At 41.7% G+C, this 288,358-nt stretch overlaps 5 protein-coding genes and 2 long non-coding RNA genes across 18 annotated transcripts in view; 4 read left to right on the top strand and 3 right to left on the bottom strand.

Moving 5' to 3' along the window:
* Nucleotides 1-59,851, bottom strand: part of LOC112261034 (caskin-2-like) — an 84,063-nt gene extending 24,212 nt beyond the window's left edge. For 2 of the 5 annotated variants that reach the window (XM_042325991.1, XM_042325988.1), the window contains exons 1-6: nucleotides 59,378-59,850; nucleotides 56,987-57,576; nucleotides 14,692-14,743; nucleotides 12,250-12,347; nucleotides 11,709-11,854; nucleotides 10,712-10,807 (exon numbers count right to left, since the gene is read on the bottom strand). In XM_042325991.1, the coding sequence (XP_042181925.1) occupies nucleotides 10,712-10,807; nucleotides 11,709-11,854; nucleotides 12,250-12,347; nucleotides 14,692-14,743; nucleotides 56,987-57,080 (486 nt within the window). In that variant the 5' untranslated portion in view covers nucleotides 57,081-57,576; nucleotides 59,378-59,850. Of the gene's footprint in view, nucleotides 1-10,711; nucleotides 10,808-11,708; nucleotides 11,855-12,249; nucleotides 12,348-14,691; nucleotides 14,744-18,248; nucleotides 19,062-56,986; nucleotides 57,577-59,377 lie in introns of those variants that run through there. The other 3 variants (XM_042325978.1, XM_042325992.1, XM_042325983.1) reach the window with 3 other exon arrangements.
* Nucleotides 59,852-79,909: 20,058 nt separating this feature from the next.
* rab40b (RAB40B, member RAS oncogene family) lies at nucleotides 79,910-125,064 on the bottom strand. Its single transcript, XM_042326001.1, has 6 exons — nucleotides 124,152-125,064; nucleotides 95,602-95,662; nucleotides 91,781-91,841; nucleotides 82,501-82,578; nucleotides 81,727-81,949; nucleotides 79,910-81,591 (listed from the first exon to the last, which is right to left on the bottom strand). Exons 1-6 carry the CDS (start codon nucleotides 124,291-124,293, stop codon nucleotides 81,284-81,286), a joined length of 873 nt encoding a protein of 290 aa, XP_042181935.1. The 5' UTR covers nucleotides 124,294-125,064; the 3' UTR covers nucleotides 79,910-81,283.
* Nucleotides 125,065-129,333: 4,269 nt separating this feature from the next.
* Nucleotides 129,334-134,113, top strand: LOC121846944. Of its 2 annotated transcripts, none has more exons than XR_006083944.1 (3): nucleotides 129,334-129,624; nucleotides 133,269-133,470; nucleotides 133,681-134,113. It is a non-coding gene; the product is annotated as an uncharacterized LOC121846944 (long non-coding RNA). The 2 variants fall into 2 exon arrangements; XR_006083943.1 differs by lacking the exon at nucleotides 129,334-129,624 and adding an exon at nucleotides 131,013-131,193.
* Nucleotides 134,114-134,256: 143 nt separating this feature from the next.
* LOC112257578 (cytochrome c oxidase assembly protein COX11, mitochondrial) lies at nucleotides 134,257-144,154 on the bottom strand. 6 transcript variants are annotated; one of them, XM_024431257.2, is made up of 6 exons: nucleotides 144,027-144,151; nucleotides 142,217-142,314; nucleotides 139,428-139,824; nucleotides 138,899-139,054; nucleotides 138,334-138,459; nucleotides 134,257-135,040 (listed from the first exon to the last, which is right to left on the bottom strand). In XM_024431257.2, the coding sequence occupies exons 3-6, from the start codon at nucleotides 139,758-139,760 to the stop codon at nucleotides 134,840-134,842; spliced, it is 816 nt and encodes a 271-aa protein (XP_024287025.1). In that variant the 5' UTR covers nucleotides 139,761-139,824; nucleotides 142,217-142,314; nucleotides 144,027-144,151; the 3' UTR covers nucleotides 134,257-134,839. The 6 variants fall into 6 exon arrangements, with proteins under 6 accessions (XP_024287025.1, XP_042181962.1, XP_024287034.1 ...); XM_042326028.1 differs by having other exon boundaries at nucleotides 142,126-142,314; XM_024431266.2 differs by having other exon boundaries at nucleotides 142,217-142,317.
* Nucleotides 144,155-150,459: 6,305 nt separating this feature from the next.
* On the top strand, nucleotides 150,460-153,582 carry LOC121847485. Its single transcript, XR_006084339.1, has 3 exons — nucleotides 150,460-150,587; nucleotides 153,011-153,057; nucleotides 153,274-153,582. It is a non-coding gene; the product is annotated as an uncharacterized LOC121847485 (long non-coding RNA).
* A 9,191-nt stretch (nucleotides 153,583-162,773) lies between these two features.
* On the top strand, nucleotides 162,774-220,370 carry stxbp4 (syntaxin binding protein 4). The gene is made up of 19 exons (XM_024431310.2): nucleotides 162,774-163,280; nucleotides 165,180-165,275; nucleotides 169,003-169,075; nucleotides 171,073-171,147; nucleotides 175,589-175,680; nucleotides 176,254-176,434; nucleotides 176,989-177,115; nucleotides 177,302-177,408; nucleotides 177,714-178,017; nucleotides 178,144-178,216; nucleotides 181,124-181,224; nucleotides 182,225-182,321; nucleotides 196,458-196,579; nucleotides 197,573-197,662; nucleotides 197,780-197,845; nucleotides 205,211-205,393; nucleotides 209,405-209,521; nucleotides 210,367-210,416; nucleotides 218,001-220,370. The coding sequence occupies exons 1-19, from the start codon at nucleotides 163,214-163,216 to the stop codon at nucleotides 218,146-218,148; spliced, it is 2,169 nt and encodes a 722-aa protein (XP_024287078.2). The 5' UTR covers nucleotides 162,774-163,213; the 3' UTR covers nucleotides 218,149-220,370.
* A 39,329-nt stretch (nucleotides 220,371-259,699) lies between these two features.
* LOC112257621 (hepatic leukemia factor) lies at nucleotides 259,700-277,228 on the top strand. 2 transcript variants are annotated; one of them, XM_024431330.2, is made up of 4 exons: nucleotides 259,700-260,117; nucleotides 262,530-262,901; nucleotides 270,216-270,427; nucleotides 274,949-277,228. In XM_024431330.2, exons 1-4 carry the CDS (start codon nucleotides 259,985-259,987, stop codon nucleotides 275,162-275,164), a joined length of 933 nt encoding a protein of 310 aa, XP_024287098.2. In that variant the 5' UTR covers nucleotides 259,700-259,984; the 3' UTR covers nucleotides 275,165-277,228. The 2 variants fall into 2 exon arrangements, with proteins under 2 accessions (XP_024287098.2, XP_024287107.2); XM_024431339.2 differs by having other exon boundaries at nucleotides 259,701-260,117; nucleotides 262,542-262,901.
* The last annotated feature ends 11,130 nt before the right edge of the window (nucleotides 277,229-288,358 follow it).

Below are 288,358 nucleotides of genomic sequence, written 5' to 3' on the forward strand. Positions count from 1 at the left end.
ATACAAATATTTACACATGTTAAGTTTGCTAAAAAGAAACACAGTTGACAGTGAGAGGACGTTTCTTTTTTTGCTGAGTTTATATACTTAAGTATCAAAAGTAAAAGTATAAATAATTTCACATTCTTATATTAAGAAAACCAAACTGCACAAATTCCTTGTTATTTAAATTTACGGATAGCGAGGGGCACATTCCAACACTCAGACTTCATTCCCAAACGAAGCGTGTCTTTAGTGAGTCCATCAGATCAGAGGCAGTAGGGGTGACCAGGGAGGTTCTCTTGATAAGTGTGTGAACTGGACCATTTTCCTGTCCTGCTAAGCATTCGAAATGTAACGAGTACTTTTGTTTATCAGGGATGTATGGAGTAAAATGTACATTGTTTTCTTAAGGAATGTTGTGAAGTAAAAGTAAAAGTTGTCAAAAATATCATTAGCAAAGTACAGATACCCCCACAAAATGACTTAAGTAGTACTTTAAAGTATTTTTACTTAAATACTTTACACCACTTGTGTATTCCATACATGTACATTTTATGGGGCCACCTAAGTGCACATAAAACCTGCCTAGCAACTGTCCATGCGCTGGGTGTCTAAAGATACCCCTATTACCGTAACAAAGACGCTTACTGAGAGGGGTAGAAGGAGAGGGAAAGGGGGAATAGAGAGAGAGACTACAGTAATAAAGACCTTAACTGACTCAGCGTTACAGCGTAAAGCCTGTTGTTATGCTATTCACAGGGCCAGAAGATTACTGACGTGTCTGTCTGTCTTGCGTGCGTGCCTGTGTGTGTAAATTCAACTTTGGCTAAACCTAAAAAACAGGGACAGCTATACATTTCATCACAACTGTGACAGAGAAACATACTGCACTGCAATATCTCTCTCACTCGTGTGAGTGTGTGTGTGTGTGTGTGTGTACGCCTGTGTGCATGCATCGGTGTGTGTGTGTTTGTGTGAGAGAGTGTGTATGTGCGTGCGTGTATGCGCGTTTGTGTGTGCCTGTCCGGGGAGCAGAACCGAAACCCATTTCCCTTTAGCTGAAACAGGCTTATTTTAGCTGCTAGTTCATTTTAGCTGGTAATTCATCTAAGCTATGTGAGATGTTTGACATTGGCCTTCCCCCTCTATCCATCACACACCCTCTATCCATCACACACCCTCTATCCATCACACACCCTCTGTGAGACATGGACAAATACACACACACACTATCACCACTTACACTGGCCTTTGATCATTGTAATGTCTATTGGATGTACGTGTTAAGTGTGGGTTAAATAGGGAGGTATTGTGGCATATACACTGCTCAAAAAAATAAAGGGAACACTTAAACAACACAATGTAACTCCAAGTCAATCACACTTCTGTGAAATCAAACTGTCCACTTAGGAAGCAACACTGATTGACAATACATTTCACATGCTGTTGTGCAAATGGAATAGACAACAGGTGGAAATTATAGGAAATTATCAAGACACCCCCAATAAAGGAGTGGTTCTGAAGGTGGTGACCACAGACCACTTCTCAGTTCCTATGCTTCCTGGATGATGTTTTGGTCACTTTTGAATGCTGGCGATGCTTTCACTCTAGTGGTAGCATGAGACGGAGTCTACAACCCACATAAGTGGCTCAGGTAGTGCAGCTCATCCAGGATGGAACATTAATGCGAGCTGTGGCAGGAAGGTTTGCTGTGTCTGTCAGCGTAGTGTCCAGAGCATGGAGGCGCTACCAGGAGACAGGCCAGTACATCAGGAGACGTGGAGGAGGCCGTAGGAGGGCAACAACCCAGCAGCAGGACCGCTACCTCCGCCTTTGTGCAAGGAGCAGGAGGAGCACTGCCAGAGCCCTGCAAAATGACCTCCAGCAGGCCACAAATGTGCATGTGTCTGCTCAAACGGTCAGAAACAGACTCCATGAGGGTGGTATGAGGGCCCGACGTCCACAGGTGGGGGTTGTGCTTACAGCCCAACACTGTGCAGGACGTTTGGCATTTGCCAGAGAACACCAGATTGGCAAATTCGCCACTGGCGCCCTGTGCTCTTCACAGATGAAAGCAGGTTCACACTGAGCACATGTGACAGACGTGACAGAGTCTGGAGATGCCATGGAGAACGTTCTGCTGCCTGCAACATCCTCCAGCATGAAAGGTTTGGCGGTGGGTCAGTCATGGTGTGGGGTGGCATTTATTTGGGGGGCCGCACAGCCCTCCATGTGCTCGCCAGAGGTAGGCCCTGGGTTCCTCCTAATGCAAGACAATGCTAGACCTCATGTGGCTGGAGTGTGTCAGCAGTTCCTGCAGGAGGAAGGCATTGATGCTATGGACTGGCCTGCCCGTTCCCCAGACCTGAATCCAATTGAGCACATCTGGGACATCATGTCTTGCTCCATCCACCAACGCCACAGACTGTCCAGGAGTTGGCGGGTGCTTTAGTCCAGGTCTGGGAGGAGATCCCTCAGGAGACCATCCGCCACCACATCAGGAGCATGCCCAGGCGTTGTAGGGAGGTCATACAGGCACGTGGAGGCCACACACACTACTGAGCCTCATTTTGACTTGTTTTAAGGACATTGCATCAAAGTTGGATCAGCCTGTAGTGTGGTTTTCCACTTTAATTTCAAGTGTGACTCCAAATCCAGACCTCCATGGGTTGATAAATTTGATTTCCATTGATAATTTTTGTGTGATTTTGTTGTCAGCATATTCAACTATGTAAAGAAAAAAGTATTTAATAAGAATATTTAATTCATTCAGATCTAGGATGTGTTATTTTAGTGTTCCCTTTATTCTTTTGAGCAGTGTATATCTACAGCTTATTACAGTTTTTCTCAATCGCGTATACACATTTTTTGGAACAACATTTTCCATTTTCAAAACAGAGTTCACAAGACACAGAAGTCTGTGGCCTTTTGCAAAACAAAATGCGTTTTCAAAATGTAGTTGCCTTCTCAAATATATACATTCATCAAAAATATATTATACCGTCACAATACATTCATCAAAAATATATTATACCGTCATAATAGATTCATCACAACTATATTATACCGTCATAATAGATTCATCACAACTATATTATACCGTCATAATAGATTCATCAAAACTATATTATACCGTCATAATAGATTCATCAAAACTATATTATACCGTCATAATAGATGCATCACAACTATATTATACCGTCATAATAGATGCATCACAACTATATTATACCGTCATAATAGATGCATCACAACTATATTATACCGTCATAATAGATTCATCAAAAATATATTATACCGTCATAATAGATTCATCACAACTATATTATACCGTCATAATAGATTCATCAAAACTATATTATACCGTCATAATAGATTCATCAAAAATATATTTTACCGTCATAATAGATTCATCACAACTATATTATACCGTCATAATAGATTCATCAAAACTATATTATACCGTCATAATAGATTCATCAAAAATATATTTTACCGTCATAATAGATTCATCACAACTATATTATACCGTCATAATAGATTCATCAAAACTATATTATACCGTCATAATAGATTCATCAAAACTATATTATACTGTCATAATAGATTCATCCAAACTATATTATACCGTCATAATAGATTCATCAAAACTATATTATACCGTCATAATAGATTCATCAAAACTATATTATACCGTCATAATAGATTCATCAAAACTATATTTTACCGTCATAATAGATGCATCACAACTATATTATACCGTCATAATAGATTCATCAAAACTATATTATACCGTCATAATAGATTCATCACAACTATATTATACCGTCATAATAGATTAATCAAAACTGTATTATACCGTCATAATAGATTCATCAAAACTATATTATACCGTCATAATAGATTCATCAAAACTATATTATACCGTCATAATAGATTCATCACAACTATATTATACCGTCATAATAGATTCATCAAAACTATATTATACCGTCATAATAGATTCATCAAAACTATATTATACCGTCATAATAGATTCATCAAAACTATATTATACCGTCATAATAGATTCATCACAACTATATTATACCGTCATAATAGATTCATCCAAACTATATTATACCGTCATAATAGATTCATCAAAACTATATTATACCGTCATAATAGATTCATCAAAACTATATTATACCGTCATAATAGATTCATCAAAACTATATTATACCGTCATAATAGATTCATCAAAACTGTATTATACCGTCATAATAGATTCATCAAAACTATATTATACCGTCATAATAGATTCATCAAAACTGTATTATACCGTCATAATAGATTCATCAAAACTATATTATACCGTCATAATAGATTCATCACAACTATATTATACCGTCATAATAGATTCATCAAAACTATATTATACCGTCATAATAGATTCATCAAAACTATATTATACCGTCATAATAGATTCATCACAACTATATTATACCGTCATAATAGATTCATCAAAACTATATTATACCGTCATAATAGATTCATCAAAACTATATTATACCGTCATAATAGATTCATCAAAACTATATTATACCGTCATAATAGATTCATCACAACTATATTATACCGTCATAATAGATTCATCAAAAATATATTTTACCGTCATAATAGATTCATCACAACTATATTATACCGTCATAATAGATTCATCAAAACTATATTATACCGTCATAATAGATTCATCAAAAATATATTTTACCGTCATAATAGATTCATCACAACTATATTATACCGTCATAATAGATTCATCAAAACTATATTATACCGTCATAATAGATTCATCACAACTATATTATACCGTCATAATAGAGTCATCAAAACTATATTATACCGTCATAATAGATTCATCCAAACTATATTATACCGTCATAATAGAGTCATCAAAACTATATTATACCGTCATAATAGATTCATCCAAGCTATATTATACCGTCATAATAGATTCATCAAAACTATATTATACCGTCATAATAGATGCATCACAACTATATTATACCGTCATAATAGATTCATCAAAACTATATTATACCGTCATAATAGATGCATCACAACTATATTATACCGTCATAATAGATTCATCAAAACTATATTATACCGTCATAATAGATTCATCAAAACTATATTATACCGTCATAATAGATTCATCAAAACTATATTATACCGTCATAATAGATTCATCAAAACTATATTATACCGTCATAATAGATTCATCACAACTATATTATACCGTCATAATAGATTCATCAAAACTATATTATACCGTCATAATAGATTCATCAAAACTATATTATACCGTCATAATAGATGCATCACAACTATATTATACCGTCATAATAGATTCATCAAAACTATATTATACCGTCATAATAGATTCATCAAAACTATATTATACTGTCATAATAGATTCATCCAAACTATATTATACCGTCATAATAGATTCATCAAAACTATATTATACCGTCATAATAGATTCATCAAAACTATATTTTACCGTCATAATAGATGCATCACAACTATATTATACCGTCATAATAGATTCATCAAAACTATATTATACCGTCATAATAGATTCATCACAACTATATTATACCGTCATAATAGATTCATCAAAACTGTATTATACCGTCATAATAGATTCATCAAAACTATATTATACCGTCATAATAGATTCATCAAAACTATATTATACCGTCATAATAGATTCATCACAACTATATTATACCGTCATAATAGATTCATCAAAACTATATTATACCGTCATAATAGATTCATCAAAACTATATTATACCGTCATAATAGATTCATCAAAACTATATTATACCGTCATAATAGATTCATCACAACTATATTATACCGTCATAATAGATTCATCAAAACTATATTATACCGTCATAATAGATTCATCAAAACTATATTATACCGTCATAATAGATTCATCAAAACTATATTATACCGTCATAATAGATTCATCAAAACTATATTATACCGTCATAATAGATTCATCAAAACTATATTATACCGTCATAATAGATTCATCAAAACTATATTATACCGTCATAATAGATTCATCACAACTATATTATACCGTCATAATAGATTCATCAAAACTATATTATACCGTCATAATAGATTCATCAAAACTATATTATACCGTCATAATAGATTCATCAAAACTATATTATACCGTCATAATAGATTCATCAAAACTATATTATACCGTCATAATAGATTCATCAAAACTATATTATACCGTCATAATAGATTCATCAAAACTATATTATACCGTCATAATAGATTCATCAAAACTGTATTATACCGTCATAATAGATTCATCAAAACTATATTATACCGTCATAATAGATTCATCACAACTATATTATACCGTCATAATAGATTCATCAAAACTATATTATACTGTCATAATAGATTCATCAAACTATATTATACCGTCATAATAGATCATCAAAACTATATTATACCGTCATAATAGATTCATCAAAACTATATTATACCGTCATAATAGATTCATCAAAACTATATTATACCGTCATAATAGATGCATCAAAACTATATTATACCGTCATAATAGATTCATCAAAACTATATTATACCGTCATAATAGATTCATCAAAACTATATTATACCGTCATAATAGATTCATCAAAACTATATTATACCGTCATAATAGATTCATCAAAACTATATTATATAATAGATCATCAAAACTATATAGATCATAATAGATCATCACAACTATATTATACCGTCATAATAGATTCATCAAAACTATATTATACCGTCATAATAGATGCATCAAACTATATTATACCGTCATAATAGATTCATCAAAACTATATTATACCGTCATAATAGATTCATCAAAACTATATTATACCGTCATAATAGATTCATCAAAACTATATTATACCGTCATAATAGATTCATCAAAACTATATTATACCGTCATAATAGATTCATCAAAACTATATTATACCGTCATAATAGATTCATCAAAACTATATTATACCGTCATAATAGATTCATCAAAAATATATTTTACCGTCATAATAGATGCATCAAAACTATATTATACCGTCATAATAGATTCATCAAAACTATATTATACCGTCATAATAGATTCATCCAAACTATATTATACCGTCATAATAGATTCATCAAAACTATATTATACCGTCATAATAGATTCATCAAAACTATATTATACCGTCATAATAGATTCATCAAAACTATATTTTACCGTCATAATAGATGCATCACAACTATATTATACCGTCATAATAGATTCATCAAAACTATATTATACCGTCATAATAGATTCATCAAAACTATATTATACCGTCATAATAGATTCATCAAAACTATATTATACCGTCATAATAGATGCATCACAACTATATTATACCGTCATAATAGATTCATCAAAACTATATTATACCGTCATAATAGATTCATCAAAACTATATTATACCGTCATAATAGATTCATCAAAACTATATTATACCGTCATAATAGATTCATCACAAACTATATTATACCGTCATAATAGATTCATCAAACTATATTATACCGTCATAATAGATTCATCCAAACTATATTATACCGTCATAATAGATTCATCAAAACTATATTATACCGTCATAATAGATTCATCAAAACTATATTATACCGTCAAATAGATTCATCAAAACTATATTATACCGTCATAATAGATTCATCAAAACTGTATTATACCGTCATAATAGATTCATCAAAACTATATTATACCGTCATAATAGATTCATCAAAACTATATTATACCGTCATAATAGATTCATCAAAACTGTATTATACCGTCATAATAGATTCATCAAAACTATATTATACCGTCATAATAGATTCATCACAACTATATTATACCGTCATAATAGAGTCATCAAAACTATATTATACCGTCATAATAGATTCATCAAAACTATATTATACCGTCATAATAGATTCATCAAAAGAATACAACTGCCTGCCAAAAGATTAATGCAACCTTTTTTATTTATTTTTTAAAATCTACTTTTACCCAGTAGATCATTACATTTTCTAAGCGGTCACCAAATCATGATGATCAAAATTGGAAGTACATCTATCCAAAGCTGCAGAATTATGGGAAATGACTCTCCTTTTTTGCATATCTCACTAAACAAATTTAATACACATCCAATCAAAAATTATTCCAATAAAAAAATAAGCACATTGTGAGCAGGGTTCATTTAGGATTCATTAATCACAATCCAATTCCATGTATTCAATACAAAGGCTGGTTTGCTCATAATTTTGTAGACATTCCATTGGCACAAGGAGACACTATCCACAACAGAAATAAGGAAAGGTGAATACAATGGAGGAACACAACTGACATGAATGTATAGGCCTCAATCCACACCAAAGCAAAGCTCTGTAATGGAATGTTGAAGATGATGACTTAGAAGTAAACCAAAGTTACATAAAAGAAACCAATTTTATTCTCTGCATCTCTGCATGTCCGGACTATTGTAAAAAATCGGAACAATTAGACGGTCCCCATTGCCTAGAGATCTTTCCTGGCTACCCCTACCCCGGTCAACAGCTCTGCACCCCCACATCAACTTGCCAAAGCCTCCCCCATTTCTACTTCACCCAAATCCAGACAGCTGATGTTCTGAAAGAGCTGCAATATCTGGATCCCTACAAATCAGCTGGGCTAGACAATCTGGACCCTCTCTTTCTAAAACTTTCCAACGCAATTGTTGCTACCCCTATTACTAGCCTGTTCAACCTCTCTTTCGTATCGTCTGAGATCCCTAAAGATTGGAAAGATGCCGCGGTCATCCCCTCTTCAAAGGGGGTGACACTCTAGACCCAAACTGTTACAGACCTATATCTATCGTACCCTGCCTATCTAAAGTCTTCAAAAGCCAAGTTAACAAACAGATCACTGACCATTTCGAATCCCACCGTACCTTCTCCGCTATGCAATCTTTTTCCCGAGCTGGTCATGGGTGCACCTCAGCCACGCTTATTTTAATTTGGCGCTCTGCATTTTCACTGGCTTTTGGCCAGGTGGGACGCTAGCATCCCACATATCCCAGAGAGGTTAAGCATCTCCAATCCAAAATTAAATCTAGAATCGGCTTCCTATTTTGCAACAAAGCATCCTTCACTCATGCTGCCAAACATACCCTCGTAAAACTGACTATTCTACCGATCCTTGACTTCGGCGATGTCATCTACAAAATAGCCTCCAACACTCTACTCAGCAAATTGGATGCAGTCTATCACAGTGCCATCCGTTTTGTCACCAAAGCCCCATATACTACCTACCACTGTGACCTGTACGCTCTCGTTGGCTGGTCCTCACTTAATTTTCATTGCCAAACCTACTGGCTACAGGTTATCTACAAGTCTCTGCTATGTAAAGCCCCACCTTATCTCAGCTCACTAGTCACCATAGCAGCGCCCACCCGAAGCACGTGCTCCAGCAGGTATATTTCACTGGTCACCCCCAAAGCCAACTTCTACTTTGGCCGCCTTTCCTTCCAGTTCTCTGCTGCCAATGACAGGAACGAATTGCAAAAATCACTGAAGCTGGAGACTTATATCTCCCTCACTAACTTTAAGCATCAGCTGTCAGAGCAGCTTACCGATCATTGCACTTGTACATAGCACATCTGTAAATAGCCCACCCAACTACCTCATCCCCATATTGTTATTCTTTGTTTGCTCCTTTGCACCCCAGTATCTCTACTTGCACATTCATTTCTGCACATCTATCACTCCAGTGTTTAATTGCAAAATTCAAATTATTTCGCCACTATGGCATATTCATTGCCTTACCTCCCTAATCTTACTACATTTGCACACTCTGTATATAGACTTTTCTATTGTGTTATTGACTGTATGTTTGTTTATCCCATGTGTAACTCTGGGTTATTTTTGTCGCACTGCTTTGCTCTATCTTGGCTAGGTCGCAGTTGTAAATGAGAACTTGTTCTCAACTAGCCTACCTGGTTAAATAAAGGTGAAATAAAAATAAAATTAAAATAAATTGTACTTGGTATGATACTGATGGGATGCTTTAGAATTTCATGCAGTAGTATTTACTGATTGCCGGAAACAGTGAATACTACTGCACACATTTCTCTTCTGATGAAAATAACGTGTTAATATTCTGTGAACATAACACTTAACAGTGCATTTTGTAGTCACTGGTGACATTTGTATTTAATGTTTTGCAAAATGTGGTCTAAGATATGCAAGTCAGATACAAGGGCAAGAAAAGGATCTGAAGTTCTGTAAATGTATTTGAACATTTGATCATTGCTGTTCTGCTATAGATACGTTTCAACAGATCCAAAAAGTGCTTGTACGCGATTGAGAAAAACTGTAACTAGCATATATGAAAATATGCCCTTTAGTGGAGGCGGGTGGGTGGAGATGTAGGAGGATGGGCTCATTGTAATAGCTGGAATCAAATTAATTGAACATTATCAAACACATGAAAACCATGAGTTAGGTGTATTTGATACCTTTCCATATTATCCATTCCAACCATTGCAATGAGCCTGTCCTCCTACATCTCTACCCACCAGCCTCCTCTGCCACACACATATGCTTACCATAAAATACACAAACACACTCACTGACTCACCTTGAGTCTGCCAAACTCGCAGGCCAGGTCCAGAGGGGTCTTGTTGGCTTTGTTCAACAGACATGGATTAGACTGGTGCTGGAGTAACATCTCAGACTGATGGAGAGAGTGGGGAGGAGAGAGAGCGAGAGAGAGCGAGAGAGAGAGCGAGAGCGAGAGAGAGAGAGCGAGAGAGAGAGGAGGTAAATAAACATAGCATTCTGACATTTCATCACCACAGCAAGCAGAGAGAGGCATCAGGATCTTAGCTCAGGGCTAAAGAAGTAGTCCTAACAGGGCTTCCATTACTAGGGTCAGTAAATTCCCTGGTTTTCCCGAAATCCCGGTTGGAGGATTCCCGGAATCAGGAGGGAATAAGCAGGAAATCCAGATTCCTCCAACCAAGACTTTTATAGAAAATTCCTGTAATTTTGCAACCCTATCCATTACAGAGAAATACCTCAGGCTTTGTTAATGTTCCTGCTTTGTCCACACACAATACAATACAATACAATACCATACCTCAGTAGTCTCCATGACCAGTTATGCTGCTGCGTGCATGTTTGTGCGTTTCGTGTGTGTGTGCATGTGTGTGGGTGCGTGTTGGTGTGTGAACACACCTCTCAGGTAGACTCCCTACTTGTGTATTAAAGACACCCAATACACATATTCCTCCTTCCTCCCATTAGTCTCAATATGTCACCCAGGGAACCCACTGCTGACCTGATCATGTCATGTAGTTACTATAGAGCCCTCTCCTTTCACTCACCCTGACACCTAACGTACACAATCTGTGTCACACTGTCACACCTGAAAACACTATATACACACTGATACTGAGTGAAGGTGTGTGTGGTGAGGCCTCTTACCAGTGTGCAATCCTTCCAAATATTGAACCATGTCTCTGAGTTGATAAGGGTCAATTGTGTGTGTGTGTGTGTGTGTGTGTGTGTGTGTGTGTGTGTGTGTGCGCGTGCATGTGTCTGTCTGCGTTTGTGTGTTCATTGTGTGTACTCACCACCTGGTAGTGTCCATACTGTGCAGACAGGTGTAGAGGTATCTGTCCGTCTTGTGACGGTGTGTTAACTGATGCTCCAGCTCTTAGTAGTAGCAACACAGAGTCAGCTTTACCCTGCCACGCTGCATAGTGGAGCGGACGCATACCTAGAGAGAGAGACAGAGACAGAGAGAGACAGAAGTAGGGAGGGAGAGAGAGAGAGAGGTAGGGAGGGAGGCAGAGAGGAGATGGAAGAAGAGAGAGAGATAAAAAGAATAAAAATAGAACAAGAGAAGGTTAGTTAGGAAAAGATAGAGTTGAAAAGAGACAGGCAGAGGGGAGTCCAACAAGAATCCCATGAAAGCTCATGAAGGAGCCAAACAATGTAAGGTGTAATCCAGGACTGGCTTTTGTTCTGTTTGCCAAAACAAGTGGCAGAGTGACTGCTTTGGAGTGTTTTCGAATCCCAGATTGCCCCTTTAATGACTTGTGCTGTTGTATTACCTGTTAATAACTGTTCATAAGTGTTTATACCCACTTATAAGAGCTTATAACTTCTCACCATTGGTGTCTTTGATGTCCACAGTTGCTTGACCCTCCAGTAGTAGAGACAGAAGTTCAGTGGTGCCCGTTAGAGCTGCATGGTGTAACGCTGAAAACCTAGGGAAGAGAGAGAGATAAAGAGAGGTGGGGGACAGAGAGAGAGAGAGAGATGGAGCATTAATATTGTTCCATTCACTCTGTTGTTACTACTACAGTAATAGTCTAGAAATATTCTGGAAGCGTGTGCAGCCTCCATACTCCAAACAGACTCTACATTTCCAGTACTGTCCAACAGTGCCTGGTGTAAGGAGTCCTTCCCCTCTTAGGTAGTTGTGGAGGTTTTCCAGGGTGAAATGAGTCTGCCATAGTCTGGACAGAGAGACTATAAATCTACCTGATGACTTTACAGGAGGTGAGCCTTCATCAGAACACAATAGCAGACGATGGCAGGATGGTGTGTGTGTGCGTGTGTGTTTGTTTGTGTGTGTGTGTCAGGGGGCAGTATATCCCACGAGGGACAAATTAAATGCATAAATTTGGGCCCTTCATTCCTGGAGAGCAGGGTGTTCTAGACAACAGTCGACTGTTGAATTACTGCCAGCCATGGAACACAGACACCTCCACTGTTCCAGCTCCAACCTTAAACCAAGGACCTGGGTCCAAACATAGCCATCTATACAGGGTACAAACTCTGACCAAGGTGCGTCCCAAATGGCAACCTATTCCCTATGTGGGCCCTGGTCAAATGTAGTGCTCTATTCAGGTAATAGGGTGCCATTTAAGATGCCACCCAAGAACCACAACATCCCTATCAATTTAGTATCAATAAGCTGGGAGGAAAATGTATTTGGTTTTTAGTATTTAAACTCAAGTATGGGAGAGTACTATGAAATGTGCTTGTGCATAGGTATGTGTGTGTGTCAGGGGACTGGGTTCAGTGCTGGTTCACTGAATACCTGGAGTATCAAGGACAGTAATACAGCACTCACTCAGAGCTGTCCTTCTAAAATACAAGTCATTAGAAGACGCTTTTATGCAAAGCGATTTACAGTCATACATTTTACGTACAGGTGGTCCCAGGAATCAAACCCCACTATTCTGGCATTGCAAGTGCCATGCTCTGCCAACTGAGCTACAGAAGACCACACACACAAGCTCTGATTATTTCATATCCACTTAAAAAACTATATTCTGTGAATCTGTGACGATGGTTGGGAATGGGATCCAGTCATGTAAGGTCTGAGTGTGTAAGGCTGCATCTCAAATGGCATCCTATTCCCCTAGGGGTCCTGGTGAAAAATAGGACCCTACATAGGGAACCATTTAGGATGAAGCCTGAGTGTGTGTATCAGTATCTGACTGCTGATTTCCAGACTTGAAGGTGCAATGTTTTGACCTGCCAGGTATTTAGTCAGATACACATCCATCCATCTATCCAACAATGTCTCATCTGTCTGTTTTCACCCCTTTATTTATTTCTTTACAACCTTGTGTATCTCTCACTCCAACTTTCACTTTTACTTGAGTCCTTTTCTGTTAAGGTATCTTTACTTTAACTCAAGTATGACAATTGGGTACTTTTTACACCACTGGAATACACAAAGGAAAGGTATCAATTTAGACTTTCACTGATATTAAGCTTATCTCTCTCTCTTTCTCCATCCTTCCATCTCTCTCATTGCCTCCTTTACACCTCTCTCTCTCTCTCTCTCTCTCTCTCTCTCTCTCTCTCTCTCTCTCTCTCTCTCTCTCTCTCTCCCTCTCTCTCTCCCCTCTGCTGACTGAATGTTGACTCATGGTGACTGGTCACTGTTAGCTCACCTCTCATTTCTTCCTTTCAGTCCCTCAGCACCACTATCATATATCACATCCCCCTCTCTCTTAAACAAATACACACCCACACACAGTCTGGTCTGTCTGTGTACAGGTGTGACTGGGTGGTGAGTAAATCTACATCGACACAATATACAGATTAAATAACCGACCACAGGCCACACCAGGTATGTACTTTCAATAGTCACATTAGCGATAATGACCATGTCAATCAAACTAAATGTTATTGAGTGAGTCTTGCTCTACAAACATTGATTGCATTCCTCTGAGCAAAGAAAGTGTTCAGAGAGGAAAAACCACAAGTCCATCTAACTGACTCACGCACCTCAGTAAACAAAGACTAATGCTTGCTAGGCTTGGGCGGTATACCGTATACTGGGGTATTTTGAAATATACGGCAGGTCATTTTATCCCCAGCTCAGGGTTCCAGCTATACATTTGGTTTGTTAACTTAATAGCTAAGTGGCTAACAAACAAAAAAATCAAGTGGCTAAAAAAGAAAGAAAATAGTGCCCCTTGTGTGCACTGTCGGTAATAATGAATACCCTTGTATGGTACAGGAACGGTATAAAGTTATGAAAATCTGGATACCACCCAACCCTAACGCATGCACACACTAATGTCTTACCCATCTGAGTCCTGATAGTTGATGTTCAGCCTCTTTGTGGAACTCAGCAACTCTGAAAAACAAAAGGAGGGAGGGAAGGAAGGAGGGAGGGAACAACAACATAAGGACATATTTGTCTTTTCAACAGAATGCCTTAGTGAGCTTCCATCATGGAAAGGTCTCTGCTCACGTTTCTCTTTTTTTGCTTTTTATTCATCCCTCGTTCCTGAAATAACAAGTCAGAATCATTGGAGGATGCTCCCCAAACTCTTTCTCTCTCTTCGATTTCATATGGTATTATGACAGAAATTTGCCAGCTGACAAATTAAATCTCAGTAATTCCCTATGAGAATGAAACACACCAATTCAACCTTCTTACTTGGCTTTTAGTCTGGCTCCAGATCTGTTGCTGAAGCAAACTCCTCTCTGGTGTTTTTATCCGCTACAATTGCAAACAAATATAAAGTAAAATCAAAAATGATTGGTGCCCTTGATAAAGATGAGCAAAAAAGACTGTATGAAATAAATAATACAAATACTGAGCTATATTGTATATTGTATGCACATAAAATGTGGATGATACAGTGACCTCCAAAAGTATAGGGACACATTACAGCACTTTTTGTACATAGTCCCCCCATTTTAGGGTACCAGAATTATTGGGACAAATTCACATACAGCATGTGTATTAAAGTAGTCAAAAGTTTAGTATTTGGTCCCATATTCCTAGCACGCAAGCTTGAATGCATTTGATTGCATTTGCATATACGTGCCCAATATAAATGAATGGTAAATCATGTAGTGTCATTTTGGAGTCACTTTTATTGTAAATAAGAATAGAGCATGTTTCTAAACACTCCTGAATGACTCGTAAATAATGATGAGTGAGAAAGTTAAAGATGCCATTTTAATGTAATGGTGGGAGGTTAGCATGTCTTGGCGGTATACTATTTGTGCGTCTGTAACTTTCTCATTCAAGAAGAATGCATATGCTGAGTGTACAAAACATTAAGAATACCTTCCTAATATTGAGTCACACACCCCTTTTGCACTCTGAATAGCCTCAATTCGTTGGGCCTTGGACTCTGCAAGGTGTTGAAAACGTTCCACAGGGATGTTGGCCCACGTTGACTCCAATGCTTCCAACAGTTGTGTCCAATTCGGTTGGATGTCATTTGGGTGGTGGACCATTCTTGATACACATGGGAAACTGTTGAGCGTGGGGGTGGGGCGGCTACGAAGCTAACATATCAAATTGTTTTAAGATGGTCAGACCATGGAACATTTAGCTATTTGATTTAGAATTTTACGACCCCTTTAGGTATCAAAAAATATATTTACTACTATAGCCCATAGAAATGCATTGAATAACACATTCATAAATTGCAAAAAATACAGTATAACATTTTATCATAAGGAATAAGATTTTGAAGTGTCTGTCCTATATTTAGGAGATAAAAGAAAGCTCAGGAAATATATAGATTTCTTCAGATGAGTCCTGTGACACTTGTGGGGGGTCGTAGAGCATAACAGAGAACAACATTGTGTTTGTGAGTCTCCCCTTCATAATAGTTTGTAGGCCAAACCGATGACCGATTTTCGGGATGATCTGACAAACACCGCTGTAGCTCCACATAGGCAGATGTGGATTGAGCCCATGCAAAAAACTGATTTCTCTAGTTTAAACTGAAGGATTTTTATGGAGATTCTTTTATTATGTTACTTAGATTGACTCACGGGTTCGTCAATAGACTCTTAAGGATTAACCTGTCTCCTCCCCTTCATCTACACCGATTAAAGTGGATTTTACAAGTAACATCAATAAGGGATCATAGCTTTCAACTGGTGAGTCTATGTCATGGAAAGTGCAGGTGTTTTTAATATTTTGTACACTTAGTGTATAGCAGTGGTCACCAACCTTTTCTGAGTCAAGATCACTTTCTGAGTCAAAATGCAAGCTGAGATCTAAACATGACTAAAAAAGTAAGTATGTGCAACATTAACCGATTAAAAACAGTTCTGTATCAATGAGGTTTGTGCAGTAGGCTATAGGCCCAACACATTGTAACTTGGCTATGCATGAATTGCACTGCCAATGTTGTTATTCTCAGACCATTTAGAAATTATATTATATACATGTTCATTAATTGTTTACGGTTCGTTGAACAAGCATGGGAAACAGTGTATAAACCCTTTACAATGAAGATCTGTGAAGTTATTAGAATTTTTACGAATTATCTTTGAAAGACAGGAAAGACATCTTTGAAAGACATCTTTGAAATACTTTTTTTGCTGAGTTTATTACTTGTGAGGCACAGCTGAGTGAGCATAATATTTTTGTATTACATTTTTCCTGGACTAATGGCCTGCATCTGATGGTCAGTCTGAGGGCAGGGAGGGAGCAGTGTTAATGCTGCCTCTAACCAGACTCACCGTCCCTCCTCTCTCCCTCCCTCCGCTGAGAAAAGGGGACACAGTCTTTCAGCTGATGGCGAACTCCAATGTCGCACAGCATTATTTCTGCCTCATGCACCAATTCAAGTTGTTACTTCTATGACCAGAGAATGTGAAATATTTCTCGATATAAAAAAATACAGCTGCTACTAATAATAACGCTAGCTTATCGGAACACTGTGCTCATTCATTGCAGCTGCAGGGCTGGTTGTAGCATGAGTGGAAGTAGGAAGAAAGTGCATTATATGGCTTATAAAAGTGTTAGTGTTGACAGTGCTGAATAACAAATGAAACATGAACTTATCCATAAAAACAGCAGCTCTTTGCTGTATTCGAGTCTCTAGTCATGGTTTTAAAATAATTGAAATCTCACAGTATCACCTTTGCTGTGCGTTTGAGGCTTCTTTTTACCGTCTATGGCTCGAGGAAACTGTGCAAACAGGGTGATCTGAGCTATCTTATTGGCCAGCGTTAGGCCTATAGGTGCTACGACTGCTGAATCAGGTGCACCTACCACCAACAGCACGAAGCGAATAAAATAGGAAAGCGAGGCTTTGTCGTTGTTTTTTTTTACAAAAACGTTTGGTGATCGACTAGAAATCGAGATCGACCGGTTGGTGACCATTGGTGCATAGCCTAGTGGTCTTTGACGTTATGGGGCTGTTTTGTTCTGGAAAGATTCTGTTTGGAAGAATGGTTTAATATCCCTCCCAATGTGTTCTCCAATCTCATAAAACATTTTAGAAAAAGGCTCAGTGCAGGAGGAGAGTGCCCTAGTATTGAAAACAGGGTTTCCAATCATTGACACCTATCTTGTTGAAGTTTTGTTATTGTTATTTTGTTGTTAAACAAAATCTCTTTAGCTGAGAAATTGTATAAAATAATATAATGTTAAACAAAATTGGAGCATATAATATATATATATATATATATATATATATATATATATATATATATATATATATATATATATATATATATATATATACAGTCTTTTCCCCTCATCTTCATCAAGGATGACAATAATCTGGGATGTGACTGTACATACGAATAGTCAGAGGAACTGATTGGCTAAAGCCCATACAGATCTTTGACTAGGCTGAGTGTCCGAATAGTTGACTTACCCCAAAAACACATTGCCACTTGCCCCATAGCCTTATCTACAGGTATTGGGTGCAAGTGTCTGGTGAACGACAGTACTTGCCCCATGCCTTCTCCTCTCTGTCTTCCTTTAGCCAATCATTTTAGTCACGTTATCCGTATTCCTCCATTCCAGTCCCACCTTCACTGTCCTACACCCAGCCCTATTTTCTACCCCCCAGCTCCAGTTCCAGGGTCGTTTGCAGGCTCTCCCACCTCGTCTAAAGCCTCTCTCTCTCTGGGCATTGACTTCTCTGCTAGACCTGCTCTCAGACCCCAGCTCCAGCCTCACTGAGCCCAAACCCAGCCTTATGTTCGGCAGGGACCATTCTGCCTGGCCCACTGGCCTCTCTCTCTCCCTCACTGGACCGTGCACAAGAATGTGCACACACACACATCACAGTGTGAATCTGTCCCCCAGTAGAGTGGGAGAAGTAGTGAACAGAAGTATAGATTGATTGTCTGAAAAACTCTACTGGCATTGGTTTCAATCATTGGAACAGAGAACTTCTATTCTATTCCATCTGAATACTAACCAAATTCCTCCTCCATATGACTCACTCTGTAAATGTGGATACGGTCTCACCAACTGCTATAGGACAACCCATAATATTAAACCCAACCAAAGGTTATCATATTTTCTTAACGGCAGTATGAATGAGGTGTGTCATATAAGCCAGCCTTTCATGTATGATGATTTCATGCTTCTACAGCGACAGGATAGTTCAAATGTAGGGCAGTGTTCCACTCACACTTTAACTGGACCAAATCTAAAGGCCAGACAAGACAATGCGTTAGCACACACACACACACACACACACACACACACACACACACACACACACACACACACACACACACACACACTAGGGATGGGGTCAATTTAGAAGTTGGCGTCAATTCTGAATTGAGTAGCGAAATACTCTTTATTTCCAATTACATTTTTGAAACATAATTGAATTTGAATTGGCCACATCTCACAGGAAGCAGAATTTGAATTTAATTTGAATTAAAAGGATGTTGAATTTATTTAAATTAAATTAAAAAGGTGTCACGTTCTGACCTTTATTTCCTTTGTTTTGTCTTTATTTAGTATGGTCAGGGCGTGAGTTGGGGTGGGCAGTCTATGTTTGTTTTTCTATGTTGGTTTTTGTGTTCAGCCTAGTATGGTTCTCAATCAGAGTCAGGTGTCGTTTGTTGTCTCTGATTGAGAATCATACTCAGGACCTTTATCTCCCTCACCAACTTTAAACATCTGCTATCTGAGCAGCTAACCGATTGCTGCAGCTGTACATAGTCCATCGGTATATAGCCCACCCAATTTACCTACCTCATCCCCATACTGTTTTATTTTATTTACTTTTCTGCTCTTTTGCACACCAGTATCTCTACCTGCACTTGTTCATCTGATCATTTATCACTCCAGTGTTAATCTGCTAAATTGTAATGATTCACTCCTATGGCCTATTTATTGCCTACCTCCTCATGTCTTTTGCACGCAATGTATATAGATTATTTTCTTTCTACGATGTTATTGATTTGTTTATTGTTTATTGTTTACTCCATGTGTAACTCTGTGTTGTTGTCTGTTCACACTGCTATGCTTTATCTTGGCCAGGTCGCAGTTGCAAATGAGAACTTGTTCTCAACTAGCCTACCTGGTTAAATAAAGGTAAAATAAAAATAAATAAATGAACACTTACCACGCTGCATCTTGGTCTGATCCTTACTCCTTTTCAGACGAAGAGGAAATCTGCCGTTACAGAAACACCCACCACAAAAGGACCAAGCGGCGTGGTAACTGGCAGCAGCAGCGAACACAAGACTCCTGGACTTAGGAGGAGATTATGGACGGTAAAGGACCCTGGGCACAGCCAGGGGAATATCGCCGTCCCAAGGCAGAGCTGGAGGCAGCGAAGGCAGAGAGGCGCTGGTATGAGGAGGCTGGAAGCCCGAGAGGCAGCCCCAAAAATGTCTTGGGGGTGTTCACATATGGAGTGTGGTGAAGCCAGGTAGGAGACCTGCGCCAACTTCCCGTGCTTACCGGAGAGAGAGAGGGACCAGGCAGGCACCGTGTTATGTGGTGGAGAGCAGTCTCCCCAGTGCATGCATAGCCCGGCGCGGTACATTCCAGCTCCTCGTATCGGCCGGGCTAGAGTGGGCATCGAGCCAGGTGCCATGAAGCCGGCTTTACGCATCTGGTCTCCAGTGCGTCTCCTCGGGCCGGCGTAAATGGCACCAGCCTTACGCATGGTGTCCCCGGTTCGCCAGCACAGCCCAGTGCGGGCTATTCCACCTCGCCGCACTGGCCTGGCTACCGGGAGCATTCAACCAGGTAAGGTTGGGCAGGCTCGGTGCTCAAGAGCTCCAGTGCGCTTGCACGGTCCGGTCTATCCAGTGCCACCTCCACGCACCAGCCCTCTGATGGCAGCCCCCCGCACCAGGCTGTTTCTCCATCTTCTGCCTACAGGTGCTCCCGCCTGTCCAGCGCTGCCAGAGTCTCCCGTCTGTCCTGAGCTGTTAGAGTCTCCCGTCTGTCCTGAGCTGCTAGAGTCTCCCGTCTGTCCTGAGCTGCTAGAGTCTCCCATCTGTCCTGAGCTGCTAGAGTCTCCCATCTGTCCTGAGCTGCCCGTCTCTCCTGAGCCGTCAGTCAGCCAGGAGCTGCCAGAGCCGTCAGTCAGCCAGGAGCTGCCAGAGCCGTCATTCAGCCAGGAGCTGCCAGAGCCGTCAGTCAGCCAGGAGCTGCCAGAGCCGTCAGTTAGCCAGGAGCTGTCAGAGCCGTCAGCCAGCCAGGAGCTGCCAGAGTCGTCAGCCGGCCAGGAGCTGCCAGAGCCGTCAGCCGGCCAGGAGCTGCCAGAGCCGTCAGCCGGCCAGGAGCTGCCAGAGCCGTCAGCCAGCCAGGAGCTGCCAGAGATGCCTGTCACGTCGGCGATGCCAGAATTGCCCTTCACTCCGGAGCTGCCGGAGTCTCCCGCCTGTCCGGCGCTGCCGGAGTCTCCCGTACATTCGGGACCCGTGGCGTGGGTCCCCAGTCCAAGGTCGGCGGCGAGGGTCACCGCTCTAAAGAGGCCACGGAGGCGGGCTAAGAGGCGCACTAAAACTATGGTGAAGTCCCACGCCAGAGCCGCCACCGCGGACAGACGCCCACCCAGGCCCTCCCCTATAGGTTCAGGTTTTGCGGCCGGAGTCCTCACCTTTGGGGGGGAGGGGGGTACTGTCACGTTCTGACCTTTATTTCCTTTGTTTTGTCTTTATTTAGTATGGTCAGGGCGTGAGTTGGGGTGGACAGTCTGTTTGTTTTTCTATGTTGGTTTTTGTGTTCAGCCTAGTATGGTTCTCAATCAGAGGCAGGTGTCATTAGTTGTCTCTGATTGAGAATCATACTTAGGTAGCCCGGGTTTCACAGTTGGAGGGTGTTTGTTTCTGTGTGAGTGTTTGTCGCCACACGGTACTGTTTCGGTTTTCGTTTTCATCACATCGTTTATTGTTTTGTATTTCAGTGTTCAGTTCGTTTTTAATAAATCGTCATGAACACTTACCACGCTGCATCTTGGTCCGATCCTTACTCCTCTTCAGACAAAGAAGAAATCTGCCGTTACAAAAGGCTTATTTATTTAAAACATGCAGTGGTGTAAAGTACTTAAATAAAAATACTTTAAAGTACTTAAGTCATTTTTGGTGGGTATCTGTACTTTACTAATTATATTTTTGACAACTTTTACTTTTACTTCACAACATTCCCAAAGAAAATAATGTACTTTTTACCCCTTACATTTTCCCTGACACCGAAAAGCACTTGTTACATTTTGAATGCTTTTAGCAGGACAGAAAATGGTCCAATTCACACACTTATTCAACAGAACCTCCCAACAGTCACCGCTACTGCCTCTGATCTGGCTGACTCATTAAACATACATGCATCGTTTGTAAATGATGTCTGACTGTTGGAGTGTGCCCCTGACTATCCGTAAATTTAAAAAACAGAAAATTGGTTTAGAGGTCGACCGATTATGATTTTTCAATACCGATACCGATTATTGGAGGACCAGAAAAAGACGTTGATATATATATTGGCGTTGATATATATATATATATATATATATATATATATATATATATATATATATATATATATATATATATGAGGTCGACCGATTATGATTTTTCAACGCCGATACCGATACCGATTATTGGAGGACCAAAAAAGCCGATACCGATATCGGCCATTTTTAAAAAATGTATTTGTAATAATGACAATTACAACAATACTGAATGAACACTTATTTTTTTATTTAAATAATAATAATAATATTTTTATTTATTTTTTAATTTTACCCCCTTTTCTCCCCAATTTCATGGTATCCAATTGTTAGTAGTTACTATCTTGTCTAATAGCTACAACTCCCGTACGGGCTCGCGAGAGACGAAGGTCGAAAGCCATGCGTCCTCCGAAACACAACCCAACCAAGCCGCACTGCTTCTTAACACAGCGCACATCCAACCCGGAAGCCAGCCGCACCAATGTGTCGGAGGAAACACTGTGCACCTGGCGAACTGGTTAGCGTGCACTGCGCCCGTCCCGCCACAGGAGTCGCTAGTGCGCGATGAGACAAGGATATCCCTACCGGCCAAACCCTCCCTAACCCGGACGACGCTAGGCCAATTGTACGTCGTCCTATGGACCTCCCGGTCGCGACAGTTCTTTTTCCGCGAATACGCACCGCATCGATTATATGAAAAGCAGGACACGCTAGACAAACTAGTAATATCATCAACCATGTGTTGTTAACTAGTGATTAAGATTGATTGATTGTTTTTTATAAGATAAGTTTAATGCTAGCTAGCAACTTACCTTGGCTTCTTACTGCATTCGCGTAACAGGTAGGCTCCTTGTGGAGTGCAATGTAATCAGGTGGTTAGAGCGTTGGACTAGTTAACTGTAAGGTTGCAAGATTAAATCCCAGAGCTGACAAGGTAAAAATATGTCGTTCTGCCCCAGAACAAGACAGTTAACACACTGTTCCTAGGCCGCCATTGAAAATAAGAATATATAATATATATATATATATATATATATATATATATATATATATATATACACACAGTTGAAGTCGGAAGTTTACATACACCTTAGCCAAATACATTTAAACTCAGTTTTTCACAATTCCTGGCATTTAATCCAAGTAAAAATGATTCCCTGTTTTAGGTCAGTTAATATCACCACTTTATTTTAAGAATGTGAAATGTCAGAATAATAGTAGAGAGAATGACTTATTTCAGTTTTTATTTCTTTCATCACATTCCCAGTGGGTCAGAAGTTTACATACACTCAAGTAGTATTTGGTAGCATTGCCTTTAAATTGTTTAACTTGGGTCAAATGTTTCGGGTAGCCTTCCACAAGCTTCCCACAATAAGTTGGCCGAATTTTGTCCCATTCCTCCTGACAGAGCTGGTGTCAGGCTTGTAGGCCTCCTTGCTCGCACAAGCTTTTTAAGTTCTGCCCACACATTTTCTATAGGATTGAGGTCAGGGAAGTATGCTTGGAGTCAATGTCCATTTGGAAGACCCATTTGCGACCAATCTTTAACTTCCTGACTGATGTCTTGAGATGTTGCTTCAACATATCCACATCAGTTTCCTTCCTCATGGTGCCATCTATTATGTGAAGTGCACCTCCACAAGATGATGCCGCCACCCCCGTGCTTGGTTGGGATGGTGTTTTTCAGCTTGCAAGCCTCCCCCTTTTCCCTCCAAACATAACAATGGTCATTATGGCCAAACAGTTCTATTTTGTTTCATCGGACCAGAGGACATTTCTCCAAAAAGTACGATCTTTGTCCCCATGTGCAGTTGCAAACCGTAGTCTGGCTTTTTTATGGCGGTTTTGGAGCAGTGGCTTCTTCCTTGCTGAGCGGCCTTTCAGGTTATGTCGATATAGGACTCGTTTTACTGTGGATATGGATACTTTTGTACCTGTTTCCTCCAGCATCTTCACAAGGTCCTTTGCTGTTGTTCTGGGATTGATTTGCACATTTCACACCAAAGTACGTTCGTCTCTAGGAGACAGAACACGTCTCCTTCCTGAGCGGTATGACGGCTACGTGGTCCCATGGCGTTTATACTTGCGTACTATTGTTTGTACAGATGAATGTGGTACCTTCAGGCATTTGGAAATTGCTCCCAAGGATGAACCAGACCAAAGGTCTACATTTGTTTTTTTATGTCTTGGCTGATTAATTTTGATTTTCCCATGATGTCAAGCAGAGGCACTGAGTTTGAAGGTAGGCCTTGAAATACGTCCACAGGTACACCTCCAATTGACTGAAATAATGTCAATTAGCCTATCAGAAGCTTCTAAAGTCATGACACATTTTCTGGAATTTTCCAAGCTGTTTAAAGGCACAGTCAACTTAGTGTATGTAAACTTCTGACACACTGGAATTGTGATACAGTGAAGTATAAGTGAAATAGTCTGTCTGTAAACAATTGTTGGAAAAATTACTTGGGTCATGCACAAAGCAGATGTCCTAATCGACTTTCCAAAACTATAGTTTGTTAATAAGAAATTTGTGGAGTGGTTGAAAAATGAGTTTTAATGACTCTAACCTAAGTGTATGTAAACTTCCGACTTCAACTGTATATATTTGTAATAATGACAATTACAACAATACTGAATGAACAATGAACACTTTTATTTTAACTTAATATAATGCATAAATAAATCTATTTAGTCTCAAATAAATAATGAAACATACTGAATTTGGTTTAAATAATGCAAAAACACAGTGTTAGAGAAAAAGTAAGTGCAATATGTGCCATGTAAAAAAGCTAAAGTTTAAGTTCCTTGCTCAGAACATGAGAACATATGAAAGTTGGTGGTTCAATATTCCCAGTTAAGAACTTTTAGGTTGTAGTTATTATAGGAATTATGACGCGTTGACTATTTCTCTCTATACCATTTGTATTTCATATACCTTTGACTATTGGATGTTCTAATAGGCACTTTAGTATTGCCAGCCTAATCTCAGGAGTTGATAGGCTTGAAGTCATAAACAGCGCTGTGATCAAGCATTGCTAAGAGCTGCTGGCAAACTCAGTAAAGTGCTGTTTCAATGAATGTTTATGAGCCTGCTGCCGCCTACCACCGCTCAGTCAGACTGCTCTATCAAATCATAGACTTAATTATAATATAATAAACACAGAAAGACGAGCCGTTGGTCATTAATATGGTCAAATCCGGAAACGATCATTTTGGAAACAAAACGTTTATTTTTTCAGTGAAATATGGAACCGTTCCGTATTTTATCGAACAGGCGGCAACCATAAGTTTAAATATTGCTGTTACATTGCACAACCTTCAACGTTATGTCATAATTATGTAAAATTCTGGCAAATAAGTTTGTAACGAGCCAGGCGGCCCAAACCTTTGGATATACCCTGACTCTGCGTGCAATGAAGGCAAGAGAAGTGACACAATTTCCCTAGATAATATTGCCTGCTAACATGAATCTCTTTAACTAAATATGCAGGTTTAAAAATATATACTTCTTTGTACTGATTTTAAGAAAGGCATTGATGTTTATGGTTAGGTACATTCGTGCAACGATTGTACTTTTTTCGCTAATGCGCTTTTGTTAAATCATCCCCCGTTTGGCGAAGTACGGTATGATTAGATGATAAATTTACAGGCACTGCATTGATTATATGCAACGCAGGACAAGCTAGTTAACCTACTAATATCATCAACCATGTGTAGTTAACTAGTGTTTATGTGAAGATTGATTGTTTTTTATAAGATAAGTCTAATGCTAGCCAGCAACTTACCTTGGCTCCTTGCTGCACTCGCATAACAGGTAGTCAGCCTGCCGCGCAGTCTCCTCGTGGAGTGCAATGTAACCGGCCATAATAGGCGTCCAAAAATGATAATTACCGATTGTTATGAAAACTTGAAATCTGGAAATATTCTAAAAACATGTTGTGGGTTGTGTATAATAATTCATAGTTCATAAACGAATAGTTCACTATTTTGCAAAATGATGTTAGATGGTGCCTCACCCTTAAAGTAGTCTATGGGCAGGAGAAACTGTAATCCATGGTAAAAAAAATAAAATAAAACAGCCATTACAAACTTCAGCTAACTTTAGTCACCGCTAGCTAATAATCTATGGAACTGATCGGGTATGTGAGCATGTTTTGTATTAAAATGGCCAAATCACCTTTAAGTAACATAAAACCAAAAAATGGAGTGGATTTCTGGTGATTTAGACATACTTTTTAAAAATCATGCTCACACGCCCCACTACAATAGATTGTAAGCTAGTGGCAGCTAAAGTTAGCTGGAGTTTGTAATGGCTGTTTAAAGAAAACTGAACCATCGAATACAGTTTCCTCCGGCACATAGACTACTTTTAGGGCGAGGAAGCATCTAACATCAAGTTATTTAATAGTGAACTACTCCTTTAATGTTTTAATATCAGATTTCTTTCTCCCCAGTATAGATCAAACACTACAGTATGAAAGGGAACAATCTAACATCTCATGACAATAAAAAAACGGAGTTAAAATCAAACTAATATTTGAAATGATATGGGTATTCTATTCATTAATAAGTGGCAGATCCTTTTGATAAAAGTTTCATGTTTCAGTTGAATTGATTTGGATCGCTTTGAATAAATTTGATTTACTTCGATTCAAATTCTGCTTCCTGTGGGGTGTAGTCAATTGAAATTAAATTCAAATGTATGGTTTGAATTGAATTAAATTCCGAAAGAACCTCAACCCTGACAGACACAGACGCACACACTGGGCAGCTTGCCAAGTGGGGCCTAAACTGCCCTAAGGACAGTGAGAGGACAAACAGAGCCTTTAGAGTTCCAGTTCAAACATGAGCTAACATTCCAGACATAGTACACCCACCACCACCTCCTACTCTCTCTATCTCTCCACCACCATCTCCTTCTCTCTCCCTCTATTCGTCTCTCTCTCTCTCTCTCTCTCACACACACACACATTCCCTCCCTTTATCAATGACTATCTTGTGTTCTGTCAACCCCTCTCTTTCTCATCATCCCTCCATCCACTCCCTCTCTTCATTCTCTGAAAACAATTGCTTCCCTCTCAATAAACGTTGGTGGGCTGTGGCTGACATCACAGTACAGTAAATTACTGCATGTGGACAGACTGTGTGTGTCTGTCCGTCTCTCCCCCTATAGTGCCCCACATACCACACACCCAATATCATAATCCTGCCAACAAAACCCCTCTTTTACCATGGCCTGCAGGTGTGTTTAACACTAGGGGGTTCAGACAGACACACACACACACACACACACAGAGAGATGCCCCCACATACTATCTATAGAAATCCGACATCAAAAAGGTCTGTTGAATACATAACTTACTGGCTACAACAGGGCAACAGAGATGGCACCCAAAACAGTAGAACATAATGAGACATTGAAATGTAACCCAGTCAAGCGTCATTGGCCTTCAATCACCTCACCTAAAAGGCTGAGTGCGTGTCAGGCTTGGGCGGTATAACGTATATATACCGTATACCTAGAGATTTGGAAATAGCCACAGGATTGTTTTTCAATACCGTTGAAAGTTATTTTTTTTGTAGCTACTTTTTAAATTCCTGCAGTCAACTTGTGCAATACGTTAGGAGATAAAGCAGATTGAGTTGTTCATTACACCTGTCATATTATTTTTCATTATGAAGCTTACCGATAGTCCCCAGTCACATGGTGTTTGATTACAAGCACACATAGACGAGAGACCTGGAGCCTTGTGACTCACTCACTGTTGTGCAGCACACACCAGGTGATCTAGTTACAGTATGTTAGTCATAACTCAATGTTTGCCAGCTAGATATCTTATAACTATTAAGTTAACTGTCAAAAATGTGCTAAATGCTCCGCAATTGTGCATTTAGTTTGCTAATTTAGTAGCTAGTTATCTAGCTAAGTGGTTAGCTTCTTGCAAAAATAAAGCTTCTCTTGGTAACAGAAGAGAATCCCCTTCTGGATCTAATAATTGTGTTGTGCAAACTGAGTAGCTTTTTGAGTTTCTTGTATAACTTTATGAGCTGAGATGTCTGTCCTGCAAATAGTTTATGCCAGAGACTGTATAAAATGTTTGCAATGTGCTCGTTAGCATTTAACTAGCATTTGCTATGGGATTACAGAGGCTCAGTGGGGTTCGAAAATAGCACCCACTTGTGTTCAGTGCCCAGCATTACAGAATATCCCGGCATAGCACAATGTCGGTTTTAAGGTATGATACTCTGGATACCGCCCAAGCCTAGTGTGTGTGTGTGTGTGTGTGTGTGTGTGTGTGTGTGTGTGTGTGTGTGTGTGTGTGTGTGTGTCTGTGTGTGTGTGTGTGTGTGTGTGTCTGTGTGTGTGTGTGTGTCTGTGTGTGTACGTATGTGTGTGTACGTATGTGTGTGTGTGTCTGTGTGTGTACGTATGTGTGTGTGTGTTTTGGTGTGTGTGTGCGTGCGTGCGTATGTGTGTATAACCCAGTCTTTATGTTGCCGCAGCAGAAAGATCACTGATTTCCAGTGTCTCTCTATGCAAATGCCTGGCTGTAAACACGGCATAGCACATTACTAACACCCACACACACAAAAGCACTGGGCACCACAAACAGTCAGACCACTGGGGCTCCTGCAAGGAGTACTGTAGCCTAGAGACTAGCCATAGAGATGCTATTCATGTCTACAACCACACATTGAAAGAAATCATAGAAAATCATTTGCATTTCACATAGGGCTACAGTGACTGGGTGTTTCTCAACTAGGGAGTTTTTCCTTTGCCAGGATACGTGGTCAGCAAAAACGATTGGCCCTAGTCATAACACATGTTGCAGAAAATGTTAACAAGCATATTATGTCCCTACACTATTCTAGTAGGCTAGCCTATAATACGTCATCATCTTCCTTGTGGTTTTTAATACACAACGACAGGTGTAAATGTGTTCAGAACTGGACAAAATATATGTCTGTACTTTGATCTTTAAACAGAACTCTTTGAAACATCATGGCACATTGACAGAGAGCAGAAAGAGAGTGGAAAACCCCATTGGAAAGAAACGGAAGTATCCCTCTCTTATCCATTCATCTCTCTATTCAGACCTACGGCATTCTCTGTCAGGTGGGTAGACAAAAAAAATAACCAAGGGTGCATCCCAATTGGCACCCTATTCCCTATATAGTGCACAACTTTTGACCAAAACTAGTGCACTATTGGGAATAGGGTGCCATTTGGGCGCAGCGTAAGGCTGAAAGATCAAAAAGGATCTCCCGCATTATGAACAAACTGGATAGCCTAGCTACAGAAATGTGTTTTAGCACTGAAGCACCTAACTGTTGCTCTGCAACTGAAGTAGGCAGGCAGCCCTCAGACAGTTGACCGTTGCCATTTTCTTTGCCTTAAGGGTATGTCTGAGCTGCCCTGTCAGGGTCAATAACAGGACACAACAGAAGGGCTGCCTGGATGTATGGCCTAGGTATGGCCTCTGTAGGTCCTCTCCAATTCCTTGTTTTGATGTAAAACGTTGTCTCCATTCACACTAAGCATATGAGACTCTATTATGGAGGTTTTTGCAAAAGAAACATATGCTCCAACACACACACACACACACACACACACACACACACACACACACACACACACACACACACACACACACACACACACACACACACACACACACACACACGTTTGAGAAAATAGACTGAATGGCTTTCTTTGGCCACATAGTAAACCACACAGACATCCATTCCGGTTTCTGCTGAGAGCAAAACCACAAAAGCAGAAACGACAGAGGCCTTTCTAAACAGAGAATACCAAACATTAAGGAACACCTTCCTAATATTGACATGACTAACAGATCAATCGAACTTCACTGATTAGCCTACTAAAAGATGAAACACTCTCCAACCAGACCTCAGGAATCTGTCCAGGTGCAGCTTCCTAAAGCTAGCTTGATGGGCGTTCTCCGGTCCGCAAAACTGTTTCTGGATCTGCTCCAGTTTGCGATGCAGAAAAAGGATGGGAACCCCTGTTCTATAAGAACCTTCTCCAAGAGCAGCTGTAGCTGAATATCAGCGTGATACAGACTCTTAGTCATACGCAGATCCAGATATGACTAAAGAGTCCATGTAAAAGATGATGTAGCACCTGTAAGGTCTCAGGGTCTAAGAAGTGTTCTGAGCCACTCTAACAACATGGTCCGTCCTTCAGGCTAACTTCATATCTCTTGCAGATTCAATTTCTTCAACTCAGCCATGAGTGATTGGATTATGAGGTAGCAAGAGGATACCTTCTCCTTTGAGTGAATTAATGAAGCACTTTCAGCCTAAGCGAAACTGGCAAAGCAGCTAGGCAAAGCAGCTAGGACAACGTTGTCCTTACTTATGAGAATATGCTATGCCCTTGCATGCACTGTAGCTAACCTAAAATGTTACACGTAGCTAGCCTATATACAGTAGCATACAGCCTATATACAGTAGCATACAGCCTATATAAGGACACAGCCAGACAGTGGCAGCCAAACGCCAGGGCAGGTGATAGCACTAAGTGGTGCTGGGCTGGCTGGCATGACTGTGGGCAGACTGAGTCTCAGGGCTGGCTGGAAGCCTGGAGAAGTCACAAAATCCCTGTGGCTCTCTGGCAATGTGATTATACTGTAGCCTAAGCCTTGTACAGAAGAGTTGCAGTACCAGTTCACTGCCTACAATTATACACTACACGGCCAAAATTATGTGGACACCTTGCTCGTCGAACATCTCATTCCAAAATCATGGGCATTAATATAGAGTTGGTCCCACCTTTGCTGCTATAACAGCCTATACTCTTCTGGGAAGGTTTTCCACTAGATTTTGGAACATTGCTGCGAGGACTTGCTTCCATTCAGCCACAAGAGCATTAGTGAGGTCGGGCACTGATTTTGGGCGATTATGCCCGACTCGCAGTCAGCTTTCCAATTCATCCCAAAGGTGTTTGATGGAGTTGATGTCAGGGCTCTGTGCAGGCCAGTCAAGTTCTTCCACACCGATCTTGACAAACCATTTCTATATGGACCTCGCTTTGTCCATCTGAAACAGGAAAGGGCCTTCCCCAAACTGTTGCCACAAAGTTGGAAGCACCGAATTGTCTAGAATGTCATTGTATGCTGTGGCGTTAAGATTTTCCTTCACTGGAACTACAAGGGGCCTAGCCCGAACCATGAAAAACATCCCCAGACCATTATTCCACCGAACGTTACAGTTGGCCCTATGCATTTGGGTATCTAGCGTTCCCCTGGTAAACTTTACACAACTCCAGCCAACGCTTGACATTGCACATGGTAATCTTAGGCTTGTGTGCGGCTGTTCGGCCATGGAAACCTTTTGTGGCAACATTTCATTCAAGCTCCCGATAAACAGTTATTGTGCTAACGTTGCTTCCAGAGGCAGTTTGGAACTCGGAAGTGAGTGTTGCAACCGAGGACAGATGATTTTTACACGCTACGTGTTTCAGCACTCGGCGTTCCCGTTCTGTGAGCTTGTGTGGCCTACTACTTCATTGAAAGTAACTGAGTGTGTGTGTGTGTGATGTGTTGAAAGTCACTGAGCTCTTCAGTAGGACATTCTACTCCCAATGTTTCCTATGGAGATTGCATGGCTGTGTGCTCGATTTTATACACCTGTCAGCAACGGGTGTGGCTGAAATAGCCAAATTCACTCATTTGAAGGGGTGTATATATAGTGTAGTTACCAAAGCACTAGCTATGTCTCAACCAAGGGATCGGAGTTAGCCTAACACAATATACAGGCAGACATTCTATTGGGACAATACATCGTTCTTTCCATAAGGATATTGAAGGACGGGAGCAGGGAGAGTGGGGGAGAGAGGAGATGCAGAGTGAGAGAGATGCAGAGAGAGAGAGAGAGAGAGAGAGAGAGAGAGAGAGAGAGAGAGAGAGAGAGAGAGAGAGAGAGAGAGAGAGAGAGAGAGAGAGAGAGAGAGAGAGAGAGAAGAGAGAGAGAGAGAGAGAGAAAGAAAGAAAGAAAGAAAGAAAGAAAGAAAGAAAGAAAGAAAGAAAGAAAGAAAGAAAGAAAGAAAGAAAGAAAGAAAGAAAGAGAGAAAGAAAGAAAGAAAGAAAGAGAGAGAGAAAGAGAGAGAGAGATGCAAAGAGAGAGAGACATAGACAGAGATAGAGAAGGGGAAGATAAACAAGGAGAATAAGAAGGAGACAGATAGTAAATTGCCATTCTGCCTCATTATCCTCCATTGATTAGCCAGAGTCATTATTAGGATAGAGTCCTCCGTCTGTCTGGGACTGGTTGTTCTGAGTCTGATCGATCGCCATGATTGGCAGCCTGAGTGTCACCATGGTCAAGGGGGACCAATGATAACATAGACCTCTAGTATCCCAAAAACCCTTTCAGTGCTACACAGGCGCTCCAAAACTGAGAACCAGACAAACCAGGATAAAATAGTTACGTCATGAATCAACTCTGTTAACTGGGAATCTGGAAACTAGATTATTCCAGAAGTAGGATATATCTGTGAGCCAAACAGAACTCCTACTGAATAGAACTGAATGAAACGATTACAACAGTTGGCTCACATATGCATTTCCTCTGTAGAAATGATATCATTGATTCTATTACTGGGCGTGTCTGAATACCCGTACTTGCATTCTAAATAGTAGGCATTTTGGGTATGAGAAAACATTTTTAAAATTTAGTTAAATTAAAAACAATTGAGTATGCTTTAAATGCCAGGATGTCATACTCATTTTGGCTTTTCATTTAGTAAATTTGCTGCACACTATTAAGGAAGATAATCATATTTCGAGAGCTACATGTGTCTGATAACAGCTGTACCAAAATGAACAAACGGACGGAATCAACGTAATTGCGTGACACATTCTGATTAGGATGAGCCTAACATGCTGTTATTTGTTTCTTACTACGTTCATTTTTACAAAACAGCACATTCTATTTACATTTGAGGAGTTGCTCTTATCCAAAGCCATTTTCAGTAGTGAGTGCATACATTTTCTTACTTACTGGTCCATGGGAATCAAACCCACAACCTGGGCATTGCAAGCACCATGCTCTACCAACTGAGCTACACAGGACGAGTACATTCTAAACAGTACAGTAAGCAGTTTAAGTAGTAGGCAAGCCAGACTTCAGACATGGCCACTGTGATTTCCTTGTCTCTTTTATCTAACAAGATTATCTCAATCTGTCTCATTCTAGTCCAGAACAGATCGATGTAACACACTATAACAGGAGCGCCATTTCGCCAAGTCTAGATCATCATTTAACTGCTCCTGTTTCAGCCCTACATGAGCTCAGGCAGCATCCCAAATGGCACCCTATTACCTAGTGCACTACTTCTGACCAGGATCCATAGGGATAGGGTGCCATTTGGGATGTAGATATTTCCCATAAAAACACTCAACTGTTGACTGTTCTGGCAGTGGCTCTTAAACGCCTTAGTAAGGCATGTCAGTGCCACTGAGAAAAGACATGCCCGATAAACTGGTGCAGATTCTGGAGCTAGTTCTTCGTCTACTTTGTCAGCATCCCAAATTGCACCCTATTCCCTTTAAAGTGCACTACTTTCGACCAGTGACTTGGCTCTGCTCAAAGGCAGTGCACTAGGGAAAGGGTGCCATTTGAGGCGGAGCCCTTGTGTCTTTTACTTGCACATGGTGTAGCTCGGTTGGAAGAGCATGGTGCTTGCAATGCTAGGGTTGTGAGTTTGATTCCCACGGGGACCAGTATGAAAATGCATGCACTCACTACTGAAAGTTGCCCTGGATAAGAGCATCTGATAAATGGATAAATATAAAAATGTGTGTGTATGGAAAAAGGGGCAGGCCAGTGAGTGTGCTTGTTATTGTTATGGTGTCAGTATAAACAGAGAGAGTCCTTGTAGGGGGAAGAGGATCTGTTGATGCAGCTGAACTTTACTGACAGAGACCTATTAACACCACAGAGACAGAGAGGAACAGTTTGCAACGTTCAGACTTGTAAGCGCAAACACACCAAAAAGCAACAGAGGCCTGCCACGGGAAGAACACTTGGAAGGCAGAAGAGACATTTCAAAATGCAGGAGCCTTTAATCAGATAGACGCAAGTCTAATATCTGCTCCCAGAGACAATGAGCTTCTATTGAGAACATGTTCTTTATCAATTGTTTATCAAACTCTTGATCATTCAGTAGCCTAAGACGGCACAATAACAAATGTACGCACACGGGCACACGGGCACACGATACATTGAAAACTTCGGCTTTGGTTTGCTGTACTACCCATTTGTCGAAATCATAACGTGGCTCGAGCGCCTTCACGAGGTGTTGAAACCGATACCGATTATTGGATGACCAAAAAAGCCGATACCGATTAATCGGGTGATTTTTTAATTTTTTATTTGTAATAATGACAATTACAACAATACTGAATGAACACTTATTTTAACTTAATATTATACATAAATAAAATCAATTTAGCCTCAAATAAATAATGAAACATGTTCAATTTGGTTTAAATAATGCAAAAACAAAGTGTTGGAGAAGAAAGTAAAAGTGCAATATTTGCCATGTAAGAAAGCTAACGTTTAAGTTCCTTGCTCAGAACATGAGAACATATGAAAGCTGGTGGTTCCTTTTAACATGAGTCTTCAATATTCCCAGGTAATAAGTTTTAGGCTGTAGTTATTATAGGAATTATAGGACTATTTCTCTCTCTACCATTTTGTATTTCATATACCTTTGACTATTGGATGTTCTTATAGGAACTTCAGTATTGCCAGTGTAATCGTATAGCTTCCGTCCCTCTCCTCGCTCCTCCCTGGGCTCGAACCAGCAACACAACGACAACAGCCACCCTCGAAGCAGCGTTACCCATGCAGAGCAAGGGGAACAACCACTCCAAGGCTCAGAGAGAGCGAGTGACGTTTGAAACGCTATTAGCGCGCGCTAACTAGCCAGCCATTTCACTTCGGTTACACCAGCCTCATCTCGGGAGTTGATAGACTTGAAGTCATAAACAGCGCAATGCTTGACGCACAACGAAGAGCTGCTGGCAAAACCCCCGAAAGTGCTGTTTGAATGAATGTTTACGCGCCTGCTTCTGCCTACCACCGCTCAGTCAAATACTTAGATACTTGTATGCTCAGTCAGATTATATGCAACGCAGGACACGCTAGATAATATCTAGTAATATCATCAACCATGTGTAGTTAACTTGTGATTATGATTGATTGATTGTTTTTTATAAGATAAGTTTAATGCTAGCTAGCAACTTACCTTGGTTTACTGCATTCGCGTAACAGGCAGTCAGTCTCCTTGTGAGTGCAACAAGAGGCAGGTCGTTATTGCGTTGAACTAGTTAACTGTAAGGTTGCAAGATTGAATTCCCTGAGCTGACAAGGTGAAAATCTGTCGTTCTGCCTCTGAACGAGGCAGTTAACCCACCGTTCCTAGGCCGTCATTGAAAATAAGAATGTGTTCCTAACTGACTTGCCTAGTTAAATAAAGATTAAATAAAGGTGTAAAAAAAATACAGATTTCCGATTGTTATGAAAACTTGAAATAGGCCCTAATTAATCGGCCATTCCGATTAATCGGTCGACCTCTAGTTGAAATCAAATCAAATCAAATCAAATCAAATTTTATTTGTCACATACACATGGTTAGCAGATGTTAATGCGAGTGTAGCGAAATGCTTGTGCTTCTAGTTCCGACAATGCAGTAATAACGAGCAAGTAATCTAACTAACAATTCCAAAAAAAACTACTGTCATACACAGTGTAAGGGGATAAAGAATATGTACATAAGGATATATGAATGAGTGATGGTACAGAGCAGCATAGGCAAGATACAGTAGATGATATCGAGTACAGTATATACATATGAGATAAGTATGTAAACCAAGTGGCATAGTTAAAGTGGCTAGTGATACATGTATTACATAAGGATGCAGTCGATGATGTAGAGTACAGTATCAACGTATGCATGAGATGAACAATGTAGGGTAAGTAACATTATATAAGGTAGCATTGTTTAAAGTGGCTAGTGATATATTTACAACATTTCCCATCAATTCCCATGATTAAAGTGGCTGGAGTAGAGTCAGTGTCATTGACAGTGTGTTGGCAGTAGCCACTCAATGTTAGTGGTGGCTGTTTAACAGTCTGATGGCCTTGAGATAGAAGCTGTTTTTCAGTCTCTCGGTCCCAGCTTTGATGCACCTGTACTGACCTCGCCTTCTGGATGGCAGCGGGGTGAACAGGCAGTGGCTCGGGTGGTTGATGTCCTTGATGATCTTTATGGCCTTCCTGTAGCATCGGGTGGTGTAGGTGTCCTGGAGGGCAGGTAGTTTGCCCCCGGTGATGCGTTGTGCAGACCTCACTACCCTCTGGAGAGCCTTACGGTTGAGGGCGGTGCAGTTGCCATACCAGGCGGTGATACAGCCCGCCAGGATGCTCTCGATTGTGCATCTGTAGAAGTTTGTGAGTGCTTTTGGTGACAAGCCGAATTTCTTCAGCCTCCTGAGGTTGAAGAGGCGCTGCTGCGCCTTCCTCACGATGCTGTCTGTGTGAGTGGACCAATTCAGTTTGTCTGTGATGTGTATGCCGAGGAACTTAAAACTTGCTACCCTCTCCACTACTGTTCCATCGATGTGGATGGGGGTGTTCCCCCTGCTGTTTCCTGAAGTCCACAATCATCTCCTTAGTTTTGTTGACGTTGAGTGTGAGGTTATTTTCCTGACACCACACTCCGAGGGCCCTCACCTCCTCCCTGTAGGCCGTCTCGTCGTTGTTGGTAATCAAGCCTACCACTGTTGTGTCGTCCGCAAACTTGATGATTGAGTTGGAGGCGTGCATGGCCACGCAGTCGTGGGTGAACAGGGAGTACAGGAGAGGGCTCAGAACGCACCCTTGTGGGGCCCCAGTGTTGAGGATCAGCGGGGAGGAGATGTTGTTGCCTACCCTCACCACCTGGGGGCGGCCCGTCAGGAAGTCCAGTACCCAGTTGCACAGGGCGGGGTCGAGACCCAGGGTCTCGAGCTTGATGACGAGCTTGGAGGGTACTATGGTGTTGAATGCCGAGCTGTAGTCGATGAACAGCATTCTCACATAGGTATTCCTCTTGTCCAGATGGGTTAGGGCAGTGTGCAGTGTGGTTGAGATTGCATCGTCTGTGGACCTATTTGGGCGGTAAGCAAATTGGAGTGGGTCAAGGGTGTCAGGTAGGGTGGAGGTGATATGGTCCTTGACTAGTCTCTCAAAGCACTTCATGATGACGGATGTGAGTGCTACGGGCGGTAGTCGTTTAGCTCAGTTACCTTAGCTTTCTTGGGAACAGGAACAATGGTGGCCCTCTTGAAGCATGTGGGAACAGCAGACTGGTATAGGGATTGATTGAATATGTCCGTAAACACACCGGCCAGCTGGTCTGCGCATGCTCTGAGGGCGCAGCTGGGGATGCCGTCTGGGCCTGCAGCCTTGCGAGGGTTAACACGTTTAAATGTCTTACTCACTTCGGCTGCAGTGAAGGAGAGACCGCATGTTTCCGTTGCAGGCCGTGTCAGTGGCACTGTATTGTCCTCAAAGCGGGCAAAAAGTTATTTAGTCTGCCTGGGAGCAAGACATCCTGGTCCGTGACTGGGCTGGGTTTCTTCCTGTAGTCCGTGATTGACTGTAGACCCTGCCACATACCTCTTGTGTCTGAGCCGTTGAATTGAGATTCTACTTTGTCTCTGTACTGGCGCTTAGCTTGTTTGATAGCCTTGCGGAGGGAATAGCTGCACTGTTTGTATTCAGTCATGTTACCAGACACCTTGCCCTGATTAAAAGCAGTGGTTCGTGCCTTCAGTTTCACACGAATGCTGCCATCAATCCACGGTTTCTGGTTAGGGAATGTTTTAATCGTTGCTATGGGAACGACATCTTCAACGCACGTTCTAATGAACTCGCACACCGTATCAGCGTATTCGTCAATGTTGTTGTCTGACGCAATACGAAACATCTCCCAGTCCACGTGATGGAAGCAGTCTTGGAGTGTGGAGTCAGCTTGGTCGGACCAGCGTTGGACAGACCTCAGCGTGGGAGCTTCTTGTTTTAGTTTCTGTCTGTAGGCAGGGATCAACAAAATGGAGTCGTGGTCAGCTTTTCCGAAAGGGGGCGGGGCAGGGCCTTATATGCGTCGCGGAAGTTAGAGTAACAATGATCCAGGGTCTTTCCACCCCTGGTTGCGCAATCGATATGCTGATAAAATTTAGGGAGTCTTGTTTTCAGATTAGCCTTGTTAAAATCCCCAGCTACAATGAATGCAGCCTCCGGATAAATCGTTTCCAGTTTGCAGAGAGTTAAATAAAGTTCGTTCAGAGCCATCGATGTGTCTGCTTGGGGGGATATATACGGCTGTGATTATAATCGAAGAGAATTCTCTTGGTAGATAATGCGATCTACATTTGATTGTGAGGAATTCTAAATCAGGTGAACAGAAGGATTTGAGTTCCTGTATGTTTCTTTCATCACACCATGTCACGTTAGTCATAAGGCATACGCCCCCGCCCCTCTTCTTACCAGAAAGATGTTTGTTTCTGTCGGCGCGATGCGTGGAGAAACCCGTTGGCTGCACCGCTTCGGATTGCGTCTCTCCAGTTAGCCATGTTTCCGTGAAGCAAAGAACGTTACAGTCTCTGATGTCCCTCTGGAATGCTACCCTTGCTCGGATTTCATCAACCTTGTTGTCAAGAGACTGGACATTGGCAAGAAGAATGCTAGGGAGTGGTGCACGATGTGCCCGTCTCCGGAGTCTGACCAGAAGACCGCTTCATTTCCCTCTTTTTCTGAGTCGTTTTTTTTTTTTGGTCGCTGCATGTGATCCACTCGGTTACACTGGTTGTAAGGCAGAACACAGGATCCGCATCGCGAAAAACATATTCTTGGTCGTACTGATGGTGAGTTGACGCTGATCTTATATTCAGTAGTTCTTCTCGGCTGTATGTAAAGAAACCTAAGATGACCTGGGGTACTAGTGTAAGAAATAACACGTAAAAAAACAAAAAACTGCATAGTTTCCTAGGAACGCGAAGCGAGGCGGCCATCTCTGTCGGCGCCGGAAGTCCAACTTGAAATGAAATGCCCTATTCTCAACCACAGAGAAAGTGAGAATGGGTGAATATCCGCAGCTATAAACCAAAGACAGTAAAAAACACAAACATAGGCCTCCCAGGTGGCGCAGTGGCTCTGTGCCACCAGAGACTCTGGGTTCGAGGCTCTGTCGCAGCCGGCCGCGACCGGGAGGTCCATGGGGCGACGCACAATTGGCCTATCGTCGTCCGGGTTAGGGAGGGTTTGGCCGGTAGGGATATCCTTGTCTCATCGCACACTAGCGACTCCTGTGGCTGGCCGGGCGCAGTGCACGCTAACCAGGTCGCCAGGTGCACAGTGTTTCCTCCAACACATTGGTGCGGCTGGCTTCCGGGTTGGATGCGCGCTGTGTTAAGAAGCAGTGCGGCTTGGTTGGGTTGTGTTTCGGAGGACGCATGGCTTTCGACCTTCGTCTCTCCCGAGCCCGTACGGGAGTTGTAGCGATGAGACAAGATAGTAACTACTAACAATTGGATACCACGAAATTGGGGAGAAAGGGGGGTAAATAAAAACATAGCCTACAAATCGCTATTGTAATTTGGCCCGGTCAAAATCAGCTGCCAAGGAGAAAAGGTGTTGTTGTTTATTTGCATTTCAGTCTTGCTCCGGTTATACCGGGGTGATGTCTGTGTAAATGTATCAACATATTTGAGGTGTTGGAAGCTGCATAGGCTATTCTCGTTGAGAGTGGCGACTTAATGTTAACGTTTTATCCACAACTCTCTGCCCATCGTCGTTGTAATCTACTGGGATGCCAAAATGTTTCCAATCTGGAGATTTTAAACAATAATGGAGGATCCTCCAATCGACTGCTCCACTCGCCATCGAACAGAACTATACTGAACAAAAATACAAACGCAACATACAACAATTTCAAAGATTTTACTGAGTTACAGTTCAAATAAGGAAATCAGTCAATGGAAATAAATTCATTAGGCCCTTTCAAAGGGAATGACGGATCTATAACTTAATTTGTTAATTTGTTAATTTGGTCGGTTGCCCAAAAAGTTACATATTGCAGCTTTAAGCGTAATATGTATTGGTCCAGAGGGAGTAGTGATGTTTTTACTGGCTGTGCTTAGGCCTGTAGAGATTAAACAGGTGATCGGCAATGATTTAAGGCTGCAATGAATAATACAATATATGATTTATAGGTGAAGTTAACTACTAGCCTATATTTATTATAGCGGGAGAGAAAGAGAGAGAGAGAGAGAGAGAGAGAGAGAGAGAGAGAGAGAGAGAGAAACTGAGAAGGGGAAGATAAACAAGGAGGAGACAGATAGTAAATTGTCAAACTTGCATGGCCTAATTGCCATTCTGCCTCATTATCCTCCATTGATTAGCTAGAGTCATTATTAGGAAAGAGTCCTCTGTCTGTCTGGGAGAGAACATTGTGTTTTTTCCAGTGATCATCATGTTAGAACATGCTAGGACAAATGCAGATTATCGTGTGGACAAGGATACAGGATACACTCTTGTACACAAGCTACATCTTATAATGATTTAATTATTCTTTCCTTTTCATTAGATTCATCCCAAATAGCACCCTATTCCCTATATAGTGTACTACTTGTAGTGTACCCTGGGCTCTGGTCAAAAGTCATGCACAACAGTGCATTCAGAGTATTCAGACTCCTTCAGTTTGTCCACATTTTTGACATTACAGTTCTAAAAAAAAATGTTTTTTATCCCCTCAAACTACACATAATACCCAATAATCACAAAGCACAATTTTTATAAATGTTTGCTAATTTATTAAACATTTTAAACAGAAATACAATTTTACAGTTGAAGTCGGAAATTAACATACACTATGTTGGAGTCATTAAAACTTGTTTTTCAACCACTCCACAAACTTCTTGTTAACAAACTATAGTTTACGGTAAGTCGGTTAGGACATCTACTTTGTGCATGACACAAGTAATTTTTCCAACAATTGTTTACAGACAGACTATTTCACTTATAATTCACTGTCACAATTCCAGCGGGTAAGAAGTTTACATACACTAAGTTGACTGTGCCTTTAAACAGTTTGGAAAATTCCAGAAGATTATGTCATGGCTTTAGAAGCTCCTGATAGGCTAATTGACATCATTTGAGTCAATTGGAGGTGTACCTGTGGATGTATTTCAAGGCCTACCTTCAAACTCAGTGCCTCTATGCATGACATCATGGGAAATCTAAAGAAATCAGCCAAGACCTCAGAAACAAAATTGTAGACCTCCACAAGTCTGGTTCATACTTGGGAGCAATGTCCAAATGCCTGAAGGTACCACGTTCAACTGTACAAACAATAGTATGCAAGTATAAACACCATGGGACCACGCAGCCGTCATACTGCTCAGGAAGGAGACGCATTATGTCTTTTAGCGATGAACATACTTTGGTGTGAAAAGTGCAAATCAATCCCAGAAAAACAGCAAAGGACCTTGTGAAGATGCTGGAGGAAACAGGTACAAATGTATCTATATCCACAGTAAAACGAGTCCTATATCCACTGCTCCAAAACCACCATAACAAAAGCCAGACTATGGATTGCAACTGCACATGGGGCCAAAGATCGTACTTTTTGGAGAAATGTCCTCTGGTCTGATGAAACAAAAATAGAACTGTTTGGCCATAATGACCATCGTTATGTTTGGAGGAAAAAGGGGGATGCTTGCAAGCCGAAGAACACCATCCCAACTGTGAAGCACAGGGGTGGCAGCATCATGTTGCGGTGGTGAAGTGCTGCAGGAGGGACTGTGCACTTCACAAAATAGATGGCATCATGAGGTAGGAAAATTATGTGGATATATTGAAGCAACATCTCAAGACATCAGTCACGAAGTTAAAGCTTGGTCACGAATGGGTCTTCCAAATGGATAATGACCCCAAGCATACTTCCAAAGTTGTGGCAAAATGGTTTAAGGACAACAAAGTCAAGGTATTGGAGTGGCCATCACAAAGCCTTGACCTCAATCCTATAGAACATTTGTGGGCAGAACTGAAAAAGCGTGTGTGAGCAAGGAGGCCTACAAACCTGATTCAGTTACACCAGCTCTGTCAGGAGGAATTGGACAAAATTCACCCAATTTATTGTGGGAAGCTGGTGGAAGGCTACCCGAAATGTTTGATCCAAGTTAAACAATTTAAAGGCAATGCTACCAAATACTAATTGAGTGTATGTAAACTTCTGACTCACTGGGAATGTGATGAAAGAAATAAAATCTGAAATAAATCATTCTCTACTATTATTCTGACATGATCCTAACTGACCTAAGACAGAGACTTTTTACTTGGATTAAATGTCAGGAATTGTGAATTGTTTCTACAACTTGATTGGAGTCCACCTGTGGTAAATTCAATTGATTGGACATGATTTGGAAAAGCACACATCTGTCTTTATAAGGTCCCACAGTTGACAGTGCATGTCAGAGCAAAAACAAAGCCATAAGGTCGAAGGACTTGTCCGTAGAGCTCTGAGACAGGATTATGTTGAGGCACAGATCTGGGGAAGGATACCAAAACAATTCTGCAGCATCGAAGGTCCCCAAGAATACATCCCCAAGGCCTCCATTATCTTGAGCTGGCCCCCCAGACAAACTGAGCAATCGAGCGAGAAGGGCCTTGGTCAAGGAGGTGACCAAGAACACGATGGTCACTCTGACAGAGCTCCAGAGTTCCGCAGCACTCCACCAATCAGGCCTTTATGGTAGAGTGGCCAGACAGATGCCACTCCTCAGTAAAAGGCGCATGACAGCCTGCTTGGAGTTTGCCAAAAGGCACGTAAAGGACTCTCAGATCATGAGAAACAAGATTCTCTGGTCTGATGAAACCAAGATTGAACTCTTTGGCCTGAATGCCAAGTGTCACATCTGGAGGAAACCAGGCACTGCTCATCACCTGGCCAATACCATCCCTACAGTGAAGCATGGTGGTGGCAGCGTCATGCTGTGGTTTTTCAGCGGTAGGGATTAGGAGACTAGACAAGATCAAGGGAAAGATGAACGGCACAAAGTGGAGAGAGAATCTTGAAGAAAACCTGCTCCAGATCGCTCAGGACCTTTGAAGGCAAACCTTCGCCCCAATCTAACAAGACAACGACCCTAAGCTCACAGCCAAGACAACGCAGGAGTGGCTTTGGGGTAAGTTTCTGAATGTCCTTAAGCGGCCCAGGCAGAGCACGGACTTGAACCCAATCGAACATCTCTGGAGAGACCTGTGCAGCAACGCTCCCCATCCAACCTGACAGAGCTTGAGAGGATCAGCAGAGGAGAATGGGAGAAACTCCCCAAATACAGGTGTGCCTAGCTTGTAGCGTCATACCCAAGAAGACTCAAGGCTGTAATCGCTGCCAAAGGTGCTTTAACAAAGTACTGAGTAAAGGGTCTGAATACTTATGCAAATGTGATATTTCCTGGGGGAGGGGGGTTATACATTTGCAAACATTTCTAAAAACCTGTTTTTGCTTTGTCATTATGCGGTATTGTTTGTAGATTGATGAGGGGGAAAAACTATTTTAAGCAATTTTAGAATAAGGCTGTAAAGTAAGAAAATGTGGAAAAGGTGAAGGAGTCTGAATACTTTCCCAATGCACGGTATATAGGAAATAGGGGGCCATTTGGGACACAGCCATTGTCCTCTCATTGTCCTCTGCATGTCTCTGTGTATGGTTGCAGGCAAGCAGCACATGCTTTGTTCCAGCACAATAACTCCATCAGTACCAGAAAAGATACAAAGAGAAATAGTGCGAGAACAAAGAGAACATAGAGAGAGAGAGTTCAAGGAGAGTTCACCTGTCTACCAAACTCTTGTTTGGACTTGTCCTGGTTATTATAGTTTGTCTGTCTGTTGTAATAGGGTTGTTTTTCCTAAGTGTATCTGTAAACAAGTCTGGTGAAACAGTGCTGTCTGGTTTTTATCTCACAGAAAGATCTCATGTCATAGTACTAGGGCCACTACCAACCAGACAAAACTGGGTTAAAACCAAGAGTTTGCTATAACATCTGCATGGGGACTTCAGATAATAACTAATCTGACTTTAGGTCATACATTGATGTCAATTCTGAACATTGATTGTCCCTGTATCCCAGAATTTAACGAAACTCTGTCTTCGAGACCCCAAGCGGTGCACGTATTGGTTTTTGCCTTAACACTACACAGCTGATTCAAATGAACAAAGCTTGATGATTATTTGAATCGGCTGTGTAGTGCTAGGGCAAAAACCAAAACGTGCTGTATCCTATCATAAGACGTATCTAGAATATTTATTTGAGGCAATTCCACGGTAGACTCAGATTTTTCCATTAAAATGTATGCCAAAGAAAAATCACTGATTTCAAAGTTCAACAAACCATACAACTCTATGCCACAAGCACTACTTTTAAGAATTGAGTGACAATTTTACAAAAACACATTTACTGGAAGAACTGTGCAGATGCAAAGTTTGGTAACAGAATGTTGGTGAAATCTCCCGCTGTTTTTTATGTGACCACGTTTTCCCAAAACTCTACTCCTAAGATTCAAATATGTCTGCCAAAAACAATGTCAGCTATGATATGAATTTTTTGTTTTCATTATTGAAATACAGTAAGTGAATGCATAATTATTGATAGGATTGTCATTCTCTTCATGGTGATGTATCCTAAATAAGTACAGAAAGTTATAAATATGCAATATCCTCTTTTGCATATTATATATATATTTTTTACCCCTTTTTCGTGATATCTAATTGGTAGGTACAGTCTTGTCCCATCGCTGCAACTCCCGTACGGACTCGGTAGAGGCGAAGGTCGAGAGCCATGCGTCCTCTGAAACACGACTAGCCAAGCCGCACTGCTTCTTGACATACTACTCGCTTAATTCGGAAGCCAGCCACACCAATGTGTCGGAGGAAACACCGTACAGCTGGCAACTGAAGTGCATGTGCCCGGCCACCACAAGGAGTTGCTAGAGTGCCATGGGACAGGGACATCCCAGCCAGCCAAACCCTCCCATAACCCGGACAATTCTGGGACAATTGTGCACAGACCTCATGGGTCTCCCGGTCGCGGCCGGCTGTATATCTCAATAACCAAAAAAACAATAATGAATGTCTGTTTGGGCCAAATTAAGGCCGGTCCAGACGTCTGTGGAAGTTGAAATCAAGGCAGCTTCCGGACCGGACCAAAAAACAACATCTTTGGACGTTGAAATTAAGGCCAGGGCGGACTGAACCAATTTCAACTACTTTTCAACATCCATGGACGTCCAGTGTCTGTCAGTGCTCAGTGGGTGAAGATGCTGGTTACAGTATATTGAAAGAGAGGGGGCTTATGGGTAGGTGTCAGTAAGAGCCGGGAGAGGTGACATTAATTGGAGAAAGAGAAGAGAGAAAAGAAGAGCAGACAAGAGAGCGAGTGAGAGGATGTCCAGACTTTGAGTTGTTTCATCTTACCGTCCAAAGGGAATACATGCAGCCGGGCTATACACTTGTATCCCCTGTGGACCGGTTTGTACATAAAACATTCTCCATTCAGTCATTTTCCTCCTTAACTCGATTTAATGGGTAGAAGGCAAATTGAAACATAATTTTCCACCACCATACTAAAGTAGCTAATGCTAGTCCGGGTTGTTGCATATCGTGTTCAGCTAATCGGGTTGCAGACCAGGGGTGAAAAAAATAGACTGCTGCAACCTGACTAGAATTAGCAACTCTAGCATGGTGGTGGAAAATGGTGTTTCATAAAGAAAGTATGTATATTTTCCACTTATATTTACGATTATGCTAATAATAACCTTCTGGGAGAGATGAAAACTTAAAAAGTGGTCTCCTTAAAGCACCTACTCCCAAGCCATAAGTCTGCTGAAGAGTTAATAAAATGGCTACCTGAGAAATATGCACTGACCCCCCTCCCTCCCTATTTTTATTTACAGTTGAAGTTGGAAATTTACATACACTATGATGGAGTCATTAAAACTTGTTTTTCAACCACTCCATACATTTCTTGTTAACAAACTACAGCTTTGGCAAGGCGGTTAGGACATCTACTTTGTGCATGACACAAGTAATTTTTCAAACAATTGTTTACAGACAGGTTATTTCACTTATAATTCACTGTATCACAATTCCAGTGGGTCAGAAGTTTACATACACTAAGTTGACTGTGCCTTTAAACAGCTTGGAGAATTCCAGAAAATTATGTCATGGCTTCTGATTGGCTAATTGACATAATTTGAGTCAATTGGAGGTGAACCTGTGGATGAATTTCAAGGCCTACCTTCAAACTCTGTGTCTCTATGCATGACATCATGGGAAATTCAAAAGAAATCAGCCAAAAATTGTAGACCTCCACAAGTCTGGTTCGTCCTTGGGAGCAATTTCCAAACGCCTGAAGGTACCACGTTCATCTGTACAAACAATAGTAAGCAAGTATAAACACCATGGGACCACGCAGCCGTCATACTGCTCAGGAAGGAGATGCATTCTGTCTCCTAGAGATGAACGTGCTTTGGTGCGAAAAGTGCAAATCAGTCCCAGAATAACAGCAAAGAACCTTGTGAAGATGCTGTAGGAAACAGGTACAAAAGTATCTATATCCAGAGTACAACGAGTCCTATACCGACATAACCTGAAAGGCCGGTCAGCAAGGAAGAAGCCACTGCTCCAAAACCGCCATAAAAAAAGCCAGGCTACGGTTTGCAACTGCACATGGGGCCAAAGATTGTACTTTTTGGAGAAATGTCCTCTGGTCTGATGAAATAAAAATAGAACTGTTTGGCCATAATGGCCATCGTTATGTTTGGAGGAAAAAGGGGGAGGCTTGCAAGCCGAAGATCACCATCCCAACCGTGAAGCACAGGGGTGGCAGCATCATGTTGTGGGGGTGAAGTGCTGCAGAAGTGACTGGTGGACTTCACAAAATAGATGGCATCATGAGGCAGGAAAATTATGTGGATATGTTGAAGCAACATCTCAAGATATCAGTCAGGAAGTCAAAGCTTGGTCGCAAATGGGTCTTCCAAATGGACAATGACCCCAAGCATACTTCCAAAGTTGTGGCAAAATGGCTTAAGGACAACAAAGTCAAGGTATTGGGAGTGGCCATCACAAAGCCCTGACCTCAATCTCGTAGAAGATTTGTGGGCAGAACTGAAAAAGTGTGTGCGAGCAAGGAGGCCTACAAACCTGACTCTGTTACACCAGCTCTGTCAGGAGGAATTTGCCAAAATTCACCCAACATATTGTGGGAAGTTTGTGGAAGGCTACCCGAAACGTTTGACCTAAGTTAAACAATGTAAAGGCAATGCTACCAAATACTAACTGAGTGTATGTAAACTTCTGACCCACTGGGAATGTGATGAAAGAAATAAAAGCTGAAATAAATAATTCTCTCTACAATTATTCTGACATTTCACATTCTTAAAATAAAGTGGTGATCCTAACTGACAGGGAATTTTTACAAGGATTAAATGTCAGGAATTGTGAAAAACTGAGTTTAAATGTATTTGGTTAAGGTGTATGTAAACTTCCGACTTCAACTGTATTTATTACTTTTCACTTTAACTTTAACTCTACCTACATGTACACTTTAACTCTACCTACATGTACATATTACCTAAAATGACTTAGACTAACCTGTACCACCGCACATTGACTCGGTACCGGTACCCCCTGTATATAGCCTTGTTACTAGTTATTTTATTGTGTTACTTTTTTTTTCAACTTTAGTTTATGTCGTAAATATGTTCTAAACTCTTATTTTTCTTAAAACGGCATTGTTGGTTCAGGGCTTGTAAGCAAGCATTTCTCGGTAAGGTACCTGTTGTATTCGGCGCATGTGACCATTAACATTTTATTGGATTTTGATGTGGTTTAAGCATTGTTGTGGACTTAGAACATCCAATTTCTTGGTTTTTCTGTTTAAAAAAATGTAAATGAGAACTTTTAAAATAAAAAGACGGGAAAAACAGAAACCTGGAGAAAACGGAACTTGGGAAAAAAACTGAATCTCAGCCCCCTCTCCTTTACTAAGGCAAAGTAGCCCAATTATACAGTATGTCTAAGCTGAGAAGAGCCCTGAGTAGATTCCCATCCATGCCTGACTTCACTGTACTAGGCACATGATGTGTGTACTGTACTAGGCCTACCACAGAGATAAAACCATCCATCGGCCCCTTTAGAAATGACTGAGGGAATAAGCAAAAGTATGTCGACCCCGCAATATGTTACTCAACACAACTATGCAGAACGCAATTTGTGTAGCTAATTTCACTCTCGCGTTAAGTACATGTGAAGGGAATACATTTGGCTTCAGTCAGACTCCCAGTAATTCTCATCCTTTATCAGAACAGGACAAGAGATTTTGCCTTTTAAACGTTTAGCCTTTTAAAACATCTAAAAGTGGGAACAGATGACAGCGCTTTAATAACCTCCGTCTCTATATCTAACATCAAGTCTGAGTAACAGAACAATCAGAGGGCATAGCAGATCAAAGCAGCAGCTCTTCTACAACAACAAAAGCAGCATCCTGCTGATTCTCATTAAAATGACTGATACAGCCCTATTCCTTAAGGAGCACACACACAACACACACACACACACACACACACACACACACACACACACACACACACACACACACACACACACACACACACACAACACACACAACACACACACACACACACACACACACACACACAGATGTACGCACACACACGTATCAGTCTTATCAAAGCTATTTTGTCAGACAATAACATAAACCTAGTCCATCCATACATGCATAAACAATACCAAAATCCCTGTATACCACGCTTACAGACAAGGTTTTGTCTTTGTCTTTCCCCAGCTGTATCGGGCAGACAAATCATGAAAACAGTTCTAGGGCAAGTACAGATAGGGGCTACAGAAATTGGTGACTTAGTTTTTGGCATACAATATGACTGAGTGCTAGTCAGATACTGGAGAGAGAAAAAAGAGAAGAAGAGAGAGAAAAGAGAGACTAACCTAATGAAGAGAGAGAGAGAGAGAGAGAGAGAGAGAGAGAGAGAGAGAGAGAAAAGAGAGACTAACCTAATGAAGAGAGAGAGAAAAGAGAGACTAACCTAATGAAGAGAGAGAGAGAAAAGAGAGACTAACCTAATGAAGAGAGAGAGAGAGTAAAGAGACTAACCTAATGAAGAGAGAGAGAAAAGAGACTAACCTAATGAAGAGAGAGAAAAGAGATACTAACCTAATGAAGAGAGAGAAAAGAGATACTAACCTAATGAAAAGAGAGAAAAGAGATACTAACCTAATGAAGAGAGAGACAAAAGAGAGACTAACCTAATGAAGAGAGAGAAAAGAGATACTAATCTAATGAAGAGAGAGAAAAGAGATACTAACCTAATGGAGAGAAAAGAGATACTAACCTAATGAAGAGAGAGAAAAGAGATACTAACCTAATGAAGAGAGAGAGAAAAGAGAAACTAACCTAATGAAGAGAGAGAAAAGAGATACTAACCTAATGAAGAGAGAAAAGAGATACTAACCTAATGAAAAGAGAGAAAAGAGATACTAACTTAATGAAGAGAGAGAGAGAAAAGAGAGACTAACCTAATGAAGAGAGAGAAAATAGATACTACCCTACTGAAGAGAGAGGAGAGACTAACCTAATGAAGAGAGAGAAAATAGATACTAACCTACTGAAGAGAGAGGAGAGACTAACCTAATGAAGAGAGAGAAAAGAGACACTAACCTAATGAAGAGAGAGAGAAAAGAGATACTAACCTAATGAAGAGAGAGAAAAGAGAGACTAACCTAATGAAGAGAGAGGAAAGAGAGACTAACCTAATGAAGAGAGAGAAAAAAGAGAGACTAACCTAATGAAGAGAGAGAGAAAAGAGATACTAACCTAATGAAGAGAGAGAGAAAAGAGAGACTAACCTAATGAAGAAAGAGAGAGAAAAGAGATACTAACCTAATGAAGAGAGAGAAAAGAGATACTAACCTAATGAAGAGAGAGAGAAAAGAGACTAACCTAATGAAGAAAGAGAGAGAAAAGAGATACTAACCTAATGAAGAGAGAGAGAAAAGAGATACTAACCTAATGAAGAGAGAGAGAAAAGAGAGACTAACCTAATGAAGAAAGAGAGAGAAAAGAGATACTAACCTAATGAAGAGAGAGAGAAAAGAGAGACTAACCTAATGAAGAAAGAGAGAGAAAAGAGATACTAACCTAATGAAGAGAGAGAGAAAATAGAGACTAACCTATTGAAGAGAGAGAAAAGAGATACTAACCTAATGAAGAGAGAGAAAATAGACTAGAAGGGTGCATACGCTGCCTGGAGGCAAGGTGCTCTGAGTTTCCTGGCATATACTTTCTGAATGATACATCTCTACTGTCTGATTAATGGTAAGAATCTTATTAGAGAGAGAGAGAGAGACTAAAGAAGGTTAAGAGAAGATAGGGAAGACTTAAAATCAAATGTTATTGGAATGGATGAATCCACTGCGTGCATGCTAGCTACTGTAGGTAATAAAATAACAGTTATGCTGGATTAAGTGACGTTATCACACACACATACACACACACTTAACCCCTTCAGTTAAATTCCTCTGCAATCCCAGACAAGCTCCTCCATCTGTCCCGGGAAGAAGGGGGTCAGGATTAAAGTGTGTGTGTGTGTGTGTGTGTGCATGCGTATTTGCTGTACTAGCATGTTTGGCTGACATGAAGACAATGAGTCGACAACCTCAATTATATCTTTAGCCCAGTTAGCTAACAAGCTGACTACTGTTAGCTAATAATAAGATAACTACTGTCAGCTAATAACAAGCTGACTACTGTTAGCTAATAAGAAGATAACTACTGTCAGCTAATAACAAGCTGACTACTGTTAGCTAATAAGAAGATAACTACTGTCAGCTAATAACAAGTTGACTACTGTTAGCTAATAATAAGATAACTACTGTCAGCTAATAACAAGTTGACTACTGTTAGCTAATAATAAGATAACTACTGTCAGCTAATAACAAGTTGACTACTGTTAGCTAATAATAAGATAACTACTGTTAGCTAATAGGGTACTCTAGTTGCCGACCCATAGCTTCATACTGTAGGATAAATGGAACAGTGGTATTAGTGGAACACACACACCACACACACCCCTCTGTCCAGTAATCTCACCCTGGGCCATCTGGGATATCCCTGATTTGAGCAGAGGAATGAGGGAGCGAAGGAGGGAGGAGGTAAAGATGAAGAGAGGGAGCTAGAGAACTAGCAGATGTTAAAAAGAACAGGATGGTTTGTAAAGGAGTGTGAGCTTTAACATGTGGGGTTATGTTGCATTAATATGTGCAGGTGAAGGACTGTGTTGTGAAGTTTAGTTTTTCAGATTTCAAATTCACCTCTGTTCTGCATGAAACTTCAGTCATTTGTATAGATGTAGTGACAGACTACTAGGGTTATATAGCACGAACACCAGCATGTATCTAGAAGACAATAGAAATGGTAATAATGAGGAGCTATACTAACAATAGTCTTCCTTTAAGGAGGAGTGTTAGGGCAACGGGCGAACAGCACCCATGAGGAGCAAGAACCTCCCACAGCCATATAATTCAAGCTGTCACTGGGGGCATGTAAGTTCAAATCAAATTAAATTGTATTTGTCACATGCACTGAATACAACTGGTGTAGACTTTACTGTGAAATGCTTGCTTACGAGCCTTTCCCAACGATGCAGAGTTAAAAAATATGTAATAGTAACACAAGAGGAATAAAATAAAATGCACAAGAATGGAGCTACACTATATACACAGGATGTGGACATCCCTTCAAATGAGTGGTTTCGGCTATTTCAGTCACACACGTACACACGTTGTTGAAAGGTACATATAATCGAGCACACAGCCATGCAATCTCCATAGACAAACATTGCCTTCAGAATGGCCTTACTGAAGAGCTCAGTGACTTTCAATGTGGCATCATCATAGGACCTTTCCAACAAGTCAGTTGGTAAAATTTCTGCCCTGCTAGAGCTGCCCCGGTCAACTGTAAGTGCTGTTATTGTGAAGTGAAAACATCTAGGACAGGGATCATCAACTAGATTAATCCGTGGGAAGATTCTTTTGTTGAGCGGATGTTCGGGGGGCCGGAACATAATTACAAATAATTTGTAGACTGCAAATTGACCGCAAGAAGCCCAAACAGATATAATGTTTGATGAAAACATTATCATTTCAAACCTTGATTACATTTGTATATGACCACTTGTCTCTCTATTATGCGTGGGAATACTTGGGAATAGATTTCTTAAATTCAAATTACTTGGAGCTGATTTCCTGGTGTTTTTACAGTCTTTTATGTCCAACATTTAAATGTATTAAAACATATTATTATAAAAAGATTTGCTCAGAAATCTTGGTGGGCCAAATAAAACCACCCGCGGGCCAATAGTTCGGGAACCCTGGTCTAGGAGAAAAAACAGCTCAGTTTATTATCTTATTATCTATGCATACTTTACCCCTACCTACATGTACAAATTACCTTGACTAACCTGTACCCCCGCACATTGACTCGGTACCAGTACCCCCTGTTTTTAGCCTCATTATTGTTATTTTATTGTGTTCATATTATTCTTTTTTTTTTAAACTTTATTTAGTAAATATTTTCGTAACTATTTTCTTAAAACTGCATTGTTGGTTAAGGGCTTGTAAGTAAGCGTTTCATGGTAAGGTCTACACCTATTCAGCGCATGTGACAAATACAATTTGATTTTATGTTAAGTACTTAGTGATGTGGACGCCAAGGAACTTGAAGCGCTCGTCCTGCTCCACAACAGCTCTGTCGATGTGGTTGGGGACGTGCTCTCCATTCTGTCTCCTATAGTCCACTATCAGCTTACTGAATAAAATAGTTCACCGTGAGTATGTCTACCGCCATGATGAATCGGCCACCTCCACAAAAATGTTGTGCCTGCATTTTTGGACCTTCTTTGGGTCAATAATAGTGGATCTTAGTGGACGGTCAGACTAGGGTAGCGTACCAAATGACACCCTATCCCCTACATCGTACACTATCCTATGGGCCCTGGTCAAAAGTTGTGCCCTCTATAGCTCTGATCAAAATCAAATCAAATATTATTTGTCACGTGCACCGAACACAATGGGTGTAGACTTTTCTGTGATATGCTTACTTATGAGCCCTTCCCAACAATGCAGAGTTAAAAAATATTTAAAATAACTAGTAACACAAGAGGAATAATATCCACAAGAATGGAGTTATATACAAGGCATACCAGTATCAGATCACTGTGGAGCTATTTACAGGGAGTAACAGTACCAGATCACTGTGGAGCAATATACAGGGAGCACCAGTACCAGATCACTGTGGAACAACATACAGGGAGTACCAGTACCAGATCATTGTGGAGCAATATACAGGAAGTACCAGTACCAGATCACTGTGGAGCAATATACGCTGATAGGGATATTTAAGACGAACCAAAAGCTGGTTTTAGCGTCAGCAGTTGGTTATGGCTTGAATTTTTACAGCTGAAACACAGCCTATCCAGCTGTGACGCACACTGCCCATATGCAAGTGGAACAAGAGCATTCTAATTAGCTTTTTATGCCTGTATACTTTGTATTTAGAAACATTTTATTACAACCAAACTTATTAGAATGATTCACCTTCCTGGTTTTATGGTGCCAACTCTATGGTGCCCATACAATGCAACTCCTGGAGATGTGAGAATACGATCTGATCTGATCATAAAATATATTTATTTGGGAGCAGTATACAGACTTTCTCCCTTTCTCTTTATATTGGATCTATACTGGATCCAGCTACTGTGAAAAGTTTGGATGTCCTGTACATAAAACCCTCCATAGTCTGCTCTGTCTTAATGTTACATACCCACAGGGAGAAACGATGGTGCCTGTAAGTGTATTTACACGTAGCCTATTTAAAACAAGTTGTGGTTGATTTTTGTTTCGAATTTGATTTGAATTATTCGTTCTCTTTTTAGGCCTTATCAATAGTGAATTTAATCTTGCTTATTGGCAATGTTTGGCATGTACATGGTCAGCCATAATGTAATTTACAGTAGGCCTAGCCCCTATATCAGTGTGAATGCTATTGAAGCCATGCAATTACTTAGAACAATGTGGACTGCAAAATGGGTTCAAGTTGATGTATTTAGCAAAGATAGGATAGCTCTACATTTTGTTATTTCATTTCGGTAAGGCACTTAACAAACTATAAACGGACTAACATTGGAATTGGAGTTGATTCCAAGGGAATACATAAAAGACTGGAAATACACAACTTGAAGCAACCACATATTTAGCCATGGAGCACATTCTGATTGGCCAGTGAGGGCACAAGCCTCAACACACCCACAACTTGTTTGTTCATGAAAACCCAGCCCTTTCACGCCGATAATTGTAGTTGTGAAAATAGCAAAAATATTTCTGACACACCCCTGAACCTGCGCTTAGATTTACCATTGCATTAGGTTTGTTAAAATAGAGCCCTTCAAATGTTAAGTCTTATCGTCCTGAGATACTAAACTACTCGTTTACAAATGGAAAATATTACAGACGGGCCATTGCAAAGCATCAGAATGTAGCCTATTTTTCCAGTCAGGGTAGAGTACTCACACAAGCATATTCCAAGAGTGAAACTGGCTAATTTCACTTTGATGAATGCATTACATCCGGAAAGTTGGTAAAGTGAAATAAACCACACTGCAAATTAATAGTGACGGGGGGAACAATTGAAACAGTTACATATTGGGATATTATTTTGGATGATATACCGTATCGTTTTGACAATATCTCAATATTATTTTTGCGTTAGTTTGCTGTGCCTACACCAAAAGTCCAGTATTTTTTCTTCATGGCTTGTTCACCATCTACTTTTTAAAAAGGTAGCCAATTTGTTTTCAGAAATATTATTAACATGACTGATCAACAGCAAAAAAATCTCATGACTCCCACTTGTCCCTGTGCAGCACATATGGTGAGCAATATATTTGGAAAAGTTTGTGGTCATACGCACATCCTTAAAAACATAGGTGCTGGACTAATAAAGAATACTAGTATAAAACAAGAAGGCCCACATACTGTTAAAGCTCCCAATCCACTGCTTTATTGACAATGTTTCGGTCTGAAACGGATCTTCGTCAGGTAAAAAATATATATATATTTGGAACATCGAATCACAATAAAATCCCAGTATTGAATCGTAACACATATAGAATCATGGCAATCGTAAGAATTGCAATACATATCGTATCGGCACCTAAGTATCGTGAAAATATAATATTGTGAGGTCCATGGCAATTCCCAGCCCTACAAATTAAAAAATGAATGCAACAACTACGCCACTAATTTCCTTTCCCGAGCATTGAAACATTTAGCCCATGAGTGTTTGACTGTTGAAAGGCATTAGCAGCATGTCATGATGTGTAGGGATAACGCTAACCCCATGTGCTACGGACAGGCCCTTGTTCCTCTGAGCCTGCCACCGAACAGAGCAGAGCAGCAGCCACGATGTAAGCACAGCACAGGCACATAACAGCAAGAAAGAGGTTTCAGAGAGAGAGAGAGAGAGAGAGAGAGAGAGAGAGAGAGAGAGAGAGAGAGAAAGAGAGAGAAAGAGAGAGAGAGAGAGAGAGAGAGAGAGAGAGAGAGAGAGAGAAAGAGAGAGAAAGAGAGAGAAAGAGAGAGAGAGAGAGAGAGAGAGAGAGAGAGAGAGAGAGAGAGAGAGAGAGAGAGAGAGAGAGAGAGAGAGAGAGAGAGAGAGAGAGAGAGAGAGAGAGAAAGAGAGAGAGAGAGAGAGAGAGAGAAAGAGAGAGAGAGAGAGAGAGAGAGAGAGAGAGAGAGAAAGAGAGAGAGAGAGAGAGAGAGAAAGAGAGAGAGAGAGAAAGAGAGAGAGAGAGAGAGAGAGAGAGAGAGAGAGAGAGAGAGAGAGAGAGAGAGAGAGAGAGAGAGAGAGAGAGAGAGAGAGAGAGAGAGAGAGAGAGAGAGAGAGAGAGAGAGAAAGAGAAAGAGAGGTTAGACTTTCTTCTGGCCAGGATAAGGAGAATACTGTGATTAGCAACAATGCTATGGTAGGCTAACCTCGCGAGCAGTTTGACTTGAATCTATAGAGATAAGCAACACCGAAGCTCCACTGTGAGGGTGCATCCCAAATGGCACCCTATTCCCTATACAGTACACTACTTTTGACCAGGCACACCCTGAGACATATTGTACAGTACCAGCATCTGTGTTTTGGAGATTAGGTCATATTGTTAGGGGTTTGACTACATTTAAATTCAAATTGTCCGACCCCTAGATGGATCATTGGTTGTGGTGGATGGTTGAACCTGATACTGCTATTTTAAATACAACGTTTTTCTTTTGATATAGATACAAAGAACAATATCACTCAGATAAGGGACAGGCTATCAATGCTTCTGCTGTACATTGCATCAAGCCAACAGATACACATGCTCTGAACACAAACACAGGCAGACACGGGCTGCATCAGGAATTGAAAGAGAAAGCAGATGTGTGTGAGTGTGTGTGTGTGTGTGTGTGTCTGTGTCTAGGTACTCACTGGTTTTGTTGCATTTAACTTTAGCCAGAAGTTTGTGTGCCAGGAGGATGTCTCCACTCTTCACTGCCACCAGGAAGTCCTGTTCCTTACCCATACCTGACCACCACACCAGTGACCAGTAACCACACACGGTCCTTACGAGGTCAGTTGTCTATACCGCGTCTAAGTGGTCCTTGTCATTCGAGGCCTCAACCTTAACCAGCCAGGTGCATGTTGATTCCTTCGGATACACAATGATGATGAACGTACAGAAGAGCGTCACAAAACGCCCAAACCAGCCAGTCTGTCTGCCTGCGTGTGTCAGTCAGATAGGAATCAACCAGAACAGCCAGCAGAGAACATTTTTATCTCCGGGCCTAGGTTAGGCTAGGCATCAAATGGGTGAGATGGTGAGATAGGTGGGGTAGTTGGTTGTTAGAGGCTGTGTTCCTCTGCCTTCTGTTGGTTGCTTGGTTTCCAGAGTGTGTGTTTGTGTATGGGGCCTGGTTGTCTGTCCCGATGTAAATCAAATGGAGTCTGCCTGGAATTGTCCTTAGGGCAAGGTGTGTGTTGGGTTCTCAGCTGTTTCCGCCAACCTGAAACAGTAAAACCTACCAGAACACACAGACATGTCATCATGAGCTGGGCATTCACTACTATTTAATAAAAGCATTAGCAAAGCACTGGGTGTTATTACAAGTTGTAACTACAACATAATTAAGGATGGGTGGCTCTCTAAAACCAATCTAATGTGTTTGTTTTTCTTTCACTCAGGAAGCCTATTCACCATGGAATGTTATCTTAGGATCATTCCATGTCGGAATACTACTCCTTAACTCCTTTCACTTTCCTTCAACTTCTAGGAAATGTCTTTTTCACTTGGAGCTGTCTGGAACTCTGCCAATTGTCGGGGAAAAAGCTGCAAACTTTTCCCGACAGAAGTAAACTGGGGTTCTGTCCCAAATGCCACCCTATACCCTACATAGTGTAAGCCTACTACTTTTGACCAAAGCCCTACGGGCCCTGGTCAAATGTAGTACACTATATAGGGAATAGGGTGACATTTGGGGCGCACAATGAAAGGCAGTAGTGACCGCATCTTCATACCATCCCCTGAATTCTACATCACAGGGGACACAGCCAGCGGCACTTACGGGACAAAACATATCCAGAATAAATGTTTTAGGAGAAAAATACATTAGTCTGGTTTTTGGATTGTACAGCTGCAAGTGAATGAGGCATATCTGAGATCACACACAGAGCTGCAGCCACCCAGATCCAATTAAAATAGGAGTTTTCTGGGCGAAAACAAAACAGCAATTAAGACACCCAATGGAGCTGGGAGGCAAAGTGTTAGGCTAAAACACGAAAATATTGTACCGCCTTTGTACCTCCAACTGAATGTGTTTTTTTTGTGTCACCTGTGCAAGACTTTGCAAAGAAATGTCCTTCTGAAGGACAATGTTTTCTATTCTACTCTATCCCATTCTATTCAATTATATTCAAATTCCTCCCATTCTTCTGAAAGGTTGTGCTGGGAGGGACTGTTATTGGTGTGTCTCTCTGTCTACAGCAGGGCTTCTGTTTACCATCAGGTTGTGGGACTAAGTTATCACATATGCTGTCATTGTAGAGACTACACAATAATAGGCAGTAGACACGGTCAAGTACAATAACAGATCACATCATATTAGCTATGATAATATGGAATGATAGGCGCTACATGTATGTGAAGGGAGGAGGCATCATGTAAGGCAGCAATCATGAATCCATTTTATTCCAATCAGAAGTTACCCCATACGATTTCTGTTCTGGATAACTAGTGGCTAGTAATGGCATGCATGTCAGTGTGTCACAGACTCAGTTACCTTGCCTGCCAGCTAGTACATGACCCTCCTCTTGATTGCCATCAAGCCCAGTACACAGAGTTCAGAGGGTGTCATAACAACATCATAACAAACTGAGCAGCTGTCCATTGAGGGAGGCACATGAGCATTTGTAAACAAACACAGAGCTGCTATAGCTAGAGGGCTTCCCTGTAGTTAGGAAAACAAACTGGTACAGTAACGTTATATAAAATAAATGGAACGGCTGGGGGGTCCCCGAGGAGAGGTTTGAAAACCCTGCCACACTTCGAAGGAATAGACTAGAACCCCAATAGAATAGAACCAAATGAACAGAATAGGACAGAACATGATATAAATTATTATTATTATTATTATAACGGTAGATCTAGCTAGATAGAAAACAACTAATTAATAGAACGTCGGACGTTGCTGCTAGCTAGATTTGGGCTCGTTTTTTCGAAAAGTAGTATCGAATTTGCAAATTGGTTAGTCCGATTTTGATTTGTGGTCTTCCAAGACCGCTCAATAATAAACAAACGAAGAGGTCAAAGACAGAACATCTTACCATTATTGTAAATGTGTTCACAGGTTGTCCGGTCCCTGTTGAAGGATTGGAGGAGTGTAGAGTAGTGCTCAGCTAGCGTTTGTCAGGTGCTTGGAGCCGAGGCTCAAGGAGAAGACCGCACAGAAGATGTGTGTATAAAGAAGTTATGCTGCTAGCGAAACAATATCCAGAAGACTTTCTGATAAGTGGTTGAAAGTCAAACTCTGACTTCATTCAGTTATTTTCCTATCCTTGGTTTACTGAAGGTCAAGAAAATAATGTCACCCTCGCCAGGCAGTTCGACTGAATCGTGCGCGCGCTAGGAGACCTGATCTGACACATTTTCAATTTAGACTAATCCCTCTGCGACCTCGAGCGAATCTGACACCTTTTCAATTTAGACTAATCCCTCTGCGACCTCGAGCGGATCTGACACCTTTTCAATTTGACTAATCCCTCTGCGACCTCGAGCGGAACGAGCGACTCCTCGACGTTTTGGCTCCGCCTCCGCACGCATCAAAACTCTGGGGAAGAACTTCGGAGGGAGACGACTCGTATGCTACTGTACCACAGATCTAGGATAGGATTACTTTACTCCCATACTATCCTTAATCACCAGGGGAGTGAAAGGTATCTGACTCCGTATCAGTAGTTAGGCTATATGGATAATTTATTGGAGACAGAATGAAGTTTGCCAGTAGACAAGACAAGGTCGGTTTACCATATTGCATCGATTCTTGCTATGAGCCACTTTACAATTCATACCAAATTTGTTAACCTTATGGTGTTTGCCTTTCATGCCTGAGACACGGGTTCGCTTCCCGCTCCGTCAGTTCGCTACAATGGTGTCAGAAGTGGAATGGTGGCCGTGGGGTCATCGAAGCGCACAGCCCGGTATGTGTGAGGGATGTGAGGTTAGTCAAAACACTGGGACATGCTTTCCGGTTCGGAGGGGGCAGGGTACTGATCCTAGCTATATGAGCCACCTTTCCCACCAAATGTGTTAACCCTATTGGTGCAATGTGTAGGATTTTTGCCTTTCACGCTGATGCGGGTTCGCTTCCCACTCCCTCCGTTTGCTACAATATACACTGATTAAACGCACAGCCTCAATTCGTCGGGGCATAGACTCTACAAGGTGTCAAAAGCGTTCCACATGGATGTTGGCCTATGTTGACTCCAATGCTTTCCACAGTTGTGTCAAGGTGAGTGGATGGCCTTTGGGTGGTGGACCATTCTTGATACACACGGGAAACTGTTGAGCGTGAAAAACTCAGCGTTTCAGTTCTCGACACAAACCGATGCACCTACAACCTACTACCTTACCCGGTTCAAAGGCACTTAAATATTTTGTCTTGCCCATTCACACTCTGAAAGGCACACATACACAATCCGTGTCTCAAGGCTTGAAAATCATTCTTCAACCTGTCTCTTCCCCTTCATCTACACTGATTGAAATGGATTTAACAAGTATCATCAATAAGGGATCATAGCTTTCACCTTGATTCACCTGGTCAGTTTATGTAATGGAAAGAGCAGGTGTTCTTAATGTGTTGTATACTCTGTGTATATACATCTTCAAAAGCAGCGTCTGTATTAAAATAGTCTGAAATGATTTGGAAAGGAGTTTATGTGTATGTAACCCAAATAACGTAATTCGACCGGGCCACAGTTTGAAGTTGTGTTTGGTTTTAGCGACACTTGGTGGTATGACGGGGTATCATGAGTAATGCACATGTTGCAGACAATACTGCAGTGTGTGCTTTCAAACAAAAGTTACAAAATAAAATACATGTTTTATAATCTTGTTTGAACAATGAATAATTTACTTGGTGGTTTATTTTCTCTTACAGAGAGAATAAACGGTCAGAAGCAGATTCATTAAACCATTTTACAATTGTAACATTTAAAATAACAATAGTTATTGTATCATTCAAAGAATGTTCTGTGTCCCGAACTCAAACATGAGTGGGAGGGAGTGTTACAATGGCTCTTATATTCTTGACTCATTGTTTTCTCTTTCAGTGCCATTCACAGTGTATTCAACACAGAAACAGGAGAAACTTTAAATGTCTAGAAATGTCCGGAGCTACGGTATGTTCAGCTTTTTTCCTTTAGCCCCTGGTTGAAAGTAGTGCACCAAAAGGGAATATGGTGCCATTTCGGACACACGGAAGAATGGTATTTCCTCTTCATTCTCCCCGTCATCATCAGTTCTCCACATGTTCCCTCCCCTTATGGAAAACCATTTCACATGTGACATTTCCACATGTTTTGCACAAAACTTCACATGTGATGACGTGGATTTTCACGTGTGACATCATGTCAAACCATGTGTTTTTGGAACACTTCACATATGATGGACTTTCACATGTGATCAAAAACCTTTCACATGTGGATTAGCATTTTCACATGAAATTTCACAGGTGATGAACTGCAAATAAAAAAGAGTTATGATCAAATCAGATTTGATTTGTCACATGTGCCAAATACAGCAGATGTAGACCTTCCCGTGAAAGCTTTCTTACAAGCCCTTAACCAACAATGCAGTTAGAGAAATAGAGTTGATAAAATATTTACTAAATAACCTAAAGTAAAAAAAATCAAATCAATGTAACACAATACATAACAAGGCTATATACACAGTGCTTTCAACTTACATTGTGAATGTTTATACAGTAATTATTATACAACATGTCTTTACTTTGGGTTTGAACTCACAACCTCTTGGTTCACCTCGTGCCAATATTCTTGCAATGCCACCATATCTGTCAGCTACTGATTTCACCTATATTCCTACACTTTAGACTTCAAAGTAAATCTCAGCTTTGTTAAAAAATACACTCAAGAAAAACTATTATATTTTTCATAGTGATTCAGGAGTATCATTAAAACAGAATAATTTGCCACACCAACATTAGACACCTGTACAGCAAACCCTGAAATTTCTGAAATAAGTCAATTAAATCAATGATGAGATGGCAGATGGCACGCTTCTGATAAGTGCAGAGATGTATTATAGATAATGAATGTTTAAAGGACTGCTAAAGGCTTTGTGGTGCTGCAGAAAGATCAGCATACGTCAAATCCAGCAGTTGTGAGAGTTCAAATCACATGTGGGGTAATATTTTAGCTGAACAGCGATAACATGGAATTGCACATTTAAAAACATGTAAAGTGCTTCAAAAGCAGACGCGTTCACCACATGTGAAATGTCACATGTAAAGTGTTCCAAAAACACTTTTTTCACATGTGAAATATCATGTAAAGTGTTCCAAAAACGTGTTTTCACATCTGAAATATCATGTGAAGTGTTCCAAAAACGTGTTTTCACATCTGAAATATCATGTGAAGTGTTCCAAAAACGTGTTTTCACATCTGAAATATCATGTGAAGTGTTCCAAAAACGTGTTTTCACATCTGAAATATCATGTAAAGTGTTCCAAAAACGTGTTTTCACATCTGAAATATCATGTAAAGTGTTCCAAAAACGTGTTTTCACATCTGAAATATCATGTAAAGTGTTCCAAAAACGTGTTTTCACATCTGAAATATCATGTGAAGTGTTCCAAAAACGTGTTTTCACATCTGAAATATCATGTAAAGTGTTCCAAAAACGTGTTTTCACATCTGAAATATCATGTGAAGTGTTCCAAAAACGTGTTTTCACATCTGAAATGTCTGGTGAAGTGTTCCAAAACACGTTTTCACATGATTTTAGATTCGATATGTCACATGTGAAGTGTTCCAAAAACAAGTTTTTACATGATTTCCCTTGTGAAATTTCATGTTTCACGTGTGAAATCATGCAATTTTCCACATGTGAAATCATGTGGTTCAACATGTGATAACATGAAACTACACTGATAGCCATTGCTATTCATTTTGGGGTAAATGTTATGGTCATTATAAGATACATTTTTACAGTAATAGGATAATGTATTAGAGTTTTTCTATATAAATTCATCAAAAAAAGAAACGTCCCTTTTTCAGGACCCTGTCGTTCAAAGATAATTCGTAAAAATCCAAATAACTTCACAGAGCTTCATTGTAAAGGGTTTAAACACAGTTTCCCATGCTTGTTCAATGAACCATAAACAATTAATGAACATGCACCTGTGGAACGGTCATTAAGACACTAACAGCTTACAGACGGTAGGCAATTAAGGTCACAGTTATGAAAACTTAGGACACTAAAGAGGTCTTTCTACTGACTCTGAAAAACACCAAAATAAAGATGCCTGGGGTCCCTGCTCATCTGCGTGAACGTGCCTTAGGCATGCTGCAAGGAGGCATGAGGACTGCAGATGTGGCCAGGGCAATAAATTGCAATTTGCGTTTATCGTCAAAGGAATGAGCGTTACACCGAGGCCTGTACTCTAGAGCGGGATCGATTTGGAGGTGGAGGGTCCGTCATGGTCTGAGGCGGTGTGTCGCAGCATCATCGGACTGAGCTTGTTGTCATTGCAGGCAATCTCAACGCTGTGCGTTAAAGGGAAGACATCCTCCTCCCTCATGTGGTACCCTTCCCGCAGGCTCATCCTGACATGACCCTCCAGCATGACAATGCCAGCAGCCATACTGCTTGTTCTTTGCCTGATTTCCTGCAAGACAGGAATGTCAGTGTTCTGTCATGGCCAGCAATCCCATTAAGCACGTCTAGGACCTGTTGGATCGGAGGGTGAGGGCTAGGTCTAGGGCTATTCCCCCCAGAAACTTGCAAGTGCCTTGGTGGAAGAGTGGGGTAATATCTCACAGCAAGAACTGGCAGATCTGGTGCAGTCCATGAGAAGGAGATGCACTGCAGTACAGCTGGTGATCACACCAGATACTGACTGTTACTTTTGATTTTGACTCCCCCTTTGTTCATTGACACATTATTCCGTTTCTGTTAGTCACATGTCTGTGGAACTTGTTCGGTTTATATTTTAGTTGTTGAATCTTGTTATCTTCATACAAATATTTACACATGTGAAGTTTGCTGAAAATACACGCAGTTGACAGTGAGAGGACGTTTCTTTTTTTGCTGAGTTTATTTACTGTCAATTGCAATGCACTTGGGTACTTTTTGGCCCTTCCTGCAAATTATCTTGGTATGCCTGACTTGCAATTGCATTTAAAGGTAGATGCGCTTATGGCACAACATGTTTTGTTTTTTTATCCTGTAATTTGATAGTAATTTTCCATCTACTGCGTTGCGGTGAAAATAGTGGAAACAACTGTTAAGGTATTTCTACAGCTGAACTGTATTTTGTCAGTAGATATACAACAACAAACTGTATTCAGGAAGTACACATCAATTCAAATTCTAATTAAATCATTTTTAAATTAGGAATTGGAACATAAATGGAAATAATCTCAACATCGGTTAGCACACTTGGGATGCAACCACATCTGGGATTTGAACTCACAACCTCTTACATGTAAAGCAAATCTGAATTTCCTGCTTCGCCATCAGGTTTTTGGCCATGACAGATTTATTGGCAAGAAAACATTTCTGCACTTTGTTAAATGTAGCCCGGAATCAAGTGAATAATTGTGTGATTATCTGACAACACCAACTAAAAAGTAGCAGTGCTCAGGGACACTTGACATTAATGCCTAGATTCAATCAGATCAAGCATAAACACGTGATAGCTGACACTTGCATAGCTGGTGTCTTGGCAGTGTCGGAGATTTACAGTGCATTTGAAAAGTATTCAGACCCTTTGACTTTTTCCACATTTTGTTACGTTAGTCATATTCTAAATTTGATGAAATACATTTGTTCCCTCTCAATCTACACACAATACCCCATAATGACAAAGCAAAAACAGGTTTTTAGAAATGTTTGCAAATGTATGTGTGTGTATGTATGTATGTATGTATGTATGTATGTATGTATGTATGTATGTATGTATGTATGTATGTATGTATGTATGTATGTATGTATGTATGTATGTATGTATGTATGTATGTATATATATATATACAGTGGGGTAAAAAAGTATTTAGTCAGCCACCAATTGTGCAAGTTCTCCCACTTAAAAAGATGAGAGAGGCCTGTAATTTTCATCATAGGTACACTTCCACTACGACAGACAAAATGAGGGAAAAATATCCCGAAAATCACATTGTAGGATTTTTTGTGAATTTATTTGCAAATTATGGTGGAAAATAAGTATTTGCTCAACTACAAACAAGCAAGATTTCTGGCTCTCACAGACCTGTAACTTCTTCTTTAAGAAGCTCCTCTGTCCTCCACTCGTTACCTGTATTAATGGCACCTGTTTGAACTTGTTATCAATATAAAATACACCTGTCCACAACCTCAAACAGTCACACTCCAAACTCCACTATAGCCAAGACCAAAGAGCTGTCAAAGGACACCAGAAACAAAATTGTAGACCTGCACCAGTCTGGGAAGACTGAATCTGCAATAGGTAAGCAGCTTGGTTTGAAGAAATCAACTGTGGGAGCAATTATTAGGAAATGGAAGACATACAAGACCACTGATAATCTCCCTCGATCTGGGGCTCCACGCAAGATCTCACCTCGTGGGGTCAAAATGATCACAAGAACGGTGAGCAAAAATCCCAGAACCACAGGGGGACCTAGTGAATGACCTGCATAGAGCTGGGACCAAAGAACAAAGCCTACCATCAGTAACACACTACGCCGCCAGGGACTCAAATCCTGCAGTGCCAGACGTGTCCCCCTGCTTAAGCCAGTACATGTCCAGGCCCGTCTGAAGTTTGTTAGAGAGCATTTGGATGATCCAGAAGAAGATTGGGAGAATGTCATATGGTCAGATGAAACCAAAATATAACTTTTTGGTAAAAACTCAACTCGTCGTGTTTGGAGGACAAAGAATGCTGAGTTGCATCCAAAGAACACCATACCTACTGTGAAGCATGGGGGTGGAAACATCATGCTTTGGGGCTGTTTTTCTGCAAAGGGACCAGGACGACTGATCCGTGTAAAGGAAAGAATTAATGGGGCCATGTATTGTGAGATTTTGAGTGAAAACCTCCTTCCATCAGCAAGGGCATTGAAGATGAAACGTGGTTGGGTCTTTCAGCATGACAATGATCCTAATCACACCGCCCGGGCAACGAAGGAGTGGCTTCGTAAGAAGCATTTCAAGGTCCTGGAGTGGCCTAGCCAGTCTCCAGATCTCAACCCCATAGAAAATCTTTGGAGGGAGTTGAAAGTCTGTGTTTCCCAGCAACAGCCCCAAAACATCACTGCTCTAGAGGAGATCTGTATGGAGGAATGGGCCAAAATACCAGCAACAGTGTTTGAAAACCGTGTGAAGACTTACAGAAAACGTTTGACCTCTGTCATTGCCAACAAAGGGTATATAACAAAGTATTGAGAAACTTTTGTTGTTGACCAAATACTTATTTTCCACCACAATTTGCAAATAAATTCATAAAAAATCCTACAATGTGATTTTCTGGATTTTTTTTTTCTTATTTTGTCTGTCATAGTTGAAGTGTACCTATGATGAAAATTACAGGCCTCTCTCATCTTTTTAAGTGGGAGAACTTGCACAATTGGTGGCTGACTAAATACTTTTTTGCCCCTCTGTATATATATATATATATATATATATATATATATATATATATATATATATATATAAAAATGGACATAAGCACCTTTGGCAGTGATTACAGCCTTGAGTCTTCTTGGGTATGACGCTACAAGCTTGGCACACCTGTATGTGGGGAGTTTCTCCCATTCTCCCACAATTATTACACATATGAATGTATGTAAAATGCTAATATGTATTAGATCCAGTACAATGGAATAATTTAGATCAGAATTTGAATGCAGCGTGTTCCGATTCCTCCTTCTCTTTCTGTCCAACAGGGTCAACCAAAAACACTTGTAACGCCCGTCGGAAGAAGTGGACCAAGGTGCAACGTGTTCATGATTCTTGAATTAATCCGAACACCAACCAAAACAACGTAATGTTCTGAAGGCTACACAGAGCTAACAAAAAAACAACATCCCACAACCTAAGGTGGCCAAACAGGCTGCCTAAGTATGATTCCCAATCAGAGACAATGATAGACAGCCGTCCCTGATTGAGAACCATACTCGGCAAAAACATAGAAACACAAAACATAGAAATAAAGAACATAGAATGCCCACCCAAATCACACTCTGACCAAACCAAAATAAAGACATAAAAAGGATCTCTAAGGTCAGGGCGTGACAACACTTGGCCTGATGGTTCATGCAGATACTTGGGAAGCAATATAGAAATGTATTGATCCCTTAAATGATTTTACTATTAAATGACCCATATTACAACCCTCATACCCCTTCACAAAAATATACCTAAATCAATTTTGGAAAAATGATTTTACTCACAATGACCTTCCAGTGGTTCTGGTTCACATTCAAGAAACTCATGATAGCATTGTAGTTACCTGAAGTTCACCTGAAATAAATAATTTGTATGATCGTGTTATTGCTGACAATACTGTGTTTACATGATGACACATCTTCACTATTTACTTTAAAGTGACAGAATAAAGGCCATAAATAGTGTACGTCATCAGAAACATTCAGTTAGCCGTGAGCCAGGCGCATCTCCCGGATAGAAAACTAAATTACTACAACTACAATACCTCTTTCGCCATCTGGATCCTTAGTCGACACTGCACCTCGCCGCACCACCACGGCAGGTCTGCCGACGAATACTCCATCCGCTGTGCCTTCAACCGGCCTCCGTCGGATGTCGGAGCAGACGCTTCTACTGGCCCCGGGCTACTAACTTTAAACGCCGCGTCGCCCGCGTGATAGCATGGTAGCTACTACTCCGCGGCTTCCCTGTTCCTTCTATTGCTGCCCCCTGGACCCCATGATCACTTGATTGATTACATAGCTGATGCCCGCTGGACTGTCCATTAATCACGGTACTCTATTCTGTTTGTTTATATATATATATATATATATATATATATATATATATATATATATATATATATATATATATATATATATTATAAAATCTGTCGGCCCCAGCCGCGAACTCAGGCTCTGTGTGTAGTTAACCGACCCTCTCTGCCCAGTCATCGCCATTTTACCTTTTAGCTGATTAGCTGTTGTTGTCTCGCCCGTTGTTGTCGAGGTTAGCTCTCCAAATCAACACCTGTGATTACTTTATGCCTCGCTGTATGTCTCTCTCATATGTCAATATGCCTTGTATACTGTTGTTTAGGTTAGTTATCATTGTTTTAGTTTACTGTGGAGCCCCTAGTTCCACTCATTATACCTCTGATACCTCCTTTGTCCCACCTCCTACACATGCGGTGACCTCACCCATTATAACCAGCTTATCCAGAGATACAACCTCTCTTATCATCACCCAGTGCCTGGGCTTACCTTCGCTGTACCCGCACCCCACCATACCCCTGTCTGCACATTATGCCCTGAATCTATTCTACCATGCCCAGAAATCTGCTCCTTTTATTCTTTGTCCATAACGCTCTAGGCGACCAGTTTTGATAGCCTTTAGCCATACAATCATCCTACTCCTCCTCTGTTCCTCGGGTGATGTGGAGGAAAACCCATGCCCTGCGTGTCCCCAGGCACCCTCATTTGTTGACTTCTGTGATCGAAAAAGCCTTGGTTTCATGCATGTCAACATCAGGATCTCAGTGATCACTGCCTCATTGCCTGTATCCTCTATGGGTCTGCGGTCAAACGACCACCCCTCATCACTGTCAAACGCTCCCTAAACCACTTCTGCCAGCAGGCCTTTCTTATCGACCTGGCTCGGGTATCCTGGAAGGATATCGACCTCATCCCGTCAGTCGAGGATGCCTGGTCATTCTTTAAAAGTAATTTAGATAACTTAGTAACTTAGATAAGCATGACCCGTTCAAAAAATGCAGAACTAAGAACAGATATAGCCCTTGGTTCACTCCAGACCTGGCTGCCCTTGACCAGCAAAAAAACATCCTGTGGCAGACTGCAATAGCATCGAATAGTCCCCATGATATGCAACTGTTCAGGGAAGTCAGGAACCATTACACGCAGTCAGTCAGGAAAGCAAAGGCTAGCTTTTTCAAGCAGAAATTCGCATCCTGTAGCTCTAACTCCAAAATGTTTTGGGACACTGTAAAGTCCATGGAGAACAAGAGCACCTCCTCCCAGCTGCCCACTGCACTGAGGCTAGGTAACACGGTCACCACTGATAAATCCATGATAATTGAACATTTCAATAAGCATTTCTCAATTGCTGGCCATGCCTGCCTCCTGGCTACTCCAACCTCGGCCAACAGCTCCGCCTCTGCCCCCCACCGCTACTTGCACAAGCCTCCCAAGCTTCTCCTTCACCCAAATCAAGACAGTAGATGTTCTGAAAGAGCTGCAAAACCTGGACCCGTACAAACCAGCTGGGCTAGACATTCTGGACCCTCTCTTTCTAAAACAATCCACCGCCAACCCCTATTACCAGCCTGTTCAACCTCTCTTTCGTATCGTCCAGGATCCCTAAAGATTGGAAAGCTGCTGCGGTCATCCCTCTCTTCAAAGGGGGTGACACCCTAGACCCAAACTGTTATAGACCTACGTCCATCCTGCCGTACCTTCTCCGCTGTGGAATCCTGCTTCCGAGCCGGTCACAGGTGCACCTCAGCCACGCTCAAGGTTCTAAACAATATCATAACCGCCATCGATAAAAGACAGTACTATGCAGCCGCCTTCATCGACCTGGCCAAGGCTATCGACTCTGTCAATCACCGTATTCTTATCGGCAGACTCAATAGCCTTGGTTTTTCTAATGGCTGCCTCACCTGGTTCGCCAACTACTTTGCAGTCAGAGTTCAGTGTGTCAAATCGGAGGGCATGTTGTCCAGACCTCTGGCAGTCTCTACGCAGACGACACCATTTTATATACCTCTGGCCCTTCCTTGGACACTGTGCTAACTAACCTCCAAACGAGCTTCAGTGCCATACAACACTCCTTCCGTGGCCTCCAACTGCTCTTAAACGCTATTAAAATCAAATGCATGCTTTTCAACCATTCGCTGCCCGCACCCGCCCGCCCGACTAGCATCACCACCCTGGACGGTTCCGATCTAGAATATGTGGACAACTATAAATACCTAGGTGTCTGGTTAGACTGTAAACTCTCCTTCCAGACTCATATTAAACATCTCCAATCAAAAATCAAATCTAGAATCGGCTTTCTATTTTGCAACAAAGCCTCCTTCACTCACGTCGCCAAACGTACCCTAGTAAAACTGACTATCCTACCGATCCTTGACTTCGGCGATGTCATCTACAAAATAGCTTCCAACACTCTACTCAGCAAACTGGATGCAGTCTATCACAGTGCCATCTGTTTTGTTACCAAATTACCTTATACCACCCACCACTGCGACCTGTATGCTCTAGTCGGCTGGCCCTCGCTACATATTCGTCGCCAGACCCACTGGCTCCAAGTCATCTATAAGTCTATGCTAGGTAAAGCTCCGCCTTATCTCAGTTCATTGGTCACGATAACAACACCCACCCGTAGCACACGTTCCAGCAGGTATATCTCACGGATCATCCCCAAAGCCAACACCTCATTTGGCCGCCTTTCCTTACAGATCTCTGCTGCCAGTGACTGGAACGAATTGCAAACATTGCTGAAGTTGGAGACTTTTATTTCCCTCACCAACTTTAAACATCAACTATCTGAACAGCTAACCGATCGCTGCAGCTGTACATTGTCCATCTGTAAATAGCCCACCCAATCTATCTACCTCATCCCCATACTGTTTTTATTTTATTTACTTTTCTACTTTTCTGCTTTTGCACACCAGTATCTCTACTTGCACATCATCATCTGCTGATTTATCACTCCAGTGTTAATCTGCTAAATTGTAATTATTCACTCCTGTGGCCTATTTATTGCCTACCTCCTCAAGCCTTTTGCACACACTGTATATAGACTTTATTTTTTCTACTGTGTCATTGATTTGTGTATTGTGTTATTAGCTTGTTTATTGTTAACTCCATGTGTAACTCTGTGTTGTTGTCTGTGTCACACTGCTTTGCTTTATATTGGCCAGGTTGCAGTTGCAAATGAGAACTTGTTCTCAACTTGACTACCTGGTTAAATAAAGGTGAAATAAAAAATAAAAATAAATAAAAGTTCAACTACAATTCCAGTTAACTACATAATGATATTACATGTCCTTAGACTTGGTTAGGTGCACATCTAATGTACTTCTATGGTCATCCTTCATACTGTATGAATTTCTGAGCAAGGAGCTATTGAAATTTGAAATATTTAAAAATGCATATAAAATCTTGTGAGATTAAAATGGACAAACTGAAGGGTGTGCAATGTGTAGGCCCACTGAGTGGACATGCTGAACCTTGTTTGAAGTCAGTAGGTCACATGACCAAGGAGCTATTGAAATTTGAAAAATGAATGTAAAAACGTGTGAGATGAAAATGGACAAACTAAAGGGTGTGCAACATAGAAGGGTAGTTAGTGGACATTCTGCACCTTGTTTGAAGTCAGTAGGTCACATGACCAAGGGGCTATTGAAATTTAAAACTATGAAAAATGTATGTTACACCGCTTGATTTTACAGTACACAAATAAGAGTGTGCAATATATAAGGCTAGTCTGTGGACATTCTAAAGTTTGTTTGAGTCCAGTAGGTCACATGACCAAGGAGCTATTGAAGTTTTACATTTTGAAAAATTAATGTAAAAACATGTGAGATTAAAATGGACAAACTGAAGGGTGTACAATATAGAAGGGTAGTCAGTGGACATTCTGAACCGTGTTTGAAGTCAGTAGGTCACATGACAAAAGAGCTATTGAAATTCAAAAATGTAAATAAATCATTTAAAATAGTGTGAGATGTATATCGACAAAAAATAAGTGTGTGCAATGTCAAAATCAAATCAAATCAAATTTTATTTGTCACATACACATGGTTAGCAGATGTTAATGCGAGTGTAGCGAAATGCTTGTGCTTCTAGTTCCGACAATGCAGTAATAAAAAGCAAGTAATCTAACTAACAATTCCAAAAAAAAACTACTGTCTTATACACAGTGTAAGGGGATAAAGAATATGTACATAAGGATATATGAATGAGTGATGGTACAGAGCAGCATAGGCAAGATACAGTAGATGATATCGAGTACAGTATATACATATGAGATAAGTATGTAAACCAAGTGGCATAGTTAAAGTGGCTAGTGATACATGTATTACATAAGGATGCAGTCGATGATATAGAGTACAGTATCAACGTATGCATATGAGATGAACAATGTAGGGTAAGTAACATTATACAAGGTAGCATTGTTTAAAGTGGCTAGTGATATATTTACATCATTTCCCATCAATTCCCATGATTAAAGTGGCTGGAGTAGAGTCAGTGTCATTGACAGTGTGTTGGCAGTAGCCACTCAATGTTAGTGGTGGCTGTTTAACAGTCTGATGGCCTTGAGATAGAAGCTGTTTTTCAGTCTCTCGGTCCCAGCTTTGATGCACCTGTACTGACCTCGCCTTCTGGATGACAGCGGGGTGAACAGGCAGTGGCTCGGGTGGTTGATGTCCTTGATGATCTTTATGGCCTTCCTGTAGCATCGGGTGGTGTAGGTGTCCTGGAGGGCAGGTAGTTTGCCCCCGGTGATGCGTTGTGCAGACCTCACTACCCTCTGGAGAGCCTTACGGTTGAGGGCGGTGCAGTTGCCATACCAGGCGGTGATACAGCCCGCCAGGATGCTCTCGATTGTGCATCTGTAGAAGTTTGTGAGTGCTTTTGGTGACAAGCCGAATTTCTTCAGCCTCCTGAGGTTGAAGAGGCGCTGCTGCGCCTTCCTCACGATGCTGTCTGTGTGAGTGGACCAATTCAGTTTGTCTGTGATGTGTATGCCGAGGAACTTAAAACTTGCTACCCTCTCCACTACTGTTCCATCGATGTGGATAGGGGGTGTTCCCTCTGCTGTTTCCTGAAGTCCACAATCATCTCCTTAGTTTTGTTGACGTTGAGTGTGAGGTTGTTTTCCTGACACCACACTCCGAGGGCCCTCACCTCCTCCCTGTAGGCAGTCTCGTCGTTGTTGGTAATCAAGCCTACCACTGTTGTATCGTCCGCAAACTTGATGATTGAGTTGGAGGCGTGCATGGCCACGCAGTCGTGGGTGAACAGGGAGTACAGGAGAGGGCTCAGAACGCACCCTTGTGGGGCCCCAGTGTTGAGGATCAGCAGGGAGGAGATGTTGTTGCCTACCCTCACCACCTGGGGGCGGCCCGTCAGGAAGTCCAGTACCCAGTTGCACAGGGTGGGGTCGAGACCCAGGGTCTCGAGCTTGATGACGAGCTTGGAGGGTACTATGGTGTTGAATGCCGAGCTGTAGTCGATGAACAGCATTCTCACATAGGTATTCCTCTTGTCCAGATGGGTTAGGGCAGTGTGCAGTGTGGTTGAGATTGCATCGTCTGTGGACCTATTTGGGCGGTAAGCAAATTGGAGTGGGTCAAGGGTGTCAGGTAGGGTGGAGGTGATATGGTCCTTGACTGTGAATGTGTGTCTATGCCTTCGGGTTAGCTAGAACCAGTTTTGACAGTTTTAGGAGTAATGGTTAAATAGCTATTGAAATGTGAATAATGTGATTTGTCACTACGTTAACGGTCCCTAACTGCTCTTGGTGGCCGTAAGGAAAAATACAGGCGAATATCAAATTAAATCAAATTAATTTATATAGCCCTCCTTACATCAGCTGATACAGTATATCAAAGTGTTGTACAGAAACCCAGCCTAGCTACCTCTTGGTTGAAAGTGTATTGATGTTTCTGCAGTGCCACCAAGTTAATACTACTTGTTATTACCCGGGGTACACAAAGGTCAAAGGTACACTTCACAGCTACATATATGAACTCACATGATACAGTTCGGTACCTTATAGGTATAATGGGACATTTTTCTACCCAATATTTTGAATATAAAGGTACTGCTTTGATAGGTGGGGGCAAGGTAATAGTGGGTTGTTATGGGAATATAGGGGGTGTGGTCAAATATGTGTATTTGTGCCAGTCATCAGTGGAAGTGTTGTAGCAATTTAAGCGTTTAATGGTTATGCCGATGTAAGTAGAGCATCTCCATTGACACTGTCTGCTCTGCAAATTTTGTAAGTGAATGTGTCAGTAATGAGCTGTGAAGCAGTTGTGCTGCATCTCCCACTGCTGACCTCCTGACATCACCTACTAAGGAAATTACTTAGATAACAGCATTTTCGGCAGTTAAATGTAACAACAAAACACTATTTATAAAAAGCAATCTATTAATGTGTTTTTGAATGTTATAAATTGTTTACAAGCATGATAGCTGTACTTTTACTTTATGGTTGACTCAGCTTATTGGCCATTAGCCAAGTGGTGTCTTCTACGATTTCAAAGCATGCGAATGCACCCAGCTGGTACAGACCAGTACCATGTGAGTTCCTATGTGTACATCCAAAGGTACCTTATGTGTGCATTTCACCTTTTTTTTCACCAGGGAACAACACTGTACTGTAACCATACTCTTATTTGTGAGAGTGTGTGGAAGAGGAGCAGGCACAAGTCTCTGCCCACCTGGTCTGGAGGAGGGAAGAGCAACACATTTACCTTACTTTGCTACCTGCCAACTACACAGTTTTAACTTTTTAATTACCATTTTATATTTTTATTTTTTCCCTTGCTCAACTTTTTTCATTAAACTTTTTCACCCCGGACGCTTTATCTGGACGTGGTTCGTCAGGACTTCCACCAGCCAAAGCTAAGTAACGTTAGTAACATTGACATTATGCCTAATTGCAGTCGCTGTACTCATAATATACAGGAGAACGATCGCCTTATGGTGAGGATAGCTTCCAAGGTAAAGATATTTTCAGGTTGGATATTCGACTGATATTCTGAGGTGCTGACTTGTTGCACCCTCGACAACTAATGTGATTATTATTATTTGACCATGCTGGTCATTTATGAACATTTGAACATCTTGGCCATGTTCTGTTATAATCTACACCCGGCACAGCCAGAAGAGGACTGGCCACCCCTCATAGCCTGGTTCCTCTCTAGGTTTCTTCCTAGGTTTTGGCCTTTCTAGGGAGTTTTTCCTAGCCACCGTGCTTCTACACCTGCATTGCTTGCTGTTTCTGGTTTTAGGCTGGGTTTCTGTACAGCACTTTGAGATATCAGCTGATGTAATAAGGGCTGTATAAATACATTTGATTTACTGTATTTTCACCTCAAGAAAAAAACCTCTAGGGGACCTTGACACAATGTTCTAGGAATGTCCGAGAATGTCTAAGAATGACTGTTTAAATTGAATTAATGTCAATTGTTCTTTTCAAAGTAAAATATTCTAAATGGCATTTATTTCACATTAATTTCACATGTGCCCACATGTCACATTTCATATGTTGTCATCACATGTCACATGTTGCTTCACATGTTGTCAAATGTTATCACATTAACTTCACATTAAATCACGTGATCACTGTTACGCTCGTCGTTGAATGAATGAGACCAAAGCGCAGCGTAGAAAGTGTTCATGATAATTTTATACGGAAACACAGACAAAACAACAAAATATAAACAAACGTAAAGTTCTGCAGGGCTATACAGCAACTGTGCAAAAAAAAGATCCCACAAACTAGGGTGGAAAACAGGCTGTCTAAGTATGATTCCTAATCAGAGACAACGATAGACAGCTGCCTCTGATTGGGAACCATACCCGGCCAACAAAGAAATAGAAAACTAGAATGCCCACCCAAATCACACCCTGACCTAACCAAATAGAGAAATAAAAAGGCTCTCTAAGGTCAGGGCGTGACAATCACATGAGATCACATCTTCAGATGTGAAATTCATGTCATTTTTCCAGGTACAGTTTGATTAATTTGTTGTCATGGAAATTCGTCCATATTTTCATCTCCTGTATATAATCGTGATTGGTGAAGAATACCATTGCTGAGTGGTGTTTGTTGTAGTTGTAGAGGTTTGGGTACTTCTTGTAGTCCAAGGTGCTGTTGAGCGAAAAGACAGGAATATCTTTTAGTATTATAGGATCCAATCTTAGCTCGAGAGAACAACAAAATATGATAATGTATTCTCAGGTAATAATATATTCTCATATACAGAGAATAGTATGATCAGTGATGTGAAGTACTTAAGTAAGAAATACTTTTAAATACCACTTAAGTATTTTTGGGGGGTATCTGGACTTTACTATTTATATTTTTCACAACTTTTACTTTTACTCTACTACATTCCTAAATAAAATATGTACTTTTTACTCCTGTGCATTTTCCATGACACCAAAAAGTACTTGTTACATTTCTAATGCTCAGGCAAGACAGAATTATTCATAAACCTGTCAATATAACACTTTGGCATCTCTACTGGATCTGTCAGACTCACAAAAACACAATTTGTAAATTATGTCTGAGTGTAGGAGTCTGCCCCTGTCTGTCTGTCCCCCCCAAAATTATGTGCTGTCTAGTTTGCTTAATAAAAGGAATTTGATGTATAGCATTTACTTTTACTTTGCACTTTTACTCAAGTATGACCATTTTCCACTTTTTCCACCACTGTACATTTAAAACCAGATACGTTTGGACTTTTACTCAAGTAGTATTTTACTGGGTGACTTTTACTTGAGTCATTTTCTATTAAGGTATCTTAACTTCTACTCAAGTATGACAATTGAGTACTTTGTCCACCACTAATATGATACAGATAACTGCCAAAATAAAGGAAACACCAACATAAAGTGTGTTAATGCAGCTTGGCATAGATTCTACAAGTGTCTGGAACTCTACTGGAGGGATGTGACACCATTCTTCCATGAGAAATTCCATAATTTGTTGTTTTGTTGATAGTGGTTGAAATCACTATCTCAGGCGCCGCTCCAGAATCTTCCATAAGTGTTCAATTGGGTTGAGATCTGGTGACTGCGACGGCCATGGCATATGGTTTACATCGTTTCCATGCTCATCAAACCATTCAGTGACCACTCGCGTCTCCTGTGGATGGGAGCATCGTCATTCTATTGGGGCATAGCTATGGTAGACAAAATAATGACCTGCCCAGCATTTTTATACATGACCCTAAGCATGATGGTATGTTAATTGCTTAATTAACTCAGGAAACACACCTGTGTAGAAGCATCTACTTTCAATATTCTTTGTATCCCTCATTTACTCAAGTATTTCCTTTATTTTGGCAGTATGTTGTAGAACTGCTATATGGCAGTTACTTATTTATTTACTCCTGAACTTATTTAGGCTTGCCATAACAAGGGGGTTGAATACTTATTAACTCAAGACATTTCATCTTTTCATTAATTCATTTGTAATAGTTTCTAAAAACATAATTATGGAGTATTGTGTGTAAGGCCAGTGACACAAAATCAAAATTTAATAAATGTTCAATTCAGGCTGTAACACAACAAAATATGGAAAATGTCAAGGGATGTGAATACTTTCTGAAGGAACTGTATACACACCCTGTCCACCTCCTGCTGCCATGGGTACAGGGTCAGGCAGGAGCTGGTGACTCGCTGGCGTAGGGATCAAATCCACTGCTGCCTTTAAAACGACACATAAATACAGAGGTATACATTATAAACACAGTATAACACACGGTACTGGATATATTCACAGAAACACATATAGTGTTGGAGCTAATTTGGGTTGATGTTATATTATGGTAATATTCGGGCATTACACTCCAGACCACTAGGGGCTGACAAATGGTGGTAAACACACATCATGTGATCTATAAACACGCAGGTGTTTGAACGTATGGTGTGGATGTGGATGGTGGGAGAGCTCATGGTTCTTACCACAATCAAACTATTGCAAACAAATGCAAGAAAACGAAAGAAACGGCAAACAAGATACAGAAGATTGCTCGTCAACATTACGGATAAACATGCATTTATTCAAGGTAACCACTATTGCCAAGTTTGAGGCGCTTAAAGAACAAGTCTAATTGCTGCCATCCACTCGCCCAGTGACATTGGCTACTTAGAAATTGTATATTTTTCCGAAGCAAATTGTCATAACATTTATTATGTGTACACACACTCAATCAAAGAGAGAGAGCGAGAGAGATTACCTATGTAGTTGTAACCCATGAAACTAAAGGGGTTGTTGAAATGGGCCAATCGGTTCCATTCACTAACACTACTGAGCTGGTCTCTGTCCAAGTAGACAGTATGTCGGTAATAAAGGTCTTCTGAAACTCTGGATCTATGGAGTCTTTGCTATGATGAGGACTTACCGAATGCTGATCCTCTTGTTGACACTCATTGAAGAACAACACATAACCAAAGAGACCAGAGTACAGACAAGACCAAAATAATCAGGAAAGCGGGTCAATTTCTCAGCATTTCTGATAGATTTTAAAAGCAATGTATTTACAGTACCTGTTCTTGCTCTATGGCTGAGCCTGTCACACCTCATTTGCAAACAGCCATGAGACCATAAAGGTCTTCATTAGATACAGTATGTAAAAAATACTCATACCTCCTCCTTTGTAAAGCGCTCTCTAGTAAAGCTAGTGGGTGACATGGAATGCACCCATTGTTTTCAAGTTTTCATCAGGGACATGTGGGTAAAATCATGATCAAGTGAGATGAGGTGAGTTTCCCTCCTTACAGCGCATTGAGCATGTGGAAAAATGTAATATAAATGCTATCAATTATTTGTATTTTTATTATTACTATCTGAGCAGAAAAGACAGTTCCTGTTTGTGAAGTTTATTGTAAATCCGTGTGGTGATATTTACTGTACAACACCCTTGTTCGTTCAGTAACGTCCTCAGTCTACTAAGTCTTTGGTGTTGGTGTCACTATCTGAAATAGTATAATCTCTGTCACTGTACACTTGGAAATGAATACAAACCCAAATAACAGAAAAAATACATTGTATCAAACAACATTGTCATAACTGTACATATCATACAAATTCACTACACAAATGGTTTCTCCATAGAATTGCAGACTTGAAGTTCCAGATGACTTCGGCAGAAATAGTATTTTGCTGTAAAAAGTATGTGTAAAACAAGTAGCTAGATCTTAAAAAGGCTTTGTCCAGTATGTTTTTAAAGGCAGAAGTGTGTAGTATACCATTTATAAGACCAGTCCAGTAACATTTCTTTCATTGTGAAATTAGACTACAGGATTAAAACTAATTTGAATGCTTTGTGTCATTGATTGCAGTGGGTGAGAAAACAGTGCAAAGAGGACCACAGATCATCCACAAATATTGTACACAATAGTACTATTTAGTACTATATTTTTTACACAGTACATATGTTCATCATTTTTCTGGAAACATATTATGCACAATCAGAGATGAGCAAAAGATACATCAAATGTTTATTGTTCTAAATACAAGATACTCTAAAGACCAATGTATCAAACTAAAATACAAAATATATTTGCAAGTATACGCCTTCACTACAACAACATTCTCAGTAACTGTAACAAAAAAAACTTTTACCATTGATGTGATATGTGGTTGTTTATCTACCTTAGTTGAATGCACTGAATGCTAAATGACCAAAATGTAAATGTAAAAATAAACTATTGCAAAGTACACCGAGTATTATTATTATTGTTTTTATTGGCCTCGTTTCAGGGACGGAGCTCATTAGAATAATACCCAATAATACAAATTTTAACATTTCGTCATTTAGGAGACACTCTCATCACACCATACTGCCATCAGACTTCTGATACCAATGCAGGGTGAAAGGTGGCCACGAAATTGTGAACCACTATAAAAAAAATGGTATAGAAAAGTATTTTGTATTTTGAAAATACAAATTACAGGTCTCGAAAGTATCTTGTTACAAAATACATTATATTGTAGTTCAGGCCGGTGAAATACAAATTACCAAATTAATTTAAAAAGTAATTGAAATATAGTCATATGGCTCACATATGATCTGGCATCAAAACTTCCTTCTGGTTCCATGGTCAGTGACCCATAGCACTAATCCAAAATCTCTGAGCGTGACATGTTCCTTCCCCATCTTTGTCCCACCATGGAGCTCCTGTGAGTGCCTGTGGGAGACTGTTGTGCGTCTGGAGGCCTAGAACATCCAGTCCCTGTGAAAACTTCCTGATTAGGGAAGGGGGTGTCACCTCTCGTTGAATACTCCCTCGAAGCTCATGTGGCTGGCTCTTGGTAACCCTAGACGAGCTGCACCCATAGAAATAGATAGAAGACTCTAGTGCCCAAAAGCTTGTTTTAGCATGGGCAGCGCCATTGAGGACTTTCAGTATTTGGAAGTATTCAACTGGGTGAGACTTCCTATAGGGCAGGTGGCTTAGCGGTTAGTGCATTGGGCCAGTAACTGAAAGGTTGCTAGTTCTAATCCATAAACCGACAACGTGAAAAATCTGTCAATGTGCCCTTGAGCAAAGCACTTAACCCTAATTGCTCCAGGGTTCTTGTTGATAACGGCAGACCCTGGCCATGACCCTACTATCTGTGGGTGTCTCGGGGAGCATTGGGATATGCAAAAAAATAACATTTCCAATTCACATGTGTATTAATACACACTTGTAAGCAACTACCAAATTATTATTATAATGGGACATAAATAATGACGCAATGTCTATCTAAGTCTATGGCTGCACCAGAGACGGAAGAGGAAGGAAGACATCTCACTCGCTCATATACAGTCAATGAACTAAGTAGACCAGACCCAGCTGCTAATACATTGGTGTCTATGGGAGAGCCACCCCTTTAAGCAGACCGGAACAGTGACCATTTTTTTCAATGGTAAACATGGTAAATGGTTAATTTATCCACCATCTTTGGCTGCACTAGTGATCAACACCAACTTCCTGTTCATGTGATGACAACCTTCTTCCCCAAGGACTTCCTCTTCCTGTTTCAACTGGTTGTTAGGAGATCTTGCAGCTCTTGCCAGTGCAGCTCTGTTCGGCCGCCGGGCTGAGCGGCGGAGGACGGAAGAGTTTTTTATTTTTCAGCAGCTGGCATCCGGTCCTCTTGGTGGCGATGTGGGTGGTGTTGGCAGCAGTGGTGGTGACGGAGTAGGACCGTCCGTGCATCATGCGGGCATTGAGGCCGTTGGCCATGGAGAAAGACTTGAGGTGGGACTTGAGAGCCAGGGGGAGAGGAAGCTTGTCAACAAGGTGGACAGGGGTGCAGGACACGATGGAACGACAGCACAGGTCCTGAAGACTCAAAACTAAGAGAGTGTGAGAGAGACAGGATATTTAATATTTCACAAATATAAATATTACACCACGAGAGGGCACCATTGTGTAAAACAGTGAAAGAGAGTAAGAACTAGCTGCTCTAGGCTCAGTTTACGCTGCCTCACCTTTGATAGGCCTCCAGAGTCTCTCCATGCCATGCCTCATTAAGACTATCCTGGCCAGCTCTGTGAAGGACTCTGTGATATTAAAGTTGCACAGTGGGCTGACCTCAAAGAAGGTGACCCCTAACCTCTCGGCGTACACCTGGGCCTGCTCTGTGGTCACCTGGCGTTTGTAGGCCAGGTGTAACCGGTTCCCCACCAGGATCTTAGGCACTCCCGGTGCATGCTGGGTAGACAGGAAGGGGAACAGAAAGTAGTGAGGTACAGATTCTGTTAGTACATAATAAGGGTGTGTATATGCGTATGTGTTACATTGTGTTCTTCCCTGTAATAAGTCAAATAATGGAGTGATAATAGAAGGTCCCAAGGTGGCAAAAAGGATGTCAAGAATCAATCGTTGAGCATATTTTATTTTTAATTCAAGGTGAATAATATTATTCACATAACATGGGCTATCTTGAAAGTCTAACTCTGTGTGGCTAGTTAATGAGTGTGTGAGTTGTTTTGGAGCAAAGGCCAGAGATGTGGGTTGGAGAAGGTTTAGTCATTATCACAAGCAGAAATTGAGCAACGTGTCTTACATCATAGAGCAATAGCAGCGATTCAGTGATGTAGACTGCAATTTACCATGTGGCGCCATCCCAAATGGCACCCTATTCCCTTTATAGTGCACTACTTTTGACCAGAGCCCTTTGGGGAATATGGAATAGGGTGCAATTTGGGACACATTTGAGGTTCACTGTTTCTGAGAGAGAGTGATTGATCGATGTCTCTTACCTCATCTATCTCCTTAATCCATCTGTCAATACCATCAAACGACCATCGGTTGGTGATGTCATAGACCAAGATCACACCCTGAGAGATCAAATCAAAAATGTTATTCATCACATGCTTCATAAACAACAGGTGTAGACTAACAGTGAGATACTTACTTATTGGCCCTCCCGAAAAATGCAGAGAGAAAGAAAATAGAGAAATAATAGAAAAGTAAAACACGTAATAATAAAAATAACAATAGATACACAATGAGTAACGATAACTTGGCTATATTCAAGGGGTACCAGTACTGAGTCGATGTGCAGTGGTATGAGGTAATTGAGGAAGATATAACTAGGAATAAAGTGACAGATAGTGAACAGTAGCAGCAGTGTATGTGAAGAGTCAAAGTTAGTGCAAAAAGGGTCACTGCAGATAGTCTGGGTAGCTATTTGGTTAATTATTTGACTAACTATTTATCAGTCTTATGGCTTGCTGGCTGTTCAGGGTCCTGTTGGTTCCAGACTTGATACCTCGGTACCACTTGCTGTGCGGTAGCAGAGAGAACAGTCAATGAATTGGGTGGCTGGAGCGCACTACCCTCTGTATTGCCTTGCGGTCAGATGTCAGGCAGTTGCCATACCAAGCGGTGATGCAGCCAGTCAAGATACTCTCAATGATGCACCTGTAGAACCTTTTGAGGATCTGAGGGCACATGCCAATTTCAGGCTCCTGAGGGGAAGAGGTGTTGTTGTGCCCTTTTCACAACAGTGTTGGTATTCAAGGGGTACCAGTACTGAGTCGATGTGCAGTGGTATGACATGCTAATACTTTTCAGTCTACGTTCATATTCAGAGCTGGGTTTTATTTAATTGTTACCACCCACCAGCATGGCATTGTTAATAATCAGAAACACCTGCAAAGTAATTTATGTCTGTAATAAAGCCCTTTTGTGGGGAAAAACTCAATCTGATTTTCTGGGCCAGGCTCCCCAGTAGGTGGGCCTTGCTCCCAAGTGGGTGGGCTATGCCACCCTTGGCTGTGCCAGGTGACCACAAAACCCAGCTCTGAAAATGAACGTAGACTGAAAAGTATTAGCATGTCATATCATATGGGAAACACACGGCAAAAATGTCCCAATTTTGGATTTCCCACAAATATATAATACTTTGCCTAAAAGTATGACTTATTGACTTGAATTGTGCAACATCATTGGTAAGCTCTGGGCATCATCTTTCAGTTGAAAAAAGTGGGCCTTTAAACATAAACACACACTCTCTAAGTGGAGATGCACAGTAAAATATGTGATATTGTGTACAGTAGGCTACTGTACAGGAGACCAGAGACAATGAAGCAGACTGTTCAGTTAATTGGGTACAGTGTAAACTATAGAAAGTCTCATGGGAATAGCACATTCCTGTATAAATACAATTAGCTGGAGTAGTCTGTCCAACTGCCAACTACTATTAAGTTTTACTGTCACTGGTGGCGCCAGTTGCTAACACTGAGGATTCAAGCTAACTCTCCATCAGTTTGCATTCCATAGAACTGTTACATGTTGACCAGACCGTGCATGCGACCGCATACGTCATTGCCCGCAAGTTGATTTTGTCCACCCAGACCAGACACCCAAGTTGATTTTGTCCACCCAGACCAGACACCCAAGTTGATTTTGTCAACCCAGACCAGACACCCAAGTTGATTTAGATTTTTAATTTGGGGACAGGTTGAAAAGCATTAAACATTTATGGCAATTTAGCTAGCTAGCTTGTTGTTGCTAGCTAATTTGTCCTGGGATATATACATTGGGTTGTTATTTTACCTGAAATGCATAAGGTCATCTACTCCGACAATTAATCCACAGATAAAACAGTCAACATAGTTTGTTTCCAGTAATCTCTCCTCTTTCAGGCTTTTTCTTCTTCTTTGGACTTTATATGGCGGTTGGCAACCAACTTTAAAGTGCATTACCACAACGAACTGGACAAGAGTGTGGACCTCAGTTCATCTTTCAATCAACCATGTAGGTATATGCTCATAAAAACCAATGAGGAGATGTTTTATCCTGACCTGACTCCACACATTGCTATTCTAACTTCCGCGACGCATATAAGGCCCTGCCCCGCTCTCCTTTCGGAAAAGCTGACCACGACTCCATTTTGTTGATCCCTGCCTACAGACAGAAACTAAAACAAGAAGCTCCCACGCTGAGGTCTGTTCAACGCTGGTCCAACCAAGCTGATTCCACACTCCCAGACTGCTTCCATCACGTGGACTGGGATATGTTTCGTATTGCATCAAACAACAACATTGACGAATACGCTGATTCGGTGAGCGAATTCATTAGAACGTGCGTTGAAGATGTCGTTCCCATAGCAACGATTAAAACATTCCCAAACCAGAAACCGTGGACTGATGGCAGCATTTGCGTGAAACTGAAAGCGTGAACCACTGCTTTTAATCAGGGCAAGGTGACCGGAAACATGACTGATTACAAACAGTGTAGCTATTCCCTCCGCAAGGCAATCAAACAAGCTAAGCGTCAGTATAGAGACAAAGTAGAATCTCAATTCAACGGCTCAGACACAAGAGGTATGTGGCAGGGTCTACAGTCAATCACGGATTACAAAAAGAAAACCAGCCCCGTCACGGACCAGGATGTCTTGCTCCCAGGCAGACTAAATTACTTTTTTGCCCGCTTTGAGGACAATACAGTGCCACGGACACGGCCCGCAACCAAAACATGCGGACTCTCCTTCACTGCAGCCGACGTGAGGAAAACATTTAAACATGTCAACCCTCGCAAGGCTGCAGGCCCAGACGGCATCCCCAGCCGCGCCCTCAGAGCATGCGCAGACCAGCTGGCTGGTGTGTTTACGGACATATTCAATCAATCCCTATCCCAGTCTGTTGTTCCCACATGCTTCAAGAGGGCCACCATTGTTCCTGTTCCCAAGAAAGCTAAGGTAACTGAGCTAAATGACTACCGCCCCGTAGCACTCACTTCCGTCATCATGAAGTGCTTTGAGAGACTAGTCAAGGACCATATCACCTCCACCCTACCTGACACCCTAGACCCACTCCAATTTGCTTACCGCCCAAATAGGTCCACAGACGATGCAATCTCAACCGCACTGAACACTGCCCTAACCCACCTGGACAAGAGGAATACCTATGTGAGAATGCTGTTTATCGACTACAGCTCGGCATTCAACACCATAGTGCCCTCCAAGCTCGTCATTGAGCTCGAGACCCTGGGTCTCGACCCCGCCCTGTGCAACTGGGTACTGGACTTCCTGACGGGCCGCCCCCAGATGGTGAGGGTAGGCAACAACATCTCCACCCCGCTGATCCTCAACACTGGGGCCCCACAAGGGTGCGTTCTGAGCCCTCTCCTGTACTCCCTGTTCACCCACGACTGCGTGGCCATGCACGCCTCCAACTCAATCATCAAGTTTGCGGACGACACAACCTCAGGAGGCTGAAGAAATTCGGCTTGTCACCAAAAGCACTCACAAACTTCTACAGATGCACAATCGAGAGCATCCTGTCGGGCTGTATCACCGCCTGGTACGGCAACTGCTCCGCCCACAACCGTAAGGCTCTCCAGAGGGTTTTGAGATCTGCACAACGCATCACCGGGGTCAAACTACCTGCCCTCCAGGACACCTACACCACCCGATGTCACAGGAAGGCCATAAAGATCATCAAGGACAACAACCACCCGAGCCACTGCCTGTTCACCCCGCTATCATCCAGAAGGCGAGGTCAGTACAGGTGCATCAAAGCTGGGACCGAGAGACTGAAAAACAGCTTCTATCTCAAGGCCATCAGACTGTTAAACAGCCACCACTAACATTGAGCGGCTGCAGCCAACACACTGACTCAACTCCAGCCACTTTAATAATGGGAATTGATGAGAAATGATGTAAAATATATCACTAGCCACTTTAAACAATGCTACCTAATATAATGTTTACATACCCTACATTATTCATCTCATATGTATACGTATATACTGTACTCTATATCATCTACTGCATCATCTATACATGTACAGTGCCTTGCGAAAGTATTCGGCCCCCTTGAACTTTGCGACCTTTTGCCACATTTCAGGCTTCAAACATAAAGATAGAAAACTGTATTTATTTGTGAAGAATCAACAACAAGTGGGACACAATCATGAAGTGGAACGACATTTATTGGATATTTCAAACTTTTTTAACAAATCAAAAACTGAAAAATTGGGCGTGCAAAATTATTCAGCCCCCTTAAGTTAATACTTTGTAGCGCCACCTTTTGCTGTGAATACAGCTGTTAGTCGCTTGGGGTATGTCTCTATCAGCTTTGCACATCGAGAGACTGAAATTTTTTCCCATTCCTCCTTGCAAAACAGCTCGAGCTCAGTGAGGTTGGATGGAGAGCATTTGTGAACAGCAGTTTTCAGTTCTTTCCACAGATTCTCGATTGGATTCAGGTCTGGACTTTGACTTGGCCATTCTAACACTTGGATATGTTTATTTTTGAACCATTCCATTGTAGATTTTGCTTTATGTTTTGGATCATTGTCTTGTTGGAAGACAAATCTCCGTCCCAGTCTCAGGTCTTTTGCAGACTCCATCAGGTTTTCTTCCAGAATGGTCCTGTATTTGGCTCCATCCATCTTCCCATCAATTTTAACCATCTTCCCTGTCCCTGCTGAAGAAAAGCAGGCCCAAACCATGATGCTGCCACCACCATGTTTGACAGTGGGGATGGTGTGTTCAGGGTGATGTGCTGTGTTGCTTTTACGCCAAACATAACGTTTTGCATTGTTGCCAAAAAGTTCAATTTTGGTTTCATCTGATCAGAGCACCTTCTTCCACATGTTTGGTGTGTCTCCCAGGTGGCTTGTGGCAAACTTTAAACAACACTTTTTATGGATATCTTTAAGAAATGGCTTTCTTCTTGCCACTCTTCCATAAAGGCCAGATTTGTGCAATATACGACTGATTGTTGTCCTATGGACAGAGTCTCCCACCTCAGCTGTAGATCTCTGCAGTTCATCCAGAGTGATCATGGGCCTCTTGGCTGCATCTCTGATCAGTCTTCTCCTTGTATGAGCTGAAAGTTTAGAGGGACGGCCAGGTCTTGGTAGATTTGCAGTGGTCTGATACTCCTTCCATTTCAATATTATCGCTTGCACAGTGCTCCTTGGGATGTTTAAAGCTTGGGAAATCTTTTTGTATCCAAATCCGGCTTTAAACTTCTTCACAACAGTATCTCGGACCTGCCTGGTGTGTTCCTTGTTCTTCATGATGCTCTCTGCGCTTTTAACGGACCTCTGAGACTATCACAGTGCCGGTGCATTTATCATTTATACGGAGACTTGATTACACACAGGTGGATTGTATTTATCATCATTAGTCATTTAGGTCAACATTGGATCATTCAGAGATCCTCACTGAACTTCTGGAGAGAGTTTGCTGCACTGAAAGTAAAGGGGCTGAATAATTTTGCACGCCCAATTTTTCAGTTTTTGATTTGTTAAAAAAGTTTGAAATATCCAATAAATGTCGTTCCACTTCATGATTGTGCCCCACTTGTTGTTGATTCTTCACAAAAAAATACAGTTTTCTATCTTTATGTTTGAAGCCTGAAATGTGGCAAAAGGTCGCAAAGTTCAAGGGGGCCGAATACTTTCGCAAGGCACTGTATCACTAGCCACTTTAACTATGCCACTTTGTTTACATACTCATCTCATATGTATATACTGTACTCAATACCATCTACTGTATCTTGCCTATGCCGCTCTGTACCATCACTCATTCATATATCTTTATGTACATATTCTTTATCCCCTTACACTTGTGTCTATAAGGTAGTAGTTTTGGAATTGTTTGCTAGATTACTTGTTGGTTATTACTGCATTGTCGGAACTAGAAGCACAAGCATTTCGCTACACTCGCATTAACATCTGCTAACCATGTGTATGTGACAAATAAATTGGATTTGATTTGATTTGACATACATACACACACTGCACACACACACACACAGTTGAACTGGACAGTGTTCAAGAAGCACAGCCTTGCTGCCTCGCTATGGTGGTGGTGTCATTGTCACAATGGTCACACCCAGTCTGCGCTCAGTAATGTGCCGATGAGTAACAATCATAAAAATAAGAACTTTATTCACCAAGTCATTTTTATTCATTGCCTGGTAGGAGAGAATTCTCAGTAGCTGATCAGCCGTGGTTTGGGATTCGGTAAAGCAAGTAGGGTTCAGTAGCACCCTATCAGGGATAAATCAAATCAAATCATAGTTTATTTGTCACGTGCGCCGAATACATCAAGTGTAGACCTTACAGTGAAATGCTTACTTACAGGCTCTAACCAATAGTACAAAAAAGGTATGTGTGTGTGTGTGTGTGTAAAGAAATAAAACAACAGTAAAAAGACATTTGAAAATAACAGTAGCAAGGCTACATACAGACGCCGGTTAGACAGGCTTATTTAGTATGCACATGTAGGTATGGTTAAAGTGACTATGCATATAAGCAGCAACGTAAAAAGCTGGGTTGGCAGGTGGTGGGACAGAATGCAGATAGCCCAGTTAGCCAATGTGCAGGAGCATTGGTTGGTCGGCCCCGCAGCCATCTGGCCCCGCAGCCTTCTGTATGTTGACCCGTTTAAAGGTCTTACTCACGTCGGCTACAGAGAGCGTGATCACAGAGTCGTCCGGAACAGCTGATGCTCTCATGCATGCCTCAGGGTTTCTTGCCTTGAAGCGAGCATAGAAGCGATTTAGCTCATCTGCTAGTGTCATGTCACTGGGCAGCTCGCGGCTGTGCTTCCCTTTGTAGTCTGTATTAGTTTGCAAGCCCTGCCACATCCGATGAGTGTCGGAGCCGGTGTAGTATGATTCAATCTTAGCCCTGTATTGACGCTTTGCCTGTTTGATGGTTCGTCGCGGGGCATAGCGGGATTTCTTGTAAGCTTCCGGGTTAGTCCCGCACCTTGAAAGCAGCAGCTCTACCCTTTAGCTCAGTGCGAATGTTGCCTGTAATCCATGGCTTCTGGTTGGGGTATGTACGTACAGTCACTGTGTGGACGACGTCCTCGATGCGCTTATTGATAAAGCCAGTGACTGATGTGGTGTATTCCTCAATGTCATCGGAAGAATCCCGGAACATGTTCCAGTCTGTGATAGCAAAACAGTCCTGTAGTTTAGCATCTGCTTCATTTGTACGCGTCTCTGTGTGTGGAGTACAGGTGATCTAGAATTTGTTCCCCTCTGGTTGCACATTTAACATGTTGATATAGATTTGGTAGAACTGATTTAAGTTTCCCTGCATTAAAGTCTCTGGCCACTAGGAGCACCGCCTCTGGGTGAGTGGTTTCCTGTTTGCTTATTTCCTTATACAGCTGACTAATTGCGGTCTTAGTGTCAGCATCTGTCTGTGGTGGTAAATACAAGTATAGCTGAGAACTCTCTAGGCAAGTAGTGTGGCCTGCAATTTATCACAATATACACTACTTCAGATGAGCAAAATCTAGAGACTTCCTTAGATTTCGTACACCATCTGTTGTTTACAAATATGCACAGACCGCCCCCCCCTCGTCTTACCAGAGTGTGCTGTTCTATCCTGCCGGTGCAGCGTAAATCCCGCTAGCTGAATATCCATGTCGTCATTCAGCCACGATTCTGTGAAACATAGGATATTACAGTTTTTGATGTCCCGCTGGTAGGATATTCGTGTTCGTACCTCGTCTAATTTATTGTCCAATGATTGCACGTTGGCGAGTAATATTGACGTTAACGGCAGCTTTCCTACTCGCCTTCTGTGGGTCCTGATGAGGCATCCGGCTCTTTGTCCTCTGTACCTCTGTACCTGTGTCGCTTCCTCTTGCGAATAACTGGGATGTCGGCCCTGCAGGGTGTTTGGAGAATATCATGTGAGTCTTGCTTGTTGTTGAAAAAATCTTTGTCTAATCCGAGGTGAGTGATCGCTGTCCTGATATCCAGAAGCTCTTTTCTGCCATAAGATACGGTTGCAGGAACATTATGTACAAAATCATTTACAAATATAGCAGAAAAAAAACACATAATAGCACAATTGGTTGGGTACCCGTAAAACTGCTGCCATTTCTTCCGGCGCCATTGTGGTTGAACTACATAGATTTCCTACATACTGGATCCACTAACATTGATGTACCATTAAAGTTTTGCTTTTGAAAAGTGCACAAGCCCATCCACTGTCCCTGTTTAGATAGGTGCACCCCCATCCACCCATACTGTACTGTTTCCACAGGAAAGGGTGCTGGGGTCAGTAGTGATGGTGCTGATATACAGATGCATGTGAAAACATGTACAAATAACTTGCATGCACCCATTCTATAATATTAGCACAGCCAGTAAGACTTGTGCATGTGGAGGTCGACAGCATAGTATTTACAGGTTGTATGTGCTGATTCTAAAACATTCTCAAATGGGCTACTGTGTTCTTTATGTTGAAATGCTCAAGGCTATTCCTTTCCTCAGAGATGAAATCTGTTTTTTGAGTGAGGTTTCCACAGAACCATGTAAGGTTTTATACATTAGGGTTTACTATACATTAGGGTTTACTATACATTAGGGTTTACTATGCATTAGGGTTTACTATACATTAGGGTTTACTATACATTAGGGTTTACTATATATTAGGGTTTACTATGCATTAGGGTTTACTATGCATTAGGGTTTACTATGCATTAGGGTTTACTATACATTAGGGTTTACTATGCATTAGGGTTTACTATGCATTAGGGTTTACTATGCATTAGGGTTTACTATGCATTAGGGTTTACTATGCATTAGGGTTTACTATACATTAGGGTTTACTATGCATTAGGGTTTACTATGCATTAGGGTTTACTATACATTAGGGTTTACTATACATTAGGGTTTACTATGCATTAGGGTTTACTATGCATTAGGGTTTACTATGCATTAGGGTTTACTATACATTAGGGTTTACTATGCATTAGGGTTTACTATGCATTAGGGTTTACTATGCATTAGGGTTTACTATGCATTAGGGTTTACTATGCATTAGGGTTTACTATGCATTAGGGTTTACTATGCATTAGGGTTTACTATGCATTAGAGTTTACTATGCATTAGAGTTTACTATGCAGTGTGCAGCAGCAGCCAAGAGAAACATTCCCCTGCTGTAAACATGTTATTTGTTTTGGAATTGTGAAACAATAATGTGTAACCCATTATCAAACAGTGTACTGAAGAAAGAATCTAACTCAATCACACACACAAACACACATACCTGCGCTCCTCTGGAGTAAGAGCGGAAGATGGTGCAGAAGCGCCCCTGGCCAGAGGTGTCCCTGAAACAACACACAGAGGTCAGGGGTTAAGAATGTCAACCATATGTCAATCAAAACACACAGTATTCCAACAACATTCCACCCCTATTATAATGACTTTATAAAGGCAAGGCATCTATTGCTATCATTTGTCAGACAATCACCAATTATCTATGTTTAGCAACACTGATAACTTCTCAAATGTATAGTATATTTGGCTGTGAAATTCAGACAATTCATACATCCCTTACAAAGAGGGGATTAACTACATATATTCAAAACCTACTGTGGTGTAATAAACACCAAAACACTAAGATTAAGCCTGCATTTAAGAGAATGCAATTGGCTAAGGTAGTGAGAGTACAGAGCTAAAACAATAACATGTTTCCGGATTGCATTCTCCAGATCTGGATGGCACAGCAGTGTTTGGGTTCACACACACACACACACACACACACACACACACACACACACACACACACACACACACACACACACACACACACACACACACACACATACACACACACGCCCGCCCACACACTCTGGCCCTGTTTTTAATTCGATGAGAGTCATGCACATATAAAACATTGAACACTTGTTTCTTGATATAATTTCATATACTGACACCACATATCATATTTCACACACTAGCCTACTATGAAGGGAGAAGCTTTAGTTTTATAGAGTATAGAAATGTCAATATATTAATAACAGGAGAATAACCCCACGTCGTTTAGATACTCATATTCTCCTTTCTTCTCACAAGCTGCAGATTTGCAATCATCTTATTGTGTGTATCCGTAGGCCTACTCCACCTGCAGATTGGATATCCTTGCCAAGTTCACAATTTTCACAACTGGCCAATTCTGCACGCTAATGCTTGTTCTCTCTTTGTTAATATGTTAGCCACTCTATAATTGACCAATGTTCCACCATGCCACGCTAGCATTTTACCATTGTTCCCCTTCCCCCAATGCCACACTTGCTAGCTGTGATTAGCGTGTAGCCATGGTGAGGAGGATAGAGAGCATTACTAACAGCCCTCCTGTTAAAGTAATAACGTGTCTCATCCTTTTAGACATCAAACAAAGTTTCCAGATGAATCATTTAATATTGACTTGACTAAAAGCAAAACCCTCGAAAAATAAAAGTAGCACTCTCATGGTAAGGGTTAGGAGTAAAGAAGAGGAGGGCAAAGGTCACACGGTGGGAACCGCGGAGTGTGTGTGTGATGTGGATTAGTGTGCATCTGTGCATATGTGTGTACAGTGCCTTCAGAAACAATTCCCACCTCCTGACTTATTCCACGTTTTGTTGTGTTACAGCCTGAATGGATTACAAAAATATACATTTCACCCATCTACACACAATTCCCCATAATAACAAAGTAAAAACGTGTTTATAGATATTTCGGCAAATCTATTGAAAATTATATACAGAAATATCTCATTTACATTAGGATTCACACCCCTTGGTCAATACATGTTAGAATCACCTTTGGCAGAGATTGCAGCTGGGATTCTTTCTGGGTAAAAGTCTCTAAGAGCTTTGCGCACCTCTATTGTGCAACATTTGACCATTATAATTTTTTCATTCTTCAAGCTCTGTCAAGTTGATTGTTGATCATTGCTAGACAACCATTTTCAAGTCTTGCCATAGATTTTCAAGCAGATTTAAGTCAAAACTGTAACTCAGGGTCTCCCGGGTGGCGCAGTGGTTAAGGGCGCTGTACTGCAGCGGCAGCTGTGCCACCAGAGACTCTGGCTTCGCGCCCAGGCTCTGTCGTAACCGGTCGCGACCGGGAGGTCCGTGGGGCGATGCACAATTGGCCTAGCGTCGTCCGGGTTAGGGAGGGGTTGGCCGGTAGGGATATCCTTGTCTCATCGCGCACCAGCGACTCCTGTGGCGGGCCGGGCACAGTGCACGCTAACCAAGGTTGCCAGGTGCACTGTGTTTCCTCCGACACATTGGTGCGGCTGGCTTCCGGGTTGGATGCACGCTGTGTTAAGAAGCAGTGCGGCTTGGTTGGGTTGTGTATCGGAGGACGCATGACTTTCAACCTTCGTCTCTCCCGAGCCCATACGGGAGTTGTAGCGACAAGATAGTAGCTACTAAACAATTGGATACCATGAAATAGGGGACAAAAACAGGGTAAAAATTCAACAACAAAAAATGTCACTCAGAACACTCACTACTTGGTAAGCAACTCCAGTGTAGATTTGGCCTTGTTTTTAAGTTATTGCCCTGCTGAGAGGTGAATTAATCTCCCAGTGTGGTGGAAAGCAGACTGAACCATAGGATTTTGTCTGTGCTTAGCTTGATTCCATTTATTTTTTATCCTGAAAACCTCCCCAGTCCTTATCAATTATAAGCATACCCATGACATGATGCAGCCACCACTATGCTTGAAAATATGGATGTGTTGTATTGGATTTTCCCCAAACATAACACTTTGTATTCAAGGACAAAAAGTTAGTTGCTTTGTCACATTTTTTTGCAGTATTACTTTAGTGCCTTGTTTCAAACAAGATGCATGTTTTTTAATATTTTTATTCTGTACAGGCTTTTTTTCACTCTGTCACTTAGGTTAGTATTGTGGAGTAACTACAATGTTGTTGATCCATCCTCAGTTTTCTCTTAGCACAGCCATTAAATTATGTAACTGTTTTATAGTCATCATTGGCCTCATGGTGAAATCCCTGAGCGGTTTCCTTCCTCTCCAGCAACTGAGTTAGGAAGGACACCTGGTATCTTTGTAGTGACTGGGTGCATTGATGCACACTTCACCAAGCTCAAAGCGATATTCAATGTCTGCTTTTTCTTTTTACCCATCTACCAATAGGTGCCCTTCTTTGTGAGGTATTGGAAAAACTCCCAGGTCTTTATGGCTAAATCTGTGTTTGAAATGCACTGCTCAACTGTGGTACCTTTCAGATAATTGTATGGGTGGGGTACAGAGATGAGGTAGTCATTCAAAAATCATGTTAAACACTATTATTGCACACAGAGTGATGAGTCCATGCAACTTATTATATGACTTTAAGCAAATTTTTACTCCTGGACTTATTTAAGTTTGACATAACAAAGGGGTTTTGACTTAAGGCATTTTAGCTTTTTATGTTTAATCAATTTCAAAACATAATTCCACTTTGGCATTATGGTGTATTGTGTTTAGGCCAGTGACAAAAAAAAGCTCAGAATTTAACCAATTTTAAATTCCGGCTGTAACAAAATGTAACAAAAAAATTTAAAAAATAAAAGGGTGCGAATACTTTCTGAAGGCACTGTATGTTTTGTGTGTGTGTGTGTGTGTGTGTGTGTGTGTCTGTCTGTCTTTCCCTCATCCCTATTCTGCTGCTTTGACAAATCTGGCTACAATTCCTCTTAGTGTAATCAGACTCACATGTTTCTTATTGAGCCTATGTACAGAGCTCTCTCCACCATTGCTCTTCTTCTTACAACAACTCTCAGGAATGTCTCTCTCTCTCGCTGACAATACTCTATTCTTCTCCTAATCTGATCAACATGATACAGTCAAATTGCACTCTATCACCTACAGTATATAGAGCGATTTAGGACCTGGTCAAAAGTAGTGCACTACATAGGAAACAGGGTGCCATTTGGGACAGGAACTAGGAGGCCATAGAGTCCCATTTACAGTTTCAATATGTTCCAATAACCCTGATGTGGAATTGGGATGAGTTTAGCATGGTAACGGCCGGGTGGGTGTGTTTGTGCATGCGTGCGAGTGTGTGTTGTGTACAGTGACTTCACTCACCAGAGCTGCAGCTTGACTCTTCTTCCGTCTAGGAGTATCGTTGTCGTCTTGTAGTCGATTCCTGCCAACATCACGAAACAAGAGAAACAGATGCTAATAACATCTCTGTTAGCCTACTCTGGATGTATCTAGGCCCTGACAGTATGTCTGAGCTGTCATGATTATTCTACATGACAGACAGAGAGGGGGAGAGAGTGAGAGAGGGGGGAGAGAGATGAATAAGAGGGTATTAATACGGCTGTGTATGTTTCAGGAGGTAACATGTGGAAGAAGCAGGATGGAGATTAAACTGAGTAAATTAACATGTCTGCAGCCATATGGGACCTGGTCAAAAATAGTGCACTAAATAGGGAATAGGGTGCCATTTGGGAAGTAGACCATGTGAGAGGGAGGTGGGTAGATGTGTAAAGTAAGCACTGAGGCAATGCTGTAATCTCTATCCAACACATACACACGCTGTAATCTCTATCCAGCACATACACACGCTGTAATCTCTATCCAGCACATACACATGCTGTAATCTCTATCCAGCACATACACACGCTGTAATCTCTATCCAGCACATACACACGCTGTAATCTCTATCCAGCACATACACACGCTGTAATCTCTATCCAGCACATACACAAACTGTAATCTCTATCCAGCACATACACACGCTGTAATCTCTATCCAGTACATACACAAACTGTAATCTCTATCCAGTACATACACAAACTGTAATCTCTATCCAACACATACACAAACTGTAATCTCTATCCAACACATACACAAACTGTAATCTCTATCCAGCACATACACAAACTGTAATCTCTATCCAGCACATACACACACTGTAATCTCTATCCAGCACATACACAAACTGTCATCTCTATTCAGCACATACACATGCTGTTATCTCTATCCAGTACATACACAAACTGTAATCTCTATCCAGCACATTACACACTGTAATCTCTATCCAGCACATACACAAACTGTAATCTCTATCCAGCACATACACGGATGAACACATGCACAGATTACATTCACATGCACGCACAGGTCACTCAGACTAATCATAGAAAGCTGGGATGGAAATCTGATCCTCTGATCCTGTTGAAATCAACATATTCTCACATTCTCTGTCTCTATGCCCTCTTTTCTCTCTACGTTATCTACCTACCCCCCCTCTCTACCCCCTACCTCCGCTTCACTCACTACCTCCCTCTCTCCAGCTGTCTATACCCCTTTCTCTCTCTCTGTCTCTCTCTCTCTCTCTCTCTGTCTCTATAAGGCAGTGAAAAGAACAACTATCCCTAGAAAGATCCACATAATTCCCACATTCTTCTCACATTCTCTCTCCATAGGATTCCTAGTGTTTGTGTGTGCTCGTGTGTTCATGCATGTGTGTCAAAACTCAGGAATCCTGTTTTTCTCTGGATACCAGATCCTTTATTAACCCATCACCCCATAGACATTACCTTATCACCATGGAATGACATGTGTGAAGATGACAATAACATGTGTTCATTGAAATCAAGCTAAAACCATGACCATGTAAGGGTTAAGTCGTACAGTACTGGATGATGAAATCCCACACAGGATCTCACCCAGAGGGCATGACTCATACTGCACAGCACAAATACTGAAGCTACATAGTGACAGCAGCAGCATGCACACATTTTACATTCAAATGCCAGTCATTTAGCAGACACTCTTATCCAGAGTGACTTACAGTTGTGAGTGCATACATTTCATACTTTTTAGCCTATTCACTGATGGCAATGCCAGTTGATGTAAATATATTTGACTGGTCATGCTTATCGGTGTATAGGTTAAGTTTCATAATTTAGTGTAATTAAAGTGCCGTGTGTACACGTACAACATACAGATACAGAGCCTGTGAGCATTAAATATGTCAGACAGCGCGAGAGCTGCTGCTACAGCATCTCAAACAGCAAACGCATAGGCAACGGAATGCAGGCTTCAGTGTGACATTTTGGTAACATATGTTTGAACCTGGACGTTTTACAACATATTATGAGACATGTCTTACTTTGCTTCAAAGTAGCCTAGCCAAAATCAGACCATATCCGTGGAGGGAATTATTTTATATCAACTTTCTTTCATTGTCCAGTAGCCAAAGGCACATAGTAGATCTCCCCTCTTTCAACATTTCCAAAGAATATTTGAATCTCTGTCACATGAAACCGCTCGCATGTGTGACAACGGTGTTTTCCCAATAATTGCATTATGGATCGAACATTTACTCGTAGTCTGCTGCCTTGTGCGGCATTGCTGCACTTAAATGTGAAGAGATAATAATCCATCAACATTTTAAGCTAAACGTTCTGATCTGTGGTTTTAGACTCATTGCTTTAAAAACAAATGATGTAGCCTAGGCCTACTGGTTGTATGAATTTGGGATCTATCGTTCCACAACTGTCCCAGAGTCTGTTTGGAATAGGCTATTTCTTTTTTGACAATCTGGCCAACAGAATAGGTAAAGTTTTCTATAATGGGGATAGTAGATTGACATAGGCCAGTGATTTGGCTGTTCGTTACTCGTCTTGTTTGGCTGAGGAAAAAATCTGTGTAGAAAGTTATTCTAGCATCTTCAAAGTGTCCATCAGAATTCCGTAAGAAGGACCGCACATCGTTGCATCCTCAATTTGCATGTTCTGTTAACATGAATTACCATAATCAAAATGTGATTTCTGTCATTCTGAGCCCCATGGGGTGGGCGCCCTTATCAGGTTGCGCACCCAATGCATATGGGTCCGGTAAATTTCTCAAATGACCAGTAAATTAAAATGCTGCAGGTCAAATGTCCGAAGCAACGTTTTCCTAACAGAAACCCTGATACACACACATAGACGCAAGCATACATGCAAACAAACACACACACACACACACACACAGATGCAAGCTCGCATGCACAGACACACACGGGGTATCTGTGAGCATTAAGACGAAGCTTCAGTATGTACTCGGAGCCTTACCACGTCTGGAAGCAGCAGAGTGTACTGTGTTTTTAATTCCAGTGAGATCAGACAAGTCCTGGTAATTACAGTAATCAGGGAAGAAAAGCCATTCTCTACTTTTGTTCACTGAGAGGTGTTTCTGACAGCAGCACAATTTTAACATGTTCATATGCGTGCGTGCGTGCCTCCGTGCGTGCCTCCGTGCGTGCCTCCGTGCGTGCGCTCACAGATGCCAATGGCAGCTGACAAATCACATTTAACGCTTTTCCTCCACATGAAGAGTTGGTTCCCCAGTCCAACTGTCACCCCTGGCAAACACCCTCCTCATGACCTGCACCCATAATGCATCCACCTAGGTGTTACTCCTGCCTTTAAGGGGGGTCAAGAATGTAGGTCTTAACACTGTATGTCTGTCCTGGCCCAACTGTCTGGTTGGGTTTGGAGCGGTCTTGTTCCGAGACGTTGTTTACATGCGGACGTGACATTGTAGTATTGGATTGGATATAGTTTGTGCTGACACCTTGAGGAAGATTCACGCAAAACATGGGTACAGTATGTGTGCATAAATGCATGCAGGTGCGCGCGCGCACACACACACACACACACACACACACACACACACACACACACACACACACACACAAAATACACATATTGTACACTGTGGAGAGGTGATGATACATAAGAGGTTAAGATAATCCTTCTAATATTTGTTAATATACACTGAGTATAAAAATCAATAGAACCCCCCCAGCATTGCAGGTCTTGACATAAACTTACTACCACACCCCGTTCAAAGGCACTTAAAAAATGTTGTCCTGCCCATTCAACCTCTGAACGGCAAACATACACAATCCATGTCTAAATTGTCTCAAGGCAAAAAATCCTAATTTAACCCGTCTCCTCCCCTTATCTACACCAGGTGTCAAAGGCGAGCCCGCGGCTGAATCTGGCCCGTGACACATTTCTATCTGGCCCGCGTACTGATTTGGGTTGTCAATTAATTTTGGCCCGCATCATCACCGCCCGCCAAGTCACAGCAAGCACTGCCAACGTGCTGCACACCAAATGTCAGCGCAATGCCACACACCCACACACACCTACCTCCTCCCAGACCCACATACAGTGGGGCAAAAAAGTATTTAGTCAGCCTCCAATTGTGCAAGTTCTTCTTCTTCCCAGCCTGGTGCAGGTCTACAATTTTGTTTCTGGTGTCCTTTGACAGCTCTTTGGTCTTGGCCATAGTGGAGTTTGGAGTGTGACTGTTTGAGGTTGTGGACAGGTGTCTTTTATACTGATAACAAGTTCAAAAAGGTGCCATTAATACAGGTAACGAGTGGAGGACAGAGGAGCCTCTTAAAGAGGAAGTTACAGGTCTGTGAGAGCCAGAAAACTTGCTTGTTTGTAGGTGACCAAATACTTATTTTCCACCATCATTTGCAAATAAATTAATTAAAAATCCTACAATGGATTTTTTTTCTCATTTTGTCTGTCATATTTGAAGTGTACCTCTGATGAAAATTACAGGCCTCTCTCATCTTTTTAAGTGGGAGAACTTGCACAATTGGTGGCTGACTAAATACTTTTTTGCCCCACTGTACACACACAAGCCAGCCACGGTAAGGCTGGATCATATCATAACTAATGGCACTGATCGTATCTTCTACCAGACCCGAAAGTTTAAAACTGTTGTTGGCTAAATGTTCATGCCACGTTTTGGTGCCTAGCCTGCAGAAAATGTAATCTTGGTTGTCAAAATGTTATAAGATAAAGGATTCACACGCGGGTATGAATTACTACTAATGGGCAACATGACACACAAGCAAGTATAATAGTTGAACCATTTACTTTATGAAATTACAGTCTGATGCGCTTGCATCGGTGAATTTTACAGCGCATAAGATGGAAAGTGTAGGCTACTGACACATGCCACTGTCCTAGCTAGGCTACTAAAATGTTGCAGTCTGGCTTGGATTTTTAAAGTTTGAAAATTAATCATCAAAAAACAAAAACCTGCAACAAAACCCAATTCAAAGGAGAAACATGAATGCCTATTACAGCAACATTTGAGCAGTAGCCTAGGCTGGCTACTCAACTACAATACATTTTGAATGCAGCATAAAGTAATGCTGCATTCAACCACACCGGTGATCCATGCGGCGCAAAAAACATTTTCAACATGTTTTAGGTTGAAAGGTTACAACAACCTAGCTACGTTTTTGTTATTTGTAGTTATTAAATACTTTTTGATTATACAGTATCCTATGTACCTTAGTGGACATTATAAAGGGCCATATTTGTTCTAATAAAACAATGGTCAGTTGTATGCACGTACAAAAACTAAACATAATAGTCTATGCCTGTCCCGTGCTCAATATAGTCCATGATCTGATTTACTTTGATATCCCTGATCTACACGGATTGAAGTGGATTCAACAAGGGCCATCAATAAGGGATCATAACTTTCACCTGGATTCACCTGGTCAGTCTGTCCATCTGCCAACCTTCATACCTCCATCTCACCTCTCTGCCATCTGTTACAGACACTGATGGCATGCCAGACCCAGTGCCAGGATAAAGTGACTAAGGGGGGCGTTGAAATCGGTGAGTGTCACAATTTGGGGAGATTCTTACATTGAAATTATATTGAATTCGGCTTTTCACATGATCACATAACCTTTCACATGTGAAATCACGTGCGCCGAATGGGACACAATGCAGATAGCAAGGTTAGCCAATGCACGGGGGCACTGGTTGGTCGGGCCAATTGAGGTAGTATTAACATGAATGTATAGTTAAAGTGACTATGCAGATATGATAAACAGAGAGTAGCAGCAGCGTAAAAGAGGGGTTGGGGGGGGGACGATGACACACAATGCAAGTAGTCCGGGTAGCCATTTAATTACCTGTTCAGGAGTCTAATGGCTTGGGGGTAAACTGTTGAGTAGCTTTTTGTCCTAGACTTGGCACTCCGGTACCGCTTGACATGCGGTAATATAGAGAGCAGTCTATGACTGGGGTGGCTGGGGTCTTTGACAATTTTCTAGGGCCTTCCTCTGACACCGACTGGTGTAGAGATCCTGGATGGCAGGCAGCTTAGTCCCAGTGATGTACTGGGCCATACGCACTACCCTCGGTACTGCCTTGCGGTCAGAGGCCGAGCAATTGCCGTACCAGGCAGTGATGCAACCAGTGCTCTCGATGTTGCAGCTGTAGAACCTTTTGAGGATCTGAGGACCCATGCCAAATCTTTTTAGTTTCCTGAGGGGGAATAGGCTTTGTTGTGCCCTCTTCACGACTGTCTTGGTGTGTTTGGACCATTCTAGTTTGTTGGTGATGTGGACACCAAGGAACTTGAAGCTTTCAATCTGCTCCACTATAGCCCTGTCGATGAAAATGGGGGCGTGCTCGGTCCTCCTTTTCCTGTAGTCCACAATCATCTTCTTAGTCTTGGTTATGTTGAGGGATAGGTTGTTATTCTGGTACCACCCGGCCAGGTCTCTGACCTCCTCCCTATAGGCTGTCTCATCGTTGTCGGTGATCAGGCCTACCACTGTTGTGTCGTCTGCAAACTTAATGATGGTGTTGGAGTCGTGCCTGGCCATGCAGTCGTGGGTGAACAGGGAGTACAGGAGGGGACTGAGCACACACCCCTGGGGGACTCCAGTGTTGAGGATCAGCGTGGCACACCCTCACCACCTGGGAGCGGCCCGTCAGGAAGTCCAGGATCCAGTTGCAGAGTGAGGTGTTTAGTCCCAGGATCCCTAGTGATGAGCTTTGAGGGTACTATGGTGTTGAACGCTGAGCTGTAGTTAATGAATAGTAGTCAAATGAAGCAGATGCTAAGCTACAGGACTGCTTTGCTAGCACAGACTGGAATATGTTCCGGGATTCTTCCGATGGCATTGAGAAGTACACCACATCAGTCACTGGCTTTATCAATAAGTGCATCAATGATGTTGTCCCCACAGTGACTGTACGCACATACCCCAACCAGAAGCCAAGGATTACAGGCAACATCCGCACTGAGCTAGAGGGTAGAGCTGCCGCTTTCAAGGAGCGGGACTCTAACCCGGAAGCTTATGGCTCACATCTACACCAACACCTAGACCCACTCCAATGTGCATACTGCCCCAACAGATCCACAGATGATGCAATTTCTATTGCACTCCACACTGCCCTTTCCCACCCAGACCCATCTTTTACGCTGCTGTTACTCTCTGTTTATAATCTATGCATAGTCACTTTAAATCTACCTATATGTACATATTACCTCAATTACTTCGACTAACCGGTGCCCCCGCACATTGACTCTGTACCGGTACCCCCTGTATATAGCCTTGCTTGTTATTTTACTGCTGCTGTTAAATGATTTGTTACTTTTATTTTATATTTGTTACTTACATACACTTAGGTTGGAGTCATTAAAACTCATTTTTCAACCACTCCACAAATTTCTTAACAAACTATAGTTTGGCAAGTCGGTTAGGACATCTACTTTGTGCATGACAAGTAACTTTTCCAACAATTCTTTACAGACAGATTATTTCACTTTTAATTCACTGTATCACAATTCCAGTGGGTCAGAAGTTTAAATACACTAAATTGACTGTGCCTTTAAACAGCTTGGAAAATTCCAGAAAATTATGTCATGGCTTTAGAAGCTTCTGATAGGCTAATTTACATAATTTGAGTCAATTGGAGGTGTATCTGTGGATGTATTTCAAGGCCTACCTTCAAACTCAGTGCCTCTTTGCTTGACATCATGGGAAAATCAAAAGAAATCAGCCAAGACCTTATAAAAACAATTGTAGACCTCCACAAGTCTGGTTAATTCTTGGAGCAATTTCCAAACGCCTGAAGATACCACGTTCATCTGTACAAACAATAGTACGCAAGTATAAACACCATGGGACCACACAGCCGTCATACAGCTCAGGAAGGAGATGTGTTCTGTCTCCTAGAGATGAACGTACTTTGGTGTGAAAAGTGCAAATCAATCCCAGAACAACAGCAAAGGGCCTTGTGAAGATGCTGGAGGAAACAGGTACAAAAGTATCTATATATCCACAATAAACAAGTCCTATATCGACATAACCTGAAAGGCCGCTTAGCAAGGAAGAAGCCACTGCTCCAAAACCGCCATAAAAAAGCCAGACTACGGTTTGCAACTGCACATGGGGACAAAGATCGTACTTTTTGGTGAAATGGCCTCTGGTCTGGGGGGTTGGCCATGTGCAACTGACGTGTTTTCTGTTTGCTCCGGCGGTATTCTTAAAGTTTATGTGAATTTTGCAGCAGAACTGTATTTATTTTCAAATATTAGTTTGGTAATCCCTTTCTGTAAAAACCAAGACTATTTTTTGCTTTCGAATGTCAGCATGTCGACGAAACTTAAGGCCAAAAACGTGACTTTGAAAGAACCCGACCTACAAGACCCACTCATCACCGCCCTCTCCTGAGTCTGAGGGCCCGGGGACTCACACTTTACACGGGGGTGCAGCTTGGCCTAGCGGCCCTGAAATGAACATTCTCGAGGCCATGAAACTACTACGCTCTGAGATAGTTGAAATGAAAACAGAGGTTGTTGCTACGATTGAGGCCCGAATACAGGAGGTTTCTGACACTTTAAAAGCAGATTTAACCATCCTGCGGAACGAGACGGTGCCAGCAATCACATCACTCAAAACAACAGCTGCGCCACACACTACAACGATTGCAGCACTGGAGACCTCCGCTACCAATGTCTCTGACTTAACTACATCCCTGGAGGCTGACGTGAAACGCCTGGCTGCGGATTTGAAAAAGGTGAAAGAGAGCTGTGTGAGTTTAGAGGGATTCTCTCGCCACAATAACCTGAGACTGGTATCGGTCCCAGAGTCAGCGGAAATGCCTCGCGCCACAGATTTAGTTTCTGGGCTGCTGAAGGAGGGTGACATAATTCTTCGAGTGCACTCTCTCCATGAGAAGATGGAGATTCTCTGACAAGCCCGAAATAGCACTCTGAGCTTTCAAGGACAGAGCTTCTCCATCTACCAGGACTACTCGCCCAAGGTTTCCAGGCAGCGCGCAGCTTTCAGACAGGCCAAACGATTACTACGGGACCAACCAGGTGTGAAGTATGGACTGTGATTCCCGGCCCGTTTATGGCTATCTCATGATGGTAAAGACTACACATTTGAGTCTCCGGATGAGGCTATGGCTCACATTCAACGTCACATCAAGAAGTCTTGAACTTGCCCATAGATCAGTAACTGTTGCTTGCGAACTGTGGATAGTAAGTAGCCCACCTGTGGTACAATTATGTTTAGTTATAACATACTAGTCTTGTATAGTTGGGGAGTTGGCGAACCCATTCAGGCTTATTTGATGTGGTCTAATGTTTTGATCATCTAGTGTGCTTGCCTTACAAGCATTCAGTCATTTTAATTTCATTAAATTAAGGTTTTAAGGTTTTATTAACTCAAGTGTTTCTAGGCTGTCTCGTTCACCTATTCAGTTTGTTTACATAGTGTCTCAGTGACTCAAAATATTTTTGGTTATTTGTTCACTGCATCCATTTGCACCGACCCAGTAAACAGTAAATGTTCCGAGGCTACATGTTTTTGGGGGTCTTCACTTCAATTTTAAAAGTTTTGAGCGTCATTTATGCCCAGCATACGTTCAATGTTGCGCACACATAGTTTTTTGGTCTTGGTTGTAAGTTGTCTCAGCGTCAAACTAGACAATAATTTCTTTTTTTTTATTGTCTTACTACAATTTCCTTACTTCAAATTAGGTTTTTGGCTTAGAGCCTTTATAAATTTTATTTATTTTCTCTCTCAATGCCTCAATGGGAATATAATTATATACATCTACAAGTGGTGCTTTTGTAATTTCGTTTGCACAAGGGATTCACTTTTATTTTTCTCTCTTTTTGCTGTTTGATCCACTAACACAAAACGCGACTTTAAAGAGCGGGACTGTGGGTTTAGGTTTAAGACCGCACTGTCACAGACATACTGTGCAAAGAGAACATGTTCTATTTCGTGGAGGTACTGTCTGGGATGGGGGGAGGGGGGGAAGGTTGAATTGTTCAGTTCTAATGTTGTCATTCTGTCTTTTTTTTTCTGTACTTTTTCCAAACAACTTGCACTGTACATTATTACTCTGAGACAAGTTATTTTGTGTTTTTGGGCACTCTATGCTCTTATGACAGGGTTGTATAACGTGACTGCACAGGGTGTCCGAAATAATGCAATCAAGTACATTTCGTGGAACATCAAAGGGGTTAACAAAACTGTGAATCGTAAGAGGGTGTTGACACACTTAAAGGGTTTGAATGCAAATGTTGCATTTCTACAAGAGACTCACTTGAGGACTGGTGAGCATTTTAGGATGCGTAGGAACTGGGTTGGTCAAGTGTTCCTCTCTAACTTCATAGTAAATCAAGATATGCTGCCATTTTGGTTGATAAATCTACTCCCTTTGTAGCTTCTGAGGTTATTGCTGATCCTAAGGGACGATACGTTATAGTGACCTGTAAACTGTTTTCTACCCCTCTTGTTTTGGCTAGTGTTTATGGCTAGGGATGACACAAGTTTCATTTCTTCCTTTTTATCTGCTATACCCAATTTAGATTCTTATTTGTTGATTTTAGGGGGGGATTTCAACTGTAAAATGTCCCCAGTTCTTGACAAGTCCTCACAAAGAACTACAGGCCATCTAAATGTGCCCTACTTATTCAATCTTTTCTTCATAAATATGCTATGTTTGAGGCCTGGCATTTCCTACATCCTACAGATAGACAGTATTCCTTTTATTCTCATGTTCATCAAACATGCTCCCGGATTGATTACTTCTTTTTGGACAAAAAACATCTGCCTAACCTTTGGCGGTGTACTTACGAGAGTATTGTTATTTCTGACCATTCACCATTAGTGCTTGAACTAGAGTTTCCCCAGCGACCTCCTGTGTGTTATCAATGGTGCCTTAACCCCATTTTACTCTCAGATAAGGAGTTTGTCAATTTTATTTCTTCTGAAATCACTTTATTCCTAGAAACTAATTCAACACCAGGTATGTCCTGCTCTACCATATGGGAGTCTCTCAAAGCATACCTACGTGGCCAAATTATTTCTTATACAGCAAACCAAAACAAAGTTTGCTCTCAGCAACTTCGGGACCTGAGCGAATCCATAGCCACATTGGATGAGAAGTATGCTACGGATCCTTCCTCTGATCTACATAAAGAGCGCCAACTACTCCAATCTGAATTGGATGAGCTTTCTACCAGGCAAGCTGAACAGATACTCTTGCGAGGTCGGTACAGAGTGTATGAACAAGGCGACAAGGCCAGTAAACTCCTTGCACATCAGATCAGTAAATCTGAGGCCTCATGTTTAATCCCACAAATAAGGACCCCGTCACAGTTATACATAAAGCGATCAACGATCAATTCAAACAATTTTACTCTGCGCTATACACCTCTGAATCCCCTCAAGACCATTTGCTGATTGATTACTTCTTTAATGGCTTGAATAAGCCTTCAATTGATACAGACTGCCATTACTGTCTAGAGGAAGAATTTACACCTGAGGAGATTGTAACACCAGTGTCCGCAATGAAAAGTGGTAAATCACCGGGTCCGGACAGTTTTCCAACCAAATTTTACAGGACGTTTTCTGGTCTGCTTTGCCCATTCTTGTCTCGATTATTTGCAGAGTGCCTTAATATCTCAAAGCTACCGCCTAGTCTTTATCAGGCTTCAATTTCATTACTATTAAAGAAAAACAAAGACCCCCTGGAATGTGGATCCTATCGCCCAATCTCGCTTTTAAACTGTGATTACAAAATCCTAGCCAAGTTTTTAGCCATCCGTATGGAAGGCTTGCTGCACCAAGTAATACACTCTGACCAGACTGGCTTTGTGAGAAATAGGCACTTGTTTTTCAATATTAGGCGCCTTATGAATATACTGTACTCCCCAGCGTCGGAGGACCCAGAGGTGGTGGTCTCACTTGATGCGGAAAAAGCTTTTGACCGCGTTGAGTGGGATTACCTAACAGCTGCCCTTTATAGATTTGGCTTTGGCCCCAAATTCATTGCGTGGATAAAGATTCTTTATTTTTCCCTCATGGCTTCGGTACGGACTAACAACTTGTCCTATGACTATTTTCCCCTTGCACCGCGGATCCAGACAGGGTTGTCCACTCTCCCCCTTGTTGTTTGCTTTGTTTGCTTTTTGCACTACACTCTAATGATGGCATTCAAGGAATAATCAGGGCGGGCTTAGCGCAGAAAATCTCGCTATATGCTGACGACCTCCTTTTATTTATCTCCAACCCTGATACCTCATTGACACGTGCCTTATCTGTTCTTAAAAGGTTTGGATCAATCTCAGGGTACAAGCTGAATCTAGGCAAGAGTGAGCTTTTCCTGTAAATAAGGCTGCTTTCAAGTGCTCTTTTACAAGTTTTCAGTGTAGGATTGTCCGGGTTCAATTCACCTACTTGGGAGTTAAAGTGACAAGGAAATATTCAAATTTGTTTCAGAAAAACTTTGTTGCTCTAGAAGACAGTTTGAAACAATGTTTTACTTTTTGGAATTTGCTACCTCTTTCTCTTATTGGAATAATTAATGTAATTAAAATGAATGTGTTGCTCAAATGTTTATATTTATTTCAATGTTTATCAATTTTTTTCCAAAATATTTTTTTTAATTCACTGAATCAAACATTGATGTATTTTATTTGTGATGGCAAGGTACCACAGATTGGTAGAAAACATTTACAGAAGCCTAAGGCATTGGGGGGTTTAGCTCTACCAAATTTTCAGACATACTATTGGGCTGCAAATTTCAGAGCCCTTTTGTACTAGCTGCAGACTGATCCTACTGGCCCTAGACCACTCTGGGTCCAGATGGAGTCTGAATCGTGTAAACCTGCTGCACTTTCTTCTGTGTTGTGCTCGTCTCTCCCAGTGTCCCTAGGCAAAAGGTGTGTCAACCCAATTGTAAAGCAGTCTCTTAAAATGTGGAATCAGTTCCGTTTAGCCTTTGGCCTCTGAGGCTTTTCTCTATCAGGCCCAATCTATCAGAACATTTTATTTCCTCTATCTTTGAATTATGGAGCTTTTGCCATCTGGCACTCACTAGGCCTCTCCGCACTAGCCCAATTATCCTTTGATGCATTTGACTCTTTTGCTCAGCTACAGGAAAAGTCTCCCCCAATCCCACTTTTCCCTCTATCTCCAGACTAGGAACTTTGTCAGAGCTAACACACCTGAATTTCCCCATATGCCTGCGAATACAGCTATAGAGAGCATCTGAGCTGAACAAGCTTCCTAGGGGCGCAATTTCAGATATATATGGAATCATTCATGACTTACAGAACCCTTCTTTGGTGCCTTTAAAGACTCGATGGGAAAAGGATTTGGGGGAGGAACTTGTGTGTGTGTGTGTGTCCTATAGTGTCCTATGGTGGCGGTGGGCTTATTGAATGGGCAAGCATAAACTACGGACAACAAACATTTTATCGATGGCAATTTGAATTCACAGAAATACAGTGACAAGATCCTGAGGCCCATTGTCATGCCATTTATATGCCGCCATCACCTCGTGTTTCAGCATGATAATGCACGGCCCCATGTTGCAAGGATCTGTACATAATTTCTGGAAGCTGAAAGTGTCCCAGTTCTTCCATGGCCTGCATACTCGCCAGACATGCCACCCATTAAGCATATTTGGGATGCTCTGGATCGACACTGTGTTCCAGTTCCCGCCAATATCCAGCAACTTCGCACAGCCATTGAAGACGAGTGGGACAAATTTTCACAGGCCATAATCAACAGCCTGATCAATCTTTGCGAAGGAGATGTGACATGCTGCATGAGGCAAATGGTGGTTTTCTGATCCACGCCCCAACCTTTTTGTTAAAGTATCTGTGACCAACAGATGCTGATCTGTATTCCCAGTCAAATAAATCAATAGATTAGGCCTCAGATATTTATTTATATTGAATGATTTCCATATATGAACTGTAACTCTTTAAAATTGTTGCATGTTGCATTTATTTTGTTGTTCAGTATAGGAGGTCCAGATGCCTTTTTTGTGATTTCACATGTTTAGAGAAACTTAAGCCAAACAGAAAATCACTTCCTCATCCTCATTGTGTAGTATGGGGGACCTGAAAAACATGAACAAAGGATCCAAAAACCCAAATACACCCTTTTATAAACAGCAAAGCTCTCAGTATCGTGAGGCAGGTTTTTAAATGCTGTTGACATTAAATTATGTTGTTCCGAACTTTATCCGCTGGGTTTTATTCCATTTTGTTGCCACTTGAGCGATATCTCTCCGTCCATTTTACAGGTAACTGCAAAAATAAAGGAAACACTTGAGTAAATGAGGGATACAAAGCAGGGGATGCTTCCACACAGGAAGGTCCAGACACTTATTGAATCTATGCCAAGGTGCATTGAAGCTGTTCTAGCAGCTCGTGGTGGCCCAACGCCCTATTAAGACACTATATATGTTGGAGTTTCCTTTATTTTGTCAGTTACTTGTAGCAGCAGGCTACACGGAAAACAGAACCGCTCGAGACTTGAGTTGCGCAAAAGGGAATATAACATTGCAGATAAAGTTCTAAATGACAACTTCATGTGTACAACATTTAAAGCCCTACATCACTATACTGAGAGCTTTGCCGTTTCTAAAGGGACGTTTTGGGGTGTTTATTGAGATTTTTTAAAATGTTTTTTTTTTCAGGGCCCCCATACTACACAACGAGGATGAGGAAGCAATTTTCTGTTTGGGGTAAGTTTCAATTTTCTGTTTGGGGTAACTTCTCCTTTAATAATTTAGTGCTTGGGGTTAATGTCTTCCTGGATGATCCACTTGCGGCTAAGTGTCAGCCACCTGGCAGAGGCAACCAGGTTTTTGGCTAGAATGTCATGATGCCGTTGACCTTAACAAAGCCCCATAATATAAAAAACCCACCACCATATTTTACTGTAGTTATGAGGTACATGTAACTACCAAAATAAAGGGAACTCTTCAGTAAATGAAGGATTAAAAGTATATTGAAAGTAGGTGCTTCCACACAGGTGTGGTTCCTGAGTTAATTAAGCAATTACTATCCCTGTTTGCCTCTGCCAAGGAGGCTGACACTTGGCTGCAATTGGATCTTCCAGCAAGACTATAACCCCAAGCACTAATCAAAATCAACAAAGAAATGGTTAATTGACCACAAAATCAAACATTTTCAATGACAATCTAGATAGATATCAAGGATCTGGAAAGATTCTGTATGGAGGAAAGGTCTAAGATCCCTCCCACCGTGCTTTCCAATCTCCAATGTTTTTTTGTCTGTAACTAGTTGCTTGACAAAGTACAAAATTTCAGAAGGATAAAAAAAGGCTTTATTACATTTTTGATCCCTGTTGGTGCTTTTAGGGTTAAGTCTACTGTGTGTTTAGATCAGATGCTTCATACAAGTGTTTTTAATACGTTTGCCAAGGTCAATCTCTCTCTCTCTTTCATTTCTCTTTCGCTCTGTCTGAGTGGGATCAGATACAAAGATGAGTCATCCTCTCCTGGCATCAGCAGCCCCCACAGGACTGCTACACACACACACACACACACACACACACACACACACACACACACACACACACACACACACACACACACACACACACACACACACACACACACACACACACACACACACACACACACACAGTTTGTCAAACATGTTTTTGAAAACATGGACTCAATTGTAAGAAGTGCTATACAGATGTAGCAAGAATAAAAACAGAGGGCCATTTAAAACATGAACACCTCATCTTACTATACATTCAGTTAAAAAAGAGCAAATTAAAGTCAAAATGGAGAACTGTGTTCCAGACACTGTTCTTCAAAAATAATTATTCAAATGTGTGTGTATGCCTGTCTGCCTGTGTCTGTGTGCATACGTGCCTCTTTCCCTGTGTGTGTGTGTGTGTGTGTGTGTTCTGAACTATTAACAAGTGATTCATTTTGGTTTGGAACTGTTCCGTGGCTTGGGACTGGAATAACAGTTTATGGAAGGATTCCAGAATGTCTGTGGTCACTCCACTGTCTGTGTTCCAACTGTTCCACTGCTTCTGGAGTCTGTGGTCATTCACCTGTGAGCGCTCCAACTCAGGGTGCGTTCGAAAATTCAATCTGGAGTGCCAAGTGCGCTCAGAGTACCCACTGGGTGTTCGTAAATTCAGAGCATGCCGGACACTCTGGCCGAGGAGTAGGGTTGATCCGAGCGTTCTGACCTCACAACGGCAGTCAAGCACCCAAGCTAACTGGCTAACGTTGGCTAGCTTGCTAGCTACTTCCAGACAAAAGAGAGAACACCTCAATCATTTTGACCATTTTACTCGCCCTAGCAGAGCTGGTTAGGCTGTTTTTATGTTATCCAGAGCGTTGGTGACTGTAACTGCACTACAGGCACAATTTAATTACACTTTTATTGCCAATGTTTACTGACACCAGCCATATTCATGGGTGTTGGGTGTTAGGTAAATTCATCAGTTATTCTGCTGCTCTGGCACTCAGATGAATCCTCTGAAATCGGATTAGATGGCCAGAGTGAATTTACTAACGCACCCTCAGCCATCATATTCTCCCTGACTGCCCGGCAAATGGCACCCTATTCCCTACATAGTTCACTACTTTTGACGAAAGCCCCATGGGCCCTGGATAAAAGTAGTGCACTACAGACCAACATTATTGCCAACCTTGATTTTTTAAATGTTTAATTTCACCTTTATTTAACCAGGTAGGCTAGTTGAGAACAAGTTCTCATTTACAACTGCGACCTGGCCAAGATAAAGCATAGCAGTGTGAACAGACAACAACACAGAGTTACACATGGAGTAAACAATAAACAAGTCAATAACACAGTAGAAAAAAAAGAGTCTATATACATTGTGTGCAAAAGGCATGAGGAGGTAGGCGAATAATTACAATTTAGCAGATTAACACTGGAGTGATAATTTATCAGATGATCATGTGCAAGTAGAGATACTGGTGTGCAAAAGAGCAGAAAAGTAAATAAATAAAAACAGTATGGGATGAGGTAGGTACATTTATTTACAGATGGGTGAGCAAAAGATGAGATGAGCAAAAAATAATTGTTTGACAATCAGATGAAAACATCATGACTGGTTGTGTTTATATCACATTAAAAGGTAGGCTTAAATAACAAATCTTTACTATTAAGCCCAAAGAGGTCCTACTAAATTAATAGGAATTCTATATGTATTTCTATGATTAGGTCCATTAAAATTGTAATTAAAGAACATGCACACATAGAAGGAAATCAGGGGTACCAATAATGTTTAACACTTATTACTTGTTACAAACAACATTTTTCTCTGAGCAATTGTATTAGTATAAAAAAATATACATACACATTGAGCATACAATATACTGTAGCTCAATATTTATAATTATTTAATACAGTCTTTTTGGCTCTATCTTCATCAAGGGTGGCAGTAATTTTGGAGGTGATTGTATGTAGGGGGATCTCTGGCCACGAAGACGGGCTGATCTCTGGCCACAAAGATGGGCTGATCTCTGGCCACGAAGACGGGCTGATCTCTGGCCACGAAGACAGGCTGATCTCTGGCCACGAAGATGGGCTGATCTTTGGCCACGGAGACGGGCTGATCTCAGGCCACGGAGACGGGCTGATCTCTGGCCACGGAGACTGGCTGATCTCTGGCTACGGAGACGGGCTGATCTCTGGCCACGGAGACGGGCTGATCTTTGGCCAGGGAGACGGGCTGATCTTTGGCCACGGAGACGGGCTGATCTCAGGCCACGGAGACGGGCTGATCTTTGGCCACAGAGACAGGCTGATCTCAGGCCACGAAGAAGGGCTGATCTCTGGCCACGGAGACGGGCTGATCTCTGGCCACGGAGACGGGCTGATCACAGACGGGCTTCCACTCTCTCCTTCTATTTCCTCCTATTAGTAGAGCTGACCCAGAAAACTGAGATGCGCCTTGGATCTTGTTGATTCCACATTTAGTAGCCTAACATCAACAGCAATTATTGGCAAGAGTGCAGAAGGGGAAACACTGTCAGCATCCCAAATGGCACCCTATTCCCTATACAGTGCACTATTTTGTCCAGAGGCCAGTCAAAAGTAGTGCACAATAAAGGGAAAAGGGTGCCATTTGGGAAGCAGAGTTGTTTCATGCTGCTGAAAACAAGTCAAACCAGCCTGGAGGTGGAGGAAACTGTGGCTCTTATATAAACACACATCAGATTCATCATGTCCTGTGATACTAAAGAAAAACACAGCAGGACCACAGAGAATAAACCATGTCAGGGCAACCAGGATAAATTATAGTGTACAAACATCCAACAGATATCACTGGTCGAGCAAGAGAATACCCACACACCCTTCAGCTTGTGGATATTGTCCTCTATTTATAAAATTCAAGCTGCAACCCAGGAAAAGTCAGACAGAACTTTTTGTTTACAATCCTAAAGTAGCAATGTAGAGATCTCAAAATAATTATGGAAAACATTTCTTAATTGGTAAAATATAGAAAATGAAATTCCTCAGAGAGAGCTTACCATGCCTCCCTATTTGTATTATCCAGAAGATCATTAATTAGATAACTTCCACTGTATAATCATATAAATGTTGGTTTCTATTACACATTCTCAATGAGGGGTTTTATAAAGGAGTGCAATAACAGTCAGAGTATGAACACATACATACTACCACACATACAGTTTAAGTTGGAAGTTTACATACACTTAGGTTGAAGTCATTAAAACTAATTTTTCCATTCCACAATTTCTTGTTAATTAACAAACTATAGTGTTGGCAAGTCGGTTAGGACATCTACTTTGTGCATGACACAAGTCATTTTTCCAACAATTGTTTGCAGACAGATTATTTCACTTATAATTCACTGTAACACAATTCCAGTGGGTCAGAGGTTTACATACACTAAGCTGACTGTGCCTTTAAACAGCTTGGAAAATTCCCAAAAATTATGTCATGGCTTTAGAAGCTTCTGATAGGCTAATTGACATCATTTGAGTCAATTGGAGGTGTACCTGTGGATGTATTTCAAGGCCTACCTTCAAACTCAGTGCCTCTTTGCTTGACATCATGGGAAAATCAAAATAAATCAGCCACAGACTTCCACAAGTCTGGTTCATCCTTGGGAGCAATTTCCAAATGCCTGAAGGTGCCACATTCATCTGTACAAACAATAGTACGTAAGTATGAACACCATGGGACCACAGCCGTCATACCGCTCAGGAAAGAGACGCATTATGTCTCCTAGAGATGATCGTACTTTGGTGCGAAAAGTGCAAATCAATTCCAGAAAAAGGCCTTGTGAAGATGCTACAGGAAACAAAAGTATCTATATCCACAGTAAAACGAGTCCTATATCAACATAACCTGAAAGGCCACTCAGCAAGGAAGAAGCCACTGCTCCAAAACCGCCATAAAAAAGCCAGACTACGGTTTGCAACTGCACATGGGGACAAAGATCGTACTTTTTGGAGAAATGTCCTCTGGTCTGATGAAACAAAATAGAACCGTTTGGCCATAATGACCATCATTATGTTTGGAGGAAACGGGGGAGGCTTGCAAGCCAAAGACCACCATCCCAACCGTGAAGCACGGGGGTGGCAGCATCATGTTGTGTGGGTACTTTCCTGCAGGAGGGACTGGTGCACTTCACAAAATAGATGGTATCATGAAGAGAGGAAAATTATGTGGATATATTGAAGCAACATCTCAAGCTATCAGTCAGAAAGTTAAAGCTTGGTCGCAAATGGGTCTTCAAAATGGACAATGACCCCAAGTATACTTCCAAAGTTGTGGCAAAATGGTTTAAGGACAACAAAATCAAGGTATTGGAGTGGCCATCACAAAGCCCTGACCTCAATCCCATAGAAAATGTGTGGGCAGAACTGAAAAAGCATGTGCGAGCAAGGAGGCCTACAAACCGGACTTAGTTACACCAGCTCTGTCAGGAGGAATGGGCCAAAATTCACCCAACTTATTGTAGGAAGCTTGTTGAAGGCTACCTGAAACGTTTGACCCAAGTGAAACAATTTAAAGGCAATGCTACCAAATACTAATTGAGTGTATGTAAACTTCTGACCCACTGGGAATGGAAAGAAATCAAATCTGAAATAAATCATTAAATACATCAGAAACCATGGGAGTTTTTTGAGCAAGAAGCCGACATTTGAGTAGTAAGACGTATAAAAGCAACAGATACCATTAATAACTTGCCGGACTTGCCGGGTGGCTCGGACAGGCAAGTCCCATACTATTGTGGAGGTTCTTAATTCTTCCTGTTGGGGGGAAAAGGCCAAAAAACTATACAGACAATGTCTTCATCAAACAACACTGTTTCACAATACATCAGTGACATGGCAGGAGATGTTTTGAAACAATTACTGCTTTGCATACAAGCCAGTGAATTCTGTGTGTTACAGCTGGATAAGTCAACAGATGTAGCGGGCCTGGCACAGCTCCTGGTATATGTCCGTTACATTTATGGGGGGTCAATTAAGGAAGACATCCTCTTCTGGAAACCACTGGAAACCAGGACAACAGGAGAGGATATTTTTGAAGTAATGGACAGCTTTGTAACATCAAATGGACTTTGGTGATCAAGATGTGTTGTATCTGTACTGATGGTGCAAAAGCCATGACAGGGAGACATTGTGGAGTAGTAATGCGCATGCAAGCAGTTGCTCCCGACGCCACTTGGGTACAATCGCAGCATCGAGAGGCTCTTGCTGCCAAGGAAATGCCTGACAGCTTGAAAGACGTTTTGGACACTACAGTGAAAATGGTTAACTTTGTTAAAGCAAGGCCCCTGAACTCTCATGTATTTTCTGCATTATGCAATGATTTGGGCAGCGACCATGTAACACTTTTACAACATACAGAAGTGCGCTGGTTATCAAGGGGCAAAGTATTGACACGTTTTTTAAAATTGAGAGACAAGCTTAAAGTTTTCTTTACTGACCATAATTTTCACTTGTCTGACAGCTTGCATGATGACGAGTTTCTCACACAACTGGCCTGAATGATCTGAATCTAGGATTACATGGACTCTCCACAACTATATTCAATGTGTGGGACAAAATTGAGGCTATGATTAAGAAGTTGGAGCTCTTTTCTGTCTGCATTAACAAGGACAACACACAGGTCTTTCCATCATTGTATGATTTTTTGTGTGCAAATTAACTGAAGCTTACGTACAATGTCAAATGTGATATAGTAAAGCACCTGAGTGAGCTGGGTGTGCAATTACGCAGGTACTTTCCCGAAACGGACGACATAAACAACTGGATTCATTATCCCTTTCATGCCCTGCCTCCAGTCCACCTACCGATATCTGAACATTTCTGGATAGGGCTGCGCTCAGAGTTTGTTTGCCTTGGCATATTGCACTGTTAAGACACTGATGCCCTTTGCAACCACCTACCTATGTGAGAGTGGATTCTGTATGTAAACTTCCAAACTGTAAATAAAGGTTCAAATTGGAAGAAAAAGTCAAACCTGTGGTGAGTTATTCACAATTTTTTTATGAACATATAAGGTTTTATATGTAAGATGGCTAAATAAAGAGCTAAATTATTGATTATTATTATATTATTATTTGTGCCCTGGTCCTATAAGAGCTCTTTGTCACTTCCCACGAGCCGGGTTGTGACAAAAACACACACTCATTCTTATGTTTAACAAATGTATCGTATAGTGTGTGTGGGGCAGGCTTACAATGATGGCAAAAAACAACATTTGAGAGTGTGCTGACCCTGGTGCTAGAGGGGGTACACAGCTGGAGGTTGAATGTTTGAAGGGGTATGGGACTATAAAAAGTTTGGGAACCACTGCTCTAGATGATGACGCTTGGTATTGTTGTAATTAGAACATTAGGAAAAAACACTAACAGAGAAAATAAGGTAATTAACAGTTAACTAAGATCCTCTGAGAAAAACAGGGCTGCATCCCAAATAGCACCCTATCCCCAATGTAGTGCACTACTTTTGACCATGACCCACAGGGAATAGGGTTCCATTTGGGACTCAAGTCTGACTGCCTTTTATACAGCTCCCTCTAGGAATCAGTCAAACAAACATCAGTTAGATAAACAAACACTGATGATGATTATAATGATGTCTTGCATTTATAGCCTATAACACTTTCCCTGAAACACAAAAGTACTTCACATTGAATGTTGGGAACTCCCTCTCAGAGGTGTGTTAATAGGGTAAAACTTTCCAGACCTGGGTTTGAATACTATTTAAAATGAATGAATTATTTTCCCATACATTCCGTAAGTAAGTATTCAGATAACCTATATTTGAAAATGTATTTGGAAATACTATAGTAATACACTTGGAAAGTATTTGAAAATACTCAAACACACTTCCATACATTTAACCATTTAACTAAGGTATTTGGAAATAGTATTTGAAATATGTATTTGAAAAGACTTTCAAATTCAATTTGGAAGACATACAATTAGGGAGACTATTTTCTTTTATGCAAATACCCATTCAAATACTCAAATAAAACTACTTGTTTTGGGCTGTGAATTTGAAAATACTCAAATACACAGAAAAAAGTATTTTAAATACATACTCAAATACACCTGTATTTGAACCCAGGTGTTACACTTTCTGACGGTTGCAGAGCAGAAAAAACACTACATAGAAAAAAAGACTGCCTGTGTTCCAAATGGCACCTTATTCCCAACATAGTGCGCTACGTTTGGTCAAAACGGGGCCCATAGGGCGCTGGTCAAAACGGGGCCCATAGGGCGCTGGTCAAAACGGGGCCCATAGGGCTCTGGTCAAAACGGGGCCCAAAGGGCTCTGGTCAAAACGGGGCCCATAGGGCTCTGGTCAAAACGGGGTTCATAGGGCGCTGGTCAAAATGGGGTTCATAGGGCGCTGGTCAAAATGGGGCCCATAGGGCTCTGGTCAAAACGGGGTTCATAGGGCGCTGGTCAAAACGGGGTTCAAAATGGGGTTCATAGGGCGCTGGTCAAAATGGGGTTCATAGGGCGCTGGTCAAAATGGGGTTCATAGGGCGCTGGTCAAAATGGGGCCCATAGGGCTCTGGTCAAAACGGGGTTCATAGGGCGCTGGTCAAAACAGGGTTCATAGGGCGCTGGTCAAAATGGGGCCCATAGGGCTCTGGTCAAAACGGGGTTCATAGGGCTCTGGTCAAAACGGGGTTCATAGGGCGCTGGTCAAAATGGGGCCCATAGGGCTCTGGTCAAAACGGGGTTCATAGGGCGCTGGTCAAAATGGGGCCCATAGGGCTCTTGTCAAAACGGGGTTCATAGGGCGCTGGTCAAAACGGGACCCATAGGGCTCTGGTCAAAAATAGTGCACTACACTCCCATACGTATTTATATGAACAGTGAAGCTAAACTGTAGAGGTGCGTGGGTAAAATCACTGGGGAAGACAAGCCAGGGAAAAAGCCATATTACAACCTACTGTATATTTTGTGATAATTGCATTGTTTGCTCTATAAGTTCATATGCCTTGCCCCCGTGATATATAGGCCTAGAGGTCAAGACAATAGGAAGACAGTGGTAGAATAAATTCAATCACACCTTTGTTTCATCACAAAACCGGAGAGCAACCTCTGTTCGGTGAAGTCCACAAAACATATTGCATGTAACAAACAGTTACATGACCTACAACATCGTCAAGCAAGTTTTCGGACTACAAACAACTATTGATTTAGAACACCGGAGATTTACTGTACATCGCAAAGAAAACAGGAGCTGCCTCCACTATTCCAGCACCATTTCAACTTCAACATCATCAAATCACCTCTGCTTAGTCTAATACAGTGACAACTAAAAGATTCCAAAAACCATGTAGTCCAATCAACGTAGGCTAAATAAGTAGAAAAACATGTTTACTCACCCTACTTGTTGAGAAACGCCAATGCCATCCTCCACTTTTTCATGTTGCCAAAACAGTCTATGACTCCATCATACAGTACACACTTAGTTTTTGTTGTCCTAAGCTACCTGGCTAAACTGCTTGCTCTCTAGCCTAACTTCCTTTCATGAGCAATGATTAGCCAGCTAGTTAACATTAGCCTACTACATCTAGCTACATATTGAACTTCCATCCTATAAATTTATGGTTGGATCAGAAACGCTGTTATAATCATTGGCCAGTACAGAGAATTAAGTAAAACCACAAGTCCAAATCCCTATCTCCGTCCATGGCTAAATTAGGAAAGGGACAATTTTAGCAAGCTTAGCTAGCCACTGGAGGACAATTTTTCTGTCAATGACATTAGGCTTTTGATGTGATGTGATTGGTGTGAAGCCAAGTCCAAACTGGCTTCCCTTGACACTTTTTTTGGTGCGACGGGACCATTCACAGTTGACCTCACTCAGTTTAGCTCAACGCTGATGGGCTATTATTGTATTTAAAAAATGATCAAGGGAGGCTGGCTTCCCTTGCATTCAATGCTCCAGGTGGCAGCAAAATCGTACTCTTTTTGACCAAACAGCATCAGGTAGATGGGCTACACATACAAAGACAGAGGGGCGCTGTTTCACTTGCCTGGATACTTTCTCCTGGGAGATACATTCAGCCTCTTGCGAATAGAAGGAACATTATGAAACACAGAGACGAAAGTTAAATAATCTTGTTATGTTTTTTTCTTGGTCCTCTTTTTGGGGAAGCCTGGCTTCCCTTGGCATCCATGAATACATGTCACTGAAGCTAAACATTTTAATGTGGCTCTATACTCCAGTATTTTACATTTGAGATCAAATGTTTCATATGAGGTGATAGTACAGAATGTCACCTTTTATTTGAGGGTATTTTCATACATATCTATTTTACCATTTTACTTTATGTATCTAGTCCCCCCATTTGAAGGTGTATTAAAGCAGTAAAGTTTAGTATTTGGTCCCATATTCCTAACACACCATGACGACATCAAGCTTGTGACTCTACAAACTTGTTGGCTGCATTTGCCATTTGTTTAGGTTGTTTCGGATTATGATTCGCCCAATAGAAATGAATGGTAAATAATTGAGTGTGTCATTTTGCAACTTTGTCACTTATCATTATTCACGATTCATTCGTCATTATCCATAATCGTGGTAACAGCAACATTAATGTAGAAGTGTTCAGAAACATATTATATTCTTATTTACAATGAAAGTGACTCCAAAATTGCACAATACATGTCCACTAATAAATAAGCCACAAATAGGCCTACCATCATAGCCGCCACTTCATCAATGTACCTGGGTGACTATATCTAATAGGCCAGTTGTATGGGAACACTGTATATAAACCAGACCAAAGGACAACACGGAGGTTACCAGAGTACACAGAGAGGACTTCCCTTCGTAGTGCTCTCCCCAGGCCTGGAACTATAACAGTCATTCCCTGAGGTAAGCTCTCCCTTAAACAACTAACAGAGTAGGATGACGTTTCCCCTAGACGTTGATTCAAGTTCAGTTTTGTGTTTCCCCTAATGGTTATGGTAGAGTTTTGGATAAGATAAGATGTACTTCATTGTGTATTAACAATGTGTCTTTATGCCCACAACACAATAATTGGTTCATGCCCTGCAGCAGCTGTTATTTTTCACCTCCGAATTCTTCTGTCAATTTGTGTGCTGGATGTTGTGGAGATGCAGTAACTGAGGTATTGACTTATCAGAACACATTGATGTGGGCTTGGCATGATTAGCTGTCTGATGCCTGAGCTGTCTTCGACCAACGCTGGAGAGAGTTTTCTCTAGGTTGCAGAAACAAGCTTGGACATGCCTCTGAAATCGCATCTACAGTGCCTTCAGAAAGTATTCACACCCCTTGACTTTTTCCACATTTTCTTGTGTTACAGCCGTAATTTCAAATGTATAAAAGGTTGTTTTTTTGTTACTGGCCTACACACATTACCCCATAATGTCAAAGTGGAATTATATTTTTATAATTTTGAAATGTCTTGAGTCAATACGTATCCAACCCCTTTGTTATGGCAAGCCTAAATAAGGTAATTTAAAAATATATATATTTTTACAAATCACAAAATCAAAGTCACATACTAAGTTGCATGGACTAACTCTGTGTGCAATACTAGAGCCATGACTACATGGAGCTCTATTCCACATCAGGCAACTGAATCAAGCAGTAGAATCAGATTTAAAAAGCAGGTAAAAATACACCTTATGGAACAGTGGGGACTGTGTAGTAACACAAACATAGGCACAGACACATGCATACACACACATGATAACATACGCAGCATACTGAAAGCTGTATTCGCTGCCAAAGGTGCTTCTACAAAGCATTGACTCAGGAGTGTGAATGTAAACAAGATATTTTTGCATTTCATTTTCAATACATTTGCAAACAGTTCTAAAAACATGTTTTCCATTTGTCATTATGGGGTATTGTGTGTAGATTTGTGAGATTAAAAAAAAGATTTAATCAATTTTGAATTCAGGCTGTAACACAACAAAATGTGGAATAAGTCAAAGGGTATGAATACTTTCTGAAGGCGCTGTACCTACCACCTTTAGGGTGTCATACTCAAGTTACGCATTGTGGTGAAAAGCAACTGGTGGTGAGACATACGGCTACATGACCAAAAGTATGTGGACAGCTACTCGTCGAACATCTCATTCCAAATTCATGGGCATTAATATGGAGTTGGTCCCCCCTTTGCTGCTATAACAGCCTCCACTCTTCTTGGAAGGTTTTCCACTAGATGTTGGAACATTGCTGCGGGGACTTGCTTTCAATCAGCCACAAGAGCATTAGTGAGGTCGGGCACTGATGTTAGCAGATTAGGCCTGGCTCGCAGTCAGCGTTCCAATTCATCCCAAAGGTGTTCGATGGGGTTGAGGTAAAGGCTCTGTGCAGGCCAGTCAAGTTCACACCGATCTCGACAAACCATTTATGTATGGACCTTGCTTTGTGCACGGGGGCATTGTCATGCTAAAACAGGAAAAGGCTTTCCCCAGTTGGAAGCACAGAATCATCTAGAATGCCATTGTATGTTGGAGCATTAAGATTTCCCTTCACTGGAACTACGGGGCCTATTCCTCCTCCACAAAACTTTACAGTTGGCACTATGCATTGGGGCAGGTAGCGTTCTCCTGGCATCCGCCAAACCCAGATTAGTCCGTCGGATTGCCAGATGGTGAAGAGTGATTCATCACTCCAGAGAACTGCTCCAAAATCCAATGGCGGCGAGCTTTACACCGCTCCAGCCTGTGTGCGGTAGCTCGGCAATGGAAACCTATTTCATGAAACTCCCGACGAACAGTTATTGTGCTGATGTTGCTTCCAGGGGCAGTTTGGAACTCTGTAGTAAATGTTGCAATCGAGGACAGATTTACGCGCTATGCGCTTCAGCACTCGGCGGTCCTGTTCTGTGAGCTTGTGTGGCCTACCACTTCGCGGCTGAGCTGTTGTTGCTCCTAGACGTTTCTACTTCAAAATAACAGCACTTACAGTTGACCGGGGCAGCTATAGTAGGGCAGAAATTTGACAAACTGACTTGTTGGAAAGGTGGCGTCCTATAACGTTGCCACATTGAACGTTTCTGAGCTCTTCAGTATGGGCCATTCTACTGCCAATGTTTGTCTGTGGAGATTGCATGGCTGTGTGCTCAATTTTATACACCTGTCAACAACGGGTGTGGCTAAAATAGGCGAATCCATTAATTTTAAGGGGTGTCCACATGCTTTTGTATATGTTTTGGTACATATGCCCAAGCTTTTATTACACTCCTTTTATGTGGAACTGCACCAAAAAAACTAATTTCAAACACATAAGTATCCTTACCCCTCTGAAGACTCTAGCCTCTTCAATGCCGGTCATTATTTCTGAACACTCAAAAACTTGTTTCTCCACCGACAGTTGGATAAGGGGAACGATGGGGTGTTAACACTTGATGGAGACTAGAGATCCTGACTGCCAATGTGTCCACCCTGAGACATGCCATTATGTTAATATCCCCAGTAATAAAACACCTATGATTTTTTTTCCTAGAGAAGAGGTGAATGTCAAGCTCTGACACTGGTGGGTGACATCTAAGTCCATATGTCCTGTCACTCAGGATGATCATCAACAATATGGTCCTAAAGGCACCATATACCCTAAATTGGGCACTGGTCTGAAGTAGTGCACTATCGGGTGCCAATTGGGATGCAAACTTACTCTCAGATGTCCAAGATGACATGTCCAGTCTTGGTATTGGTCCACTAATCCTAAATATAACCCTTTAAACCTAAAGAATGTGCACTGGCTAGCTAAAGCATGACGACCACAGCGCTTTTCGGGGCTCTAATGACACGGACCATCCAGAACAAGCTGTGCATAAAACGTACTGTGTGTGACCACTTGTTTGTTGTGCAATAAAAACATTGAAAAAAGTTCTATATTATCGAGTCCTGGTGATCATAACATGTAATCTTCAATATTTTCTATAAATACATGTTTGAAATGAAAATATGTCATTTGTTTGTTTATAGTTCTGGCTGCCGTGGTATACTGGACACTCACCCATGTTGTAGCCATACGGAGACTCGCTGGCTCCGTCCTGGAGGCTCGCCAGTATCTCCCCCTTTCCCACATCGCTGTCTCCCACCAGGAGAAACTTAAGCAGAAAATCGTAAGCCTTGACGGGGCTGGTTCTGTGGTTCATCCTCGCGGTGAAGAATGATTATGTTCCATCATGGAACAACTTGTACAAGACTGTTCAATCACTTTTATTTCTCTTCCAACTCAAGATTTGAGCTGTGTGACGCACGAATTAAAGTAGCAAAGAAGCGAGTCAAGTTGAATCTGGTGTTCTTTGACAGTTCATCCAGTGGATGGCCTTATATTATCAGTCATAATTCATATCTGGGAACTCTATCCATTTATATCCATTTAGAATAAATGCATCAAACACAGATTTGAAGTCTTCTAAAATAGGAATTTAAATGAAAGCTACAAATGTCAACTTTGCCAACGAAAGTGACAACACAATGTAACATAAACAATTATACAAATTAGCCTACATCTACAGTGTGTTCCACTGTAACATCAAAGCTTGCCGTTCACGCCGAACCTGTCCCAGTGTTCAAATCGTCATTCCACAAATCCTCCATTCCCGCTACCGTGCCTTGAAAGTACCATACGTACCATACCAAGTACCATACTTGTTATAACGCGGTATTGTACCGCCAGCCAGCCACACTGTTCCGCAGCTCTCTCTGATCTCTGTCGTTTCCTGTCCCCAGTAGCGGCAGAGTCTCGAGTTTTACACGGTTATGGTTGGCTCATCCACCGGGTTGCTAGGGCAGTCTTGAGTCGGTAGTAGGCTAGTCGCTGCAAACGTCTGTCAAAATCCCCATATAGGCCTACCCATTTGATTCAATAGGGGGGTGTGGTTACAATTGGTAGCCAAGTTTTGTGCGGTTTGAGCTGGAATCCACCCTACCACTGATTTGAGATCAGTGTTTGTGATTTTAATCCCGTAGGAAGGGATAGGATGACGGCTGGTTGAACTGATTCCGGGTCAGTGTTTGCAGATGTCCGCAGCAGCCGCTGGCTTAGCAACAGCCAGCATGGCTCGGTTTGTGTTTGTTGTTGTTGTTGTTTTGGCTGGGCACGATTTCTGACGTAGCGAAGAACACCTCGGAGGATTTAGGGACATTAGGCTATTCTATTCAGACAACAATGGCGCAGTCAGCCACGCTACAAAACAACAGCACATAACAGAGAAAAACAGTTACAATCATTTTGACAAGGGAATTATAATGAAAACCCGGATTAAAACTTGATCACTAATAGTATTACCTAATTTAATGGATTACGTTTTCCCTAAGAAAAACAGTATGAGACAATAGGCTACATAGCCTATACTGTACATGATTCAAGAAAAATACAACTGCACCATTATTAATGAAGGGCTGTTTACATGTGATTTACTGCTCATTAGGCTGCTCTTGTCCTGTAAATAGACTATCATACAATGATGGAGGTATTCTAATACCAAAGGAGACAGTGTAGCCTACATTCATCAGTGAGTAAACATTGCATTGCGCAGCAGTACAATATTGTTTACACAGTGTAGTGGATGGATGCCGCGGGTCTGTTGATCAGATGGGTTATGTAACAATAAGAGAGGAGCTGCCTTCTGGCGCCAGTTCCAACTCCACTGTGGCCATTGCGTAATTGCACACCAGGCACCAGACTATGGATGGATTCGAGGAATGAATACGGACATGGACATATTTTGTACCCTAATTACAAATTCGTTATTAGCCTACAACATCAATGGTATGGGACATAATCTACATGATAATAAAACATTTCTGGTTGCCTATTTTACTGAATTTATATTGTGAAATTGAGATAATTTAAAGAAAATAAGATGCGACTTAAATTTGACAGAATTTCTTAAATGTTCTGTTCATTGCTTTTATTTGAGTGGTATTTTTTTTATTTGCTCATATTACATCAGATAATATCGTCCACTACCCGAGTTCATTAGTGCGCCACAGTTTTAAGTGCGTCTACCAGCAATGATTACGGTTAATCTACTGCCCTCGGGTGGTGTATTGTCGGTAGTACACATAATACATTTACAACATTCTAGATGCAAAGTTCAGATGGATACGTGTACGTTTTTTTTCTTCATATACAGTGTCTTCAGAATGTATTCACACCCCATTACTTTTTCCACATTTTGTTGTGTTACAGCCTGAATTTATAACATTGAGATTTTGTGTCACTGATTTACACACAATACCCCATAATGTCAAAGTGGAATTTTGTTTGTAGAACATTTTCTACATTAATACAACATTTAAAGCTGAAATATCTTGAGTCAATAAGTATTCAAGTTATGGTAAGTCCTGTGGCGACCCTTCATTTTTGGGGGGCCCTGTTTTGCATGTTATTTTGGCATTAATACGTGTCCCATATCAGTTTGCAAACAATGTAAAAAAAAAACATGTATGTAATTGACTTAATGAAGATGCATACAAACATGGTCTCTTTTTTGCTTTCTTGAGTAAGGCAGCTCCAAAATGGAGGTGTTTCAGCCTAGCTCAGTGTTTTCTGTGGTGGTGGGGCAGTCAAGCAGAGTGTAGGGGTTGGTAATGTTCTCTAGTTGCGTCGTGATTGGCTCAGTGTTCTGTCACTCATGGGGACACTACGTCACTCATGGGGACACTACGTCACCGCAAAATCTACAGGGAGAGCTCAAAAATTCAAGCTCCTTGGGTGCTGCCATAGTTACATTAGAAGTGCCCATCCAAGAAGGCTCAAGGTCATTGGCCACAGATAAAATTATGTCAAATCACGTGATATCTACAGAAGCTTTGATTAGACATCATACTTTCAAAATCTTAGCTAGCAGTCATCATCATGAATCAAGTCAACAATCTACTGGCAAATCCTTTTCAATCCTTGTCATTTGAAGAGAAATAATGAAGAGAAATTATAGATAAAACGTATCGGTGCTAATTGGCCATTGGATATAAACATTACACTTGTTGGAAATCACAAATTCAACAATGTGTGGTTTGGCTAACTGCAAGCATTGCAAAACAATCACTAGCCTGCTATTCAATGGAGTGGATGTGCGGTAAAAGTCTGGGTATAAGGGTCTCTTTTCCAAGCTTAGAAGGATAAACATTCAACATTGGCCATGCTGTCAACTCAGCATGACTTCTGCCGCTTTCAAAACAACTGGAAACTTGGAATTGGAAAATCTGACTTCAGTGAGTTCCAGACAAGGAACTCTGAAAAAACTAGCTCTGATGGGGAAAATAGGTTTTTAACAGTCTTCCATCTCGGAATTCCAAGTTGGGAACTCGGGCCTCTTTCTAGAGCTCCGACCTAAAGATCACTAAAGTCATCATTCGACCTTGTTTTTTTCACTGTTCATAAATCCAGAGAATGCCAGACTGATGCCAAAGTTTGATGGCAAAATTTGCCCACGATGGGCCGCCGCGCCACCTTCCTGTTCAAGTGAGAACAGCACAACAAGGTGAGTCCAAACATGGCTCAGGGATTTCACCATGAGGCCAATGGTGATATGAACAAGGCCAGCGTCATCTGATTTACATCTCCAACATTTGCTGTCGGTTGTCATTTTTGCCTTGTGCATTTTAGAGGGAGACCAGTAAGATCTATTCATTATATTATACTAAACCATTTGTGTTTTGGACTCTGCCCTTTCTAAAATTGTTTTTCCCATTCAATTTCTTGTATATTAATCTTCAAATCTTTACCCCATTTTCCCCTTAAGGAATTTGAATGGGATCTTAAGCACTTACACATTCGTAACTTATTGTACTAATTCGAATTTGTAACATAAGAATTTCAGGATTTACATTTTTTTTTCAGGGCGTTACATGTCATACGAACTGGATGACGTAGTACACAATTGTACACCATTTTCGGGGTCCAGTTTTGGCTCATGAGGGCTATTTTCCAAACTACTGGCTAAAATGATATAAAACCTCTGTAGCATCACTTTAAGGGAAGATGTAGTCCCCTTGTTTTTTTTGTTTAAGAATTTATACACCCTCAATACCAGGTGTAACTCTATGGTTTTATAAATTGTTCAAATCCTGTTTAAATGTAATGGTTCTATCTCCGACTTGACTGCCTATACAATCGGAATGATTCTAAAATGGTTGGTCGAGCCGGTCTTATTCTTCAGTTTACTCAGCTCCATCATTTAACAATCTTTAAACCAACCAGACATGGTCCAAACTCCCATCTGTAGCCAATCTCTCCAAAATATTGGTCTGTGATTGATTAATAAAATGCATTAATTTCTCCAGATGTTTGCTTAAATATAAAATAGAAATGGAGAAATATCACCTGACCTTGGCGTTAATAGATTTATTAATAGATAGTAGATTAATAGAATTAAAAAGGTGAACTGCTATTTTGGAGGGACCGGAAGTGTTGGCTGTGCATTTGGCCAATGACAGGAATCCACATTTAACCCCACCCACATGTGAAAATTGAAATATAAAGTTGTTTTTTGGTTTATATGCAAAAACAAGATAGGGGAAAAATGACGTTTTTTTAATCTCGTTTTTTGTTGTTGCATGTAAACCAAAAAACAACTTGACATGTCAATGTTAACATATAGGTGGGGTTAAACGCTTATACAGTGCCAAGGTAACATTTCTCCATTTCTAGGTAACAGGCAAATGTCTCCATAAAACATAGAACACTTAATAATAATGCTCATTTAGTATTTTCTACTTTTTGGTGAAGATGTCATTTTCTGACCATAGAACGCAAGAATGACATCATTACTAGGCAAAAATACTAGTTATAGCCAATGAATTCCCAATGTGATTAGGTTGCAGTTCAAAACAGCCAAAACTAGCTAGCTTAAATTTTGAGTTAAGAAAATATTGGATGATACAACACATGTAAAAATAATGTTAGCTAGTTAGTTGGCTAGCTAATAAACTTAACAGAAATATCTAGCTATTGTTTTCCAATAAGTAAACAATAGTTAGCTTGCTAGCTAGCTAGACAAGCCATTGATGCTGCAAAACTAACTAACCAAAACGTGGCTAACTACAACATTAAAATTATACAGCTATGGTAATCCTGGTTAGCTAAATGCTACCATATAACTAGACCCTTTCTGTTAAATGTACTGGTTAGCTAGCTAGCGGATGTTGACCAGCCCAAATGTGCTTGGAAGGGGTAACTCAGACACATAACAGGGGCTATAAAGCTGAAGCATCCCTTTTTAGAACGTTTTCTCACCACAAAATATGGTAGTGAGAGAAAGTCAAATCGCGGGTAGTGAGAGAGGATGGAACTAGGTGAAACTGGGTTTACATTCTGCTCATTTCTCATCGATGAAACATCTGATCACATTTTATGTTCCCAAAACTATTTTACCCCTATATTGTTTTATGTCCTCCGGATTCAAGAAGAAAGATGACGAGTCCAACGGTGATCCATTGATTTCGTCACCCTAATCCTGGCCATCCCCACAAGGGTAAATAACTCAATTAATGTTTGAATGCATGATGATAGAAACATACGATTTGGACCATTTGTTTTATTAAATGAGTATCTACACAATTAACATATTATTTTACCCATTGGCCAAAATATGTGTTCTTTATTGGACACTAAAGCACTAAATTTGAACCTTTTCAGATTATGGAATTTTCACAATGCCTAGTAATTAGATGGCTATGCCTCTCTTAGTGTTATATCTAGAATACAAAATCTACTCTGACCAAAATATTATTGCAGATAATTTTATGATGTTATTAGCTGTTGTATAAAGAAAACCTTTGTCTGTCATCTTTTAAGCACAACAATGATAGTGTATTGATTTAAAAATGAACTGCTGTTACTGTAAATTGTTAGCTAACTGATATATTTTAGCTAACTATTGGCAATCTAATTCAATGATGCCATACAGCCAAAACAACAGTATCTATTGCTAGACTATGCCCCATGCAATAGTTAGTCAGAGGTTGCACAACTAGTGTGTGGTGTCAGAAAAATAACCACACTCAACATCAACAAAACAAGAGATAATCGTGGACTTCAGGAAACAGCAGAGGGAGCACCATCTACGGGACAGTAGTGGAGATGGAAAGTTATAAATTCTTCGGCGTACACATCACGGACAAACTGAAATGGTCCACCCACACAGATAGCGTGGTGGAGAAGGCGCAACAGCGCCTCTTCAACCTCAGGAGGCTGAAGAAATTTGACTTGTCACCAAAACACTCACCAACTTTTACAGATGCACAATCGAGAGCATTCTGTCGGGCTGTTTCACCGCCTGGTACGGCAACTGCTCCGCCCACAACCGTAAGGCTCTCCAGAGGGTAGTGAGGTCTGCACAACGCATCACCGGGGCAAACTACCTGCCCTCCAGACACCTACACCACCCTTCACAGGAAGGCCAAAAAGATCATCAAGGACAACAACCACCCGAGCCATTGCCTGTTCACCCCGCTGTCATCCAGAAGGCGAGGTCAGTACAGGTGCATCAAAACTGGGACAGAGAGGTTGTTTTTCAGTCTCTATCTCAAGGCCATCAGACTGTTAAACAGCCATCACTAACATTGAGTGGCTGCTGCCAACATACTGACTCAAATCTCTAGCCACTTTAATAATACAAAAATTGGATGTAATAAATGTATCACTAGTCACTTTAAACTATGCCACTTTATATAATGTTTACATACCCTACATTACTCACCTCATATGTATATACTGCACTCTATACCATCTACTGCATCTTGCCTATGCCGTTCGGCCATATATTTATATGTACACATTCTAATTCATTCCTTTGCACTTGTGTGTATAAGGTAGTTGTTGTAAAATTGTTAGATTACTTGTTAGATATTACTGCACGGTCAGAACTAGATGCACAAGCATTTCGCTACACTCGCATTAACATCTATGTGGCCAATAAAATGTGATTTGCAAATCCTTTCAGCAGGTCTCCTCCAGCTATCCACAACCATACTCTGAGGTGGAACCAGACCCGCCTTATTATTGAGCAATTCCACGCCAGCACAGGCCAAAAATATTTTTGGTACGTCAGATTGTTCTGGCAATTCTGCCATAGTAACTTAATTGGGAGGAAGGATGTTTGACATGCTTTTTACATTTGAATCACAAACCATTTTTAAATCTGATGAAATTGGACATTTTAGACCTCTTTCCACACCCCCATGTAAGGTCTTATGATCTGTAAACCATACATGATGCAGACAACTTCTTGCTGTCATTATACTCCTTATAGTTTGTGCTCAAATATGGAGTGTCAACATTGTGAAATGAAAACAATTCACAGTAATTTATTAAACATTACAAATGTTAATATCTCAATAGTACCCTTTTTGATTTAGCTGTTGATTGGAACAATATACTCTACCAGTAAATCAAAGTTATGATAAATGTTATTAGCACCACCACAATTTTTTGACTTTTCTAATGTGCAATCCCAAAGGAGGTCTGTGTTTGGTTAAAGACCTACATTGTCAATTTCTATGTATAAAATGGGTCAAATCTACAAAAGTACCAAAGAGCCAACTCTGGAAATTGGTTGTTTGAAAAGTACACTGCTCAAAAAAATAAAGGGAACACTAAAATAACACATCCTAGATCTGAATGAATGAAATATTCTTATTAAATACTTGTTTCTTTACATAGTTGAATGTGCTGACCACAAAATCACACAAAAAGTATCAATGGAAATCAGATTTATCAACCCATGGAGGTCTGGATTTGGAGTCACACTCAAAATTAATGTGGAAAACCACACTACAGGCTGATCCAACTTTGATGTAATGTCCTTAAAACAAGTCAAAATGAGGCTCAGTAGTGTGTGTGGCCTCCATGTGCCTGTATGACCTCCCTACAACACCTGGACATGCTCCTGATGAGGTGGCAGATGGTCTTCTGAGGGATCTCCTCCCAGACCTGGACTAAAGCATCCGCCAACTCCTAGACAGTCTGTGGTGCAACGTGGCGTTGGTGGATGGAGCGAGACATGATGTCCCAGATGTGCTCAATTGGATTCAGATCTGGGGAACGGGCGGGCCAGTCCATAGCATCAATGCCTTCCTCTTGCAGGAACTGCTGACACACTCCAGCCACATGAGGTCTAGCATTGTCTTGCATTAGGAGGAACCCAGGGCCAACCGCACCAGCATATGGTCTCACAAGGGGTCTGAGGATCTCATCTCGGTACCTAATGGCAGTCAGGCTACCTCTGGCGAGCACATGGAGGGCTGTGCGGCCCCCCAAATAAATGCCACCCCACACCATGACTGACCCACCGCCAAACCGGTCATGCTGGAGGATGTTGCAGGCAGCAGAAAGTTCTCCACGGCATCTCCAGACTCTGTCACGTGCTCAGTGTGAACCTGCTTCCATCTGTGAAGAGCACAGGGCGCCAGTGGCGAATTTGCTAATCTTGGTGTTCTCTGGCAAATGCCAAACGTCCTGCATGGTGTTGGGCTGTAAGCACAACCCCCACCTGTGGACGTCGGGCCCTCATACTACCCTCATGGAGTCTGTTTCTAACTGTTTGAGAAGACACATGCACATTTGTGGCCTGCTGGAGGTCATTTTGCAGGGCTCTGGCAGTGCTCCTCCTTGCACAAATGCGGAGGTAGTGGTCCTGCTGCTGGGTTGTTGCCCTCCTACGGCCTCCTCCACGTCTCCTGATGTACTGGCCTGTCTCCTGGTAGCGCCTCCATGCTCTGGACACTACGCTGACAGACACAGCAAACCTTCTTGCCATAGCTCGCATTGATGTCCCATCCTGGGATGAGCTGCACTACCTGAGCCACTTGTGTGGGTTGTAGACTCCGTCTCATGCTACCACTAGAGTGAAAGCACCGCCAGCATTCAAAAGTGACCAAAACATCATCCAGGAAGCATAGAAACTGAGAAGTGGTCACCACCTGCAGAACCACTCCTTTATTGGGGGTGTCTTGCTAATTGTCTATAATGTCCACCTGTTGTCTATTCCATTTGCACAACGGCATGTGAAATTTGCCAGTCAGTGTTGCTTCCTAAGTGGACAGTTTGATTTCCTAGAAGTGTGATTGACTTAGAGTTACATTGTGTTGTTTGTGTTCCCTCTATTTTTTTGAGCAGTGTATATTGTTCCAAACACCTGACAGAGGAGTGCTGCCAAGCTGAGCAAGGAGAAGAAAGCCTTCCAAGAGTCCCACAAGCAGACACTGGATGACTGGCAAGGAGAGAAGGACAAAGTCAACATTCTGACCAAGGCCACAGCAAGATTGAGGATGAGCAGTCTCTGGGAGCTCAGCTCCAGAAAGAGATCTAGGAACTCCAGGTACAGTACGGGATCTAAACTCAAGTACAGGAAAGCACACCGGAATAATTTCCTGAAAAAAAGACACTTCTTCAGGTAGCACACATTTTTCCTGGTGGCTCAGTTGCTTGAAAGACGGTACTTCTTGCTTATGCTTCTTAACATTGTAAAGATGGTGCTTTTTACTGTATTGTAGTATTCATCCCCCCCTGCTCCTACCCCCTGTTCTAGGCCCGTATTGAGGATCTGGAGGAGGAAATTGAGGCTGAGCGTGATGCCAGGGCCAAGGTTCAGAAGCAGATGGTCGATCTCTCCAGGGAACATGAAGAGATCAGTGAGAGGCTGGAGGTGCTGTTTTAAATTGAGAGAACCAAAAAAAAAGTGTTCACTACATGATTCCATGTGTGTTATTTCATAGTTTGTCCTCACTATTATTCTACAATGTAGAAAATAGTAAAAATAAAAACCTTTGAATGAGGTGTTCTAAAACTTCTGACCTGTAGTATAAAGTTTAACCTTACTTCGGTCCCTTGTTTCTCATCCAGGGTTGAAAATCATAGGTGGCTACAGAGATCAAACACAGGAGGAGTTTGGGATCTTCATCAAGCGGGTGTAAAAAAAAAAAAACTTTAAAAAAAAAACTCTTGAATGAGTAGGTGTGTCCAAACTTGACTGGTACCCTATAGGTTTATTTTTTTAAACACACAGATTAGTCCTGTATGATGAAAAGCACTTTACAAATGTAAATTGTTATATCGACAGGCCCAAAATGAAATGTTTCTAAAATAAATAAGCACAACCATGGTAGCAATTGAAAAGGAAAACTTTAAGAGATTGTGGAGAAATTCTCAGATGAAAGTTCTGAGAACAACACATTTGTCTTTGAATTGTCACCGATTATGAGCAGGTAAATGGGAAAATAAATGGCAAACATGATATTGATGTATCATTCGGCAGATATACGCATCCATAATAATTAGTGATGACCTATAGTGGTGAAATTGCAACAAAAGGCATTTGCAAGGTTCAGAGGGATAAATTGACCCTTAAATGGGGGGAGTAGAACAGTCAGATTAGTCCTCAAAGCTCAAATCCTAATTTATTTGAAGAACACTGTACAGTCTTAAAGACACTTGATAAGTTAACTATTCATCACATGGACAACATTTTTACATAACCCCTTCTCTGTACATGATCATTTTCATATATTATCTTCGGATTATCTGATTTCAGGGATGAATGACTGATATTACAGCAATCATCTGTGTCTAATACACACACCTTAACATTTTGTGTAACATCCTGTAGTGACGAAATGGATTGAATGCCTGTATATATTGGACTAACTCAGCATCTCTGAGGAGAACAATAAATAGTATGAGGTCAATCTTCAGCTGTGTAGGGAAATCGGACTATATCCAGGGAGGGGTAGTTTCTGTCCCTCCTTGGCCTCGAAGAAGGTGTATGAGAGTGTGATGGTGTCGACACGGGCCATACGTGGGTCCTCGTCAAACTCCGGGTCGATGTAAAAGAACACGGGCATGTCCACTTCCTCTTTAGGGTTCAACCGCTGCTCCTCAAAACAGAAACACTGGGAGGGGAGAAGAGATTCGATATAGAGGTAAATATCAGAGGTTCAATTTAGGTCCCCACAGCAGTCCCCACAGCAAACTAAATAATGTATATGAAGCTGTGTGTGAGCCAGTGTTGTGTTCAAGACCACCCAAAGCAAGACCTGTCTCGATTACTACAACACTGATGTGAGCTGCAGTCCTTACCCAAAAAAAGTATTGCAGACTGACGATCAATGAAGAGATGCACACAGCAAAAATGTGCACATGGGGAAAAAATACAAGTTTGTTCTTGCTTTGAATTTTTCTTATGGTGAATTCCGTATAGTTCAGCCAGCCTGAACTATACTGATTGCCATTGGCGATAATGACTCAACACAAGTGTGTAAAAAACAAACACAGGCTTAATATGCATGTCAATGTCCGGCCTTGCCCCCAAACATCCCCATTTCTCCTTTACCCACATAGCTGATTTTTTTCTTTTCATTTCACCTTTATTTAACCAGGTAGGCTAGTTGAGAAGAAGTTCTCATTTACAACTGCGACCTGGCCAAGATAAAGCATAGCAGTGTGAACAGACAACACAGAGTTACACGTGGAGTAAACAATAACGTCAATAACACAATAGAAAAAATATATATACATTGTGTGCAAAAGGCATGAGGTAGGCGAATAATATAATTTTTGCTGCTTAACACTGGATAAATGATCAGATGGTCATGTGCAGGTAGAGATACTGGTGTGCAAAAGAGTAGAAAAATAAATACAGTATGGGGATGAGGTAGGAAAATTGGGTGGGCTATTTATGGACTATGGACTATGTACAGCTGCAGCGATCGGTTAGCTGCTTAGATAGCAGATGTTTAAAGTTGGTGAGGGAGGTAAAAGTCTCCAACTTCAGCGATTTTTGCAATTCGTTCCAGTCACAGGCAGCAGAGAACTGGAAGGAAAGGCGGCCAAATTAGGTGTTGGCTTTAGGGATGATCAGCGAGATACACCTGCTGGAGCGCGTGCTATGGGTGGGTGTTGCCATCGTGACCAGTGAACTGAGATAAGGCAGAGCTTTACCTAGCATGAACTTGTAGATGACCTGGAGCCAGTGGGTCTGACGACGAATATGTAGTGAGGGCCAGCCGACTAGAGCATACAGGTCGCAGTGGTGGGTGGTATAAGGTGCTTTAGTAACAAAGCGGATGGCACTGTGATAAACTGCATCCAGTTTGCTGAGTAGAGTATTGGAAGCTATTTTGTAGATGACATCGTCGAAGTCGAGGATCGGTAGGATAGTCAGTTTTACTAGGGTAAGTTTGGCGACATGAGTGAAGGAGGCTTTGTTGCGGAATAGAAAGCCGACTCTAGATTTGATTTTAGATTGGAGATGTTTAATATGAGTCTGGAAGGAGAGTTTACAGTCTAGCCAGACACCTAGGTACTTATAGATGTCCACATATTCTAGGTCGGAACCATCCAGGGTGGTGGTGCTAGTCGGGCGTGCGGGTGCAGGCCGCGAACGGTTGAAAAGCATGCATTTGGTTTTTACTAGCGCTTAAGAGCAGTTGGAGGCCACGGAAGGAGTGTTGTATGGCATTGAAGCTTGTTTGGAGGTTAGATAGTGTCCAAGGAAGGGCCAGAAGTATACAAAATGGTGTCGTCTGCGTAGAGGTGGATTAGGGAATCGCCCGCAGCAAGAGCAACATCATTGATATATACAGAGAAAAGAGTCGGCCCGAGAATTTAACCCTGTGGCACCCCCATAGAGACTGCCAGAGGACTGAACAACATGCCCACCGATTTGAGAGACTGAACTCTATCTGCAAAGTAGTTGGTGAACCAGGCAAGGCAGTCATTAGAAAAACCGAGGCTACTGAGTCTGCCGATAAGAATATGGTGATTGACAGAGTCGAAAGCCTTGGCCAGGTCGATGAAGACGGCTGCACAGTACTGTCTTTTATCGATGGCGGTTATGATATCGTTTAGTACCTTGAGCGTGGCTGAGGTGCACCCGTGACCGGCTCGGAAACCAGATTGCACAGCGGAGAAGGTACGGTGGGATTCGAGATGGTAAGTGATCTGTTTGTTGACTTGGCTTTCGGAGACCTTAGATAGGCAGGGCAGGATGGATATAGGTCTGTAACAGTTTGGGTCCAGGGTGTCTCCCCATTTGAAGAGGGGGATGACTGCGGCAGCTTACCAATCCTTGGGGATCTCAGACGATATGAAAGAGAGGTTGAGCAGGCTAGTAATAGGGGTTGCAATAAAAAGAAAAAGAGGGTCCAGATTGTCTAGCCCGGCTGATTTGTAGGAGTCCAGATTTTGCAGCTTGACCGTATGAGTCCAGATTGACCGTATGTTGACACCATTCTGTACACATCTTGCCCTTCTTTGGACACGTGTTAACGAACCTCCAGACGAGCTACAATGTCATACAACTCTCCCGCCCATCCAGCATCACTACTCTGGACGGTTCTGACTTAGAATATGTGGACAACTACAAATACCTAGGTGTCTGGCTAGACTGTAAACTCTCCTTCCAGACTCACATAAAGCATCTCCAATCCAAAATTAAATCTAGAATCAGCTTCCTATTTCGCAACAAAGCATCCTTCACAGCATCCTCCTGTACTCTCTCGTTGCCTGGCCCTCACTTCATACTCGTCGCCAAACCCACTGGCTCCAGGTCATCTACAAGTCTTTGCTAGGTAAAGCCCCGCCTTATCTCAGCTCACCGGTCACCATAGCAGCACACGCTCCAGCAGGTATCTCTCACTGGTCACCCCCAAAGCCAATTCCTCTTTTGGCCGCCTTCCCCTCCAGTTCTCTGCTGCCAATGACTGGAACGAACTGCAAAAATCACTAAAGCTGGAGACTCATATCTCCCTCACTAGCTTTAAGCACCAGCTATCAGAGCAGCTCATAGATCACTGCACCTGTACATAGCCCATCCAACTACTGTATTTATTTATCTTGCTGCTTTGCACCCCAGTATTGCTACTCACACATCTATTCACTCCAGTGTTTAATTGGTATATTGTAATTACTTCGCTACCATGGCCTATTTATTGCCTTACCTCATTTGCACATATTGTATATAGACTTTTTCTACTGTATTATTGACCGTATGTTTGTTTATTCCATGTGTAACTCTGTGTTGTTGTATGTGTCAAACTGCTTTGCTTTATCTTGGCCAGGTCGCAGTTGTAAATGAGAACTTGTTCTCAACTAGCCTACCTGGTTAAATAAAGGTGAAATATATACATATATATATATATTTTTTAAATAAAATAAATGACATGGACTACATGTTCATTAGTACCTGTATCTTGTTGAAGTACTGTCCAGCCTCAAAGGGCACAACGTTGTAGGTGGAGATCCCAATAACAGGTTTGTCTGTAGGGTTCTTGGCTCTGTAGAAGGCCAGGGCAGTCTCTCCTGGAACCACCTGGAACACAACATACGCAATAAAATACCTATATTGTAACACACACAATAAAATACCTATTGTAACAACAAACATACTCGTGACCAATGTCTTGACTTCATTGTGGAAACGCATCTATATGTCCATATATAATGTTTTTCTTGTTCACCTGCCTGGGGGCTGCCGATGGATATTAGCTGTTGGCTAAATCTGGCCCAACGTATCTTTTCTCAAGTGTACTGAAAGTTATGTTTTGTTGTTCATTGTCCCTGTTCAAAAAACATAATAATAAGATAACTAAAACGCATAATAAAATACCTCTATTGTAACAACACACAATAATGATTTGTTTTCTGCTAAAAGTAATGGTTTAATTGTCAGTCTTCTAATGTATCCTCCTTACTGGGTGTGTGTGTGTGTGGAGGGAGAGCGAGTGAGCACTATATTAAGCATGTCTTACGTATATCTCAGACTGCTGCGGGCGGAAGTTCCACTGCATGCTGGCGTGTGTGTCAGCGTTGAAGGTGATCTTAATGATGCGGTCCATCACCGGCGTCATCGTCTCCACCTGCTCTGCATCGTGACCTGCCACCGCCGTCCCACCCAGACCGGACGCCTAGAGACAGACACACAACAGATGAGACACTCAGCTATCTAATAAATCCATCCATCTTTCACCCACTATTTTCAGGACTTCTTGGAATGCTTTTAGCTCCAGATTTCATGAAGGCTTCTATAATGACTTGTAAGCAAACCACCAATTTGAGATGTGCTACTATATCTACCTCCATAAACAAAACATTAAAAAAGTTCAAGTGGCAGTACTACTGTATCAAACATTGTATGTCTCTCTGGGTCCATCTCTGCTCTCCTACCTGTCCGAGCCATATAGTTTAACATGGACACCATTTTGAATTACAGTGTCATGTAAATACATAATGCAGAAACTTTAATGTCCATACTCTCTAAATATATGATTCTGCTCCTACCTGGCAGTAGAGTCTGTAGAGGGGTACAGCAGCGTAGGACATGCCGATCATCCCCACCCCTGCAGCAGCGATATACGTCAGCACCGTCTTGTTCCTCTTCCTCCACTCATCCTCCTGCTGCTTGGTCTGGCTCTTCCAACTCTTGGCCCCCCGTATTTGGGTGTTGAGGCGTGAGGGAAGCCTCCTACAGAGGAACCACTGGGCATAGCTGTGGAGGCCCCTGGCTCCCTTGCCCTGAAGACCCCTGATAGAGGTCTGTATGTTTGAGGATGTCAGTAAGACAGAGTTCTTTGAGCAGCATAGGGACTCACGGACAAGGATGGGGAGTAGCATGACTGCAGTGGGTTTATAAGTTCAAGCTTCAGTCGAGTCAGATGCTGCTCCTATCTGGGTTCACCTGGGTGTGAAAACATTGAAATGTGTTAATGTGAATGTTTCTGAACTAACTAAACCTTTATGTTGATAACTGATAGGTTCAGGGATAGATTGGGCTAAACTGACAGCACCACTTCAGCAGTGTTAAGGCATAACAACAAGTCTAGCTACAGTTGAAGTCGGAAGTTTACATACACTCAGGTTGGAGTCATTAAAACACATTTTTCAACCACTCCACAAATGTCTTGTTAACAAACTATAGTTTTGGCAAGTCGGTTAGGACATCACATTGTGCATGACACAAGTAATTTATCCAAAAAGTGTTTAGACAGATTATTTAACTTATAATTCACAGTATCACAATTCCAGTGAGTCAGAGGTTTACATACACGAAGTTGACTGCCTTTAAACAGCTTGGAAAATTCAAGAAAATTATGTAATGGCTGTAGAAGCTTCTGATAGGCTAATTGACATCATTTGAGTCAATTGGAGGTGTACCTGTGGATGCATTTCAAGGCCTACCTTCAAACTCAGTGCCTCTGCTTGACATCATGTGAAAGTCAAAAGAAATCAACCTCTGGTTTTAAGTCTGGTTCATCCTTGGGAGCAATTTCCAAATGCCTGAAGGTACCACGCTAATCTCCACAAAAAATAGCATGAAAGTATAAACACCATGGGACCATGCAGCCGTCATACCGCCCAGGAAGGAGACACATTCTGTCTCCTAGAAATGTACGTGCTTTGGTGTGAAAATTGTAAATCAATCCCAGAACAACAGCAATGGACCTTGTGAAGATGCTGGAGGAAACAGGTACAAAAGTATCTATATCCACAGTAAAACGAGTCCTATATCGTCATAACCTGATGGGCCGCTCAACAAGGAAGAAGCCACTGCTCCAAAACCACCATAAAAAAAAGCCAGACTTCGGTTTGCAACTGCACACGGAGAAATGTCCTCTGGTCTGATGAAACACAAATAGAACTGTTTGGCCATAATGACCAGGAAAAAGGGGAGGCTTGCAAGCCGAAGAACACCATCCCAACCGCGAAGCACGGGGGTGGCAGTATCCTGTTGTGGGGGTGCTTTGCTGCAGGAGGGACTGGTGCACTTCACAAAATAGATGGCATCATGAGGGAGGAAAATGATGTGGATATTTTGAAGCAATATCTCAAGACATCAGTCAGGAAATTAAAGCTTGGTCACAAATGGGTCTTCCAAATGGACAATGACTCCAAGCATACTTCCAAAGTTGTCAAAAAAGACTTAAGGACAACAAAGTCAAGGTATGGGAGTGGCCATCACAAAGCCCTGAACTCAACTGAAAAAGTGTGTGTGAGCAAGGAGGCCTACAAACCTGACTGAGTTACACTAGCTCTGTAAGGAGGAATGGGCCAAAAGTCACCAAAACATTTGACCCAAGTTAAACAACTTAAAAGGCAATGTTACCAAATACTAATTGAGTATGTATGTAAACTTCTGACCCACTGTGAATGTGATGAAATAAATGAAAGCTGAAATATTTCTCTACACTATCATTCTGACATTTCACATTCTTAAAATAAAGTGGTGACCCTAAATGACCTAAGACAGGGAATTTTTACAAGGATTAAATGTCAGGAATTGTGAAAAAGTTTAAATGTATTTGGCTAAGGTGTATGTAAACGTCTGACTTCAATTGTAGCTAATGCCGGTTCACTGCACTACAATAACCTGTCACTGGTAAAAATACAGATAAAAACGGAATTTATAAAACCTATTTGGTAAAGCAAGGAAGCAAAACCCTTCGCTAGCTAGTAAGACAGTCTGTTGCAATCTGTTAGCTAATGTGATGCTCCATTAGCCCTTACAGGACAAGTACTGTTTTGCGTAGCACAGAATGTTCCACAAGCTTAAGTTGGCGATACGATCTTCGTTCTCGATTCACCCAAACATATCTTCTAAAATATCAGTGTTCAGTTGCAGGTGGTTTGTTTGAATTTAGAAAAAGCTCAGTTATTAAAAGAAATGTTAGTTTTTTTGCTCCATGAAGTAATCCAACAATGTGTATGCTGCCATCTTGCCTATTTATAAATGTATATTTAAACTATTTATATATCTTTCATTGGGCGTTCAAGCTTTTCAGTTCTGTCAAGTCGGCGTTTTAAAGTGTGTTGCATTATGGGGATAAACATTCATCGTCTGCATTGTGGGAGGCTCTATTGTCAATCAATCATTAAGGTGTTTTTGATGCGAACATGACCAAAGACAAACAGGAACCAACTCTGCCGCAATTCATGTATTCAGTGGATATGTAGAAATGAATGTAATATAATGGTCTCTCACCAATTTATGTTCAATAGACACACATTTTCAGTTTGAGTGTGTGATATGGGGGTTGTAGACAACTTTTATAAACACTCATTTTGCACTGAACCTTGCGGGTGGAAATCCACATCAGTGTCCGACTTTCGGCTGTTTCGGCAGATGCACCTCCCCCGACTTCACTCTTCGACTTTCATCAACCACAGGAGGCTGCTGAGGAGAGAACAGCTCTATAACGGCTGGAATGGAGCAAATGGAATAGCTGTGTTTGATGTATTTCCAGTCATTACCACAAGCCCGTTCTCCCCAATTAAGGTACCAACAACATCCTGTGTCATCAACAGTCGGTTGCATTCACCACTAAAACTAGCCCAATGACTGAGACAGGTGGGTCCACACCAAAGTGCTGCATGTCATGACACAACTGTCTCGATTAATGAGAGAAGAGTTAAAATAGACAAGATGGAGTACAAGGTTGGATTAGTTCATGGAACAAAACATTGATTTCTTTAAAGCTGCAATATGTAACTTTTTGGGCGACCCAGCCATATGCACATACAAATGCACATTATAGATCTGTCACATATTGAAAGCAAGTCTAAGTAGCAGTATCTGTTCAATGTGCATTACTTCTATACTTCCCATTCGTAACTTCCATTTTTGCGTGTTTTACTTTCATCAGTTTGGTACACCAGCTTCAAAGAGCTGAAAATACATTTTTTGCAGTAAAAGTAAAGATACCTTAAAAAAGAAAATAACTACAGTAATAGTAATCTAGTAAAATACTACTTGTGAAAAAGTCTAAAAGTATTTGGTTTAAAATGTACTTAAGTATCAAAAGTATAAATCATTTAAAATGTGTTACATTAAGCAAACCAGATGACACGATTCTTAAATTTTTTATTTATTTACGGATAGCCAGGGGCGCAGTTCAACACACATAATTTACAAACGAAGCATGTGTTTAGTGAGTCTGCCAGATCAGAGGCAGTAGGGATGACCAGGAATGTTCTCTTTATAAATGCGCGAATTAGACAATAGTGAAAGACCAATTAGACAAGTACTTGTGGGTGTCAGGGAAAATGTATGGAGTAAAACGTACATCATTTTCTTTACACACACCCCCCCCAAAAACGACTTAAGTAGTACTTTAAAGTATTTTTACTTTAGTACTTTACACCACTGTATTTTTGTTTATGGAAAATACATTTCACAGTGGTTTATATGGTAAAATGATTCCCTACACTATATACTACTTGCTTGCTGTCACAAACTGAAATTATGGGAATTTTTCGAATTTTAACAACCAGGAAAAGGAAGAGCGATTTCTGTATAGTACGTATTTAATAACGGAGCATTTTCTGGATTCAAACGAAAAACCTGCAACTGGAAAGGGACATACATGTTAGAAGATACGTGTTTGACCGAATTGAGAACGAAGTTATCGCAAAGTTAAGGTTGGTCGAAAATTCAGTGCTACGCCAAATGGTACTTATCATGTAAGGCTAATGGCGCTTCATTAGCAGTTACAATCTGCTAGCTAACAAGACATAACAGTAGAGTAACGTTACCTCTTGAGCTGTGAAAAAAAGACAGACATGGTTGGCCAGAATATTCTCAATACAGCCGATGTGAAAAAGCATTGAGAAACGCCTTAATATTATCTCGCTAATTTAGCTACACAATATAACATATACTAGCTAACTACTGTTCGTTTCTAAAAATAAAAATAAATCCATAGGAAACAATTATTCATTAGTAAACATGCGCAGGCTAATGTAGCTAGCTACGGGTAAGTTGCTTTGGTAGCTACAAACTACATATACATCGTACCTGCTCATGCCGCCAAGGTCTCGTTTAGTGTTGCTACTGCCCAAAGTTAATACGATAGGTAACGTTAGATGATAGTGTTAATAACTCACCAAGTAAATTCAGCTCCCACACAACCTTGGATTGTACATTACAAAACATAAGAAAAGCATGGTCCAGCGGTGTAACGTCCCCCCCTTGATACGAGGACCATAATCATAGGTTCCAGGCAGTGCTATTGTTCCGCTGGCTCTTCTTTTTCTTCAAATGTTTTAGGTGCCTACCGCCACCTACTGTATTGGCAGTGTATCAGCCTACTAATCTGTAGTACCGTATGAATTCATTACACTTTGTGAAAAAAATACAAATTTCCAACTAACCCTGCACCCATTAAAACCTCAAAACTATTCCATTACTTTGGCCCCATCTGATTCTGTTCAAAACATCTTGTACACCCAAGTACTTCTCTGCAGCTGCCACCACATCTATCCTCTCTGATTTACATGTCATTCCTGCAGTACTTGACAACCATGGCCAAGAGCACCAAACAAAAACAACCTTAACGAAGCACAGGTTATTCCGATCACTCTATTGGCCTCGGCCTACTCATAGGGATCCTCTTAAGAGCCCTCACCCTGGACCCATCTTCCTCTACTACTCTCTTTACTACCTCAGCATAGTTACTGAAGGGAGCTACAGACACCTTTGTGGACTACTCTGATCCTGGCAACCTCAACCTGCCTTTCTCTCATTGGACACCTCTGATCGCCAGCACCATGGGTACCTCACATCTAGGAATCAGATCCATAAGGCAAAAAATCTCACTCCCACTGGGCCAGGAATATCTTTGTCATCATCAAGATGAGGCTCAAACTCAGCATTCTTCACCGAAGCTGCCACCGCAGTTAATTCACCCTCACTCTCGTCATGTTCAATTTCCTTCTGTAGCTCTTCCAAAAGATCTGTGTGATCCACCACTCCATATTCACTCAAAACATGTTCCACTTTTCTCCTTTTTTTCTATGTCCTCCATCTTACTCCCACCTCATTGACCACACCGACAGCCATTCCCCTTCCCTCAACCTTTTTTGACAATAATTAGCTATTTAACACACGATCACTTAGAAAATTAGTACATCCAAATATGATTATACATAGAGGAAATGCATTCAACACAGGTAATAGTACTAAAAGCTACATTAGATGGTCTGTATTTCTCCTTCGCCAGCTACTGTAGTAGGCTACATAACACACATTCACAATTATAATTATTGGAATAGCCCTGAAATGCTAAATCTGTATAGCCTTTGCTTGCAGAAAATGTATTCAGAGAAAACCTGTGGGAAGTTGACTGTTGACTTGAATGCAATGAGAGCTGAAGAGAAGCCCAATTCGTCTGAAAATCTGACTCCCTCCAGCAGGTGGCGTTTTTTAGTTGTTTCGCCCACCAAGCAATGATTTTTTTTCTATGCAGGTCAATGAGAGTGTCGACCGAATTTCGTCAATAAAACAATGAATGGCTTATTTGCTACGTGAGGTTTATTTTATTGAATATACGTTTCGTTTTGTAATGCTTATGTTGTACTGATTTAAGTAGTTGACGTGATATCCCGGGCAACTTTTGGAAAAAAACACTTTTATATTGGAGTTTATATTGATCTCGAGATGGCTATGCATATTCATGGTATGACGCTAGTAGCATCTCTCCAGTGGTGAAAAAGTACCCAATTGTCATACTTGAGTAAAAGTATAGATATCTTAATAGAAAGTTACTCAAGTAAAAGTTACCCAGTAAAATACTACTTGGGTAAAAGTTATAAAGTATTTAGTTCTAAATATTGTAATGAAACAGCAGGGAGCAGGTCTCGAACCCTCGACCTTCTAGCCCGAGGTCCGGCGTGCTATCGACTGTGCCGCAAAAGCATGCTCGTGCGGCAGTGTCTTATAAACTCAGGGTTGTTACAATATACTTAAGTTTGCCATTTGGATAAGGTTGTTGGGAAACCACTCCACTGCTCCTTGTGCCCCCTACTGCTGGTCAGGCGTATTTGAAGGATCGGAATAATGTGTAATTAATAAATTGTTTTATTGTGAAATCAATGTTTGATTTTTCAGGTTAGGGATAAGTGCAGTGCATAGTGACACTTTTTAGGATGTCAATATAAATTAATGTATGGTTGTGTAATTTTGTATTGTCTTTTAATCATTATGTGTTATTGTTTTTACCAGAGGATCACTTTGGAAATAATGTTTTAATTAATACTTACAAGTGATATCCTCTGGGTCCACATTTTGCTGTATATGTCTGTTGCCCAAAATAAATTCAAGAAGTATCAAAAGTATGAATAATTTCAAATTCCTTCTATTAAGCAAAGCAGGTGGCACTATTTTTTTTGTTTTTAAAATGTATGGATAGCCAGCGGAAAACTCCAACATTCAGACATCTTTAGTGAGTCTGCCAGATCAGAGGTAGAAGGGATGACCATGTGTTGTCTTGATAAGTGCGTGAATTGGACCATTTTCCTGTCCTGCTAAGCATTCAAAATGTAATGAGTACTTTCTAGGTGTCAGGGAAAATGTATGAAGTAAAAAGTACATCATTTTCTTTAGGAATGTAGTGAAGTAAAAGTAAAAGATGTCAAAAATATAAATAGTAAAGTACAGATACCCCAAAAAATATTGCTTTCGCTGTAAAGCATCATTTAAAAATCTGAGACGACAGGGTGATTAAGTAGTACTTTAAAGTATTTTTACTTAAGTACTTTACACCACCACATCTCTCTCCATTAAATACAGGCAGTTGACGTCAATAACCCTCATCGAATATTCAAAAAAGATGTGAAAAATTAGATGTATTTATCAAGCCAAAGAAAGAAAAGGCAGGAGCTAGACAGTCCACCGTGAGCTTTGTGGACTACTCCCATTGTTAGTGCGGAGCGACATATGTCTTGTCAGTATGTACATAATCTTTGATATAATTAATCAGCTATTAAACTGTAACAGGGTGGTGGCTCCATGAATTGCAGAAAATGGTGGGTAATCATGTGATTTTGTACTGTGAGCATATTGTTCCATTTGAATTTATTGCTTGTGTGCTCTGATTGGGTGCATGTATGAAGGAGACTGCACCACCACCATAGAGATAGTCAAGGTCCTTGCAACCTGGGATCCTTAGGACTTCCCTACCCATTGAAGTTGACATTTAAAATGGTTATGGTAAGGATTAAGGTAGGGACATCCCAAGGACCCTGGATAGCACTAACCTTCAAGGACTCTTCTTTGTATCTGTCCCATTATGCCCTCTGTGAGCACATGGGCAGCGCCATTGAGGCCATCTTAATTTTGAAGTAGTACAGTTTATTCTTCTACTACTTCTATGAGTTGGTAAGCAGACTGAAAGGGTGCATACTGCCACCTGTAGTGTGTTGTTTGAACAGGTATAAAGCCAAGGTTGGAAATTTACTGCCACCTACAGTTATGGAATGTTTCCTCACAAGTATAATTCATTGCCTGATTCCTCCTGATGACCTGGATGGAATTATGTGATCTTGCCTTAACTCAAAGGAAGTCCCAACCAGTTGACTACTTCAAAATTGTGAAAGTCCTCAATAGCACTGCCCATGCTAAAACAGGCTTTTGGGCACTAGCGTTGTCTATATATTAAGGCTATGACCGCCACCGGTTTCCGCCAAAATGATGGCGCATGTGTTAATCTGTAAATATTCACAGCTGGCTGTGGATTTAGCGAAAGCCAGCCAGGTGGTCGTGTTGCTGATGCATGCCAGATCTTACAACGCCTGGATAGGTATTTTACGTATCAGCTAATGCTGCATTGATAACCATGTGGGAAGGTAGTAATTATCAGTGTGTGAAGCGGTAAATACCAGTTGGATGCACGTCGAGAAACGCAGATTGGCTCATGGCCAACAAGCTGCTGCAACCTAGAAGAAAAAGAAACGCACACCTATTTAGACGAGGTGCTGGCTAGCGGAGTAGAAAATTTGAAAATAAAGGAGAGCCGCGGGTATAATCACAAACACTGCAGGGTGACTCATTTATATTGTGTCAAAATACACACAGGTGTCTGTAATCATGGCCAAGTGTGGCCTAATATCATTGGTTAATTCTCAAATATTAAAATGGCATATAAAGAACAGCATACAAAAAAAGGTAAATCCGTTCAGGAATATCTTGGGGTGGTAAAACCCGAGTGTATCAATTGGTCTCTGAGATGTCTGCCCCGTGAGAATACGACCAAGGGAAGGTCCGAAAACACATTACCGAGATTATCATCGGATTTTAGATTGTGCCAATGTTTGTGAACAATTCCCTTAACTTTTTCAGAGCACTTTGAATAGCTGGTAGAACGCATGAAATGTGTCTTTTTGAGAGACTGACCTTAAAAGGTCATGTCTCGTTTTGTTTTGGATTTTTTCAATGGCAATATTAATCTGATCATTTTTGTACCCCCTCTCCTTGAATCGTCTTTGCGTCTCAGCCATATTTCTGTCGAAACCTGAATGTTTTTGCAACTTCTTTTGATTAGACAGTATTGACTGTAGGGCAAACTATTTTTCAAGGGAAGTGGGTGACAACTGTCAGCCCTCAACAAACAGTTACGATCAGTAGGTTTCCTGTAAAGATCAGTGTATAGAACATTATTTTCACACAAGATCAGAAGATCAAGAAATCTGATACACGTCAAATCAGTTTGCATAGTACATCTCAAATGATCAGAACAGGAGTTGAGAAAAGCATAAAATGCCTGGAGCTGTTTTTTTCCAAAGAACAAAATATCATCAATATACCGTTTCCAAATAATGATGTTAGGCAAGAAAACATTTTTGAGAGGATTGAAAATAGACTTTCTCCATGTAACCCACATACAAATTAGCATAGTTAGGAGCCATGGGGGATCCCATAGCAGTACCCTTCGTCTGAATAAATAAATAATTTAGAAATATGAAGTAGTTGTGTGTGAGTACTATTTCAGACAATGTTATAATGCAGGCACTGGAAGGTAGTTAATTAGGGTCACATTGCAGAAGAAAATGTTCCATAGCTTCAATACCACCCTCGTGTGGAATATTTGTGTATAACGACAACATCAAAAGTAACTAACAAGGTATTCTCAGGGAGAGGATCAAGAGATTCAATGATAGAGATCATACTGCTGGTGTCCTTTACAAAGCAAGGAGACATGGGTAGGGCTCAATATCTTGCTTGATAAATTAAAGACACCGTCCTGTGGGTTCTGGGACCGTGTGAATGGTCCCCTCTGCCTCTGAAAGTCATTTTTTCTTACCCCGTCGGGCGCGGCATCTCGTCGATGAGCGTGCCTGCGGGGTCGGCCCGGTCTCTCGTTGAATAAAAAACTGCCACTGGAAGCCGATGAGGCGCTGGTTGTAGTGTTGGTCAGACGGGGGTGGATCGAAGTAAGCGGCATCCCTCCTGCGTCTGCCATGGAGAGGAGGAACCTCCTTTGTCAGGGTTTCTCCAGAAGTATACTTTATCCTCGGCCTTGTCTTTTTTGTCTTGGTTTAATTGATTTTATGTTCATTTATTTCTGTAGACCACTTGTCTTGGAGTGCTTGGTTTATCAGTTCATTGAATATGCCATCATCATTAACAGCTATTTGTTTAGCTGTGCGTTTGTCTTTAATCGTGTTATCCATTTCAATAAAATCATTTTCCAACTGGTCAACAATTAATGTCATTAAATAAATAGAGCATTTGTTCAGGATGGCACACCAGCGCTCACAGAAATCATCTGCGGGCTGTCCCAATTATCGTTCTTTTTGCCACCTGAGTCCCCGTGGAATAGTGCCTTGACGCACATAATCACTAAGAGTGACTATATGTAGATGCGTTCTCATCTGGCGCTTAGATAAATGTAACAGTTATTTCGAGAGGTGAGAATTACCTCCCGGCATGTCAAAAAGGGACTCCGAAACAATGATCTTATCACGCTCCCTTTGGCTATATTCAAAGTAATCTTGTATGGGTTTATGACGAGAGGCTGCCTGGATCTTTCATTTAAAGACCCTTACCGCCCTTCGGTCTCAACGTAGACTTTGATCTGAATCCATTCTTGTGATTGTTGTGACTTTTGCCATTGTAATTGTTTGTAAGCTAGTGTAGTCTAAAATGAATCTATGATCGTATGCTATCCATCTGTTTTTTGTATGCTGTTCTTTGTAGGCCATTTTAATATTTGAGAATTAACTAATGATATTAGGCCACACTTGGCCATGATTACAAACACCTGTGTGTCTTTTGACACTATATCAACGAGTCACCCTGCAGTGTTTGTGATTATACCCTGATGAAGACAGCTTGCCTGTCGAAACGTTGGATATTACATTTTTGCATCTGAGCTCCTAGTGTGCGGCTCTCCTTTATTTTCAACAAGCTGCTGCAACCATAAACTAAAATTACAGCTATCATGCTAGTAAACAAGTACGTGTTCAAAAACCATATTAATACATCGTTTTTTATAAAGAATGTTTTGTTACATTTAACTGCTGAAAATGGTTTTAGAGGCCATTTCCTTAGTAGGTTACGTCAGAGTTCAGCATGTGGGAGAGGTTGGCGCGCAAGGATGATAGACGAGTTTCCCACCAGTAATTACGAGTTTGAGGGGCGTTCAAGTGGATGCTTCACAGTCTTATGTGGTAAATATCACCTTCCCACTTGTCACAAACGCAACATTACCAAATCGTATGTCATAGCAATCTGGTGCCCGACGGCGAAGTCGATGATGTGGTACGCAACCATTGGTTGATGCATGCAACACAACCTAATTCTTGTGACTTCCGTGACCGGGAGTGCCAAGATTAGGTCTTGACCCTGCCTTAGGCCTATCCTAAGAACCTTTGTTAGGCTACATAGATTTTACACACTTTAACAATTACAAACAGTATAGCTACAGGTAACTGCCAAAATAAAGGAAACATCAACATAAAGTGTCTTAATAGGATGTTGGACCACCATGAGCCAGAACAGCTTCAATGCACCATGGCATAGATTCTACAAGTATCTGGCACTCTATTGGAGGGATGTGACACCATTCTTCCACAAGAAATTCCATAATTTGGTGTTTTGTTGATGGTCGTGGAAAACGCTGTCTCAGGTGCTGCTCCAAAATCTCCCATGTGTGTTCATTTGGGTTGAGATCTGGTGACTGTGATGGCCATGGCATACGGTTTACATTGTGACCACTCGTGCCCTTTGGATGGGAGCATAGCCATGGTAGCCAAAATAATGTCCTGCCCAGCATTTTTATACATGACCCTAAGCATGATGGGAAGTTCATTTACTAATTAACTCAGGAACCACACCTGTGTGGAAGCAAACACTTCATTTACTCAGGTGTATTTATTATTTTGGCAGTTACCTGTACATTGATTTAAAACGGTTCAGAATAGCACATCAATATTGTAGGCCTCCTATGCATACTAATAGCGCAGTCCATCACCATTACTTTTGGTCGGATTGGGTTTTTACTTTTGGTCGGGTTGGTGTACAACGCAAATGTATAGCAACTCAAAGGTTTCGTGTTCAAATCTCATCATGGACAACTTTAGCATTTTAGCTAATTTGCTGACTACTTACTACTTTTTAGCTCCATTGCAACTACTTAGCATATTAGCTAACCCTTGCCTAACTCCTAACCTTAACCCTAACTTCTAGCCTAGCTAACGTTAGCCACATAATTTGTAACATATCATACGAATTGCAATTTGTCACATATACAAATGGATAATGGACATACACAAATGAATACATACCATACGAAACATGTCATACTAAATTGAGTATGTCGGATTTACGTACAGAATAATACAAAATTCTCTGAGACCAGGTTGACACTGCCTATGTTTAATCACTGTTTAAAAGAAGATTGCAGAATTAGGTTGCTGTTAATAAACATTATGTTTGGTTTCAACCTTCCAACTAAAAGTCCCAATATGACAAGTAAAACTTTATTTTGTATTTTGGGATATTTTATTTTATTTGATCAGAATTTGACTGAAGTAATGTTGGAAAAGCGTTCGGAAAAGTGACGAGAAGATCACATGAGTGAATATACGACAAGAGTGAAGCCACTGTCCACATAAGATGGTAAAGAAGCACATCATACCGAGTCCTCATTTGTTTTTGAATAAATATTTATTAAAAATAAATTAAATAAAAATTGGGGGAGGGGGGTCTGCTAAGAACTTATGGAATTGTTTTAAGATGGTCGTACCATGGATCATTTAGTTATTTGATATGGAATGTTAGGACGCCAGTAGATAGAAAAAAAAATAATACAAATGTGATGAAATATTGAATTTGGCCTTTACTACTATAGCCCATAGAAATACATTGAATAACACATTCATAAATGGCAAAAAAGACAATCAAAAAATAAATAATGAGGAATAAGGTTTTTAAGCGTCTGTCCTATATAGGAGATATAACAAAGCTCAGGAAATATAATTTTTTTGGACACATTTTTAACCCCTTTTTTTGTTGGCACAAAACTACTTCCATACTTCCATCAGTTAAACTGGTACTGGGTTATCTTCAGAGAGTCCTGTGACGCTTGTGGTGGTCGTAGAGCAAAATGGAGAACACCATCATGTCTATGAGAGTCTTATCCCAAACAGATGTTTTTGTGAGAAGACTTATTTTCGTGATGTCTGCTGGTCTGACAAACAGCCCTGTAGCTCTGCCACGTTCCACCACCAATGCAGAAGGCCGAAATGTGGTGGATTAAGACGCATCCCATACAAAACACCAGATACATCTCGAGTTTAAACCATAGGCTTAAATTGATGGATTTTGAAGGGGATTTTTTTAATGATGTCAATTAGATTGACGCGCTGGTGCGTCAATCGAATCCTAGTAAATGACTAGCTGTAGTAGACAGAGACGCAGGGAATTAGAGTAGTTTAGTATTACCCATTAGGCTCTCTCTCCACAGGGACCTCAACTTAACATTGTTGTCTTTTCCTTTCTGTTTTTCATACATTTTTATTCCATCTCTCTTTCCCTAATTGCATGGTTGCATAGTTTTACCTATTTGTTTTTCTGTTCTCCCTCCTTTCAGTCCATCTGTCTCTCCATGATAGCTTATTGGACAGAGGTACAGCTCAGGTGAGTATGTGGGTGTGTCGTGTGTGGCTGTGTGTGTGTGTGTTTCTTAGATTGTGTGTGTAACGCTGACACCCCTGACGCCCAGTGACAGTGGAAGGAGAGGTGAGGGGAGGCAGCCAGTGATGGATGGGTATCAGGAGGGATTAGTGGTAAAGGTAGGCAGGCGTGTTCTCTCTCTGTCTAGGCAGATTTCAATCTGTCTCTTTCTCTCTGCAGTTACACAGCATCGACCCTGTTTGAACTGCTAGTGCCTCATCTCATCTCCCTCCAAACAACTGACTGCTGTCATCTTCCATGGCTCTGTAATATTTGTGTGTGTGTCTGTTTGGGTGTCAGTTTATCGCCCTCTGTCCGTGTGTGTGTGTTTGTCTGTGAGAGAAAGCGATTCAGTTTCTCTTTCCCTGCGATGCCACTGCTGCCTAAGGAGGCAGAACGATTCGATGGGCTATCTCTACTTTATTGGTATGTCCATCTTTCTCATTTTCATCCTCTGTTGCTTAATTAATCATCCTCTTCCTCACTCTTTTAAAGTCCCAGTGCAGTCAAAAACGTGATTTCCCTGTTTTTTATATATATATTTCTACACTATGAGGTTGGAATAATACTGTGAAATTGTGAAAATGATCATAATGCCCTTTCAGCGTAAGAGCGGTTTGAAAAGACCACCTGCAATTTCAGCCTGTTTTGGTGGGAGGGAGTTTTGGCCAACCTGGTGACATCACCGGTGGCCAATGAGCTAATTAACCAATAAGAAAGAGTTGAAAACCTCACTGCCAATAACAGCTAGTTTTCAGTTTTCTCCTCCCCACTCAGACCACTCCCAGACAGCCCTAGCAAAATTCTTGCTTGAGAAATTGCTCTAGCTAAGAAGCATTTATTTGTATTTTTTTTATTACCATTTTGATTGAAAACAATCATCAGTGTTTTCCCTAGGATATTTTTCAGCAGCAGTGGCAGAGTTACCGTAGGGGGGAGCAGGGTAGTGGGCATGGTCAATGGTGCGGTCTCCGACCAAACATTTCACAGGCCTGCCTCTTGGCTGCATAGACAACATTTTTCTGTTATAAAGCTAATTTCCTGCAATTCTGCACATTTTGTCATGTGGTGGAGATAACATTTTACAGTTTAAAGCTAGTTTTCTGCAATTCTACACATTTTGCCATGGCTTTTGCCTTGTTCTTTTGCTATCTGAGTGACTTAAAATTTATAACAAAATCTAAAATATACCATGACATTTTTGGAATTTTTCATTCTCCCTGCCTGACTGGTTGTTAGTTCTCAAAGATTATATTATTTATAAAAATACATAGCTCTGTTATCTTTTTCTACATACTTTATATCTGGTTTTAGTCGTTTAATACTGAAAGCATTTTATTATTTATATATATATATATATATATATATATATATATATATATATATATATATATATATATATATATTTTACACATGTTAAGTTTGCTGAAAATAAACACAGTTGATATGAGAGGACGTCCTCTCATATCAACTGTGTTTATTTTCAGCAAACTTAACATGTGTAAATATTTGTATGAACATAACAAGATTCAACCACTGAGACATAAACTGAACAAAGGGGGGTCAAAATCAAAAGTAACAGTCAGTATCTGGTGTGGCCACCAGCTGCATTAAGTACTGCAGTGTACCTCCTCCTCATGGACTGCACCAAATTTGCCAGTTCTTGCTGTGAGATGTTACCCCACTCTTCCTCCAAGGCACCTGCAAGTTCCTGGACATTTCTGGGGGGAATGGCCCTAGCCCTCATCCTCCGATCCAACAGGTTCCAGACGTGCTCAATGGCAGAACACTGACATGCCTGTCTTGCAGAAAATCACGCATAGAACGAGCAGTATGGGTATGGCTGGTGGCATTGTCATGCTGGAGGGTCATGTCAAGATGAGCCTGCAGGAAGGGTACCACATGAGGGAGGAGGATGTCCAGCGATGGTGGGTCTGTGCCCATAGGCGACGTTGTTGTTACACGTGGTCTGTCACTGCGAGGACGATCTGCTGTCCGTACTGTCTCCCTGTAGCGCTGTCTTGCAATTTATTGCCCTGGCCACATCTGCAGTCCTCATGCCTCCTTGCAGCATGCCTAAGGCACATTCATTCAAATGAGCAGGGACCCTGGGCATCTTTCTTTTGGTGTATTTCAGAGTCAGTAGAAAGGCCTCTTTAGTGTCCTACATTTTGATAACTGTGACCTTAATTGCCTACCGTCTGTAAGCTGTTAGTGTCTTAACGACCGTTGCTCAGGTGTGTGTTCATTAATTGTTTATGGTTCATTGAACAAGCATGGGAAACAGTGTATAAACCCTTTACAATGAAGATCTGTGAAGTTATTTGGATTTTTACGAATTATCTTTGAAAGATCTGAAAAGGGTATGTTTCTTTTTTTGCTGAGTTTATATTTACACTAACAGTTTGGGGTCACTTAGAAATGTCATTGTTTTTGAAAGAAAAGCAATTTTTTGTCCATTAAAATAACATCAAATTGATCAGAAATATAATGTAGACATTGTTAATGTTGTAAATGACTATTGTAGCTGGAAACGACAGATTTTGCAATATCTACATAGGCATACAGAGGCCCATTATCAGCAACCATCACTCATGTTTTCCAATGGCACACTGTGTTAGGTAATCCAATTTTATAATTTTAAAAGTCTAATTGATCATTAGAAAGCCCTTTTGCAATTATGTTAGCACAGCTGAAAACTGTTTTTCTGATTAAAGAAGCAATAACACGCCTTCTTTAGACGAGTTGAGTATCTGGAGCATTAGCATTTGTGGGTTTGATTACAGGCTCAAAATGGCCAGAAACAAAGACCTTTCTTCTGAAACTTGTTAGTCTATTCTTGTTCTGAGAAATTAAGGCTATTCCATGCGAGAAATTGCCAATAAACTGAAGATCTCGTACAGGGCTGTGTTTTACACCCTTCACAGAACAGTGCAAACTGGCCCCTAACCAGAATAGAAATAGGAGTGGGAGGCCCCGGTGCAAAACTGAGCAAGAGGACAAGTACATTAGAGTGTCTAGTTTGAGAAACTGACAAGTCCTCAATTGGCAGCTTCATTAAATAGTACCAGCAAAACACCAGTCTCAACATCAACAGTTTAGAGGCAACTCTGGGATGCTGACCTTCTAGGCAGAGTTCCTCTGTCCAGTGTCTGTGATCTCTGTTGACCACCACGGCACAATACTACTAGGCCATTGTGGTTTAATCCACTGAATCCATCTTCACTAGCACTGCGTCCAGAGAATTAATGTCCTAATAAGATAACATACAGTACCAGTCTAAAGTTTGGACACACCTACTCATTCAAGGGTTTTTCTTTATTTGTACTGTTTTCTACATTGTAGAATAATAGTGAAGACATCAAAACTATGAAATAACACATGGAATCATTTAGTAACAAAAAAAGTGTTAAACAAATCAAAATATATTTTATATTTGAGATGAATCTTTACAATGTTTTTATACATAAAACATCAATAATGTTCCAACCGGAGAATTCCTATGTCTGAAGAAAAGCACTGGAACGAGAGGTAACTCTGTCGGGAGCGTGCGTCATGAGACCAAGGCACTATGCCAGACCACTGACTCAAACAGGCCCCTCCTAGGAGGGGCTCATGAGGATCCTCATTCAAGTTTCTAAAGACGGTTGACATTAAGTGGAAGCCGTAGGAAGTGCAACATTATCCATATCCCACTGTGTATTCCAAGCTTTGAAAAGCTACAAACCTCAGATGTCCCACTTCCTGGTTGGATATTTCTCAGGTTTTCGCCTGCCATATGAGTTCTGTTATACTCACAGACATCATTCAAACAGTTCTAGAAACTATCCAATACTATTAATACTATGCATATATAAGCATCTTGGACAGAGTAGGAGGCAGTTCACTCTGGACACGCTATTCATCCAAAAGTGAAAATGCTGCCCCCTATCCCAAAAGAGTTAAAGTAATGATGGACTGTCGTTTCTCTTAGCTTATTTGAGCTGTTCTTGCCATAATATGGACTTGGTCTTTTACCAAATAGGGTTATCTTCTGTATACCAACCCTACCTTGTCACAACACAACTGATTGGCTCAAATGCATTAAGAATGAAATAAATAAACTTTTAACAAGGCACACCTGTTAATTGTAATGCATTCCAGGTGACTACCTCATGAAGCTGGTTGAGAGAATGCCAAGAGTATGCAAAGCTGCCATCAAGGCAAAGGGTGGCTACTTTGAAGAATCTCAATTATAAAATATATTTTCATTTGTTTAACACTTTTTTTTTTTACTACATGATTCCATATGTGTTATTTCATAGTTTTGATGAGTTCACTATTATTCTACAATGTAGAAAATAGTAAAAATAAAGAAAAACCCTGGAATGAGGGCTCTCTAGAGGGTGGTGCGCTCAGCCCAACACATTACTGGGGTCACACTGCCTGCCCACCAGTACAACTACAGAATCAAGGACCTAAGCCACCCGAGCCACAGCCTGTTCACCCTGCTACCATCTAGCAGGTGGAGACAGTACAGGTGCATCAAAGCTGGGACCGAGAGAATGAAAAACAGGCTATCAGACTGTTAAATAGCCATCATTAGCCAGCTTCTGCCCGGTACCCTGCCCTGCACCTTAGACACTGCTGCCCTAAGTACATAGTTATTGAACATTGGTCACTTTAAATGTTTACATAATAATTGTTGTTCTGAAATAGTTTCTGTAGTTAGAAACAGATACGATTACCATTCATGCCATATTATTCCATTGACATTTTATTTGATCTCAGAGAATTTCATCAAATTGATTACTCACTTTATACGTACATCAAATCAAATGTTTACATACCCTACATTATTCATCTCATATGCATACATATATACTGTACTCTATATCATCAACTGCATCCTTATGTAATACATGTATCACTAGCCACTTTAACTATGCCACTTTGTTTACATACTCATCTCATATGTATATACTGTACTCGATATCAGCTACTGTATCTTGCCTATGCTGCTCTGTACCATCACTCATTCATATATCCTTATGTACATATTCTTTATCCCCTTACACTGTGTATAAGACAGTAGTTTTGGAATTGTTAGTTAGATTACTTGTTGGTTATTACTGCATTGTCGGAACTAGAAGCACAAGCATTTCGCTACACTCTCATTAACATCTGCTAACCATGTGTATGTGACAAATAAAATTTGATTTGATTTGATTTGATGTTGTCACATACAACAGGTGTAGTAGACCTTACTCGAAATGCTTACTTACAAGCCCTTAACCAACAATGCAGTTTTAAGAAAAATAATAGTTAAGAATTGTTGAGTAAATAAACTAAAGTAAAAAATAAAAGAGCAACAATAAAATAACAATTACAAGGCTATATACAGGGGGTACCGGTACCGAGTCAATGTGCGGTGGTACAGGCTAGTAAAAGTAACTATGGATATACAGCATAATAAACAGTGAGTAGCAGAGCTCCAAGTAAAAAAAAATGCAAATAGTCCGGGTAGCCATTTGATTAACTTTTTGAGGATCTGAGGACCCATGCCAAATCTTTGATTAATTGTTCAGCAGTCTTATGGCTTGGGGTAGAAGCTGTTAAGGAGCCTTTTCGACCTAGACTTGGCGCTCCGGTTTCAGCTTGCTGTGCGGTAGTAGAGAGAACAGTCTATAACTTGGGTGACTGGAGTCTTTGACAATTTTTTGGGCCTTCCTCTGACACCGCCTAGTATAAAGGTCCTGGATGGCAGGAAGCTTGGCCCCAGTAATGTACTGGGCTGTATGCACTACCCTCTGTAGTGCCTTAAGGTTGGATGTCGAGCAGTTGCCATACCAAGCGGTGATGCAACTGGTCAGGATGCTCTCTCGATGGTGCAACTGTAGAACATTTTGAGAATCTGGGGACGCATGTCAAATCTTTTCAGTCTCCCGAGGGGGAAAAGGCGTAGTCGTGCCCTCTTCCCGACTTTCTTGGTGTGTTTGAACCATGATAGTTTGTTGGTGGTGTGGAAGACAAAGAACTTGAAACTCTCAACCCACTCCACTACAGCCCCATCGATGTGAATGGGGACATGTTTGGCCCTCATTTTCCTGTCCACAATCATCTCCTTTGTCTTGCTCACGTTGAGGGAGAGGTTGTTGTCCTGGCATCACACTGCCAGGTCTCTGACCTCCTCCCTACAGGCTGTCTCGTCGTTGTCGGTGATCAGGCCTACCATCATCATGTCATCAGCAAACTTGATGATGTTGGAGTCATGCTTGGTCACACAGTCATGAGTGAATAGGGAGTACCAGAGGGGACTAAGCACCCACCCCTGCGGTGCCCCCGTGTTGATGATCATCGTGGCAGATGTGTTGTTCCCTACCCATACCACCTCGGGTCGGCCCGTCAGGAAGTCCAGGATCCAGTTGCAGAAGGAGGTGTTTAGTCCCAGGGTCCTTAGCTTAGTGATGAGCTTTGTGGGCACTATGGTGTTGAATGCTGAGCTGTAGTCAATGAACAGCATTCTCACATAGGTGTTTCTTTTGTCCAGGTGGGAAAGGGCTGTGTGCAAATTGTGGATCTGTTGGGGCGGTATTGCAAATTGGAGTGGGTCTAGAGTTTCCAGAATGATGGTGTTGATGTGAGCCATGATCAGCCTTTCAAAGTACTTCAGATAAAGAAAAAAAATGGACATCATGAAATTGTGGAGAAAAAATAAATAAATTGTTTTAAAAAATATACACATTTTTTTTTGGTTAAAACGGATTTAAGTTTCCCAGCATTAACTTCCCCGGCCACTAGGAGCGCCGCATCTGGATGAGCATTTTCTTGTTTGCTTATGGCTTTATACAACTCGTTGAGTGCGGTCTTAGTGCCAGCATCGGTGTGTGCTGGTATATAGACAGCTACAAAAAATATAGATGAAAACTCTCTTGGTAAATAGTGTGGCTTACAGCTTATGATGAGATACTCTACCTCAGGCGAGCAAAACCTTGAGACTTCCTTAATATTTGATTTCGCACACCAGCTGTTATTGACAAATAGACACAGACCGACATCCGTTGTCTTACCAGAGTCAGCTGTTCTGTCCTGCCGGCAACTGTATATTATCCATGTCGTCATTCATACACAACTCTTGAAACATAAGATATTGCAGTTTTTAATAGTCTTGATTGGAGCTCATCCAGTATATTCTCCAATGATTGCACGTTGGCCAATAGGATGGATGGTGGAGGCAGGTTACCCACTCGCCGACGAATTCTAACAAGGCACCCAGACCTGCGTCCCTGTATTCAACGTCTTTTCTTCATGCGAATGACAGGGATTTGGGCCTGGTCTGGTATCTGGAGTAAATGCTTCGTGTCTGACTCGTTAAAGAACAAATCATTGTCCAGTTCGAGGTGAGTAATCGCTGTTGTCACGGCAGATTTCCTCCTCTTCCTTAGAAGAGGTGAAACAAGGATCGGACCAATATGCGGCGTGGTAAGTGTCCATGGTATTTAATATGAAACTTAACATGACCACAAATACAAAACAACAACGTGAACTGGCAACGAAACAGTCCCATGTGGCACTGACACAGGAAACATTCACCCACCAAATACCCAAAGAACATGGCTGCCTAAATATGGTTACCAATCAGAGACAACGATAAGCACCTGCCTTTAATTGAGAACCAATCTAGGCAACCATAGACTTACATAAACACCTATAAAGGAAACAGCCCCATAAACATACAAAACCCCTAGACAAGATTAAACACATACATCACCCATGTCACACCCTGACCTAACCAAAATAACAAGGAAAACAAAGAACACTAAGGTCAGGGTGTGACAGCTGTTCTGATATCCAGAAGCTCTTTTCGGTCATAAGAGACGGTGGCAGAAACATTATGTACAAAATAAGTTGCAAACAACCACACAAAATAGCACAATTGGTTAGGATCCCGTAAAACGGCAGCCATCTCCTCTGGCGCCATTCCCAATACATGCTGTATTCTTCACATAGCTCATCCTATGTAACTACTGCTGTACATACATTTTTCCTATTTACACTACCATTCAAAAGTTTGGGTTCACTTAGAAATGTCCTTGTTTCTAAAAGAAAAGCTAACTTTTTGTCCAATAAAATAACATCAAATTGATCAGAAATACAGTGCAGACATTGTTAATGTTGTAAATGACTATTGTAGCTGGAAATATCTGATTTTTAATGGGATATCTACATAGGCGTACAGAGGCCCATTATCAGCAACCATCATTCCTGTGTTCCAATGGCACATTGTGTTATGTAATCCAAGTTTATCATTTTAAAAGGCTAATTGATCATTAGAAATTATGCAATTATGTTAGCACCGCTGAAAACTGTTGTTCTGATTAAAGAAGCAATAAAACTGTCCTTCTTTAGACAGGTGTGTGCCTTTCCAAATCATGTCCAATCAATTGAATTTACCACAGGTGGACTCCAATAAAGTTGTAGAAACATCTCAAGGATGATCAATGGAAACAGGATGTGCCTGAGCTCAATTTCGAGTCTCATAGCAAACGGTTTGAATAATTATGTAAATAATGTTTTCCTGTTTTTATTTTATTCTAAAAACCTGTCATTATGGGCTATGGTGTGTAGATTGATGAGGACATTTTTTTTACTTAATCCATTTTTGAATAAGGTGGTAACATAACAAAATGTGTAAAAAGTCAAGGGCTCTGAATACTTTCCAAATGCTCTGTATGTGCAGTTGAAATTTGGCCATAGAATCAATGACCGAAAAATCGTATTTTCAACGTCCGTAAAATATGTATTTTCACTTTTCATTAAGCACCTAAAATGCACCTTATTTCAAAGTCCGGAAAATGCTTATTTTCAACGTCCAGAAAATATATATTTTTGATGTCTGGAAAATACATATTTTTACTGTTCATTTAGCACCTAAAGTGCACCTGATGTCAACGTCTGTGTGTACACTACGTTTGAAACAATTGTATTGACTGTAGTCATCTATTGCCCTAGTTTGAGCCCAAAGCCTTTGTCCTCTGCTTCTTCCTGTGTGTGTCTGTCCAGAGGATTACCTCGCCTGCCTGTCCTGTCCTCCCAGGTCTGCAGATTGGCAGCAGCGTTTTCCAATACCTAATGCACCCGTTTAGACTGTAATTACTTTTTCATAATTTAAAAGATCTAGAAGCTCTTTGCTGCTGTAACCTATTTACTCCTATTGGTGACACAGCTTGCATACTGTTTACAGTATGAGGCCAGGAATTTTTCCTGTTGACGGATTCAGAAAAAAGCTCATGTACCTTACTATATGAAATAATTAGGGCGAGGAAAACTTTTCCCTGATCACATGAGCTGTCCTGGAAAAACTTCTGACCTTGTACAACTTACCAGCATAATGGCATTAATTCTCAACAACAAATCTTCTTTTCAGATTGGGCTAAGTCCTTGGTTATTACTGTCATATGGTGCATTTTAATGCCGAGAATGGCTCATAGGGAGATTGGTCTGGACAGCCTGAGCTGATGTGATTCTGCCAGTCAAATTCCCTATGAAGAGATGAGACAGTGTGTTTTTGTTTTCCCCTGATGCTAAAACCCTGTCAGTCTGTGTCTGGCTGCTGCTTCTGACCCCACATACACTCCCAACGCATACCCGCCTCACACACTCTCACCTTAAACTCACCACACACACTTGCAGCCACTCTGGACGCTCAGACACACTCGCCAGACACTTTGGTGGCTCCGCAGACCGCACACTTCCTACGCACACTCTCTCTGCACACTCTTGCGGCAGCTCCTGACACATCTCATCCCAGCTTGTCTCTAAAGCCAATCCACAGCTGGTTATGGAACTAATTGGTGTTGCTCTCGGAACCTATTCTAACGAAATTCTTTGGACTATGATACAATTACACCTCGAGACCGAAGACGAAAGCTCATTCAACGAACTCTGTGGCAGTGAGAGGTCGCCACTTTTTCTCTCTTGCTTTATCTCTTCCCTTAACTCTTCCATTCTCTCCTTCTATCTGTCATAAGTATTCTTCTTTCTCAGTCGACGAGGAAGGGAAGGGCTTAATATTTCTTTTTCAAATGGTAAACGTTGGGACGACGTGACAGAGGAGGTGTTTGTGTGTTCCAGGACTATCATGGGACCTCACGGCATCAACCGGGCCATCGAGAGATTGGAGTTCTGTGACTGCAAGAAAGGACTGGGTCAGTATAGAACTTCACCTCGTATGTGATGTGCATTATGAATACATGTAGCTACAGTGAGTGTATACATGTATAATGCTTTATCAGGCTATAACTGGGGCCCAGAGGTTTCCCTGGTCAGGTTGTGAAGGAAAAACTCTTGGCCCTAGCAATGAATGTTTATTATAGCAAGTCTAAGAGTGACATTTCCCCCCGCAAAAACTAGCTAACACACCGCAACTTTCCAAATAATGGTAGCTCCGATATTGTACCTCGAAATTGCCCTAAATGTACTATCTGCTAGTTAGATAGAAGACCCCATAGATTGTATCTACTGGTGGTTCATATACACTACCAGTCAAAAGTTTTAGAACACCTACTCATTCAAGGGGTTTTCTTTATTTTTTACTATTTTCTACATTGTAGAATAATAGTGAAGACATCAAAACTATGAAATAACACATATGGAATCATGTAGTAACCAAAAAGGTGTTAAATGAATAAAAATATATTTGAGATTTGAGATTCTTCAAATAGCTACTCTTTGGCTTGATGACAGCTTTGCACACTCTTGGCATTCTCTCAACCAGCTTCACCTGGAATGCTTTTCCAACAGTCTTGAAGGAGTTCACACATATGCTGAGCACTTGTTGGCTGCTTTTCCTTCACTCTGCGGTATGACTCATCCCAAACCATGTCCATTGGGTTGAGATTGGGGGATTGTGGAGGCTAGGTTGGATGCAGCACTCCATCACTCTCCTTCTTGGTAAAATAGCCCTTACACAGCCTGGAGGTGTGTTGGGTCATTGTCCTGTTGAAAAACAAAGAGTGCCACTAATCCTAAACCAGATGGGATGGCGTATCGCTGCAGAATGCTGTGGTAGCCATGCTGTTTAATGTGGGCCTTGAATTCTAAATAAATCACAGACAGTGTCACCAGAAAAGCACACACACACCATAACACCTTCTCCTTCATGCTTTATGGTGGGAAATACACATGCGGTTGATCATCCGTTCACCCACACCACGTCTCACAAAGACACAGAGGTTGGAACCAGAAATCTCCAATTTGGACTCCAGACCAAAGGACAAATTTCCACCGGTCTAATGTCCATTGCTTGTGTTTCTTGGACCAAGCAAGTCTCTTCTTATTATTGGTGTCCTTTAGTAGTGGTTTCTTTGCAGCAATTCCATGAAGGCCTGATTCGCACAGTCTCCTCTGAACAGTTGATGTTGAGATGTGTCTGTTATTTGTGCTGCAATTCCGGGGGCTGGTTACTCTAATGAACGTATCCTCTGCAGCAGAGGTAACTCTGGGTCTTCCATTCCTGGGGCGGTCCTCATGACAGCCAGTTTCAACATAGCACTTGATGGTTTTTGCAACTGCACTTGAAGAAACTTTCAAAGTTCTTAAAATGTTCCTTATTGACTGTCATTTCTCTTTGCTTATTTGAGCGGTTCTTGCCATAATGGGGACTTGGTCTTTTACCAAATAGGGCTATCTTCTGTATACCACCCCTAACTTGTCACAACACAACTGATTGGCTCAAACGCATTAAGAAGGAAAGAAATTCCACAAATTAACTTTTAAGAAGGCACACCTGTTCATTAAAATGCATTCCTGATGACTACCTCATGAAGCTGGTTGAGAGAATGCCAAGAGTGTGCAAAGCTGTCATCAAGGGAAAGGGTGCCTATTTGAAGAATCTCAAATATAAAATATATTTTGAATTGTTTAACACTTTTTGGTTACTAGATTGTTCCATATGTGTTATTTCATAGTTTTGATGTCTTCACTATTATTCTACAATGTAGAAAATAGTAACAATAAAGAAAAACCATTGAATGAGTAGGTGTTCTAAAACTTCTGACCTGTAGTATAAAGTTTAACCTTACTTCTGTCCCTTGTTTCTCATCCAGGGTTGAAAATCATAGGTGGCTACAGAGATCAAACACGGGAAGAGTTTGGGATCTTCATCAAGCGGGTGTTACCAGGAGGTCTGGCTGCTCAGGATGGTACGTTAATGTCTGGTTGTTGTTTTTTGTGTGTGTTTTGTATCATTTACTACTATGTTGATAATAGGGCTGTCAAAGTTAAAGCATTAATTACAGTTAACTTTTGACATTTTTAATGCTGTAATTTTTTTGAAGCTGTTAATGGCATCTCCATTTATTCACCCAAGTCTGTTTACTGATGGACCCTTTTACGCGCAGCACACACACACGCTCTGCTGTGCTCACTGAGGTGTAATATTAACTGGGTCCAAGGTATGGACCATCTCCAGGTTGCATCCAGTTTATACAGACAAACATTTAATTTAGCACTCAGTGCGCACAGCGTGAGCAGCAACATCATCCCAAAAAATGACAGACATTGGATGAATATAACATTTGAATGTCTTCGGCTGTGAGTGATGGAAAAGAAATTGACCTCAGCGACAATTATTTGAATAATTCAATGGATGTTTTGTGCACAAAAGTGAGGTCTAAAGTGTCTTATTAGGAATTTTCTGACTTCTGACTTCTCTATGTGGCCGTCTATGGAAATTGTCTTTCTGGGCCAGGTGTCAGTTAAACTGCAGTACCGAAGCACAACTGTAGGAGCAGTCTAAACTGTGCTTCTAGACCAGAACACTGCCCCCCTTGGCTGTCCTGTGTGCTCTTAGTCTAGGCAGATAACAGCTCCTGCAGAACTGCCACTATGCGTGCAGCTTTTGAACAACAATTTCAAAGGAAAACTTACAGAAAGTTCAATCATCAACACATTCCCAGGCATTTCTTTGAATAACAGCAAAAACATAATTTGCACAGAAGTAGCTAACTAGTTATGCTAATGTTAGCTAGCTAGCTAACCAAACTAGAATGTTTACAATGCCATGGCTTCTTGATTTAACTAATTTCCCAAAATTATTTTAATCAGAACAGGACATCCATTCCATTTAGCTACTGCTTTTGTTGTAGTTCTCAGGTCAAAACATTTAAAGTAACTATCCAGTGTTTCCACATTTCTATGAAATACCAAAGGAAATAAAAAATAAGAGTGATATAGTTTCCCCTCCAATTTTGTATTTATTAAGTATGTTAAAAATCTGCTTTTCTGTGTTGGAATGGTGTGGCTGTATCCCAACAACAGAATGATGTGGGCGTATACCGGTCATAAAAAATATTAACGCAAATAGAACACTGGCCAGCTCATCCTCCTCAGGAAGATGACATCATGAAACAGTGTTTGAGATACAAGTTTGAGGTGGAGTTTTTTCTACAATGTATGCTTTGGCCACAAAAACGAGTATAGGATGAGTCAACAGCATTATTTGGGTATGAGTTAACAGAATATGAACTTTTAAAAGTGTGATTTTCCCTGGAAAATTACTTTAAGCAAATGATCCCAATTCTTGTAGTAGCAGCTTGTGACTAGTTCACGTTGAGGAACATGGATAAGTAACCTAGCTTAGGCTATATTTAATAGCTGTATTATATTACACCTGCCGAATAGCGCAGGTGTAGTAGACCTTACCGTGCAATGCTTACTTACATGCTCTTAAAAACCTGTTGAAACTAGGGGGCACTATAATAATTTTTGGAAAAATAACGTTCCCAAAGTAAACGGGCTATTTTGTCAGGACAAGATGCTAGAATATGCATATAATTGACAGCTTAGGATAGAAAACACTCTAAAGTTTCCAAAACTGTAAAAATATTGTCTGAGTATAACAGAACTGATATTGCAGGCGAAAGCCTGAGAAAAATCCAATCAGGAAGGGACTCTTATTTAGAAAGCTCTGTGTTCCTATGCGTCCCTATTGAGCAGTGAATGGGATATCAACCAGATTCCTTTTTCTATGGCTTCACTAATGTGTCTAGTGTCACAATACATAGTTTCAGGCTTTTATTTTGAAAAATGAGCCTGAACAACAACATTGCATCAGTGGTCAGCTGAAGGCTCTCAGAGTGATTTGTGCATAATAGACAAATGCAACCATTGTTTCTCTCTTTCCTACTAAGAAGCCACCTGTCCCGGTTGATATATTATTGAATAGATATTTGAAAAACACCTTGAGGATTGATTATAAAAAACATTTGCCATGTTTCTGTCAATATTATGGATCTAATTTGGAATATTTTTTGGCGTTGTCGTGACCGCAGTTTCCGGTGGATTTCTCAACCAAACGTGAAGTACAAACGGAGGTATTTCGGCTATAAAAATAATCTTTATGGGACAAAATGAACATTTGCTGTCTAACTGGGAGTCTCGTGAGTGAAAATATCCAAAGCTCATCAAAGGTAAACGATTTAATTTGATTGCTTTTCTGATTTGTGACCAAGCTGCCTGCTGCTAGCTAGGCATAATGCTATGCTAGGCTATCGATAAACTTACACAAATGCTTGTCTTGCTTTGGCTGTAAAGAGGAGGAGATCTGCATGAAGGAATGGGCCAAAATACCAGCAACAGTGTGTGAAAACCTTGTGAAGACTTACAGAAAACTTTTGACCTCTGTCATTGCCAACAAAGGGTATATAACAAAGTATTGAGATGAACTTTTGTTATTGACCAAATACTTATTTTCCACCATAATTTGCAAATAAATTCATTAACAATCCTACAATGTGATTTCATGGATTTTTTTTCTCATTTTGTCTGTCATAGTTGAAGTGTACCTATGATGAAAATTACAGTCCTCTCTCATCTTTTTAAGTGGGAGAACTTGCACAATTGGTGGCTGACTAAATACTTTTTTGCCCCACTGTATATCACCCTCGTCACACCCTGACCTAACCAAAATAATAAAGAAAACAAAGAATACTAAGGTCAGGGCGTGACAGGGGGTCAATGTAAATAGTCTAGGTGGCCATTTGATTAATTGTTCAGCAGTCTTATGGCTTGGGGGTAGAAGCTGTTAAGGAACCTTTTGCTCCAAGACTTGCCGCTACGGTACCGCTTGCTGTGGGTGCGGTAGCAGAGAGAACAGTCTATGACTTGGGTGACTGGAGCTTTTGACATTTTTTGGGGCCTTCCTCTGACACCACCTAGTATATAGGTCCTATATAGAACCCGGTGACGTACTGGGCCGTACACACTTCCCTCTGTAGCGCCTGATGGTCAGATGCAGAGCAGTTGCCATACCAAGCGGTGATGCAACCGGTCAGGATGCTCTCGATGGTGCAGCTGTATAACTTTTTGAAGATCTGGGGACCCATGTCAAATCTTTTCAGTCTCCTAAGGGGGAAAGTTGTTGTCGTGCCCTCTTCACAACTGTCTTGGTGATAGTTCATTGGTGATGTGGACACCAAGGAACTTGAAACTCTCGACCCGCTCCACTTCAGCCCTGTCGATGTTAATGGGGACATGTTCGGCCCGATCAGCTCCTTTGTCTTGCTCACATTGAGGGAGAGGTTGTTGTCCTGGCACCACAATGCAAGGTCTCTGACCTCCTCCCTATAGGCTGTCTCATCGTTGTCGGTGATCAGGCCTACCACTGTTGTGTCGTCCGCAAACTTAATGATTGTGTTGGAGTCGTGCTTGGCCACGAAGTCGTGGGTGAACAGGGAATACAGGAAGGGACTAAGCACGCACCCCTGAGGGGCCCCAGTGTTGAGGATCAGCGTGGCAGATGTGTTGTGCCTACCCTTACCACCTGGGGGGTGATTAACTCAATATTCTTTTTTATGTCGTTTGACAGCCCTAATTGATAAACATCCTCTGTTGCTGATGATGGCAAAATGCTCTCTCTCTCTACTCCAGGACGGCTTAGAACGGGCGACCTCGTTTTGGAAGTCAATAATATGAGTTTAGGAGGACGAGTAACCAACGAGAGGTAGGTCAGTAGTGCACAGTGGTAGACTCTGAACCTAAAGGTGTGAATGACAAGATTTCTTGTTTATTCTTACTGATCCTTAACTTATTAGTCTCTAAAGCATGTTTCATTGACTTTTGTCTTTCAAACATGTTTTCAATCAATCAAATCAAATGTATATATGAAACCCTTTTTACATCAGCAGATGTCAAAGTGCTATACAGAAACCCAGCCTAAAACCCAAAACAGCAAGCAATGCAGACATAGAAGCACGGAAATAATCTACTTGAATGCCACACGTTGCATAAAAAAACAACTGGATTATGTACATAAAGGGCTATGATGTGTATGTCTACTGTATTTACAGTGTATTGGGAAAGTATTCAGACCCCTTGACCTATTCCACATTTTGTTACGTTACAGCCTTATTCTAAAATGGTTTAAATAGTTTTTACTCCCCTCATCAATCAACACACAATACCCTATAATGGCAAAGCAAAAACAGGTTTTTCAAGATTTTTGCAAATGTCTAAAAAAATTGTTTACATAAGTATTCAGACCCTTTTCTTTGTTGAAACACCTTTGGCAGCGATTACAGCCTCGAGTCTTCCTGGGTATGACACTACATGCTTGGCACACCTGTAATTGGGGAGTTTCTCCATTCTCTGCAGATCCTCTCAAGTTCTGTCATGTTGGATGGGGAGTGTCACTGCACAGCTATTTGCAGGTCTTTCCAGAGATGTTTGATTGGGTTCAAGTCTGGGCGACTCAAGGACATTCAGAGACTTGTCCCGAAACCACTCCTGTGTTGTCTTAGCTGTGTGCTTAGGGTCGTTGTCCTGTTGGAAGGTGAACCTTCGCTCCAGTCTGAGGTCATCAAGGATCTCTCTGTACTTTGCTCCGTTCAGCTTTCCCTCAATCCTGACTAGTCTCCCAGTCCCTGCCTCTGAAAAACATCCCCACAACATGATGCTGCCACCACCATGCTTCACCGTAGGGATGGTGCCAGGTTTTCTCCAGATGTGACACTTGGCATTCAGGCCTAAGATTTCAATCTTGATTTCATCAGACCAGAGAATCTTGTTTTTCATCGTCTGAGTCCTTTAGGTGCCTTTTGGCAAACTCCAAGCAGGCTGCCATGTGCCTTTTACTGAGGAGTGGCTTCCACTCTTATCATAAAGGCCTAATTGGTGGAGTGCTGCAGAGATGGTTGTCCTTCTGGAATTTTCTCCCATCTCCAAAGATGAACTCTGGAGTTCTGTCAGAGTGACCATTGGGTTCTTGGTCACCTCCCTGACCAAGGCCCTTCTCCCCCGATTTCTCAGTTTGGCCAGGCGGTCAGCTCTAGGAAGTCTGCTGCTTCCAAACTTCTTCCAGTTAAGAATCATGGAGGCCACTGTGTTCTTGAGGGCCTTCAATGCTGCAGACATTTTTTTGGTACCCTTCCCCAGATCGGTGCCTCGACATAATCCTGTCTTGGAACTCTACGGACAATTCCTTCGACCTCATGGCTTGGTTTTTGCTCTGACATAAACTGTCAACTGTGGGACCTTATATAGACAGGTGTGTGCCTTTCCAAATCATGTCCAATCAATTGAATTTACCACAGGTGGACTCCAATCAAGCTGTAGAAACATCTCAAGGATGATCAATGGAAACAGGATGCACCTGAGCTCAATTTCAAGTCTCATAGCAAAGGGTCTGAATAATTATGGAAATAAAGTATTTCTGTTTTTAAATTTTTTTTTTTATACATTTGCAAAAATGTCTAAAACTGTTTTTGCCTCGTCATTATGGGGTATTGCATGTAGATTGATGAGGACAAAATGTGGAAAATATCAAGGGGTCTGAATACTTTCCGAATGCACTGTATGTCTGAAAGTGTTCCAAATGGCATCCTATTCCCTATGGGCCCTGGTCAAAAGCAGTGCACTATAAAGGGAATAGAGTGCCATTTGAGACGCATAGTTTCCTGAACCTGGGTGTTGTGTTAAAACTGCTCTCCTGTGGTCCTATAGGGCGGTTGATATCCTCCGATCAGCGTCAGCCTCCAATCACATGTCTCTGATGGTTGCCAGGGACGATGAAAGCAGGTAACCAAGGCTGACTTTATTTAATACATTTAATTATTTAATATATATATATATATATATATATATATATATAATGTTTTATTTTATTTTTTCTCAGAAGTTTTGCCGTTCTTGGTCTTGGTAGAAATTATTTATACTTTGGAGCATTTAACCAATCATTTCAAACTCTTCTTAAAAGTTCCAATCCTGACCTCAAAGCACAGAAAAGAAAAATGCAACACACAGTCTTGTCTGATTTGTGCTGTGTCACTGTGTGAAGGAGTAACACTATGATAATCACTGGACCTTTTTGCTCTGAGAAGAACCTGAGAGACCTCAAGTGTGGAGTCTATGCCCTACTATTTTTACAGTAACTTACATGCAACTTGTTGGCTGTATTTCACATTATAGTACACCTACTGACATTTTTTTAAAACTTTTTGACAGGGAGGTGTCTTTTCCACATGAGCCCTGTATAGCACAACAGTGTGTAATATAAATACGGTCACTTCAGCATGTACTGTGTAATGACATACAGTACAATACCGTCAGATTGAAGGTATTATACTTTTAAAGAAGTATACACATAGGAGTAAAATTGGTACAGCATTCTCACTCACAGGTGCAACAAATATTGCCTCTTACAAGGCACGCCTCAAAATATGTTCTAAAAATATGGTACAGTACTGTGTTCTGTGGGGTGGAATTACAGTACCTTTCGAAATACAGCAATATTCTCACAATGCGCCATTATTTTACAGCATGCTGTTGTTAAACATTTTAGAATGTTTTATGGTTGATAATATCTAAAATTACTGTATAAATGACAGTTTTCCATTGCAGTGTAGTGCTTAGCCTCTGAGGTTGTATGTAGTCGATGTATGGTAGGGTGCACTACATCAGAGTACTTCATCATTGTTGTCACTACTGAACGAGGCTTAATCTTGTTAGGAGCTGAGTGGTGATAAACCCCTTGATTTGTTTTTGATCAATCTAAAAATAGGGTTAATACAGTAAGAACATTAAGGGGCTTTGGTAGTGTTCGCTCATGAACAGACAAGGCATCCCAAATGGTGCCCTATTCTAATATTGTATTGTCATATATAATGTAATAATAATATTATATTCTTAAATTAACCAGAGCCCTGGTCAAAAATAGTTCACTATATAGGGAATAGGGTGACAGAAACAGAGAGTTTAGGGAAGAAAGGTAGAGTGTTGCGTAACAGTGTTTGAGGCCTTGATGTATAAATAATATAATACTACATGCCATTAACAAGACGCTTTTATCCAAAGTGACATACAGTCATGTGTGCATACATATGTCAAATGCGCAGATTCAGAAAAAGGGTTATGACAGGACAGATAAAGCACATTCATTCATAGCTGCAAGGGTGTTTGCTTCTATTGCATTTGGCACTCTTTTCAGAATACTTCATAGTTATATTCGAATGATGCAGTTACCAACCTGTGCCAATGAGAGACAGCCAAAGTGATCTATAGAAACAACTAAAGTTCATCAATCAAGACTTGATCTGAAAGCAGAGCTGCTCTGAAACAGAGCTCAAAGCAGTGTTGTTTTTGAGACCACCTAAAGTGAGTTTGAGTCAAGACCAAGACTGGAGCAAATTGAGTCTGAGTCAAGACCAAGACTGGAGGAGGGGTGAGCCCGAGTCAAGACCGAGACCAGAAAAATTAAAATTAAAATTCAAGACCATGATTGTAATTTTGTCAAATCACCACCATATTAAGAGGTCAAAATGTCCAGTATTTCTGTGTTCATATATTCATACACATCCTCCTAGCAGCTAGCTAGCTAGCGATCTAGCTACCATTAGGCTCCATGTTTTTAGCTTGCTACATAGATACGCTAGCATATTAGCCACGTTATGACTGACTTGTGAACATTGCCCTTGCTAGTTTGATTGTATTAACATTCCCAGCAGTAGTTACATTTGTCTGTTTTTGTCCGGAATATCGAGTCATTAAAACTGAAACGATGAACCAGGCCAGCTATGATTTACAACCTGATAGCAATATTTTTTGGACTACCAAGAAATGTATTGGTGAATTATATCAATCATGCATTGAACTGCATCCATCTATTCTGCCAACAATGCTTTAGTTTACCTCATGGAATGTTGAATCAAATATAACCTATTTTTAAAACCTCTTATAAAGTTAGTTTTGTAGCATAAACTGGGAATTTGATATTTTTGACTGATATTATGATTGTTTGTTTGTTTGATATCTGCAAAGTAGTTAAAATGCTGTCAGTTCTACTTTAAACTTCAGGTCACCAGTTACTTTGTGTGCTAAACTTGACATGCTTTTTGCAATGGGAATTAATAGTTGTAAATTTCGATTGGGAAATGCTTAATGGTCGTGTTTTTATATTCTTATGATTGGAACCTATTGGCTGATTATGTCCAAGCTTATGGACTGCTTATCCTTTAACATCATGCTGTGTGTGACTGCTGTCTTTCCATCGGTCCTATGTAGTGGTGCCTGGAGAAGTGGGCATACTCTAATTTTGCCATAAAGTTCCCAAACGGCCTGCCCAGTGAAGGAATGGCAGCCTGTGTGAAAAATCCAATGCTTTCCTATGTTTTTCCAATTTTATTTCCACTCTCAAAAGCACTTTTTTTAATAGACCATACATTTTTTTTCTTCTAGGTCCACAACAATACCACAAACAACATCAATCAGGTTGGGTGGGCCTGGCTCCCCAGTGGGTGGGCCTCTGTCCACCCAGGCCCATCCATGTCTACGCCCCTGATGCACGCAACGCATGATGACAATTGTGCATAAAAATAGCCTACTAACCAACACTTCGCACTAAACTTTTTCAATACCTGGTTTGCATACTGGTATATATAATTTCCTACCCTACCGGCTACCGATGTCATTCTTCTGTGAGCTGCACACTTGCTGCCTGATGATGATATTCCGTTGAACCTAGGCTTTGTGTGCGGCGCGCATGTGAATATATTTCACGTCTTTTGCAATTGTGCAGGCTACTTTGTGCATGATTTCTCTTTTGTACTACATCATTGATAAATCGTATACCTCCACCACACTACTTTGATATGCATCCGTAAGGATTAAGAAGTATATACGCAAAGCCCACTGAAAAAAAGTGGGTATATGTTTTATAGCTGCTTATACCATCCACTAACGTTACACCATTTTGTGTTTTACAAAAAGTGCATTCTCCTACGTGAGTGCGCTGATATTACAGTTGCTTTTTTTTTATAATCACGAATCTGTCACAACCCGAAGGCCTATAGGTTCGCCACTGCGCAAACGTCTATAATAGATATAAAGGCTGTTTAGCGAATGCTTCAAGAAATACGCAGTTTTATGCGCTGACTGAACGGAAGCTGATAATTATGAGTTTTTTACTCCGCTCGTCTCGGGAAGAAATTATGAGTCCTTATTGTCCGAGACCGAGTCAAGACCGAGTACAAATGTATCCGACACCGAGACACTCACTATGTGGTCTCGAGACTGGACTACAACACAGTCTCAAAGCCAGGTCAGTAATATTACCTCAGAATGCTGTGATGAGTCATTCAGCTGGTTAAAGTTAAAAACTTCCATAGCATCCTCTGTGACTCTAGTTCTAACTGCTGAGGAAAGGTCTCCGTCCTCTGTCTCTCTCCTGTCACGTCTCACCCTGTATTGTACACCGGGCCTGACATAAAGGGACCTGGCACTCTGCTAGGCTCTGTGCTTGTCATTGTTTGTCAGCCACATTACAGTCACACCCAATGGCCCAACCGCCAGACATCTAGACATATACAAGATGACATATTAGGGACAGAAGACTATCCGGGCTCCTGAAGTGGACCCTTCTCATCCAGAAAAAAACAAGGTGAACAACAGATTAGATAAACTAGAATGACAGTCTCATTCACCGTTGCACAAAAAGAGTTGTGAGTAAACCACACCCCAAAATATTCAAATAAACTGCCACCCCTATATTTGAATTATCACGAAAAGATGAAAGAACCTGTGTAAACAATCACTGAAGGGCTCAATGGGTTCTTTGGGTCAGTATGGTTCCACAAAGAACTCTCAAGGAACCCTCATTTTTTTAGTGTCTATGACACAAAACTGAATCCCAGATCAGACAGTTGGTGGCAAGAGGTCAATCCCTCTCTCCTAGACATACTTATTAGGTTATGGCTGGTCTCCAAGCACCTAGACTCTTTACCTGAACTCTTAAGACAGTAGACTCTTTACCGCAAGATTAAACTGGATTAGCAGCCTGATCTGATATAGCTCAAATAATCCTAATCTCAACCACTGACAAAGAAGTCACTTTTAATGAGCCCACGCCCGTCAGATGTCACTGGGAATCAATGTCTCTCTGACCATGGGAGGGAGACAGAGATCTACTGCACTGTTTCTATGGGTAAATTGACAGCGTGGGTCTGTGTTTGTGTGTGTCTTCCAGGCGGGAGTTCATAGAGTTGATGAATAAGTATGGTTCTCAAAGCAGTTTTAAAGGAAGCTCAGGGAGAGTCTCCCCTACACAGCTTTCTACAGGTGAGTTTCTGTACCTAGGACCTTTGTGTCCCAAATGGCTCCCATTTGGGAAAAGGGCCCTGGTTAAAGGTAGTGGACTATATAGGGAATAGGATGCCATTTTGGACTCATCCACTGTACCTAAGACCTGGTTGTCCCGTTCACCTCCTCATCTCCATGTAACACTATAGTCTCTTAACCATTATCTTCCTACTTTCACACTCCTAATTCTCATAAATTTTCCCTTTCACAATCCTTACTCTCATCTGTATTCACAATTGTTTTCACCTTCTCCAACTGAGTGCTGGCCCAGCTCCTCTCGCAATCCGCCTCCCTCTCCAAACATCCTTTCACCGACACTCAAATTCAACACGGCATTATTTAAAATAATAGAGCACTGAATCCTACCTTGAGATATGCATGAGAACATTGGGCAACAATGTGGCTAACGTGTGTAGGTGTTTCTCTATGCTAATCAAAAGAGCTGTTTTTACACCTCACAATGTGTGATTCATTATTGGCTCCTGTACCAATGTATGTCATCGATCGGAAGTAACAAACCTCTTCTCTCTCTCTCTCTCACTTCCCCCCCAGGAGGCAAGACAGACACGGCCTCCTCCTCTTCCTCCTCCAGATCTACCAGTCCCACCAGCCAGCTCCTCAGCCCTAAAGAGGGGGTCACAGGACCCCCTTACACCCCTGGACCCCTCTATACCACTGGGCCCCCCTACACATCGAACCCTAACACAACCCCTACACAGCACGTCTTCAACAAGTAAGTGTCAGGCAGAAATAGAACGAGACAGTTGAAGCACCGAGAATATTGCACTTGTTGTCACTGTCTGTTTGTCCTCATAATTTAAAATCCAGACAGAAGGTTTTTTCCAGAGAACCAGATAGATATATGGCCAGGTTATATATCCCTGATGTCCTTGTGTCACTAAGATAGATTGAAAGGTTGTAACAGTTTATCCTTGATATCCTTTTATATAAGATCTAGTTGTGTAACACAAAACAATATATTGAATGTGTGCATGATGCTGATGCAGTCACGCTGCTCTCTGACAGAAGAGAAAGCAGAGAAACCCTCACATGTACAGAAGGAGAGAGATAGAGAAAGATACAAAGAAGAGAGATTTGTTCAGGGACTGCCTGAATGAAACCGATGTGTTTTTGTGTGTTTATTTAATCATGCTCACAGTCTGTGTGCTAGTCTGAGATATACTGCACACTCTCACTTCCTCATCCTCTCTCCCTGACTGCCCCTTTCTATCTTTCTCTCTTTCCCTGCCCTATTATATACCTCTCTCTCTCTCTGTCTCTCGACAGCATCATTCAGTTGATATGCATCTCAAAGGGAACAGGCCTGGGCCTCATCATAAAAGGCGGAGCTAACCAAGCCGAGGGACCAATGGTGTTGATTCAGGAAATAATACCTGGAGGAGACTGCCAGAGGGTGACTTGTCACTATGTTTACCTTTTGATACAGGGGGAATCAGGTGTTATTCATGGGTTTTTACATGGGGTTTTGTGGGAAGACATAAAGTGTGAGACAGGAAAAATATGCGTTGGTTCAACTGACAATGACCATGTTTATTATAGTCAAACTATAGGCTAATGATATTCTCTATCTGCATTCCAGGACGGTAGACTACAGCCAGGAGATCAGCTGGTGTCGATTAATAAGGAGTCGTTAGTTGGAGTTACCTATGAGGAGGCTAGAAGTATCCTGACACGCACCAAACTCAGGTGGGGCGCACCTGTATGACTTTACCTGAATATGTATTTGCATGATAAACCTCCTAAGGTCTACCACCTTGTTTTCAAGGGGTTCCTGTATAAAGATACAGTAGAAGAAGAGTAAACATATCTACTGTAGTAATTGTGTGAACTGTAACCTAGGATGCGTTCATGGCACCCTATTCTTTAAATAGTGCACCACTTTTGACTTGATTCCTATGGGCCCTGGTAAAAAATAGTGCCATTTGGGATGTATCCATATTTACTACTTTAAAATTATTCCAATCCATTCTCATTTCTCTGTCCTTCTTCAGACCAGACCCTACGGTGGAGATAGCGTTTATGAGACACAGGTCTTCCTCCAGCTCTGCTTCCTCCAGCAGTGGCCCCCAGAGCCCTATCACCCCCCAGGGCCCAGTCAGCGGAGCCCCCGCAGTGCCCCCCATCAGGAGAGAGACCATGGCTGTGCTGGGGGCCCTGCCTCCCCCTGCATCACTGCTCCAGCACAGGAGAACCACACTCCCTGCAGCCCTCCCTGGGGTTCCCCTGGTGGTGCCCAAGATCACCTCCACCCCCAACCCCGCCAGCGAGACTCTGCCATCTGTCAACCTTAGCCAAGTTAGAGTCTGAGGCTCGAACACAAGTTCAACACACACACCCACTCACACCAGTCTTCTGTGAATATGGTTTTTCCTCCTACATAGTATTAATGGTTGGTGTGGTTTGTGTGGATGTGTCCTGCAGGTTCGAATGAGATCAGAACAGACGTGTGTCTCCTCCCCCCGTCAGAGTCCCAGCACCACAGATGCCAAGCCTGGTGAGATCTGTCTACTTCTCTATCATCTCTGTGTCTCTGTCTCTGTTTTTCTCTCTTTTGTTCCTCCAATTATTTCTCTCTCTCTCAGCCTCTCTCTCTCTCTCAGCCTCTCTCTCTCTTAGCCTTTCTCTCAGCCTCTCTCTCTCCTTATTTCTTCTTCTCTCCCTCTCTGTCTCACCTTCACATTTGCCTCTGGGCTAATATAACTATTCTGACATTTCTTAGTTGTTGATGTACATTTGGGAACATGGTGTCCCAGTCCCACCCTCCCATACACTTTGAATGCATCACAAATGGCACTCTATTCCCTATGTAGTCCACTAATTTTGACCAGGGTCCATAGGGCTCTGGTAAAAAGTACTGTACTATATAGGGTATAGGGTGCCCTTTGGGACTCTAGGGCTCTGGTAAAAAGTACTGTACTATATAGGGTATAGGGTGCCCTTTGGGACTCACACCTCCAGGTGGGAACTATACTGGGAAACTGGTCACAGCAGGTGGTAAAGAATAGATAATAGTCAAATGAGGGTGTGCCTTTTAGCCCTTATCTCTCTCCACAGGACAGAGCCATGTCATAAACTCAGTCAGTGAGTCAGGCAAACAACCAGCCCAAGTAATGATGTGACCTATACTTGAAACCTACATTTGAAACCAGTTCTAACATGATATCTTGTCAAGCACACATCGCTCCACGTGTGTCTCTGTGTAATTTCAAGGGTTCACAACTGTTCTGTGCGTTGTTGTGTATCTGTTCTGTTTTATTCTAGGCAGTTTTACTTCACTGAGCTGGGTTGTACAGTTCTAAAGAAATGTACTCTGCTCTACTCTGTTCTATACCACTCTAAGCAGTTCAAAGCAATTCTGTAAGGTTATGTGGGGTACCAAAGATCCCCCTTGTGAGAAAATGAAGTATATTCTACTCTGCTCTATAATGCCCTATGTTGTCTTCTAGAGTTGGCCATATGAGCCCTGGTCAAAAGTAATGCAGTATATAGGGAATAGGGAGCCATTTGGGAACCTAAAATCAGATATATCAGAGACTGTTGCGTTGGTACATAGAGAAGATACACAGCAAATTATCCAGTGTAAAAAAAAATCTAATTCACACTGAGAGTGTTACTATTTGAATAAGGCTTTACACTTAGCAGTGTGGTAATGTAACACTTCCGGGGCCTACATTTTCAGTGTTAATTTAACTCTGTTTGTTTTTTAACACTGGAGATTTGGCTGTGTAGACTGGTAGGACAGATGTAGAGTGGTGTGGCGTGCAGCCAGGAAGGAGGAGATCGAGTGAGGTGGGAGACGCTTCATCTGAATCTGTCAAAACAAGACATGTCTATTAGGTGGAAAAAGGCTAATCTGGCCTTGGATGTCTAGTCTACACAGTCTAGGGGACATTTCGTCCCACACTTGGACCTGGAGGTGTCAAAAACAAGACACTGTCATCTTCCGGATGGAATCCCTTCTCAGAATAATGTTCTTCGAGCGGCTTTGGTATGATGAGTGATGTTGTCTGGATGTTCTGTGTTGCTCAACATGTTAATGATCAGTTGATACAGAGATATGAATGATTGGCAGATAGTGTCACACCCTGACCATAGTTTGCTTTGTATGTTCTATGTTTTGTTTGGTCAGGGTGTGATCTGAGTGGGCATTCTATGTTGGATGTCTTGTTTGTCTGTTTCTGTGTTTGGGCCTGATATGGTTCTCAATCAGAGGCAGGTGTTAGTCATTGTCTCTGATTGGGAGCCATATTTAGGTAGCCTGTTTTGTGTTGGGTTTTGTGGGTGATTGTTCCTGTCTTTGTGTTTGTTGCACCAGATAGGGCTGTTTTCGGTTTTGCACGTTTCTTATTTTGTATTATACATTGTTCAAGTTATCATCTTTATTAAAGATGTATAAAAATAACCATGCTTCGTTTTGGTCCACCTCTCCTTCCCAGGAAGAATTCCGTGACAGATAGGCTTCCTTCAAGTGTTGCCCAGAAGTTAATGTTCAGTTGGTGCAGCCATTTAATCAGATATGACTCCTGTGCACACATTTTAAACGTTTACTGTATTTGTCAACGTAACTTAAAACTGTTTTACATACATTGTCTACCTTCTTTACCTATACTAATTACCTGAACTACCTCGATTCACCACTTTCAATTTGTTATAATAAAAATAACATATGCCATTTAGCAGATGCTTTTATCCAAAGTGACTTACAGTCATGTTTGCATACATTTTATGTTCAGGTGGTCCCGGGAATCAAACCCATTATCCTGGCATTGGAAAAACGCCATGCTCTATCAACAGAGCTACAGAAGACTATATCTGTATATGTCTGTCAGAGGACTGTACAAAGGACTGCATATGTCTATCATCTTGCTATGTCGTGAGCTTGGTAGATTTTTAACAAATATAATGTGGGGGTTTGAAAAGCTGTGAAGCAGAGCCATCCATCAGAATAGTAATTTCCTCCCTTGTTCTTTCTGTCTTTTCTCCTCTGTGCCTTTCTCTCTAATTATGCCTCGCTCCAGACTCTGTGATACTGTCTGTTTACACCTGGGGTGCGTTCAGTTCACTTAAACGTTTGCTACATCGCTGAGCGTTTTTAACTGAACAACACATTTTCCACAAACTTTCTTGCACTGAAAAGACTTTGAGATACGTTTTCTCCTTTTGGTGGGTGTGCTGGGGTGTGGAGAGCAGGTCTGCATTTTGAACCCATAACCCAACCCCTCCCCGTTTTTCAACTGGTCGTTCAGTTCAGTAACGTTTCCGTTCAATTGAACGTTCTATTACACTTTTATGTACTGAACGCAGACCTGTTCTCTCTCTCTGTCATGTAAATGCAATAAACATAAGTCATAAACGTCAAAGAAGAGATACATTAACACCTCACCTGTGTCCTGATACTCAGAATCCTACCCTGCCTGTCAGCCAAACAGCATCCAGCACACACCACACAGGAAGTGCTCCCTCAGCTCCATCAGTCGCCTCAAACTGGAGAGGCTGGAGCAGGTAGGGGTGTGTGTGTGTGTGTGTGTGTGTGTTAGCGTGTATTGGTGAACTGTACTGTCAGGTCCATAATGATTGGCACCCTTGATAAAGAGCAAAAAAGACTATAAATAAAAATGACAAACAATGAGCTATATTGTATTCACATAAACAAAGATGTTATACTAATACAATAGTTCAGAGAAAGAGCTTTTGTTTAACAAATAATAACTGTATAACTCACAGGAGGCTGGTGGCACCTTAACGGGCTTGTGGTAATGGCTGGAATGTAATGTGTGTAATGGTATCAAGCACATAGTTTCTATGTGTTTGATACCATTCCATTCGCTCTGTTCCTGCCATTATTATGAGCCGTCCTCCCCTCAGGAGCCTCCACTGGTATGACTGTATGTGCCTGTACCTGAGGATTTGTGAGTATGTGTGTAGGAATGTTTGTGATTGTCTTGGTGTGTCTGTAGATGTATGTGTACAGTATGGATGTGGTTTGATGCTAGGGTCATTGCAGTGTAATGATTGTGTTGACTTTGACCCCTCCCTGCAGAGGCATTGCTCAATAAGCTATTACTGCTGCTGGCCAGTCATTTGCTCTGGCCTAATCAAATGGATACCTACACTCTTAGAAAAAAATGTGCTATCTAGAACCTAAAAGGATTCTTTGGCTGTGCCCATAGAAGAACCATTTTTGGTTCTAGGTAAAACCCTTTTGGCTACCACGTAAAAACCCTTTTCACAGAGGGTTCTACCTGGAACCCTTTGTTCTAAGAGTGTACAGTCAAGCCAATGTGCATGTTACTGTGTGTGTGTGCGCACACGTTGGGGTGCATGTTGTCCAAGCTGCTCCAATCCCTCTCCCACAACATCATTGGAAAATCGATAGGCACTATTCACATTCAGCACACTAGGTGTGCGTGTGTTTACTACTCTGTGTGTGTAGTCATGTGTGTATAAATGTGTGAGGGTCTTTGATACGGTGTGTGTAAACTCTGTGTGTGTGTGTTGGCAGGCTCTGGATGCATTAGGACTGAATCCTACGGAGGCACAGAGACAGACGTTGAGGGCCAGACTGCGAACAGACCCTGCTGGGACCGTGGCCTACGCAGGTAAGACTACACTTCACCATAACCTTACCCTAACTCTAACCCTATGCCTGCTGGGGCCGTGGCCTACGCAGGTAAGACTACACTTCACCATAACCTTACCTCACCATAGCTCTAACCCTGCTCTGACCGTGGCCTACACAGGTAAGACTACACTTCACCATAACCGTACCTGACCCTAACTATTATTCTACACAGGCAAGATAACCCCTTACCTTACCTGACCCTTAACCATACACAGGTAACACATATCATCTCCAACTATATCTAAACTATACTGTATAGATACATGTGATTTTTTAAAAATTGAATGAAAGCTTCTAAATTGCTTTTGTTAAGTTCCCCAATAAGAAACCAAAAATCGTCGCTCAACAGAAATAGGGAACTACCAAATGACGTTGAAAACCAGAACGAAACAGGTGGGGGTTTAAAATTGGTTCTGAAAGGCATCCATGGGGGTGCCTACAGACTGGATTCTGACCAAGCAAACTTGTGTTAATGTGGTCTTAACACACACCCAGTAGATTTGCCTGATATCAGAAACTAAAGGAAAAGAAAACCCACACCAGCGTAGGTAGGGGAGTGCAAATAACCGTGGAGCAAACCAAGCAGGTGAGACAAGACTTGAACTTAAAAAGGAAGAGCTAGTGGTATCGCTCTTCCAACATCTCTCTCTAACTGGAGCACTGGACCAGCACTGGGGAAACTAACGACTAACTAACCAGGCGACAGGTGGCAACACATCCTGACCAACGAGGAGGATTCCAATCAAGGCAAACCACACCCAAGCCTATAACACTTTCAACACCTCATGTGCATTCACATTGAATAGTGGTGGGTGCAATGTAGCGGCGGCAGCCTACCAGAAGAGATGGAGGCGTGGCCTATTGAAGGGGGGTGGCTTTCACTTAATTGTTTGGCCACCCTTGAGAGTGAATATCATTCCAGGTAATGTCTTCTGTTGAGATGTTTTTTTTATTGTTATAATGTTCACTGACTGCACGGAATCTTAAATTACAGTACATCTGTGTAAGTATTGTGATACTAAAGAGCCTGGGAAGGTTTCCATTGGTGAGATGGTCACCATTTGGTTACAATATTGTAACCAGATAAAGTGAAACTTCACCGTTAGACATTATTTGGGGTGTTGTTCCAGTCTCCCTACATAATTATGATTGATGAGAGGCGTTTCAGACATAATTATGTACCATAGTCGTATTTGTTTATTTTTACGCTGGGAGAGGTCAACCAATTGCGTCATCGGTTGATTGAGCCTGCTGTCTGATCTAAAAGGGAATGAGGTCGAGTTTTGTCGAAATTATTGTGGCCTTTGTGTTCACCGATTGGGATAAAAACGCTTGCAGTGAGTAGATATGGTTGGCCGCCTTCAATAGAGCCATTGGACTTGTCTCAACGATGTTCTTATATGCCACGACATTGCAGGATATCTAGGTTGACACGTTTTACCTGGCTTTGTAAAGACTGCAACCTGACGGTAGCCCTAGTTCCTTGTCCAATTGTGTTCCCACCCTCAAAGGCAGGCTTTTCAAAACAGGGGCAGTACTAGTTTCTACGGGTTCACAGGAGCCATGTTAACATGCACCGTCTATCCAAGATTGCTAAATAATTACAATGGCTGCTTCTGATGATTCCTCTTTCCAAGAAGAGCTTGACTACAAAACAGTCTGATTTTATTTTACATAGGGACATATAGTGCTATTCATTTGAGCTGTAATATACTGAAGCAGAGTTGAGAGAGAACTAGAATTGTGAATGCTGAATTGCCGGTGCTGTCCAGCCATGCTGACAGAAAAAATAAGTCTGTGCTGCAACGAATTTGATCGCGGACAGTTCTTACTGGAGAGGGTCACTGCAAACCCCATGGATCGTGTGTGTGTGACAGACCATCAATGTTTCTATGCACACATGGATAGAGGGGTGCTGGAGACATCCTTCAGAACTTCCCAGATCAACTGGAGACGGCAGCATAGACCAGCTGGACCAGGAGGGCAAATGACAAACGAGTAAGTTGTTTTGCTGTCGGTAGCTAGATGGCAATATAAAATCTTTTTACACAAGGCAGTGTTGTTCAGTACAGTATAATTTTGTGATCGATTAGGCCATAACGGGGCTTGCTAGTACCATTTACAAGCCAAGCTAGCCAAGTTGAGCTAGTTAGCTTTGTTTGCTATACCCAAAATGTACTGTAGCCTAACATTATAGCTAGCTAGCCTAGCTAGCCTCAGTGCATCTCATTAGGAGCAAAACTGGATAAATGTCTTGATGGTGATGACGAAGAGTAAAGGACTGACTTTGGCTTTATGACTCAGATTAGTCTTGGAGTAACTATACATGTGTGCTGTAGCTAAATAGCTAGCTCACATTTGTCTGTGAGATGTCTCATATTTTACACCATGCTGCTACAGTAAGAAATAAGTCATTACACAACGATTGCCCATGAAAGTCTAATAGTGTTTTTGTCATTCTCTTACAGACAATAGATTGGTGGTTTACAGATTATTTTTGGAGTTCGTTTTACGCGGTAGAGAAGCTAGGCAGAGGGTATTGAATCCCCTTGCCTGTGTGTGTTGTTGGTGCCATTCAAGCAATTTATCCCTCACATGATGGACAGTCTGTTGGATACAATGAAGTTGATGACTTAAGGGAAGATGTGGAAGGTCCCATAACAACAATCTCCCATTGTATCAAAGTGGCTCTGAACTCCACACTGCACCACCCAAACACACCATATGCAAGTATTCCCTTAGTAGAACTGTAGTGTTTAATATAGGCGATAGTAGTATATTTTCCTCCTACTGTATATACAGTGGGGCAAAAAAAAGTATTTAGTCAGCCACCAATTGTGCAAGTTCTCCCACTTAAAAAGATGAGAGAGGCCTGTAATTGTCATCATAGGTACACTTCAATTATGACAGACAAAATGAGAAGAAAAAAAAATCCAGAAAATCACATTGTAGGATTTTTTATGAATTTATTTGCAAATTATGGTGGAAAATTAGTATTTGGTCACCTACAAACAAGCAAGATTTCTGTCTCTCACAGACCTGTAACTTCTTCTTTAAGAGGCTCCTGTCCTCCACTCGTTACCTGTATTAATGGCATCTGTTTGAACTTGTTATCAGTATAAAAGACACCTGTCCACAACCTCAAACAGTCACACTCCCAACTCCACTATGGCCAAGACCAAAGAGCTGTCAAATGACACCAGAAACAAAATTGTAGACCTGCACCAGGCTGGGAAGACTGAATCTGCAATAGGTAAGCAGCTTGGCTTGAAGAAATCAACTGTGGGAGCAATTATTAGGAAATGGAAGACATACAAGACCACTGATAATCTCCCTCGATCTGGGGCTCCACGCGAGATCTCACCCCGTGGGGTCAAAATGATCACAAGAACGGTGAGCAAAAATCCCAGAACCACACAGGGGGACCTAGTGAATGACCTGCAGAGAGCTGGGACCAAAGTAACAAAGCCTACCATCAGTAACACACTACGCCGCCAGGGACTCAAATCCTGCAGTGCCAGACGTGTCCCCCTGCTTAAGCCAGTACATGTCCAGGCCCGTCTGAAGTTTGCTAGAGAGCATTTGGATGATCCAGAAGAAGATTGGGAGAATGTCATATGGTCAGATGAAACCAAAATATAACTTTTTGGTAAAAACTCAACTCGTCATGTTTGGAGGACAAAGAATGCTGACTTGCATCCAAAGAACACCATACCTACTGTGAAGTATGGGGGTGGAAACATCATGCTTTGGGGCTGTTTTTCTGCAAAGGGACCAGGACGACTGATCAGTGTAAAGGAAAGAATGAATGGGGCCATGTATCGTGAGATTTTGAGTTAAAACCTCCAGCCATCAGCAAGGGCATTGAAGATGAAATGTGGCTTGGTCTTTCAGCATGACAATGATCCCAAACACACCGCCCGGGCAACGAAGAAGTGGCTTCGTAAGAAGCATTTCAAGGTCATGGAGTGGCCTAGCCAGTCTCCAGATCTCAACCCCATAGAAAATCTTTGGAGGGAGTTGAAAGTCCGTGTTGCCCAGCAACAGCCCCAAAACATCACTGCTTTAGTGGAGATCTGCATGGAGGAATGGGCCAAAATACCAGCAACAGTGTGTGAAAAACTTGTGAAGACTTACAGAAAACGTTTGACCTCTGTCATTGCCAACAAAGGGTATATAACAAAGTATTGAGATAAACTTTTGTTATTGACCAAATACTTATTTTACACCATAATTTGCAAATAAATTCATTAAAAATCCTACAATGTGATTTTCTGGATTTATTTCTCTCATTTTGTCTCATAGTTGAAGTGTACCTATGATGAAAATTACAGGCCTCTCTCATATTTTTAAGTGGGAGAACTTGCACAATTGGTGGCTGACTAAATACTTTTTTGGCCTCACTGTATGTCATACATTGTTTAACTGTTCCTGCATACTGCTGTGTAAACTCATTTCGGTCACTAGAGCAAATTAACTTTGTCTTGAATACAAGCCATGAAAGAGCAAGATAGCGCCGACATACATGACAACTCTGCTTCTAGCTCCTAAGCAACTTCGCAGTACTAGTTGGCTAGTGATGGCACCTTAGAGGCTGCTGCCCTATGTACATAGACATGGAATCACTGGTCACTTTAATAATGAACCACTAGTCAATAATGTTTACACACTGCTTTGCTCAATTCACATGTATATACTGTATTCTACTGTATTTTAGTCAATGCCACTCTGACATTGCTTATCCTAATATTTATATACAGTGCATTTGGAAAGTATTTAGACCCCTTGACTTTTTCCACATTTTGTTACTTTACAGCCTTATTCTAAAATTGATTCAATAATTGTTTTCCTCATCAATCTACACACAATACCCCATAATGACAAAGCGAAAACAGAAATTCCTTATTTACATAAGTATTCAGACCCTTTGCTATGAGACTCGAAATTGAGTTCTGGTGCCTCATGTTTCCATTGATCATCCTGAAGATGTTTCTACAACTTGATTAGAGTCCACCTGTGGTCAATTCAATTGATTGAAGATGATTTGGAAAGGCACACACCTGTCTTTATAAGGTCCCAAAGTTGACAGTGCACCACCTCAGGGAAGTGACCAAGAACCCAATGGTCACTCTGACAGAGTTTCAGAGTTCCTCTTTGGAGATGGGAGAACCTTTCAGAAGGACAACCATCTCTGCAGCACTCCACCATTCAGGCCTTTCTGGTAAAGTGGCCAGACGGAAGCCACTCCTCAGTAAAAGGCACATGATAGCCCGCTTGGAGTTTGCCAAAAAGGCACCTATAGGACTCTCAGGCCATGAGAAACAAGATTCTCTGCTCTGATGAAACCAAGATTGAACTCTTGGCCTGAATGCCAAGCGTCATGTCTGGTGGAGACCTGGCACCATCCCTAAGGTGAAGCATGGTGGTGGCAGCAGCATCATGCTGTGGGGACGTCCCAGGGCTGGGAGACTAGTCAGGGTCGAGGGAAAGATGAACAGAGCAAAGTACAGAGAGATCCTTGATGAAAACCTGCTCCAGAGCACTCAGGCTTGAAACCGATCGAACATCTCTGGAGAGACCTGAAAATAGCTGTGCAACGAGGCTCCCCATACAGCCTGACAGAGCTTGAGAGGATCTGCAGAGAAGAATGGGAGAAACTCCGCAAATACAGGTGTACCAAGCTTGTAGCATCATACCCAAGAAGATTCAAGGCTGTAATCGCTGCCAAAGGTGCTTCAACGAAGTACTGAGTAAAGGGTCTGTATACTTATGTAAATGTGATATTTCACTTTTATTTAATTAATAAATGTGTAAAATTCAGAATCTGTGTTTGCTTTATCATTATGGGGTATTGTGTGTAAATTGATGAGAAGGGGGGGAAAAAACGATTTAATCCATTTTAGAACAAGGCTGTAGCGTAACAAAATGTGGAAAAAGTCAAGGATTCTGAATACGTTCCAAATGCACTGTATTTCTTAATTCCATCCTTTTACTTTTAGATTTGTGTGTATTGTTAGATATTACTGCACTGTTGGAGCTAGAAACACAAGCATTTCGCTACACCTGCAATAACATCTTCTAAATATGTGTATGTGACCAATACATTTTGAGTTGTCTACTTATTTGAGCTCTGGTGCCTCATGTTTCCATTGATCATCCTGAAGATGATCATCCTGTAGTTTTTTTAAACATGTTTAAATGATACACCAACTTCCTGCATCATTTGTTTTAGCATTAATATTGTAGCTAGTTACTTCCAAATACATTTAATGACTATCACAAATTGATCCAAAAGTTGAAGTCAACACTTTATTGGTTTCTCATGCAGCTGGAACCATTTAGTCACTTGTCATTACACTTGTAACACATATTATATAAAACACCATTATATACACAAGTACAGTTAGCAATATCTATACCACAATGCAGTTGTGAGTATACTAGGCTTTTTATATCAGTGTTTCCCAACCCTGGTCCTCGGGTACCCCCAACATTACAGTTTTGTTGTAGCCCATGGCAAACACACCTCATTCAACTCATTGAGGGCTTGATGATTAGTTGACAAGTTGAATCAGGTGTGCTTGTCCAGGGTTAAAATACAAGCGTGTACTGTTGGGGGTGCTGGAGGACCAGTGTTGGGCAACACTGTTCTATATTACATTACAACATCAGTCTAACTGAATATGTATGAGGTGTTGGCAAAATGTTCTTCGGCTGGTGAACCTCATCTTGTGTTGGGCAATGGCAGCTGGTCTGGCAGAACTTCATGAGTTCCATGACCTTGGACTCAGACACTTTGTCTCTTGCCAGCCCCGTGCAGTCTCTTCCTCTTCTGAGTCAGATGATGTTGATCTTGAACTTGTTCCCTGCTGAAAGTCTCATCCAATGGGTCTAAATAATCTACGGTTGAAACTGGTGTCAAGGTAATCATCAGCAGTAGTCAGTGATTAGCCAACATTTTACTACTTTGTCCCCATCAATACACACTGAAACAAGGTACTATATATACCTATCCCCCTTGTGCCAATAGAGTCATGCATACTAATCTTCACACACTATACCCATCCCCAACAGACACCAGTCAGTCACCCACACCACACCATCCCATCCTTATTCTGCTTTTCTCCAATTTAGACTTCAAGCATAAACAATCAACTAAGCCTCCATACAGAGAGAACAACAGTAGAAGTTGTAGCCTACTTATAAACACACCAACTATGACATCAAGACACGGACCATGTTGATGCCAAGCTCCAGCACATTTATTTGCTCATCATGGAGTCATGGAAAGACTTAGCAAAGGTGACTTATAAGTCAGCTACACGTTCTATCTGCTACACCAGAAACCAACCAAAATCTATTTTTTTTCCATTCACAAGATGAACGCACGCGTCATCCATCGAGAATTGTAACCTTGATTCTTGACCTTGGACGCTGCTGTAGACAAGATAGAATCCAACGCGTGCGCTATGGGGCCAAATAGACAGGGTTGTCTTAGATTGTTGACAACATGTAAACATTTCGTCTCCAATGTTTATTGAAAACATAAATACATTTGCGCAATGAGCACTTATTGTCTCTCAAATACATTAGAAAACACTATCTTTATGACACATATTAAAGGCCTATGTTAATAACATATTAATTGACATACACCGTGAAAGAGCAGCTGTGGTATGTCCCTTTTACTGTGAAAGTCTTATGTAAAGAAAGTGTTTGGAGTCATTATTTCATGTTAAAGAACCAATGTCATATCTTGATTAACAGGTTTTTAGATTGAATTGCTTGCACCACAATTGAAGCAATTTCGATAAGTAAAAATCAACTTAGTACAACATGAAGAAAAAAGAGGTTGTGTATATATACAGTACCAGTCAAAGTTTGGACACCTACTCATTCAAGGGTTTTTCTTTATTTTGGCTATTTTCTACATTGTAGAATAACAGGGAAGACAAACTATGAAACAACACATACGGAATCATGTAGTAACCAAAAAAGTGTTAAACAAATGAAAATATATTTTAGATTCTTCAAAGTAGCAACAGTTTAGATTCTTTTGCCTTGATGACAGCTTTGCACCCTCTTGGCATTCTCTCAACCAGCTTCATGAATGCTTTTCCAAGAGTCTTGAAGGAGTTCCCACATATGCTGAGCACTCGTTGGCTGCTTTTCCTTCACTCTGTGGTCCAACTCATCCCAAACCATCGCAATTGGGTTGAGGTCGGGTGATTGTTTGAGGCCAGGTCATCTGATGCAGCACTCCATCACTCTCCTTCTTGGTCAAATAGCCCTTATTCAGCCTGGAGGTGGGTTGGGTCATTGTCCTGTTGAAAACAAATGATAGCACCACTAAGCCCAAACCAGATGGGATTGCGTATCACTGCAGAATGCTGTGGTAGCCATGCTGGTTAAGTGTGCCTTGAATTCTAAATAAATCACAGACAGTGTCACCAGCAAAGCACCCCCCACACCATCACACGTCCTCCTCCATGCTTCACGGTCGGAACTACACATGCAGAGATCTTCGGTTCACCTACACTGCATCTCACAAAGACATGGCGGTTGGAACCAAAAATCTCAAATTTGAACTCCAGGCCAAAGGACAGATTTCCACCGGCCTAATGTCCATTGCTCATGTTTCTTGGCCCAAGCAAGTCTCTTCTTATTATTGGTGTCCTTTAGTAGTGGTTTCTTTGCAGCAATTCGACCATGAAGGTTTGATTCACGCAGTCTCCTTTCTGAGGCTGGTAACTCTAATGAACGTATCCTCTGCAGCAGAGGTAACACTGGGTCTCCCTTTCCTGTGGCGGTTCTCAGTTTCATGATACTTGATGGTTTTTGCGACTGCACTTGAAGAAACTTTCAAAGTTCTTGAAATGTTCAACATTGACTGACCTTCATGTCTTAAAGTAATGATGGACTGTCATATCTCTGCTTATTTGAGCTGTTCTTGCCATAATATGGACTTGGTCTTTTACAAAATAGGGCTATCTTCTGTATACCACCCCTAACTTGTCACAACACAACTGATTGGCTCAAATGCATTAAGAAGGAAAGAAATTCCACAAATTAACCTGGTACACCTGTTAATTGAAATACATTCCAGGTGACTACCTCATGAAGCTGGTTGAGAGAATGCCAAGAGTGTGCGAAGCTGTCATCAAGGGAAAGACTGGCTACTTTGAAGATTCTCAAATCTCAAATATATTTTTATTTGTTGAACACTTTTTTGGTTACTACATGATTCCATATGTGTTATTTCATAGTTTTGAGGTCTTCGCTATTATTATACAATGTAGGAAATAGTAACAATAAAGGAAAACCATTGAATGAGTAGGTGTGTCCAAACATTTGACTGGTACTGTATATATTATTTTGTATTTATGTTATTTATTAAGTTTAACCAAAGCGGAAAGGTAAGTTGCGTGTTGAAAGAAATAGGTTGCAACTAGGTTTGTTAGTAATCAAACATAAAAGTTGGAATTTAATCATATACACTGCTCAAAAAAATAAAGGGAACACTTAAACAACACAATGTGTTCCGCCACCAAGTCAATCACACTTCTGTGAAATCAAACTGTCCACTTAGGAAGCAACACTGATTGACAATAAATTTCACATGCTGTTGTCCAAATGGAATAGACAACAGGTGGAAATTATAGGCAATTAGCAAGACACCCCCAATAAAGGAGTGGTTCTGCAGGTGGTGACCACAGACCACTTCTCAGTTCCTATGCTTCCTGGCTGATGCTTTGGTCACTTTTGAATGCTGGTGGTGCTTTCACTCTAGTGGTAGCATGAGACGGAGTCTACAACCCACACAAGTGGCTCAGGTAGTGCAGCTCATCCAGGATGCGAGCTGTGGCAAGAAGGTTTGCTGTGTCTGTCAGCGTAGTGTCCAGAGCATGGAGGCGCTACCAGGAGACAGGCCAGTACATCAGGAGACGTGGAGGAGGCCGTAGGAGGGCAACAACCCAGCAGCAGGACCGCTACCTCCGCCTTCGTGCAAGGAGGAGCAGGAGGAGCACTGCCAGAGCCCTGCAAAATGACCTCCAGCAGGCCACAAATGTGCATGTGTCTGCTCAAACGGTCAGAAACAGACTCCATGAGGGTGGTAATGAGGGCCCGACGTCCACAGGTGGGGGTTAGGCTTATAGCCCAACACTGTGCAGGAACGTTTGGCATTTGCCAGAGAACACCAAGATTGGCAAATTCACCACTGGCGCCCTTTGCTCTTCACAGATGAAAGCAGGTTCACACTGAGCACATGTGACAGACGTGACAGAGTCTGGAGATGCCGTGGAGAACGTTCTGCTGCCTGCAACATCCTCCAGCATGACCGGTTTGGCGTTGGGTCAGTCATGGTGTGGGGTGGCATTTATTTGGGGGGCCGCACAGCCCTCCATGTGCTCACCAGAGGTAGCCTGACTGCCATTAGGTACCGAGATGAGATCCTCAGACCCCTTGTGAGACCATATGCTGGTGCAGTTGGCCCTGGGTTCCTCCTAATACAAGACAATGCTAGACCTCATGTGGCTGGAGTGTGTCAGCAGTTCCTGCAAGAGGAAGGCATTGATGCTATGGACTGGCCCGCCCGTTCCCCAGACCTGAATCCAATTGAGCACATCTGGGACATCATGTCTCGCTCCATCCACCAACGCCACGTTGCACCACAGACTGTCCAGGAATTGGCGGATGCTTTAGTCCAGGTCTGGGAGGAGATCCCTCAGGAGACCATCCGCCACCTCATCAGGAGCATGCCCAGGCATTGTAGGGAGGTCATACAGGCACATGGAGGCCACACACACTACTGAGCCTCATTTGGACTTGTTTTAAGGACATTACATCAAAGTTGGAATCGCCTGTAGTGTGGTTTTCCACTTTCATTTTGAGTGTGACTCCAAATCCAGACCTCCATGGGTTGATAAATTTGATTTCCATTGATCATTTTTGTGTGATTTTGTTGTCAGCACATTCAACTATGTAAAGAAAAAAGTATTTAATAAGAATATTTCATTAATTCAGATCTAGGATGTGTTATTTTAGTGTTCCCTTTATTTTTTTGAGCATTGTATTTGGTTTCAACTAGGGTTGCAAAATTCTGGGAACTTTCAATAAATTCCCTGGTTTCCCAGCAATCCTGGTTGGAGATTTCTGGATTTCCTGCTTTTTCCCACTTATTCTGGGATTCCTCCAACTGGGATTTCAGGAAAACTAGGGAATTTATTGAAAGTTCCTGTAATTTTTCAACCCTAGTTTCAACAAAAAAAATGTTTTAATTGAGAACCTAATTCAAAACTAGTTGATGCAGAAAATGTTAATTGATCCAGAGTCATTTTTTACAGTTATACCCTCATTTTAACCCTGATCTTTATGCTGACTCTAACTTGAACACATCCAACATTACACTAGCTCCTTAACCTTTACCTTAGCTTTCTAACGCTGACATTTACTGTACCTTACCACTTTACCTTAGCTAACCCGTTCACTATCTCTGGTCGCGTTCTCCTGCTCAGACGTTGCATGCATCAACCCATGATTGCATGTAATTTCATTGACTGTGCCGTCGGGCACCAGATTGCTATCACATATAATGTGGTTAGTTGATAGGTAAAATACTTATCCAGGCATTGTAAGATCTGGCATGTGTCAGCAACCACATGAAAAAATACTACAGTTTACTATAGAATACTACAGCACTTACTATAGAATTCTACAGTAAACTGTATTATATAATCCCTACAGGTTATACAAAAGAGCAGAAGTGCTGAATTATCTGTCCAGACCCCAGTCCTACCTACAAGTTATGGAACATTTGATCTTTTAGTATTTCACCAGTAGGTTTCCAGATGGAGAAAGCCTCCGCGTTTGTGTCAAAGATAATACAACAAAAACACGATAGTGAATACTACAGTAATCCCTGAAAAAACACCACAGTAAATACTATAGTGTAGTACAGTCTGCAAAAACACTACAGTTAAATACTGCACTATACTACAATCTACAAAAACACTACATGAATTACTATAGAATATACTACAGTATGTATACAATAGTTAACTGTAAATACTACAGTATACTACAGTAAATACCACAGTATCCGGAAAAACATTACAGTGAATACAACAGTCAAGTATGCAAAAGCACTACAGTGAATACTATTGTATTTATACCATAGTATACTTCTAGTATTTTTTCATGTGGGTTATCTTGACCACACAAGTCTGCTGATTTTATTGAAAGAGGACATTATAATAAATGTTCTTTCATCCAGAGAACTTCCTCTACAATACATACAGTTGAAGTCAGAAGTTTACATACACCTTAGCAAAGTACATTTAAACACATTTTTTTCACAATTCCTGACATTTAATCCAAGTAAAAATTCCCTGTTTTAGGTCAGTTAGGATCACCACTTTATTTTAAGAATGTATAATGTCAGAATAATATTAGAGAGAATGATTTATTTCAGCTTTTATTTCTTTCATCACATTCCCAGTGGGTCAGAAGTTTACATACACTCAATTAGTATTTGATAGCATTGCCTTTTAAATTGATTAACATGGGTCAAATGTTTTGGGTAGCCTTCCACAAGCTTCCCACAATAAGTTGGGTGAATTTTGGCCCATTCCTCCTGACAGAGCTGGTGTAACTGAGTCAGGTTTGTAGGCCTCCTTGCTCTTACACGCTTTTTCAGTTCTGCCCACAACTTTTCTAGAGGATTGAGGTCAGGGCTTTGTGATGGCCACTACAATACCTTGACTTTGTTGTCCTAAAGCCATTTTGCCACAACTTTGAAAGTATGCTTGGGGTCATTGTCCATTTGGAAAACCCATTTGCAACCAAGCTTTAACTTCCTGACTGATGTCTTGAGATGTTGCTTCAATATATCCACATAATTTTCCTACCTCATGATGCCATCTATTTTGTGAAGTGCACCAGTCCCTCCTTCAGCAAAGCACCCCCACAACATGATGCTGCCACCCCTGTGCTTCACGGTTGGGATGGTGTTCTTCGGCTTGCAAGCCTACCATCTTTGTCCCCATGTGCAGTTGCAAACCGTAGTCTGGCTTTTTTATGGCGGTTTTGGAGCAGTGGCTTCTTCCTTGCTAAGCGGCCTTTCAGTTTATGTCGATATAGGACTCATTTAACTGTGGATATAGATACTTTTGTACCTGCTTCCACCAGCATCTTCACAAGGTCCTTTGCTGTTGTTCTGGGATTGATTTTCACTTTTCGCATCAAAATACGTTCGTCTCTGGGAAACAGAACGTGTCTCCTTCCTGAGCGGTATTGTCACGCCCTGACCTTAGAGAGCTTTTTTTGTCTCTATTTTGGTTTGGTTAGGGTGTGATTTGGGTGGGCATTCTATGTTCTATTTTCTATGTTTTGTATTTCTTTGTTTTGGCCGGGTATGGTTCTCAATCAGGGACAGCTGTCTAGCATTGTCTCTGATTGGGAACCATACTTAGGCAGCCCTTTTTCCCACCTGTGATTGTGGGTAGTTAACTTTGTTTGTGGTACATAGCCCTTAAGCTTCACGGTTGTTTTTTTATTGTTGGCATCATCCTAAATAAAAGGAATATGTACGCTCACCATGCTGCGCTTTGGTCTAGTTCTTTCGACGGCCATGACAGGTATGACGGCTGCGTGGTCCCATGGTGTTTATACTTGCGTACTATTGTTTGTACAGATGAACATGGTAACTTCAGGTGTTTGGAAATTGCTCCCAAGGATGAACCAGACTTCTTGAGGTCTCCAATTGTTTTCCTGAGGTCTTGGCTGATTTGTTTTTTTTCTTCTTCTTAATCTGCCTGTAAACAATTGTTGGAAATATTAGTTGTGTCATGCACAAAGTATATGTCCTAACCGACTTGCCAAAACTATAGTTTGTTAACAAGGAATTTGTGGAGTGGTTGAAAAACGAGTTTTAGTGACTCCAACCTAAGTGTATATAAACTTCTGACTTCAACTGTAATGTAGCATGTTTCTATTGAAACTTTAACAGGCAACAGTCTTTCCTTATGTGTTTTTCAGCGATACAAAATTGTGCAACGAGCATCTATATTTATAGATTGTGATTATAAAACACATGTTATTACCCTGTGTGCAGACTTTGAGACACTGACACGGGAGCTGTTCAAGCTTCAGTTTGAGGAGTCATTGGTCGGAGGTCAAGGCTCCAGGTTCGTGTCAGATGACCTCTCCAGTCTCCTAGAGTCACCTACCAACACGGTAGGAGATATTAATACTGTACACTTCAGCCTCTAGGGTTTTCTTCTGTGAAGACCTCAAAGCTAATGCATTGTAGTTGGTTAAGTGCACACCAGACTGCGAAATTTAAAATGGGTATGATGATTTGCAGCTCTGTCTTACGCTAAGGTGGCGATGGGCAACTCTAGTCCTCAGGGCCTCATTGGTGATACACTTTTGCCCCAGCAAACACACCTGACTCCAATAATTAACTAATCATGGTCTTTAGTTTAGACTGCAATTAGTTTAGTCAGCTATATGGCTGGGTGAAAAGTGTGACACCAATCAGGCCCTGAGGACTAGAGTTGCCCATCCCTGCACTAACAGTGTTTCTCTATTGTAGCATTGCTGTAGTAAACATCCATGTGTAAAGTGTAGTAGTGGTTATGGATGTCGACCTGTTGATGCTCTGCTTGAAGGTGATTAATGTGTGATTGTACAATATATGTTTGCAGTAAAGTCTTCAGTAACTGATCTATTAGGGGTTTTGGGACACCCATATGTTGGGACACCCATCTGTTCCATGTATTTGAACTGTTCCAGAGCTAGCACACCTGATTCAACTTGTCAACTACTGTAATTATCAAGCCCATGTTAGGTGCATCAGGTGAGCTAGTTCAGGACTACAACACAGTTGTGAAATATCTAGGGGTCCCTGAGGATAGGTTTGAAAACCACTAGCCTATATGCATGTGTTCCTATGTTGTAGTGTGTGTGAGTGTAATACAGGCTGTAACTAAATCATGTAGTAACATGTTATTTTAATGATGTGTTGATGCTATGCATGCTGGTAATGCCTGTTTGATGTAAAGCCTTTGACAAGTTGTTAGTCCCATGTTCCGTTGCTGTGATTGTGTGAAGTAGAGCCTTTATTCATGTCCCTCTGTCTTCCTGTCTCTCCAGATCATCCTTCACAGTTAGATCAGCCTTCACTGTTTCTGTGTAATAATGTCCCTGTTGTCCTGTATCTGTCAGCCTTCACTGTCTGACTCTGATGACCTGGAGGAGATGGAGAGACTGAGGAAAGACCACATCGAGGCTCTGAGAGAGATCAAGAAACTACAGGTATCACAGGAGTTAGAAAAATCAAACATTAGTAGGTCAGAAAACAGGAACATTTGTGTGTAGACTTTAGAGAATATATAGATTTTTATTTTCTTGCCGTGTCTCTACATTCTCCAGGAGCAGTTGGCAGAGTCAGAGAGACTTCACCTGCAGATGCAGGAAGAGCTGAACATGGTCAAACAGGTGATTTTAGTATACTTTATCTGACCTTACACATACATCTGAAGCTCACTTACTGGAAGTTAGCTGGTTTTGTTGAGCTTTTTTGGGGGGTGCGTAGTTTGCCCATTCACCAGAGGGCGCTCTGCACAAGCTTGCACACTTACATACATGCGTTTTATTCTGTAGGGTTCTTTGTCTTATGAAGAAGCAGAGAACAAACCAGACACTTGAGGCCATATCAGGCTGCTAAGGGGAGGACGGCTCATAATAATGGCAGAAACCGAGCAAATGGAATGCCATCAAACACCTGCAGACCATGTGTTTGTGTTTGATACCATTCCACTCCAGTCATTACCACGAGCCCGTTCTCCCCAATTAAGGTGCCACCAACCTCCTGTGCTTGAGTCCAACTGACGTTTTGTTAATGACCGGTCGTGAAGAGGTAGCATAAGACTAGCATGCAGTCTTTTAAATGCATGTATCTAGATTACAGTTTATATTCAGCAAGCGATGGTGTTTTCTTGGTCTTAGACTGTGGACTTCATACAAGATTGTCCAGGTTTGTCTTGTGGATGACCATGTCTGAAATCTGCCTTGCCTACTACTTACTAACGACATACTGTGTACTGTACTGATCTTACTACATACTTTTTAGTAAAAACGCAGTAAGCAACGAATATAAACTAAGCTCATCCATACTAAGAATGCATCATGTTTTTTAAATTAATTTATTTAACTAGGGAAGTCAGTTAAGATCAATTCTTATTTACAATGACGGCCTACCCCGGCCAAACCCTAACCCGGATGATACTGGGCCAATTTTGCGCAACCCTATGGGACTCCGATCACGACATGTTGTGACACAGCCTGGAATCGAACCAAGGTCTGTAGTGACGCCCCCAGCACTGAGATGCGCTGCGCCACTCGGGAGCCCCTAATGTGTAATTGCGTTAATTCCCGCCATTCGTTCGTTTTTGTACAGCACGTCCCCTTATCTGATTATCAGCTGTTGTCAAACACACGTGGGTAGAGAAAGCCAATTCTCTTCCACAACCGTGTGCGGAGAATTCTAGTAGATGAAAAGACAAAATTAGTATGACATCCTGGCATTTACTACATTTGACATTTCACATGCTGTAACACTTTCTATTTTTGCATACCCAAAAACCCTGTTATTTATGGTAGAATTGCATCAAGGGGTATTCGGACACGGCCGATAAACTGATAACCCATGAGCATCACATACTGCATACACCCAACCACATGAGCGTCACATACTGAAACCAACAAACCCCTCATTATGAACTCCTTAATTCGCTACGGGACCCTAGAGCAGTCACACACTCTCTCAAACTTCCCCTCCATGCATGTCGTCATCATTCCTAAGCATCTTTTCTCTCTGAGTGTGTTGAGAACACGGGATTTAAGCATGTACTGTATTGTAGTAGCACCGCGGCAATACTCACCGTGTGTAGGAGGGAGAAACGGACGGCACCGTTGTAGGGTTACTGTATGATGTGTGAGCCTACAGGGAACATAGAGGCGGTTGCACCCTAAATAGATCCTCCCTGTATTGTGAGTCATTGACACAGCACACCTCTTCTTCTCTTTGGTTGCATCCCAAATGACACTCTATTCCCTATATAGTTCACTACTTTTGACTAGGCCCATAGTGGTGCACTTAGGGGATAGTGTGTCATTTGGGACTCATACTCTGAAGCATAAAGCACACAGATCAATTTCCAAATGTAATATATCCCAACAGGCACTAGGATAGTAGCATATTTATTTGGTTTCTCCATATCCCTCTATCTTCCTCCTGTACATCATGTTCATCACGACACTGATTGCATATTATGTAGTCACTACCTGGTTATCAGATTAAGTTTTACACCAGGGCTGCCCAATACTGGTCCTAGAGGGCTGAAACATTTCAGTTTTTTGTTTCTACCTGATAGTTAATTGCACTCAACTGGTGTCCCAGATCTGAATTCGTCCCTGATTTAAAAGGAGAGGATGGAAACAAGAAGTGTTTTGGCCCTCTGGGACCAGGTTTGGGCAGAAGTACAAGCAAACCATTGTAAATAAAGATTACGAATACATGAAGAGCTTCTTGTCGGAGTCCCTTTTGCAGACCCAACATAAGCTACTGCCTCTGCAACATAAATAATTGTTGCTACTATAGGCTATATTACATAGACATGTAGGCTACACTTACACTACCGGTCAAAAGTTTTAGAATACCTACTCAAGGGTTTTCTTTTTTTTACTATTTTCTACATTGTAGAATAATAGTGAAGACATTAAAACTATGAAATAACACATGGAATCATGTAGTAACCAAAAAGTGTTAAACAAATCCGAATATATTTGAGATTCTTCAAATAGGCACCCTGTGCCTTGACAGCTTTGCACACTCTTGGCATTCTCTCAACCATCTTCACCTGGAATGCTTTTCCAACAGTCTTTTCCTTCACTCTGCATTCCGAATCATCCCAAACAATCTCAATTTGGTTGAGGTCTGGGGATTGTGGAGGCCAGGTCATCTGATGCAGCACTCCATCACTCTCCTTCTTGGTAAAATAGCCCTTACACAGCCTGAAGGTGTGTTGGGTCATTGTCCTGTGGAAAAACAAATGATAGTCCCACTAAGCCCAGATGGGAATGGCGTATTGCTGCAGAATGCTTTTGTAGCTATGCTGGTTAACTGTGCCTTGAATTCTAAATAAATCAGTCACTTACTACATGATTCCATATGTGTTTTCATTGTTTTGATGTCTTCACTATTATTCTACAATGTAAAAATATAGAAAGACCCTTGAATGAGTAGGTGTTCTAAAACTTTTGACTGGTAGTGTACATGTATATTGAACAAACATATAAACGCAACAATTGCAAAGATTTAACTGAGTTACAGTTCATATAAGGAAATCAGTCAATTTAATTAATTAGGCCCTAGTCTATGGATTTCACATAACTGGGCAGGGATGCAACCCTGGGTGGTCCATGGAAGGGCGTAGGCCAACCCACTGGGGAGCCAGGCCCAGCCAATCAGAATGACGAAGCAGGATGGTTGAGGTCCTGGGCAGGTGTGGTGACACGTGGTCTGCTGTTGTGAGGCCGGTTGGACGTACTGACACATTTTCTAAAACAACATTGGAGTCAGCTTATGGTAGAAATTAACATTCAATTCTCTGGCAAAATCTCTGACATTCCTGGAGTCAGCATTGCAATATGTGACTACATTGTGTGACACAACTGCACATTTTAAAGTGGCCTTTTATTGTCCCAAGCACAAGGTGCACCTGTGTAATGAATGTGCTTTTTAATCAGCTTCTGCTTTTTGTGCGTATGGAACATTTCTAGTATTTTTTTTCATTTCATGCAACATGGTACCGACACTTTGCTTTTATATTTTTCTACAACGCTTTACATACATTTGAATTATCATCTACTTTGTCTCACATGCGTTATTTGATTCAAGGACCAATAATGGAGAGTTTCTTTTCTTCCTCAAATTAAACCTTGCCCCTAAGGGAATTGCTTGTGCCTGTTTTTTTCCGCTATCAAACACATGAGCTCAAAAGGACGCATTGCCTTTCCGTTGAATCCACAAGAACGCTAAAGCTTTGTCTGGGATTTAACTCACCATCTCGACACTTGCATCAGAAGAAAGAGAACAAAGATAACTTGATGGGTGTTAATTTTTTGTGGAATTGAAAAATGTCATTTAATACAGTTGAAATGTTTACAAATTAGATGCGCTGAAATGAAGGCAACTAACGGAAAAAAACACTTGGATTATAGCAATATTATGTATTTTCTCACAAACAATGTAAAGTATGTTTAGATAGGTATAGTGTAGAGCCAAGCGTGTTGATTTTGAATCTGAGGGTAGTCTGCTATTAACACACTTGTTGAATTATGCAAGTGAACAAGGCAACAGTAATTATTGAGGCAGTCTAGACAGTGCAGGTAGGGAAGATGGCACAGGTGTTTGATGGTTGCAGCCCTGTTCCTCCCCTTTATGTTAATTTACGCATATATGCAAATATAATATTTATGTAAATTAGGCACACATAATTATCTTTATATGAACACAGAATATAATAAAAAATACCTGATACCATAAGAAAATGTATAAATGAGTGCATTCTAATAAAAGTAAAACTCCATTATTTGTCTGTGCCAGTAAAATGTTTTATGTGTAATAATTCAGTCAATATCTGAGGATTATAAAATTTCTAAAAGTTTGGAGTATCTTCACCCATTATCCAGCTGTTGCATTAATTAGAAATATATTTTTTACTTATTACCTCTTTTTTTTTTTCCCCCAATTTCGTGATATCCAATTGGTATTTACAGTCTTGTCCCATCGCTGCAACTCCTGTACGGACTCTGTAGAGGCGAAGGTCGAGAGCCATGCGTCCTCCGAAACACAACCCTGCCACGGAAGTCGGTATGCATGCTCCCGGCATGCCACAAGGAGTCGCTAGAGTGCAATGGGACAAGGACATCCCGGCCGGCTAAACCCTCCCCTAACCCAGACGACGTTGGGCCAATTGTGCGGCACCTCACGGGTCTCCTGGTCGCGACACAGCCTGGGATCAAATATTATAAATGCTTTTAAAACCTTTTTAACAATTTCGATGACTGTGGCTAAGTGCACAATATAAGAAATAGGGTGCCATTTGGGATGCTGCCTTTATGAGCTCTGTATAGTGCTCCCTGCAGACTCAGCAGCTTCAGGCTCAGAGGGTAGCAGCATTACAGAACTAAATCCCTGCTGTCATCCCAGCCAGCACACAGAAAACATTACACAAGCGGATAAAGAAAATACATCATTTACTAGTAAAACAACTGAATTATGTATTGAATAGATCCAGGGACATGTCCTGCTGTTGCTATTTTGTGAAGGTTTACAACGCCATCTGATGAATCCATGTTTGATCAGTTTGCATGGGGTTTGGTTCGATTTTTTATTAAGGCTCTTTTGTAGAGCTGAGGGGAAAAGGAGAGACACAGACTAACAGTATATAAAGATACAATATTGAGGGCTTACGCAGTGTTTAGAGTTACAGCTTCTATGTTGCTCTGCCCTATCGTGCCCTTCCTGTGTACTGATGCTGTTGGTCATTGCTAACTCGGGCAACTCAATCACATGACTGTGAGATGTATCCCAGCTTAAGTGATCTTATCCCTCGCTCTCTAGCTCTCTCTCCTTCTGTTCTCTGAACGTCGGTTCTGAGAATATATAGAATTCCCAGTATTCCAGTCACAGGAACAGATGGTCTGGTGTGTGTGTGTGTGTGGGGCAAGTCAATGAATGTGTGTATGTGCCCATTTATTGGTGTGTGTGTGTGTGTGTGCACACACGTGTTCCATGTAGGGAACACCAGGGGAGATCTAGGTCACAGAGAGTTAGGTGTTTATTTTTAGCCAACAGCAGGGATCAGCATTGACCACAGGCACACACAAACACACAGAGAAATAGTTTGTGGAAGAAAATAAATAAATCCATCGGAGACTTTATAACTGGACGGCTATATTGACGTTTTCCACATACCTACAGATTGATAATAGAACATTGGCTAGAGGGTTTGAACTTTGAACTAACTGACAGACTAATGCATGTTATGCCACTAGGCTTACGAAACATTGTTTTTGTTAAGTCTTCAGAGGCATCGCCATCCCACGTTTTTTGTTAAAACCATGAACTGCAACTCAATATTCCGCTACAGCTTGTATAGATTGGCCACAACACGTGAGCCTTCTGTGTCAATTATCTACCGTATTATCATAGTATCAGGTACGGCTAGGAGTTCTTTCAGGTCAAGTGGTCAGGAAACTACTGAGAATTTTCTATGTAGAGCATTACATAACCTTATGTAATTATGTAGGTTAGTCTGTCAGGTTGTCTCTCTCTCTCCAAGGTAGTCCCATCATCCATCATGTGTCACTAGCATGTTTACTCTAGCGTCTTAACACCATTCTAGCGTGTTAACACTAGTGTGTTGATTATCGTGTTGACTCAGATCTAGCCTGTTAACACCGCCCTAGCGTGTTGACTCTGCCCTAGCGTGTTGACTCTGCCCTAGCGTGTTGACTCTGCCCTAGCGTGTTGACTCTGCCCTAGCGTGTTGACTCTGCCCTAGCGTGTTGACTCTGCCCTAGCGTGTTGACACCGCCCTCTGTGGACTCCGCCCTAGCGTGTGGACTCCGCCCTGCTCCGCCCTAGCGTGTTGACTCTGCCCTAGCGTGTTGACTCTGCCCTAGCGTGTTGACTCCGCCCTAGCGTGTTGACTCTGCCCTAGCGTGTTGACTCTGCCCTAGCGTGTTGACACCGCCCTAGCGTGTGGACTCCGCCCTAGCGTGTGGACTCCGCCTAGCGTGTTGACTCCGCCCTAGCGTGTTGACTCTGCTCTAGCGTGTGGACTCCGCCCTAGCGTGTTGACACCGCCCTAGCGTGTTGACACCGCCCTAGCGTGTGGACTCTGCCCTAGCGTGTGGACTCTGCCCTAGCGTGTTGACACCGCCCTAGTGTGTTGACACCACTTTAGCATGTTGACTCTGCTCTAGTGTGTTAACACCACTCTAGTGTGTTGATTACTCTAGCGTGTTGACTCTGCTCTAGCTGGTGATGAGTGAGGGAGACCTGCAGTGGTGTAAAGTACTGAAGTAAAAATACTTTGGAGAACTACTTAAGTAGTTTTTTGGGATATCTGTACATTACTTTGCTATTTATATTTTTCACAACTTTTACTTTTACTCCACTACATTCCTAAAGAAAATAAGGTACTTTTTACTCCATACATCAGGGATAACATCCAAAAGTGTGGGAGTGTGCCCCCCTGTCCGTAAAAAAAAATAAGGCAATTGTGGCGCCTGGTTTGCTTAATATAAGGATTTTGATGTATAGCATTTACTTTGTACTTTTACTCAAGTATCAACACTTTTCCACCACTGTATTTAAGTACATTTTAAACCAGATAATTTTAGACTTTTACTCAAGTAGTATTTTATTGGGTGACTTTTACTTGAGTCATTTTCTATTAAGGTATCTTTTACTTTTACTCAAGTATGACAATCAGTACATTTTCCACCACTGGAGACCTGTTTGTGGGTGTCAGTGTCACACACCTCAGAACACTTTTATCCTCTAATAGAGAATTACAAAAGAAAGCTAAAATGCCTCTGAAATAGGACAAAAATAATTTAAGAGACAAATTAAAGCAAAGCACTGTTTCTAAATAAATAATGTAGAATCTTTTTCATTCATTCAAGCAGTAAAATGTTCCAACACAAGTTCAAAGTGCACTGAACTTTTACCTACAGCATATTCCTGTGCCTGTTTGATTCTCCTCTCCTCGTCACTCTCCCTGGTAGGAGGTAAAGTCTGGGACGGATGAGAGTCGTGCTCTGCGGAGCCAGATCCACCTGGCTGTAGCAGCCCAGAAGCAGGCCAGGGGAATGGAGATGGATTATGAGGAGGTGATCCATCTCCTGGAGGCTGAGATAGCCGAGCTCAAGGCCCAGAGGAATGAACAGCAGCAGCCCGGCCAGGCTAAGGTAACAGACTGGTTCTCAAATCATACCCTATAATCCCTATTGCACTACTTTTGACCAGTGGAGTAAAGTACTTAAGTATCTGTACTTTACCATGTTATGTTTTGCCAACTTTTACTTCACTACATTCCTAAAGAAAATGTACCTTTTTACTCAATGCACACACTTATCAAGAGAACATGTGGTCATTCCTACTGCCTATGATCTGGCGGACTCACGAAACACAAATTAATAATTTGTAAATTATGTCTGAGTAAACTTTTTAAACAAGAAATGGTGCCGTCTGCTTTGTTTAATATAAGGAATTTGAAATGATTTATACTTTTACTTTTGATACTTAAGTATATTTGATCAATTACATTTACTGTTGATATTTAACTCTTTCTTAGACCCATCCATCCCGGATCCGGTATATTTGTCATCAGCAACGCTGAATAGCATAGCGCAACAGTCAAATAATATTACTAGAAAATATTCGTATTCATGAAATCACAAGTGAAATATAGCGAAACACAGCTTAGCCTTTTGTTAATCACCCTGTCATCTCAGATTTTGAAATTATGCTTTACAGCGAAAGCAATACAAGCGTTTGTAAATGTATTGATCACTCGACAAAACAATAAGTACACTTAGCATCAGGTAACTTGGTCACGAAAATCAGAAAAGCAATCAAATGAATCGTTTACCTTTGATCTTCGGATGTTTTCACTCACGAGACTCCCAGTTAGACAACAAATGTTCCATAAAGATATTTTTTATATGCAAATACCTCCGTTAGTTTGTTGCGTTATGCCCAGGAATCCACCGGAAATAGCGGTCAGGACAACGCAGACAAAAATTCCAAATGATATCCATAATGTACACACAAACATGTCAAACGTTTTTTATTATCAATCCTCAAGGTGTTTTTCAAATATCTATTCGATAATATATCAACCGGGACAGTTGGCTTTTCACTAGGACCGGGAATAACAATGGCCGCCTCTCTTTTGTGCACAAATCACTCTGAGAGCCCCCACCTGTCCACTTACACAATGTGGTCGTTCACGCTCATTCTTCAAAATAAAAGCCTGAAACTATGTCTAAAGGCTGACACCTTAGGGAAGCCATAGAAAAAGGAATCTGGTTGATATCCCTTTCAATAGGCAATAGGGATGCATAGGAACACAGGGGTTTCAAAATAAGAGTCACTTCCTGATTGGATTTTTCTCAGGCTTTCGCCTGCAATATCAGTTCTGTTATACTCACAGACAATATTTTTACAGTTTTGGATACTTTAGAGTGTTTTCTATCCTAAGCTGTCAATGATATGCATATTCTAGCATCTAGTCCTGAGAAATAGGCCATTTACTTTGGGAACGTTATTTTTCCAAACATAAAAATAGTGCCCCCTAGCTTCAAGAGGTTAGTATATTTACAACCAAATACTTTTAGACTTTTACTTAAATAGTATTTTACTGGGTAACTTTTACTTGAGGAACTTTCTATCAAGGTATCTATACTTTTACTCAAGTATGACAATTGGGTACTTTTTCCACCACTGCTTTTAACCAGAGCAACTATTCTCCATGTAGTGCACTTCTTTAGACCAGAGCTACTATAGCCTACACACTTTTTAACATAACTATTTTCACCCATAGCGCACTACTTTGGACCAGAGACTACTTTTGAGAAGCAGAATTGCCATTAAACCTGTCAACCGCCATTCTCGGATTTGAGACCCCCTTCTCTCTTTCCTCTTTCTCTGTTGAGCATAAAACCCATGCCCGGACTGAGGTAACAGACTACTCTACATTCCCCTGTTGGAATAATTAACAGTCTATTCCTCAAAAGCATGTATTTTTATCTTGGTGTAAGGTATCAACCACAGGGAGCACTGCTAGATCTGAGGGGCCTTACTATACCCTGTTCTCTCCATCTGTATCTGTCTCTCTGTATGTGTCTTTGTCTCTGTTTCTCTCTCACACTCTCTCTCTTCCCCTGTCTTCAAAGGAAGTAGTTCCTTCCTCTCCCTTCCTTCCATGTGTCTGTATTTCCTTCTGTCCATCCTGTCATCCAGTGTGTCGAGCCCACCCAAACCCTGCTGGACCCTGCTCCTGGTTCCTTCCTTTCCTCCCTGTGTGAGTCCATTCCAGGTTCCTCCCTCTCCCCTGTGCTGAGAAAAGTCTGCTCCTGATTTCCCCACTCTTCCTGTCCGAGTCTACAGGATTTAGTCTGCAGGATTTACTCCTTCACCGTGTAAAATAAATGTAGACCCATCTCATCATTCTTAACTTCTCTCCCTTGCTTTCCCTCTCCCTCCTGTCACTCCTCACCCTTCCATACTGTGTGAGTCCACACCAGATCCCCAATCCTCTGGTCTGTGATCCCGTTCCAGGTTTTCTCCATCCTGTTCGGGAGACCTTTACCTGGACCATAATTATATCACCAGTTACACCTTTGGCACGTAGCCTACATGAAACGTATCACACTTTTGGCACGTAGCCTACATGAAACGTATCACACTTTTGGCACGTAGCCTACATGAAACGTATCACACTTTTGGCACGTAGCCTACATGAAACGTATCACACTTTTTGGCACGTAGCCTACATGAAACGTATCACACTTTTGGCACGTAGCCTACATGAAAGACGTATCACACTTTTGGCACGTAGCCTACATGAAAGACGTATCACACTTTTGGCACGTAGCCTACATGAAAGACGTATCACACTTTTGGCACGTAGCCTACATGAAAGACGTGTATCACACTTTTTATAATGCACGTAGCCTACATGAAAGACGTATCACACTTTTGGCACGTAGCCTACATGAAAGACGTATCACACTTTTGGCACGTAGCCTACATGAAAGACGTATCACACTTTTGGCACGTAGCCTACATGAAAGACGTATCACACTTTTGGCACGTAGCCTACATGAAAGACGTATCACACTTTTGGCACGTAGCCTACATGAAAGACGTTGTCGGATCACACTTTTGGCACGTAGCCTACATGAAAGACGTATCACACTTTTGGCACGTAGCCTACATGAAAGACGTATCACACTTTTGGCACGTAGCCTACATGAAAGACGTATCACACTTTTGGCACGTAGCCTACATGAAAGACGTATCACACTTTTGGCACGTAGCCTACATGAAAGACGTATCACACTTTTGGCACGTAGCCTACATGAAAGACCCTGTGGATCACACCTTTTTCCTCACGTAGCCTACATGAAAAAGACGTATCACACTTTTGGCACGTAGCCTTCATGAAAGACGTCTCATCACACTTTTGGCACGTAGCCTACATGAAAGACGATCACACTTTTGGCACGTAGCCTACATGAAAGACGTATCACACTTTTGGCACGTAGCCTACATGAAAGACGTATCACACTTTTGGCACGTAGCCTACATGAAAGACGTATCACACTTTTGGCACGTAGCCTACATGAAACGTATCACACTTTTGGCACGTAGCCTACATGAAACGTATCACACTTTTGGCACGTAGCCTACATGAAAGACGTATCACACTTTTGGCACGTAGCCTACATGAAAGACGTATCACACTTTTGGCAGTCACAGAAAAGTCAATACAAACTTTTGCTATAGTTTTTAAATAATTGAACTATCATCGATGAATGACACTTTATTGAAAATATGTAATTTTATTGAAAATTAGGGCTGTTAATCCCAGGATTTTCTGTGATTAATCAAGATGACTCACAAATTCAGATTTAGCTCAAATTGAGCTGTAATTTAAAGTTTGTTATAAAATGTGGTATATTGATAATCACACTTTAACCTCACTGTCAACTTGATTTGACATCGCATTGTTGTTTTTAGCTGTATGTATTTTGGTCATTTTCAGTGTATTTTGAACGCTTTTAGACAATGCGATTTAATCACAATAATAAAAAATACAGACAATCTTTCAATTTCTGAATGAAAACCCATGCAGATGCAGGCCATTCAGTAGAACCCCTGCTGATGACCTAGTGTGATGTCCTTCCTGATAGGATGAGGTGGAGGAGCTGAAGAAGAGAGTGGCCGTTCTGGAGTGTCAACTAAGTAAGAATGAGGGGGCCAAAAAGGGCTTTGAGGTGTCCATGGGAAAACTGCTCAACTTTGTGGAGGTACTGTATGTGTGTGTACTGTGATTACTGAATGTCAACACTAACACTCTCTCGAAGACCATTACTTTTTATCTAGTTTACAATGTGTGAAGGGAAACAGATTTGAGAAGGAGAAACAGATTTGAATTCATATCATTCACATCCTCAGAAAGAAAATACAGAAATATAAAGACAAACTGAAATTAGCATTTACATCTCTGAATAATGACAAGTTTATAAATAGCAGACCTGGGTTCAAATACGTATTTTCTAGTGTATTTGAGTATTTTCAAAAATTGTAGCTGAATCAACTACTTCTATTTGAACTATTTTTTTTCAAATAATTTCCTATAAATACTACTTTAAAATATTTTCAAATACTTATTTCCAAAAACATAGCAAATACCCCTTGAACCAAACTGACCTGGATTTAAATGCATGGGAGTATTTTAATATGTGTATTTGATTATTTTCAAATACATGCCAATATTTTCCAACTGTATATCAAAATATTAAAATCCTAATATTTACTTTGAAATGTATGTGAAAGTAATTTAAATACTTTAATAGTATTTGAACCCATGTCTGATAAATAGGGTTGTAGTGTTCAGAAAAGTGGTCGCGTCTAATGTGTCCCAAATGGCGCCCTATTCCCTATGACTGTTACTTGGTACAAATAAGAATTTGTTCTTAACTGACTTGCCTAGTTAAATAAAGATAAAATGAAAAATATAGTGCACCCCTTTTGACCAGAGCCTTATGTATATGCCCTGGTCAAAAGTAGTGTACCATAGGAAATGGGAGTGTCATTTGAGACGCATATATCAACTAAAATAATACGTACGTTTACATTCCTTCCCATTTAGAATGTTCAAGACTTCCTCACTGATCACCAAGGTCCCGTGAAGAGCTGTAGGTAAGAATGTGCATTGTGCACATTTCTAGTGAATCGTGTCTGCTTCTTCTGCTTCTTTCTTCAATAGTGGGCTATCTTTCAGATAATCTCATTCATTCAGTGAATACACCCTTACAAAAACCCCACATGATTTCACATGATATTTCCACATGTTTTGTTCATGTGAAATTATTTGAAAGCATGTGTTTTTTGGAACACTTCACATGTGATGATGTGGACTTTCACTTGTGAAACAATGTTTTTTTGCATTCGGCGGGGGAGAGGGAACTATTGATGGTTAATTCACCTTTGATGGAGCTGTGTCATAGTGCAGCAGATCACCTGGGGGTGGATTGGCCATCTTCTCCCCCGCAGCGGCGTTCCGGCAGGTTTGGGGGAAGGTATTTACCTCCTGTCCTTGCAGCGGTGAAGCGTCACTTACCTGTTTAAAGATTTTGCCGATGAGCTAAAGGCGACCTGGGATTCCCCTCATTCAGCCAGACTGATACTATCAGGTTATGGTGAGTTCATAAATGTAGAGGGTATAGAGGAGGCGGGGCTCATTTTCACACTGCCAATGGATGGAAAGCTAGTCTAATCCTAGCACTGTGCTTCCAAATAAACAGTGCCGGTTCTCGGCGGATCAGCTGGACAAAGTGTACCAGGGTGAGGGTGTGACGGCCCGGTCATTGAATGTGGTCACAATGCTGCAGATGTATCATATCGTTTTGCTACAGGAGCTGAATAAGACCATGGAGTTGGGGGAAGCCGGCTCCAGAGCTTCTAGATGAAAGCCATGCTATGGCTGATTTTGTGCTGTGTCTGTCCCGCTGTTCTATCCTGGCTGTGTGGAAAGGTATGGAGGCTCAGGGCCACCTCTAGTTGTTGTAATCTTGGATTCCTGAGAGGGACAGTTTCACCAACAGAGTTGTTTGGCTATGGAGTCCTTACAGGCCTGTTTCGAGGACAAACAAAAGTCCTTCGCAGGGGTGACGCAGCAGTTTCCGAGGCATAAATGAAAGGGTCCGGGCCAGAAGCGTTTTTTTTACCATATTGGTGCTTCTGGGCAGCGGCAGTTGTCCTGGCACAGACACCGTGCTGGATCGAAGGAGAGCAGGGTGAAAGCGGATTATTGCGCGGTGAGGGGCAAAAGGCAGATCTCGTGACCCTAGCTGGAGGCCGGGAGAAGGTGCTTGTTCTCAGGGCCCTCCTCCCCAAGCATTTACTGTGGCAACAGTGCTCCCAAGTGGCTCGGTCAATGGTGTGGTCCGGGTATCACAATGGCGGTACCACGAAAGCACATGGCTTCCACCCAATGTTCCTCAGTGTTTAGGGGTATCGAGAGGAGGCATCAAGGAGGCATGAGGACTGCAGATGTGGCCAGGGCAATAAATTGCAATGTCTGTACTGTGAGACGCCTAAGACAGCGCTACAGGGAGACAAGACAGACAGCTGATCATCCTCGCAGTGGCAGACCACATGTAACAACACCTGCACAGGATCGGTACATCCGAACATCACACCTGCGGGACAGGTACAGGATGGCAACAACAACTGCCCGAGTTACATTAGGAATGCACAATCCCTCCATCAGTGCTCAGACTGTCCGCAATAGGCTGAGAGAGGCTGCACTGAGGGCTTGTAGGCCTGTTGGAGGCAGGTCCTGTCCAGACATCACCGGCAACAACTTTGCCTATGGGCACAAACCCACCGTCGCTGGACCAGTCTGGCAAAAAGTGGTCTTCAATGACGAGTCGCTGTTTTGTCTCACCAGGGGTGATGGTTGGATTTGCGTTTATCGTCGAAGGAATGAGCGTTACACCGAGGCCTGTACTCTGACCAATTTGGAGGTGGAGGGTCCGTGGTCTGGGGCGGTGTGTCATTATCAGACTGAGCTTGTTGTCATTGCAGGCAATCTCAAAGATGAAGGGAAGACATCCTCCTCCCTCATGTGGTACCCTTCCTGCAGGCTCACCCTGACATGACCCTCCAGCATGACAATGCCACCAGCCTGCTCATTCTGTGCGTGATTTCCTGCAAGACAGGAATGTCAGTGTTCTGTCATGACCAGCGAAGAGCCCGGATCTCAATCCCATTGAGCAGGTCTGGGACCTGTTGGATCGGAGGGTGAGGGCTAGGGCCATTCCCCCCCAGAAATGTCTGGGAACTTGCAAGTGCCGTGGTGGAAGAGTGGGGTAACATCTCACAGCAATAACTGGCAAATCTGGTGCAGTCCATGAGGAGGAGAGGCACTTAATGCAGCTGGTGGCCACACCAGATACTGACTGTTACTTGATTTTGACCCCCTTGTTCAGGGACACATAATTTCATTTCTGTTAGTCACATGTCTGTGGAACTTGTTCAGTTTGTCTCCGTTGTTGAATCTTATGTTCATACAAATATTTACACATGTACGTTTGTAAATGCACTTGACAGTGAGAGGATGTTTATTTTTTTTCTGAGTTGAAGAAGACAAGTTTTCGAACTACCAGAAGTTTATTTGAGAAGATGTGTAAAGCAATATGTGCATTTGAACAGCAGCATAATTACACCTATTTCACTTTTGCATCTCAATATCCGAATGACCACTGCTGCACATGCTGCTGCTGTTTTGAACAGATTAGATCAGGTATTCCCAAACTGGGGTATGCGCAATGCCGTCGGGGTTCTGCCAAATAAAAATGTGATTCACATTTTTTATTAAATATATGTATAAAAAAGACATCCTCCTCCCTCATGTGGTACCCTTCCTGCAGGCTCACCCTGACATGACATGGCCCTATATATGGGGGTGGCAGGGTAGCCTAGTGGTTAGAGCGGCGGACTAGCAACCGGAAGGTTGCAAGTTCAAACCCCCGAGCTGACAAGGTACAAATCTGTCATTCTGCCTCTGAACAGGCAGTTAACACACTGTTCCTAGGCCGTCATTGAAAATAAGAATTTGTTCTTTACTGACTTGCCTAGTTAAATAAAGGTAAAATAAAAATATATATATATTTTTTCTAACGGGGCTATACATTTGGGTGAGGTTTTTTTCCTTGCCTGAAGTAGCCTCATTTCACTGCCTAAAATGAAACCATCTTGAGTTCAGCGAAATAACAACACAATGTCAAATACAGGTAGCCTAGTCAAATAATTAACATCCAATCACATTAACCGTTACTCTTTCGCAGGAATTCCACTAACGGTCTGTATGTAGCCAAACGTAGCTGCTGCTCATGTTGGTATCTGTACTGATGGTGCAAAAGCCATGACAGGGAGACATGGTGGAGTGGTAATGTGTGTGCAAGCAGTTGCTCACGACGCCAATTGGGTACACTGCAGCATCCACTGAAAGTCTCTTGCTGCCAAGGGAATGCCTGACAGCTTGAAATACGTTTTGGACACTGCAGTGAAAATGGTTAACTTTGTTAAAGCAAGGTCCCTGAACTCTCATGTATTTTCTGCACTGATATGGGCAGCGACCATGTAACGCTTTTACAACATACAGAAGTGCGCTGGTTATCAAGGGGCAAAGTATTGACACGTTTTTTTAAATTGAGAGACGAGCTTAAAGTTTTCTTTACTGACCATAATTTTCACTTGTCTGACCGCTTGCATGATGATGAGTTTCTCACAAAAATGTTTTTCTCGCCTGAATGATCTGAATCTAGGATTACAGGAACTCTCCGTGACTATATTCAATGAGCGGGACAAAATTGAGGCTATGATTAAGAAGTTGGAGCTCTTCTCTCTCCGCATTAACAAGGACAACACACAGGTCTTTCCATCATTGTATGAATTTTTTTGTGTGCAAATTAACTCAAGGTTATGGAAAATGTCAAATGTGATATAGCGAAGCACCTGAGTGAGTTGGGTGGGCAATACACAGGTACTCTCCCGAAACGGATGCAACAAACAACTGGTTTCGTTATCCCTTCATGCCCTGCCTCCAGTCCATCAAAATTGCCACAAGTGGTTCTGTGAAAATGGAATTTAATCAGAAGCCATTGACAGATTTATGGATTGGGCTGCGCTCAGAGGATCCTGCTTTGGCAAATTGCGCTGTTAAGATACTGATGCCATTTGCAGCCACGTACCTATGCGAGAGTGGATTCTCAGCCCTCACTAGCATGAAAACTAAATACAGGCCCAGACTGTGTGTGGAAAATGGTTTAAGACGGAGACTCTCTCCAATAGAACATTGCAGAGTTATGTGCATCCTTTCAAGCACACCCTTCTTATTAACCTGTGGTGAGGTATTCACAAATTTTGATGAACAAATTAGGTTTTATATGTAAGATGGTTAAAAAAAGACAAATGATTGATTATTATTATTTGTACACTGGTCCTATAACAGCTCTTTGTCACTTCCCACGAGCCGGGTTGTGACAAACTCACACTCATTATTTTGTTTAATAAATGTATTGTATAATGTGTGTGTGTGGCAGGCTTACAATAATGGCAAAAAATAACATTTGAGAGTGCGCTGACCCTGGTGCTAGAGGGGGTATGCATGTGGAGGTTGAATGCTTGAAGGGGTAGGGGACAATAAAAAGTTTGGGAACCACTGGATTAGATGATACTATTTAAAACCTGCAGCCAAGATCATGAACGAACGAGTGAACCTGGGAGAACGCAACAAACATACAGATGCTGTGGATATTGACATGGGTGTTAACTAGCTAGCTATAGCTAGCTGCTTATCAAAGGTAGATAAGTGGTTTATTTGACCCAAGAAAATTGATCAAACTATTTCTCAATATTTCTGTAGCTGGCTCATTCATTTGATCATGCTTTGTAAAACACCTGGTTTTATGCTGTTGTAATCAACACATGTCGCCATGACACTTACAGTAGAACCTGATAAACAACATTTGAATCATTTAGCAGACACTTATCCAGAGTGCATACATTTTCATACTTTTTGATCCTGGTCCCCCGTGGGAATCCAACCCACAACCCTGGTGTTGTAAGTGCCATGCTCTACCACCTGAGCCACACAGGACCCTAACAGAGGGAAACAATCCCAAAAAATCCCTACCAGATCCACGATAAAGGTTCTAGCTACTGTATCGCTCTGTCCTTCGATGCAACATGCTGAAGAGTTCCTCAATTCCTGTGATTTCATTTGGACTATTCACCCTCATAGCAAACAGCTGGCAACACAATCCAAGCAATGTTTGCACGGCCTGTTCACCCACGGAGGCGGAGCTGCCACTGCTGACAGTCACTTAGGGGCAGAGTAGTAACCCACGGAGGTGGAGCTGCCACTGCTGACAGTCACTTAGGGGCAGAGTAGTAAGTAACTGAACAGCTTGTTTTGAACAATATATTTTTGAAACAGAAAAATCTACACATTTACCACACTTTTATGAGCATTTAAAACATAAACCATTAATTATAAATTTTTTATTGACCAATCGCAAGTGAGGTGCCGCCCTTAATGCTCTAATGGGCATATTTTAATATACTTAAATGCTAATAAAACACTAAAGTTGACATTAAATGTATTAAAATGTTTTCCAATTTAGATTATTTTAAATATACTAAAGTATATTACGGACATAATTCTATATACTTAAATATATTCAAGTATGATATAAGTATATTTAAATATATTTACTTTCCACTTGGGTATTGAGCTGCAGTTTGTGCAGTTTTTAGCAAACACCGTGGAGTGATGATTAGTTCTGGCCCTCTGAAGACCTAGACAATGTCCTGTTTTGTAAGTCTGACTACGTAACATGCAGTAGTCTGTGTCAGTGAGTAACATGCAGTAGTCTGTGTCAGTTTGAAACACTTTTTACAAAGACCCCCTGTGCTACCCCCTACCCAGTGTTCTATTGTCAATCTGTAGGTCACTGGAAAACCTCAATATAGCTGTCCAGTCAGTCTCACATGGATTTGTGACAACAATGCTGTCTCGTACCCATTTGCATGATATTATAGTTATTTTTTTTATGTCCCTCCATTTTGTATGATATGTTACAAATGGTCCAGTGGTTGTACAGTATCATACATATTAGCAGTCGTAGAGTATCATACACATTTTTGTGTTATCATTTGTAGTAAACATTTTCTTAGCAATTGTGGCTAAGTTTAGGTAGGTTAAGGATTAGGGGTTAGGATAAGGGTTACCTAACGTGCCAAGTAGTTGCAAAACGCTTTTGGTTGGGGTTAGCTAAAGTTGCTAATTAGCTAAGATGCTAAAGGTGTCCCCGACGAGATTCGAAGACGTTCGCGTCCCTGACCAACCTCCCAACTTTCGTTTTTATGTTACAGATCCAGTGCAGTCAAAAATGTGATTTTCCTGTTTATATATATATTTCCACACTGAGGTTGGAATTACACTGTGAAATTGTGAAAATGATGATAATAGTTGTTTGAAAAGACCGCCTGAAATTTCGGCCTGTTTTGGTGGGATGGAGTAAATGAGTTAATAGACCAATAAGAAAGGAGATTTCCAAACCTCTCTGCCAACAACAGCCAGTTTACCCTTCCCTACTCAGACTATTTTAGTCATTTAACAGACTCTCTTATCTTACAGGAGCAATTAGAGTTAAATGTCTTGCTCAATAGATTTTTCACCTAGTCAGCTCGGCAATTCAGAAATGCTGCATTGGACTTTAAAGTAACCTTCTGCCTTAGGTAACCAGACCATTTGTTAGATAAACACTTTTGACAATATGTTTTCTTCCTAAAACTGCAGGTGTTCCTGGTCGTTTGTAGGGCAGTAGTTGTAACAGATGAACTGTAGGTTGACATGTTGTTGTTGTTTACACCTCACCTCAGTAAACAAAGATAATTATAATTACTTAATCAGTCACTGTCAGACAATTACTTTCTCTTTCTCTAATATTGATATCCCCCATTAACTGTGGCAATAACAATTTTTACAGCAACATAATTTCCATCAATTTAGGTGGCAAGGTCAGCAATATTGCGGAATTTTCTAGCAACACTATTGAATTCAGACTATGGTATTCTTTTTTTTTTTGGGGGGGTATTTTATTAGGATCCACATTAGCTGTTGCAAAAGCAGCAGCTTCTCTTCCACACAAAACATGAAACATGACATAAAACAGAACATTAGTAGACAAGAACAGCTCAAGAACAGAACTACATACATTTAAAAAAGGCACACGTAGCCTCCACATCAATACATACACACAGAATATCTAGGTCAAATAAGGAGAGTAGATGCACCCACAATACAACTCTGCTAGTTTTGTTTGGTCTCCACAACGCTCACAGTTGTAACCAACTGCTTAACTTGAGACAAGGCTATACTCCGTTATGAAATATTAGCTATGACTTGTGTCATCACTTGCCACCATATTCCCAACCAACTGTAGTACAGCCTATGTCATCTACTCTTTACAATAACATCCCTAAGTAAGAGTACAGTATTTTCCTGCATCACTTCTGACTTCATCCTATCTAGCCTATCCATATCCTTATTATCTCATTATTTTATGTCAGACATAAGTCGACAATTCCAGGTGAAAGCCAATATCCATAGAGTTTTCTCTTGCTAGATTAATGAATACAGCCATGGTAAAAACTGTGTAAAAGTGCTGTAAGCTTGAAAGGTTAACTCTATACCTGTCTGTTTTTCTGCAGCTCTGGTGACATGAAGCCCGACGCTTCCTCTCAACCCCTGGGAGCCCGCGTGGGGAAGAAGTCCCAGTGGACGACGGCTATGCTAGCTGCAGAGGCTAAAGAACTCACACGGACTGTTAGAGCCATCCACGAGGTGGGCTGTAAGTGATCTATCATCTTGACTCGTCGTGTTACGAGTCGACTTGCTGGATGCCTGCATATCGTCTCTATCCCTGGCCTAGCATGCAAATCCAATCAGCTCAACAATTACCACCGTAGTTTTGAAACCAACCTAAACGAACTGGATAACAGACACCAAACCAACCAAATCACCTCAATAGTTACTATGCCAACCAAAACCAACCGCATAACCGACATCAAACCACCTAGTTGCTAAGCCAAGTAAAACCAACCGGATAACCAAAACCAATCAGCTCATCATACACCAAGCCAACCTCCATAGTTACCAAGCCAACCAAAACCAACTGGAAAACCGACACCAACCCACCTCTGTAGTTACTATAAATAATCTCAATAGTTGTTTTTTAGTGGAGCAGCCTGTAAGGAAATGAAGGACATCCTTGCACTGGAGTATCAGACAGCAGAATTAAAGACAATACAGCAGCTAAGCAACCTCGATGTTCAGCCTCTGTGTCCAGTGGAGTTGAATGGACCAGGGACTGAGTGTTAAGCAACCTCGATGTTCAGCCTCTGTGTCCAGTGGAGTTGAATGGACCAGGGACTGAGTGTTAAGCAACCTCGAGATGTTCAGCCTCTGTGTCCAGTGGAGTTGAATGGACCAGGGACTGAGTGTTAAGCAACCTCGAGATGTTCAGCCTCTGTCCAGTGGAGTTGAATGGACCAGGGACTGAGTGTTAAGCAACCTCGAGATGTTCAGCCTCTGTCCAGTGGAGTTGAATGGACCAGGGACTGAGTGTTAAGCAACCTCGAGATGTTCAGCCTCTGTGTCCAGTGGAGTTGAATGGACCAGGGAGTGAGTGTTAAGCAACCTCGAGATGTTCAGCCTCTGTCCAGTGGAGTTGAATGGACCAGGGACTGAGTGTTAAGCAACCTCGAGATGTTCAGCCTCTGTCCAGTGGAGTTGAATGGACCAGGGACTGAGTGTTAAGCAACCTCGAGATGTTCAGCCTCTGTCCAGTGGAGTTGAATGGACCAGGGACTGAGTGTTAAGCAACCTCGAGATGTTCAGCCTCTGTGTCCAGTGGAGTTGAATGGACCAGGGACTGAGTGTTAAGCAACCTCTGTTCAGCCTCTGTCCAGTGGAGTTGTATTCCATCCATATTTACTCAAGTTTTCTCTGTAGTCATCGTCTAGTGGACGGACAGACTGATCTTTCATGCAACATGAAATGCAATGCAATGTTCTACTTCCTATAGATATGTTTGTACAAGTGTATCTAGAAATGTACAATAAGACCTTAGTCAATACAAAACATCATCATACATACACCTGTGATCAAGTCAGTAGCTAACCATCAGTGTTGGGGAGTAAATCAAATAAAAGTGTATTGGTCACGTACACAGTTTAGCAGGTGTAATAGCTGGGCAGCGAAATGCTTATGTTGCTAACTCCTAGCAATGTAGTCAAATCTCAAGCAATTACAATGTAAAGAAATACATTGTAAAGAAAAATACAAAAAAGAATGGAAGGACGAATCCAGTTAACCCAAATAGCAATGTAGCAGTATCAAAATGGAATCTATACATACAATATGTACACCGGGGGAATTTACACCAGATCAACTAAGAATGTACAGCAGTAAACACAATATATAGTGAACTATGTCAAGAATCAAGTATATAAATAAATATGTGGTGCATATAATCAGTGTAACTAAAATACAATGTGCAGATGTAGAAATATTAGAATAAGCTATGTTGAGGATACAGTATTTAAAGACACAGTGTGAAACAGGAAGTGACCAGTGGTTGGTTCAATGTCTCTATAACATGATACAGCAGCGTTGGCTGTGCGTGTGTGTGTCGATGTGACTGAGGTCCTTGATGATCTTCTTAGACTTCCTTTGACACCGAGTGTGGTAAATGTCCTGGAGGTCAGGCAGCGTGGCCCCTGGAGAGCTATGCGGTTGAGGGCGGAGCAGTTGCCATACCAGGCAGTGATGCAGCCCGACAGAATGCTCTTAATGGTGTAGTTTGTGAGGGTCTTAGGTGCTCAGTGATGTGCAACACGACGAACTTGAAGCTATTGACCTTATCCATTGAGGTTTTGACCCTATCCATTGTGGCCCTGTCAATGAGGTTGGTGGCATCCTCCCTCTTCTGTCTACTGTAGTCCAAGATAAGCTTATTTGTTTTGTTGACATTGAGGGAGAGGTTATTTTTCTGGCACCACTCCAGAGGGCTCTAACCTCCTCCCTGTAGGATGTCTTGTTGTTGTTGGTAATCAGGCCTACCACTGTTGTGTTGTCAGCAAACTTGATGATTGAGTTAGAGTTGTGTGTGAACAGGGAGTATAGGAGGTGGCTGAGCCACACACATGGGGGGGCCCCCCATGTTGAGGATCAGTGTGGCGGAGGTGTTGTTGCCTACCCTCACCACCTGGGGTCGGCTCGTCAGGAATTCTAGGAACCAGTTGCACAGGGAGGAGTTCAGACCCAAGGGCCTTAGCTTAGCGCACTATGGTGTTAAAAGCTGAGCTGTCGTCGATGAATAGTATTCTCACATAATGTTCCTCTTGGGTGTCAGGTATGGTGGAGGTAATGGCCCTTGATTAGCCTTTCAAAGCACTGACAATAATGACAGATGTGATTGCTATGGGGCGATAGTAATTTAGTGCAGTGGTTTATTTTTTATAATATATATTTTTTTAAACATCAGCTTTAATATTGCAGATAGATTGGCTTCTGTCAATGTAATTGTCTGCAATCCCCCATATCTTTATATTTTTATGTTATTATTTCCCCCCTCAAGCACCCCTCCCGTAATTGGAGTAAACTAATGGAAAATAATACTTAAACATACTAAACATACATTAAACATACATTTCACTGACAGTATATTTTACATTAGTTATCTTTTGTTGGTTTTTAGTCCCCGCCTTGAGCTACTCAACCCCTCCTATCTATCTCTGAATACCATCCAGTTTAGATTTCTATCTGCCATATATTTTTCTACTGTGCTGAACCTAAAATTATATATTTTTTTACCCCTTTTTCGTGATATCCAATTGGTAGTTACAGTCTTGTCCCATCGCTTCAACAGACTCGGGAAAGGCAAAGGTCGAGAGCCATGCGTCCTACAAAACACGGCCCTGGCAAGCCGCACTGCTTCTTGACAAACTGCCCGCTTAACCCAGAAGCCAGCTGCACCAATGTGTCAGAGGGAACAGCGTACAACTGGTGACTGAAGTCAGCGTGCGTGCACCCGGCCTGCCACAGGTGTCTAGTGATGGGACTAGGACATCACGGCTGGCCAAACCCTCCCCTAACTCAGACGACGCTAGGCCAATTGTGCGCCACCTCATTGGTCTCCCGGGCGCAGCCGGCTGCGACACAGACTGGGATCGAACCCGGGTCTGTAGTGATGCCTTAGACCGCTGCGCCACTCGGGAGGTGCTGAACCTTTCTTTTCTCATAGTTTCTACAGATTGAAAGATAAACACCTTTGCTGAGTATTATTATATTATTGATTGAATGACAATGACTTCAAATCACCCAGCAGTGCTATTTGCAGAGTTAGCTCCTGGTGAATGTTTCAGTTTTTCAGCCATTCCTGGACTTGCAACCAAAAACAAGATACATATGGGTAGTACCAAAACAAGTGATCTAATGATTCTCTTCACAGCAAAATATGTAGATCTGGGATGGTTGTATACATACAGTTGAAGTCGGAAGTTTACATATACTTAGGTTGGAGTCATTAAAAATCGGTTTTCAACCACTCCACAAATTTCTTGTTAACAAACTATAGTTTTGGTAAGTCGGTTAGGACATCTACTTTGTGCAAGACACAAGTCATTTTTCCAGCAATTGTTTACAGACAGATTATTTAACTTATAATTCACTGTATCACAATTCCAGTGGGTCAGAAGTTTACATACACTAAGTTGACTGTGCATTTAAACAGCTTGGAAAATTCCAGAAAATTATGTCATGGCTTTAGAAGCTTCTGATAGGCTATTTGGCATCATTTGGGTCAATTTGAGGTGTACCTGTGGATGTAATTCAAGGCCTACTTTCAAACTCAGTTCCTCTTTGATTTTCCCATGATGTCAAACCAAAGAAATCAGCCAAGAACTCAGAAAATAATTGTAGTCCTCCACAAGTCTGGTTCATCCTTGGGAGGAATTTCCAACGCCTGAAGGTACCACCTTCATCTGTACAAACAATAGTATTCAAGTATGAACACCATGGGACCACGCAGCCGTCATACAACTCAGGAAGGAGACGCGTTCTGTCTCCTAGAGATGAATGTACTTTGGTGCAAAAAGTGCAAATCAATCCCAGAACAACAGCAAAGGACCTTGTGGTGATGCTGGAGGAAACCGGTACAAAAGTATTTATATCCACAGTAAAACAAGTCCTATATTGACAAAACCGACATAAAAAAGCCAGACTACGATTTGAAACTGCACATGGGGACAAATATGGCACTTTTTGAAATGTCCTCTGGTCTGATGAAACTAAAATAGAACTGTTTGGCCATAATGACCATCGTTATGTTTGGAGGAAAAGGGGGAGGCTTGCAAGCCGAAGAACACCATCCCAACCGTGAAGCACGGGGGTGGCAGCATCTTGTTGTGGTGCTTTGCTGCAGGAGGGACTGCAGCACTTCACAAAATGGATGGCTTCATGAGAAAGGAAAATTATGTGGATATGTTGAAGCAACATCTCAAGACATCAGTCAGGAAGTTAAAGCTTGGTTGCAAATGGGTTTTCCAAATGGACAATGACCCCAAGTATACTTCCAAAGTTGTGGCAAAATGGCTTTAGGACAACAAAGTCAAGGTATTGGAGTGGCCATCACAAAGCCCTGACCTCAATCCCATAGAACATTTGTGGGCAGAACTGAAAAAGTGTTTGCGAGCGAGGAGGCCTACAAACCTGACTCAGTTACACCAGCTCTGTCAGGAGGAATGGGCCAAAATTCACCCAATTTATTGTGGTAGGCTACCCAAAACATTTGACCCAAGTTAAACAATTCATAGGCAATGCTACTAAATACCAATTGAGTGCATGTAAATTTCTGACCCACTTGGATGAAATGTGATGAAAGAAATAAAAGCTGAAATAAGTCACTCTCTATTATTATTCTGACATTTCACATTCTTAAAATAAAGTGGTGATCCTAACTGACCTAAGACAGGGAATGTTTGCTTGGATTAAATGTCAGGAATTGTGAAAAACTGAGTTTAAATGTATTTGCTTCAGGTATATGTAAACTTCTGACTTCAACTGTATGTATGTGTGTGATATATATATATATATATTTTTTTGCAGAGGAAGTCTTAGTCACACAGTTTTACCTCTAAATAAGGTGTTGGGTGCAGTATTTCTCATGTTACAAAACATACATGAAAACAAGTCAGTGCACTGCAGACAGTATCGTCTAGTCAGCTGCTGCAGACTGCGCTCAGGACTGATTTCTGAGAACGTGTCTACAACTTTATCAACAAGCTGTCAAACTATCGTAAGTAAAGCACAAGCTGCTATACGCTGTTTAACAGTGCTCAAAATCACTAGCTAGATAGCTAGCGATGTTCCGTCTCTGTGTTTGTCAATTAAGCTAGATAGCAGTAGCTAGCAAGCACACTGAGCAGGCAGGCCACGTTAGCTAAGTCAGCTTATCAAGTCACTGATGAGTGACGTTTTCTTTTTAGAACTTTCTCACTATCTATTAACAGAGGGTGAGTCTTTCTGATAGTGTTTCATGGCGAACCTACCCTAACCATAAACCGTGGATGGATGGTGGCACTCGCGCAGAATTGAAAGCACGATCCACCGCATTTGACCATGGAGAGAGGTCTGGGAATATGTCTGAATATAAACAGTGTAGCTATTCCCTCCGCAAGGCAAGCAAAATGCCATTACAGGGACAAGGTAGAGTCGCAATTCAATGGTTTAGACACGAGACGTATGTGGCAGGGTCTACAGGAAACCACAGACTACATAAAATCCAGCCACATCACGGACACCGACGTTACGCTTCCAGACAAACTAAACACCTTCTTTGCTCGTTTTGAGGATAATACAGTGTCACCGTCGCAGCCGCTAACAAGGACTGCACCCCCCCTTCTCCGTGGCTGACGTGAGTAAAAGATTTAAACATGTTAACCTTTGCTGACCCAGATGGCTTCCCTATCCACATCCTCAAAGCATGTGCAGACCAGACGGCTGGTGTGTTTACGGACATAGTTGAAGTCGGAAGTTTTCATACACTTAGGTTGGAGTCATTAACTTGTTTTTCAACCACTCCACAAATTTCTTGTTAACAAACTATAGTTTTGGCAAGTCGGTTAGGAAATCTATTTTGTGCATGACACAAGTAATTATCCCAGCAATTTGGCTAAGGTGTATGTAAACTTCCGACTTCAACTGTATTTAAATCAATCGCTGTCTATCCGAGTCTGTTGTCCTCACAATTTTCAAGATGGCCACCATTGTTCCTGTTCCCAAGAAAACTAAGCTAACTGAACTAAATGACTATTGCCAAATAGCACTCACTTCTGTCATCATGAAGTGCTTTGAGAGACTAGTCAAGGATCATATCACCTCCACCCTACCTGTCACCCTAGGCCCACTTCAATTTGCTTACCGCCCCATTAGGTCCACAGACGATGCAATCGCCATCACACTGCACACTGCACTATCCCATCTGGACAAAATCAAATCAAAGTTTATTTGTCACGTACGCCAAATACAACAGGTGTAGACCTTACAGTGAAATGCTTACTTACAGGCTCTAACCAATGGTGTGAAAAAAGGTGTGTGTGTGTGTAGGTAAGTAAAGAAATAAAACAACAGTAAAAAGACATTTGAAAAAGAGTAGCAAGGTTATATACAGACACCTGTTTGTCAGGCTTATTGAGGTAGTATGTACATGAATGTATAGTTAAAGTGACTATGCATATAAGATAAACAGAGAGTAGCAGCAGTGTAAAAGAGGGGTTGGGGGGGTACACAATGCAAGTAGTCCGGGTAACCATTTGGTTAGATGTTCAGGAGTTTTATGGCTTGGGGGTAAAAACTGTTGAGAAGCCTTTTTGTCCAAGACTTGGCACTCCGGTACTGCTGTTCCTTGACTACAGCTCAGCATTCAACACCATAGTACCCTCCAAACCCATCATTAAACTTGTGATCCTGGGTCTCGACCCCGCCCTGTGCAACTGGGTCCTGCACTACCTGATGGGGCACCCCCAGGCGGTGAAGATAGGAACAACACCTCCACTTCGCTGATCCTCAGCACAGAAGCCCCACAAGGGTGCTTGCTCAGCCCTTTCCTGTACTCCCTGTTCACCCATGACTTCGTGGCCACGCACGCTTCCAACTCAATCAAGTTTGCTGATGGCACAAAAGTAGTAGGTCTGATTACCAACAAAAGACGCGACACCCTACAGGGAGGAGGTGAGGGCCCTAGGAGAGTGGTGGCAGGAAAATAACCTCTCACTCAATGTCAACAAAACAGGAAATAGCAAATGGAACACGCCCCTAACCACATCGACAGGAAGCTCAGTGGAGGAAGTGGAAAGCTTCAAGTTCCTCGGCGTGTACATCAATGACATCAACCACCCGAGCCACGGCCTGTTCACTCTGCTATCATCCAGAAGGCGAGGTCAGTACAGGTGCATCAAAGCTGGGGCCGAGAGACTGAAAAACAGCTTCTATCCCAAGGCCATCAGACTGTTAAATAGCCATCACTAGCCGGCTTCCATCCGGTTATGCAACCCTGCACCTTAGAGGCTGCTGCCCTATATACATCGACTTGGAATCACTGGCCACTTTTATAATGGAACACTAGTTCGTTTAATAATGTTTATATAATGTTTACCTACTGCTTTACTCATCTCGTATTTATATACTGTATTCTATTCTACTATATTTTAGTCAAACCCACTCCGACATTGCTCAATCTAATATTAATACATTTCTGAATGACATTATTGTTGTGAATTGTTTTTAAATACTACTGCACTGTTGGAGCTAGGAATGCAAGCATTTCACTACACCCGCAATAACATCTGCTAAATGTGTATGTGACCAATAAAATTTGATTTGATTTGTATTGGGACATCAAAACCACAGGGAAGGAAGAACTAAGCCAACAAGATGATTTGAGATGAAAACAAATTAAATATTTGCATCATCACTAACAAGATTATTCAGGAAGTACAATATACAGTAACTATATCAGGAACCATATAGGATTAAACTGTTTCCGATTGTTTCATTCAGTTCTATTCCAGCGCCATGTGTTGCCAGGTTATGAGCAGGGAGAAGTAGAGCCATGCAGTATATTAAGAGTTTGGCCAGGTTTTAGAATGGACGCCATGTTAGCGCCTTTATTCTCAAAATGTTGGTGATGTAACAATATGAGACCGCCTCTGACAATTCCCTATAAAAAATTTCACGAGCCAATGCTAACTAGCGTTAGCTCAATGACTGGAAGTCTATGGGTATCTGCTAGCATGCTTTTCTATGCTAGCAGATACCCATAGACTTCCAGTGTCAATACAGGCATCCTGTTTGCAACAAGGCACTTGACCCCTCTTGAACTTTCCCAGTCAAAGGTGAAGCAGCCAATCAGCTAGGTGATCTAACTCTCACCGTTAGAGGACTCTAGTGCCCCAAAGCTTGTTTAAGCATGGGCAGCACCATTGAGGACGTTCACCATTTTGAAGTAGTCAACTGAGTGGGACATCCTATGGGTTAAGGAAGGATCACGTACTTCTATCTAGGTCATCAGGAGGGATCAGCCAATGAATTATACTCGTGTGCAGACATTCCATAATTGTTTTACCTGTTCAAACAACACACTGCACCCTTTCAGGTTGTTTACCAACTCATAGAAGTAGTAGAATAAGAAAATGAAAAATGGAGATGGGGTCATGCTCTCACAGACAGCATAATGAGACAGATACAATATTGTTCCTTTAACAATCTCTGTGCTCTCACCTGAGGCTAATGGGTCATGGTGAATCTGGGGTGTGTAAACAATCATCTGAACAAAACACAGCATGCTACCCAAGCTGGTGTTTCATCACTTTAGCTTTGGACGAGTCTCTCTTGTGAGTCCCAAATGGCACCCTAATCCCTATATAGTGCACGACATAGTGAATAGGGTGCCCATTGGGACATAGTCTTTCTCTCAGTTGTTATTTCTGGCAATCACAGGTGAATTTCAGATTAAACAAAACAAATACAAATGTACTTTCCTTGAATAAATGAGTCAGTGAACTAGAAAATGTATGGTAGGAATAGAGGCTGCCAGACTGTTTCGTTACACTTCTACCATTTTTCATTCCTTTTATCATCTGTCTGCCTTCTGAGGGCGTTAACGATATTCAGTGCTTATGTGAAAGGAAATAAAGTTCTGTGAAAGTTATGTGAAAGGAAGTCCTTTCTGGTGTTTGGTCATTTTTAATAGGACATTGGCATAATCGAAAATCTATTGTGTTCATTTTGTGTTATGTAAGCGTGTAACAAAATATGGGAAAAGTCAAGGGGTCTTTGTATGTGTGTTGTATAGTGGTAGGTAAGTAGGTCAATAACTAGGTCAATCTAATATTGGGCGACCCCACGTGTTAGTTAGGGTTAAAAAAAATAATAATAACCACATTGTGGACCACTAATAGAGTTTTATGACACTAAAAGCAGGCATAGACCAACATGGTACAGTACTTGATTTGGAATCATCTATAATGCATTACAAATCAAATCAAATCAAATGTATTTGTCACATACACATGGTTAGCAGATGTTAATGCGAGTGTAGCGAAATGCTTGTGCTTCTAGTTCCGACAATGCAGTAATAACCAACGAGTAATCTAACTAACAATTCCAAAACTACTACCTTATACACACAAGTGTAAAGGGATAAAGAATATGTACATAAAGATATATGAATGAGTGATGGTACAGAGCGGCATAGGCAAGATGCAGTAGATGGTATCGAGTACAGTATATACATATGAGATGAGTATGTAAACAAAGTGGCATAGTTAAAGTGGCTAGTGATACATGTATTACATAAAGATGCAGTATATGATATAGAGTACAGTATATACATATACATATAAGATAAATAATGTAGGGTATGTAAACATTATATTAAGTAGCATTGTTTAAAGTGTTGTGTCAGTGTGTTGGCAGCAGCCACTCAATGTTAGTGGTGGCTGTTTAACAGTCTGATGGTCTTGAGATAGAAGCTGTTTTTCAGTCTCTCGGTCCCTGCTTTGATGCACCTGTACTGACCTCGCCTTCTGGATGATAGCGGGGTGAACAGGCAGTGGCTCGGGTGGTTGTTGTACTTGATGATCTTTATGGCCTTCCTGTGACATCGGGTGGTGTAGGTGTCCTGGAGGGCAGGTAGTTTGCCCCCGGTGATGCGTTGTGCAGACCTCACTACCCTCTGGAGAGCCTTACGGTTGTGGGCGGAGCAGTTGCCGTACCAGGCGGTGATACAGCCCGACAGGATGCTCTCGATTTGTGCATCTGTAGAAGTTTGTGAGTGCTTTTGGTGACAAGCTGAATTTCTTCAGCCTCCTGAGGTTGAAGAGGCGCTGCTGCGCCTTCTTCACGATGCTGTCTGTGTGGGTGGACCAATTCAGTTTGTCTGTGATGTGTACGCCGAGGAACTTAAAACTTACTACCCTCTCCACTACTGTCCCATCGATGTGGATAGGGGGGTGTTCCCTCTGCTGTTTCCTGAAGTCCACAATCATCTCCTTAGTTTTGTTGACGGTGAGTGTGAGTTTATTTTCCTGACACCACACTCCGAGGGCCCTCACCTCCTCCCTGTAGGCCGTCTCGTCGTTGTTGGTAATCAAGCCTACCACTGTTGTGTCGTCCGCAAACTTGATGATTGAGTTGGAGGCATGCTTGGCCACGCAGTCATGGGTGAACAGGAGAGGGCTCAGAACGCACTCTTGTGGGGCCCCAGTGTTGAGGCTCAGCGGGGTGGAGATGTTGTTACCTACCCTCACCACCTGGGGGCGGCCCGTCAGGAAGTCCAGTACCCAGTTGCACAGGGCGGGGTCGAGACCCAGGGTCTCGAGCTTGATGACGAGTTTGGAGGGTACTATGGTGTTAAATGCTGAGCTGTAGTCGATGAACAGCATTCTCACATAGGTATTCCTCTTGTCCAGATGGGTTAGGGCAGTGTGCAGTGTGGTTGAGATTTCATCGTCTGTGGACCTATTTGGGTGGTAAGCAAATTGGAGTGGGTCTAGGGTGTCAGCTAGGGTGGAGGTGATATGGTCCTTGACTAGTCTCTCAAAGCAATTCATGATGACGGAAGTGAGTGCTACGGGGCGGTAGTCGTTTAGCTCAGTTACCTTAGCTTTCTTGGGAACAGGAACAATGGTGGCCCTTTTGAAGCATGTGGGAACAGCAGACTGGGATAGGGATTGATTGAATATGTCCGTAAACACACCAGCCAGCTGGTCTGCGCATGCTCTGAGGGCGCGGCTGGGGATGCCGTCTGGGCCTGCAGCCTTGCGAGGGTTAACATGTTTAAATGTTTTACTCACCTCGGCTGCAGTGAAGGAGGGTCCGCCTGTTTTGGTTGCGGGCCGTGTCAGTGGCACTGTATTGTCCTCAAAGCGGGCAAAAAAGTTATATAAAGTTATTTATTTACAACATCTATACATTATTGATATCAGTTATTATACATTGTCATCTAAAGGTGTATGGTCTTCATTAGATCACCCTGTTGAAGGAGAACTTTTCTGCAATGCAGGAAACATATAACTTGTAGTGTATTTGATGTTTTAAAAGGCTTCTGAACTTTGTCATTTCCACTTTGAAATTTCAGACTTGATTTTCCATTTCGAAAAAAGTATCAACCTCTACAAAAATGTGCATTAATTATAATCCACACAATAATTCACATTTCCTGTTGTTGCAGGATTATTTTCCTTCTGTAGCAAACTGGCTCAAATTAAGATCCTACATCTTTATACACATGAATGCATAAACAAAAATCTAAGTACAGTAGATAAAAGATCATTTAGGCACTTCCAGTGCATTCGGAAAGTATTCAGACCCCTTGACTTTTTCCAGATTTTGTTACGTTATGGCCTTATTAAATCAAATAAAATCAAATGTGATTTGTCACATGCGCCGGATACAACAGGTGTAGTAGACCTTAGAGTGAAATGCTTACTTACAAGCCCTTAACCAATGATGCAGTTTTAAGAAAATACCTATAACATTTTAAAAATAAAATTAAGAGAAGGAAAAACAAATAATTAAAGAGCAGCAGTGAATAACAATAGCGGGGCTAAATACAGGGGGAACTGGTACAGAGTCAATGTGTCAATGTGCGGGGGCACCGGTGTCGAGGTAATTGAGATAATTATGTGCATGCGGGTAGGGTTGTTAAAGTGTCTATGCATAGATAATAACAGAGAGTACTCCGGTACCGCTTGCCTTACCTATGACTAGGGTGGCTGGAGTCTTTGACGATTTTTAAGGCCTTCCTCTGACACCGCCTGGTATAGAGGTCCTGGATGGCAGGAAGCTTGAACCCGGTGATGTACTGGGCCGTATGCACTACCCTCTGTAGTGCCTTGCGGTCAGAGGCCAAGCAGTTGCCATACCAGGCAGTGATGCAACCCGTCAGGATGCTCTCGATGGTTCAGCTGTAAAATCTTTTGAGGATCTCCTGAGGGGGAATAGATTTTGTCGTGCTCTCTTCATGACTGTCTTGGTGTGCTTGGACCATGTTAGTTTGTTGTTGATGTGGACACTAAGGAACTTGAAGCTCTCAACCTGCTCCACTACAGCCCCGTTGATGTGAATGGGGGCGTGCTTGGTCCTCTTTTTTCTGTAGTCCACAATAAACTCCTTTGTCTTGATCACGTTCAGGGGAGGTTGTTGTCCTTGAACCACACGGTCAGGTCGCTGACCTCCTCCTTATAGGCTGTCTCATCGTTGTCGGTGATCAGGCCTACCACTGTTGTATCATCAGCAAACTTAATGATGGTGTTGGAGTTGTGCCTGGCCATGTAGTCATGAGTGAACAGGAAGTACAGGAGGGGACTGAGCACGCACATCTGAGGTGCCCCCGTGTTGAGGATCAGAGTGGGGGATGTGTTGTTACCTACCCTTATCACCTGGGGGCGGCCCGTCAGGAAGTCCAGGATCCAGTTGCAGAGGGAGGTGTTTCGCCCCAGGGTCCTTAGCTTAGTGATGAGCTTTGAGGGCATATTAAAACATTTATTTAAAAGAAATCCTCATCAATCTACAGACAATACCCCATAATGACAAAGCGAAAATAGATTTTTAGAAATATTTGCAAACGTATTATCTTATTTACATAATGATTTCATTGGAGTCCACCTGAGGAAAATTAAATTGATTGGAATTGATTTGGAAAGGCTCACACCTGTCTATATAAGGTCCCACAGTTGACAGTGCATGTCAGAGCAAAAACCAAGCCATGAGTTTGAAGAATTGACTGTAGAGCTCCAAGTCAGGATTGTGTCAAGGCATAGATCTGTGGAAGGGTATCAAAAAGGGCCTTAGTCAGGCCTTTATGGTAGAGTGGCCAGACGGAAGCTACTCCTCAGTAAAAGGCACATGACAGCCCGCTTGGAGTTGCCAAAAGGCACCTAAAGGACTCTCAGACCATGAGAAACAAGATTCTCTGGTCTGATGAAACCAAGATTGAACTCTTTGGCCTGAATGTCAAGCATCACATCTGGAGGAAACCTTGCATCAACCCTAAGGTGAAGCATGGTGGTGGTGGTGGCAGCAGCATCATGTTGTGGGGATGTTTTTCAGCGGCGGGGACTGGGAGACTAGTCAGGATTGAGGGCAAGATGAATGGCGCAAAGTACGTAGAGATCCTTGATGAAAACCTGCTCAGAGCACTCAGGACCTCAGACTGGGGCGAAGGTTCACCTTCCAACAGGACAATGACCCTAAGCACACAGCCAAGACAACAAAGCAGTGGCTTCGGGACAAGTCTCTGAATGTCCTTGAGTGTCCCAGCCAGAGCCCCAACTTGAATCCGATCGAACATCTCTGGAGAGACCTGAAAATAGCTGTGCAGAGACGGTCCCCGTCCAACCTGACAGAGCTTCAGTGGATCTGCAGAGAAGAATGGGAGAAACTCCCCAAATACAGGTGTGCCAAGCTTGTAGCATCATACCCAAAAAGACTCAAGTCTGTAATCACTGCCAAATGTGCTTCAACAAAAATACTGAGTAAAGGGTCTGAATACTTATGTAAATGTGATATTTCTGTTTTTTACACATTTCTAAAAACCTGTGTTTGCTTGGTCATTATGGTGTATTGTGTGTAGATTGAGGGAAACAAACTATTTAATCCATTTTAGAATAAGGCTGTAAAGTAACAAAATGTGGAAAAAGTCAATGGGTCTGAGTACTTTCTGAATGCACTGTATACTGAAACATCTCCATTGAAGGATAAGGAGGCAGGATTTAATTTTTACCTGATAAAATGTTGCCCAATTGATTATTTCCATCTAGAACGTGAAATGTTTTACTTTGGCTGAACAGTTGATGAAAATGATCATCCCTGTTGTGGTTGTGTAACCCATGGTAAAGCAAGACATGAGCTTCTGTTTCATTGGAGCTATCGTTACAAAAACAACAGACGTTTATCTAAGTGTGTGTGTGTGTGTGTGTGTGTGTGTGTGTGTGTGTGTTTGCACCTTTGGACAATCTCCTCCTTTCCCCAGATCCAAATCTTAGTCATTTTCCCTGGGGTCAGTGTTGCTGGTTACAGTATGTATTGCTGAGAGAAAACCATCTTACCTTAGGTTTCAACCAGATGGTCTTTCTGAGACACACACACACACACACACACACACTTTTTGGGTCGCCTGATATTGGATTGACCTACTTACCTAGCCCTTCTAAACACATGCGCACACACACACACTCAACCTAATCACACAGTGCTGTTTGCGCAAAGGTTGTAATTGAATGGAGTTGACCTGAGCCCCTTACTACGAAGCAGGTTTGAGGAGTTAGCGAGCTAACTGGTGAACTCTGAGTTCAACTCTGGATAACCGGTCATACGAAAGTGGCTCACCTTTTAGCCAGGTAAATTTCCAACGAATCCCTTCAGAACTTACCTGCTCTGGGGCAATCTAACCGACTCTGATAGTACTGAGCCGCGAGTTGAGGACCAATGGAATCAGATTGCCCTCCCTCTCTGAAACATTTTATTAATCAAATATATTTGTTATTTGGATAACAATAGTCATTAAAATACCTATCACATTACCCATTTAGTAATGACAGGATGCATTTTAAAGTTCACGCTTTTGTTTGACTTTATCAAATGATTTTATCGATTGGGTTGAGGGGTAAAAGTGCTTGTGCATTAATAAACACACCAAAGCAAGAAAATAAAGACTGCACTTCTTAAAGTCTATTTCACACAATAACCTACTGAATTTGCAAGATAACTTTTATTTTATTTAGATTTTGGCACAAATTAAAATGTGGTACAGACTTGCCCATGGATAGATTTTTTCAAAACTATCAACTATCAAAATTAACACAAATCCTCCCGATAAAAAGTTAATTTGCATTATTCTGATCATGACTGATTATATACATCCTGTCAATCTAAAATCACATGAAACGACCCTTTCTGATCACTCCACAGGCTGAAGCATTTATCAAGATATTGACCAATTTCATTTCACATTGGAATTTTTGAAGATTACAATATATTTCATACAATACCTTTTGGTATTAAAACATGTTTAAGTGCTGAAATTATTTGAATGACTAAAGTTGTTAATGTTGGTACTGTATATTTGTCTTGTACTATCACAAAGTACATGATGCAAATAAACTACAATAACTTCTCCCTCTAAATGGGTTGTCGATCCTGTCAGTCCTTGACTTCTACCATCTGTTATTAATGATATAATGTGATAGATTTCAGATGCAAGAAGAACCTAGGGCTAGGGTTAGATTTGGAATGGAGGATACTCCATTACAAGGTCATATAGCATCCCAGACGATACAGGTTAGTTCTGTACGATCCTATGCTGGTTACTTAGTAGCGTAGTAATCATGAGTTTTGGCACGCCAGCCAGTCCCTCTCTGTCAAATTTGTTATTCAAGTAACTTTGTTGACTAATCATGTATAAGTTTATTGGATATCACCAGCCAATGTCCACTGTGCGCTGCAGTGTTACCCCAATCCCTTGTGGTGGTTAGTGATCCTGATGAGTCTTTGCATGCCAGCCACAACCACTTCCTGTCTCCTGTAGCCAAACACACACACTGCTTACGTATGTGTGTACATTGGTCCATGCCCAAAAAAGACTCCTCCATCTATCAGTCTTATGCAAATGTTTACACACAAGGTTTACCCCTAATCCTAACCCCACAGGGCTCTACGCTGACCTTTTTTTTACAAGGAGCACGTGTGCACCTAAGTAGAACTATTTAGGAGCACACAAAGACATTTAGGAGCACAATAAAAAGTATTTGAGATTTTTTTTAAAGCAGTTTTCTTTGTAGTAATGTTGCAAGCATGACAGTCATGAATCTGCGCTCAGTGTATTCTCCATGGCACTCAGGGACTGCGGCACAGTATAGTAATCATTGCAACAATTATCATCTAAGCTGTGAGTGAGCTGTCACTTGGCAGCTTTAGCTCTTTTGTCCCAGAGTGATGTTGAGGGATGGGGCACCACTCCTCCAAACGCAGAGGTAGAATGCAAAGGCAGGGACCCAAACTCCACAGGAGCTTTAACACACAGAGGAGCTGTCGCCTACAGGTAGTCATCTATCTTCTCTGTCTTTTGCTCTGTCCCTTTGTATTTGTATATATTTCTGTATATTTCCCTCTCCATCTCTTCCTGTCTCTATCCCTAGGTCTTTTTCTTTCAGTTCTCTGCCTCTTTTTCCCTCACAAGTGCTCAGGTGTAGTCCTTCTATTTTAATAGCTTTGTGTCCATCCTAACACTGACATCTTCATCATTAAACACTCGAAGATGAACTTTACACACTCCCATGTTAGATCCTGCTGCACCCCTTTAATATGGTCCATGCCGCACCTCCTTAATAGAGTCAGAATTAAATATTGACACTAATAACAACAAAACACACGGCTGGCATTGTGTGTTACACCTACTGTGTCACTTCTCCTCCCTCAGCTGAAATATTGTAATCACCTTTTGGCATTGTTTTTCTTGGCAACCCGACAAGAAAGTGGATAGCGTGTGTGTGTGTGTGTGTGTGTACAAGCAGCATGTTGAGTATGTGTCAGGCAGCATGCTGTGTGTGTGTGTGTGTCTGTGCGTGTGTATACAAGTGTATTAGCAACATGCTGACTGAAAAGTGTCCTGCAGCCTGGGCAGAGCATGACCGAGGAGGGGAGGGGATGCTCACATTCTGACTCATTCTGTGATGCCAAGTGTGTGTATGTGTGTTCTAACTTTGTAAGTATGGCAGCTGTTCATATTCTTCTGGAGAAGCACATTACTCAGACCCATTATGGGCCATGCCGCCTGTGGAGGCCAGAGTGACACCAGGGTGACCGAGGAGAGGAGCTATCCAGGGCTGGAGCAGAGTGAGAGGGAAGGCAATTAGGCCTAGCTGATTCCCCTCACAGGAGAGGCAGTTGGAAGGGGAAGGAGTGATGAGGAGGGAGGGACTGGGGATTGGTAAGGGCCCGGAGGAGCCAGCAGGGTTATTAGCTGTAATATTGGATTAAGCATTCAATGAGTGACGTACTTACAGTCACTACACACAAACATGTGCACACACACACATACACACACACATACACTACCTAATATAATGTTTACATACCCTACATTATTCATCTCATATGTATACGTATATACTGTACTCTATATCATCTGCATCCTTATGTAATACATGTATCACTAGCCACTTTAACTATGCCACTTTGTTTACATACTCATCTCATATGTATATACTGCACTCAATACCATCTACTGTATCTTGCCTATGCTGCTCTGTACCATCACTCATTCATATATCTTTATGTACATATTCTTTATCCCCTTACACTTGTGTCTATAAGGTAGTAGTTTTGGAATTGTTAGCTAGATTATTTGTTGGTTATTACTGCATTGTCAGAACTAGAAGCACAAGCATTTCACTACACTCGCATTAACATCTGCTAACCATGTGTATGTGACAAATAAAATTTGATTTGATTTGACTTCACAATTATCTCCTTAACCTGAACCTAGCACAATGATCCTCTATTGATCATTTCACAACCCCCCTTTCTCCTCTCCCTCTCTCCCTTATTCTCTCGATGAATCTCTCTATGACATTCTGAGGGGTTTGTTGTAAGCAGCTTTAATGCTTTATTTGATGCTTTATTTCTCAGAAACAGTCAAATTAATTCAGTCCACTGCCCCAGGATGTTAGGGGCAAAGGCCCCTGACAAAGCTAGTATTCAGCCCTCCCTGCTTCATGTGGCCAGACTCCTCTCACTACTCTTTCCGAGGCCAGAGCTTGTGCTCTGTCTCTGGGCACGAGGGACTCACTCTCCTGGTTCTCTATGTTAGAACCAGCTGCAGATACAGAAATAAAAGCCAGAAAGCCAAGTTCAATCAGTTCAAATCAAATTGTATTGGTCACGTACACATGGTTAGCAGATGTTATTGCGAGTGTAGCAAAATGCATATGCTTCTAGAACCGACAGTGCAGCAGAATCTAACAGGTAATATCTAACAAATTCCACAACAAAACCTACGTAATACACAAAATCTAGTAAAGGGATGGGATAAGAATATATAAGTATAAAATATATGGATGAGCAGTGACAGATCGGCTAAGATGCAATAAATAGTAAAGAATAGATAGTGAAGGATACAGTATACATTATATACAGTTGAAGTCGGAAGTTTACATACACCTTAGCCAAATACATTTCAACTCAGTTTTTCACAATTCCTGACGTTTAATCCTAGTAAAAATTCCCTGTCTTAGGTCAGTTAGGATCACCACTTTATTTTAAATATGTGAAATGTCAGAATAATAGAGTGATTTATTTCAGCTTTTATTTCTTTCATCACATTCCCAGTGGGTCAGAAGTATACATACACTCAATTAGTATTTGGGAGCATTGCCTATAAATTGTTTAACTTGGGTCAAATGTGTCGGGTAGCCTTCCACAAGCTTTCCACAATAAGTTGGGTTACTTTTGGCCCTTTCATCCTGACAGAGCTGGTGTAACGGAGTCTGCCCACAAATGTTCAATAGGATTGAGGTCAGGGCTTTGTGATGGCCACTCCAATACCTTAACTTTGTTGTCCTTAAGCCATTTTGCCACAACTTTGGAAGTATGCTTGGGGTTCTTGTCTATTTGGAAGACCCATTTGTGACCAAGCTTTAACTTCCTGACTGATGTCTTGAGATGTTGCTTCAATATATCCATGTACTTTTCCTACCTCATTATACCATCTATTTTGTGAAGTTCATCCAGTCCTTCCTGCAGCAATGCACCCCTACAACATGATGCTGCCACCCCAACCGTGAAGCACGGGGGTGGTGTTCTTCAGCTTGCAAGCATCCCCTTTTTCCTCCAAACATAACGATGGTCATTATGGCCAAACAGTTCTATTTTTCTTTCATCAGACCTGGGGACATTTCTCCAAAAAGTATGATCTTTGTCCCCATGTGCAGTTGCAAACCGTAGTCTGGCTTTTTAATGGTGGTTTTGGAGCAGTGGCTTCTTCTTTGCTGAGCGGCCTTTCAGGTTATGTCGACATAGGACTCGTTTTACTGTGGATAAGGATACTTTTGTATCTGTTTCATCCAGCATCTTCACAAGGTCCTTTGCTGCTGTTCTGGGATTGATTTGCACTTTTCGCACCGAAGTACGTTAATCTCTAGGAGACAGAACGTGTCTCCTTCCTGAGCGGTATGACGGCTGCGTGGTCCCATAGTGTTTGTACTTGCGTACTATTGTTTGTACAGATGAACGTGGTACCTTCAGGCGTTTGGAAATTGCTCCCAAGGATGAACCAGACTTGTGGAGGACTACAATTTTTTTCTGAGGTCTTGGCTGATTTCTTTTGATTTTCCCATGATGTCAAGCAAAGAGGCCCTGAGTTTGAAGGTAGGCCTTGAAATACATCCACAGGTACACCTCCAATTGACCCAAATGATGTCAATTAGCCTATCAGAAGCTTCTGAAGCCATGACATTATTTTCTGGGATTCTCCAAGCTGTTTAAAGCCACAGTCAATTTAGTGTATGTAAACTTCTGACCCACTAGACTTGTGATACAAAGAATTATAAGTGAAATAATCTGCCTGTAAACAATTGTTGGAAATATTAGTTGTGTCATGCACAAAGTAGATGTCCTAACCAACTTGCCAAAACTATGGTGTGTTAACAAGACATTTGTGGAGTGGTTGAAAACTAGGTTTAATGACTCCAACCTAAGTGTATGTAAACCTCTGACTTCAACTGTACATATGAGATCAGTAATGCAACATATGTAAACATTTTTAAAGTTGCATTATTAAAGTGACTAGTGTTCCATTTATTAAAGTGGCCAATGATATCAAGTCTGTAGGTAGGCATCTGCCTCTCTGTGCTAGTGGTGACTGTTTAACAATCTGATGGCCTTGAGATCGAAGCTATTTTTCAATCTCTCTGTCCCAGCTTTGATGCACCTGTACTGACCTCGCCTTCTGGATGGAAGCAGGTTGAACAGGTAGTGACACGAGTGGTTATTGTCCTTGATGATCTTTTTTGCATTCCTGTGGCATCGGGTGTTGTAGGTGTCCTGGAGGGCAGGTAGTCTGCCCCTGGTGTTGCATTGTGCAGACCGCACCACCCTCTGGAGACCCTTGCCGGTTGCGTGTGGTGCAGTTGCCATACCAGGCAATGATACAGCCCGACAGGATTCTCTCAATTGTGCACCTGTAAAAGTTAGTGAGGGTTTTCGGTGACAAGCCACATTTGTTTAGCCCCCTGAGGTTGAAGAGGTGCTGTTGCGCCATCTTCACCACACTGTCTGTGTGCGTGGACAATTTCAGTTTGTCAGTGATATGTACACAGAGGAACTTAATACTTTCCACCTTCTCCACAGCTGTCCCATCGATGTGGATAGGGGGGTGCTGTTTCCTGAAGTCCACGATCATCTCTTTTTTTTGCTGACATTGAGTGAGAGGTTATTTTCCTGACACCACACTCCGAGGGCCCTCACCTCCTCCCTGTAGGCTGTCTCGTTGTTGTCGGTAATCAATCCTACCATTGTTGTGTCGTCTGCAAACTTGATGATTGAGTTGGAGGTGTGCATGGCCACGCAGTCGTGGGTGAACAAGGAGTACAGGGGGCTGAGCAGTTTAACAGTTTTAGAAACTTTAGAGTGGTTTCTATCTAAATCTACCAATTATATGCATATCCTAGCTTCTGGGCCTGAGTGACAGGCAGTTTACCTTGGGCACGCTTTTCATCCGGATGTGAAAATACTGCCCCCTATCCCAAAGAAGTTATTAAGAAGCCCTAACCAACAGCGCAATTTGTTAGTAAAAAATAGGATTAGGTAAACAATAGATAAGTAAATAAACAGGAAAATGACAGTGAAAATAACAGTAGCGAAACCACACCCCTCCACAAACACGCCTTCTCCGATGTTCTTTACAAGGCGGTACTTATTTAAAATATCCTTTGTCCTCGTGGGACCGTGGGAAAGGGATCATTTTCCTTCTTTTACTATCCTTGTGGGGACTTTTGGGGATTTTAGGCCCCCACAGGGATAAAAGAACAAGACCACACACACACATTCTCTCTCTCTTTCTCTCTCATTCAAAGTTCTGTGTTGCATAGAGCCGTGACGAGGAGTAATTCTTCAACATTTTATTTTATTAACTTCAATTACAAAAGTCACCTAGACAACAAACAAACCACAATTGCTTTAAAGTCCCAGTTAAATGTGGATGATTATTGGAAAGATCTGTATCTACTATGAAGTGCAGGTAGCACACAAGTAATGATATGCAGAATACTGGTAATGGTTGGTTAGACATGAACACAACACACTTGGGGCTCCCAAGTGGCGCAGCGGTTTAAGGCACAGCAGCTCAGTGCTAGAGGTGTCACTACAGACCCTGGTTTGATTCCACAGCTGTATCACAACCTGCCGTGATTGGGAGTCCCATAGGGTTGATGCACAATTGCCCCAGCATCGTTAAGGTTTGGCCGGGGTAGGCCGTCATTGTAAATAAGAATTTGTTCTTAACTGACTTGCCGAAGTTAAATAAAAACTAAAAATTAAGATGCATTTACACAGGCAGCCCAATGATGATATTTTGCCTAATTATTGGCAAAATATCTAATTGGTCAAAAGACCAATTAGTGGCAAAAGATCAGAATTAGGCTGCCAGTGTAAACACAACCTTAAAGATCTTTAAAATACTGTTTTATTGATTGCATAATGAGTTGAAAGCAATTCAGGACTCTGAATGGACATGTTATTGCAGAATTTTGAGCAACTGGATAAAGATAGCAATGCTGGGCTCAATTAGTGAGTTAAAGAGTTAAAGAACAGGTTAACTTACAACAGCAAATATGATGATGTTCGATAACTACCCTTGCTATTATATGCTTTCGTTCCTTAATTCTTATTGAAACATGAGTTTCAATAAAGCTTTCAACAGCAAACTCTGGTCTATTGTGACTCAGAGACAATTCTGAGTACGGAATGTGGACCTCTCGGAATGGCATTTAAAGGTGCAGCTCAAGGAGCAAACAGAAAGAAAAAAAACGAAAGCAAAGATAACGTCATTTCACCGACCAAACTTTTCTGCTTTGGAAAACAAAAATACTAATTCTGAACCTGGTTTCAAAGGATGAAAAGGGGTTGTGACATTGTTTGAGATGAAGAGAGAATGTTTGGTCATTGTTCCTAAAAGAGTTAATAGGAAAAGAGAAAGAATAACATAAATAATAGAGAGGAAGGTAGAGAGGCAATTCCAGTAACTCCGTAAAAAAACACAGAGTGAGATAATAAAGAATCATCATTCAACTCCACTGAACCGGGAAGCTAGCCTTGTGCAATTCATTTGAATATAATTCACTTACGTCTAGTTTCGCTGTAAAAAAAAAACAAGTTTCCAACAGCATATTCACCAGAACAGCTAATGTAATGCCATTTAATGAAACACTATGTATAGCTAGTTATATGATTTTAAGGACACAAGGTGTTTCTGGGGCACCTAAAGGGTTCCAGCTAGTTTTCTCTGTATCATCTCTATGGTTCTTCAGAGTCTCCATTTGTACAGGAGGACAGGCTGAATGACAGGTGTTCCACAGCTGCCTGAGGGGTATACTACGAAGCCAGGTACATTTCTAAGGCAAGGAATCCTTCAGAACTCACAGCTAACTCCACTTACCCTGCATGAAATGATTGAGCCACGAGTTGAGAACCAATGAAATCAGATTCCCTCCCTCTTGCAAAGATTGCATCATCATCCCCTTCATTTGAGGAAGATGACTGATTACATATTTTATTAATCAAATATTTTTCTGTGTAAAAAAAGAGTAATTTTCACATTATACTTTTAGTAATGGCATAATGCATTTTAAACTTCACACACAGTAACAGTTTTGTATGACTTAGCTAATACAATTATTTTATTGATAGGAGAGGGGAAAGGGGGCTTGTGGTAGTGCATTGATAAGCACACCAAAGCACACCTGAGTCAGCATTAAAGATAAATTATAAAATAAAGACAGCACTTCTAAAAGCCTATTTCCCCACATAGCCTACGTATTTTTCACAATAACTTTTCTTTCAATTTGATTTCGGCAGAAATTCAAATGTGGCACTGACTCGCTCATGGATTGATGTTTCAGCATTGTCTCAATGAAGAGTTCTGCATTCAACTAACCATGTGTGACATGCATGCGCAGTTACAAGCCTGCTAGAGCTAGCGGCAGGTGGACGAGCAATATCAAATCACATTTTATTGGTCACATACACATATTTAGCAGATGTTATTGCAGATGTTGTAGCGAAATGCTTGTATCCACCGTGGTAGTACGGATGAAGCCTGAGCTGTAATGTGAAGCTAACTGAAGCTGGTTAACAACCCGGAGTAGATCTAGCTTGCTTCGTAGGATTCCCTTCAGGTGTATTCTTTTCTTCTCTTGGGGAGGTGCCACTACAGAACGATGAGATGTAAATATAATGTACAGAGATGCCTGCCAGGCCTGTCTATTCTCCAACTCCAAGACACACATGATATCTAGTCTATGCATTGCAATACACGTCTATATAAAGATTCTGTAATGTTACACCTTATTGAATCTGCCCCCCTTTTCTCAGGCATCCTCATAGCCAGGCTGCAGGTCATTGGATGGGTCCACGATGTTGTCTGCGCCACATAACTGGCACAAGGCAAAAATAGGGCACAGAGCAACACATCACTCTCAGGTCATCACCCCTGAGCCCTGTTCTATTGAAGGGATCAACCTGCTTAACATCTATGAGCTTCTAACCCTAAATAACATCAGTGAGTGTCAGTGTGCACTGCTCATGTGGGCTGTGTAATGTTGTGGGGTAGATACTATAGGTACGGGTTGTTTGACATGGACAGACAGAAGGACACATTCAGAATTACAGAATGCATAGGTGTCATTGAACAATGGTAAAAATACACAGGTGTCATTGGACAATGTTAATTAATAATGTTGGTCAGACATAATTCTGGTGCACACAAGACTGGGCATCTGACAGTTCCTGTAATCAACAAAGCAACTGTATATCCCTGTTAGGTAAGACAACAAGTAGACTAAAGCGGAAACAGACTGGCACCCAGTGTTACCCATAATGGCGTAAAGTAATCTTGTTGCCCGTGAAAGCGCTGCAGACAGATATTTAATTTTACCTTTATTTTATTAGGCAAGTCAGTTAAGAACAAATTCTTATTTTCAATGATGGCCTAGGAACAGTGGGTTAACTGCCTGTTCAGGGGCAGAACAACAGATTTGTACCTTGTCAGCTCGGGGATTCGAACTTGCAACCTTTCGGTCACTAGTCCAACGCTCTAACGCACTAGGCTATCCTGCCGCTAATACAGGACTATTAAAGGCCCAGTGCACTACTTTTGTGAATAATTAATTTTTTAACCACCCCCCAAAAAAGGATTTCGTTTTTCTTCTTGAGATTTTTCAAGGGGTTCTGCAGTACCCTCAGCACCCCTACTTCCCTGTTCAATAGTGTACTAAGGAAACAACCCAATCTCTAGGGCATGTCACTACTACCACATTACTCCCTGGTCTTTCATTTAGTCATCAAGCACATTACGACACATCCCACAATTCCCTGCATGTTTTTATGCACAGCCAGCAGGGCTAAGAGTGTGCGTAAGACTGAGATTAAAGCAGATCTATGTTTGGCTGAGTATATTCTATGGTTTACTGGAGTTGCCGCTCTACGGCAGCAGTTGAATGTTTCCGTCTGTAATAACAGAAGTTCCCATTAATGGAATTGTCACGACCGTCCTAGTGAGGAGACCAAAGCGCAGTGTGATGTGAATCCATCCTTTTAATGATAGATGAAAACAAACAAAGTACACTTAAACAAACAAACTATCAAAATGACCGCTATAAATACTGAGTGCAAACATGCAACATCACATAGACAATAACTCACGAAATACCCAAAGAAGATGGCTGCCTAAATATGGTTCCCAATCAGAGACAACGATAAACAGCTGCCTCTAATTGAGAACCAATCTAGGCAACCATAGACATACATAAACTCCTAGATGGTAAACAACCCCATAAACCTACAAAAACCCTAGACAGTAAAAAAACACATACATCACCCATGTCACACCCTGACCTAATCAAAACAATAAAGAAAACAAAGAATACTAAGGTCAGGATGTGACAGGAATAGAAAAGGGGTGTGACTTTGTGGAACCTTGTCACAACATTGATAGGCATTGATTAATTATGTAGCTGGGGTTCAATAGATTATTTTAATGATGTATGTTTCTTTGTTGTTCTTAAGCCTCAAGCTACCAACATAATTCACGTACATTGATTACCAACGGGGGTCATTTTTACCCCAATAAGAAACTATTGGAAGAAGCAACAATCATGTCAAAATATCCTTAAACATGATTCATTTTAAGTAAATAAAAAAATTACCAAGACACTGTTATTTTATCAAAATTACAATTAATTTGCATATTCTTTCAAGCGAAAATATGCAGAAAAAGAATGCAAGGTTATTTTGCATTTTGTACAGGATCATCAGAATCACCTTTATTCTCTGGACCCAGTTATAACCATAGGTGAATACATAAGGTGCTCCATCTCTGCAGGTGATCTGTCTATCTGGTCAAAATCCTTAATACAGGTCCCCTCCACCGTCTGATGATATGTACTGTACAACTTGATATTGTGACTCCAGAGAAACCTGTTTTCAAATTATGACTTTTTTTTAGATTTGCCCTAGAATAACTACTTTTTTGAGAATACACACCAATACAGCCCTCTTTATAGATTCAGAGCCTATCTGAGCTAAAGTAATTTGAACACAGTCCCCTCCCCCATTTCACAGTTGGATTCAGGAGGCGGGATTATTAAGGGGTTAGGGTGACATCACCTTAACTCTCATTTTAATACACCAATGATAACATGACATTCTCTTACCTAATTTAAACTTAGGGTTAGGGTTAGGGTTAGAATTAGGGTAAGTGGTTTAGGGTTATGGGTTAAGATTATGGTTAGGGAAAATAGTAAATAAATGTTAGGTTCCCACGAGGATAGAAAAAACAAGTGTGTGTGTGGTACCTGTGATCAGTCTTCTGACAGCCCCATAGTTCTATAGTGACGGTGTTCGGGCTACTGACTGACTGACTGACTGACTGACTGCTTTAGTTGGGAGGAGACACATCTGGTCTTGCTTTACTAGAGATTCCACTAAAACCCAGAGTCAGAGTTGCCTCCCAAATGTCACCCTATGGGGCCTGGTCAGAATGTCACCCTACGGGGCTTGTTCAGAATGTCACCCTACGGGGCCTGGTCAGTATTTCACCCTACGGGGCCTGGTCAGTATTTCACCCTACGGGGCCTGGTCAGAATGTCACCCTACGGGGCCTGGTCAGTATTTCACCCTACGGGGCCTGGTCAGAATGTCACCCTACGGGGCCTGGTCAGAATGTCACCCTATGGGGCCTGGTCAGAATTTCACCCTACAGGGCCTGGTCAGAAGTAGTGGACTATAAAGGAACCTGAGTGCCATTTGGGACACATTTTATGCCAGACTGCTGCTGTTTCAGCCTTTTGTTATATTACTGGCACAACATTTTCATTCTCTTGACAAAGTTGCTGTTATTAAAAAATGAACCATAAATAGCAGTGAATGAAGGTAGTGATCAAATAGTTTCCTCAGAGACAGAGAAGGTTGTTAAAAAATAACTATAAAACAAAATTAATCTCGGCATCTCAGAACCAAATGTAGTTTGAGAGCTGGTGTGACGTAGAAGTCCGTCACTGGCCGCGGGCAGCATTTGGTTCTTTAACGCACACACATATTCATCACTCCTCCCTGCGCCATTATACCATAAGTTAACAATGTGGGTCGACATACAATTTAACTTCTGTCTTGGTGCATGCATTTCACACTTGTCAATGTTCATATTTGAGAGATACAATAATTATTATACTTATCAATGTTGTGGATGAGCACATTGTTTGTTTGTTCTGTTCCTCTCTCTCCATCTCTGTAGCTTCTGGGTATGCTGGAAAAGGACCCGAGCTAAGGGAATTGGGTTGGCTTTATAGTGCCTGTCCCAAATGGCTCATTAATGCATATGGGCATATTGAAAGATATTGTCAGTAATGATGTAATGTTGTAAATGTTATGTTGTGATATTGTTTAAAACCGTGTTGCAATGTATATGCTTTAGTATGTTTAGTTCATGGAAAATGTAGGTTTGTATTGTTAATTGATTAATTAATTAGGGTTAATTGTTCTGAGGGGAGGGGCTCGCCCTACAAAAGGAGCCTCTCTCCAGTCTCTAAGGGGGATTTTTTGGGATTGAGCTGTGGATGGGGCAGCATTGTTGTTAAGCTGTCCCATAAGGTAGACGTTGATGGCAGTACTGTTATTTTCTGTTCTGGAATCACTTGTAAATAAACACCTTTGCACAGAAGAACTTTTGCGGTTCCGCCATCTTTTTATTTTTATAGAGGTTAGGTTATCCAGTTTAGCCATCTGGCCTACTCTACGTGACATATGGTGGCAGTGGTGGGATGGCGTACCGCAAATCAGTGAATTCCAACAAGAGAGGTAAAGGAATGCGTACAGGATTGCCTTCTCAGCAACAGCATCAACTGTCAGAAAAGGTACCTGAAGTTGAACCGGGGTGGAATACCATGGAATCGTCTGGTGAAGAAGAGGTCAAGTATGAGAAACTGGGAGCCCGACCGCGGGGCCAAAGACAACCAGAACTGGGTGAGCTGCTGACTGAAGGAGCAGTTGGGGGACCAGAACCACACCCAACCATGGTAACCATTTTTCAGCAACTTTTCACCTGCCTTGAGCGGAGGGACGAAGACCTCAAGCAGGAGTTAGGTGGCCTACGCCAATCTATCCTCACAGCTCCCCACCAGGCGGAACTCGTCAGTGAGAGCCCAAGATTGGGTCTTCCAACACCAGGACGACAAAGGCTCGATGCAGCAGGGACTTCAACTCCACAGCAGGCACCCCAAGCAGTAATGAGGCCAGCACCAGGAGACCAGTCCAGCAGTGTTAACGTCCATCTTCCAGCATTCCTGAGGAAGGAGCCAAAGATGCCCTCATACCAGCAGGGGAGGACATTGAAAACTACCTGCTGAGGTTTGAGCGCATGGCTAAGACGTGGCAGTGGCCTGAGGTAGAGTGGGCCTGCAGGCTTGTCCCATTGCTCACGGGCAAGGCCTTAGAGGCTTACACAGCAATGGATGAGGGGCTGGCCAATGTCTACAAGGGCTTGAAGGAAGCGCTGCTGGTGAAGTTTGACATCTCACCGGAAACCTACCGTCAACGCTTCAGAGCTGCATCAACGCCATCGGGTGAGTCGCCGACAGAGACGTACCACCGCCTCAAGGGTCTCTACCGACGATGGGTTCGACCGGGGAGAAGACACAGGACGAAATCGGGAGGTCATCATCCTCGAGCAACTTCTACAAGTTCTACCACACGACATTCGAACCTGGGTCCGAGAGCACGAGCCCAAGGACGGGCTTATGGCGGCCAAGCTTGCACTGCAGTATCTTAATGCATGTAAAGGGGGCCCACCACAACCTGCAGCACCCGCTCCAAGGAGTCTCAGAGACACAAGGGACATCAGAAACGCCAGAGATGGTGGAGGTAACTCTGGGGGGTATGTGTCTGGGAGGGAGGTAAGGGATCATGCAGTTCGCTCTGATGGGAGGGGTCTGACCTGTTTTTACTGCCGGCAGCAGGGGCACAAAGCTTCAATGTGTCCGCTACGTAAATCCAAGCTCTCAGGTTACTGTTATGTACCCAGAGAGGGGGATGGTGTTCAGAATAGACAGACTCGGGAAGGGTCATGCTTGGTACCTGTAAAAGTGAATGGTAAAAGTCTTACTGCAATGATTGACACCGGCAGTTCCCTGTCATTGATCAGAAAAGGTAATGTACCTGTTAATGACATTGATTATGGTCATCAGACACTGATCCAATGTGTCCATGGTGACCAGTCACAGCAGCCCACAGCTGAGCTCACAGTTGAGATTCAGGGTCAGAAATACCTCCTCAAAGTTGGGGTAATGGAGAAGCTACCTTTTGAGATGATTTTGGGGAGGGATGTGCCTGTACTCTCTGATCTGTTGGGAAGTGTGGGGGTCAGCTATATGAGCAGTCAGTTTGCCAGTCTGATGTTCAGATGGCATGTTCAGTTGTCACTCGTGCCCAGGCCAAAGCTGGTTTACAACCTCTGCCTGACTTGTGTGATAGTCTGTGCGAGGGGGGAACCAAAGGGCCCAGAAAGTCACGCCGCCAGCGGCGTCTTGAGAAGTATGTGGGAACCCCTGTACCTGTTGCTGATGTGTCTGGGTTAGAGGTGCAATGGGATGTTCCACAAAATTTTGCTACACTGCAGAAGTCTGACGCAACCTTGAAATGTTTGTTTGACAAGGCCTTAGCTGGGGACAGTCAATCTTCATGTGGGGGATTTACACAGTAGACAACCACATACTCTACCTTGGGTCAGAGGCAGATAGCAGGAAGTTGGTGGTGCCATCTACCTGTAGACCACTTGTTCTCAACCTTGCACATACAGTTCCATGGGCAGGCCATCTAGGGCAACATAAGACCTATCTTAGGCTAGGCTCCCGTTTCTTTTGGCCCTCCATGTATACTGATGTACAAAAATACTGCAAATCATGCCCCACGTGCCAGAAAACCAGTGCTGTCCGTAGGTCTGAACGGGCTCCTCTATGTTCACTGCCAGTTATCTCTACCCCATTCAAGAGAATTGCAATGGACATTGTTGGACCCTTGGAGAAGAGTAGTGCAGGTTACAAGTATATATTGGTGATCTGTGACTATGCCACCCGGTTCCCAGAAGCCTTCCCACTCCGTTCCATAACCACTCCAAAGATAATCAGTGCTCTTGTTCAGCTCTTCTCTCGTGTAGGAATCCCAGATGAAATCCTGACGGACCAAGGGACAAACTTCACCTCGCGACTGATGGTTCAACTCCACCGACAGCTGGGCATTAAAGGCTTGAGGACTACTCCCTACCATCCCCAAACGGATGGGCTCGTAGAGAGATTCAATCAAACGCTCAAGAACATGCTGAGGAAGTTTGTGGCTGACACTGGTAAAGACTGGGATAAGTGGTTACCCTTTCTGCTTTTTGCTTACAGGGAGGTGCCTCAGGCATCGACAGGTTTCTCGCCATTCGAACTCCTCTATGGATGGCCAGTGCAAGGACCACTGGACCTGCTGAAGAAGTGCTGGGAAGGTTCCCCAGTAGCTACCTCAGGACAGGGGATTGTCCAGTATGTCCTCCAGATGCAGGACAGGTTGGAACGGTACCGAGAGGAAGCTAGAGCAAACCTTCAGCAAGCCCAGAAGGCCCAGAAGAGAGGCTATGACCAGCACGCTCGCCACAGAGAGTTTGAGCCAGGACAGAAAGTCCTGCTCCTCCTTCCCTCGTCTACCAGCAAGCTCCTTGCGCAATGGCAAGGACCGTACCTAATCGGGAGGAAGATGGGCCCAGTGACCTACGAGGTGCTGCACCCGGACAAGGGTAAGAAGAAGCAAACCTACCATGTGAACCTTCTCAAGGCCTGGGAGGAGAAAGAGGAACTCTCCAAAGGAAAGTCCTTTCTGGTCCGCAGAGTAGAAGAGGATGAGTCGGATGGAGTCACAGAGGCATGGAAAGAACGAGCAGAAGTCATACTGGCTCACCTGGAAGAAGACAAGCAAGATGAGCTGAAGCAGCTGTTTGGCAAGTATCCGGCCCTCTTCAGTCAGAGACCAGGAAGAACCAAAGTCCTGGAACACGTCATTCGTTTGAAACCTGGCCAGAACCCTGTCCGCCAGCATCCTTACCGTGTGCCTGAGAGGCTGGTGGTAGCCCTCAAGGAAGAGGTCCACACCATGATAGAGATGGATGTTGTCGAGCCATCTTCAAGTGAATGGAGCAGCCCTATTGTCATTGTCCCAAAGAAGGATGGCTCTTTGCGCGTCTGCATGGACTTCCGTAAGGTGAATGCCATCTCCCAGTTTGATGCCTATCCCATGCCCCGCATTGACGACTTACTGGAGAGAATAGGTAGAGCTCATTACATCACCACATTGGATCTCTGCAAAGGGTACTGGCATGTGCCCCTGGATGAACAATCCAAGGCCTACACTGCATTCCGGACGCCAATGGGCCTGTTCCAGTTCAAGGTCATGCCGTTTGGCCTTCATGGGGCCCCTGCGACTTTCCAGAGGCTGATGGACAAGGTCCTCCAGGACTGTGACGATTACTGTGCTGCTTACTTGGACGACGTGGTGATCTACAGCCACTCCTGGGAGGAGCACATACAGCATCTTAGCAGCGTCCTGGGGAAGATCCATGAAGCAGGCCTCACGCTTAACCTCCTGAAGTGTGAGTGGGCGAAACAGGAGACAAAGTACCTGGGTTACCAGCTGGGTAAGGGTGAAGTTCGGCCTCAGGTGGAGAAAGTGGAGTCCATCAGGAATAGCCCTCAACCCAGAACCAAGACACAGGTGAAGTCCTTCCTAGGTCTGGCAGGGTGGTACCGGAGATTCATTCCACAGTTTTCGACCATCGCTGTCCCTCTGACCAACCTCACTTCGAAGGGGGCCAGCAACCCTGTGAAGTGGACTGAGGAGTGTGAGGAAGCCTTCATGACACTGAAAAAACGACTGTGCTCATTCCCTGTTCTCCAGACCCCTGATTTTAAGAAGAGATTTCTCGTGCAGGTGGACGCTTCGGCTGTAGGAATTGGAGCTGTACTGGCCCAAGGGGAGCCAAGAGAAGAGCTTCCTGTGCTGTACCTGAGTCGGAAGCTGTTGCCCAGGGAAACCAGGTATTCTACAATCGAAAAGGAGTGCCTGGCTATAAAGTGGGCCCTAGATAGCCTCCGTTACTACCTTCTTGGGAGGGAATTTGACCTGCACACGGACCACAGAGCACTGACCTGGATCCAGACCATGAAGGACCGGAATTCTCGTGTGACCAGATGGTATCTGGAGCTCCAGCCCTTCAGGTTCTGTGTCCGTCACAAGGCAGGAAAAGAGAACGTTACTGCGGACTACCTATCAAGGCTCCCGAACATGGTCGCTTCAGGAGAGGAGGAAGGTAATGTGACGTAGAAGTCCGTCACTGGCCGCGGGCAGCATTTGGTTCTTTAACGCACACACATATTCATCACTCCTCCCTGCGCCATTATACCATAAGTTAACAATGTGGGTCGACATACAATTTAACTTCTGTCTTGGTGCATGCATTTCACACTTGTCAATGTTCATATTTGAGAGATACAATAATTATTATACTTATCAATGTTGTGGATGAGCGCATTGTTTGTTTGTTCTGTTCCTCTCTCTCCATCTCTGTAGCTTCTGGGTATGCTGGAAAAGGACCCGAGCTAAGGGAATTGGGTTGGCTTTATAGTGCCTGTCCCAAATGGCTCATTAATGCATATGGGCATATTGAAAGATATTGTCAGTAATGATGTAATGTTGTAAATGTTATGTTGTGATATTGTTTAAAACCGTGTTGCAATGTATATGCTTTAGTATGTTTAGTTCATGGAAAATGTAGGTTTGTATTGTTAATTGATTAATTAATTAGGGTTAATTGTTCTGAGGGGAGGGGCTCGCCCTACAAAAGGAGCCTCTCTCCAGTCTCTAAGGGGGATTTTTTGGGATTGAGCTGTGGATGGGGCAGCATTGTTGTTAAGCTGTCCCATAAGGTAGACGTTGATGGCAGTACTGTTATTTTCTGTTCCGGAATCACTTGTAAATAAACACCTTTGCACAGAAGAACTTTTGCGGTTCCGCCATCTTTTTATTTTTATAGAGGTTAGGTTATCCAGTTTAGCCATCTGGCCTACTCTACGTGACAGCTATGTTTTATTGTCAAATAAAGAAGCCAAATCTGTGTCAAACCACAATTGATGTTTTCAGTTAATTTCATTGCACAACAAAGGGTTATCAGATAGCCTAGAGCAGGGCTATTGAACTCTGACCTTACAAGGTCCAGAGACTGATGGTTTTCTGTTCTACCTGGTAATTAATTGCACCCATCTGGTGTCCCAGATCTAAATCAGTCCCTGTTTAGCGGGGAACAATGAAAAAATGCAGTGGGACTGGTGTCGATTCCAGAGATGAGTTTGAGGGGCCTAAAGTGTGTGTGTGCAGGGCAAAGTAGGATCAAGATCTTGGAGTACATAACGAACTGGCTGATTTAGGTAATTCTGTTCATGCTAATCTTATTTTCAATCTGTTATTGGTACAGGCACAATATAGTGGATTAGAGTGTGTGTACTAGGAAGATGTCATAAAAACAAGACCGTTTTGACCTTAAGGATATATAGAACATTCCTAATAGATTGCATTGTTCTAAATTGCCACATCTTATGATTGATTAAAACAAAATCATGTGAAAGGGCTCTCTGTCTGAAATTATTTCTAGTCTGCTTAAAAATTACATCTGTCCAACTCTCTGAATTTGCATTTTGGGGGGAGAGAGATGAGAAAGAGAGAGGAGAGAGAAAGAAAGAAAGAAGAGATGTCACGTTCGTCGTATTGATGAGACCAAGGCGCAGCATGATATGAATACATACTTATTTTAATAAAGCCACACCACTTAACAACCGTGACGCCATATAAACCAAGTGCTGAAAGGAAACAACACATAGAGAATAGCCCACAAAACCAAAATGGAAAATGGCAACCTAAATAGGATCCCCAATCAGAGACAACGATAAACAGCTGCCTCTGATTTGCAACCAATTCAGGCCACCATAGACCTACATTACCTAGACATACAAAACCCCCATCGATATACAAAAACCCTAGACAGGACTAAAACACACATACCCACCCTCGTCACACCCTGACCTGACCAAAATAACACATAAAACATAGATAACTAAGGTCAGGGCGTGACAATAGAAAGAGCAAGAGAGAGACTGAGAGCTCAAGGGAATATTGTACATGCAGTGATTCGCCCACTCACTGTTTCAAGTGTTCAGCGCCATGCAAAGATCTTTGTGAGGGGAAGGTGCTAAAAATGACCCCCCCCCCCCACCTCACCCACACAAAAATATGTAATTCCTTATAATATTTCAACTGCATCTGTAGTGAATTATTTTTTTGCACAGGCGATAGGCCTATACCGGACACTTGCCACACATTTTAAGCAAGAGTAGTGACAATGACTCCTTACAGAGAAATTTGATTGACATCATCACTGGCAAGATCTCAGGCACTGGTTGAACCCTATCTGTGCATGTGTCTGCAAGTGTTCCATTAGAGGACTATAGCTTGCATTGCACAATAAGAAAATGTGTAGTTGCTATGAACTGAAAACAAATACAGTATATATCAGGATTTGAAAAACATCTACAGGTCCATTTGTTTTACTTTTAGCCCTTTTTTAACTCTGTGTATACAGTGGGTACAAGTATTTGATACACTGCCGATTTTGCAGGTTTCCTTACTTACAAAGCATGTAGAGGTCTGTAATTTTTTATCATAATTACACTTCAACTGTGAGAGAGGAATCGAAAACAAAAATCCAGAAAATCACATTGTATGATTTTTAAGTCATTCATTTGCATTTTATTGCATGACGTAAGTATTTGATACATCAGAAAAGCAGAACTTAATATTTGGTACAGAAACCTTTGTTTGCAATTACAGAGATCATACATTTCCTGTAGTTCTTGACCAGGTTTGCACACACTGCAGCAGGGATTTTGGCCCACTCCTCCATACAGACCTTCTCCAGATCCTTCAGGTTTCGGGGCTGTCACTGGGCAATACGGACTTTCAGCTCCCTCCAAAGATTTTCTATTAGGTTCAGGTCTGGAGACTGGCTAGGCCACTCCAGGACCTTGAGATGCTTCCACTCCTTAGTTGCCCTGGCTGTGTGTTTCGGGTTGTTGTCATGCTGGAAGACCCAGCCACGACCCATCTTCAATGCTCTTGCTGAGGGAAGGAGGTTGTTGGCCAAGATCTCGCGATACATGGCCCCATCCATCCTCCCCTCAATACGGGGCAGTCGTCCTGTCCCCTTTGCAGAAAAGCATCCCCAAAGAATGATGTTTCCATCTCCATGCTTCACGGTTGGGATGGTGTTCTTGGGGTTGTACTCATCCTTCTTCTTCCTCCAAACACGGCGAGTGGAGTTTAGACCAAAAAGCTCTATTTTTGTCTCATCAGACCACATGACCTTCTCCCATTCCTCCTCTGGATCATCCATATGGTCATTGGCAAACTTCAGACGGGCCTGGACATGCGCTGGCTTGAGCAGGGGGACCTTGTGTGCGCTGCAGGATTTTAATCCATGACAGCGTAGTGTGTTACTAAGGCTTTTCTTTGAGACTGTGGTCCCAGCTCTCTTCAGGTCTTTGACCAGGTCCTGCCGTGTAGTTCTGGGCTGATCCCTCACCTTCCTCATGATCATTGATGCCCCACGAGGTGAGATCTTGAATGGAGCCCCAGACCGAGGGTGATTGACCGTCATCTTGAACTTCTTCCATTTTCTAATAATTGCTCCAACAGTTGTTGCCTACTCACCAAGCTGCTTGCCTATTGTCCTGTAGCCCATCCCAGCCTTGTGCAGGTCTACAATTTTATCCCTGATGTCCTTACACCCTCTCTGGTCTTGGCCATTGTGGAGAGGTTGGAGTCTGTTTGATTGAGTGTGTGGACAGGTGTCTTGAATATAGGTAATGAGTTCAAACAGGTGCAGTTAATACAGGTAATGATTGGAGAACAGGAGGGCTGGTTGGTAGGTGATCAAATACTTATGTCATGCAATAAAATGCAAATTAATTACTTAAAAATCATACAATGTGATTTTCTGGATTTTTGTTTTAGATTCCGTCTCTCACAGTTGAAGTGTACCTATGATAAAAATTACAGACCTCTACCTGCTTTGTAAGTAGGAAAACCTGCAAAATCGGCAGTGTATCAAATACTTGTACTCCCCACTGTAAAAAGTAAAAAATGTGGACACACCTGCTCATTCAAGGGTTTTTCTTTATTTTTACTATTTTCTACATTAGAATAATAGTGAAGGCATCAAAACTATGAAATAACACATATGGAATCATGTAGTAACCAAAATAGATTTTAGATTCTTCAAAGTAGCCACCCTTTGCCTTGATGACAGCTTTTCATACGCTTAGCATTCTCTCAACCAGCTTCATGAGGAATGCTTTTCCAACAGTCTTGAAGGAGTTCCCACATATACTGAGCACTTGTTGGCTGGTTTTCCTTCACTCTGTGGTCCAACTCATCCCAAACCATCTCAATTGGGTTGAGGTCAGGTGATTGTGGAGGCCAGGTCATTTGATGCAGCACTCCATCACTCTCTTTCTTGGTCAAATAGCCCTTACACAACCTGGAGGTGTGTTGGGTCATTGTCCTGTTGTAAAACAAATTATATTCCCACTAAGCGCAAACTGAAACACCGCCACTCTGTCTTACTTTTTATACACTGAGTGTGCAATAGACTGACCAGAAGAGAATCTAGGTGAAAGCTATGATCCTTTATTAATGTCACCTGTTAAATCCACTTAAATCAGTGTAGATGAAGGGGAGGAGACAGGTTAAAGAAGGATTTTTCAGCCTTTAGACAATTGAGACATGGATTGTGTAAGTGTGCCATTCAGAGGGTAAATAAGCAAGACAATAGTTGTAAGTGCCTTTGAACGGGGTATGGTTGTAGGTGCCAGGCGCACCGGCTTGACTGTGTCAATAACTGCAAAGCTGCTGGGATTTTTTCACACTCAACAGTTTCCCGTGTGTATGAAGAGTGGTCCACCACCCAAAGGACATCCAGCCAACTTGACACAACTGTGGGAAGCATTGGAATCAGTATGGGCCAGCATCCCTGTGGAACGCTTTCGACACCTTGTAGAGTCCATACCCCGACGAATTGAGGCTGTTCTGAGGGCAAAAGGGGTGCAACTCAATATTAGGAAGGTGTTCCTAATATTTTGTACCCTCAGTGTGTAGTATGTAGCCCATGTACAGTGGGGCAAAAAAGTATTTAGTCAAGTTCTCCCACTTAAAAAGATGAGAGAGGCCTGTAATTTTCATCATAGGTACACTTCAACTATGACAGACAAAATGAGAAGAAAAAAAATCCAGAAAATCACATTGTAGGATTTGTAATGAATTTATTTGCAAATTATGGTGGCTGACTAAATACTTATTATTTAAGTGGGAGAACTTGCACAATTGGTGGCTGACTAAATACTTATTATTTAAGTGGGAGAACTTGCACAATTGGTGGCTGACTAAATACTTTTTTGCCCCACTGTATCTGATGCTGCCTGGCCAAAAGAAGTATGACATGCCATCATCTTTTTGGCCAGATAGCATCAGATACATGGGCTACACATACATGTCCTCAACTATGGTATTATCAGTAGCACCTGTCTTTTTTACAAAATAAATATTATTGTGTTACCAGATTCATACATGGAAAAACAGATAGTCCAACATTTTATCAAAAGGAAGTATGTTTGGAAGTGTCTGTCTTATATCTAAGAGATAAGAAAGCTCAGGAATTATTTATATTTTTTAATTATCGTGGAATTGCCTGTGTAACTTTTTTTTACCTGGAAATTCTCTATTCACTTCCATTCATTTTCCGGGTTACCTTCAGACAAGTCCCATGACACGGAGAACACTACTGTGTTTGTGAGAGTCTCATATTCCATAAAGGCGTCTTCATGAGAAGACCAATTTTCAGGATGTCTCCTGGTCTGACAAATAACAAGGCCGACATTGGCAGCTGCGGTGGATTTAGAGTCATGCAAAAAATGTAGATCCATGCAAAAAAACTGACATCTTTAGCTTAAAAAGGAAATCAGCAGTTGCTACATAAATTGTTGTTAATAATGATGTACCCATTGATTCTTGAAGAATATAACTTATAAATGCCTTATAAGCTTAGTTCAACTGTCATACCCCACAGTAACCAAAATATAAGCTTGTTTTACTCCAATGTTTGTAAACAAAGTCAATGTAAACAAACACCTCATTACATGGTTAAAACTATAATGTTGATATCATGGATGGTTAGTCCTTGCATCCATAGCTTTGTCTATGAATTTGAGTGGTTACGTTTCTTTAGACCCATCCCTCAGCTTTTTACTGAACCAAGAGCGGGAAGCCCGCTTTGTTATTGTTTCTTTGTTATTGTTTCTACTGCTGATTGCTGCTTTAAACAGACAGATTTTGATGGGTGTTTTTGTAATTATTTATTCATTATGCTTTGAGTGGAGCATGGGCCTCAAGCAGATTTATTTTATTTATTATTTGCATTATGTCCAGGACTGAGACAATTGCCTCTTCTGCCTAAGTGTAATTCCACCAGGAATAAAGATTGCTGTGATGCAGTAGGGTGTATTCATGGATGGCAAGGGAAGCAAGACTTCCCCAAAAAATGGGCCAATACATAAAAAAAAGTAATTTATCTTTTGTCTCTCTGTGTTTTATAATGTTCCTTCAATTCACAAGAGTCTGAATGTATTTCACTTGAGAAAGCATCCAAGCGAGCAAAACAGTGCCCGTAGCATTGATTTCAAGTGAAGCTTGCCAGCATTTGGCCTCCCTTGATAAAAAAGTATAAAAGAATAGCCAATCATAATAGCCAATAATAGCCAAAATAATAGCCAACTTGAGCTAAACTTAGTGAGCTCAACTGTGTATGGTCCTGGCGCACCAAAAAAAAGTATCATGGGAAGCCAGTTTGGATTTGGCTTCACTCCAATCACATCATATCAAGAGCCATACGGATTTGACAGAAACAACTTGAATTGTTGCATCTCCTCCGGTGGATAGCTAGCTAGCTAAAATTGGCTCTTTCCTAAATTTCCATGGATGGAGTTAGGGATTCGGAATTGTTGTTTTACTTCATTGTCCGTACTGGCCAATGATTATAACGCCGATTCTGATCTAACCATACATTCATACATTGTGCCCCTGGCCTGAGAGGATGGAAGTTCAATATGTAGCTAGATGTAGAAGGCTAATGTTAACTAGCTAACGTTGCCCATGACAGGAAGTTAGGCTAGCGAGCAAGATTTTTAGCCAGCTAGCCTAGGAAAACAAAACATAAAAGCATGTACTGTATAACAGATTCATAGATTGTTTTGTCAACATGAAAGAGAGGCGGATGGCATTGGCATTTCTCTACAAGTAGGGTGTCAACATGTTTTTTTTCTACTTGCACGAACACACACACAAACACACACAGACAGACAGAAATCAGTACCATGAACAGTCACATCATATTTAGCTTATGTTGATTGGACTACATTGTTTTTTATATATTTTAGTTGTCACTGTATTAGACATAAGTGATTTGATGATGTTGAAGATGAAATGGTGCTGAAATAATGGAAGCAGCTCCTATTTTCTTTGCAACATTTGATAACTTTCCATGGTTCTAAATCAATAGTTGTTTAGTAGTCTGAACATGTTGGAAACATTAACTTGCTTGACCATGCTGTAGGTCATGTAACTGTTTGTTACATGCAATATGCTTTGTGGACTTCATGGGACAGTTGCTCTCCGCTTTTGTTTTGAAACAAAGGTGTGTTTGAAATTATTCTGACACTGTGTCTTCTAATTTTCTCGGCATTAGGCCTATATATCACGATTGCAAGGCAGATGAATTACCAGGTTATAGAGCAAACAAGCAATTACCACAAAAAAGTTTGTAATATGGCATTTTTTTCTGGCTTGGTTTCCTCAGTAATTTTACCCATGCACCACTACTGCTGTGATGAGATCAGTTGATCTGGTGCGGTTGAGGATTCTGGCAGCAGAAGACAACACTCAGGTTGAGGATCCTGCAGTTGTTCATTTGTAGGCCTAAACGGCTTATTTCAAGGAGTATGGACCCTTTTTTCTTCCCCAGTACTGTGTGAGATTGAGTTGTTTTTCTCCCTGGGCAAAGGCACATGAGGGGTTGTGAGAACCGGCTAGGGAGGGGGTGAGCAGCGAGCGCAGGATATCTCGCTCTGCTATTGGGCAAAAGTAGGTCAACCGCGCCCACGCACGTGACCAATCATTCCACTCTGTTCTCGGGTGAACAGGGTTTGTTCCGTGCGTTCAAAGCGTGACCGACGAAAAAAGCGCTCTGTATAAAAAAAAATGCGCTCTCACAGTTCCTCGTTTGAAACATGACGAAAGCGCTTTTAAATAGTCTCAAAATGCATTTGTTCTTGTATGTATGTGGGAATAAATCATAGCCTAATTTAAAGCGAATCTGTCATGTGTTCACATATGAGGATGCGTTTCTCATAGAGAACAAGGGATTCAAAACTGATGGCACCTTGCACCTATTATGAAACAAGGGCCAATTAATGCCTACATAATGTTATAACAGTTTAATTAGATTTTCTACACACAAACTCGGATATTATGCCAATAGGCCTATTACTCTCTGTGCGCATTCTGGTGATGAATAGCCCTGCAATGTCTGCTTCTTTGAACCCTGTTAAACATTATGATAAATTATAGGCCACAGGGCACAAGACTAGATATATTATAATATACTGTAGTAGCACATAGGTAACTTTCACGACAGACCGAATAAAGACCGGAATGAACTTCTGAGTGGCGTTTAATCACTTTTTGACACTGGCCTCATTCATTGTAATGATGAATTGGTCGGGAAACAGACACACACACACACACCCGAGCGCGCGCACGCACACACCCGAGGAAAGAGGGGCGGTATCTCCCAGGGTTTGACGTCACATACCTCGGTTCTCACATATGGTATGAATGGAATGGGTGAACGCTATCTGTCTTCTTGAACGCTATCAGTCTTCTGCTGCAGACGACAGACGATTTTGGAATAGCCGGTGGCACTGGAACCAGCTTTGCACGCAATCTGCCCACTGAGTTAATTTTTCTCTCCAGTTAGGCTAATTGAACAGGTTAAAACGACCTATTCTTGTGATTTAGATTTATTTGTTTTGTTTCATATTTTGTATTAGCCTATCTGCATAATTATACCCCAGGACCAGGTTTAGTGCATTTTTTTTTACAGCTAAAGGAAGAAGTGATGGATAAAATAATGTCCAGGCATCTCACGGTGAATCCAAGTTTTCTACCTGCGTCGAATCACTGCGTACTGAAGTCTCTATTGGAGAACCCCATGAAACTACCCTTCCTCAAACATGAACACCAAAATGAAGGTAAGAAATAAGTATTTTTAATTATTATATTATGTGCCAAGTCTATAGAACAACTTATCTTAAATTGAAATTATTCTAATATGTATAGAAATATACTTTTCTTTTAAATTCCATTGTTTATTTATGTATTATTGTGTAGTTTATTTATAGGATAAGTTACTTGTATCTACACTGTAACAGAAAACTGTAAATTATATGGTTATTTGGGGTATTATCAACAGTAAAATACTCAAACTTTTTACTGCAGCATACTGTAAATTATAGTTAATTGTGAGAAAATGTTGTGGCCTGGGCAAAGAATTGCTGTATTTCGAATGGTACTGTAATTCCACCACACAGAATACAGTACAGTACATTATTTTTGGAGTGCCAAAAACCTTTTGACTACTATTGGGTGTATGGTGTTGTTGTTTCTGGCTCATTAACATATTTTTAGGCATTCCTTGTAAGAGGCCATATCTGTTGCACCTGTGTGTGAGAATGCTGTACAATTTGAACTCCTATTTAAAAATATATATATATATATATTTCACCTTTATTTAACCAGGTAGGCTAGTTGAGAACAAGTTCTCATTTACAACTGCGACCTGGCCAATATAAAGCAAAGCAGTGGGACACAAACAACAACACAGGAATAACAATACATGGAAAAAACAAACATTCAGTCAATACATTCAATTTTAAAAAGTCTATATACAGTGTGTGCAAATGAGGTAGGATAAGGGAGGTAAGGCAATAAATAGGCCACGGTGGTAAAATAATGACAATATAGCAATTAAACACTGAAGTGATAGATGTGCAGAAGATGAGTGTGCAATGTGGTTATAGTGCCCTGTAAATTTGTCTAGGAGACAGATTGGAGTGGCATCTAGTTTTAACCCTCAAATGGTTGAGCATTTTGCTATGTCCATTTGGTCTGTTTTGCCCTTTAGCCACTGCCAGTTTGGAAGCCTTTAAAGTCTCTATAAGTACAAATGATATAAACACCAAATATGAATTAATATACCTACTGTAATGTGTAAATACTTTACCTAGCAGACAACCTGCTTGCATCGATCCCATGTAATTACAATAAAATACTGTGAAATACAAACAATCCCTCCCCTCAATGAATTTCATTCATTCATCCATTTAGGAATTCCGATTACGGTAGTATTGACCTTTTTATAGTATAATACAGAATATTTTACAGTATTGTACTCTATGTCATTACACAGTACTTGCTTTGATAACGTATTTCTAGAATTTCCCTATACCCGCAATGACATCTGTTAATTATGTGTATGTGACCAATAAAATTAGATGTATTTATATTACAGTAGGTGTACTGTAATATGAAATGCATAATTTGACTTGCTACGAGCTGCCTGTAAGCTACTGCCAAATGTAACCCCTTTACAGTGTTTGACCTGTTTTGGTACCAGGTAAATATCCCAAAGAATGCATTTAAAATATACTTTAAAGATCCTCAAACTCAACTCTGGACCTCCAAGCCAGTTCCACTGCGTGTTTTCATTGTTCCCCTCTAATCAGGGACTGATTTATATCTGGGACACCAGGTGGGTGCAATTAATTATCAGGTAGAACAGAAAATCAGCAGGCTCCGGACCTCATAGGGTAAGAGTTGAGTACCCCTGGCCTAGGCTATACATGGATTATTAGAAATGTTCGATCAAATTGATAATGATTTGCTTCATTGTCTTTACCTGGTTACATACTTGGAATCATTTTCTGAGGAAATTCCAAGGTGTGCATATCTGTATTTGGCCAAACCACAGAGTACAGTAGCTATGTTTTCAGATATTAGTCAGCTGACAAACACTTGACAAGTTAATTAGCTAGCAATTAACTATCCCTTCACTTTATTACTCCTAAATTAATGTATTTAATCATATTGCTAACACAGTGGCTGTCAGTGATGTATGTTGGTACAATGGATTCATTGATTGCAAGCATGATACTTTGGGTGATAGACATTGTTATGAAGTAACATTATTAAAGCAGGTACAGGGATTCACTTCCAGATACTAGCTTTTTTCCTCCTCAAAAAACAGTTATCCAAACCAGCTAACCCTGAAAATGAGCTGGTGGATAACATAGAGCCCTCAAAATGTCAACTCTGGACTCCAAAGCCAGTTCCACTGCTTTTGCTTTTTTAAATATTGTTCCCCTCTAATCAGGAACTGATTTAGACCTGGAACCCCAGGTGTGTGCAATTAATTATCAGGTAGAACAAAAAACCAGAAGGCTCCAGACCTCACAAGGGAAGAGTTGAATAGCCCTGCCACAGCGGATACTTTATTCTCCCAAATTACAGATACAATAAACTGAAATAAATATGCTGCATATTCAATATAATACAAGCCTTGTGAGAGAGCAGCATTGTTAAAAAAAATGTCTTGGTACTAACAGTGTTCTCTCTAGGGTTTGGGAAGGAGCGTGAGAAGGAGAAGAATTTGGATGAGGAGAGGAGTGCCCCACAGTCAGCCTTCCTTGGCCCCACGCTGTGGAACAAGACTCTCCCCTACGATGAGGACAATTTCCAGCTGGAGTACATGGATCTGGATGAGTTCCTGTCGGAAAATGGCATTCCGTCTGATCTCGCCACCGCCGTCCACCGCGACCAGCACCAATCACAGTCCCAGCACCAGACGTCATGTAGGTCACAAGCCCCGACCACACCGTCGCCCTCGGTGATCGACCTTAGCAACCATGCCAGCGCATCGACGTTGGTACACACAAGCATGGGCGCACAGAACTGTCTCCGCAGTCTCACCAGAACAGGTGTGTAAAACACACACATGCACACCTTGCATACATACCAAAACACACAGGGAAACAAGGAGGAGCAGGGGCAAGAATGTGTACGCCTACAGTACACCATAAAATTCATCCTTTCCCTGCCTTTTGTCACTAGGGAAAATATTCCCCCTAAACCCTGAGATTAGTATGATCACAATCATTTGAAGTGAAAATACAATACACCTGCTAGTCACCATGTTAATAAGGTGTCAGATGTACACTATTTTTACATTTTAGCAGATGCTCTTATCCAGAGCAACTTACAGTAGTGAGTGGATACATTTTCATGTTCACACTGGTCCCCCGTGGGAATCGAACCCGCAACCATGGTGTTGCAAGTACCATGCTCTACCAGCTGAGTCACAGAGGACCACTTTTATGAGAGTTGCTATTGCAGTTCTAAACCGTATTAATTGTCACCTCGTGGGGTCCAGCAGCATATTTTATTGTCACCTCGTAATCGATGAGTAAATCAATAGATGCCGTGTAGAGCTGTTCCTTTCATACTTGGCATTGGGTTGGGATGAGCCAACCAATGCATTCTGAGGGTGTCAGAATTCAGAACAAATTATGTCAACATAAAAATAGACGAGAAGGAAAAAGATGACTCATGTATCCGTCACAGTCCTTAGTGTCTGTGCCCCCATTAAAATGCAGGCCCAGTACGAATAGAGTGTAGGAATGCTTTATTAGGTTCCTTAGAAGAGGCCACAAACCCAGAATGGTAAAGGTGTGAAGTTCAACAGATGTTGTGATGGTGTGTTGCACACAGAATGCAGACAAACCGCTTCAGGCTGCCTGGACTTGGGCTTGTCTCTGCGTAATATCTGTGTTTTAGGTACATACTGAGCTCTACTTACCTGAACTGGGACATGATCAGAAGTATGAGCAGGGGTACCTCACATGAACCCAGCTAACACACATTGTAGAATCTAATGCAGTGGTTCCCAACTCCAGTCCTCCAGTTCCCAACAGCATACATTTTGGTTGTAGCCCCAGACAAACTCACCTGATTCAACTCATTGAGGGCCTGATGATCAGTTGACAAGTTCAATCAGGTGTGCTTGTCTGGGGCTACAATAAAAATGTGTACTCTTAGGGATATTCGAGGACTGGAGTTGGGAACCACTGATCTAACCTATACGACATATGGACCAACAATAACCAACCACAGAATGTAAACAGCATGTAGGCCAGTCAGACTACTCTCTTCCAACTCCTACCACCACTGCGGGAAGATGTTTGGGGGTGTGGTTTGAAATCGGATACAATTCTGATTCCTGGCTGAGAAACTTGTCTGAGCTGTCAAATCTGATTTATTTGCCCTCAAATGGTTTTTAGATTGTTATTTAGCATATCTTGTTGCTTGCTAGCTACTCTGACAGTTTGACAAGAACACTTGGTAGCTAACTAGCGTGTTAATTGTTTACAAAAAAATGAGTGAATGTGCTAGAAAGCTCAACAGCCACCTAGATAGATAGTTGACTGCTGTGTCTAGCCAAAAATGACTTGTTTCAAAAGTTGGATTATCTTATCCTTCAAGGCTTTAAAAGTGTTCTTACACTATGATTTTGAACATTCAAAGCAGACATTGTTGTCACCTTCAGCACCACCACCAATCAGCCTACACCTCTGCGCGCACACCCGATATTACTATGACAAAGTGTAGCCATGTCAGCAAATGACTGCTGTCTGAACACACACGGATCCGATTTGGTCACTTGTAACTTGCTGTTTGGACAGTCATATTCCAAAACAGATTTGAAAAACCAAACCGATTTGAGCATTAAGGCCTGCAGTTTGAACAAGGCTTAATTAACTTGATTAATTTGTGCAATGTTCTATCTGTAAGTCACTCATTTTAAGTACTTCTCTTCTGAGAGGCAGGTGTTAACCCACATCTATATGGCTGCGTTTACACACGCAGCCCACTTTTGATATTTTGCCCAATTATTGGGTAAAGACCTGATCTGACCAATTACTGAAAAAAAGATCAGAATTGGGCTGCCTGTGTAAACACAGCCTATGTGGCTCTCCTCCTGATTTCAGTCTGGATGCTCAGGTTAGATTTCTTTACTCTGAAGTGTTTGTTTTGCACATTACCTTCCATTACCATGACAACCACCCTAGAATTTAAAGGACAATGACAGGAAATGAGCATTGCATCTGTGTGCTACTTCAGAGGCTAGATCAGTGTGAATGTGCAAATCTGATATTGGTCACATGTAAAACTGAGTGTTGATCGTCAGAAAAAAAGATTTGATATGAAGAAAAACCTGAATTGGGTTCTTAGGGTTGCTGTGTAAACAATTCCTTAAACTGTTGGGGTATTTGAAAATATTTAAAAGATCTGAATCCATTTTTTTATTTTTAAATATCAGGTATGCAAATAAAAGATCTGAATTAGGCTACGTGTGTAAACACAGCCTAAGACACTTTACTGAGAAGCAGATTGCCTTCTCTTGATTGAAGTGAAATCTTCACCTGGAGGTCAAATCTCTCTCAGTGCATCCCTTTAGCTAATTAGTGTAATGTTCTGTTCCTTAGTCACTCGCCTCAGGCACTTCTGATTAGCAGGTGCTTTACTCACTTCTAAGAAGCAAATGTTGTCTTCTCTTGATTGAAGTGAAATCTTTATCTGCACTGGAGGCCAAATCTGTCTCTGTACATCCCGGTATAGATCTATGATACTGTAAATCTCAGACCGAATCAGTGTGATTAATCTCGTCCACCAGCCGACTCTCTCTGGTAGCAGTTGAGCCTGAGGTAGCGGTTAGTTAAGTAGATAAGAAAGTCTTGACCAAGTAAGCCCTGTCCAAGCCAGAACAACCCATAGAGGCAGGAGGCTGTCTCCTGTTTCTGTAGAGTAAACCTGAACAGCCCATAGAGGCAGGAGGCTGTCTCCTGTTTCTGTAGCGCAAGGCAGCTTGAAGTACAAGTATACCTCCTGGACACTTGTTAGAGTGCGACTATAAATTAAATGTGAATTTGAATACAAGTGCAAATAAATAACAGGTTTTCTATACAACTATTATACCTCAGCTCAGTTAGAGAAAGGCCTAGTCGTCACATCAGGTTCAGATCTGTAGGGCTTTTCTGTATCCTGGGCACTTGACCAATAAACTTTGATTTGAGAATGAGGTTCAGATGTCATTTGAAAAAGTGCCAGAGGCCCTGCTCCATCTTTCTCTCTCTTCCATCTCCCACCAGCTGGCCTCCAGTCTCCACTCAATGCAAATATACATACATGCATAATGTTTGTGTAAGTGGATAGAGATTTATAATATGAGCCCTGTCCACATACCCATTTTAGAATCGATGTGCTTATGTCCAGTAGTTGGTTCAGAGTTTATTTTTGGATGGGAATTGGAGGGAAAAGAGGGGAAATGTAGGTACTCACACTGGTATGTTTCACACAATGGCAAATTTTGGTGTAGGTTGTGAGTGTTAGCTTTGTGTATTGCGCCCCATGGTGGCCACTGTTTGCCACTACAATTGGATACATTATAATAACAGTGCAATTGTTTGTGGTGCTGGGAATAAAAATGCATTACTTTCAATTTGTCACTTTTCATGAATGTCATGAATGTCTTGAAAATAGTACACCCAGCCCTACATCAGATCAGTGATAACGTCAAGGACGAGAGGAAGGATTCAAACATTCCTTCTTCCGGCGCCGACAGAGATGGCCGCCTCGCTTCGCGTTCCTAGGAAACTATGCAGTTTTTTGTTTTTTTACGTGTTATTTCTTACACTAGTACCCCAGGTCATCTTAGGTTTCTTTACATACAGCCGAGAAGAACTACTGAATATAAGATCAGCGTCAACTCACCATCAGTACGACCAAGAATATGTTTTTCGCGATGCGGATCCTGTGTTCTGCCTTACAACCAGTGTAACGGAGTGGATCACATGCAGCGACCAAAAAAAAAAAAAAAAAAAAACGACTCAGAAAAAGAGGGAAACGAAGCGGTCTTCTGGTCAGACTCCGGAGACGGGCACATCGTGCACCACTCCCCAGCATTCTTCTTGCCAATGTCCAGTCTCTTGACAACAAGGTTGATGAAATCCGAGCAAGGGTAGCATTCCAGAGGGACATCAGAGACTGTAACGTTCTCTGCTTCACGGAAACATGGCTAACTGGAGAGACGCAATCCGAAGCGGTGCAGCCAGCGGGTTTCTCCACGCATCGCGCCGACAGGAACAAATATCTTTCTGGTAAGAAGACGGGCGGGGGCGTATGTCTTATGGCCAACGTGACATGGTGTGATGAAAGAAACATACAGGAACTCAAATCCTTCTGTTCACCTGATTTAGAATTCCTCACAATCAAATGTAGACCGCATTACCTACCAAGAGAATTCTCTTCGATTATAATCACAGCCGTATACATCCCCCCCCAAGCAGACACATCGATGGCTCTGAACGAACTTTATTTAACTCTCTGCAAACTGGAAACGATTTATCCGGAGGCTGCATTCATTGTAGCTGGGGATTTTAACAAGGCTAATCTGAAAACAAGACTCCCTAAATTTTATCAGCATATCGATTGCGCAACCAGGGGTGGAAAGACCCTGGATCATTGTTACTCTAACTTCCGCGACGCATATAAGGCCCTGCCCCGCCCCCTTTCGGAAAAGCTGACCATGACTCCATTTTGTTGATCCCTGCCTACAGACAGAAACTAAAACAAGAAGCTCCCACGCTGAGGTCTGTCCAACGCTGGTCTGACCAAGCTGACTCCACACTCCAAGACTGCTTCCATCACGTGGACTGGGAGATGTTTCGTATTGCGTCAGACAACAACATTGACGAATACGCTGATACGGTGTGCGAGTTCATTAGAACGTGCGTTGAAGATGTCGTTCCCATAGCAACGATTAAAACATTCCCTAACCAGAAACCTTGGATTGATGGCAGCATTCGTGTGAAACTGAAGGCACGAACCACTGCTTTTAATCAGGGCAAGGTGTCTGGTAACATGACTGAATACAAACAGTGCAGCTATTCCCTCCGCAAGGCTATCAAACAAGCTAAGCGCCAGTACAGAGACAAAGTAGAATCTCAATTCAACGGCTCAGACACGAGGTATGTGGCAGGGTCTACAGTCAATCACGGACTACAGGAAGAAACCCAGCCCAGTCACGGACCAGGATGTCTTGCTCCCAGGCAGACTAAATAACTTTTTTGCCCGCTTTGAGGACAATACAGTGCCACTGACACGGCCTGCAACGGAAACATGCGGTCTCTCCTTCACTGCAGCCGAAGTGAGTAAGACATTTAAACGTGTTAACCCTCGCAAGGCTGCAGGCCCAGACGGCATCCCCAGCCGCGCCCTCAGAGCATGCGCAGACCAGCTGGCCGGTGTGTTTACGGACATATTCAATCAATCCCTATACCAGTCTGCTGTTCCCACATGCTTCAAGAGGGCCACCATTGTTCCTGTTCCCAAGAAAGCTAAGGTAACTGAGCTAAACGACTACCGCCCCGTAGCACTCACATCCGTCATCATGAAGTGCTTTGAGAGACTAGTCAAGGACCATATCACCTCCACCCTACCTGACACCCTTGACCCACTCCAATTTGCTTACCGCCCAAATAGGTCCACAGACGATGCAATCTCAACCACACTGCACACTGCCCTAACCCATCTGGACAAGAGGAATACCTATGTGAGAATGCTGTTCATCGACTACAGCTCGGCATTCAACACCATAGTACCCTCCAAGCTCGTCATCAAGCTCGAGACCCTGGGTCTCGACCCCGCCCTGTGCAACTGGGTACTGGACTTCCTGACGGGCCGCCCCCAGGTGGTGAGGGTAGGCAACAACATCTCCTCCCCGCTGATCCTCAACACTGGGGCCCCACAAGGGTGCGTTCTGAGCCCTCTCCTGTACTCCCTGTTCACCCACGACTGTGTGGCCATGCACGCCTCCAACTCAATCATCAAGTTTGCGGACGATACAACAGTGGTAGGCTTGATTACCAACAACGACGAGACGGCCTACAGGGAGGAGGTGAGGGCCCTCGGAGTGTGGTGTCAGGAAAACAACCTCACACTCAACGTCAACAAAACTAAGGAGATGATTGTGGACTTCAGGAAACAGCAGAGGGAACACCCCCTATCCACATCGATGGAACAGTAGTGGAGAGGGTAGCAAGTTTTAAGTTCCTCGGCATACACATCACAGACAAACTGAATTGGTCCACTCACACAGACAGCATCGTGAGGAAGGCGCAGCAGCGCCTCTTCAACCTCAGGAGGCTGAAGAAATTCGGCTTGTCACCAAAAGCACTCACAAACTTCTACAGATGCACAATCGAGAGCATCCTGGCGGGCTGTATCACCGCCTGGTATGGCAACTGCACCGCCCTCAACCGTAAGGCTCTCCAGAGGGTAGTGAGGTCTGCACAACGCATCACCGGGGGCAAACTACCTGCCCTCCAGGACACCTACACCACCCGACGCTACAGGAAGGCCATAAAGATCATCAAGGACATCAACCACCCGAGCCACTGCCTGTTCACCCCGCTGTCATCCAGAAGGCGAGGTCAGTACAGGTGCATCAAAGCTGGGACCGAGAGAAGCTGTTTTTCAGTCTATCTCAAGGCCATCAGACTGTTAAACAGCCACCACTAACATTGAGTGGCTACTGCCAACACACTGTCAATGACACTGACTCTACTCCAGCCACTTTAATCATGGGAATTGATGGGAAATGATGTAAATATATCACTAGCCACTTTAAACAATGCTACCTTATATAATGTTACTTTGTTCACCCTACATTGTTCATCTCATATCACTAGCACTTTAAACAATGCTTGATACTGTATCTCTATATCATACGACTGCATCCTTATGTAATACATGTATCACTAGCCACTTTAACTATGCCACTTGGTTTACATACTTATCTCATATGTATATACTGTACTCGATATCATCTACTGTATCTTGCCTATGCTGCTCTGTACCATCACTCATTCATATATCCTTATGTACATATTCTTTATCCCCTTACACTGTGTATAAGACAGTAGTTTTTTTTTGGAATTGTTAGTTAGATTACTTGCTTTTTATTACTGCATTGTCGGAACTAGAAGCACAAGCATTTCGCTACACTCGCATTAACATCTGCTAACCATGTGTATGTGACAAATAAAATTTGATTTGGATTTGATTTGAACCCCAAAACGTATGCAGAGGTAATTTCTATAATTCTATCAAATACATTTCTCTAGCCTATTTCCATGTCTCTAACATCCTGTTGTTGTCTTCCTCCCCTTCTCTAGCCCTGCCATCCAGAAACACTCCCAGCCCCATCGACCCAGAGTCCATCCAGGTGCCGATGACTTATGAGCCCGACCCTGCTGACCTGGCCCTGTCCAGTGTACCGGGACAGGAGATGTTCGACCCCCGCAAATGCAAGTTTGCCCCCGAGGAGCTCAAACCACAGCCCATGTTCAAGAAGGCTCGCAAGGTGTTATTCCCTGATGACATGAAGGTGTGTGTGTCATCTAATCTATCAGATTACTTAGCGCTGTGTTATCCCTGATTATGTAACAGGTAGAGTTGGTCATAACGCTGACTCCTCTATTATTTATAGATGACAATCACAGTGAATGAATGGCATGTAGACAGAGAGCCATTAATACTGATTATAGTCTGGTTTCACAACACTAAAGCCATATGAAAACAAGGTGTGTGAGTGTGAAAGACTTAGGGGATTTGCCTTTTTAAGTTTGTTCACATAAAGGTGGATCCATGCATGGTTTTAGTACATTGACTGAAAGCTGATTGTGCAGGCATACAAAGGTTATGGGGAAAACTCCACTAGCTGCCAGAGAGAGAGAGAGGAGGGGTCATTTTCTAATGGGAGAGCATTATGTTAGCAAATGGATGTGTTTAATTTCACGGAGTGATTTTTCACAGAGTGAACGTACTGTATCTTTGGACCTTTTGACCACTAGTGGGTGCATGGTATTGTTGTTTCTGGCTCATTAATGTATTTTGAGGTGTGCCTTTTAAGAGGCTATAATTGTTGCACCCGGGAGTGAGAATGCTGTACCAATTTAGCTCACATGTTATAATGCTCCCTCTATTGAAAATGTATAGATGACAGATTAGAGTGGCAGTAAGTATTAAACCTTGAATTGTTCAGCATTTTGCTGTGTTTTGCCTTTTAGTTACTGCCAGTTTGGAAGCCTTTAAGGCCCCTAGAAGGTCAAGTGATATAAAACACAAAATATTCTGTAATGTGTAAACACTTTATCAAGCAGCCAGCCTGCTTGCACCAATCCCTTGTAATGATAGTAAAATACAAACCCCTCCCTTCTTTAATTCATTCATCCATTCATCATTTATTCTGATTACAGTGGCATTACATTTTTTTACAGTATAATACAGCCAATTTTATGATGTACTTGTACTGTGATACTGTATTTATATTACAGTAGGTGTACTGTAATATGAAATGCATAATTTGACTTGCTATGAGCTGCCTGTAAGCTACTGCCAAATGTAACCCCTTTCCAGTGTTTGACCTGTTTTGGCTCCAGGTAAATATCCCAAAGAATGCATTTAAAATATACTTTAAAGATCCTCAAACTCAACTCTGGAGCTCCAAGCCAGTTCCACTGCGTGTTTTCATTGTTAAATGTTACGGTATTGTACTGTGTGTCATTGCCCAGTACTTGCTTTGATACCATATTTATATTAGAGCATTTTACTCACCAGGAGCTGCCTGTAAGATAATGCCAAATTCATGGCAACCCCTTTACAGCGTTGCCTAGGCAACTGTTTTGGTACACAGCAACAAGCCAATGGAAAGTTGGCTAAAGCTACCAATCCAGTTAACCCGCTTATATGAAATATGTGAGTTTAAAAAAAATATATAATATTGGTCATCTGGGGTCTTATGTATAACCGTTGTGTACATTACACACTAAATATCTGCCTGTGCCATTTCTAAAAAGACTGCACACAAATATTGAGATTTATAAACATTGCACATAACATACATACACATGTTGCCCATTAAAAATCAGACCGGTGCTGAAACTATGCACACATGAATGAGCATTAAAACTCCACCTTTTATGGTGACAGTAATGCCCTTATTTACTGTATACTTGGGAATGACTGGAATTAGGCCAAGTTACTTTCTAAAGGAAATATCAATGGCCAACTTGATCAAATGTCTCTGGAGGTGTTGGTAGAATGTTTTACATTTTTACAGTAACATTTGCTGTCTGACAGTTTCTGAAAGAGGAAAAACTATTGGAAATTGCTGTGGAACTGTAAACGGATAATTTGAAATCGGTGATGTTTTGCGTTAACTTTTTCCCAATCCTAAATATACTGCACTGGCTGCAAATTTTTATACATTGTCTAGTATGTCTACTCAAAAAGAAAAAAAAACCTACTGTGGTAGCCTACGCACTTCAAAGCAAAATATTAACTGTCTGTTAAATTCTACTGTATATGAACTGTCTGTTAAATTCTACTGTATATGAACTGTCTGTTAAATTCTACTGTATATTAATAACTGCGCTCCCTTTTGGATGCATAGAGCAAAATACTTAACAATAGTCTAATAGGCCAAATGAAATGAGAGATGCCAGGGTAATTTGTTGTAGGTTAAAGCTTCTTCAAGAATATGAACCCATCATGGCCAGAAAATGTGGTGAGGAATGTATTCTATTTAACCTTTTTAAAGTGGGTCCAATTAAATGAGAGATGGGACGTTCTAGGCCCATAAGCTACTTGGCAAGTATGAAACCATCATAGTCAGAAAAATGATTTATTCTGCAATGATCATAGAAAGGAAATACAGGGCCTTGGGAAAGTATTCAGACCCCTTGACATTTTCCACATTTTTTAACGTTACAGCCTTATTATAAAATGGATTCAATAGTTATTTTTCCCTCCTCAATCTACACACAATGCAAATGTATTAAAAAAATGAGATCGCATTTACATAGTATTCATACCCGTAACTTGTTGAAGCAGCTTTGGTAGCGATTATAGCTTTGAGTCTTCATGGGTTTGACGCTTCAAGCTTGGCACACTTATATTTGGGGAATATCTCCCATTCTTCTCTGTAGATCCTCTCAAGCTCTGTCAGGTTGTATGTGGAGCATCGCTGCACAACTATTTTCAGGTCTCTCCAGAGATATTAAATCGGGTTCAAGTCCGGGCTCTGGCTGGGACACTCAAGGACATTCAGAGACTTGTCCCGGAACCATTCCTGCTTCGTCTTGGCTGTGTACTTAAGGTCATTGTCCTGTTGGAAGGTGAACCTTCACCCCAGTCTGAGGTTGAGAGCCATGGAGCAGATTTTCATCAAGGATCTCTCTGTACTTTAATCCGTTCATCTTTCCCTCAATCCTGACTAGACTCCAAGTCCCTGTCGCTGAAAAACTTCCCCACAGCATGATGCTGCCACCACCATGCTTCACCATAGGGATGGTGCCAGGTTTCCTCCAGACGTGATACTTGGCATTCAGGCCAAAGAGTTCAATCTTGGTTTCAGACCAGAGAATCTTGTTTCTCATGGTCTGAGTCCTTTAGGCGCCTTTTGTTGCAAACTTGAAGCGGGCTGTCATGTGCCTTTTACTGAGGAGTGGCTTCCATCTGCCATAAAGGCATTATTGGTGGAGTGCTGCAGAGATGGTTGTCCTTCTGGAAGGTTCTCCCATCTCCACAGAGGAACTCTGGAGGTCTTTTCAGAGTGACCATCTGGTTCGTGGTCACCTCCCTGACCAAGGCCCTTCTCCCCCGATTGCTCAGTTTGGCCGGGCGGCCAGCTCAAGGAAAAGTGTTGGTGCTTACAAACTTCTTCCATTTAAGCATGATGGAGGCCACTGTGTTCTTGGACATTCAATGCTGCAGAAATGATTTGGTACCCTTCCCCAGATCTTTGCCTCAACACAATCCTGTCTCGGAGCTTAAGGACAATTCCTTCGATCTCATAGCTTAGTCTTTGCTTTGACTTGACTGTCAACTGTGGGACCTTATGTAGACAGGTTCTGTGCCTTTCCAAATCATGTCCAATCAATTCAATTTACCACAGATGTACACCCATCAAGTTGTAGAAATATCTCAAGGATCATCAATGGCAACTGGATGCACCTGAGCAAAATGTTGAGTCTGAATACTTATGTAAATAAGCTATTTCTGTTTTTTATTTTTAATACATTTGCAAACATTTCTAAAAATGCTTTGTCATTATGGGGTATTGTGTGTAGATTGATAAGAAAACAAAATGTTTTAATCAATTTTATAATTAGTCTGTAACGTAACAAAATGTTAAAAGCGAAGGGGTCTGAATAGTTTCCAAATGTACTATAGATGCCTGTTTCTAACTACTTTAGAATGCAAAGATGCAACAAATGCATCTTCGCTGTTCTCACTAACGGTATATTATTGAATCCTGTTATTATATTTTTGTTATGAGTAAGTATGTCATCATATCCCACATTTGCATAAAATACCAGGCTTCTTGCCTGCTTGCAATGCAATACGTTAACCACTAAAAATTGTGCATATTCTAAAGTTTGTGGGAAGCTAAGCACATTCTCACTTCAAGTTCAGTTTGTATAAATGCCAACTTTTTGCATGAAAACTGGTACATTGTTTTTTTTTTTTTTTGTACATACGCAACGTTTATAAATTAGCTCTCAGGAGTTTATAATTAACTGTGCCACTGGGCACGGAAGTCCGTTCGAGATCTAGTTTTGATTTACATTTGGTCGAGTTGTCAACAAATTCACATTAAACGTAAAATCAACTAAACAATTCACCGTCATTGGATTTAAGTTCAAAGTTGGGTGAAAAAAGACGAAATGCCCTTAAGTTGATGACTTTTTGCAAATCCAATTTGTTTTCCATGTTGATTCAACTTCATCACAGACTTTTTGGGTTGAAATTATGTGGAAACAACATTGATTCAATCAGTTTTTGCCCAGTGGGACATTTCCCCTCTTCTAACTCCCCGCTCTCTTCCCTTGCACCTCTCGAGCAGGACGACAGGTATTGGGTGAGGCGCAAGAAGAACAACGTGGCTGCCAAGAGGTCACGGGACGCCCGTCGGCTCAAAGAGAACCAGATCGCCATCCGAGCAGGTTTCCTGGAGAAAGAGAATTCAGCACTGAGGATGGAGGTGGGCGACCTGAGGAGAGAGCTGGGGCGCACCAAAAACATAGTGGTCAAGTACCAGGCCACACACGGACCTCTGTAATGGGACTGAGACAGAATACACTCAAACACAGATAGCAACCACACACACACACACACACACACAAAATATGAGGCTGAGAGGCTGAGCTTACAGCTGTCTGAGACAACCACCCAATCAATCCCCCCATTTATCTCACCCATGTCTGTCTCTGATTGGCACTTTAGAGTGAAAGCGGATAACGTTGTGTAAAGTGAGTATCAAACGGAATGTGTTTCCTTTATTTCTGGGCTATGAGTGTTTTTAATTTGATTTATTTCCTTTCTTATATAAATTTATCCACACATGGCTAATGTATTTAATTTGTTATTTTCCTTACACGGTGGTTTGTACATTTTGTCCACGGCGTTTACTGTGGCATTTCATTTTTTTATGAATATGTATGTTGAATGTTATGTTACCTACCCTTATCCAACTCCCTCTTGATCCATAACATCTGTTATCGTGTGTTGATGATCTTGTGTCTGTGGTTGCCATGGTTGTCTATGGTTTCCATACTGTAAATATATGTTGTCAGCTGAGATGTCTCCGCTGTCGTTACCTGTTCCACTTCATTCAGCTTTCTTTTTAATCCACCTCCCCCCTTTCTTATGCTTTGACAGAGATAAGCTGTTTGTAACGTGTAGAATCTTGATGTAAAGAATGACTGCACTGCTCACACTTTGAAACCTCTCTAATGCCTACATGCCGCTAGCCTGGGTACCCAACTGTTTCTCATTAGGCAACAGCATGTTAGCTAACACAGAGACAGACTGGCATCCAGGCTAGCATTCTATGATGTCAGCTTTGTCATTTGTTCATTTCGTTCATATGGCAGTGTTATGACCAGACAGGTCACCCGTGATACAAGTCAGTATTTGACGTCTGTCTGAGGACGTCAGGAGATGATGTGGAAAACAGCCACAAGGGGCAACATTGAGCCCTGTTACTAACAAGTAGGTTTTGGTTTTGCTAAGATGTTGCGGATGGGTGTAAGCATCTGCCTCTGATTCCAAAGGTTGCATGTTTGAATCCAGCGATAGATGTTTTTATATTTTTGTTTTATCCCTAACCTATCCTTAACCATTCAGAGTTAATGCCTAAACTTAACCTTAAACACTTTGAAATTTGACGTTTGGAACAACTTAGAAATATGATGATTGAGAAACATGTATGAACGTCTTATTGTGACGTAAGACTGTGAGAGCTTGTAGGTTTTGACAGTGTGATTTATAACTTTGTTAACACAGGTTGTTTCAAGTTACCTGTCACCAGATCGTTGTTTCACAGTGTTGTACAGACGAACTGTCAGAAGCTAAAGCAATAAGCCCATAAAGCAGTAGGGTCTTGGTCTCCTATCTACCAAGCTTACTGTCACAGACACGCATGGAACGACCCTCTTTATTTAATTTGTAATTACTTGTATTATTTACATATAACCTGGCATGTTTTTATTTCCTCTTCAAGCATTCAAAATTGAACATTATCAGCATCCATGCAATAGACAATAGATGTTATCATTTTCTTTTACTCTTCCCGAGCATGACTTTTCTCTGTCAGTGTCCGTATTAAGACAGTCTCTCAGTCCTGCTCAGATTGAAAGAAGTCCTACTGAGACTGTCCTAGTATGGACACTGCACAGATGCTCTCTGTGACCCAACGAGATGAATGTAACAGATGTACTACAGTATATAACAAACACAGGAGGTTGGTGGCATCTTAATTGGGGAGAACGGGCTTGTGGTAATGACTGGAGTGGAATCAGTGGAATGGTATCAAACACATGGTCTGCAGGTGTTTGATGCCTTTCCATTTGCTCGGTTTCTGCCATTATGAGCCTTCCTCCTCTGATAAGTCACACAGTACGTTGGGGCGAATGAATGGTGTTGCCTATACAGTACAGTGGAATATACCCTAATCACTTTATATCTTTACTACAGACCAAAACATTTCAGTATACAAAGGATATATTGATATATTAAAGGTTTTATTGTTTATACAAAGATATTCATGTTTTTGTACAGTATTTTTCCCAACATATATATTTCTTGTGTATTTTAAAAATAAACTATGTATATTAAGAACTTGTTCACTTTTAACAAAAGCTGTTTTTTAGATACTTTGCCTGGACATTACTAAAGACCACATTACAAATGAAACCGACAGGCCATTTTGTCTTGTATGTTTTGTTGGACTGTTCATTTGCTGTAGTCTAAGAAAATATTGATATCTGGATGTCTTTAAATTCTTACTTGTATGTAGTTTTGATATAGAATAATATAATGTCCCAAAAACAAACACAGTACCAGTCAAAAGTTTGGATACACCTACTCATTCCAGAGTTTTTTTAAATTATTATTTTTTACAATTTTCCACATTGTCTCAAAAACCAACAAGCACTATGATATAACTGGGACTCTTGAGTGGCGCAGCGGTCTAAGGCACTGCATCTCAGTGCTAGAGGCGTCACTACAGACCCTGGTTTGATCCCGGGCTGTAGCACAACCGGCCATGATTGTGAGTCCCATAGGGCGGCACACAATTGACCCAGCATCGTTGTCCGGTTAGGGCTTGGCTGGGGTAGGCTGTCATTGTAAAAAAATAATTTGTTCTTGACTGACTTGCCTAGTTAAATAAAAACTGGATCTTATGAGGACCACCAACAGGAAAGGAAGACCCAGAGTTACCTCTGCTGCAGAGGATAAGTTAGAGTTAACTGCACCTCAGAAATTTCAGCCCAAATAAATGCTTCAATGTCAGACACATCTCAACATCAACTATTCAACTAGATTTTTGGTTCCAACCGCCATGTCTTTGTGAGACGCAGAGTAGGTGAACGGATGATCTCCACCATGTGTGGTTCCCACCGTGAAGCATGGAGGAGGCGGTGTGGGGGTGCTTTGCTGGTGACACGGTCAGTGATTTATTTAGAGTTCAAGGCACACTTAACCAGCATGGCTACCACAGCATTCTGCAGCGATACGCCATCCCATCTGGTTTGGGCTTAGTGGGACAATCATTTGTTTTTAAACAGGACAATGACCCAACACACCTCCAGGTTGTGTAAGGGCTATTTGACCAAGAAAGAGAGTGATTGAGTGCTGCATCAGATGACCTGGCCTCCACAATCATCTGACCTCATCCCAATTGAGATAGTTTGGGATGAGTTGGACCGCAGAGTGAAGGAAAGGCAGCCAACAAGAGCTCAACATATGTGGGAACTCCTTCAAGACTGTTGGAAAAGCAGTCAAGGTGAAGATGGTTGAGAGAATGCCAAGAGTGTGCAAAGCTGTCATCAAGGCAAAGGGTGGCTACTTTGAAGAATTTGTTTAACACTTTTTTGGTTACTGCATGATTCCATATGTGTTATTTCATAGTTTTGATGTCTTTACTATTATTCTACAATGTAGAAAATAAGAAAAACCCTTTAATGAGGTGTGTCTAAAATTTTGACTTGTACTGTATGTTAAATCTCATGTTCATTTGTTCCTTTTGTGTGATTTTTGTTTTTATGTGTGCATTTTGTCCCCAGATGATGGGTTCCCCAGGGCACTTACATGCTGTCTTTTTGATTATGTTTCTCATGATCACAATAAAACAGTTGATATCATCTGCTAGTTATGTGTTCCTTTGGTTCCAAATCGACCTGCCTTTTTTCATCACCCAATCTACCTCTTGGTTCAATTCGGTGGTTTCACGTTATGACATCCGGCGAGAAAAAAAGCAACAAGACAAGAGAGGATTCAATAACCATCTGCATGTCATACATTTTGGGAAAAAACATAGAAAGAAATGTCTCTAAAGCTGATCTTGTTTTTTTAAAGTATCAGATGACATACTGTTTCCAAAAGTCTCTCTTCCACTCCCATAGCTTAGCCTACTACTGTACTCTGTGTGTGTTATATGTACTGTATCATGCTGGTTTGGTATAGTCATTTTGAAATTCTGACGCAGTAGAATGTCTTTTTCTCTCTTATGTAGCCTACACAAACACGAGCTAGTTTAGTTATTCTTTTTTTTTTATACAATATTATTTAGAGGGTCTTGGACGAGTCATACTATTGTGATACTTTTAATGTGCTATATATTCATGCACTATAGTAATAATGTACCACAAAAATTACATTTGATAAATGATATTCTGTATTTTGAGAGCAACAGTTAGTAATTTACATGATATGTATAACGCCTTCCCAAAACCTGGGTTTTATTCATTAGTGTACATGTAGCTAATACCGTTTCTTATTGAAAAAGTCCAGGTAGTCCCTCCCTGTTTGCTTCCATTTCATACCAAATGAATACGACCCAGGCTACCAAGTTCACTTGAACATTGGCTCAAGTCAAATTTGATTTTAAATCCTCCCTCTTGTGTGCCACACACATCTCCCGTACAAGACTAAGTCACTTAACTGATGTCCACACCTTATTAGTACCACTACCACTGATGTCAAGCCCAGAATATGACCAAAACAAATTGGTCTGTTTAGAAGAGTAAATGTTTGTAACCCTGCAGAGAGGACAAAAGCAGAGCAGATATCAGGAATACATAGCCCTCGCTTTATAATACTCTGTGGAGTTGAGTCTGACTAATTCCTCAAACCCGTGGGAAATATAATTTGCTACAATTCACATTGCAAATGGGGTGCTGTGATTGGTCATGTCATTGGTTGGTCTTGATGGGAACCGAGCTGAGCAGGCCATACTATTTCAAATAAAAAAATGTTTTACGTAAGAGGCTTTTTTAGCATGTCGAGTCCCTCGGTTGCAGGACTCTCTGACTTGGTTCTTTTCAAAGTTGTGGCAGAGTGGATGACTTGATGTGACTGAGTCTTGATGTGGCTGAGCGGAGGACAGTCACAGCACATCCTGCTCCAGTCAATGTCAGTCTCTATATCCCTCCTCACCAGTTTTAAGGAAGTAGCTGGTCTAACCGGAAACTGATGTACCATTGTGGCTCAAAGACTCCCCCAGATTCCATAAAGTAGCTGGACTACATGGAAGCTGTTGCGACTCAAAGTCGTGGCAATCTCATGGCAGAGCAAATGACTTGACATGACTGAGGCTTGTTGTGGCCCAGCAGAGGAGGATAGTCATGTAGTGACAATGGCCAGAGAGAAAGAGGCGATGCTGTCTACGAAAAATAAGCCCACGAATTTAGGAATTTTTGTATGGAGGTCAATGAGAGAGTGTCGAATTGAATTGCTAATTTTCTACTTGAGGCTTATTTGATCTAATAGAAGTTTCATAATGGTTCAATTGTCTCAAATGCACTGATATAAGTGGACGCAACTGGCATTTCGACAACAAAAAACTTTCTTTCGGAGTTGTGCCTGTTGTGATAGAGACAGATGGATGGCTCATGATGGATATAACCTGTCTTAAAAAGCATATTGCCATTGAGGGCTTCCACCATTTTAAAGTTGTCAACTATGTGGGGATTCCTATGAGTTGGGAGCAATCAGCCAATGAATAAGAAAAGGGACTACCTTGAAATGGACATAGTTTCAATGGTGCTGCCCATGCTGTCACAGACGCTATAACACCACAGATACAAATATGAGTCCTCTATCTAGCTTTATGGCCTGTTGTTCACACGCATATCTGCCCTCTCATTGGCCAGAATGGTCCCACCTTATCTAGCTTCCTCCCACCTGCCTTTCATCTTTGAGGACATGTATTTCTATTGTTAGAGCGGTCGATCGACTATCGTGAATATAATAGACAATCTTTGCGAAACCATAATGTATCCTGGATAAATTGTAACTGTCCGACTGATCTACAAATTATAATGAGTAGTTGTTTGTGATGCAAGGTGGTTTGTAGATCAGTCAGTCGGCAGTCACCTGCACTGTCAGCTGCGATGTCGAACGAGCCAATTGAATGGTTCTGATGTTTGGTTAGTTAGTTAGTCGGTTGAATGGTTGGTTAGTCAGTTGATTGTTTCGTTGGTTGGTTTGTTGGTTGATTGGTTTGAGTTGACGGTTTGATTCCCACAATTGACCACATATTCTGAATATGTATTAACTGTAATCTGTTTTGGATTAAAGTGTCAGCTAAATTTCCATTTAGTACAGTAGCTAGCTGCCAAGGGGCCTGGCATTCATTGAAAGAGTTGTACACCTAGTCCTAAACAGTCATTGTCATTCAAGTGCAGCATATCAATTACAATGTAGACACTGTTTTGTCCAAGAAGCTAGACACTATAATTATTTTTCAAGAATTACAGCAGAAAAGGTGCATGGAATATGTAGTTTTCCAGTGGACGAAGAGAACGGTATTGTAGGTATTGCAGTTCTCTGTGAGTTCATAGTTCCTTCATTATACGTGTACTGTAGATTCTGATCTCAAGGTGGTTCCTTCTTAGTGAGGTGTGGCAGGGCATCGTTGTCTGGCCCTTTGACATATTCATGCCCAACGGTGTAGCGATGGGGTGAACAGGAGAGAAGAGTGATTCCATAATGTCCGAGATCTTCTGGTTTCTGAGTGGTGATGACTGCACACTGGTCTGCTGCCCTGGGGAAAGACAGCGAGAGGAGACATTACCTTCAACTGATGTATAGCTTCAGTTGATGCATTAGTAGAGATGATATAGCAAGCTATTACAGCATCGAAACTAACTAGCGAGCTAACCCAAACACTAGCCCTAAACCTTACTTTATGCATGTTAGCTACTGTAACTACAGGTGTAGGATATTCATTTGAGTAATTTCTAACAGCAGGAAAATAATCCCGCAGCAACAGAAAATGTGTATTATTGGGTGGATTCTAAGTAAAGGAGATTTTTCAGATTCAGAAAGCATTAATGACATTTTGCAGCAGTCATAAAACATTCAGACAAGATCACATATTAACATAGCAAAGGGTATTTACAAGCATGTAGGCTGGATAAGTGCAATTTCATAATAAAAATGTAAAAACAGGCTACAATGCAAGTGCTATTGTGTAATTAGTCCAACGTTTTGTTAAGCTGCAGAATTGCATTGTTGTAGTGGGTTTGACACATATTTAGTTAGGGCAAATCAAGTCTGACATTTTTAAGTGGACATTACAAACTTAGAAGCCTTTTAAAATCTTGAATATACTACAAGTTTACATTTCCTGCAAAACAGGGTGATCAAATTAAGATCCTACACCTGTTGCAGTTAAGGCAAATATGATGGCTATTGGCTAAGTTGAGCTCTGACAAGCTGCAGGGTTCAAGCGAATTCTCCAGCTGGCTGCCACCTACAAGGGATCAGCGATGGGGAATATGGACAAGGCAGGGCAAGCAACTACGGGACATCAGATGTAACACTGGACACTACAAGAAAAGCCCAATGTTAGGCTTTTAAACGGACACTAGATGGGGTAGTAGTTCAAATTGAAATGTTTTTATTAAGGCGTCTCTCTTCTAGTCATGTCTCTTCTAGTCATGCTCTTTATTTTTTGTAGTCCACACTGCATCTCTATTTTAAACTGCCATAGGGGTCCCTGGTAGCACATGCATTTGTGTAAGTAAAACTATCTATATGCTAAAAGTGTCCACATCTGTCCCAGCGGGCACCAGACGTTACTGCTGATGGCTTAGGGACATAACATGGAGGAAACGTACAATTCAACATGACACAATTATAGCAGAACTGAGGCTTTCAAAGTGCTCCTCTTTGAAATAGCTTCACTCCTTTGATCACTAAAACAGATGCTTTAAATATGCAAGGTTGCCTTTTTGGAAAGCCCCTCATAAAAATGTTTACCATAACTGTGTATTGTGTCTCAATACACCATATTCCTTATATAGTGCACTACTTTTGATCAGAGCTGTACCCTATTCCATATATAGTGCACTACTTTTGACCAGAGCTCTGGTCAAAGGTAGTGCACTATGTAGGGAATAGGGTGCCATTTGGAACACATCCTGTGGGTCTGTTTTTTAGCCTCCTTATATGAATGCACCTATCATGAGTCACTCTGGATGAAAGTGCGTCTGGCTTTAACTCTTTTACAATAGCCAATGTTTCACAGTGCTTTTACATCACGCTCATATGTTAAAACCTAATATACGTCAATCATTGACAGAGTGAAGCCAGACATGCATTCATTCATTGACTGGGAGGCTTTGTGCTCTCAGGCCACATTCATTTTGCTGATGGGGTTTGTGCCTGCGGGATAAAGCAGGATTTGGAGGGCCAAGGATGGACAGGTTTCAACAGAAGCAGACGGCTTAGAGACTGAGACTTGTTATAGTAGTGGGGGTTGGGGATGATAGTAGGGTCTGGTGGTCACTGAATGTTCTTATCATAGGGGAGTGGTCCCCCAGTGTCTCACTGTCTGCCTGTTCTTGGATTGCTGTTATGCATTCATCGTGTGTCTATCCGATCATTCATAATTTATCAAATTTTGCATGCCAAATTGTGTGCGTGCGTGTGTGTGTGTGTGTGAGTTTGTTTGTCAGTTTATCTGTCTCCATGTCTGTGAGCATACATGTGGGTGGGGGATTCCCTTACTGCAGCTTCCCTACATGCCAGGTCACACCTGCATGCAAGACTTAAGGTTAAAAGCACTTTACTGTCTCATATCACTATTCTATTTGCATGTTCTTCCAAACATCCCACAAAAGGAATTGGGCTAATGTTTCCATGCATGTCTCCTTCCATTAAACAAATGTGTTCAATTAACCAATCACATTGATGACTCACACACTGTGGTAACAGCCTGGATATATTGATTGATTTGACAGGGGAACCCAGTGTAAAACATATGCATTAGGGATTGACTTCTTTTTTGGGGTTACTTGCATTCACCAATGCCAACTTTGAACTACACTGAGTGTAAAAAAAAACATTAGGAACAACACCTGCTCTTTCCATGACATAGACTGACCAGGTGAGTCCAGGTGAAAGCTATGATCCCTTATTGATGTCAGTTCAATCAGTGTAGATGAAGGGGAGGAGACAGGTTTAAGAAGGATTTTTAAGCCTTGAGACAATTGAGACATGGATTGTGTATGTGTGCCATTCAGAGGGTTAAACGGGCAAGGCAAAAGATTTAAGTACCTTTTAACGGGGTATGGTAGTAGGTGCCAGGCGCACTGGTTTGAGTGTGTCAAGAACTGCAACACTGCTGAGTTTTTCATTCTCAAGAGTTTCCCGTGTGTATCTAGAATGGTCCACCACCCAAAGGACATCCAGCCAACTTGACACAACTATGGAAAGCATTGGAGTCAACATAGGCCAGCATCCCTGTGGAACGCTTTCAACACCTTGTAGTCCATGCCCAACAAATTGAGGCTGTTCTGAGGGCAAAAGGGACACACACACACACACACACACACACACACACACACACACACACACACACACACACACACACACACACACACACACAACAACTGCCTGCTTACCTTCTTAGCTTTCCCCTCAGCGATATCAAAAAGAAAGTACAAAACAGCAACAATTAATGACATCCAGTCCAGTCCTTGTCTATACAACCAAATCTGTCCTCCCTCTCTCCTCCAAATTGTCTAATTCCAGTACTTAGTATCTATCTTCTCTTCAGTCATGGACCCACCACCTCATTCCCCTCTCCTTGTCAGACCAGGGTGCTTCTCTTTTCCCTCCCCAGCTCAGGGGTGGGAGTCAGCGCTGGTGGCTCGTAGTCGTTCCTGCTGGGTTCTGGAGGAGCCGTGTTGTTCTGGTTCTGGGTCTGACTCTTGCTGCTCTGCCGCTCACAGCGAGACGAGGTAGGAGAGTTCTGCATGATCACCAGGCGTATGGGCGACTGGCTGGGTGGCGCAGGGGGTGCGGGGGCGTACTCCTTGGTGGGGTCCTTCCCCTGACAGTCGTACAGGATGCAGGAGATGAGGAAAACGAGAAGGAGGATGACATAGCTGGCCACCAAGATGATGAGGTTCAGGGTCACGGGGTCAATCTCAAGGTAGAATTCCATGAAACCCATGGTGATGCTTCATATCCCGCTGCCGCACAAGGAAGAAACGACAGGGTACCGGCCAGAGGAGCCAGAGCCTTTGGGGGAGGGAGAAGAGAGAGAGAGAGAGAGAGAGAGAGAGAGAGAGAGAGAGAGAGAGAAGAGAGAAGAGAGAGAGAGAGAGAGAGAGAGAGAGAGAGAGAGAAGAGAGAAGAGAGAGAGAGAGAGAGAGAGAGAGAGAGAGAGAGAGAGAGAGATAGAGAGAGATATATGATGGCATCGGGGAGAGAGAGCAAATGATAGAGAGTGAGGGATCAGATCAGAGTGGATATGAAGGCTTTGTGCATCGTGTTAATCCACGCCTCTCCGACAACCTTGAATTCCTGACAATTATTAAAATAGCTCAGTTTAATAACTTAAGCCACCATTTTAATTTTGTCGACTGCACATACAGTAGCCTTGCTGGAAGCCAAATTATACACAAGTTAAATGGAGGACATAATTATTGTTGGACTGTCAACATAACACACACACACTCAAATGCAGTTTTCAAACTATTATGTTTACATTAATTCAGATGATTTCCTGGGATACACAACATCCTGAAATAAATATCTCTTTGTTAGAAAGGATACTATATTCCACTTGATGTAGTGATGCTGAAAGTAAAAAAATGGCTCATCATACCCCACTCTCCCCTACTGTAATAGTTTGGTAAAGTGCTTTGTGTATGAGAACATAGTATCTTGTGTAGAAAGGACACAAAGTTTAAGGGCATTCCTTTTAGGGACTGTGTGCATGGTGGACTGGACCACCAGGCTAAAACATTCTGTGGTTTTGACCGGTGACCACAAGGGATGATAGAACAGAAATCAAGTCTGCAAGGACATGACGAGATCAACGGAAGGATGCCTGTTGGGGACAGAAAGTACCAAAAGCTGTTTCTTTTAAGTCTCACCTTTGATGGAAGCCACTGCTGGATCATAAAGTCACAGTGGCAGGGTCACTATAACACAACGTGTCACCACCTATTGGACAGCAAATTAAGTACAACAATTGAGATGATAAACATGAGCGGTTTGGATAGGTTACTTTCTTAAATATAATTTGTTGCACACTGTAAACCCCAAGGCATTTTTAACTCAAATACTTCTAGTAAGTTGTAATCAAAGTCAATGAATGGTCATTATTACTTAAATATGGTTCTGACTCAAAACTAAATGAAAGTCACACCAAATACATTTTTTAATGATAACAAATGCACTTTTTCCCCAGCATGATCCATTGAAGGTTGATGTTTTGGAATTGTTTTTAATATCTGTATTTTTGCATGTACATTGAGTGATTGATGGATTAAATGTTATGCTACACAAAGATAAATAAAACATTTCTAAACTAATCCAATCATTTCATTTTTGCACCGTTACTGAAATTGTCATTCCAATTTAAATGGCTTAGGGCCTCCTTCTAAAGTTCCTAACTCTGGCAGTCATTATATACAGTTGAAGTCGGAAGTTTACATACACTTTGGTTGGAGTCATTAAAACTCATTTTTCAACCACTCCACAAATTCCTTGTTAACAAATTATAGTTTTGGCAAGGAAATCTACTTTGTGCATGACACAAGTAATTTTCCAACAATTGTTAACAGACAGATTATTTAACTTATAACTCACTGTATCCCAATTCCAGTGGGTCAGAAGTTTACATACACTATGTCGACTGTTCCTTTAAACAACTTGGAAAATTCCAGAAATTATGTAATGGCTTTAGAAGCTTCTGATAGGCTAATTGACATCATTGAGGTCAATTGGAGGATTGTGGATGTATTTCAAGGCCTACCTTCAAACACAGTGCCTCTTTGTGAGACATCCTAGGAAAATCAAAAGAAATCAGCCAAGACCTCAGAAAACAATTGTAGACCTCCACAAGTCTGGTTCACTCTTGGGAGGAATTTCCAAACACCTGAAGGTACCACGTTCATCTGTACAAACAATAGTACGCAAGTATAAACACTATGGGACCACGCAGCCGTCATACCGCTCAGGAAGGAGACACGTTCTGTCTCCTAGAGACGAACGTACTTCGGTGCGAAAAGTGCAAATCAATCCCAGAACAACAGCAAAGGATCTTGTGAAGATGCTGGAGGATACAGGTACAAAATTATCTATATCCACAGTAAAACGAGTCCTATATCGACATAACCTGAAAAAGCCGCTCAGCAAGGAAGAAGCCACTGCTCCAAAACCGCCATTAAAAAGCCAGACTACGGTTTGCAACTGCACATGGGGACAAAGATGGTACTTTTTGGAGAAATGTCCTCTGATCTGATGAAACAAAAATAGAACTGTTTGGCCATAAAGACCATCGTTATGTTTGGTGGAAAAAGAGGGATGCTTGCAAGCCGAAGAACACCATCCCAACCGTGAGGCACGGGGGGACAGCATCATATTGTGGGGGTGCTTTGCTGCAGGAGGGACTGGTGCACTTCACAAAATAGATGGCATGATGAGGGAGGGAAATTATGTGGATATATTGAAGCAACATCTCAAAACATCTGTCAGGAAGTTAAAGCTTGGTCGCAAATGGGTCTTCCAAATAGACAATGACCCCAAGCATACTTCCAAAGTTGTGGCAAAATGGCTTAAGGACAACAACTTCAAGGTATTGGAGTGGCCATCACGAAGCCCTGACCTCAATCCTATAGAATATTTGTGGGCAGAACTGAAAAAGCGTGTGCGAGCAAGGAGGCCTACAAATCTGACTCAGTTACACCAGCTCTGTCAGGAGAAATGGGCCAAAATTCACCCAACTTATTGTGGGAAGCTTGTGGGAGGCTATCCAAAATGTTTGACCCAAGTTAAACAATTTAAAGGCAATGCTACCAAATACTAACTGAGTGTACGTAAACTTCTGACCCACTGGGAATGTGATGAAAGAAATAAAAAAGCTGAAATAAATAATTCTCTCTACTATTATTTTGACATTCCACATTCTTAAAATAAAGTGGTGACCCTAACTGACCTAAGACAGGGGATTTTTACTAGGATTAAATGTCAGGAATTGTGAAAAACTGAGTTGAAATGTATTTGGCTAAGGTGTATGCAAACTTCTGACTTCAACTGTATGTGGGTTGTGGGTGAATTCAAATGTCAACTGTTGGTTAGCGTGACACTGGCTAGATTCCATTTAGATTTAGGGTGGCAAAATTCTGAAACAACAAAACCAGGAGTTTTCCAGGACTCCTGGTTGGAAGATTACTGGAAATTTTGTGGAATTTTGCAACACTTCTTGCAAGGCCTGATGTGACCTTCA

Source organism: Oncorhynchus tshawytscha, linkage group LG01, assembly GCF_018296145.1.
Source record: "Oncorhynchus tshawytscha isolate Ot180627B linkage group LG01, Otsh_v2.0, whole genome shotgun sequence".
Classification (NCBI taxonomy): domain Eukaryota; kingdom Metazoa; phylum Chordata; class Actinopteri; order Salmoniformes; family Salmonidae; genus Oncorhynchus; species Oncorhynchus tshawytscha.

Excerpts from the sequence above, each read along its gene's own strand:
- rab40b (XM_042326001.1), bottom strand. The coding sequence starts at position 124,293 with ATGAACCACAGAACCAGCCCCGTCAAGGCTTACGATTTTCTGCTTAAG. Across the intron at positions 95,663-124,151 it reads TCCGTATGGCTACAACATGG|GAATCGACTACAAGACGACA; the intron begins GTGAGTGTCCAG and ends TGATGTTGGCAG. Across the intron at positions 81,592-81,726 it reads ACTCTGGAGGCCTATCAAAG|TTTTGAGTCTTCAGGACCTG; the intron begins GTGAGGCAGCGT and ends ACACTCTCTTAG.
- LOC112257578 (XM_024431250.2), bottom strand. The coding sequence starts at position 139,760 with ATGCTACTCCCCATCCTTGTCCGTGAGTCCCTATGCTGCTCAAAGAAC. Across the intron at positions 139,055-139,427 it reads TCTACAGACTCTACTGCCAG|GCGTCCGGTCTGGGTGGGAC; the intron begins GTAGGAGCAGAA and ends GTCTGTCTCTAG. Across the intron at positions 135,041-138,333 it reads AGTACTTCAACAAGATACAG|TGTTTCTGTTTTGAGGAGCA; the intron begins GTACTAATGAAC and ends CTCCCCTCCCAG.
- stxbp4 (XM_024431310.2), top strand. The coding sequence starts at position 163,214 with ATGGGACCTCACGGCATCAACCGGGCCATCGAGAGATTGGAGTTCTGT. Across the intron at positions 178,018-178,143 it reads CATCTGTCAACCTTAGCCAA|GTTCGAATGAGATCAGAACA; the intron begins GTTAGAGTCTGA and ends TGTGTCCTGCAG. Across the intron at positions 181,225-182,224 it reads AACTGGAGAGGCTGGAGCAG|GCTCTGGATGCATTAGGACT; the intron begins GTAGGGGTGTGT and ends GTGTGTTGGCAG.
- LOC112257621 (XM_024431330.2), top strand. The coding sequence starts at position 259,985 with ATGGATAAAATAATGTCCAGGCATCTCACGGTGAATCCAAGTTTTCTA. Across the intron at positions 262,902-270,215 it reads CCGCAGTCTCACCAGAACAG|CCCTGCCATCCAGAAACACT; the intron begins GTGTGTAAAACA and ends CCCCTTCTCTAG. Across the intron at positions 270,428-274,948 it reads TATTCCCTGATGACATGAAG|GACGACAGGTATTGGGTGAG; the intron begins GTGTGTGTGTCA and ends CCTCTCGAGCAG.